The following is a 288,358-nucleotide window of genomic DNA, read 5'->3' on the forward strand; positions in this document are numbered from 1 at the left end:
CTGCCGGCGGGTTTGCGTTGACGCAGGTGGCGACAGCAGGGCCCATATTTACAATCAATAGGTAGGGGAGGCATATACAAGGAGTAGAGGAAGAGAAGCTGCCGCCGGCTTGCGCTGATGCAGGTGGCGACAGCAAGGCCCATATTTACAATCAATAGGTAGGGGAGGCATATACAAGGGGTAGAGGAAGAGAAGCTGCCGCCGGGAGTGCGCTGATGCAGGTGGCGACAGCAGGGCCCATATTTACAATCAATAGGTAGGGGAGGCATATACAAGGGGTAGAGGAAGAGTAGCTGCCGCTGGGAGAGCGCTGATGCCGGTGGCGACAGCAGGGCCCATATTTACAATCAATAGGTAGGGGAGGCATATACAAGGGGTAGGGGAAGAGAAGCTGCCGCCGGGAGTGCGCTGATGCAGGTGGCGACAGCAGGGCCCATATTTACAATCAATAGGTAGGGGAGGCATATACAAGGGGTAGAGGAAGAGAAGCTGCCGCCCGGAGTGCGCCGATGCAGGTGGCGACAGCAGGGCCCATACTCACAATCTACAGGTTGGAATGCATATACAGGGGGTAGAGGAAGAGAAGCTGCCGCCGGGTTTGCGCTGATGCAGGTGGCGACAGCAGGGCCCATATTTACAATCAATAGGTAGGGGAGGCATATACAAGGAGTGGAGAAAGAGAAGCTGCCGCCGGGCTTGCGCTGATGCAGGTGGCGACAGCAGGGCCCATATTTACAATCAATAGGTAGGGGAGGCATATACAAGGGGTAGAGGAAGAGAAGCTGCCGCCGGGAGTGCGCTGATGCAGGTGGCGACAGCAGGGCCCATATTTACAATCAATAGGTAGGGGAGGCATATACAAGGGGTAGAGGAAGAGTAGCTGCCGCCGGGAGAGCGCTGATGCCGGTGGCGACAGCAGGGCCCATATTTACAATCAATAGGTAGGGGAGGCATATACAAGGGGTAGAGGAAGAGAAGCTGCCGCCGGGAGTGCGCTGATGCAGGTGGCGACAGCAGGGCCCATACTCACAATCTACAGGTTGGAATGCATATACAGGGGGTAGAGGAAGAGAAGCTGCCGGCGGGTTTGCGCTGACGCAGGTGGCGACAGCAGGGCCCATATTTACAATCAATAGGTAGGGGAGGCATATACAAGGAGTAGAGGAAGAGAAGCTGCCGCCGGGCTTGCGCTGATGCAGGTGGCGACAGCAAGGCCCATATTTACAATCAATAGGTAGGGGAGGCATATACAAGGGGTAGAGGAAGAGAAGCTGCCGCCGGGAGTGCGCTGATGCAGGTGGCGACAGCAGGGCCCATATTTACAATCAATAGGTAGGGGAAGCATATACAAGGGGTAGAGGAAGAGTAGCTGCCGCCGGGAGAGCGCTGATGCCGGTGGCGACAGCAGGGCCCATATTTACAATCAATAGGTAGGGGAGGCATATACAAGGGGTAGAGGAAGAGAAGCTGCCGCCGGGAGTGCGCTGATGCAGGTGGCGACAGCAGGGCCCATATTTACAATCAATAGGTAGGGGAGGCATATACAAGGGGTAGAGGAAGAGAAGCTGCCGCCGGGAGTGCGCTGAGGCAGGTGGCGACAGCAGGGCACATACTCACAATCTACAGGTTGGAATGCATATACAGGGGGTAGAGGAAGAGAAGCTGCCGCCGGGTTTGCGCTGATGCAGGTGGCGACAGCAGGGCCCATATTTACAATCAATAGGTAGGGGAGGCATATACAAGGAGTGGAGAAAGTGAAGCTGCCGCCGGGAGTGCGCTGATGCAGGTGGCGACAGCAGGGCCCATACTCACAATCTACAGGTAGGAATGCATATACAGGGAGTAGAGGAAGAGAAGCTGCCGCCGGGCTTGCGCTGATGCAGGTGGCGACAGCAGGGCCCATATCCATAATCAATAGGCAGGGGAGGCATATACAAGGGGTAGAGGAAGAGAAGCTGCCGCCGGGAGTGCGCTGATGCAGGTGGCGACAGCAGGGCCCATATTTACAATCAATAGGTAGGGGAGGCATATACAAGGAGTAGAGGAAGAGAAGCTGCCGCCGGGAGTGCGCTGATGCAGGTGGCGACAGCAGGGCCCATACTCACAATCTACAGGTAGGAATGCATATACAGGGAGTAGAGGAAGAGAAGCTGCCGCCGGGCTTGAGCTGATGCAGGTGGCGACAGCAGGGCCCATATCCATAATCAATAGGCAGGGGAGGAATACACAAGGGGTAGAGGAAGAGAAGCTGCCGCCGGGCTTGCGCTGATGCAGGTGGTGACAGCAGGGCCCATATTCACAATCAATAGGCAGGGGAGGCATATACAAGGGGTAGAGGAAGAGAAGCTGCCGCCGGGAGTGCGCTGATGCAGGTGGCGACAGCAGGGCCCATATTTACAATCAATAGGTAGGGGAGGCATATACAAGGGGTAGAGGAAGAGAAGCTGCCGCCGGGAGTGCGCTGATGCAGGTGGCGACAGCAGGGCCCATACTCACAATCTACAGGTTGGAATGCATATACAGGGGGTAGAGGAAGAGAAGCTGCCGCCGGGTTTGCGCTGATGCAGGTGGCGACAGCAGGGCCCATATTTACAATCAATAGGTAGGGGAGGCATATACAAGGGGTAGAGGAAGAGAAGCTGCCGCCGGGAGTGCGCTGATGCAGGTGGCGACAGCAGGGCCCATACTCACAATCTACAGGTAGGAATGCATATACAGGGAGTAGAGGAAGAGAAGCTGCCACCGGGCTTGCGCTGATGCAGGTGGCGACAGCAGGGCCCATATCCATAATCAATAGGCAGGGGAGGAATACACAAGGGGTAGAGGAAGAGAAGCTGCCGCCGGGCTTGCGCTGATGCAGGTGGCGACAGCAGGGCCCATATTTACAATCAATAGGTAGGGGAGGCATATACAAGGGGTAGAGGAAGAGAAGCTGCCGCCGGGAGTGCGCTGATGCAGGTGGCGACAGCAGGGCCCATATTTACAATCAATAGGTAGGGGAGGCATTTACAAGGAGTAGAGGAAGAGAAGCTGCCGCCGGGAGTGCGCTGATGCAGGTGGCGACAGCAGGGCCCATATTTACAATCAATAGGTAGGGGAGGCATATACAAGGAGTAGAGGAAGAGAAGCTGCCGCAGGGAGTGCGCTGATGCAGGTGGCGACAGCAGGGCCCACACTCACAATCTACAGGTTGGAATGCATATACAGGGGGTAGAGGAAGAGAAGCTGCCGCCGGGTTTGCGTTGATGCAGGTGGCGACAGCAGGGCCCATATTCACAATCAATAGGCAGGGGAGGCATATACAAGGGGTAGAGGAAGAGAAGCTGCCGCCGGGCTTGCGCTGATGCAGGTGGTGACAGAAGGGCCCATATTCACAATCAATAGGCAGGGGAAGCATATACAAGGGGTAGAGGAAGAGAAGCTGCCGCCGGGAGTGCGCTGATGCAGGTGGCGACAGCAGGGCCCATATTTACAATCAATAGGTAGGGGAGGCATATACAAGGGGTAAAGGAAGAGAAGCTGGCGCCGGGAGCGCGCTGATGCAGGTGGCGACAGCAGAGCCCATACTCACAATCTACAGGTTGGAATGCATATACAAGGGGTAGAGGAAGAGAAGCTGCCGCCGGGTTTGCGCTGATGCAGGTGGCGACAGCAGGGCCCATATTTAGAATCAATAGGTAGGGGAGGCATATACAAGGGGTAGAGGAAGAGAAGCTGCCGCCGGGAGTGCGCTGATGCAGGTGGCGACAGCAGGGCCCATATTTACAATCAATAGGTAGGGGAGGCATATACAAGGAGTAAAGGAAGAGAAGCTGGCGCCGGGAGTGCGCTGATGCAGGTGGCGACAGCAGAGCCCATACTCACAATCTACAGGTTGGAATGCATATACAGGGGGTAGAGGAAGAGAAGCTGCCGCCGGGTTTGCGCTGATGCAGGTGGCGACAGCAGGGCCCATATTTACAATCAATAGGTAGGGGAGGCATATACAAGGGGTAGAGGAAGAGAAGCTGCCGCCGGGAGTGCACTGATGCAGGTGGCGACAGCAGGGTCCATATTTACAATCAATAGGTAGGGGAGGCATATACAAGGGGTAGAGGAAGAGAAGCTGCCGCCGGGTTTGCGCTGATGCAGGTGGCGACAGCAGGGCCCATATTTACAATCAATAGGTAGGGGAGGCATATACAAGGAGTGGAGAAAGAGAAGCTGCCGCCGGGCTTGCGCTGATGCAGGTGGCGACAGCAGGGCCCATATTTACAATCAATAGGTAGGGGAGGCATATACAAGGGGTAGAGGAAGAGAAGCTGCCGCCGGGAGTGCGCTGATGCAGGTGGCGACAGCAGGGCCCATATTTACAATCAATAGGTAGGGGAGGCATATACAAGGGGTAGAGGAAGAGTAGCTGCCGCCGGGAGAGCGCTGATGCCGGTGGCGACAGCAGGGCCCATATTTACAATCAATAGGTAGGGGAGGCATATACAAGGGGTAGAGGAAGAGAAGCTGCCGCCGGGAGTGCGCTGATGCAGGTGGCGACAGCAGGGCCCATACTCACAATCTACAGGTTGGAATGCATATACAGGGGGTAGAGGAAGAGAAGCTGCCGGCGGGTTTGCGCTGACGCAGGTGGCGACAGCAGGGCCCATATTTACAATCAATAGGTAGGGGAGGCATATACAAGGAGTAGAGGAAGAGAAGCTGCCGCCGGGCTTGCGCTGATGCAGGTGGCGACAGCAAGGCCCATATTTACAATCAATAGGTAGGGGAGGCATATACAAGGGGTAGAGGAAGAGAAGCTGCCGCCGGGAGTGCGCTGATGCAGGTGGCGACAGCAGGGCCCATATTTACAATCAATAGGTAGGGGAAGCATATACAAGGGGTAGAGGAAGAGTAGCTGCCGCCGGGAGAGCGCTGATGCCGGTGGCGACAGCAGGGCCCATATTTACAATCAATAGGTAGGGGAGGCATATACAAGGGGTAGAGGAAGAGAAGCTGCCGCCGGGAGTGCGCTGATGCAGGTGGCGACAGCAGGGCACATACTCACAATCTACAGGTTGGAATGCATATACAGGGGGTAGAGGAAGAGAAGCTGCCGCCGGGTTTGCGCTGATGCAGGTGGCGACAGCAGGGCCCATATTTACAATCAATAGGTAGGGGAGGCATATACAAGGAGTGGAGAAAGAGAAGCTGCCGCCGGGAGTGCGCTGATGCAGGTGGCGACAGCAGGGCCCATACTCACAATCTACAGGTAGGAATGCATATACAGGGAGTAGAGGAAGAGAAGCTGCCGCCGGGCTTGCGCTGATGCAGGTGGCGACAGCAGGGCCCATATCCATAATCAATAGGCAGGGGAGGCATATACAAGGGGTAGAGGAAGAGAAGCTGCCGCCGGGAGTGCGCTGATGCAGGTGGCGACAGCAGGGCCCATATTTACAATCAATAGGTAGGGGAGGCATATACAAGGAGTAGAGGAAGAGAAGCTGCCGCCGGGAGTGCGCTGATGCAGGTGGCGACAGCAGGGCCCATACTCACAATCTACAGGTAGGAATGCATATACAGGGAGTAGAGGAAGAGAAGCTGCCGCCGGGCTTGAGCTGATGCAGGTGGCGACAGCAGGGCCCATATCCATAATCAATAGGCAGGGGAGGAATACACAAGGGGTAGAGGAAGAGAAGCTGCCGCCGGGCTTGCGCTGATGCAGGTGGTGACAGCAGGGCCCATATTCACAATCAATAGGCAGGGGAGGCATATACAAGGGGTAGAGGAAGAGAAGCTGCCGCCGGGAGTGCGCTGATGCAGGTGGCGACAGCAGGGCCCATATTTACAATCAATAGGTAGGGGAGGCATATACAAGGGGTAGAGGAAGAGAAGCTGCCGCCGGGAGTGCGCTGATGCAGGTGGCGACAGCAGGGCCCATACTCACAATCTACAGGTTGGAATGCATATACAGGGGGTAGAGGAAGAGAAGCTGCCGCCGGGTTTGCGCTGATGCAGGTGGCGACAGCAGGGCCCATATTTACAATCAATAGGTAGGGGAGGCATATACAAGGGGTAGAGGAAGAGAAGCTGCCGCCGGGAGTGCGCTGATGCAGGTGGCGACAGCAGGGCCCATACTCACAATCTACAGGTAGGAATGCATATACAGGGAGTAGAGGAAGAGAAGCTGCCACCGGGCTTGCGCTGATGCAGGTGGCGACAGCAGGGCCCATATCCATAATCAATAGGCAGGGGAGGAATACACAAGGGGTAGAGGAAGAGAAGCTGCCGCCGGGCTTGCGCTGATGCAGCTGGCGACAGCAGGGCCCATATTTACAATCAATAGGTAGGGGAGGCATATACAAGGGGTAGAGGAAGAGAAGCTGCCGCCGGGAGTGCGCTGATGCAGGTGGCGACAGCAGGGCCCATATTTACAATCAATAGGTAGGGGAGGCATTTACAAGGAGTAGAGGAAGAGAAGCTGCCGCCGGGAGTGCGCTGATGCAGGTGGCGACAGCAGGGCCCATATTTACAATCAATAGGTAGGGGAGGCATATACAAGGAGTAGAGGAAGAGAAGCTGCCGCCGGGAGTGCGCTGATGCAGGTGGCGACAGCAGGGCCCACACTCACAATCTACAGGTTGGAATGCATATACAGGGGGTAGAGGAAGAGAAGCTGCCGCCGGGTTTGCGCTGATGCAGGTGGCGACAGCAGGGCCCATATTCACAATCAATAGGCAGGGGAGGCATATACAAGGGGTAGAGGAAGAGAAGCTGCCGCCGGGCTTGCGCTGATGCAGGTGGTGACAGAAGGGCCCATATTCACAATCAATAGGCAGGGGAAGCATATACAAGGGGTAGAGGAAGAGAAGCTGCCGCCGGGAGTGCGCTGATGCAGGTGGCGACAGCAGGGCCCATATTTACAATCAATAGGTAGGGGAGGCATATACAAGGGGTAAAGGAAGAGAAGCTGGCGCCGGGAGCGCGCTGATGCAGGTGGCGACAGCAGAGCCCATACTCACAATCTACAGGTTGGAATGCATATACAAGGGGTAGAGGAAGAGAAGCTGCCGCCGGGTTTGCGCTGATGCAGGTGGCGACAGCAGGGCCCATATTTACAATCAATAGGTAGGGGAGGCATATACAAGGGGTAGAGGAAGAGAAGCTGCCGCCGGGAGTGCGCTGATGCAGGTGGCGACAGCAGGGTCCATATTTACAATCAATAGGTAGGGGAGGCATATACAAGGGGTAGAGGAAGAGTAGCTGCCGCCGGGTTTGCGCTGATGCCGGTGGTGACAGCAGGGCCCATATTTACTATCAATAGGTAGGGGAGGCACATACAAGAGGTAGAGGAAGAGAAGCTGCCGCCGGGAGTGCGCTGATGCCGGTGGCGGCAGCAGGGCCTATATTTACAATCAATAGGTAGGGGAGGCATATACAAGGGGTAGAGGAAGAGAAGCTGCCGCCGGGAGTGCGCTGATGCAGGTGGCGACAGCAGGGCCCATATTTACAATCAATAGGTAGGGGAGGCATATACAAGGGGTAGAGGAAGAGTAGCTGCCGCCGGGAGAGCGCTGATGCCGGTGGCGACAGCAGGGCCCATATTTACAATCAATAGGTAGGGGAGGCATATACAAGGGGTAGAGGAAGAGTAGCTGCCGCCGGGAGAGCGCTGATGCCGGTGGCGACAGCAGGGCCCATATTTACAATCAATAGGTAGGGGAGGCATATACAAGGGGTAGAGGAAGAGAAGCTGCCGCCGGGAGTGCGCTGATGCAGGTGGCGACAGCAGGGCCCATACTCACAATCTACAGGTTGGAATGCATATACAGGGGGTAGAGGAAGAGAAGCTGCCGGCGGGTTTGCGTTGACGCAGGTGGCGACAGCAGGGCCCATATTTACAATCAATAGGTAGGGGAGGCATATACAAGGAGTAGAGGAAGAGAAGCTGCCGCCGGGCTTGCGCTGATGCAGGTGGCGACAGCAAGGCCCATATTTACAATCAATAGGTAGGGGAGGCATATACAAGGGGTAGAGGAAGAGAAGCTGCCGCCGGGAGTGCGCTGATGCAGGTGGCGACAGCAGGGCCCATATTTACAATCAATAGGTAGGGGAGGCATATACAAGGGGTAGAGGAAGAGTAGCTGCCGCCGGGAGAGCGCTGATGCCGGTGGCGACAGCAGGGCCCATATTTACAATCAATAGGTAGGGGAGGCATATACAAGGGGTAGGGGAAGAGAAGCTGCCGCCGGGAGTGCGCTGATGCAGGTGGCGACAGCAGGGCCCATATTTACAATCAATAGGTAGGGGAGGCATATACAAGGGGTAGAGGAAGAGAAGCTGCCGCCGGGAGTGCGCCGATGCAGGTGGCGACAGCAGGGCCCATACTCACAATCTACAGGTTGGAATGCATATAAAGGGGGTAGAGGAAGAGAAGCTGCCGCCGGGTTTGCGCTGATGCAGGTGGCGACAGCAGGGCCCATATTTACAATCAATAGGTAGGGGAGGCATATACAAGGAGTGGAGAAAGAGAAGCTGCCGCCGGGCTTGCGCTGATGCAGGTGGCGACAGCAGGGCCCATATTTACAATCAATAGGTAGGGGAGGCATATACAAGGGGTAGAGGAAGAGAAGCTGCCGCCGGGAGTGCGCTGATGCAGGTGGCGACAGCAGGGCCCATATTTACAATCAATAGGTAGGGGAGGCATATACAAGGGGTAGAGGAAGAGAAGCTGCCGCCGGGAGTGCGCTGATGCAGGTGGCGACAGCAGGGCCCATACTCACAATCTACAGGTTGGAATGCATATACAGGGGGTAGAGGAAGAGAAGCTGCCGGCGGGTTTGCGCTGACGCAGGTGGCGACAGCAGGGCCCATATTTACAATCAATAGGTAGGGGAGGCATATACAAGGAGTAGAGGAAGAGAAGCTGCCGCCGGGCTTGCGCTGATGCAGGTGGCGACAGCAAGGCCCATATTTACAATCAATAGGTAGGGGAGGCATATACAAGGGGTAGAGGAAGAGAAGCTGCCGCCGGGAGTGCGCTGATGCAGGTGGCGACAGCAGGGCCCATATTTACAATCAATAGGTAGGGGAAGCATATACAAGGGGTAGAGGAAGAGTAGCTGCCGCCGGGAGAGCGCTGATGCCGGTGGCGACAGCAGGGCCCATATTTACAATCAATAGGTAGGGGAGGCATATACAAGGGGTAGAGGAAGAGAAGCTGCCGCCGGGAGTGCGCTGATGCAGGTGGCGACAGCAGGGCCCATATTTACAATCAATAGGTAGGGGAGGCATATACAAGGGGTAGAGGAAGAGAAGCTGCCGCCGGGAGTGCGCTGATGCAGGTGGCGACAGCAGGGCACATACTCACAATCTACAGGTTGGAATGCATATACAGGGGGTAGAGGAAGAGAAGCTGCCGCCGGGTTTGCGCTGATGCAGGTGGCGACAGCAGGGCCCATATTTACAATCAATAGGTAGGGGAGGCATATACAAGGAGTGGAGAAAGAGAAGCTGCCGCCGGGAGTGCGCTGATGCAGGTGACGACAGCAGGGCCCATACTCACAATCTACAGGTAGGAATGCATATACAGGGAGTAGAGGAAGAGAAGCTGCCGCCGGGCTTGCGCTGATGCAGGTGGCGACAGCAGGGCCCATATCCATAATCAATAGGCAGGGGAGGCATATACAAGGGGTAGAGGAAGAGAAGCTGCCGCCGGGAGTGCGCTGATGCAGGTGGCGACAGCAGGGCCCATATTTACAATCAATAGGTAGGGGAGGCATATACAAGGAGTAGAGGAAGAGAAGCTGCCGCCGGGAGTGCGCTGATGCAGGTGGCGACAGCAGGGCCCATACTCACAATCTACAGGTAGGAATGCATATACAGGTTGTAGAGGAAGAGAAGCTGCCGCCGGGCTTGAGCTGATGCAGGTGGCGACAGCAGGGCCCATATCCATAATCAATAGGCAGGGGAGGAATACACAAGGGGTAGAGGAAGAGAAGCTGCCGCCGGGCTTGCGCTGATGCAGGTGGTGACAGCAGGGCCCATATTCACAATCAATAGGCAGGGGAGGCATATACAAGGGGTAGAGGAAGAGAAGCTGCCGCCGGGAGTGCGCTGATGCAGGTGGCGACAGCAGGGCCCATATTTACAATCAATAGGTAGGGGAGGCATATACAAAGGGTAGAGGAAGAGAAGCTGCCGCCGGGAGTGCGCTGATGCAGGTGGCGACAGCAGGGCCCATACTCACAATCTACAGGTTGGAATGCATATACAGGGGGTAGAGGAAGAGAAGCTGCCGCCGGGTTTGCGCTGATGCAGGTGGCGACAGCAGGGCCCATATTTACAATCAATAGGTAGGGGAGGCATATACAAGGGGTAGAGGAAGAGAAGCTGCCGCCGGGAGTGCGCTGATGCAGGTGGCGACAGCAGGGCCCATACTCACAATCTACAGGTAGGAATGCATATACAGGGAGTAGAGGAAGAGAAGCTGCCACCGGGCTTGCGCTGATGCAGGTGGCGACAGCAGGGCCCATATCCATAATCAATAGGCAGGGGAGGAATACACAAGGGGTAGAGGAAGAGAAGCTGCCGCCGGGCTTGCGCTGATGCAGGTGGCGACAGCAGGGCCCATATTTACAATCAATAGGTAGGGGAGGCATATACAAGGGGTAGAGGAAGAGAAGCTGCCGCCGGGAGTGCGCTGATGCAGGTGGCGACAGCAGGGCCCATATTTACAATCAATAGGTAGGGGAGGCATTTACAAGGAGTAGAGGAAGAGAAGCTGCCGCCGGGAGTGCGCTGATGCAGGTGGCGACAGCAGGGCCCATATTTACAATCAATAGGTAGGGGAGGCATATACAAGGAGTAGAGGAAGAGAAGCTGCCGCCGGGAGTGCGCTGATGCAGGTGGCGACAGCAGGGCCCACACTCACAATCTACAGGTTGGAATGCATATACAGGGGGTAGAGGAAGAGAAGCTGCCGCCGGGTTTGCGCTGATGCAGGTGGCGACAGCAGGGCCCATATTCACAATCAATAGGCAGGGGAGGCATATACAAGGGGTAGAGGAAGAGAAGCTGCCGCCGGGCTTGCGCTGATGCAGGTGGTGACAGAAGGGCCCATATTCACAATCAATAGGCAGGGGAAGCATATACAAGGGGTAGAGGAAGAGAAGCTGCCGCCGGGAGTGCGCTGATGCAGGTGGCGACAGCAGGGCCCATATTTACAATCAATAGGTAAGGGAGGCATATACAAGGGGTAAAGGAAGAGAAGCTGGCGCCGGGAGCGCGCTGATGCAGGTGGCGACAGCAGAGCCCATACTCACAATCTACAGGTTGGAATGCATATACAAGGGGTAGAGGAAGAGAAGCTGCCGCCGGGTTTGCGCTGATGCAGGTGGCGACAGCAGGGCCCATATTTACAATCAATAGGTAGGGGAGGCATATACAAGGAGTAAAGGAAGAGAAGCTGGCGCCGGGAGTGCGCTGATGCAGGTGGCGACAGCAGAGCCCATACTCACAATCTACAGGTTGGAATGCATATACAGGGGGTAGAGGAAGAGAAGCTGCCGCCGGGTTTGCGCTGATGCAGGTGGCGACAGCAGGGCCCATATTTACAATCAATAGGTAGGAGAGGCATATACAAGGGGTAGAGGAAGAGAAGCTGCCGCCGGGAGTGCGCTGATGCAGGTGGCGACAGCAGGGTCCATATTTACAATCAATAGGTAGGGGAGGCATATACAAGGGGTAGAGGAAGAGTAGCTGCCGCCGGGTTTGCGCTGATGCCGGTGGTGACAGCAGGGCCCATATTTACTATCAATAGGTAGGGGAGGCACATACAAGAGGTAGAGGAAGAGAAGCTGCCGCCGGGAGTGCGCTGATGCCGGTGGCGGCAGCAGGGCCTATATTTACAATCAATAGGTAGGGGAGGCATATACAAGGGGTAGAGGAAGAGAAGCTGCCGCCGGGAGTGCGCTGATGCAGGTGGCGACAGCAGGGCCCATATTTACAATCAATAGGTAGGGGAGGCATATACAAGGGGTAGAGGAAGAGTAGCTGCCGCCGGGAGAGCGCTGATGCCGGTGGCGACAGCAGGGCCCATATTTACAATCAATAGGTAGGGGAGGCATATACAAGGGGTAGAGGAAGAGTAGCTGCCGCCGGGAGAGCGCTGATGCCGGTGGCGACAGCAGGGCCCATATTTACAATCAATAGGTAGGGGAGGCATATACAAGGGGTAGAGGAAGAGAAGCTGCCGCCGGGAGTGCGCTGATGCAGGTGGCGACAGCAGGGCCCATACTCACAATCTACAGGTTGGAATGCATATACAGGGGGTAGAGGAAGAGAAGCTGCCGGCGGGTTTGCGTTGACGCAGGTGGCGACAGCAGGGCCCATATTTACAATCAATAGGTAGGGGAGGCATATACAAGGAGTAGAGGAAGAGAAGCTACCGCCGGGCTTGCGCTGATGCAGGTGGCGACAGCAAGGCCCATATTTACAATCAATAGGTAGGGGAGGCATATAAAAGGGGTAGAGGAAGAGAAGCTGCCGCCGGGAGTGCGCTGATGCAGGTGGCGACAGCAGGGCCCATATTTACAATCAATAGGTAGGGGAGGCATATACAAGGGGTAGAGGAAGAGTAGCTGCCGCCGGGAGAGCGCTGATGCGGGTGGCGACAGCAGGGCCCATATTTACAATCAATAGGTAGGGGAGGCATATACAAGGGGTAGGGGAAGAGAAGCTGCCGCCGGGAGTGCGCTGATGCAGGTGGCGACAGCAGGGCCCATATTTACAATCAATAGGTAGGGGAGGCATATACAAGGGGTAGAGGAAGAGAAGCTGCCGCCGGGAGTGCGCCGATGCAGGTGGCGACAGCAGGGCCCATACTCACAATCTACAGGTTGGAATGCATATACAGGGGGTAGAGGAAGAGAAGCTGCCGCCGGGTTTGCGCTGATGCAGGTGGCGACAGCAGGGCCCATATTTACAATCAATAGGTAGGGGAGGCATATACAAGGAGTGGAGAAAGAGAAGCTGCCGCCGGGCTTGCGCTGATGTAGGTGGCGACAGCAGGGCCCATATTTACAATCAATAGGTAGGGGAGGCATATACAAGGGGTAGAGGAAGAGAAGCTGCCGCCGGGAGTGCGCTGATGCAGGTGGCGACAGCAGGGCCCATATTTACAATCAATAGGTAGGGGAGGCATATACAAGGGGTAGAGGAAGAGTAGCTGCCGCCGGGAGAGCGCTGATGCCGGTGGCGACAGCAGGGCCCATATTTACAATCAATAGGTAGGGGAGGCATATACAAGGGGTAGAGGAAGAGAAGCTGCCGCCGGGAGTGCGCTGATGCAGGTGGCGACAGCAGGGCCCATACTCACAATCTACAGGTTGGAATGCATATACGGGGGTAGAGGAAGAGAAGCTGCCGGCGGGTTTGCGCTGACGCAGGTGGCGACAGCAGGGCCCATATTTACAATCAATAGGTAGTGGAGGCATATACAAGGAGTAGAGGAAGAGAAGCTGCCGCCGGGCTTGCGCTGATGCAGGTGGCGACAGCAAGGCCCATATTTACAATCAATAGGTAGGGGAGGCATATACAAGGGGTAGAGGAAGAGAAGCTGCCGCCGGGAGTGCGCTGATGCAGGTGGCGACAGCAGGGCCCATATTTACAATCAATAGGTAGGGGAAGCATATACAAGGGGTAGAGGAAGAGTAGCTGCCGCCGGGAGAGCGCTGATGCCGGTGGCGACAGCAGGGCCCATATTTACAATCAATAGGTAGGGGAGGCATATACAAGGGGTAGAGGAAGAGAAGCTGCCGCCGGGAGTGCGCTGATGCAGGTGGCGACAGCAGGGCCCATATTTACAATCAATAGGTAGGGGAGGCATATACAAGGGGTAGAGGAAGAGAAGCTGCCGCCGGGAGTGCGCTGATGCAGGTGGCGACAGCAGGGCACATACTCACAATCTACAGGTTGGAATGCATATACAGGGGGTAGAGGAAGAGAAGCTGCCGCCGGGTTTGCGCTGATGCAGGTGGCGACAGCAGGGCCCATATTTACAATCAATAGGTAGGGGAGGCATATACAAGGAGTGGAGAAAGAGAAGCTGCCGCCGGGAGTGCGCTGATGCAGGTGGCGACAGCAGGGCCCATACTCACAATCTACAGGTAGGAATGCATATACAGGGAGTAGAGGAAGAGAAGCTGCCGCCGGGCTTGCGCTGATGCAGGTGGCGACAGCAGGGCCCATATCCATAATCAATAGGCAGGGGAGGCATATACAAGGGGTAGAGGAAGAGAAGCTGCCGCCGGGAGTGCGCTGATGCAGGTGGCGACAGCAGGGCCCATATTTACAATCAATAGGTAGGGGAAGCATATACAAGGGGTAGAGGAAGAGTAGCTGCCGCCGGGAGAGCGCTGATGCCGGTGGCGACAGCAGGGCCCATATTTACAATCAATAGGTAGGGGAGGCATATACAAGGGGTAGAGGAAGAGAAGCTGCCGCCGGGAGTGCGCTGATGCAGGTGGCGACAGCAGGGCCCATATTTACAATCAATAGGTAGGGGAGGCATATACAAGGGGTAGAGGAAGAGAAGCTGCCGCCGGGAGTGCGCTGATGCAGGTGGCGACAGCAGGGCCCATATTTACAATCAATAGGTAGGGGAAGCATATACAAGGGGTAGAGGAAGAGTAGCTGCCGCCGGGAGAGCGCTGATGCCGGTGGCGACAGCAGGGCCCATATTTACAATCAATAGGTAGGGGAGGCATATACAAGGGGTAGAGGAAGAGAAGCTGCCGCCGGGAGTGCGCTGATGCAGGTGGCGACAGCAGGGCACATACTCACAATCTACAGGTTGGAATGCATATACAGGGGGTAGAGGAAGAGAAGCTGCCGCCGGGTTTGCGCTGATGCAGGTGGCGACAGCAGGGCCCATATTTACAATCAATAGGTAGGGGAGGCATATACAAGGAGTGGAGAAAGAGAAGCTGCCGCCGGGAGTGCGCTGATGCAGGTGGCGACAGCAGGGCCCATACTCACAATCTACAGGTAGGAATGCATATACAGGGAGTAGAGGAAGAGAAGCTGCCGCCGGGCTTGCGCTGATGCAGGTGGCGACAGCAGGGCCCATATCCATAATCAATAGGCAGGGGAGGCATATACAAGGGGTAGAGGAAGAGAAGCTGCCGCCGGGAGTGCGCTGATGCAGGTGGCGACAGCAGGGCCCATATTTACAATCAATAGGTAGGGGAGGCATATACAAGGAGTAGAGGAAGAGAAGCTGCCGCCGGGAGTGCGCTGATGCAGGTGGCGACAGCAGGGCCCATACTCACAATCTACAGGTAGGAATGCATATACAGGGAGTAGAGGAAGAGAAGCTGCCGCCGGGCTTGAGCTGATGCAGGTGGCGACAGCAGGGCCCATATCCATAATCAATAGGCAGGGGAGGAATACACAAGGGGTAGAGGAAGAGAAGCTGCCGCCGGGCTTGCGCTGATGCAGGTGGTGACAGCAGGGCCCATATTCACAATCAATAGGCAGGGGAGGCATATACAAGGGGTAGAGGAAGAGAAGCTGCCGCCGGGAGTGCGCTGATGCAGGTGGCGACAGCAGGGCCCATATTTACAATCAATAGGTAGGGGAGGCATATACAAGGGGTAGAGGAAGAGAAGCTGCCGCCGGGAGTGCGCTGATGCAGGTGGCGACAGCAGGGCCCATACTCACAATCTACAGGTTGGAATGCATATACAGGGGGTAGAGGAAGAGAAGCTGCCGCCGGGTTTGCGCTGATGCAGGTGGCGACAGCAGGGCCCATATTTACAATCAATAGGTAGGGGAGGCATATACAAGGGGTAGAGGAAGAGAAGCTGCCGCCGGGAGTGCGCTGATGCAGGTGGCGACAGCAGGGCCCATACTCACAATCTACAGGTAGGAATGCATATACAGGGAGTAGAGGAAGAGAAGCTGCCACCGGGCTTGCGCTGATGCAGGTGGCGACAGCAGGGCCCATATCCATAATCAATAGGCAGGGGAGGAATACACAAGGGGTAGAGGAAGAGAAGCTGCCGCCGGGCTTGCGCTGATGCAGCTGGCGACAGCAGGGCCCATATTTACAATCAATAGGTAGGGGAGGCATATACAAGGGGTAGAGGAAGAGAAGCTGCCGCCGGGAGTGCGCTGATGCAGGTGGCGACAGCAGGGCCCATATTTACAATCAATAGGTAGGGGAGGCATTTACAAGGAGTAGAGGAAGAGAAGCTGCCGCCGGGAGTGCGCTGATGCAGGTGGCGACAGCAGGGCCCATATTTACAATCAATAGGTAGGGGAGGCATATACAAGGAGTAGAGGAAGAGAAGCTGCCGCCGGGAGTGCGCTGATGCAGGTGGCGACAGCAGGGCCCACACTCACAATCTACAGGTTGGAATGCATATACAGGGGGTAGAGGAAGAGAAGCTGCCGCCGGGTTTGCGCTGATGCAGGTGGCGACAGCAGGGCCCATATTCACAATCAATAGGCAGGGGAGGCATATACAAGGGGTAGAGGAAGAGAAGCTGCCGCCGGGCTTGCGCTGATGCAGGTGGTGACAGAAGGGCCCATATTCACAATCAATAGGCAGGGGAAGCATATACAAGGGGTAGAGGAAGAGAAGCTGCCGCCGGGAGTGCGCTGATGCAGGTGGCGACAGCAGGGCCCATATTTACAATCAATAGGTAGGGGAGGCATATACAAGGGGTAAAGGAAGAGAAGCTGGCGCCGGGAGCGCGCTGATGCAGGTGGCGACAGCAGAGCCCATACTCACAATCTACAGGTTGGAATGCATATACAAGGGGTAGAGGAAGAGAAGCTGCCGCCGGGTTTGCGCTGATGCAGGTGGCGACAGCAGGGCCCATATTTACAATCAATAGGTAGGGGAGGCATATACAAGGGGTAGAGGAAGAGAAGCTGCCGCCGGGAGTGCGCTGATGCAGGTGGCGACAGCAGGGTCCATATTTACAATCAATAGGTAGGGGAGGCATATACAAGGGGTAGAGGAAGAGTAGCTGCCGCCGGGTTTGCGCTGATGCCGGTGGTGACAGCAGGGCCCATATTTACTATCAATAGGTAGGGGAGGCACATACAAGAGGTAGAGGAAGAGAAGCTGCCGCCGGGAGTGCGCTGATGCCGGTGGCGGCAGCAGGGCCTATATTTACAATCAATAGGTAGGGGAGGCATATACAAGGGGTAGAGGAAGAGAAGCTGCCGCCGGGAGTGCGCTGATGCAGGTGGCGACAGCAGGGCCCATATTTACAATCAATAGGTAGGGGAGGCATATACAAGGGGTAGAGGAAGAGTAGCTGCCGCCGGGAGAGCGCTGATGCCGGTGGCGACAGCAGGGCCCATATTTACAATCAATAGGTAGGGGAGGCATATACAAGGGGTAGAGGAAGAGTAGCTGCCGCCGGGAGAGCGCTGATGCCGGTGGCGACAGCAGGGCCCATATTTACAATCAATAGGTAGGGGAGGCATATACAAGGGGTAGAGGAAGAGAAGCTGCCGCCGGGAGTGCGCTGATGCAGGTGGCGACAGCAGGGCCCATACTCACAATCTACAGGTTGGAATGCATATACAGGGGGTAGAGGAAGAGAAGCTGCCGGCGGGTTTGCGTTGACGCAGGTGGCGACAGCAGGGCCCATATTTACAATCAATAGGTAGGGGAGGCATATACAAGGAGTAGAGGAAGAGAAGCTGCCGCCGGGCTTGCGCTGATGCAGGTGGCGACAGCAAGGCCCATATTTACAATCAATAGGTAGGGGAGGCATATACAAGGGGTAGAGGAAGAGAAGCTGCCGCCGGGAGTGCGCTGATGCAGGTGGCGACAGCAGGGCCCATATTTACAATCAATAGGTAGGGGAGGCATATACAAGGGGTAGAGGAAGAGTAGCTGCCGCCGGGAGAGCGCTGATGCCGGTGGCGACAGCAGGGCCCATATTTACAATCAATAGGTAGGGGAGGCATATACAAGGGGTAGGGGAAGAGAAGCTGCCGCCGGGAGTGCGCTGATGCAGGTGGCGACAGCAGGGCCCATATTTACAATCAATAGGTAGGGGAGGCATATACAAGGGGTAGAGGAAGAGAAGCTGCCGCCGGGAGTGCGCCGATGCAGGTGGCGACAGCAGGGCCCATACTCACAATCTACAGGTTGGAATGCATATAAAGGGGGTAGAGGAAGAGAAGCTGCCGCCGGGTTTGCGCTGATGCAGGTGGCGACAGCAGGGCCCATATTTACAATCAATAGGTAGGGGAGGCATATACAAGGAGTGGAGAAAGAGAAGCTGCCGCCGGGCTTGCGCTGATGCAGGTGGCGACAGCAGGGCCCATATTTACAATCAATAGGTAGGGGAGGCATATACAAGGGGTAGAGGAAGAGAAGCTGCCGCCGGGAGTGCGCTGATGCAGGTGGCGACAGCAGGGCCCATATTTACAATCAATAGGTAGGGGAGGCATATACAAGGGGTAGAGGAAGAGAAGCTGCCGCCGGGAGTGCGCTGATGCAGGTGGCGACAGCAGGGCCCATACTCACAATCTACAGGTTGGAATGCATATACAGGGGGTAGAGGAAGAGAAGCTGCCGGCGGGTTTGCGCTGACGCAGGTGGCGACAGCAGGGCCCATATTTACAATCAATAGGTAGGGGAGGCATATACAAGGAGTAGAGGAAGAGAAGCTGCCGCCGGGCTTGCGCTGATGCAGGTGGCGACAGCAAGGCCCATATTTACAATCAATAGGTAGGGGAGGCATATACAAGGGGTAGAGGAAGAGAAGCTGCCGCCGGGAGTGCGCTGATGCAGGTGGCGACAGCAGGGCCCATATTTACAATCAATAGGTAGGGGAAGCATATACAAGGGGTAGAGGAAGAGTAGCTGCCGCCGGGAGAGCGCTGATGCCGGTGGCGACAGCAGGGCCCATATTTACAATCAATAGGTAGGGGAGGCATATACAAGGGGTAGAGGAAGAGAAGCTGCCGCCGGGAGTGCGCTGATGCAGGTGGCGACAGCAGGGCCCATATTTACAATCAATAGGTAGGGGAGGCATATACAAGGGGTAGAGGAAGAGAAGCTGCCGCCGGGAGTGCGCTGATGCAGGTGGCGACAGCAGGGCACATACTCACAATCTACAGGTTGGAATGCATATACAGGGGGTAGAGGAAGAGAAGCTGCCGCCGGGTTTGCGCTGATGCAGGTGGCGACAGCAGGGCCCATATTTACAATCAATAGGTAGGGGAGGCATATACAAGGAGTGGAGAAAGAGAAGCTGCCGCCGGGAGTGCGCTGATGCAGGTGACGACAGCAGGGCCCATACTCACAATCTACAGGTAGGAATGCATATACAGGGAGTAGAGGAAGAGAAGCTGCCGCCGGGCTTGCGCTGATGCAGGTGGCGACAGCAGGGCCCATATCCATAATCAATAGGCAGGGGAGGCATATACAAGGGGTAGAGGAAGAGAAGCTGCCGCCGGGAGTGCGCTGATGCAGGTGGCGACAGCAGGGCCCATATTTACAATCAATAGGTAGGGGAGGCATATACAAGGAGTAGAGGAAGAGAAGCTGCCGCCGGGAGTGCGCTGATGCAGGTGGCGACAGCAGGGCCCATACTCACAATCTACAGGTAGGAATGCATATACAGGGAGTAGAGGAAGAGAAGCTGCCGCCGGGCTTGAGCTGATGCAGGTGGCGACAGCAGGGCCCATATCCATAATCAATAGGCAGGGGAGGAATACACAAGGGGTAGAGGAAGAGAAGCTGCCGCCGGGCTTGCGCTGATGCAGGTGGTGACAGCAGGGCCCATATTCACAATCAATAGGCAGGGGAGGCATATACAAGGGGTAGAGGAAGAGAAGCTGCCGCCGGGAGTGCGCTGATGCAGGTGGCGACAGCAGGGCCCATATTTACAATCAATAGGTAGGGGAGGCATATACAAAGGGTAGAGGAAGAGAAGCTGCCGCCGGGAGTGCGCTGATGCAGGTGGCGACAGCAGGGCCCATACTCACAATCTACAGGTTGGAATGCATATACAGGGGGTAGAGGAAGAGAAGCTGCCGCCGGGTTTGCGCTGATGCAGGTGGCGACAGCAGGGCCCATATTTACAATCAATAGGTAGGGGAGGCATATACAAGGAGTGGAGAAAGAGAAGCTGCCGCCGGGAGTGCGCTGATGCAGGTGACGACAGCAGGGCCCATACTCACAATCTACAGGTAGGAATGCATATACAGGGAGTAGAGGAAGAGAAGCTGCCGCCGGGCTTGCGCTGATGCAGGTGGCGACAGCAGGGCCCATATCCATAATCAATAGGCAGGGGAGGCATATACAAGGGGTAGAGGAAGAGAAGCTGCCGCCGGGAGTGCGCTGATGCAGGTGGCGACAGCAGGGCCCATATTTACAATCAATAGGTAGGGGAGGCATATACAAGGAGTAGAGGAAGAGAAGCTGCCGCCGGGAGTGCGCTGATGCAGGTGGCGACAGCAGGGCCCATACTCACAATCTACAGGTAGGAATGCATATACAGGGAGTAGAGGAAGAGAAGCTGCCGCCGGGCTTGAGCTGATGCAGGTGGCGACAGCAGGGCCCATATCCATAATCAATAGGCAGGGGAGGAATACACAAGGGGTAGAGGAAGAGAAGCTGCCGCCGGGCTTGCGCTGATGCAGGTGGTGACAGCAGGGCCCATATTCACAATCAATAGGCAGGGGAGGCATATACAAGGGGTAGAGGAAGAGAAGCTGCCGCCGGGAGTGCGCTGATGCAGGTGGCGACAGCAGGGCCCATATTTACAATCAATAGGTAGGGGAGGCATATACAAAGGGTAGAGGAAGAGAAGCTGCCGCCGGGAGTGCGCTGATGCAGGTGGCGACAGCAGGGCCCATACTCACAATCTACAGGTTGGAATGCATATACAGGGGGTAGAGGAAGAGAAGCTGCCGCCGGGTTTGCGCTGATGCAGGTGGCGACAGCAGGGCCCATATTTACAATCAATAGGTAGGGGAGGCATATACAAGGGGTAGAGGAAGAGAAGCTGCCGCCGGGAGTGCGCTGATGCAGGTGGCGACAGCAGGGCCCATACTCACAATCTACAGGTAGGAATGCATATACAGGGAGTAGAGGAAGAGAAGCTGCCACCGGGCTTGCGCTGATGCAGGTGGCGACAGCAGGGCCCATATCCATAATCAATAGGCAGGGGAGGAATACACAAGGGGTAGAGGAAGAGAAGCTGCCGCCGGGCTTGCGCTGATGCAGGTGGCGACAGCAGGGCCCATATTTACAATCAATAGGTAGGGGAGGCATATACAAGGGGTAGAGGAAGAGAAGCTGCCGCCGGGAGTGCGCTGATGCAGGTGGCGACAGCAGGGCCCATATTTACAATCAATAGGTAGGGGAGGCATTTACAAGGAGTAGAGGAAGAGAAGCTGCCGCCGGGAGTGCGCTGATGCAGGTGGCGACAGCAGGGCCCATATTTACAATCAATAGGTAGGGGAGGCATATACAAGGAGTAGAGGAAGAGAAGCTGCCGCCGGGAGTGCGCTGATGCAGGTGGCGACAGCAGGGCCCACACTCACAATCTACAGGTTGGAATGCATATACAGGGGGTAGAGGAAGAGAAGCTGCCGCCGGGTTTGCGCTGATGCAGGTGGCGACAGCAGGGCCCATATTCACAATCAATAGGCAGGGGAGGCATATACAAGGGGTAGAGGAAGAGAAGCTGCCGCCGGGCTTGCGCTGATGCAGGTGGTGACAGAAGGGCCCATATTCACAATCAATAGGCAGGGGAAGCATATACAAGGGGTAGAGGAAGAGAAGCTGCCGCCGGGAGTGCGCTGATGCAGGTGGCGACAGCAGGGCCCATATTTACAATCAATAGGTAAGGGAGGCATATACAAGGGGTAAAGGAAGAGAAGCTGGCGCCGGGAGCGCGCTGATGCAGGTGGCGACAGCAGAGCCCATACTCACAATCTACAGGTTGGAATGCATATACAAGGGGTAGAGGAAGAGAAGCTGCCGCCGGGTTTGCGCTGATGCAGGTGGCGACAGCAGGGCCCATATTTACAATCAATAGGTAGGGGAGGCATATACAAGGAGTAAAGGAAGAGAAGCTGGCGCCGGGAGTGCGCTGATGCAGGTGGCGACAGCAGAGCCCATACTCACAATCTACAGGTTGGAATGCATATACAGGGGGTAGAGGAAGAGAAGCTGCCGCCGGGTTTGCGCTGATGCAGGTGGCGACAGCAGGGCCCATATTTACAATCAATAGGTAGGAGAGGCATATACAAGGGGTAGAGGAAGAGAAGCTGCCGCCGGGAGTGCGCTGATGCAGGTGGCGACAGCAGGGTCCATATTTACAATCAATAGGTAGGGGAGGCATATACAAGGGGTAGAGGAAGAGTAGCTGCCGCCGGGTTTGCGCTGATGCCGGTGGTGACAGCAGGGCCCATATTTACTATCAATAGGTAGGGGAGGCACATACAAGAGGTAGAGGAAGAGAAGCTGCCGCCGGGAGTGCGCTGATGCCGGTGGCGGCAGCAGGGCCTATATTTACAATCAATAGGTAGGGGAGGCATATACAAGGGGTAGAGGAAGAGAAGCTGCCGCCGGGAGAGCGCTGATGCCGGTGGCGACAGCAGGGCCCATATTTACAATCAATAGGTAGGGGAGGCATATACAAGGGGTAGAGGAAGAGTAGCTGCCGCCGGGAGAGCGCTGATGCCGGTGGCGACAGCAGGGCCCATATTTACAATCAATAGGTAGGGGAGGCATATACAAGGGGTAGAGGAAGAGAAGCTGCCGCCGGGAGTGCGCTGATGCAGGTGGCGACAGCAGGGCCCATATTTACAATCAATAGGTAGGGGAGGCATATACAAGGGGTAGAGGAAGAGAAGCTGCCGCCGGGAGTGCGCTGATGCAGGTGGCGACAGCAGGGCACATACTCACAATCTACAGGTTGGAATGCATATACAGGGGGTAGAGGAAGAGAAGCTGCCGCCGGGTTTGCGCTGATGCAGGTGGCGACAGCAGGGCCCATATTTACAATCAATAGGTAGGGGAGGCATATACAAGGAGTGGAGAAAGAGAAGCTGCCGCCGGGAGTGCGCTGATGCAGGTGGCGACAGCAGGGCCCATACTCACAATCTACAGGTAGGAATGCATATACAGGGAGTAGAGGAAGAGAAGCTGCCGCCGGGCTTGCGCTGATGCAGGTGGCGACAGCAGGGCCCATATCCATAATCAATAGGCAGGGGAGGCATATACAAGGGGTAGAGGAAGAGAAGCTGCCGCCGGGAGTGCGCTGATGCAGGTGGCGACAGCAGGGTCCATATTTACAATCAATAGGTAGGGGAGGCATATACAAGGGGTAGAGGAAGAGTAGCTGCCGCCGGGTTTGCGCTGATGCCGGTGGTGACAGCAGGGCCCATATTTACTATCAATAGGTAGGGGAGGCACATACAAGAGGTAGAGGAAGAGAAGCTGCCGCCGGGAGTGCGCTGATGCCGGTGGCGGCAGCAGGGCCTATATTTACAATCAATAGGTAGGGGAGGCATATACAAGGGGTAGAGGAAGAGAAGCTGCCGCCGGGAGTGCGCTGATGCAGGTGGCGACAGCAGGGCCCATATTTACAATCAATAGGTAGGGGAGGCATATACAAGGGGTAGAGGAAGAGTAGCTGCCGCCGGGAGAGCGCTGATGCCGGTGGCGACAGCAGGGCCCATATTTACAATCAATAGGTAGGGGAGGCATATACAAGGGGTAGAGGAAGAGTAGCTGCCGCCGGGAGAGCGCTGATGCCGGTGGCGACAGCAGGGCCCATATTTACAATCAATAGGTAGGGGAGGCATATACAAGGGGTAGAGGAAGAGAAGCTGCCGCCGGGAGTGCGCTGATGCAGGTGGCGACAGCAGGGCCCATACTCACAATCTACAGGTTGGAATGCATATACAGGGGGTAGAGGAAGAGAAGCTGCCGGCGGGTTTGCGTTGACGCAGGTGGCGACAGCAGGGCCCATATTTACAATCAATAGGTAGGGGAGGCATATACAAGGAGTAGAGGAAGAGAAGCTGCCGCCGGGCTTGCGCTGATGCAGGTGGCGACAGCAAGGCCCATATTTACAATCAATAGGTAGGGGAGGCATATAAAAGGGGTAGAGGAAGAGAAGCTGCCGCCGGGAGTGCGCTGATGCAGGTGGCGACAGCAGGGCCCATATTTACAATCAATAGGTAGGGGAGGCATATACAAGGGGTAGAGGAAGAGTAGCTGCCGCCGGGAGAGCGCTGATGCGGGTGGCGACAGCAGGGCCCATATTTACAATCAATAGGTAGGGGAGGCATATACAAGGGGTAGGGGAAGAGAAGCTGCCGCCGGGAGTGCGCTGATGCAGGTGGCGACAGCAGGGCCCATATTTACAATCAATAGGTAGGGGAGGCATATACAAGGGGTAGAGGAAGAGAAGCTGCCGCCGGGAGTGCGCCGATGCAGGTGGCGACAGCAGGGCCCATACTCACAATCTACAGGTTGGAATGCATATACAGGGGGTAGAGGAAGAGAAGCTGCCGCCGGGTTTGCGCTGATGCAGGTGGCGACAGCAGGGCCCATATTTACAATCAATAGGTAGGGGAGGCATATACAAGGAGTGGAGAAAGAGAAGCTGCCGCCGGGCTTGCGCTGATGTAGGTGGCGACAGCAGGGCCCATATTTACAATCAATAGGTAGGGGAGGCATATACAAGGGGTAGAGGAAGAGAAGCTGCCGCCGGGAGTGCGCTGATGCAGGTGGCGACAGCAGGGCCCATATTTACAATCAATAGGTAGGGGAGGCATATACAAGGGGTAGAGGAAGAGTAGCTGCCGCCGGGAGAGCGCTGATGCCGGTGGCGACAGCAGGGCCCATATTTACAATCAATAGGTAGGGGAGGCATATACAAGGGGTAGAGGAAGAGAAGCTGCCGCCGGGAGTGCGCTGATGCAGGTGGCGACAGCAGGGCCCATACTCACAATCTACAGGTTGGAATGCATATACGGGGGTAGAGGAAGAGAAGCTGCCGGCGGGTTTGCGCTGACGCAGGTGGCGACAGCAGGGCCCATATTTACAATCAATAGGTAGTGGAGGCATATACAAGGAGTAGAGGAAGAGAAGCTGCCGCCGGGCTTGCGCTGATGCAGGTGGCGACAGCAAGGCCCATATTTACAATCAATAGGTAGGGGAGGCATATACAAGGGGTAGAGGAAGAGAAGCTGCCGCCGGGAGTGCGCTGATGCAGGTGGCGACAGCAGGGCCCATATTTACAATCAATAGGTAGGGGAAGCATATACAAGGGGTAGAGGAAGAGTAGCTGCCGCCGGGAGAGCGCTGATGCCGGTGGCGACAGCAGGGCCCATATTTACAATCAATAGGTAGGGGAGGCATATACAAGGGGTAGAGGAAGAGAAGCTGCCGCCGGGAGTGCGCTGATGCAGGTGGCGACAGCAGGGCCCATATTTACAATCAATAGGTAGGGGAGGCATATACAAGGGGTAGAGGAAGAGAAGCTGCCGCCGGGAGTGCGCTGATGCAGGTGGCGACAGCAGGGCACATACTCACAATCTACAGGTTGGAATGCATATACAGGGGGTAGAGGAAGAGAAGCTGCCGCCGGGTTTGCGCTGATGCAGGTGGCGACAGCAGGGCCCATATTTACAATCAATAGGTAGGGGAGGCATATACAAGGAGTGGAGAAAGAGAAGCTGCCGCCGGGAGTGCGCTGATGCAGGTGGCGACAGCAGGGCCCATACTCACAATCTACAGGTAGGAATGCATATACAGGGAGTAGAGGAAGAGAAGCTGCCGCCGGGCTTGCGCTGATGCAGGTGGCGACAGCAGGGCCCATATCCATAATCAATAGGCAGGGGAGGCATATACAAGGGGTAGAGGAAGAGAAGCTGCCGCCGGGAGTGCGCTGATGCAGGTGGCGACAGCAGGGCCCATATTTACAATCAATAGGTAGGGGAGGCATATACAAGGAGTAGAGGAAGAGAAGCTGCCGCCGGGAGTGCGCTGATGCAGGTGGCGACAGCAGGGCCCATACTCACAATCTACAGGTAGGAATGCATATACAGGGAGTAGAGGAAGAGAAGCTGCCGCCGGTCTTGAGCTGATGCAGGTGGCGACAGCAGGGCCCATATCCATAATCAATAGGCAGGGGAGGAATACACAAGGGGTAGAGGAAGAGAAGCTGCCGCCGGGCTTGCGCTGATGCAGGTGGTGACAGCAGGGCCCATATTCACAATCAATAGGCAGGGGAGGCATATACAAGGGGTAGAGGAAGAGAAGCTGCCGCCGGGAGTGCGCTGATGCAGGTGGCGACAGCAGGGCCCATATTTACAATCAATAGGTAGGGGAGGCATATACAAGGGGTAGAGGAAGAGAAGCTGCCGCCGGGAGTGCGCTGATGCAGGTGGCGACAGCAGGGCCCATACTCACAATCTACAGGTAGGAATGCATATACAGGGAGTAGAGGAAGAGAAGCTGCCACCGGGCTTGCGCTGATGCAGGTGGCGACAGCAGGGCCCATATCCATAATCAATAGGCAGGGGAGGAATACACAAGGGGTAGAGGAAGAGAAGCTGCCGCCGGGCTTGCGCTGATGCAGGTGGCGACAGCAGGGCCCATATTTACAATCAATAGGTAGGGGAGGCATATACAAGGGGTAGAGGAAGAGAAGCTGCCGCCGGGAGTGCGCTGATGCAGGTGGCGACAGCAGGGCCCATATTTACAATCAATAGGTAGGGGAGGCATTTACAAGGAGTAGAGGAAGAGAAGCTGCCGCCGGGAGTGCGCTGATGCAGGTGGCGACAGCAGGGCCCATATTTACAATCAATAGGTAGGGGAGGCATATACAAGGAGTAGAGGAAGAGAAGCTGCCGCCGGGAGTGCGCTGATGCAGGTGGCGACAGCAGGGCCCACACTCACAATCTACAGGTTGGAATGCATATACAGGGGGTAGAGGAAGAGAAGCTGCCGCCGCGTTTGCGCTGATGCAGGTGGCGACAGCAGGGCCCATATTCACAATCAATAGGCAGGGGAGGCATATACAAGGGGTAGAGGAAGAGAAGCTGCCGCCGGGAGTGCGCTGATGCAGGTGGCGACAGCAGGGCCCATACTCACAATCTACAGGTAGGAATGCATATACAGGGAGTAGAGGAAGAGAAGCTGCCACCGGGCTTGCGCTGATGCAGGTGGCGACAGCAGGGCCCATATCCATAATCAATAGGCAGGGGAGGAATACACAAGGGGTAGAGGAAGAGAAGCTGCCGCCGGGCTTGCGCTGATGCAGCTGGCGACAGCAGGGCCCATATTTACAATCAATAGGTAGGGGAGGCATATACAAGGGGTAGAGGAAGAGAAGCTGCCGCCGGGAGTGCGCTGATGCAGGTGGCGACAGCAGGGCCCATATTTACAATCAATAGGTAGGGGAGGCATTTACAAGGAGTAGAGGAAGAGAAGCTGCCGCCGGGAGTGCGCTGATGCAGGTGGCGACAGCAGGGCCCATATTTACAATCAATAGGTAGGGGAGGCATATACAAGGAGTAGAGGAAGAGAAGCTGCCGCCGGGAGTGCGCTGATGCAGGTGGCGACAGCAGGGCCCACACTCACAATCTACAGGTTGGAATGCATATACAGGGGGTAGAGGAAGAGAAGCTGCCGCCGGGTTTGCGCTGATGCAGGTGGCGACAGCAGGGCCCATATTCACAATCAATAGGCAGGGGAGGCATATACAAGGGGTAGAGGAAGAGAAGCTGCCGCCGGGCTTGCGCTGATGCAGGTGGTGACAGAAGGGCCCATATTCACAATCAATAGGCAGGGGAAGCATATACAAGGGGTAGAGGAAGAGAAGCTGCCGCCGGGAGTGCGCTGATGCAGGTGGCGACAGCAGGGCCCATATTTACAATCAATAGGTAGGGGAGGCATATACAAGGGGTAAAGGAAGAGAAGCTGGCGCCGGGAGCGCGCTGATGCAGGTGGCGACAGCAGAGCCCATACTCACAATCTACAGGTTGGAATGCATATACAAGGGGTAGAGGAAGAGAAGCTGCCGCCGGGTTTGCGCTGATGCAGGTGGCGACAGCAGGGCCCATATTTACAATCAATAGGTAGGGGAGGCATATACAAGGGGTAGAGGAAGAGAAGCTGCCGCCGGGAGTGCGCTGATGCAGGTGGCGACAGCAGGGTCCATATTTACAATCAATAGGTAGGGGAGGCATATACAAGGGGTAGAGGAAGAGTAGCTGCCGCCGGGTTTGCGCTGATGCCGGTGGTGACAGCAGGGCCCATATTTACTATCAATAGGTAGGGGAGGCACATACAAGAGGTAGAGGAAGAGAAGCTGCCGCCGGGAGTGCGCTGATGCCGGTGGCGGCAGCAGGGCCTATATTTACAATCAATAGGTAGGGGAGGCATATACAAGGGGTAGAGGAAGAGAAGCTGCCGCCGGGAGTGCGCTGATGCAGGTGGCGACAGCAGGGCCCATATTTACAATCAATAGGTAGGGGAGGCATATACAAGGGGTAGAGGAAGAGTAGCTGCCGCCGGGAGAGCGCTGATGCCGGTGGCGACAGCAGGGCCCATATTTACAATCAATAGGTAGGGGAGGCATATACAAGGGGTAGAGGAAGAGTAGCTGCCGCCGGGAGAGCGCTGATGCCGGTGGCGACAGCAGGGCCCATATTTACAATCAATAGGTAGGGGAGGCATATACAAGGGGTAGAGGAAGAGAAGCTGCCGCCGGGAGTGCGCTGATGCAGGTGGCGACAGCAGGGCCCATACTCACAATCTACAGGTTGGAATGCATATACAGGGGGTAGAGGAAGAGAAGCTGCCGGCGGGTTTGCGTTGACGCAGGTGGCGACAGCAGGGCCCATATTTACAATCAATAGGTAGGGGAGGCATATACAAGGAGTAGAGGAAGAGAAGCTGCCGCCGGGCTTGCGCTGATGCAGGTGGCGACAGCAAGGCCCATATTTACAATCAATAGGTAGGGGAGGCATATACAAGGGGTAGAGGAAGAGAAGCTGCCGCCGGGAGTGCGCTGATGCAGGTGGCGACAGCAGGGCCCATATTTACAATCAATAGGTAGGGGAGGCATATACAAGGGGTAGAGGAAGAGTAGCTGCCGCCGGGAGAGCGCTGATGCCGGTGGCGACAGCAGGGCCCATATTTACAATCAATAGGTAGGGGAGGCATATACAAGGGGTAGGGGAAGAGAAGCTGCCGCCGGGAGTGCGCTGATGCAGGTGGCGACAGCAGGGCCCATATTTACAATCAATAGGTAGGGGAGGCATATACAAGGGGTAGAGGAAGAGAAGCTGCCGCCGGGAGTGCGCCGATGCAGGTGGCGACAGCAGGGCCCATACTCACAATCTACAGGTTGGAATGCATATAAAGGGGGTAGAGGAAGAGAAGCTGCCGCCGGGTTTGCGCTGATGCAGGTGGCGACAGCAGGGCCCATATTTACAATCAATAGGTAGGGGAGGCATATACAAGGAGTGGAGAAAGAGAAGCTGCCGCCGGGCTTGCGCTGATGCAGGTGGCGACAGCAGGGCCCATATTTACAATCAATAGGTAGGGGAGGCATATACAAGGGGTAGAGGAAGAGAAGCTGCCGCCGGGAGTGCGCTGATGCAGGTGGCGACAGCAGGGCCCATATTTACAATCAATAGGTAGGGGAGGCATATACAAGGGGTAGAGGAAGAGAAGCTGCCGCCGGGAGTGCGCTGATGCAGGTGGCGACAGCAGGGCCCATACTCACAATCTACAGGTTGGAATGCATATACAGGGGGTAGAGGAAGAGAAGCTGCCGGCGGGTTTGCGCTGACGCAGGTGGCGACAGCAGGGCCCATATTTACAATCAATAGGTAGGGGAGGCATATACAAGGAGTAGAGGAAGAGAAGCTGCCGCCGGGCTTGCGCTGATGCAGGTGGCGACAGCAAGGCCCATATTTACAATCAATAGGTAGGGGAGGCATATACAAGGGGTAGAGGAAGAGAAGCTGCCGCCGGGAGTGCGCTGATGCAGGTGGCGACAGCAGGGCCCATATTTACAATCAATAGGTAGGGGAAGCATATACAAGGGGTAGAGGAAGAGTAGCTGCCGCCGGGAGAGCGCTGATGCCGGTGGCGACAGCAGGGCCCATATTTACAATCAATAGGTAGGGGAGGCATATACAAGGGGTAGAGGAAGAGAAGCTGCCGCCGGGAGTGCGCTGATGCAGGTGGCGACAGCAGGGCCCATATTTACAATCAATAGGTAGGGGAGGCATATACAAGGGGTAGAGGAAGAGAAGCTGCCGCCGGGAGTGCGCTGATGCAGGTGGCGACAGCAGGGCACATACTCACAATCTACAGGTTGGAATGCATATACAGGGGGTAGAGGAAGAGAAGCTGCCGCCGGGTTTGCGCTGATGCAGGTGGCGACAGCAGGGCCCATATTTACAATCAATAGGTAGGGGAGGCATATACAAGGAGTGGAGAAAGAGAAGCTGCCGCCGGGAGTGCGCTGATGCAGGTGACGACAGCAGGGCCCATACTCACAATCTACAGGTAGGAATGCATATACAGGGAGTAGAGGAAGAGAAGCTGCCGCCGGGCTTGCGCTGATGCAGGTGGCGACAGCAGGGCCCATATCCATAATCAATAGGCAGGGGAGGCATATACAAGGGGTAGAGGAAGAGAAGCTGCCGCCGGGAGTGCGCTGATGCAGGTGGCGACAGCAGGGCCCATATTTACAATCAATAGGTAGGGGAGGCATATACAAGGAGTAGAGGAAGAGAAGCTGCCGCCGGGAGTGCGCTGATGCAGGTGGCGACAGCAGGGCCCATACTCACAATCTACAGGTAGGAATGCATATACAGGGAGTAGAGGAAGAGAAGCTGCCGCCGGGCTTGAGCTGATGCAGGTGGCGACAGCAGGGCCCATATCCATAATCAATAGGCAGGGGAGGAATACACAAGGGGTAGAGGAAGAGAAGCTGCCGCCGGGCTTGCGCTGATGCAGGTGGTGACAGCAGGGCCCATATTCACAATCAATAGGCAGGGGAGGCATATACAAGGGGTAGAGGAAGAGAAGCTGCCGCCGGGAGTGCGCTGATGCAGGTGGCGACAGCAGGGCCCATATTTACAATCAATAGGTAGGGGAGGCATATACAAAGGGTAGAGGAAGAGAAGCTGCCGCCGGGAGTGCGCTGATGCAGGTGGCGACAGCAGGGCCCATACTCACAATCTACAGGTTGGAATGCATATACAGGGGGTAGAGGAAGAGAAGCTGCCGCCGGGTTTGCGCTGATGCAGGTGGCGACAGCAGGGCCCATATTTACAATCAATAGGTAGGGGAGGCATATACAAGGGGTAGAGGAAGAGAAGCTGCCGCCGGGAGTGCGCTGATGCAGGTGGCGACAGCAGGGCCCATACTCACAATCTACAGGTAGGAATGCATATACAGGGAGTAGAGGAAGAGAAGCTGCCACCGGGCTTGCGCTGATGCAGGTGGCGACAGCAGGGCCCATATCCATAATCAATAGGCAGGGGAGGAATACACAAGGGGTAGAGGAAGAGAAGCTGCCGCCGGGCTTGCGCTGATGCAGGTGGCGACAGCAGGGCCCATATTTACAATCAATAGGTAGGGGAGGCATATACAAGGGGTAGAGGAAGAGAAGCTGCCGCCGGGAGTGCGCTGATGCAGGTGGCGACAGCAGGGCCCATATTTACAATCAATAGGTAGGGGAGGCATTTACAAGGAGTAGAGGAAGAGAAGCTGCCGCCGGGAGTGCGCTGATGCAGGTGGCGACAGCAGGGCCCATATTTACAATCAATAGGTAGGGGAGGCATATACAAGGAGTAGAGGAAGAGAAGCTGCCGCCGGGAGTGCGCTGATGCAGGTGGCGACAGCAGGGCCCACACTCACAATCTACAGGTTGGAATGCATATACAGGGGGTAGAGGAAGAGAAGCTGCCGCCGGGTTTGCGCTGATGCAGGTGGCGACAGCAGGGCCCATATTCACAATCAATAGGCAGGGGAGGCATATACAAGGGGTAGAGGAAGAGAAGCTGCCGCCGGGCTTGCGCTGATGCAGGTGGTGACAGAAGGGCCCATATTCACAATCAATAGGCAGGGGAAGCATATACAAGGGGTAGAGGAAGAGAAGCTGCCGCCGGGAGTGCGCTGATGCAGGTGGCGACAGCAGGGCCCATATTTACAATCAATAGGTAAGGGAGGCATATACAAGGGGTAAAGGAAGAGAAGCTGGCGCCGGGAGCGCGCTGATGCAGGTGGCGACAGCAGAGCCCATACTCACAATCTACAGGTTGGAATGCATATACAAGGGGTAGAGGAAGAGAAGCTGCCGCCGGGTTTGCGCTGATGCAGGTGGCGACAGCAGGGCCCATATTTACAATCAATAGGTAGGGGAGGCATATACAAGGAGTAAAGGAAGAGAAGCTGGCGCCGGGAGTGCGCTGATGCAGGTGGCGACAGCAGAGCCCATACTCACAATCTACAGGTTGGAATGCATATACAGGGGGTAGAGGAAGAGAAGCTGCCGCCGGGTTTGCGCTGATGCAGGTGGCGACAGCAGGGCCCATATTTACAATCAATAGGTAGGAGAGGCATATACAAGGGGTAGAGGAAGAGAAGCTGCCGCCGGGAGTGCGCTGATGCAGGTGGCGACAGCAGGGTCCATATTTACAATCAATAGGTAGGGGAGGCATATACAAGGGGTAGAGGAAGAGTAGCTGCCGCCGGGTTTGCGCTGATGCCGGTGGTGACAGCAGGGCCCATATTTACTATCAATAGGTAGGGGAGGCACATACAAGAGGTAGAGGAAGAGAAGCTGCCGCCGGGAGTGCGCTGATGCCGGTGGCGGCAGCAGGGCCTATATTTACAATCAATAGGTAGGGGAGGCATATACAAGGGGTAGAGGAAGAGAAGCTGCCGCCGGGAGTGCGCTGATGCAGGTGGCGACAGCAGGGCCCATATTTACAATCAATAGGTAGGGGAGGCATATACAAGGGGTAGAGGAAGAGTAGCTGCCGCCGGGAGAGCGCTGATGCCGGTGGCGACAGCAGGGCCCATATTTACAATCAATAGGTAGGGGAGGCATATACAAGGGGTAGAGGAAGAGTAGCTGCCGCCGGGAGAGCGCTGATGCCGGTGGCGACAGCAGGGCCCATATTTACAATCAATAGGTAGGGGAGGCATATACAAGGGGTAGAGGAAGAGAAGCTGCCGCCGGGAGTGCGCTGATGCAGGTGGCGACAGCAGGGCCCATACTCACAATCTACAGGTTGGAATGCATATACAGGGGGTAGAGGAAGAGAAGCTGCCGGCGGGTTTGCGTTGACGCAGGTGGCGACAGCAGGGCCCATATTTACAATCAATAGGTAGGGGAGGCATATACAAGGAGTAGAGGAAGAGAAGCTGCCGCCGGGCTTGCGCTGATGCAGGTGGCGACAGCAAGGCCCATATTTACAATCAATAGGTAGGGGAGGCATATAAAAGGGGTAGAGGAAGAGAAGCTGCCGCCGGGAGTGCGCTGATGCAGGTGGCGACAGCAGGGCCCATATTTACAATCAATAGGTAGGGGAGGCATATACAAGGGGTAGAGGAAGAGTAGCTGCCGCCGGGAGAGCGCTGATGCGGGTGGCGACAGCAGGGCCCATATTTACAATCAATAGGTAGGGGAGGCATATACAAGGGGTAGGGGAAGAGAAGCTGCCGCCGGGAGTGCGCTGATGCAGGTGGCGACAGCAGGGCCCATATTTACAATCAATAGGTAGGGGAGGCATATACAAGGGGTAGAGGAAGAGAAGCTGCCGCCGGGAGTGCGCCGATGCAGGTGGCGACAGCAGGGCCCATACTCACAATCTACAGGTTGGAATGCATATACAGGGGGTAGAGGAAGAGAAGCTGCCGCCGGGTTTGCGCTGATGCAGGTGGCGACAGCAGGGCCCATATTTACAATCAATAGGTAGGGGAGGCATATACAAGGAGTGGAGAAAGAGAAGCTGCCGCCGGGCTTGCGCTGATGTAGGTGGCGACAGCAGGGCCCATATTTACAATCAATAGGTAGGGGAGGCATATACAAGGGGTAGAGGAAGAGAAGCTGCCGCCGGGAGTGCGCTGATGCAGGTGGCGACAGCAGGGCCCATATTTACAATCAATAGGTAGGGGAGGCATATACAAGGGGTAGAGGAAGAGTAGCTGCCGCCGGGAGAGCGCTGATGCCGGTGGCGACAGCAGGGCCCATATTTACAATCAATAGGTAGGGGAGGCATATACAAGGGGTAGAGGAAGAGAAGCTGCCGCCGGGAGTGCGCTGATGCAGGTGGCGACAGCAGGGCCCATACTCACAATCTACAGGTTGGAATGCATATACGGGGGTAGAGGAAGAGAAGCTGCCGGCGGGTTTGCGCTGACGCAGGTGGCGACAGCAGGGCCCATATTTACAATCAATAGGTAGTGGAGGCATATACAAGGAGTAGAGGAAGAGAAGCTGCCGCCGGGCTTGCGCTGATGCAGGTGGCGACAGCAAGGCCCATATTTACAATCAATAGGTAGGGGAGGCATATACAAGGGGTAGAGGAAGAGAAGCTGCCGCCGGGAGTGCGCTGATGCAGGTGGCGACAGCAGGGCCCATATTTACAATCAATAGGTAGGGGAAGCATATACAAGGGGTAGAGGAAGAGTAGCTGCCGCCGGGAGAGCGCTGATGCCGGTGGCGACAGCAGGGCCCATATTTACAATCAATAGGTAGGGGAGGCATATACAAGGGGTAGAGGAAGAGAAGCTGCCGCCGGGAGTGCGCTGATGCAGGTGGCGACAGCAGGGCCCATATTTACAATCAATAGGTAGGGGAGGCATATACAAGGGGTAGAGGAAGAGAAGCTGCCGCCGGGAGTGCGCTGATGCAGGTGGCGACAGCAGGGCACATACTCACAATCTACAGGTTGGAATGCATATACAGGGGGTAGAGGAAGAGAAGCTGCCGCCGGGTTTGCGCTGATGCAGGTGGCGACAGCAGGGCCCATATTTACAATCAATAGGTAGGGGAGGCATATACAAGGAGTGGAGAAAGAGAAGCTGCCGCCGGGAGTGCGCTGATGCAGGTGGCGACAGCAGGGCCCATACTCACAATCTACAGGTAGGAATGCATATACAGGGAGTAGAGGAAGAGAAGCTGCCGCCGGGCTTGCGCTGATGCAGGTGGCGACAGCAGGGCCCATATCCATAATCAATAGGCAGGGGAGGCATATACAAGGGGTAGAGGAAGAGAAGCTGCCGCCGGGAGTGCGCTGATGCAGGTGGCGACAGCAGGGTCCATATTTACAATCAATAGGTAGGGGAGGCATATACAAGGGGTAGAGGAAGAGTAGCTGCCGCCGGGTTTGCGCTGATGCCGGTGGTGACAGCAGGGCCCATATTTACTATCAATAGGTAGGGGAGGCACATACAAGAGGTAGAGGAAGAGAAGCTGCCGCCGGGAGTGCGCTGATGCCGGTGGCGGCAGCAGGGCCTATATTTACAATCAATAGGTAGGGGAGGCATATACAAGGGGTAGAGGAAGAGAAGCTGCCGCCGGGAGTGCGCTGATGCAGGTGGCGACAGCAGGGCCCATATTTACAATCAATAGGTAGGGGAGGCATATACAAGGGGTAGAGGAAGAGTAGCTGCCGCCGGGAGAGCGCTGATGCCGGTGGCGACAGCAGGGCCCATATTTACAATCAATAGGTAGGGGAGGCATATACAAGGGGTAGAGGAAGAGTAGCTGCCGCCGGGAGAGCGCTGATGCCGGTGGCGACAGCAGGGCCCATATTTACAATCAATAGGTAGGGGAGGCATATACAAGGGGTAGAGGAAGAGAAGCTGCCGCCGGGAGTGCGCTGATGCAGGTGGCGACAGCAGGGCCCATACTCACAATCTACAGGTTGGAATGCATATACAGGGGGTAGAGGAAGAGAAGCTGCCGGCGGGTTTGCGTTGACGCAGGTGGCGACAGCAGGGCCCATATTTACAATCAATAGGTAGGGGAGGCATATACAAGGAGTAGAGGAAGAGAAGCTGCCGCCGGGCTTGCGCTGATGCAGGTGGCGACAGCAAGGCCCATATTTACAATCAATAGGTAGGGGAGGCATATAAAAGGGGTAGAGGAAGAGAAGCTGCCGCCGGGAGTGCGCTGATGCAGGTGGCGACAGCAGGGCCCATATTTACAATCAATAGGTAGGGGAGGCATATACAAGGGGTAGAGGAAGAGTAGCTGCCGCCGGGAGAGCGCTGATGCGGGTGGCGACAGCAGGGCCCATATTTACAATCAATAGGTAGGGGAGGCATATACAAGGGGTAGGGGAAGAGAAGCTGCCGCCGGGAGTGCGCTGATGCAGGTGGCGACAGCAGGGCCCATATTTACAATCAATAGGTAGGGGAGGCATATACAAGGGGTAGAGGAAGAGAAGCTGCCGCCGGGAGTGCGCCGATGCAGGTGGCGACAGCAGGGCCCATACTCACAATCTACAGGTTGGAATGCATATACAGGGGGTAGAGGAAGAGAAGCTGCCGCCGGGTTTGCGCTGATGCAGGTGGCGACAGCAGGGCCCATATTTACAATCAATAGGTAGGGGAGGCATATACAAGGAGTGGAGAAAGAGAAGCTGCCGCCGGGCTTGCGCTGATGTAGGTGGCGACAGCAGGGCCCATATTTACAATCAATAGGTAGGGGAGGCATATACAAGGGGTAGAGGAAGAGAAGCTGCCGCCGGGAGTGCGCTGATGCAGGTGGCGACAGCAGGGCCCATATTTACAATCAATAGGTAGGGGAGGCATATACAAGGGGTAGAGGAAGAGTAGCTGCCGCCGGGAGAGCGCTGATGCCGGTGGCGACAGCAGGGCCCATATTTACAATCAATAGGTAGGGGAGGCATATACAAGGGGTAGAGGAAGAGAAGCTGCCGCCGGGAGTGCGCTGATGCAGGTGGCGACAGCAGGGCCCATACTCACAATCTACAGGTTGGAATGCATATACGGGGGTAGAGGAAGAGAAGCTGCCGGCGGGTTTGCGCTGACGCAGGTGGCGACAGCAGGGCCCATATTTACAATCAATAGGTAGTGGAGGCATATACAAGGAGTAGAGGAAGAGAAGCTGCCGCCGGGCTTGCGCTGATGCAGGTGGCGACAGCAAGGCCCATATTTACAATCAATAGGTAGGGGAGGCATATACAAGGGGTAGAGGAAGAGAAGCTGCCGCCGGGAGTGCGCTGATGCAGGTGGCGACAGCAGGGCCCATATTTACAATCAATAGGTAGGGGAAGCATATACAAGGGGTAGAGGAAGAGTAGCTGCCGCCGGGAGAGCGCTGATGCCGGTGGCGACAGCAGGGCCCATATTTACAATCAATAGGTAGGGGAGGCATATACAAGGGGTAGAGGAAGAGAAGCTGCCGCCGGGAGTGCGCTGATGCAGGTGGCGACAGCAGGGCCCATATTTACAATCAATAGGTAGGGGAGGCATATACAAGGGGTAGAGGAAGAGAAGCTGCCGCCGGGAGTGCGCTGATGCAGGTGGCGACAGCAGGGCACATACTCACAATCTACAGGTTGGAATGCATATACAGGGGGTAGAGGAAGAGAAGCTGCCGCCGGGTTTGCGCTGATGCAGGTGGCGACAGCAGGGCCCATATTTACAATCAATAGGTAGGGGAGGCATATACAAGGAGTGGAGAAAGAGAAGCTGCCGCCGGGAGTGCGCTGATGCAGGTGGCGACAGCAGGGCCCATACTCACAATCTACAGGTAGGAATGCATATACAGGGAGTAGAGGAAGAGAAGCTGCCGCCGGGCTTGCGCTGATGCAGGTGGCGACAGCAGGGCCCATATCCATAATCAATAGGCAGGGGAGGCATATACAAGGGGTAGAGGAAGAGAAGCTGCCGCCGGGAGTGCGCTGATGCAGGTGGCGACAGCAGGGCCCATATTTACAATCAATAGGTAGGGGAGGCATATACAAGGAGTAGAGGAAGAGAAGCTGCCGCCGGGAGTGCGCTGATGCAGGTGGCGACAGCAGGGCCCATACTCACAATCTACAGGTAGGAATGCATATACAGGGAGTAGAGGAAGAGAAGCTGCCGCCGGTCTTGAGCTGATGCAGGTGGCGACAGCAGGGCCCATATCCATAATCAATAGGCAGGGGAGGAATACACAAGGGGTAGAGGAAGAGAAGCTGCCGCCGGGCTTGCGCTGATGCAGGTGGTGACAGCAGGGCCCATATTCACAATCAATAGGCAGGGGAGGCATATACAAGGGGTAGAGGAAGAGAAGCTGCCGCCGGGAGTGCGCTGATGCAGGTGGCGACAGCAGGGCCCATATTTACAATCAATAGGTAGGGGAGGCATATACAAGGGGTAGAGGAAGAGAAGCTGCCGCCGGGAGTGCGCTGATGCAGGTGGCGACAGCAGGGCCCATACTCACAATCTACAGGTAGGAATGCATATACAGGGAGTAGAGGAAGAGAAGCTGCCACCGGGCTTGCGCTGATGCAGGTGGCGACAGCAGGGCCCATATCCATAATCAATAGGCAGGGGAGGAATACACAAGGGGTAGAGGAAGAGAAGCTGCCGCCGGGCTTGCGCTGATGCAGGTGGCGACAGCAGGGCCCATATTTACAATCAATAGGTAGGGGAGGCATATACAAGGGGTAGAGGAAGAGAAGCTGCCGCCGGGAGTGCGCTGATGCAGGTGGCGACAGCAGGGCCCATATTTACAATCAATAGGTAGGGGAGGCATTTACAAGGAGTAGAGGAAGAGAAGCTGCCGCCGGGAGTGCGCTGATGCAGGTGGCGACAGCAGGGCCCATATTTACAATCAATAGGTAGGGGAGGCATATACAAGGAGTAGAGGAAGAGAAGCTGCCGCCGGGAGTGCGCTGATGCAGGTGGCGACAGCAGGGCCCACACTCACAATCTACAGGTTGGAATGCATATACAGGGGGTAGAGGAAGAGAAGCTGCCGCCGCGTTTGCGCTGATGCAGGTGGCGACAGCAGGGCCCATATTCACAATCAATAGGCAGGGGAGGCATATACAAGGGGTAGAGGAAGAGAAGCTGCCGCCGGGCTTGCGCTGATGCAGGTGGTGACAGAAGGGCCCATATTCACAATCAATAGGCAGGGGAAGTATATACAAGGGGTAGAGGAAGAGAAGCTGCCGCCGGGAGTGCGCTGATGCAGGTGGCGACAGCAGGGCCCATATTTACAATCAATAGGTAGGGGAGGCATATACAAGGGGTAAAGGAAGAGAAGCTGGCGCCGGGAGCGCGCTGATGCAGGTGGCGACAGCAGAGCCCATACTCACAATCTACAGGTTGGAATGCATATACAAGGGGTAGAGGAAGAGAAGCTGCCGCCGGGTTTGCGCTGATGCAGGTGGCGACAGCAGGGCCCATATTTAGAATCAATAGGTAGGGGAGGCATATACAAGGGGTAGAGGAAGAGAAGCTGCCGCCGGGAGTGCGCTGATGCAGGTGGCGACAGCAGGGCCCATATTTACAATCAATAGGTAGGGGAGGCATATACAAGGAGTAAAGGAAGAGAAGCTGGCGCCGGGAGTGCGCTGATGCAGGTGGCGACAGCAGAGCCCATACTCACAATCTACAGGTTGGAATGCATATACAGGGGGTAGAGGAAGAGAAGCTGCCGCCGGGTTTGCGCTGATGCAGGTGGCGACAGCAGGGCCCATATTTACAATCAATAGGTAGGGGAGGCATATACAAGGGGTAGAGGAAGAGAAGCTGCCGCCGGGAGTGCGCTGATGCAGGTGGCGACAGCAGGGTCCATATTTACAATCAATAGGTAGGGGAGGCATATACAAGGGGTAGAGGAAGAGTAGCTGCCGCCGGGTTTGCGCTGATGCCGGTGGTGACAGCAGGGCCCATATTTACTATCAATAGGTAGGGGAGGCACATACAAGAGGTAGAGGAAGAGAAGCTGCCGCCGGGAGTGCGCTGATGCCGGTGGCGGCAGCAGGGCCTATATTTACAATCAATAGGTAGGGGAGGCATATACAAGGGGTAGAGGAAGAGAAGCTGCCGCCGGGAGTGCGCTGATGCAGGTGGCGACAGCAGGGCCCATATTTACAATCAATAGGTAGGGGAGGCATATACAAGGGGTAGAGGAAGAGAAGCTGCCGCCGGGAGTGCGCTGATGCAGGTGGCGACAGCAGGGCCCATATTTACAATCAATAGGTAGGGGAGGCATATACAAGGGGTAGAGGAAGAGTAGCTGCCGCCGGGAGAGCGCTGATGCCGGTGGCGACAGCAGGGCCCATATTTACAATCAATAGGTAGGGGAGGCATATACAAGGGGTAGAGGAAGAGAAGCTGCCGCCGGGAGTGCGCTGATGCAGGTGGCGACAGCAGGGCCCATACTCACAATCTACAGGTTGGAATGCATATACAGGGGGTAGAGGAAGAGAAGCTGCCGGCGGGTTTGCGCTGACGCAGGTGGCGACAGCAGGGCCCATATTTACAATCAATAGGTAGGGGAGGCATATACAAGGAGTAGAGGAAGAGAAGCTGCCGCCGGGCTTGCGCTGATGCAGGTGGCGACAGCAAGGCCCATATTTACAATCAATAGGTAGGGGAGGCATATACAAGGGGTAGAGGAAGAGAAGCTGCCGCCGGGAGTGCGCTGATGCAGGTGGCGACAGCAGGGCCCATATTTACAATCAATAGGTAGGGGAAGCATATACAAGGGGTAGAGGAAGAGTAGCTGCCGCCGGGAGAGCGCTGATGCCGGTGGCGACAGCAGGGCCCATATTTACAATCAATAGGTAGGGGAGGCATATGCAAGGGGTAGAGGAAGAGAAGCTGCCGCCGGGAGTGCGCTGATGCAGGTGGCGACAGCAGGGCCCATATTTACAATCAATAGGTAGGGGAGGCATATACAAGGGGTAGAGGAAGAGAAGCTGCCGCCGGGAGTGCGCTGATGCAGGTGGCGACAGCAGGGCCCATACTCACAATCTACAGGTTGGAATGCATATACAGGGGGTAGAGGAAGAGAAGCTGCCGCCGGGTTTGCGCTGATGCAGGTGGCGACAGCAGGGCCCATATTTACAATCAATAGGTAGGGGAGGCATATACAAGGAGTGGAGAAAGAGAAGCTGCCGCCGGGCTTGCGCTGATGCAGGTGGCGACAGCAAGGCCCATATTTACAATCAATAGGTAGGGGAGGCATATACAAGGGGTAGAGGAAGAGAAGCTGCCGCCGGGAGTGCGCTGATGCAGGTGGCGACAGCAGGGCCCATATTTACAATCAATAGGTAGGGGAGGCATATACAAGGGGTAGAGGAAGAGTAGCTGCCGCCGGGAGAGCGCTGATGCCGGTGGCGACAGCAGGGCCCATATTTACAATCAATAGGTAGGGGAGGCATATACAAGGGGTAGAGGAAGAGAAGCTGCCGCCGGGAGTGCGCTGATGCAGGTGGCGACAGCAGGGCCCATATTTACAATCAATAGGTAGGGGAGGCATATACAAGGAGTGGAGAAAGAGAAGCTGCCGCCGGGCTTGCGCTGATGCAGGTGGCGACAGCAGGGCCCATATTTACAATCAATAGGTAGGGGAGGCATATACAAGGGGTAGAGGAAGAGAAGCTGCCGCCGGGAGTGCGCTGATGCAGGTGGCGACAGCAGGGCCCATATTTACAATCAATAGGTAGGGGAGGCATATACAAGGGGTAGAGGAAGAGTAGCTGCCGCCGGGAGAGCGCTGATGCCGGTGGCGACAGCAGGGCCCATATTTACAATCAATAGGTAGGGGAGGCATATACAAGGGGTAGAGGAAGAGAAGCTGCCGCCGGGAGTGCGCTGATGCAGGTGGCGACAGCAGGGCCCATATTTACAATCAATAGGTAGGGGAGGCATATACAAGGGGTAGAGGAAGAGTAGCTGCCGCCGGGAGAGCGCTGATGCCGGTGGCGACAGCAGGGCCCATATTTAAAATCAATAGGTAGGGGAGGCATATACAAGGGGTAGAGGAAGAGAAGCTGCCGCCGGGAGTGCGCTGATGCAGGTGGCGACAGCAGAGCCCATACTCACTATATACAGGTAGAAATGCATATACAGGGAGTAGAGGAAGAGAAGCTGCCGCCGGGCTTGCGCTGATGCAGGTGGCGACAGCAGGGCCCATATCCATAATCAATAGGCAGGGGAGGCATATACAAGGGGTAGAGGAAGAGAAGCTGCCGCCGGGCTTGCGCTGATGCAGGTGGTGACAGCAGGGCCCATATTCACAATCAATAGGCAGGGGAAGCATATACAAGGGGTAGAGGAAGAGAAGCTGCCGCCGGGAGTGCGCTGATGCAGGTGGCGACAGCAGGGCCCATATTTACAATCAATAGGTAGGGGAGGCATATACAAGGGGTAGAGGAAGAGAAGCTGCTGCCGGGAGAGCGCTGATGCAGGTGGCGACAGCAGGGCCCATATTTACAATCAATAGGTAGGGGAGGCATATACAAGGGGTAGAGGAAGAGAAGCTGCGGCCGGGAGTGCTCTGATGCAGGTGGCGACAGCAGGGCCCATACTCACAATCTACAGGTTGCAATGCATATACAGGGGTCAGAGGAATAGAAGCTGCCGCCGGGTTTGCGCTGATGCAGGTGGCGACAGCAGGGCCCATATTTACAATCAATAGGTAGGGGAGGCATATACAAGGGGTAGAGGAAGAGAAGCTGCCGCCGGGAGTGCGCTGATGCAGGTGGCGACAGCAGGGCCCATACTCACAATCTACAGGTTGGAATGCATATACAGGGGGTAGAGGAAGAGAAGCTGCCGCCGGGTTTGCGCTGATGCAGGTGGCGACAGCAGGGCCCATATTTACAATCAATAGGTAGGGGAGGCATATACAAGGAGTGGAGAAAGAGAAGCTGCCGCCGGGCTTGCGCTGATGCAGGTGGCGACAGCAAGGCCCATATTTACAATCAATAGGTAGGGGAGGCATATACAAGGGGTAGAGGAAGAGAAGCTGCCGCCGGGAGTGCGCTGATGCAGGTGGCGACAGCAGGGCCCATATTTACAATCAATAGGTAGGGGAGGCATATACAAGGGGTAGAGGAAGAGTAGCTGCCGCCGGGAGAGCGCTGATGCCGGTGGCGACAGCAGGGCCCATATTTACAATCAATAGGTAGGGGAGGCATATACAAGGGGTAGAGGAAGAGAAGCTGCCGCCGGGAGTGCGCTGATGCAGGTGGCGACAGCAGGGCCCATATTTACAATCAATAGGTAGGGGAGGCATATACAAGGGGTAGAGGAAGAGTAGCTGCCGCCGGGAGAGCGCTGATGCCGGTGGCGACAGCAGGGCCCATATTTAAAATCAATAGGTAGGGGAGGCATATACAAGGGGTAGAGGAAGAGAAGCTGCCGCCGGGAGTGCGCTGATGCAGGTGGCGACAGCAGAGCCCATACTCACTATATACAGGTAGAAATGCATATACAGGGAGTAGAGGAAGAGAAGCTGCCGCCGGGCTTGCGCTGATGCAGGTGGCGACAGCAGGGCCCATATCCATAATCAATAGGCAGGGGAGGCATATACAAGGGGTAGAGGAAGAGAAGCTGCCGCCGGGCTTGCGCTGATGCAGGTGGTGACAGCAGGGCCCATATTCACAATCAATAGGCAGGGGAAGCATATACAAGGGGTAGAGGAAGAGAAGCTGCCGCCGGGAGTGCGCTGATGCAGGTGGCGACAGCAGGGCCCATATTTACAATCAATAGGTAGGGGAGGCATATACAAGGGGTAGAGGAAGAGAAGCTGCTGCCGGGAGAGCGCTGATGCAGGTGGCGACAGCAGGGCCCATATTTACAATCAATAGGTAGGGGAGGCATATACAAGGGGTAGAGGAAGAGAAGCTGCGGCCGGGAGTGCTCTGATGCAGGTGGCGACAGCAGGGCCCATACTCACAATCTACAGGTTGCAATGCATATACAGGGGTCAGAGGAATAGAAGCTGCCGCCGGGTTTGCGCTGATGCAGGTGGCGACAGCAGGGCCCATATTTACAATCAATAGGTAGGGGAGGCATATACAAGGGGTAGAGGAAGAGAAGCTGCCGCCGGGAGTGCGCTGATGCAGGTGGCGACAGCAGGGCCCATACTCACAATCCACAGGTGGAAATGCATATACAGGGGGTAGAGGAAGAGAAGCTGCCGCCGGGTTTGCGCTGATGCAGGTGGCAACAGCAGGGCCCATATCCATAATCAATAGGCAGGGGAGGCATATACAAGCGGTAGAGGAAGAGAAGCTGCCGCCGGGCTTGCGCTGATGCAGGTGGTGACAGCAGGGCCCATATTCACAATCAATAGGTAGGGGAGGCATATACAAGGGGTAGAGGAAGAGTAGCTGCCGCCGGGAGAGCGCTGATGCCGGTGGCGACAGCAGGGCCCATATTTACAATCAATAGGTAGGGGAGGCATATACAAGGGGTAGAGGAAGAGAAGCTGCCGCCGGGAGTGCGCTGATGCAGGTGGCGACAGCAGGGCCCATACTCACAATCTACAGGTTGGAATGCATATACAGGGGGTAGAGGAAGAGAAGCTGCCGGCGGGTTTGCGCTGACGCAGGTGGCGACAGCAGGGCCCATATTTACAATCAATAGGTAGGGGAGGCATATACAAGGAGTAGAGGAAGAGAAGCTGCCACCGGGCTTGCGCTGATGCAGGTGGCGACAGCAAGGCCCATATTTACAATCAATAGGTAGGGGAGGCATATACAAGGGGTAGAGGAAGAGAAGCTGCCGCCGGGAGTGCGCTGATGCAGGTGGCGACAGCAGGGCCCATATTTACAATCAATAGGTAGGGGAAGCATATACAAGGGGTAGAGGAAGAGTAGCTGCCGCCGGGAGAGCGCTGATGCCGGTGGCGACAGCAGGGCCCATATTTACAATCAATAGGTAGGGGAGGCATATACAAGGGGTAGAGGAAGAGAAGCTGCCGCCGGGAGTGCGCTGATGCAGGTGGCGACAGCAGGGCCCATATTTACAATCAATAGGTAGGGGAGGCATATACAAGGGGTAGAGGAAGAGAAGCTGCCGCCGGGAGTGCGCTGATGCAGGTGGTGACAGCAGGGCCCATACTCACAATCTACAGGTTGGAATGCATATACAGGGGGTAGAGGAAGAGAAGCTGCCGCCGGGTTTGCGCTGACGCAGGTGGCGACAGCAGGGCCCATATTTACAATCAATAGGTAGGGGAGGCATATACAAGGAGTAGAGGAAGAGAAGCTGCCACCGGGCTTGCGCTGATGCAGGTGGCGACAGCAAGGCCCATATTTACAATCAATAGGTAGGGGAGGCATATACAAGGGGTAGAGGAAGAGAAGCTGCCGCCGGGAGTGCGCTGATGCAGGTGGCGACAGCAGGGCCCATATTTACAATCAATAGGTAGGGGAGGCATATACAAGGGGTAGAGGAAGAGTAGCTGCCGCCGGGAGAGCGCTGATGCCGGTGGCGACAGCAGGGCCCATATTTACAATCAATAGGTAGGGGAGGCATATACAAGGGGTAGAGGAAGAGAAGCTGCCGCCGGGAGTGCGCTGATGCAGGTGGCGACAGCAGGGCCCATATTTACAATCAATAGGTAGGGGAGGCATATACAAGGGGTAGAGGAAGAGAAGCTGCCGCCGGGAGTGCGCTGATGCAGGTGGTGACAGCAGGGCCCATACTCACAATCTACAGGTTGGAATGCATATACAGGGGGTAGAGGAAGAGAAGCTGCCGCCGGGTTTGCGCTGATGCAGGTGGCGACAGCAGGGCCCATATTTACAATCAATAGGTAGGGGAGGCATATACAAGGAGTGGAGAAAGAGAAGCTGCCGCCGGGCTTGCGCTGATGCAGGTGGCGACAGCAAGGCCCATATTTACAATCAATAGGTAGGGGAGGCATATACAAGGGGTAGAGGAAGAGAAGCTGCCGCCGGGAGTGCGCTGATGCAGGTGGCGACAGCAGGGCCCATATTTACAATCAATAGGTAGGGGAGGCATATACAAGGGGTAGAGGAAGAGTAGCTGCCGCCGGGAGAGCGCTGATGCCGGTGGCGAAAGCAGGGCCCATATTTACAATCAATAGGTAGGGGAGGCATATACAAGGGGTAGAGGAAGAGAAGCTGCCGCCGGGAGTGCGCTGACGCAGGTGGCGACAGCAGGGCCCATATTTACAATCAATAGGTAGGGGAGGCATATACAAGGGGTAGAGGAAGAGTAGCTGCCGCCGGGAGAGCGCTGATGCCGGTGGCGACAGCAGGGCCCATATTTACAATCAATAGGTAGGGGAGGCATATACAAGGGGTAGAGGAAGAGAAGCTGCCGCCGGGAGTGCGCTGATGCAGGTGGCGACAGCAGGGCCCATATTTACAATCAATAGGTAGGGGAGGCATATACAAGGGGTAGAGGAAGAGAAGCTGCCGCCGGGAGTGCGCTGATGCAGGTGGCGACAGCAGGGCCCATACTCACAATCTACAGGTTGGAATGCATATACGGGGGTAGAGGAAGAGAAGCTGCCGCCGGGTTTGCGCTGATGCAGGTGGCGACAGCAGGGCCCATATTTACAATCAATAGGTAGGGGAGGCATATACAAGGAGTGGAGAAAGAGAAGCTGCCGCCGGGCTTGCGCTGATGCAGGTGGCGACAGCAGGGCCCATATTTACAATCAATAGGTAGGGGAGGCATATACAAGGGGTAGAGGAAGAGAAGCTGCCGCCGGGAGTGCGCTGATGCAGGTGGCGACAGCAGGGCCCATATTTACAATCAATAGGTAGGGGAGGCATATACAAGGGGTAGAGGAAGAGTAGCTGCCGCCGGGAGAGCGCTGATGCCGGTGGCGACAGCAGGGCCCATATTTACAATCAATAGGTAGGGGAGGCATATACAAGGGGTAGAGGAAGAGAAGCTGCCGCCGGGAGTGCGCTGATGCAGGTGGCGACAGCAGGGCCCATATTTACAATCAATAGGTAGGGGAGGCATATACAAGGGGTAGAGGTAGAGTAGCTGCCGCCGGGAGAGCGCTGATGCCGGTGGCGACAGCAGGGCCCATATTTACAATCAATAGGTAGGGGAGGCATATACAAGGGGTAGAGGAAGAGAAGCTGCGGCCGGGAGTGCTCTGATGCAGGTGGCGACAGCAGGGCCCATACTCACAATCTACAGGTTGCAATGCATATACAGGGGTCAGAGGAATAGAAGCTGCCGCCGGGTTTGCGCTGATGAGGGTGGCGACAGCAGGGCCCATATTTACAATCAATAGGTAGGGGAGGCATATACAAGGGGTAGAGGAAGAGAAGCTGCCGCCGGGAGTGCGCTGATGCAGGTGGCGACAGCAGGGCCCATACTCACAATCCACAGGTGGAAATGCATATACAGGGGGTAGAGGAAGAGAAGCTGCCGCCGGGTTTGCGCTGATCCAGGTGGCAACAGCAGGGCCCATATACATAATCAATAGGCAGGGGAGGCATATACAAGCGGTAGAGGAAGAGAAGCTGCCGCCGGGCTTGCGCTGATGCAGGTGGTGACAGCAGGGCCCATATTCACGTCAATAGGTAGGGGAGGCATATACAAGGGGTAGAGGAAGAGAAGCTGCCGCCGGGAGTGCGCTGATGCAGGTGGCGACAGCAGGGCCCATACTCACAATCTACAGGTTGGAATGCATATACAGGGGGTAGAGGAAGAGAAGCTGCCGCCGGGTTTGCGCTGATGCAGGTGGCGACAGCAGGGCCCATATTTACAATCAATAGGTAGGGGAGGCATATACAAGGGGTAGAGGAAGAGTAGCTGCCGCCGGGAGAGCGCTGATGCCGGTGGCGACAGCAGGGCCCATATTTACAATCAATAGGTAGGGGAGGCATATACAAGGGGTAGAGGAAGAGAAGCTGCCGCCGGGAGTGCGCTGATGCAGGTGGCGACAGCAGGGCCCATACTCACAATCTACAGGTTGGAATGCATATACAGGGGGTAGAGGAAGAGAAGCTGCCGGCGGGTTTGCGCTGATGCAGGTGGCGACAGCAGGGCCCATATTTACAATCAATAGGTAGGGGAAGCATATACAAGGGGTAGAGGAAGAGTAGCTGCCGCCGGGAGAGCGCTGATGCCGGTGGCGACAGCAGGGCCCATATTTACAATCAATAGGTAGGGGAGGCATATACAAGGGGTAGAGGAAGAGAAGCTGCCGCCGGGAGTGCGCTGATACAGGTGGCGACAGCAGGGCCCATATTTACAATCAATAGGTAGGGGAGGCATATACAAGGGGTAGAGGAAGAGAAGCTGCCGCCGGGAGTGCGCTGATGCAGGTGGCGACAGCAGGGCCCATACTCACAATCTACAGGTTGGAATGCATATACGGGGGTAGAGGAAGAGAAGCTGCCGCCGGGTTTGCGCTGATGCAGGTGGCGACAGCAGGGCCCATATTTACAATCAATAGGTAGGGGAGGCATATACAAGGAGTGGAGAAAGAGAAGCTGCCGCCGGGCTTGCGCTGATGCAGGTGGCGACAGCAGGGCCCATATTTACAATCAATAGGTAGGGGAGGCATATACAAGGGGTAGAGGAAGAGAAGCTGCCGCCGGGAGTGCGCTGATGCAGGTGGCGACAGCAGGGCCCATATTTACAATCAATAGGTAGGGGAGGCATATACAAGGGGTAGAGGAAGAGTAGCTGCCGCCGGGAGAGCGCTGATGCCGGTGGCGACAGCAGGGCCCATATTTACAATCAATAGGTAGGGGAGGCATATACAAGGGGTAGAGGAAGAGAAGCTGCCGCCGGGAGTGCGCTGATGCAGGTGGCGACAGCAGAGCCCATACTCACAATCTACAGGTAGGAATGCATATACAGGGAGTAGAGGAAGAGAAGCTGCCGCCGGGCTTGCGCTGATGCAGGTGGCGACAGCAGGGCCCATATCCATAATCAATAGGCAGGGGAGGCATATACAAGGGGTAGAGGAAGAGAAGCTGCCGCCGGGCTTGCGCTGATGCAGGTGGTGACAGCAGGGCCCATATTCACAATCAATAGGCAGGGGAAGCATATACAAGGGGTAGAGGAAGAGAAGCTGCCGCCGGGAGTGTGCTGATGCAGGTGGCGACAGCAGGGCCCATATTTACAATCAATAGGTAGGGGAGGCATATACAAGGGGTAGAGGAAGAGAAGCTGCCGCCGGGAGAGCGCTGATGCAGGTGGCGACAGCAGGGCCCATATTTACAATCAATAGGTAGGGGAGGCATATACAAGGGGTAGAGGAAGAGAAGCTGCGGCCGGGAGTGCTCTGATGCAGGTGGCGACAGCAGGGCCCATACTCACAATCTACAGGTTGCAATGCATATACAGGGGTCAGAGGAATAGAAGCTGCCGCCGGGTTTGCGCTGATGCAGGTGGCGACAGCAGGGCCCATATTTACAATCAATAGGTAGGGGAGGCATATACAAGGGGTAGAGGAAGAGAAGCTGCCGCCGGGAGTGCGCTGATGCAGGTGGCGACAGCAGGGCCCATACTCACAATCCACAGGTGGAAATGCATATACAGGGGGTAGAGGAAGAGAAGCTGCCGCCGGGTTTGCGCTGATGCAGGTGGCAACAGCAGGGCCCATATCCATAATCAATAGGCAGGGGAGGCATATACAAGCGGTAGAGGAAGAGAAGCTGCCGCCGGGCTTGCGCTGATGCAGGTGGTGACAGCAGGGCCCATATTCACAATCAATAGGTAGGGGAGGCATATACAAGGGGTAGAGGAAGAGAAGCTGCCGCCGGGAGTGCGCTGATGCAGGTGGCGACAGCAGGGCCCATATTTACAATCAATAGGTAGGGGAGGCATATACAAGGGGTAGAGGAAGAGAAGCTGCCACCGGGAGTGCGCTGATGCAGGTGGCGACAGCAGGGCCCATACTCACAATCTACAGGTTGGAATGCATATACAGGGGGTAGAGGAAGAGAAGCTGCCGGCGGGTTTGCGCTGACGCAGGTGGCGACAGCAGGGCCCATATTTACAATCAATAGGTAGGGGAGGCATATACAAGGAGTAGAGGAAGAGAAGCTGCCGCCGGGCTTGCGCTGATGCAGGTGGCGACAGCAGGGCCCATATTTACAATCAATAGGTAGGGGAGGCATATACAAGGAGTAGAGGAAGAGAAGCTGCCGCCGGGAGTGCGCTGATGCAGGTGGCGACAGCAGGGCCCATACTCACAATCTACAGGTAGGAATGCATATACAGGGAGTAGAGGAAGAGAAGCTGCCGCCGGGCTTGAGCTGATGCAGGTGGCGACAGCAGGGCCCATATCCATAATCAATAGGCAGGGGAGGAATACACAAGGGGTAGAGGAAGAGAAGCTGCCGCCGGGCTTGCGCTGATGCAGGTGGTGACAGCAGGGCCCACATTTACAATCAATAGGCAGGGGAGGCATATACAAGGGGTAGAGGAAGAGAAGCTGCCGCCGGGAGTGCGCTGATGCAGGTGGCGACAGCAGGGCCCATATTTACAATCAATAGGTAGGGGAGGCATATACAAGGGGTAGAGGAAGAGAAGCTGCCGCCGGGAGTGCGCTGATGCAGGTGGCGACAGCAGGGCCCATACTCACAATCTACAGGTTGGAATGCATATACAGGGGGTAGAGGAAGAGAAGCTGCCGCCGGGTTTGCGCTGATGCAGGTGGCGACAGCAGGGCCCATATTTACAATCAATAGGTAGGGGAGGCATATACAAGGGGTAGAGGAAGAGAAGCTGCCGCCGGGAGTGCGCTGATGCAGGTGGCGACAGCAGGGCCTATACTCACAATCTACAGGTAGGAATGCATATACAGGGAGTAGAGGAAGAGAAGCTGCCACCGGGCTTGCGCTGATGCAGGTGGCGACAGCAGGGCCCATATCCATAATCAATAGGCAGGGGAGGAATACACAAGGGGTAGAGGAAGAGAAGCTGCCGCCGGGCTTGCGCTGATGCAGGTGGCGACAGCAGGGCCCATATTTACAATCAATAGGTAGGGGAGGCATATACAAGGGGTAGAGGAAGAGAAGCTGCCGCCGGGAGTGCGCTGATGCAGGTGGCGACAGCAGGGCCCATATTTACAATCAATAGGTAGGGGAGGCATTTACAAGGAGTAGAGGAAGAGAAGCTGCCGCCGGGAGTGCGCTGATGCAGGTGGCGACAGCAGGGCCCATATTTACAATCAATAGGTAGGGGAGGCATATACAAGGAGTAGAGGAAGAGAAGCTGCCGCCGGGAGTGCGCTGATGCAGGTGGCGACAGCAGGGCCCACACTCACAATCTACAGGTTGGAATGCATATACAGGGGGTAGAGGAAGAGAAGCTGCCGCCGGGTTTGCGCTGATGCAGGTGGCGACAGCAGGGCCCATATTCACAATCAATAGGCAGGGGAGGCATATACAAGGGGTAGAGGAAGAGAAGCTGCCGCCGGGCTTGCGCTGATGCAGGTGGTGACAGAAGGGCCCATATTCACAATCAATAGGCAGGGGAAGCATATACAAGGGGTAGAGGAAGAGAAGCTGCCGCCGGGAGTGCGCTGATGCAGGTGGCGACAGCAGGGCCCATATTTACAATCAATAGGTAAGGGAGGCATATACAAGGGGTAAAGGAAGAGAAGCTGGCGCCGGGAGCGCGCTGATGCAGGTGGCGACAGCAGAGCCCATACTCACAATCTACAGGTTGGAATGCATATACAAGGGGTAGAGGAAGAGAAGCTGCCGCCGGGTTTGCGCTGATGCAGGTGGCGACAGCAGGGCCCATATTTACAATCAATAGGTAGGGGAGGCATATACAAGGAGTAAAGGAAGAGAAGCTGGCGCCGGGAGTGCGCTGATGCAGGTGGCGACAGCAGAGCCCATACTCACAATCTACAGGTTGGAATGCATATACAGGGGGTAGAGGAAGAGAAGCTGCCGCCGGGTTTGCGCTGATGCAGGTGGCGACAGCAGGGCCCATATTTACAATCAATAGGTAGGAGAGGCATATACAAGGGGTAGAGGAAGAGAAGCTGCCGCCGGGAGTGCGCTGATGCAGGTGGCGACAGCAGGGTCCATATTTACAATCAATAGGTAGGGGAGGCATATACAAGGGGTAGAGGAAGAGTAGCTGCCGCCGGGTTTGCGCTGATGCCGGTGGTGACAGCAGGGCCCATATTTACTATCAATAGGTAGGGGAGGCACATACAAGAGGTAGAGGAAGAGAAGCTGCCGCTGGGAGTGCGCTGATGCCGGTGGCGGCAGCAGGGCCTATATTTACAATCAATAGGTAGGGGAGGCATATACAAGGGGTAGAGGAAGAGAAGCTGCCGCCGGGAGTGCGCTGATGCAGGTGGCGACAGCAGGGCCCATATTTACAATCAATAGGTAGGGGAGGCATATACAAGGGGTAGAGGAAGAGTAGCTGCCGCCGGGAGAGCGCTGATGCCGGTGGCGACAGCAGGGCCCATATTTACAATCAATAGGTAGGGGAGGCATATACAAGGGGTAGAGGAAGAGTAGCTGCCGCCGGGAGAGCGCTGATGCCGGTGGCGACAGCAGGGCCCATATTTACAATCAATAGGTAGGGGAGGCATATACAAGGGGTAGAGGAAGAGAAGCTGCCGCCGGGAGTGCGCTGATGCAGGTGGCGACAGCAGGGCCCATACTCACAATCTACAGGTTGGAATGCATATACGGGGGTAGAGGAAGAGAAGCTGCCGGCGGGTTTGCGCTGACGCAGGTGGCGACAGCAGGGCCCATATTTACAATCAATAGGTAGGGGAGGCATATACAAGGAGTAGAGGAAGAGAAGCTGCCGCCGGGCTTGCGCTGATGCAGGTGGCGACAGCAAGGCCCATATTTACAATCAATAGGTAGGGGAGGCATATACAAGGGGTAGAGGAAGAGAAGCTGCCGCCGGGAGTGCGCTGATGCAGGTGGCGACAGCAGGGCCCATATTTACAATCAATAGGTAGGGGAAGCATATACAAGGGGTAGAGGAAGAGTAGCTGCCGCCGGGAGAGCGCTGATGCCGGTGGCGACAGCAGGGCCCATATTTACAATCAATAGGTAGGGGAGGCATATACAAGGGGTAGAGGAAGAGAAGCTGCCGCCGGGAGTGCGCTGATGCAGGTGGCGACAGCAGGGCCCATATTTACAATCAATAGGTAGGGGAGGCATATACAAGGGGTAGAGGAAGAGAAGCTGCCGCCGGGAGTGCGCTGATGCAGGTGGCGACAGCAGGGCACATACTCACAATCTACAGGTTGGAATGCATATACAGGGGGTAGAGGAAGAGAAGCTGCCGCCGGGTTTGCGCTGATGCAGGTGGCAACAGCAGGGCCCATATTTACAATCAATAGGTAGGGGAGGCATATACAAGGAGTGGAGAAAGAGAAGCTGCCGCCGGGAGTGCGCTGATGCAGGTGGCGACAGCAGGGCCCATACTCACAATCTACAGGTAGGAATGCATATACAGGGAGTAGAGGAAGAGAAGCTGCCGCCGGGCTTGCGCTGATGCAGGTGGCGACAGCAGGGCCCATATCCATAATCAATAGGCAGGGGAGGCATATACAAGGGGTAGAGGAAGAGAAGCTGCCGCCGGGAGTGCGCTGATGCAGGTGGCGACAGCAGGGCCCATATTTACAATCAATAGGTAGGGGAGGCATATACAAGGAGTAGAGGAAGAGAAGCTGCCGCCGGGAGTGCGCTGATGCAGGTGGCGACAGCAGGGCCCATACTCACAATCTACAGGTAGGAATGCATATACAGGGAGTAGAGGAAGAGAAGCTGCCGCCGGGCTTGAGCTGATGCAGGTGGCGACAGCAGGGCCCATATCCATAATCAATAGGCAGGGGAGGAATACACAAGGGGTAGAGGAAGAGAAGCTGCCGCCGGGCTTGCGCTGATGCAGGTGGTGACAGCAGGGCCCATATTCACAATCAATAGGCAGGGGAGGCATATACAAGGGGTAGAGGAAGAGAAGCTGCCGCCGGGAGTGCGCTGATGCAGGTGGCGACAGCAGGGCCCATATTTACAATCAATAGGTAGGGGAGGCATATACAAGGGGTAGAGGAAGAGAAGCTGCCGCCGGGAGTGCGCTGATGCAGGTGGCGACAGCAGGGCCCATACTCACAATCTACAGGTTGGAATGCATATACAGGGGGTAGAGGAAGAGAAGCTGCCGCCGGGTTTGCGCTGATGCAGGTGGCGACAGCAGGGCCCATATTTACAATCAATAGGTAGGGGAGGCATATACAAGGGGTAGAGGAAGAGAAGCTGCCGCCGGGAGTGCGCTGATGCAGGTGGCGACAGCAGGGCCCATACTCACAATCTACAGGTAGGAATGCATATACAGGGAGTAGAGGAAGAGAAGCTGCCACCGGGCTTGCGCTGATGCAGGTGGCGACAGCAGGGCCCATATCCATAATCAATAGGCAGGGGAGGAATACACAAGGGGTAGAGGAAGAGAAGCTGCCGCCGGGCTTGCGCTGATGCAGGTGGCGACAGCAGGGCCCATATTTACAATCAATAGGTAGGGGAGGCATATACAAGGGGTAGAGGAAGAGAAGCTGCCGCCGGGAGTGCGCTGATGCAGGTGGCGACAGCAGGGCCCATATTTACAATCAATAGGTAGGGGAGGCATTTACAAGGAGTAGAGGAAGAGAAGCTGCCGCCGGGAGTGCGCTGATGCAGGTGGCGACAGCAGGGCCCATATTTACAATCAATAGGTAGGGGAGGCATATACAAGGAGTAGAGGAAGAGAAGCTGCCGCCGGGAGTGCGCTGATGCAGGTGGCGACAGCAGGGCCCACACTCACAATCTACAGGTTGGAATGCATATACAGGGGGTAGAGGAAGAGAAGCTGCCGCCGCGTTTGCGCTGATGCAGGTGGCGACAGCAGGGCCCATATTCACAATCAATAGGCAGGGGAGGCATATACAAGGGGTAGAGGAAGAGAAGCTGCCGCCGGGCTTGCGCTGATGCAGGTGGTGACAGAAGGGCCCATATTCACAATCAATAGGCAGGGGAAGCATATACAAGGGGTAGAGGAAGAGAAGCTGCCGCCGGGAGTGCGCTGATGCAGGTGGCGACAGCAGGGCCCATATTTACAATCAATAGGTAGGGGAGGCATATACAAGGGGTAAAGGAAGAGAAGCTGGCGCCGGGAGCGCGCTGATGCAGGTGGCGACAGCAGAGCCCATACTCACAATCTACAGGTTGGAATGCATATACAAGGGGTAGAGGAAGAGAAGCTGCCGCCGGGTTTGCGCTGATGCAGGTGGCGACAGCAGGGCCCATATTTAGAATCAATAGGTAGGGGAGGCATATACAAGGGGTAGAGGAAGAGAAGCTGCCGCCGGGAGTGCGCTGATGCAGGTGGCGACAGCAGGGCCCATATTTACAATCAATAGGTAGGGGAGGCATATACAAGGAGTAAAGGAAGAGAAGCTGGCGCCGGGAGTGCGCTGATGCAGGTGGCGACAGCAGAGCCCATACTCACAATCTACAGGTTGGAATGCATATACAGGGGGTAGAGGAAGAGAAGCTGCCGCCGGGTTTGCGCTGATGCAGGTGGCGACAGCAGGGCCCATATTTACAATCAATAGGTAGGGGAGGCATATACAAGGGGTAGAGGAAGAGAAGCTGCCGCCGGGAGTGCGCTGATGCAGGTGGCGACAGCAGGGTCCATATTTACAATCAATAGGTAGGGGAGGCATATACAAGGGGTAGAGGAAGAGTAGCTGCCGCCGGGTTTGCGCTGATGCCGGTGGTGACAGCAGGGCCCATATTTACTATCAATAGGTAGGGGAGGCACATACAAGAGGTAGAGGAAGAGAAGCTGCCGCCGGGAGTGCGCTGATGCCGGTGGCGGCAGCAGGGCCTATATTTACAATCAATAGGTAGGGGAGGCATATACAAGGGGTAGAGGAAGAGAAGCTGCCGCCGGGAGTGCGCTGATGCAGGTGGCGACAGCAGGGCCCATATTTACAATCAATAGGTAGGGGAGGCATATACAAGGGGTAGAGGAAGAGAAGCTGCCGCCGGGAGTGCGCTGATGCAGGTGGCGACAGCAGGGCCCATATTTACAATCAATAGGTAGGGGAGGCATATACAAGGGGTAGAGGAAGAGTAGCTGCCGCCGGGAGAGCGCTGATGCCGGTGGCGACAGCAGGGCCCATATTTACAATCAATAGGTAGGGGAGGCATATACAAGGGGTAGAGGAAGAGAAGCTGCCGCCGGGAGTGCGCTGATGCAGGTGGCGACAGCAGGGCCCATACTCACAATCTACAGGTTGGAATGCATATACAGGGGGTAGAGGAAGAGAAGCTGCCGGCGGGTTTGCGCTGACGCAGGTGGCGACAGCAGGGCCCATATTTACAATCAATAGGTAGGGGAGGCATATACAAGGAGTAGAGGAAGAGAAGCTGCCGCCGGGCTTGCGCTGATGCAGGTGGCGACAGCAAGGCCCATATTTACAATCAATAGGTAGGGGAGGCATATACAAGGGGTAGAGGAAGAGAAGCTGCCGCCGGGAGTGCGCTGATGCAGGTGGCGACAGCAGGGCCCATATTTACAATCAATAGGTAGGGGAAGCATATACAAGGGGTAGAGCAAGAGTAGCTGCCGCCGGGAGAGCGCTGATGCCGGTGGCGACAGCAGGGCCCATATTTACAATCAATAGGTAGGGGAGGCATATACAAGGGGTAGAGGAAGAGAAGCTGCCGCCGGGAGTGCGCTGATGCAGGTGGCGACAGCAGGGCACATACTCACAATCTACAGGTTGGAATGCATATACAGGGGGTAGAGGAAGAGAAGCTGCCGCCGGGTTTGCGCTGATGCAGGTGGCGACAGCAGGGCCCATATTTACAATCAATAGGTAGGAGAGGCATATACAAGGGGTAGAGGAAGAGAAGCTGCCGCCGGGAGTGCGCTGATGCAGGTGGCGACAGCAGGGTCCATATTTACAATCAATAGGTAGGGGAGGCATATACAAGGGGTAGAGGAAGAGTAGCTGCCGCCGGGTTTGCGCTGATGCCGGTGGTGACAGCAGGGCCCATATTTACTATCAATAGGTAGGGGAGGCACATACAAGAGGTAGAGGAAGAGAAGCTGCCGCCGGGAGTGCGCTGATGCCGGTGGCGGCAGCAGGGCCTATATTTACAATCAATAGGTAGGGGAGGCATATACAAGGGGTAGAGGAAGAGAAGCTGCCGCCGGGAGTGCGCTGATGCAGGTGGCGACAGCAGGGCCCATATTTACAATCAATAGGTAGGGGAGGCATATACAAGGGGTAGAGGAAGAGTAGCTGCCGCCGGGAGAGCGCTGATGCCGGTGGCGACAGCAGGGCCCATATTTACAATCAATAGGTAGGGGAGGCATATACAAGGGGTAGAGGAAGAGTAGCTGCCGCCGGGAGAGCGCTGATGCCGGTGGCGACAGCAGGGCCCATATTTACAATCAATAGGTAGGGGAGGCATATACAAGGGGTAGAGGAAGAGAAGCTGCCGCCGGGAGTGCGCTGATGCAGGTGGCGACAGCAGGGCCCATACTCACAATCTACAGGTTGGAATGCATATACAGGGGGTAGAGGAAGAGAAGCTGCCGGCGGGTTTGCGTTGACGCAGGTGGCGACAGCAGGGCCCATATTTACAATCAATAGGTAGGGGAGGCATATACAAGGAGTAGAGGAAGAGAAGCTGCCGCCGGGCTTGCGCTGATGCAGGTGGCGACAGCAAGGCCCATATTTACAATCAATAGGTAGGGGAGGCATATAAAAGGGGTAGAGGAAGAGAAGCTGCCGCCGGGAGTGCGCTGATGCAGGTGGCGACAGCAGGGCCCATATTTACAATCAATAGGTAGGGGAGGCATATACAAGGGGTAGAGGAAGAGTAGCTGCCGCCGGGAGAGCGCTGATGCGGGTGGCGACAGCAGGGCCCATATTTACAATCAATAGGTAGGGGAGGCATATACAAGGGGTAGGGGAAGAGAAGCTGCCGCCGGGAGTGCGCTGATGCAGGTGGCGACAGCAGGGCCCATATTTACAATCAATAGGTAGGGGAGGCATATACAAGGGGTAGAGGAAGAGAAGCTGCCGCCGGGAGTGCGCCGATGCAGGTGGCGACAGCAGGGCCCATACTCACAATCTACAGGTTGGAATGCATATACAGGGGGTAGAGGAAGAGAAGCTGCCGCCGGGTTTGCGCTGATGCAGGTGGCGACAGCAGGGCCCATATTTACAATCAATAGGTAGGGGAGGCATATACAAGGAGTGGAGAAAGAGAAGCTGCCGCCGGGCTTGCGCTGATGTAGGTGGCGACAGCAGGGCCCATATTTACAATCAATAGGTAGGGGAGGCATATACAAGGGGTAGAGGAAGAGAAGCTGCCGCCGGGAGTGCGCTGATGCAGGTGGCGACAGCAGGGCCCATATTTACAATCAATAGGTAGGGGAGGCATATACAAGGGGTAGAGGAAGAGTAGCTGCCGCCGGGAGAGCGCTGATGCCGGTGGCGACAGCAGGGCCCATATTTACAATCAATAGGTAGGGGAGGCATATACAAGGGGTAGAGGAAGAGAAGCTGCCGCCGGGAGTGCGCTGATGCAGGTGGCGACAGCAGGGCCCATACTCACAATCTACAGGTTGGAATGCATATACGGGGGTAGAGGAAGAGAAGCTGCCGGCGGGTTTGCGCTGACGCAGGTGGCGACAGCAGGGCCCATATTTACAATCAATAGGTAGGGGAGGCATATACAAGGAGTAGAGGAAGAGAAGCTGCCGCCGGGCTTGCGCTGATGCAGGTGGCGACAGCAAGGCCCATATTTACAATCAATAGGTAGGGGAGGCATATACAAGGGGTAGAGGAAGAGAAGCTGCCGCCGGGAGTGCGCTGATGCAGGTGGCGACAGCAGGGCCCATATTTACAATCAACAGGTAGGGGAAGCATATACAAGGGGTAGAGGAAGAGTAGCTGCCGCCGGGAGAGCGCTGATGCCGGTGGCGACAGCAGGGCCCATATTTACAATCAATAGGTAGGGGAGGCATATACAAGGGGTAGAGGAAGAGAAGCTGCCGCCGGGAGTGCGCTGATGCAGGTGGCGACAGCAGGGCCCATATTTACAATCAATAGGTAGGGGAGGCATATACAAGGGGTAGAGGAAGAGAAGCTGCCGCCGGGAGTGCGCTGATGCAGGTGGCGACAGCAGGGCACATACTCACAATCTACAGGTTGGAATGCATATACAGGGGGTAGAGGAAGAGAAGCTGCCGCCGGGTTTGCGCTGATGCAGGTGGCGACAGCAGGGCCCATATTTACAATCAATAGGTAGGGGAGGCATATACAAGGAGTGGAGAAAAAGAAGCTGCCGCCGGGAGTGCGCTGATGCAGGTGGCGACAGCAGGGCCCATACTCACAATCTACAGGTAGGAATGCATATACAGGGAGTAGAGGAAGAGAAGCTGCCGCCGGGCTTGCGCTGATGCAGGTGGCGACAGCAGGGCCCATATCCATAATCAATAGGCAGGGGAGGCATATACAAGGGGTAGAGGAAGAGAAGCTGCCGCCGGGAGTGCGCTGATGCAGGTGGCGACAGCAGGGCCCATATTTACAATCAATAGGTAGGGGAGGCATATACAAGGAGTAGAGGAAGAGAAGCTGCCGCCGGGAGTGCGCTGATGCAGGTGGCGACAGCAGGGCCCATACTCACAATCTACAGGTAGGAATGCATATACAGGGAGTAGAGGAAGAGAAGCTGCCGCCGGGCTTGAGCTGATGCAGGTGGCGACAGCAGGGCCCATATCCATAATCAATAGGCAGGGGAGGAATACACAAGGGGTAGAGGAAGAGAAGCTGCCGCCGGGCTTGCGCTGATGCAGGTGGTGACAGCAGGGCCCATATTCACAATCAATAGGCAGGGGAGGCATATACAAGGGGTAGAGGAAGAGAAGCTGCCGCCGGGAGTGCGCTGATGCAGGTGGCGACAGCAGGGCCCATATTTACAATCAATAGGTAGGGGAGGCATATACAAGGGGTAGAGGAAGAGAAGCTGCCGCCGGGAGTGCGCTGATGCAGGTGGCGACAGCAGGGCCCATACTCACAATCTACAGGTAGGAATGCATATACAGGGAGTAGAGGAAGAGAAGCTGCCACCGGGCTTGCGCTGATGCAGGTGGCGACAGCAGGGCCCATATCCATAATCAATAGGCAGGGGAGGAATACACAAGGGGTAGAGGAAGAGAAGCTGCCGCCGGGCTTGCGCTGATGCAGGTGGCGACAGCAGGGCCCATATTTACAATCAATAGGTAGGGGAGGCATATACAAGGGGTAGAGGAAGAGAAGCTGCCGCCGGGAGTGCGCTGATGCAGGTGGCGACAGCAGGGCCCATATTTACAATCAATAGGTAGGGGAGGCATTTACAAGGAGTAGAGGAAGAGAAGCTGCCGCCGGGAGTGCGCTGATGCAGGTGGCGACAGCAGGGCCCATATTTACAATCAATAGGTAGGGGAGGCATATACAAGGAGTAGAGGAAGAGAAGCTGCCGCCGGGAGTGCGCTGATGCAGGTGGCGACAGCAGGGCCCACACTCACAATCTACAGGTTGGAATGCATATACAGGGGGTAGAGGAAGAGAAGCTGCCGCCGCGTTTGCGCTGATGCAGGTGGCGACAGCAGGGCCCATATTCACAATCAATAGGCAGGGGAGGCATATACAAGGGGTAGAGGAAGAGAAGCTGCCGCCGGGCTTGCGCTGATGCAGGTGGTGACAGAAGGGCCCATATTCACAATCAATAGGCAGGGGAAGCATATACAAGGGGTAGAGGAAGAGAAGCTGCCGCCGGGAGTGCGCTGATGCAGGTGGCGACAGCAGGGCCCATATTTACAATCAATAGGTAGGGGAGGCATATACAAGGGGTAAAGGAAGAGAAGCTGGCGCCGGGAGCGCGCTGATGCAGGTGGCGACAGCAGAGCCCATACTCACAATCTACAGGTTGGAATGCATATACAAGGGGTAGAGGAAGAGAAGCTGCCGCCGGGTTTGCGCTGATGCAGGTGGCGACAGCAGGGCCCATATTTAGAATCAATAGGTAGGGGAGGCATATACAAGGGGTAGAGGAAGAGAAGCTGCCGCCGGGAGTGCGCTGATGCAGGTGGCGACAGCAGGGCCCATATTTACAATCAATAGGTAGGGGAGGCATATACAAGGAGTAAAGGAAGAGAAGCTGGCGCCGGGAGTGCGCTGATGCAGGTGGCGACAGCAGAGCCCATACTCACAATCTACAGGTTGGAATGCATATACAGGGGGTAGAGGAAGAGAAGCTGCCGCCGGGTTTGCGCTGATGCAGGTGGCGACAGCAGGGCCCATATTTACAATCAATAGGTAGGGGAGGCATATACAAGGGGTAGAGGAAGAGAAGCTGCCGCCGGGAGTGCGCTGATGCAGGTGGCGACAGCAGGGTCCATATTTACAATCAATAGGTAGGGGAGGCATATACAAGGGGTAGAGGAAGAGTAGCTGCCGCCGGGTTTGCGCTGATGCCAGTGGTGACAGCAGGGCCCATATTTACTATCAATAGGTAGGGGAGGCACATACAAGAGGTAGAGGAAGAGAAGCTGCCGCCGGGAGTGCGCTGATGCCGGTGGCGGCAGCAGGGCCTATATTTACAATCAATAGGTAGGGGAGGCATATACAAGGGGTAGAGGAAGAGAAGCTGCCGCCGGGAGTGCGCTGATGCAGGTGGCGACAGCAGGGCCCATATTTACAATCAATAGGTAGGGGAGGCATATACAAGGGGTAGAGGAAGAGAAGCTGCCGCCGGGAGTGCGCTGATGCAGGTGGCGACAGCAGGGCCCATATTTACAATCAATAGGTAGGGGAGGCATATACAAGGGGTAGAGGAAGAGTAGCTGCCGCCGGGAGAGCGCTGATGCCGGTGGCGACAGCAGGGCCCATATTTACAATCAATAGGTAGGGGAGGCATATACAAGGGGTAGAGGAAGAGAAGCTGCCGCCGGGAGTGCGCTGATGCAGGTGGCGACAGCAGGGCCCATACTCACAATCTACAGGTTGGAATGCATATACAGGGGGTAGAGGAAGAGAAGCTGCCGGCGGGTTTGCGCTGACGCAGGTGGCGACAGCAGGGCCCATATTTACAATCAATAGGTAGGGGAGGCATATACAAGGAGTAGAGGAAGAGAAGCTGCCGCCGGGCTTGCGCTGATGCAGGTGGCGACAGCAAGGCCCATATTTACAATCAATAGGTAGGGGAGGCATATACAAGGGGTAGAGGAAGAGAAGCTGCCGCCGGGAGTGCGCTGATGCAGGTGGCGACAGCAGGGCCCATATTTACAATCAATAGGTAGGGGAAGCATATACAAGGGGTAGAGGAAGAGTAGCTGCCGCCGGGAGAGCGCTGATGCCGGTGGCGACAGCAGGGCCCATATTTACAATCAATAGGTAGGGGAGGCATATACAAGGGGTAGAGGAAGAGAAGCTGCCGCCGGGAGTGCGCTGATGCAGGTGGCGACAGCAGGGCCCATATTTACAATCAATAGGTAGGGGAGGCATATACAAGGGGTAGAGGAAGAGAAGCTGCCGCCGGGAGTGCGCTGATGCAGGTGGCGACAGCAGGGCCCATACTCACAATCTACAGGTTGGAATGCATATACAGGGGGTAGAGGAAGAGAAGCTGCCGCCGGGTTTGCGCTGATGCAGGTGGCGACAGCAGGGCCCATATTTACAATCAATAGGTAGGGGAGGCATATACAAGGAGTGGAGAAAGAGAAGCTGCCGCCGGGCTTGCGCTGATGCAGGTGGCGACAGCAAGGCCCATATTTACAATCAATAGGTAGGGGAGGCATATACAAGGGGTAGAGGAAGAGAAGCTGCCGCCGGGAGTGCGCTGATGCAGGTGGCGACAGCAGGGCCCATATTTACAATCAATAGGTAGGGGAGGCATATACAAGGGGTAGAGGAAGAGTAGCTGCCGCCGGGAGAGCGCTGATGCCGGTGGCGACAGCAGGGCCCATATTTACAATCAATAGGTAGGGGAGGCATATACAAGGGGTAGAGGAAGAGAAGCTGCCGCCGGGAGTGCGCTGATGCAGGTGGCGACAGCAGGGCCCATATTTACAATCAATAGGTAGGGGAGGCATATACAAGGAGTGGAGAAAGAGAAGCTGCCGCCGGGCTTGCGCTGATGCAGGTGGCGACAGCAGGGCCCATATTTACAATCAATAGGTAGGGGAGGCATATACAAGGGGTAGAGGAAGAGAAGCTGCCGCCGGGAGTGCGCTGATGCAGGTGGCGACAGCAGGGCCCATATTTACAATCAATAGGTAGGGGAGGCATATACAAGGGGTAGAGGAAGAGTAGCTGCCGCCGGGAGAGCGCTGATGCCGGTGGCGACAGCAGGGCCCATATTTACAATCAATAGGTAGGGGAGGCATATACAAGGGGTAGAGGAAGAGAAGCTGCCGCCGGGAGTGCGCTGATGCAGGTGGCGACAGCAGGGCCCATATTTACAATCAATAGGTAGGGGAGGCATATACAAGGGGTAGAGGAAGAGTAGCTGCCGCCGGGAGAGCGCTGATGCCGGTGGCGACAGCAGGGCCCATATTTAAAATCAATAGGTAGGGGAGGCATATACAAGGGGTAGTGGAAGAGAAGCTGCCGCCGGGAGTGCGCTGATGCAGGTGGCGACAGCAGAGCCCATACTCACTATATACAGGTAGAAATGCATATACAGGGAGTAGAGGAAGAGAAGCTGCCGCCGGGCTTGCGCTGATGCAGGTGGCGACAGCAGGGCCCATATCCATAATCAATAGGCAGGGGAGGCATATACAAGGGGTAGAGGAAGAGAAGCTGCCGCCGGGCTTGCGCTGATGCAGGTGGTGACAGCAGGGCCCATATTCACAATCAATAGGCAGGGGAAGCATATACAAGGGGTAGAGGAAGAGAAGCTGCCGCCGGGAGTGCGCTGATGCAGGTGGCGACAGCAGGGCCCATATTTACAATCAATAGGTAGGGGAGGCATATACAAGGGGTAGAGGAAGAGAAGCTGCTGCCGGGAGAGCGCTGATGCAGGTGGCGACAGCAGGGCCCATATTTACAATCAATAGGTAGGGGAGGCATATACAAGGGGTAGAGGAAGAGAAGCTGCGGCCGGGAGTGCTCTGATGCAGGTGGCGACAGCAGGGCCCATACTCACAATCTACAGGTTGCAATGCATATACAGGGGTCAGAGGAATAGAAGCTGCCGCCGGGTTTGCGCTGATGCAGGTGGCGACAGCAGGGCCCATATTTACAATCAATAGGTAGGGGAGGCATATACAAGGGGTAGAGGAAGAGAAGCTGCCGCCGGGAGTGCGCTGATGCAGGTGGCGACAGCAGGGCCCATACTCACAATCTACAGGTTGGAATGCATATACAGGGGGTAGAGGAAGAGAAGCTGCCGCCGGGTTTGCGCTGATGCAGGTGGCGACAGCAGGGCCCATATTTACAATCAATAGGTAGGGGAGGCATATACAAGGAGTGGAGAAAGAGAAGCTGCCGCCGGGCTTGCGCTGATGCAGGTGGCGACAGCAAGGCCCATATTTACAATCAATAGGTAGGGGAGGCATATACAAGGGGTAGAGGAAGAGAAGCTGCCGCCGGGAGTGCGCTGATGCAGGTGGCGACAGCAGGGCCCATATTTACAATCAATAGGTAGGGGAGGCATATACAAGGGGTAGAGGAAGAGTAGCTGCCGCCGGGAGAGCGCTGATGCCGGTGGCGACAGCAGGGCCCATATTTACAATCAATAGGTAGGGGAGGCATATACAAGGGGTAGAGGAAGAGAAGCTGCCGCCGGGAGTGCGCTGATGCAGGTGGCGACAGCAGGGCCCATATTTACAATCAATAGGTAGGGGAGGCATATACAAGGGGTAGAGGAAGAGTAGCTGCCGCCGGGAGAGGGCTGATGCCGGTGGCGACAGCAGGGCCCATATTTAAAATCAATAGGTAGGGGAGGCATATACAAGGGGTAGAGGAAGAGAAGCTGCCGCCGGGAGTGCGCTGATGCAGGTGGCGACAGCAGAGCCCATACTCACTATATACAGGTAGAAATGCATATACAGGGAGTAGAGGAAGAGAAGCTGCCGCCGGGCTTGCGCTGATGCAGGTGGCGACAGCAGGGCCCATATCCATAATCAATAGGCAGGGGAGGCATATACAAGGGGTAGAGGAAGAGAAGCTGCCGCCGGGCTTGCGCTGATGCAGGTGGTGACAGCAGGGCCCATATTCACAATCAATAGGCAGGGGAAGCATATACAAGGGGTAGAGGAAGAGAAGCTGCCGCCGGGAGTGCGCTGATGCAGGTGGCGACAGCAGGGCCCATATTTACAATCAATAGGTAGGGGAGGCATATACAAGGGGTAGAGGAAGAGAAGCTGCTGCCGGGAGAGCGCTGATGCAGGTGGCGACAGCAGGGCCCATATTTACAATCAATAGGTAGGGGAGGCATATACAAGGGGTAGAGGAAGAGAAGCTGCGGCCGGGAGTGCTCTGATGCAGGTGGCGACAGCAGGGCCCATACTCACAATCTACAGGTTGCAATGCATATACAGGGGTCAGAGGAATAGAAGCTGCCGCCGGGTTTGCGCTGATGCAGGTGGCGACAGCAGGGCCCATATTTACAATCAATAGGTAGGGGAGGCATATACAAGGGGTAGAGGAAGAGAAGCTGCCGCCGGGAGTGCGCTGATGCAGGTGGCGACAGCAGGGCCCATACTCACAATCCACAGGTGGAAATGCATATACAGGGGGTAGAGGAAGAGAAGCTGCCGCCGGGTTTGCGCTGATGCAGGTGGCAACAGCAGGGCCCATATCCATAATCAATAGGCAGGGGAGGCATATACAAGCGGTAGAGGAAGAGAAGCTGCCGCCGGGCTTGCGCTGATGCAGGTGGTGACAGCAGGGCCCATATTCACAATCAATAGGTAGGGGAGGCATATACAAGGGGTAGAGGAAGAGTAGCTGCCGCCGGGAGAGCGCTGATGCCGGTGGCGACAGCAGGGCCCATATTTACAATCAATAGGTAGGGGAGGCATATACAAGGGGTAGAGGAAGAGAAGCTGCCGCCGGGAGTGCGCTGATGCAGGTGGCGACAGCAGGGCCCATACTCACAATCTACAGGTTGGAATGCATATACAGGGGGTAGAGGAAGAGAAGCTGCCGGCGGGTTTGCGCTGACGCAGGTGGCGACAGCAGGGCCCATATTTACAATCAATAGGTAGGGGAGGCATATACAAGGAGTAGAGGAAGAGAAGCTGCCACCGGGCTTGCGCTGATGCAGGTGGCGACAGCAAGGCCCATATTTACAATCAATAGGTAGGGGAGGCATATACAAGGGGTAGAGGAAGAGAAGCTGCCGCCGGGAGTGCGCTGATGCAGGTGGCGACAGCAGGGCCCATATTTACAATCAATAGGTAGGGGAAGCATATACAAGGGGTAGAGGAAGAGTAGCTGCCGCCGGGAGAGCGCTGATGCCGGTGGCGACAGCAGGGCCCATATTTACAATCAATAGGTAGGGGAGGCATATACAAGGGGTAGAGGAAGAGAAGCTGCCGCCGGGAGTGCGCTGATGCAGGTGGCGACAGCAGGGCCCATATTTACAATCAATAGGTAGGGGAGGCATATACATGGGGTAGAGGAAGAGAAGCTGCCGCCGGGAGTGCGCTGATGCAGGTGGCGACAGCAGGGCCCATACTCACAATCTACAGGTTGGAATGCATATACAGGGGGTAGAGGAAGAGAAGCTGCCGCCGGGTTTGCGCTGATGCAGGTGGCGACAGCAGGGCCCATATTTACAATCAATAGGTAGGGGAGGCATATACAAGGAGTGGAGAAAGAGAAGCTGCCGCCGGGCTAGCGCTGATGCAGGAGGCGACAGCAAGGCCCATATTTACAATCAATAGGTAGGGGAGGCATATACAAGGGGTAGAGGAAGAGAAGCTGCCGCCGGGAGTGCGCTGATGCAGGTGGCGACAGCAGGGCCCATATTTACAATCAATAGGTAGGGGAGGCATATACAAGGGGTAGAGGAAGAGTAGCTGCCGCCGGGAGAGCGCTGATGCCGGTGGCGACAGCAGGGCCCATATTTACAATCAATAGGTAGGGGAGGCATATACAAGGGGTAGAGGAAGAGAAGCTGCCGCCGGGAGTGCGCTGACGCAGGTGGCGACAGCAGGGCCCATATTTACAATCAATAGGTAGGGGAGGCATATACAAGGGGTAGAGGAAGAGTAGCTGCCGCCGGGAGAGCGCTGATGCCGGTGGCGACAGCAGGGCCCATATTTACAATCAATAGGTAGGGGAGGCATATACAAGGGGTAGAGGAAGAGAAGCTGCCGCCGGGAGTGCGCTGATGCAGGTGGCGACAGCAGGGCCCATATTTACAATCAATAGGTAGGGGAGGCATATACAATGGGTAGAGGAAGAGAAGCTGCCGCCGGGAGTGCGCTGATGCAGGTGGCGACAGCAGGGCCCATACTCACAATCTACAGGTTGGAATGCATATACGGGGGTAGAGGAAGAGAAGCTGCCGCCGGGTTTGCGCTGATGCAGGTGGCGACAGCAGGGCCCATATTTACAATCAATAGGTAGGGGAGGCATATACAAGGAGTGGAGAAAGAGAAGCTGCCGCCGGGCTTGCGCTGATGCAGGTGGCGACAGCAGGGCCCATATTTACAATCAATAGGTAGGGGAGGCATATACAAGGGGTAGAGGAAGAGAAGCTGCCGCCGGGAGTGCGCTGATGCAGGTGGCGACAGCAGGGCCCATATTTACAATCAATAGGTAGGGGAGGCATATACAAGGGGTAGAGGAAGAGTAGCTGCCGCCGGGAGAGCGCTGATGCCGGTGGCGACAGCAGGGCCCATATTTACAATCAATAGGTAGGGGAGGCATATACAAGGGGTAGAGGAAGAGAAGCTGCCGCCGGGAGTGCGCTGATGCAGGTGGCGACAGCAGGGCCCATATTTACAATCAATAGGTAGGGGAGGCATATACAAGGGGTAGAGGAAGAGTAGCTGCCGCCGGGAGAGCGCTGATGCCGGTGGCGACAGCAGGGCCCATATTTACAATCAATAGGTAGGGGAGGCATATACAAGGGGTAGAGGAAGAGAAGCTGCGGCCGGGAGTGCTCTGATGCAGGTGGCGACAGCAGGGCCCATACTCACAATCTACAGGTTGCAATGCATATACAGGGGTCAGAGGAATAGAAGCTGCCGCCGGGTTTGCGCTGATGAGGGTGGCGACAGCAGGGCCCATATTTACAATCAATAGGTAGGGGAGGCATATACAAGGGGTAGAGGAAGAGAAGCTGCCGCCGGGAGTGCGCTGATGCAGGTGGCGACAGCAGGGCCCATACTCACAATCCACAGGTGGAAATGCATATACAGGGGGTAGAGGAAGAGAAGCTGCCGCCGGGTTTGCGCTGATGCAGGTGGCAACAGCAGGGCCCATATACATAATCAATAGGCAGGGGAGGCATATACAAGCGGTAGAGGAAGAGAAGCTGCCGCCGGGCTTGCGCTGATGCAGGTGGTGACAGCAGGGCCCATATTCACGTCAATAGGTAGGGGAGGCATATACAAGGGGTAGAGGAAGAGAAGCTGCCGCCGGGAGTGCGCTGATGCAGGTGGCGACAGCAGGGCCCATACTCACAATCTACAGGTTGGAATGCATATACAGGGGGTAGAGGAAGAGAAGCTGCCGCCGGGTTTGCGCTGATGCAGGTGGCGACAGCAGGGCCCATATTTACAATCAATAGGTAGGGGAGGCATATACAAGGGGTAGAGGAAGAGTAGCTGCCGCCGGGAGAGCGCTGATGCCGGTGGCGACAGCAGGGCCCATATTTACAATCAATAGGTAGGGGAGGCATATACAAGGGGTAGAGGAAGAGAAGCTGCCGCCGGGAGTGCGCTGATGCAGGTGGCGACAGCAGGGCCCATACTCACAATCTACAGGTTGGAATGCATATACAGGGGGTAGAGGAAGAGAAGCTGCCGGCGGGTTTGCGCTGATGCAGGTGGCGACAGCAGGGCCCATATTTACAATCAATAGGTAGGGGAAGCATATACAAGGGGTAGAGGAAGAGTAGCTGCCGCCGGGAGAGCGCTGATGCCGGTGGCGACAGCAGGGCCCATATTTACAATCAATAGGTAGGGGAGGCATATACAAGGGGTAGAGGAAGAGAAGCTGCCGCCGGGAGTGCGCTGATACAGGTGGCGACAGCAGGGCCCATATTTACAATCAATAGGTAGGGGAGGCATATACAAGGGGTAGAGGAAGAGAAGCTGCCGCCGGGAGTGCGCTGATGCAGGTGGCGAAAGCAGGGCCCATACTCACAATCTACAGGTTGGAATGCATATACGGGGGTAGAGGAAGAGAAGCTGCCGCCGGGTTTGCGCTGATGCAGGTGGCGACAGCAGGGCCCATATTTACAATCAATAGGTAGGGGAGGCATATACAAGGAGTGGAGAAAGAGAAGCTGCCGCCGGGCTTGCGCTGATGCAGGTGGCGACAGCAGGGCCCATATTTACAATCAATAGGTAGGGGAGGCATATACAAGGGGTAGAGGAAGAGAAGCTGCCGCCGGGAGTGCGCTGATGCAGGTGGCGACAGCAGGGCCCATATTTACAATCAATAGGTAGGGGAGGCATATACAAGGGGTAGAGGAAGAGTAGCTGCCGCCGGGAGAGCGCTGATGCCGGTGGCGACAGCAGGGCCCATATTTACAATCAATAGGTAGGGGAGGCATATACAAGGGGTAGAGGAAGAGAAGCTGCCGCCGGGAGTGCGCTGATGCAGGTGGCGACAGCAGAGCCCATACTCACAATCTACAGGTAGGAATGCATATACAGGGAGTAGAGGAAGAGAAGCTGCCGCCGGGCTTGCGCTGATGCAGGTGGCGACAGCAGGGCCCATATCCATAATCAATAGGCAGGGGAGGCATATACAAGGGGTAGAGGAAGAGAAGCTGCCGCCGGGCTTGCGCTGATGCAGGTGGTGACAGCAGGGCCCATATTCACAATCAATAGGCAGGGGAAGCATATACAAGGGGTAGAGGAAGAGAAGCTGCCGCCGGGAGTGTGCTGATGCAGGTGGCGACAGCAGGGCCCATATTTACAATCAATAGGTAGGGGAGGCATATACAAGGGGTAGAGGAAGAGAAGCTGCCGCCGGGAGAGCGCTGATGCAGGTGGCGACAGCAGGGCCCATATTTACAATCAATAGGTAGGGGAGGCATATACAAGGGGTAGAGGAAGAGAAGCTGCGGCCGGGAGTGCTCTGATGCAGGTGGCGACAGCAGGGCCCATACTCACAATCTACAGGTTGCAATGCATATACAGGGGTCAGAGGAATAGAAGCTGCCGCCGGGTTTGCGCTGATGCAGGTGGCGACAGCAGGGCCCATATTTACAATCAATAGGTAGGGGAGGCATATACAAGGGGTAGAGGAAGAGAAGCTGCCGCCGGGAGTGCGCTGATGCAGGTGGCGACAGCAGGGCCCATACTCACAATCCACAGGTGGAAATGCATATACAGGGGGTAGAGGAAGAGAAGCTGCCGCCGGGTTTGCGCTGATGCAGGTGGCAACAGCAGGGCCCATATCCATAATCAATAGGCAGGGGAGGCATATACAAGCGGTAGAGGAAGAGAAGCTGCCGCCGGGCTTGCGCTGATGCAGGTGGTGACAGCAGGGCCCATATTCACAATCAATAGGTAGGGGAGGCATATACAAGGGGTAGAGGAAGAGAAGCTGCCGCCGGGAGTGCGCTGATGCAGGTGGCGACAGCAGGGCCCATATTTACAATCAATAGGTAGGGGAGGCATATACAAGGGGTAGAGGAAGAGAAGCTGCCACCGGGAGTGCGCTGATGCAGGTGGCGACAGCAGGGCCCATACTCACAATCTACAGGTTGGAATGCATATACAGGGGGTAGAGGAAGAGAAGCTGCCGGCGGGTTTGCGCTGACGCAGGTGGCGACAGCAGGGCCCATATTTACAATCAATAGGTAGGGGAGGCATATACAAGGAGTAGAGGAAGAGAAGCTGCCGCCGGGCTTGCGCTGATGCAGGTGGCGACAGCAGGGCCCATATTTACAATCAATAGGTAGGGGAGGCATATACAAGGAGTAGAGGAAGAGAAGCTGCCGCCGGGAGTGCGCTGATGCAGGTGGCGACAGCAGGGCCCATACTCACAATCTACAGGTAGGAATGCATATACAGGGAGTAGAGGAAGAGAAGCTGCCGCCGGGCTTGAGCTGATGCAGGTGGCGACAGCAGGGCCCATATCCATAATCAATAGGCAGGGGAGGAATACACAAGGGGTAGAGGAAGAGAAGCTGCCGCCGGGCTTGCGCTGATGCAGGTGGTGACAGCAGGGCCCACATTCACAATCAATAGGCAGGGGAGGCATATACAAGGGGTAGAGGAAGAGAAGCTGCCGCCGGGAGTGCGCTGATGCAGGTGGCGACAGCAGGGCCCATATTTACAATCAATAGGTAGGGGAGGCATATACAAGGGGTAGAGGAAGAGAAGCTGCCGCCGGGAGTGCGCTGATGCAGGTGGCGACAGCAGGGCCCATACTCACAATCTACAGGTTGGAATGCATATACAGGGGGTAGAGGAAGAGAAGCTGCCGCCGGGTTTGCGCTGATGCAGGTGGCGACAGCAGGGCCCATATTTACAATCAATAGGTAGGGGAGGCATATACAAGGGGTAGAGGAAGAGAAGCTGCCGCCGGGAGTGCGCTGATGCAGGTGGCGACAGCAGGGCCCATACTCACAATCTACAGGTAGGAATGCATATACAGGGAGTAGAGGAAGAGAAGCTGCCACCGGGCTTGCGCTGATGCAGGTGGCGACAGCAGGGCCCATATCCATAATCAATAGGCAGGGGAGGAATACACAAGGGGTAGAGGAAGAGAAGCTGCCGCCGGGCTTGCGCTGATGCAGGTGGCGACAGCAGGGCCCATATTTACAATCAATAGGTAGGGGAGGCATATACAAGGGGTAGAGGAAGAGAAGCTGCCGCCGGGAGTGCGCTGATGCAGGTGGCGACAGCAGGGCCCATATTTACAATCAATAGGTAGGGGAGGCATTTACAAGGAGTAGAGGAAGAGAAGCTGCCGCCGGGAGTGCGCTGATGCAGGTGGCGACAGCAGGGCCCATATTTACAATCAATAGGTAGGGGAGGCATATACAAGGAGTAGAGGAAGAGAAGCTGCCGCCGGGAGTGCGCTGATGCAGGTGGCGACAGCAGGGCCCACACTCACAATCTACAGGTTGGAATGCATATACAGGGGGTAGAGGAAGAGAAGCTGCCGCCGGGTTTGCGCTGATGCAGGTGGCGACAGCAGGGCCCATATTCACAATCAATAGGCAGGGGAGGCATATACAAGGGGTAGAGGAAGAGAAGCTGCCGCCGGGCTTGCGCTGATGCAGGTGGTGACAGAAGGGCCCATATTCACAATCAATAGGCAGGGGAAGCATATACAAGGGGTAGAGGAAGAGAAGCTGCCGCCGGGAGTGCGCTGATGCAGGTGGCGACAGCAGGGCCCATATTTACAATCAATAGGTAAGGGAGGCATATACAAGGGGTAAAGGAAGAGAAGCTGGCGCCGGGAGCGCGCTGATGCAGGTGGCGACAGCAGAGCCCATACTCACAATCTACAGGTTGGAATGCATATACAAGGGGTAGAGGAAGAGAAGCTGCCGCCGGGTTTGCGCTGATGCAGGTGGCGACAGCAGGGCCCATATTTACAATCAATAGGTAGGGGAGGCATATACAAGGAGTAAAGGAAGAGAAGCTGGCGCCGGGAGTGCGCTGATGCAGGTGGCGACAGCAGAGCCCATACTCACAATCTACAGGTTGGAATGCATATACAGGGGGTAGAGGAAGAGAAGCTGCCGCCGGGTTTGCGCTGATGCAGGTGGCGACAGCAGGGCCCATATTTACAATCAATGGGTAGGAGAGGCATATACAAGGGGTAGAGGAAGAGAAGCTGCCGCCGGGAGTGCGCTGATGCAGGTGGCGACAGCAGGGTCCATATTTACAATCAATAGGTAGGGGAGGCATATACAAGGGGTAGAGGAAGAGTAGCTGCCGCCGGGTTTGCGCTGATGCCGGTGGTGACAGCAGGGCCCATATTTACTATCAATAGGTAGGGGAGGCACATACAAGAGGTAGAGGAAGAGAAGCTGCCGCCGGGAGTGCGCTGATGCCGGTGGCGGCAGCAGGGCCTATATTTACAATCAATAGGTAGGGGAGGCATATACAAGGGGTAGAGGAAGAGAAGCTGCCGCCGGGAGTGCGCTGATGCAGGTGGCGACAGCAGGGCCCATATTTACAATCAATAGGTAGGGGAGGCATATACAAGGGGTAGAGGAAGAGAAGCTGCCGCCGGGAGTGCGCTGATGCAGGTGGCGACAGCAGGGCCCATACTCACAATCTACAGGTTGGAATGCATATACAGGGGGTAGAGGAAGAGAAGCTGCCGGCGGGTTTGCGTTGACGCAGGTGGCGACAGCAGGGCCCATATTTACAATCAATAGGTAGGGGAGGCATATACAAGGAGTAGAGGAAGAGAAGCTGCCGCCGGGCTTGCGCTGATGCAGGTGGCGACAGCAAGGCCCATATTTACAATCAATAGGTAGGGGAGGCATATAAAAGGGGTAGAGGAAGAGAAGCTGCCGCCGGGAGTGCGCTGATGCAGGTGGCGACAGCAGGGCCCATATTTACAATCAATAGGTAGGGGAGGCATATACAAGGGGTAGAGGAAGAGTAGCTGCCGCCGGGAGAGCGCTGATGCGGGTGGCGACAGCAGGGCCCATATTTACAATCAATAGGTAGGGGAGGCATATACAAGGGGTAGGGGAAGAGAAGCTGCCGCCGGGAGTGCGCTGATGCAGGTGGCGACAGCAGGGCCCATATTTACAATCAATAGGTAGGGGAGGCATATACAAGGGGTAGAGGAAGAGAAGCTGCCGCCGGGAGTGCGCCGATGCAGGTGGCGACAGCAGGGCCCATACTCACAATCTACAGGTTGGAATGCATATACAGGGGGTAGAGGAAGAGAAGCTGCCGCCGGGTTTGCGCTGATGCAGGTGGCGACAGCAGGGCCCATATTTACAATCAATAGGTAGGGGAGGCATATACAAGGAGTGGAGAAAGAGAAGCTGCCGCCGGGCTTGCGCTGATGTAGGTGGCGACAGCAGGGCCCATATTTACAATCAATAGGTAGGGGAGGCATATACAAGGGGTAGAGGAAGAGAAGCTGCCGCCGGGAGTGCGCTGATGCAGGTGGCGACAGCAGGGCCCATATTTACAATCAATAGGTAGGGGAGGCATATACAAGGGGTAGAGGAAGAGTAGCTGCCGCCGGGAGAGCGCTGATGCCGGTGGCGACAGCAGGGCCCATATTTACAATCAATAGGTAGGGGAGGCATATACAAGGGGTAGAGGAAGAGAAGCTGCCGCCGGGAGTGCGCTGATGCAGGTGGCGACAGCAGGGCCCATACTCACAATCTACAGGTTGGAATGCATATACGGGGGTAGAGGAAGAGAAGCTGCCGGCGGGTTTGCGCTGACGCAGGTGGCGACAGCAGGGCCCATATTTACAATCAATAGGTAGGGGAGGCATATACAAGGAGTAGAGGAAGAGAAGCTGCCGCCGGGCTTGCGCTGATGCAGGTGGCGACAGCAAGGCCCATATTTACAATCAATAGGTAGGGGAGGCATATACAAGGGGTAGAGGAAGAGAAGCTGCCGCCGGGAGTGCGCTGATGCAGGTGGCGACAGCAGGGCCCATATTTACAATCAATAGGTAGGGGAAGCATATACAAGGGGTAGAGGAAGAGTAGCTGCCGCCGGGAGAGCGCTGATGCCGGTGGCGACAGCAGGGCCCATATTTACAATCAATAGGTAGGGGAGGCATATACAAGGGGTAGAGGAAGAGAAGCTGCCGCCGGGAGTGCGCTGATGCAGGTGGCGACAGCAGGGCCCATATTTACAATCAATAGGTAGGGGAGGCATATACAAGGGGTAGAGGAAGAGAAGCTGCCGCCGGGAGTGCGCTGATGCAGGTGGCGACAGCAGGGCACATACTCACAATCTACAGGTTGGAATGCATATACAGGGGGTAGAGGAAGAGAAGCTGCCGCCGGGTTTGCGCTGATGCAGGTGGCGACAGCAGGGCCCATATTTACAATCAATAGGTAGGGGAGGCATATACAAGGAGTGGAGAAAGAGAAGCTGCCGCCGGGAGTGCGCTGATGCAGGTGGCGACAGCAGGGCCCATACTCACAATCTACAGGTAGGAATGCATATACAGGGAGTAGAGGAAGAGAAGCTGCCGCCGGGCTTGCGCTGATGCAGGTGGCGACAGCAGGGCCCATATCCATAATCAATAGGCAGGGGAGGCATATACAAGGGGTAGAGGAAGAGAAGCTGCCGCCGGGAGTGCGCTGATGCAGGTGGCGACAGCAGGGCCCATATTTACAATCAATAGGTAGGGGAGGCATATACAAGGAGTAGAGGAAGAGAAGCTGCCGCCGGGAGTGCGCTGATGCAGGTGGCGACAGCAGGGCCCATACTCACAATCTACAGGTAGGAATGCATATACAGGGAGTAGAGGAAGAGAAGCTGCCGCCGGGCTTGAGCTGATGCAGGTGGCGACAGCAGGGCCCATATCCATAATCAATAGGCAGGGGAGGAATACACAAGGGGTAGAGGAAGAGAAGCTGCCGCCGGGCTTGCGCTGATGCAGGTGGTGACAGCAGGGCCCATATTCACAATCAATAGGCAGGGGAGGCATATACAAGGGGTAGAGGAAGAGAAGCTGCCGCCGGGAGTGCGCTGATGCAGGTGGCGACAGCAGGGCCCATATTTACAATCAATAGGTAGGGGAGGCATATACAAGGGGTAGAGGAAGAGAAGCTGCCGCCGGGAGTGCGCTGATGCAGGTGGCGACAGCAGGGCCCATACTCACAATCTACAGGTTGGAATGCATATACAGGGGGTAGAGGAAGAGAAGCTGCCGCCGGGTTTGCGCTGATGCAGGTGGCGACAGCAGGGCCCATATTTACAATCAATAGGTAGGGGAGGCATATACAAGGGGTAGAGGAAGAGAAGCTGCCGCCGGGAGTGCGCTGATGCAGGTGGCGACAGCAGGGCCCATACTCACAATCTACAGGTAGGAATGCATATACAGGGAGTAGAGGAAGAGAAGCTGCCACCGGGCTTGCGCTGATGCAGGTGGCGACAGCAGGGCCCATATCCATAATCAATAGGCAGGGGAGGAATACACAAGGGGTAGAGGAAGAGAAGCTGCCGCCGGGCTTGCGCTGATGCAGGTGGCGACAGCAGGGCCCATATTTACAATCAATAGGTAGGGGAGGCATATACAAGGGGTAGAGGAAGAGAAGCTGCCGCCGGGAGTGCGCTGATGCAGGTGGCGACAGCAGGGCCCATATTTACAATCAATAGGTAGGGGAGGCATTTACAAGGAGTAGAGGAAGAGAAGCTGCCGCCGGGAGTGCGCTGATGCAGGTGGCGACAGCAGGGCCCATATTTACAATCAATAGGTAGGGGAGGCATATACAAGGAGTAGAGGAAGAGAAGCTGCCGCCGGGAGTGCGCTGATGCAGGTGGCGACAGCAGGGCCCACACTCACAATCTACAGGTTGGAATGCATATACAGGGGGTAGAGGAAGAGAAGCTGCCGCCGCGTTTGCGCTGATGCAGGTGGCGACAGCAGGGCCCATATTCACAATCAATAGGCAGGGGAGGCATATACAAGGGGTAGAGGAAGAGAAGCTGCCGCCGGGCTTGCGCTGATGCAGGTGGTGACAGAAGGGCCCATATTCACAATCAATAGGCAGGGGAAGCATATACAAGGGGTAGAGGAAGAGAAGCTGCCGCCGGGAGTGCGCTGATGCAGGTGGCGACAGCAGGGCCCATATTTACAATCAATAGGTAGGGGAGGCATATACAAGGGGTAAAGGAAGAGAAGCTGGCGCCGGGAGCGCGCTGATGCAGGTGGCGACAGCAGAGCCCATACTCACAATCTACAGGTTGGAATGCATATACAAGGGGTAGAGGAAGAGAAGCTGCCGCCGGGTTTGCGCTGATGCAGGTGGCGACAGCAGGGCCCATATTTAGAATCAATAGGTAGGGGAGGCATATACAAGGGGTAGAGGAAGAGAAGCTGCCGCCGGGAGTGCGCTGATGCAGGTGGCGACAGCAGGGCCCATATTTACAATCAATAGGTAGGGGAGGCATATACAAGGAGTAAAGGAAGAGAAGCTGGCGCCGGGAGTGCGCTGATGCAGGTGGCGACAGCAGAGCCCATACTCACAATCTACAGGTTGGAATGCATATACAGGGGGTAGAGGAAGAGAAGCTGCCGCCGGGTTTGCGCTGATGCAGGTGGCGACAGCAGGGCCCATATTTACAATCAATAGGTAGGGGAGGCATATACAAGGGGTAGAGGAAGAGAAGCTGCCGCCGGGAGTGCGCTGATGCAGGTGGCGACAGCAGGGTCCATATTTACAATCAATAGGTAGGGGAGGCATATACAAGGGGTAGAGGAAGAGTAGCTGCCGCCGGGTTTGCGCTGATGCCGGTGGTGACAGCAGGGCCCATATTTACTATCAATAGGTAGGGGAGGCACATACAAGAGGTAGAGGAAGAGAAGCTGCCGCCGGGAGTGCGCTGATGCCGGTGGCGGCAGCAGGGCCTATATTTACAATCAATAGGTAGGGGAGGCATATACAAGGGGTAGAGGAAGAGAAGCTGCCGCCGGGAGTGCGCTGATGCAGGTGGCGACAGCAGGGCCCATATTTACAATCAATAGGTAGGGGAGGCATATACAAGGGGTAGAGGAAGAGAAGCTGCCGCCGGGAGTGCGCTGATGCAGGTGGCGACAGCAGGGCCCATATTTACAATCAATAGGTAGGGGAGGCATATACAAGGGGTAGAGGAAGAGAAGCTGCCGCCGGGAGTGCGCTGATGCAGGTGGCGACAGCAGGGCCCATATTTACAATCAATAGGTAGGGGAGGCATATACAAGGGGTAGAGGAAGAGTAGCTGCCGCCGGGAGAGCGCTGATGCCGGTGGCGACAGCAGGGCCCATATTTACAATCAATAGGTAGGGGAGGCATATACAAGGGGTAGAGGAAGAGTAGCTGCCGCCGGGAGAGCGCTGATGCGGGTGGCGACAGCAGGGCCCATATTTACAATCAATAGGTAGGGGAGGCATATACAAGGGGTAGGGGAAGAGAAGCTGCCGCCGGGAGTGCGCTGATGCAGGTGGCGACAGCAGGGCCCATATTTACAATCAATAGGTAGGGGAGGCATATACAAGGGGTAGAGGAAGAGAAGCTGCCGCCGGGAGTGCGCCGATGCAGGTGGCGACAGCAGGGCCCATACTCACAATCTACAGGTTGGAATGCATATACAGGGGGTAGAGGAAGAGAAGCTGCCGCCGGGTTTGCGCTGATGCAGGTGGCGACAGCAGGGCCCATATTTACAATCAATAGGTAGGGGAGGCATATACAAGGAGTGGAGAAAGAGAAGCTGCCGCCGGGCTTGCGCTGATGTAGGTGGCGACAGCAGGGCCCATATTTACAATCAATAGGTAGGGGAGGCATATACAAGGGGTAGAGGAAGAGAAGCTGCCGCCGGGAGTGCGCTGATGCAGGTGGCGACAGCAGGGCCCATATTTACAATCAATAGGTAGGGGAGGCATATACAAGGGGTAGAGGAAGAGTAGCTGCCGCCGGGAGAGCGCTGATGCCGGTGGCGACAGCAGGGCCCATATTTACAATCAATAGGTAGGGGAGGCATATACAAGGGGTAGAGGAAGAGAAGCTGCCGCCGGGAGTGCGCTGATGCAGGTGGCGACAGCAGGGCCCATACTCACAATCTACAGGTTGGAATGCATATACGGGGGTAGAGGAAGAGAAGCTGCCGGCGGGTTTGCGCTGACGCAGGTGGCGACAGCAGGGCCCATATTTACAATCAATAGGTAGGGGAGGCATATACAAGGAGTAGAGGAAGAGAAGCTGCCGCCGGGCTTGCGCTGATGCAGGTGGCGACAGCAAGGCCCATATTTACAATCAATAGGTAGGGGAGGCATATACAAGGGGTAGAGGAAGAGAAGCTGCCGCCGGGAGTGCGCTGATGCAGGTGGCGACAGCAGGGCCCATATTTACAATCAATAGGTAGGGGAAGCATATACAAGGGGTAGAGGAAGAGTAGCTGCCGCCGGGAGAGCGCTGATGCCGGTGGCGACAGCAGGGCCCATATTTACAATCAATAGGTAGGGGAGGCATATACAAGGGGTAGAGGAAGAGAAGCTGCCGCCGGGAGTGCGCTGATGCAGGTGGCGACAGCAGGGCCCATATTTACAATCAATAGGTAGGGGAGGCATATACAAGGGGTAGAGGAAGAGAAGCTGCCGCCGGGAGTGCGCTGATGCAGGTGGCGACAGCAGGGCACATACTCACAATCTACAGGTTGGAATGCATATACAGGGGGTAGAGGAAGAGAAGCTGCCGCCGGGTTTGCGCTGATGCAGGTGGCGACAGCAGGGCCCATATTTACAATCAATAGGTAGGGGAGGCATATACAAGGAGTGGAGAAAGAGAAGCTGCCGCCGGGAGTGCGCTGATGCAGGTGGCGACAGCAGGGCCCATACTCACAATCTACAGGTAGGAATGCATATACAGGGAGTAGAGGAAGAGAAGCTGCCGCCGGGCTTGCGCTGATGCAGGTGGCGACAGCAGGGCCCATATCCATAATCAATAGGCAGGGGAGGCATATACAAGGGGTAGAGGAAGAGAAGCTGCCGCCGGGAGTGCGCTGATGCAGGTGGCGACAGCAGGGCCCATATTTACAATCAATAGGTAGGGGAGGCATATACAAGGAGTAGAGGAAGAGAAGCTGCCGCCGGGAGTGCGCTGATGCAGGTGGCGACAGCAGGGCCCATACTCACAATCTACAGGTAGGAATGCATATACAGGGAGTAGAGGAAGAGAAGCTGCCGCCGGGCTTGAGCTGATGCAGGTGGCGACAGCAGGGCCCATATCCATAATCAATAGGCAGGGGAGGAATACACAAGGGGTAGAGGAAGAGAAGCTGCCGCCGGGCTTGCGCTGATGCAGGTGGTGACAGCAGGGCCCATATTCACAATCAATAGGCAGGGGAGGCATATACAAGGGGTAGAGGAAGAGAAGCTGCCGCCGGGAGTGCGCTGATGCAGGTGGCGACAGCAGGGCCCATATTTACAATCAATAGGTAGGGGAGGCATATACAAGGGGTAGAGGAAGAGAAGCTGCCGCCGGGAGTGCGCTGATGCAGGTGGCGACAGCAGGGCCCATACTCACAATCTACAGGTTGGAATGCATATACAGGGGGTAGAGGAAGAGAAGCTGCCGCCGGGTTTGCGCTGATGCAGGTGGCGACAGCAGGGCCCATATTTACAATCAATAGGTAGGGGAGGCATATACAAGGGGTAGAGGAAGAGAAGCTGCCGCCGGGAGTGCGCTGATGCAGGTGGCGACAGCAGGGCCCATACTCACAATCTACAGGTAGGAATGCATATACAGGGAGTAGAGGAAGAGAAGCTGCCACCGGGCTTGCGCTGATGCAGGTGGCGACAGCAGGGCCCATATCCATAATCAATAGGCAGGGGAGGAATACACAAGGGGTAGAGGAAGAGAAGCTGCCGCCGGGCTTGCGCTGATGCAGGTGGCGACAGCAGGGCCCATATTTACAATCAATAGGTAGGGGAGGCATATACAAGGGGTAGAGGAAGAGAAGCTGCCGCCGGGAGTGCGCTGATGCAGGTGGCGACAGCAGGGCCCATATTTACAATCAATAGGTAGGGGAGGCATTTACAAGGAGTAGAGGAAGAGAAGCTGCCGCCGGGAGTGCGCTGATGCAGGTGGCGACAGCAGGGCCCATATTTACAATCAATAGGTAGGGGAGGCATATACAAGGAGTAGAGGAAGAGAAGCTGCCGCCGGGAGTGCGCTGATGCAGGTGGCGACAGCAGGGCCCACACTCACAATCTACAGGTTGGAATGCATATACAGGGGGTAGAGGAAGAGAAGCTGCCGCCGCGTTTGCGCTGATGCAGGTGGCGACAGCAGGGCCCATATTCACAATCAATAGGCAGGGGAGGCATATACAAGGGGTAGAGGAAGAGAAGCTGCCGCCGGGCTTGCGCTGATGCAGGTGGTGACAGAAGGGCCCATATTCACAATCAATAGGCAGGGGAAGCATATACAAGGGGTAGAGGAAGAGAAGCTGCCGCCGGGAGTGCGCTGATGCAGGTGGCGACAGCAGGGCCCATATTTACAATCAATAGGTAGGGGAGGCATATACAAGGGGTAAAGGAAGAGAAGCTGGCGCCGGGAGCGCGCTGATGCAGGTGGCGACAGCAGAGCCCATACTCACAATCTACAGGTTGGAATGCATATACAAGGGGTAGAGGAAGAGAAGCTGCCGCCGGGTTTGCGCTGATGCAGGTGGCGACAGCAGGGCCCATATTTAGAATCAATAGGTAGGGGAGGCATATACAAGGGGTAGAGGAAGAGAAGCTGCCGCCGGGAGTGCGCTGATGCAGGTGGCGACAGCAGGGCCCATATTTACAATCAATAGGTAGGGGAGGCATATACAAGGAGTAAAGGAAGAGAAGCTGGCGCCGGGAGTGCGCTGATGCAGGTGGCGACAGCAGAGCCCATACTCACAATCTACAGGTTGGAATGCATATACAGGGGGTAGAGGAAGAGAAGCTGCCGCCGGGTTTGCGCTGATGCAGGTGGCGACAGCAGGGCCCATATTTACAATCAATAGGTAGGGGAGGCATATACAAGGGGTAGAGGAAGAGAAGCTGCCGCCGGGAGTGCGCTGATGCAGGTGGCGACAGCAGGGCCCATATTTACAATCAATAGGTAGGGGAGGCATATACAAGGGGTAGAGGAAGAGAAGCTGCCGCCGGGAGTGCGCTGATGCAGGTGGCGACAGCAGGGCCCATATTTACAATCAATAGGTAGGGGAGGCATATACAAGGGGTAGAGGAAGAGTAGCTGCCGCCGGGAGAGCGCTGATGCCGGTGGCGACAGCAGGGCCCATATTTACAATCAATAGGTAGGGGAGGCATATACAAGGGGTAGAGGAAGAGAAGCTGCCGCCGGGAGTGCGCTGATGCAGGTGGCGACAGCAGGGCCCATACTCACAATCTACAGGTTGGAATGCATATACGGGGGTAGAGGAAGAGAAGCTGCCGGCGGGTTTGCGCTGACGCAGGTGGCGACAGCAGGGCCCATATTTACAATCAATAGGTAGGGGAGGCATATACAAGGAGTAGAGGAAGAGAAGCTGCCGCCGGGCTTGCGCTGATGCAGGTGGCGACAGCAAGGCCCATATTTACAATCAATAGGTAGGGGAGGCATATACAAGGGGTAGAGGAAGAGAAGCTGCCGCCGGGAGTGCGCTGATGCAGGTGGCGACAGCAGGGCCCATATTTACAATCAATAGGTAGGGGAAGCATATACAAGGGGTAGAGGAAGAGTAGCTGCCGCCGGGAGAGCGCTGATGCCGGTGGCGACAGCAGGGCCCATATTTACAATCAATAGGTAGGGGAGGCATATACAAGGGGTAGAGGAAGAGAAGCTGCCGCCGGGAGTGCGCTGATGCAGGTGGCGACAGCAGGGCCCATATTTACAATCAATAGGTAGGGGAGGCATATACAAGGGGTAGAGGAAGAGAAGCTGCCGCCGGGAGTGCGCTGATGCAGGTGGCGACAGCAGGGCACATACTCACAATCTACAGGTTGGAATGCATATACAGGGGGTAGAGGAAGAGAAGCTGCCGCCGGGTTTGCGCTGATGCAGGTGGCGACAGCAGGGCCCATATTTACAATCAATAGGTAGGGGAGGCATATACAAGGAGTGGAGAAAGAGAAGCTGCCGCCGGGAGTGCGCTGATGCAGGTGGCGACAGCAGGGCCCATACTCACAATCTACAGGTAGGAATGCATATACAGGGAGTAGAGGAAGAGAAGCTGCCGCCGGGCTTGCGCTGATGCAGGTGGCGACAGCAGGGCCCATATCCATAATCAATAGGCAGGGGAGGCATATACAAGGGGTAGAGGAAGAGAAGCTGCCGCCGGGAGTGCGCTGATGCAGGTGGCGACAGCAGGGCCCATATTTACAATCAATAGGTAGGGGAGGCATATACAAGGAGTAGAGGAAGAGAAGCTGCCGCCGGGAGTGCGCTGATGCAGGTGGCGACAGCAGGGCCCATACTCACAATCTACAGGTAGGAATGCATATACAGGGAGTAGAGGAAGAGAAGCTGCCGCCGGGCTTGAGCTGATGCAGGTGGCGACAGCAGGGCCCATATCCATAATCAATAGGCAGGGGAGGAATACACAAGGGGTAGAGGAAGAGAAGCTGCCGCCGGGCTTGCGCTGATGCAGGTGGTGACAGCAGGGCCCATATTCACAATCAATAGGCAGGGGAGGCATATACAAGGGGTAGAGGAAGAGAAGCTGCCGCCGGGAGTGCGCTGATGCAGGTGGCGACAGCAGGGCCCATATTTACAATCAATAGGTAGGGGAGGCATATACAAGGGGTAGAGGAAGAGAAGCTGCCGCCGGGAGTGCGCTGATGCAGGTGGCGACAGCAGGGCCCATACTCACAATCTACAGGTTGGAATGCATATACAGGGGGTAGAGGAAGAGAAGCTGCCGCCGGGTTTGCGCTGATGCAGGTGGCGACAGCAGGGCCCATATTTACAATCAATAGGTAGGGGAGGCATATACAAGGGGTAGAGGAAGAGAAGCTGCCGCCGGGAGTGCGCTGATGCAGGTGGCGACAGCAGGGCCCATACTCACAATCTACAGGTAGGAATGCATATACAGGGAGTAGAGGAAGAGAAGCTGCCACCGGGCTTGCGCTGATGCAGGTGGCGACAGCAGGGCCCATATCCATAATCAATAGGCAGGGGAGGAATACACAAGGGGTAGAGGAAGAGAAGCTGCCGCCGGGCTTGCGCTGATGCAGGTGGCGACAGCAGGGCCCATATTTACAATCAATAGGTAGGGGAGGCATATACAAGGGGTAGAGGAAGAGAAGCTGCCGCCGGGAGTGCGCTGATGCAGGTGGCGACAGCAGGGCCCATATTTACAATCAATAGGTAGGGGAGGCATTTACAAGGAGTAGAGGAAGAGAAGCTGCCGCCGGGAGTGCGCTGATGCAGGTGGCGACAGCAGGGCCCATATTTACAATCAATAGGTAGGGGAGGCATATACAAGGAGTAGAGGAAGAGAAGCTGCCGCCGGGAGTGCGCTGATGCAGGTGGCGACAGCAGGGCCCACACTCACAATCTACAGGTTGGAATGCATATACAGGGGGTAGAGGAAGAGAAGCTGCCGCCGCGTTTGCGCTGATGCAGGTGGCGACAGCAGGGCCCATATTCACAATCAATAGGCAGGGGAGGCATATACAAGGGGTAGAGGAAGAGAAGCTGCCGCCGGGCTTGCGCTGATGCAGGTGGTGACAGAAGGGCCCATATTCACAATCAATAGGCAGGGGAAGCATATACAAGGGGTAGAGGAAGAGAAGCTGCCGCCGGGAGTGCGCTGATGCAGGTGGCGACAGCAGGGCCCATATTTACAATCAATAGGTAGGGGAGGCATATACAAGGGGTAAAGGAAGAGAAGCTGGCGCCGGGAGCGCGCTGATGCAGGTGGCGACAGCAGAGCCCATACTCACAATCTACAGGTTGGAATGCATATACAAGGGGTAGAGGAAGAGAAGCTGCCGCCGGGTTTGCGCTGATGCAGGTGGCGACAGCAGGGCCCATATTTAGAATCAATAGGTAGGGGAGGCATATACAAGGGGTAGAGGAAGAGAAGCTGCCGCCGGGAGTGCGCTGATGCAGGTGGCGACAGCAGGGCCCATATTTACAATCAATAGGTAGGGGAGGCATATACAAGGAGTAAAGGAAGAGAAGCTGGCGCCGGGAGTGCGCTGATGCAGGTGGCGACAGCAGAGCCCATACTCACAATCTACAGGTTGGAATGCATATACAGGGGGTAGAGGAAGAGAAGCTGCCGCCGGGTTTGCGCTGATGCAGGTGGCGACAGCAGGGCCCATATTTACAATCAATAGGTAGGGGAGGCATATACAAGGGGTAGAGGAAGAGAAGCTGCCGCCGGGAGTGCGCTGATGCAGGTGGCGACAGCAGGGTCCATATTTACAATCAATAGGTAGGGGAGGCATATACAAGGGGTAGAGGAAGAGTAGCTGCCGCCGGGTTTGCGCTGATGCCGGTGGTGACAGCAGGGCCCATATTTACTATCAATAGGTAGGGGAGGCACATACAAGAGGTAGAGGAAGAGAAGCTGCCGCCGGGAGTGCGCTGATGCCGGTGGCGGCAGCAGGGCCTATATTTACAATCAATAGGTAGGGGAGGCATATACAAGGGGTAGAGGAAGAGAAGCTGCCGCCGGGAGTGCGCTGATGCAGGTGGCGACAGCAGGGCCCATATTTACAATCAATAGGTAGGGGAGGCATATACAAGGGGTAGAGGAAGAGAAGCTGCCGCCGGGAGTGCGCTGATGCAGGTGGCGACAGCAGGGCCCATATTTACAATCAATAGGTAGGGGAGGCATATACAAGGGGTAGAGGAAGAGTAGCTGCCGCCGGGAGAGCGCTGATGCCGGTGGCGACAGCAGGGCCCATATTTACAATCAATAGGTAGGGGAGGCATATACAAGGGGTAGAGGAAGAGAAGCTGCCGCCGGGAGTGCGCTGATGCAGGTGGCGACAGCAGGGCCCATACTCACAATCTACAGGTTGGAATGCATATACAGGGGGTAGAGGAAGAGAAGCTGCCGGCGGGTTTGCGCTGACGCAGGTGGCGACAGCAGGGCCCATATTTACAATCAATAGGTAGGGGAGGCATATACAAGGAGTAGAGGAAGAGAAGCTGCCGCCGGGCTTGCGCTGATGCAGGTGGCGACAGCAAGGCCCATATTTACAATCAATAGGTAGGGGAGGCATATACAAGGGGTAGAGGAAGAGAAGCTGCCGCCGGGAGTGCGCTGATGCAGGTGGCGACAGCAGGGCCCATATTTACAATCAATAGGTAGGGGAAGCATATACAAGGGGTAGAGGAAGAGTAGCTGCCGCCGGGAGAGCGCTGATGCCGGTGGCGACAGCAGGGCCCATATTTACAATCAATAGGTAGGGGAGGCATATACAAGGGGTAGAGGAAGAGAAGCTGCCGCCGGGAGTGCGCTGATGCAGGTGGCGACAGCAGGGCCCATATTTACAATCAATAGGTAGGGGAGGCATATACAAGGGGTAGAGGAAGAGAAGCTGCCGCCGGGAGTGCGCTGATGCAGGTGGCGACAGCAGGGCCCATACTCACAATCTACAGGTTGGAATGCATATACAGGGGGTAGAGGAAGAGAAGCTGCCGCCGGGTTTGCGCTGATGCAGGTGGCGACAGCAGGGCCCATATTTACAATCAATAGGTAGGGGAGGCATATACAAGGAGTGGAGAAAGAGAAGCTGCCGCCGGGCTTGCGCTGATGCAGGTGGCGACAGCAAGGCCCATATTTACAATCAATAGGTAGGGGAGGCATATACAAGGGGTAGAGGAAGAGAAGCTGCCGCCGGGAGTGCGCTGATGCAGGTGGCGACAGCAGGGCCCATATTTACAATCAATAGGTAGGGGAGGCATATACAAGGGGTAGAGGAAGAGTAGCTGCCGCCGGGAGAGCGCTGATGCCGGTGGCGACAGCAGGGCCCATATTTACAATCAATAGGTAGGGGAGGCATATACAAGGGGTAGAGGAAGAGAAGCTGCCGCCGGGAGTGCGCTGATGCAGGTGGCGACAGCAGGGCCCATATTTACAATCAATAGGTAGGGGAGGCATATACAAGGAGTGGAGAAAGAGAAGCTGCCGCCGGGCTTGCGCTGATGCAGGTGGCGACAGCAGGGCCCATATTTACAATCAATAGGTAGGGGAGGCATATACAAGGGGTAGAGGAAGAGAAGCTGCCGCCGGGAGTGCGCTGATGCAGGTGGCGACAGCAGGGCCCATATTTACAATCAATAGGTAGGGGAGGCATATACAAGGGGTAGAGGAAGAGAAGCTGCCGCCGGGAGTGCGCTGATGCAGGTGGCGACAGCAGGGCCCATACTCACAATCTACAGGTAGGAATGCATATACAGGGAGTAGAGGAAGAGAAGCTGCCACCGGGCTTGCGCTGATGCAGGTGGCGACAGCAGGGCCCATATCCATAATCAATAGGCAGGGGAGGAATACACAAGGGGTAGAGGAAGAGAAGCTGCCGCCGGGCTTGCGCTGATGCAGGTGGCGACAGCAGGGCCCATATTTACAATCAATAGGTAGGGGAGGCATATACAAGGGGTAGAGGAAGAGAAGCTGCCGCCGGGAGTGCGCTGATGCAGGTGGCGACAGCAGGGCCCATATTTACAATCAATAGGTAGGGGAGGCATTTACAAGGAGTAGAGGAAGAGAAGCTGCCGCCGGGAGTGCGCTGATGCAGGTGGCGACAGCAGGGCCCATATTTACAATCAATAGGTAGGGGAGGCATATACAAGGAGTAGAGGAAGAGAAGCTGCCGCCGGGAGTGCGCTGATGCAGGTGGCGACAGCAGGGCCCACACTCACAATCTACAGGTTGGAATGCATATACAGGGGGTAGAGGAAGAGAAGCTGCCGCCGCGTTTGCGCTGATGCAGGTGGCGACAGCAGGGCCCATATTCACAATCAATAGGCAGGGGAGGCATATACAAGGGGTAGAGGAAGAGAAGCTGCCGCCGGGCTTGCGCTGATGCAGGTGGTGACAGAAGGGCCCATATTCACAATCAATAGGCAGGGGAAGCATATACAAGGGGTAGAGGAAGAGAAGCTGCCGCCGGGAGTGCGCTGATGCAGGTGGCGACAGCAGGGCCCATATTTACAATCAATAGGTAGGGGAGGCATATACAAGGGGTAAAGGAAGAGAAGCTGGCGCCGGGAGCGCGCTGATGCAGGTGGCGACAGCAGAGCCCATACTCACAATCTACAGGTTGGAATGCATATACAAGGGGTAGAGGAAGAGAAGCTGCCGCCGGGTTTGCGCTGATGCAGGTGGCGACAGCAGGGCCCATATTTAGAATCAATAGGTAGGGGAGGCATATACAAGGGGTAGAGGAAGAGAAGCTGCCGCCGGGAGTGCGCTGATGCAGGTGGCGACAGCAGGGCCCATATTTACAATCAATAGGTAGGGGAGGCATATACAAGGAGTAAAGGAAGAGAAGCTGGCGCCGGGAGTGCGCTGATGCAGGTGGCGACAGCAGAGCCCATACTCACAATCTACAGGTAGGAATGCATATACAGGGAGTAGAGGAAGAGAAGCTGCCACCGGGCTTGCGCTGATGCAGGTGGCGACAGCAGGGCCCATATCCATAATCAATAGGCAGGGGAGGAATACACAAGGGGTAGAGGAAGAGAAGCTGCCGCCGGGCTTGCGCTGATGCAGGTGGCGACAGCAGGGCCCATATTTACAATCAATAGGTAGGGGAGGCATATACAAGGGGTAGAGGAAGAGTAGCTGCCGCCGGGAGAGCGCTGATGCCGGTGGCGACAGCAGGGCCCATATTTACAATCAATAGGTAGGGGAGGCATATACAAGGGGTAGAGGAAGAGAAGCTGCCGCCGGGAGTGCGCTGATGCAGGTGGCGACAGCAGGGCCCATATTTACAATCAATAGGTAGGGGAGGCATATACAAGGAGTGGAGAAAGAGAAGCTGCCGCCGGGCTTGCGCTGATGCAGGTGGCGACAGCAGGGCCCATATTTACAATCAATAGGTAGGGGAGGCATATACAAGGGGTAGAGGAAGAGAAGCTGCCGCCGGGAGTGCGCTGATGCAGGTGGCGACAGCAGGGCCCATATTTACAATCAATAGGTAGGGGAGGCATATACAAGGGGTAGAGGAAGAGAAGCTGCCGCCGGGAGTGCGCTGATGCAGGTGGCGACAGCAGGGCCCATACTCACAATCTACAGGTAGGAATGCATATACAGGGAGTAGAGGAAGAGAAGCTGCCACCGGGCTTGCGCTGATGCAGGTGGCGACAGCAGGGCCCATATCCATAATCAATAGGCAGGGGAGGAATACACAAGGGGTAGAGGAAGAGAAGCTGCCGCCGGGCTTGCGCTGATGCAGGTGGCGACAGCAGGGCCCATATTTACAATCAATAGGTAGGGGAGGCATATACAAGGGGTAGAGGAAGAGAAGCTGCCGCCGGGAGTGCGCTGATGCAGGTGGCGACAGCAGGGCCCATATTTACAATCAATAGGTAGGGGAGGCATATACAAGGAGTGGAGAAAGAGAAGCTGCCGCCGGGCTTGCGCTGATGCAGGTGGCGACAGCAGGGCCCATATTTACAATCAATAGGTAGGGGAGGCATATACAAGGGGTAGAGGAAGAGAAGCTGCCGCCGGGAGTGCGCTGATGCAGGTGGCGACAGCAGGGCCCATATTTACAATCAATAGGTAGGGGAGGCATTTACAAGGAGTAGAGGAAGAGAAGCTGCCGCCGGGAGTGCGCTGATGCAGGTGGCGACAGCAGGGCCCATATTTACAATCAATAGGTAGGGGAGGCATATACAAGGAGTAGAGGAAGAGAAGCTGCCGCCGGGAGTGCGCTGATGCAGGTGGCGACAGCAGGGCCCACACTCACAATCTACAGGTTGGAATGCATATACAGGGGGTAGAGGAAGAGAAGCTGCCGCCGCGTTTGCGCTGATGCAGGTGGCGACAGCAGGGCCCATATTCACAATCAATAGGCAGGGGAGGCATATACAAGGGGTAGAGGAAGAGAAGCTGCCGCCGGGCTTGCGCTGATGCAGGTGGTGACAGAAGGGCCCATATTCACAATCAATAGGCAGGGGAAGCATATACAAGGGGTAGAGGAAGAGAAGCTGCCGCCGGGAGTGCGCTGATGCAGGTGGCGACAGCAGGGCCCATATTTACAATCAATAGGTAGGGGAGGCATATACAAGGGGTAAAGGAAGAGAAGCTGGCGCCGGGAGCGCGCTGATGCAGGTGGCGACAGCAGAGCCCATACTCACAATCTACAGGTTGGAATGCATATACAAGGGGTAGAGGAAGAGAAGCTGCCGCCGGGTTTGCGCTGATGCAGGTGGCGACAGCAGGGCCCATATTTAGAATCAATAGGTAGGGGAGGCATATACAAGGGGTAGAGGAAGAGAAGCTGCCGCCGGGAGTGCGCTGATGCAGGTGGCGACAGCAGGGCCCATATTTACAATCAATAGGTAGGGGAGGCATATACAAGGAGTAAAGGAAGAGAAGCTGGCGCCGGGAGTGCGCTGATGCAGGTGGCGACAGCAGAGCCCATACTCACAATCTACAGGTTGGAATGCATATACAGGGGGTAGAGGAAGAGAAGCTGCCGCCGGGTTTGCGCTGATGCAGGTGGCGACAGCAGGGCCCATATTTACAATCAATAGGTAGGGGAGGCATATACAAGGGGTAGAGGAAGAGAAGCTGCCGCCGGGAGTGCGCTGATGCAGGTGGCGACAGCAGGGTCCATATTTACAATCAATAGGTAGGGGAGGCATATACAAGGGGTAGAGGAAGAGTAGCTGCCGCCGGGTTTGCGCTGATGCCGGTGGTGACAGCAGGGCCCATATTTACTATCAATAGGTAGGGGAGGCACATACAAGAGGTAGAGGAAGAGAAGCTGCCGCCGGGAGTGCGCTGATGCCGGTGGCGGCAGCAGGGCCTATATTTACAATCAATAGGTAGGGGAGGCATATACAAGGGGTAGAGGAAGAGAAGCTGCCGCCGGGAGTGCGCTGATGCAGGTGGCGACAGCAGGGCCCATATTTACAATCAATAGGTAGGGGAGGCATATACAAGGGGTAGAGGAAGAGAAGCTGCCGCCGGGAGTGCGCTGATGCAGGTGGCGACAGCAGGGCCCATATTTACAATCAATAGGTAGGGGAGGCATATACAAGGGGTAGAGGAAGAGTAGCTGCCGCCGGGAGAGCGCTGATGCCGGTGGCGACAGCAGGGCCCATATTTACAATCAATAGGTAGGGGAGGCATATACAAGGGGTAGAGGAAGAGAAGCTGCCGCCGGGAGTGCGCTGATGCAGGTGGCGACAGCAGGGCCCATACTCACAATCTACAGGTTGGAATGCATATACAGGGGGTAGAGGAAGAGAAGCTGCCGGCGGGTTTGCGCTGACGCAGGTGGCGACAGCAGGGCCCATATTTACAATCAATAGGTAGGGGAGGCATATACAAGGAGTAGAGGAAGAGAAGCTGCCGCCGGGCTTGCGCTGATGCAGGTGGCGACAGCAAGGCCCATATTTACAATCAATAGGTAGGGGAGGCATATACAAGGGGTAGAGGAAGAGAAGCTGCCGCCGGGAGTGCGCTGATGCAGGTGGCGACAGCAGGGCCCATATTTACAATCAATAGGTAGGGGAAGCATATACAAGGGGTAGAGGAAGAGTAGCTGCCGCCGGGAGAGCGCTGATGCCGGTGGCGACAGCAGGGCCCATATTTACAATCAATAGGTAGGGGAGGCATATACAAGGGGTAGAGGAAGAGAAGCTGCCGCCGGGAGTGCGCTGATGCAGGTGGCGACAGCAGGGCCCATATTTACAATCAATAGGTAGGGGAGGCATATACAAGGGGTAGAGGAAGAGAAGCTGCCGCCGGGAGTGCGCTGATGCAGGTGGCGACAGCAGGGCCCATACTCACAATCTACAGGTTGGAATGCATATACAGGGGGTAGAGGAAGAGAAGCTGCCGCCGGGTTTGCGCTGATGCAGGTGGCGACAGCAGGGCCCATATTTACAATCAATAGGTAGGGGAGGCATATACAAGGAGTGGAGAAAGAGAAGCTGCCGCCGGGCTTGCGCTGATGCAGGTGGCGACAGCAAGGCCCATATTTACAATCAATAGGTAGGGGAGGCATATACAAGGGGTAGAGGAAGAGAAGCTGCCGCCGGGAGTGCGCTGATGCAGGTGGCGACAGCAGGGCCCATATTTACAATCAATAGGTAGGGGAGGCATATACAAGGGGTAGAGGAAGAGTAGCTGCCGCCGGGAGAGCGCTGATGCCGGTGGCGACAGCAGGGCCCATATTTACAATCAATAGGTAGGGGAGGCATATACAAGGGGTAGAGGAAGAGAAGCTGCCGCCGGGAGTGCGCTGATGCAGGTGGCGACAGCAGGGCCCATATTTACAATCAATAGGTAGGGGAGGCATATACAAGGAGTGGAGAAAGAGAAGCTGCCGCCGGGCTTGCGCTGATGCAGGTGGCGACAGCAGGGCCCATATTTACAATCAATAGGTAGGGGAGGCATATACAAGGGGTAGAGGAAGAGAAGCTGCCGCCGGGAGTGCGCTGATGCAGGTGGCGACAGCAGGGCCCATATTTACAATCAATAGGTAGGGGAGGCATATACAAGGGGTAGAGGAAGAGAAGCTGCCGCCGGGAGTGCGCTGATGCAGGTGGCGACAGCAGGGCCCATACTCACAATCTACAGGTAGGAATGCATATACAGGGAGTAGAGGAAGAGAAGCTGCCACCGGGCTTGCGCTGATGCAGGTGGCGACAGCAGGGCCCATATCCATAATCAATAGGCAGGGGAGGAATACACAAGGGGTAGAGGAAGAGAAGCTGCCGCCGGGCTTGCGCTGATGCAGGTGGCGACAGCAGGGCCCATATTTACAATCAATAGGTAGGGGAGGCATATACAAGGGGTAGAGGAAGAGAAGCTGCCGCCGGGAGTGCGCTGATGCAGGTGGCGACAGCAGGGCCCATATTTACAATCAATAGGTAGGGGAGGCATTTACAAGGGGTAAAGGAAGAGAAGCTGGCGCCGGGAGCGCGCTGATGCAGGTGGCGACAGCAGAGCCCATACTCACAATCTACAGGTTGGAATGCATATACAAGGGGTAGAGGAAGAGAAGCTGCCGCCGGGTTTGCGCTGATGCAGGTGGCGACAGCAGGGCCCATATTTAGAATCAATAGGTAGGGGAGGCATATACAAGGGGTAGAGGAAGAGAAGCTGCCGCCGGGAGTGCGCTGATGCAGGTGGCGACAGCAGGGCCCATATTTACAATCAATAGGTAGGGGAGGCATATACAAGGAGTAAAGGAAGAGAAGCTGGCGCCGGGAGTGCGCTGATGCAGGTGGCGACAGCAGAGCCCATACTCACAATCTACAGGTTGGAATGCATATACAGGGGGTAGAGGAAGAGAAGCTGCCGCCGGGTTTGCGCTGATGCAGGTGGCGACAGCAGGGCCCATATTTACAATCAATAGGTAGGGGAGGCATATACAAGGGGTAGAGGAAGAGAAGCTGCCGCCGGGAGTGCGCTGATGCAGGTGGCGACAGCAGGGTCCATATTTACAATCAATAGGTAGGGGAGGCATATACAAGGGGTAGAGGAAGAGTAGCTGCCGCCGGGTTTGCGCTGATGCCGGTGGTGACAGCAGGGCCCATATTTACTATCAATAGGTAGGGGAGGCACATACAAGAGGTAGAGGAAGAGAAGCTGCCGCCGGGAGTGCGCTAATGCCGGTGGCGGCAGCAGGGCCTATATTTACAATCAATAGGTAGGGGAGGCATATACAAGGGGTAGAGGAAGAGAAGCTGCCGCCGGGAGTGCGCTGATGCAGGTGGCGACAGCAGGGCCCATATTTACAATCAATAGGTAGGGGAGGCATATACAAGGGGTAGAGGAAGAGAAGCTGCCGCCGGGAGTGCGCTGATGCAGGTGGCGACAGCAGGGCCCATATTTACAATCAATAGGTAGGGGAGGCATATACAAGGGGTAGAGGAAGAGTAGCTGCCGCCGGGAGAGCGCTGATGCCGGTGGCGACAGCAGGGCCCATATTTACAATCAATAGGTAGGGGAGGCATATACAAGGGGTAGAGGAAGAGAAGCTGCCGCCGGGAGTGCGCTGATGCAGGTGGCGACAGCAGGGCCCATACTCACAATCTACAGGTTGGAATGCATATACAGGGGGTAGAGGAAGAGAAGCTGCCGGCGGGTTTGCGCTGACGCAGGTGGCGACAGCAGGGCCCATATTTACAATCAATAGGTAGGGGAGGCATATACAAGGAGTAGAGGAAGAGAAGCTGCCGCCGGGCTTGCGCTGATGCAGGTGGCGACAGCAAGGCCCATATTTACAATCAATAGGTAGGGGAGGCATATACAAGGGGTAGAGGAAGAGAAGCTGCCGCCGGGAGTGCGCTGATGCAGGTGGCGACAGCAGGGCCCATATTTACAATCAATAGGTAGGGGAAGCATATACAAGGGGTAGAGGAAGAGTAGCTGCCGCCGGGAGAGCGCTGATGCCGGTGGCGACAGCAGGGCCCATATTTACAATCAATAGGTAGGGGAGGCATATACAAGGGGTAGAGGAAGAGAAGCTGCCGCCGGGAGTGCGCTGATGCAGGTGGCGACAGCAGGGCCCATATTTACAATCAATAGGTAGGGGAGGCATATACAAGGGGTAGAGGAAGAGAAGCTGCCGCCGGGAGTGCGCTGATGCAGGTGGCGACAGCAGGGCCCATACTCACAATCTACAGGTTGGAATGCATATACAGGGGGTAGAGGAAGAGAAGCTGCCGCCGGGTTTGCGCTGATGCAGGTGGCGACAGCAGGGCCCATATTTACAATCAATAGGTAGGGGAGGCATATACAAGGAGTGGAGAAAGAGAAGCTGCCGCCGGGCTTGCGCTGATGCAGGTGGCGACAGCAAGGCCCATATTTACAATCAATAGGTAGGGGAGGCATATACAAGGGGTAGAGGAAGAGAAGCTGCCGCCGGGAGTGCGCTGATGCAGGTGGCGACAGCAGGGCCCATATTTACAATCAATAGGTAGGGGAGGCATATACAAGGGGTAGAGGAAGAGTAGCTGCCGCCGGGAGAGCGCTGATGCCGGTGGCGACAGCAGGGCCCATATTTACAATCAATAGGTAGGGGAGGCATATACAAGGGGTAGAGGAAGAGAAGCTGCCGCCGGGAGTGCGCTGATGCAGGTGGCGACAGCAGGGCCCATATTTACAATCAATAGGTAGGGGAGGCATATACAAGGAGTGGAGAAAGAGAAGCTGCCGCCGGGCTTGCGCTGATGCAGGTGGCGACAGCAGGGCCCATATTTACAATCAATAGGTAGGGGAGGCATATACAAGGGGTAGAGGAAGAGAAGCTGCCGCCGGGAGTGCGCTGATGCAGGTGGCGACAGCAGGGCCCATATTTACAATCAATAGGTAGGGGAGGCATATACAAGGGGTAGAGGAAGAGAAGCTGCCGCCGGGAGTGCGCTGATGCAGGTGGCGACAGCAGGGCCCATACTCACAATCTACAGGTAGGAATGCATATACAGGGAGTAGAGGAAGAGAAGCTGCCACCGGGCTTGCGCTGATGCAGGTGGCGACAGCAGGGCCCATATCCATAATCAATAGGCAGGGGAGGAATACACAAGGGGTAGAGGAAGAGAAGCTGCCGCCGGGCTTGCGCTGATGCAGGTGGCGACAGCAGGGCCCATATTTACAATCAATAGGTAGGGGAGGCATATACAAGGGGTAGAGGAAGAGAAGCTGCCGCCGGGAGTGCGCTGATGCAGGTGGCGACAGCAGGGCCCATATTTACAATCAATAGGTAGGGGAGGCATTTACAAGGAGTAGAGGAAGAGAAGCTGCCGCCGGGAGTGCGCTGATGCAGGTGGCGACAGCAGGGCCCATATTTACAATCAATAGGTAGGGGAGGCATATACAAGGAGTAGAGGAAGAGAAGCTGCCGCCGGGAGTGCGCTGATGCAGGTGGCGACAGCAGGGCCCACACTCACAATCTACAGGTTGGAATGCATATACAGGGGGTAGAGGAAGAGAAGCTGCCGCCGCGTTTGCGCTGATGCAGGTGGCGACAGCAGGGCCCATATTCACAATCAATAGGCAGGGGAGGCATATACAAGGGGTAGAGGAAGAGAAGCTGCCGCCGGGCTTGCGCTGATGCAGGTGGTGACAGAAGGGCCCATATTCACAATCAATAGGCAGGGGAAGCATATACAAGGGGTAGAGGAAGAGAAGCTGCCGCCGGGAGTGCGCTGATGCAGGTGGCGACAGCAGGGCCCATATTTACAATCAATAGGTAGGGGAGGCATATACAAGGGGTAAAGGAAGAGAAGCTGGCGCCGGGAGCGCGCTGATGCAGGTGGCGACAGCAGAGCCCATACTCACAATCTACAGGTTGGAATGCATATACAAGGGGTAGAGGAAGAGAAGCTGCCGCCGGGTTTGCGCTGATGCAGGTGGCGACAGCAGGGCCCATATTTAGAATCAATAGGTAGGGGAGGCATATACAAGGGGTAGAGGAAGAGAAGCTGCCGCCGGGAGTGCGCTGATGCAGGTGGCGACAGCAGGGCCCATATTTACAATCAATAGGTAGGGGAGGCATATACAAGGAGTAAAGGAAGAGAAGCTGGCGCCGGGAGTGCGCTGATGCAGGTGGCGACAGCAGAGCCCATACTCACAATCTACAGGTAGGAATGCATATACAGGGAGTAGAGGAAGAGAAGCTGCCACCGGGCTTGCGCTGATGCAGGTGGCGACAGCAGGGCCCATATCCATAATCAATAGGCAGGGGAGGAATACACAAGGGGTAGAGGAAGAGAAGCTGCCGCCGGGCTTGCGCTGATGCAGGTGGCGACAGCAGGGCCCATATTTACAATCAATAGGTAGGGGAGGCATATACAAGGGGTAGAGGAAGAGTAGCTGCCGCCGGGAGAGCGCTGATGCCGGTGGCGACAGCAGGGCCCATATTTACAATCAATAGGTAGGGGAGGCATATACAAGGGGTAGAGGAAGAGAAGCTGCCGCCGGGAGTGCGCTGATGCAGGTGGCGACAGCAGGGCCCATATTTACAATCAATAGGTAGGGGAGGCATATACAAGGAGTGGAGAAAGAGAAGCTGCCGCCGGGCTTGCGCTGATGCAGGTGGCGACAGCAGGGCCCATATTTACAATCAATAGGTAGGGGAGGCATATACAAGGGGTAGAGGAAGAGAAGCTGCCGCCGGGAGTGCGCTGATGCAGGTGGCGACAGCAGGGCCCATATTTACAATCAATAGGTAGGGGAGGCATATACAAGGGGTAGAGGAAGAGAAGCTGCCGCCGGGAGTGCGCTGATGCAGGTGGCGACAGCAGGGCCCATACTCACAATCTACAGGTAGGAATGCATATACAGGGAGTAGAGGAAGAGAAGCTGCCACCGGGCTTGCGCTGATGCAGGTGGCGACAGCAGGGCCCATATCCATAATCAATAGGCAGGGGAGGAATACACAAGGGGTAGAGGAAGAGAAGCTGCCGCCGGGCTTGCGCTGATGCAGGTGGCGACAGCAGGGCCCATATTTACAATCAATAGGTAGGGGAGGCATATACAAGGGGTAGAGGAAGAGAAGCTGCCGCCGGGAGTGCGCTGATGCAGGTGGCGACAGCAGGGCCCATATTTACAATCAATAGGTAGGGGAGGCATTTACAAGGAGTAGAGGAAGAGAAGCTGCCGCCGGGAGTGCGCTGATGCAGGTGGCGACAGCAGGGCCCATATTTACAATCAATAGGTAGGGGAGGCATATACAAGGAGTAGAGGAAGAGAAGCTGCCGCCGGGAGTGCGCTGATGCAGGTGGCGACAGCAGGGCCCACACTCACAATCTACAGGTTGGAATGCATATACAGGGGGTAGAGGAAGAGAAGCTGCCGCCGCGTTTGCGCTGATGCAGGTGGCGACAGCAGGGCCCATATTCACAATCAATAGGCAGGGGAGGCATATACAAGGGGTAGAGGAAGAGAAGCTGCCGCCGGGCTTGCGCTGATGCAGGTGGTGACAGAAGGGCCCATATTCACAATCAATAGGCAGGGGAGGCATATACAAGGGGTAGAGGAAGAGAAGCTGCCGCCGGGAGTGCGCTGATGCAGGTGGCGACAGCAGGGCCCATATTTACAATCAATAGGTAGGGGAGGCATATACAAGGGGTAAAGGAAGAGAAGCTGGCGCCGGGAGCGCGCTGATGCAGGTGGCGACAGCAGAGCCCATACTCACAATCTACAGGTTGGAATGCATATACAAGGGGTAGAGGAAGAGAAGCTGCCGCCGGGTTTGCGCTGATGCAGGTGGCGACAGCAGGGCCCATATTTAGAATCAATAGGTAGGGGAGGCATATACAAGGGGTAGAGGAAGAGAAGCTGCCGCCGGGAGTGCGCTGATGCAGGTGGCGACAGCAGGGCCCATATTTACAATCAATAGGTAGGGGAGGCATATACAAGGAGTAAAGGAAGAGAAGCTGGCGCCGGGAGTGCGCTGATGCAGGTGGCGACAGCAGAGCCCATACTCACAATCTACAGGTTGGAATGCATATACAGGGGGTAGAGGAAGAGAAGCTGCCGCCGGGTTTGCGCTGATGCAGGTGGCGACAGCAGGGCCCATATTTACAATCAATAGGTAGGGGAGGCATATACAAGGGGTAGAGGAAGAGAAGCTGCCGCCGGGAGTGCGCTGATGCAGGTGGCGACAGCAGGGTCCATATTTACAATCAATAGGTAGGGGAGGCATATACAAGGGGTAGAGGAAGAGTAGCTGCCGCCGGGTTTGCGCTGATGCCGGTGGTGACAGCAGGGCCCATATTTACTATCAATAGGTAGGGGAGGCACATACAAGAGGTAGAGGAAGAGAAGCTGCCGCCGGGAGTGCGCTGATGCCGGTGGCGGCAGCAGGGCCTATATTTACAATCAATAGGTAGGGGAGGCATATACAAGGGGTAGAGGAAGAGAAGCTGCCGCCGGGAGTGCGCTGATGCAGGTGGCGACAGCAGGGCCCATATTTACAATCAATAGGTAGGGGAGGCATATACAAGGGGTAGAGGAAGAGAAGCTGCCGCCGGGAGTGCGCTGATGCAGGTGGCGACAGCAGGGCCCATATTTACAATCAATAGGTAGGGGAGGCATATACAAGGGGTAGAGGAAGAGTAGCTGCCGCCGGGAGAGCGCTGATGCCGGTGGCGACAGCAGGGCCCATATTTACAATCAATAGGTAGGGGAGGCATATACAAGGGGTAGAGGAAGAGAAGCTGCCGCCGGGAGTGCGCTGATGCAGGTGGCGACAGCAGGGCCCATACTCACAATCTACAGGTTGGAATGCATATACAGGGGGTAGAGGAAGAGAAGCTGCCGGCGGGTTTGCGCTGACGCAGGTGGCGACAGCAGGGCCCATATTTACAATCAATAGGTAGGGGAGGCATATACAAGGAGTAGAGGAAGAGAAGCTGCCGCCGGGCTTGCGCTGATGCAGGTGGCGACAGCAAGGCCCATATTTACAATCAATAGGTAGGGGAGGCATATACAAGGGGTAGAGGAAGAGAAGCTGCCGCCGGGAGTGCGCTGATGCAGGTGGCGACAGCAGGGCCCATATTTACAATCAATAGGTAGGGGAAGCATATACAAGGGGTAGAGGAAGAGTAGCTGCCGCCGGGAGAGCGCTGATGCCGGTGGCGACAGCAGGGCCCATATTTACAATCAATAGGTAGGGGAGGCATATACAAGGGGTAGAGGAAGAGAAGCTGCCGCCGGGAGTGCGCTGATGCAGGTGGCGACAGCAGGGCCCATATTTACAATCAATAGGTAGGGGAGGCATATACAAGGGGTAGAGGAAGAGAAGCTGCCGCCGGGAGTGCGCTGATGCAGGTGGCGACAGCAGGGCCCATACTCACAATCTACAGGTTGGAATGCATATACAGGGGGTAGAGGAAGAGAAGCTGCCGCCGGGTTTGCGCTGATGCAGGTGGCGACAGCAGGGCCCATATTTACAATCAATAGGTAGGGGAGGCATATACAAGGAGTGGAGAAAGAGAAGCTGCCGCCGGGCTTGCGCTGATGCAGGTGGCGACAGCAAGGCCCATATTTACAATCAATAGGTAGGGGAGGCATATACAAGGGGTAGAGGAAGAGAAGCTGCCGCCGGGAGTGCGCTGATGCAGGTGGCGACAGCAGGGCCCATATTTACAATCAATAGGTAGGGGAGGCATATACAAGGGGTAGAGGAAGAGTAGCTGCCGCCGGGAGAGCGCTGATGCCGGTGGCGACAGCAGGGCCCATATTTACAATCAATAGGTAGGGGAGGCATATACAAGGGGTAGAGGAAGAGAAGCTGCCGCCGGGAGTGCGCTGATGCAGGTGGCGACAGCAGGGCCCATATTTACAATCAATAGGTAGGGGAGGCATATACAAGGAGTGGAGAAAGAGAAGCTGCCGCCGGGCTTGCGCTGATGCAGGTGGCGACAGCAGGGCCCATATTTACAATCAATAGGTAGGGGAGGCATATACAAGGGGTAGAGGAAGAGAAGCTGCCGCCGGGAGTGCGCTGATGCAGGTGGCGACAGCAGGGCCCATATTTACAATCAATAGGTAGGGGAGGCATATACAAGGGGTAGAGGAAGAGTAGCTGCCGCCGGGAGAGCGCTGATGCCGGTGGCGACAGCAGGGCCCATATTTACAATCAATAGGTAGGGGAGGCATATACAAGGGGTAGAGGAAGAGAAGCTGCCGCCGGGAGTGCGCTGATGCAGGTGGCGACAGCAGGGCCCATATTTACAATCAATAGGTAGGGGAGGCATATACAAGGGGTAGAGGAAGAGTAGCTGCCGCCGGGAGAGCGCTGATGCCGGTGGCGACAGCAGGGCCCATATTTAAAATCAATAGGTAGGGGAGGCATATACAAGGGGTAGAGGAAGAGAAGCTGCCGCCGGGAGTGCGCTGATGCAGGTGGCGACAGCAGAGCCCATACTCACTATATACAGGTAGAAATGCATATACAGGGAGTAGAGGAAGAGAAGCTGCCGCCGGGCTTGCGCTGATGCAGGTGGCGACAGCAGGGCCCATATCCATAATCAATAGGCAGGGGAGGCATATACAAGGGGTAGAGGAAGAGAAGCTGCCGCCGGGCTTGCGCTGATGCAGGTGGTGACAGCAGGGCCCATATTCACAATCAATAGGCAGGGGAAGCATATACAAGGGGTAGAGGAAGAGAAGCTGCCGCCGGGAGTGCGCTGATGCAGGTGGCGACAGCAGGGCCCATATTTACAATCAATAGGTAGGGGAGGCATATACAAGGGGTAGAGGAAGAGAAGCTGCTGCCGGGAGAGCGCTGATGCAGGTGGCGACAGCAGGGCCCATATTTACAATCAATAGGTAGGGGAGGCATATACAAGGGGTAGAGGAAGAGAAGCTGCGGCCGGGAGTGCTCTGATGCAGGTGGCGACAGCAGGGCCCATACTCACAATCTACAGGTTGCAATGCATATACAGGGGTCAGAGGAATAGAAGCTGCCGCCGGGTTTGCGCTGATGCAGGTGGCGACAGCAGGGCCCATATTTACAATCAATAGGTAGGGGAGGCATATACAAGGGGTAGAGGAAGAGAAGCTGCCGCCGGGAGTGCGCTGATGCAGGTGGCGACAGCAGGGCCCATACTCACAATCCACAGGTGGAAATGCATATACAGGGGGTAGAGGAAGAGAAGCTGCCGCCGGGTTTGCGCTGATGCAGGTGGCAACAGCAGGGCCCATATCCATAATCAATAGGCAGGGGAGGCATATACAAGCGGTAGAGGAAGAGAAGCTGCCGCCGGGCTTGCGCTGATGCAGGTGGTGACAGCAGGGCCCATATTCACAATCAATAGGTAGGGGAGGCATATACAAGGGGTAGAGGAAGAGTAGCTGCCGCCGGGAGAGCGCTGATGCCGGTGGCGACAGCAGGGCCCATATTTACAATCAATAGGTAGGGGAGGCATATACAAGGGGTAGAGGAAGAGAAGCTGCCGCCGGGAGTGCGCTGATGCAGGTGGCGACAGCAGGGCCCATACTCACAATCTACAGGTTGGAATGCATATACAGGGGGTAGAGGAAGAGAAGCTGCCGGCGGGTTTGCGCTGACGCAGGTGGCGACAGCAGGGCCCATATTTACAATCAATAGGTAGGGGAGGCATATACAAGGAGTAGAGGAAGAGAAGCTGCCACCGGGCTTGCGCTGATGCAGGTGGCGACAGCAAGGCCCATATTTACAATCAATAGGTAGGGGAGGCATATACAAGGGGTAGAGGAAGAGAAGCTGCCGCCGGGAGTGCGCTGATGCAGGTGGCGACAGCAGGGCCCATATTTACAATCAATAGGTAGGGGAAGCATATACAAGGGGTAGAGGAAGAGTAGCTGCCGCCGGGAGAGCGCTGATGCCGGTGGCGACAGCAGGGCCCATATTTACAATCAATAGGTAGGGGAGGCATATACAAGGGGTAGAGGAAGAGAAGCTGCCGCCGGGAGTGCGCTGATGCAGGTGGCGACAGCAGGGCCCATATTTACAATCAATAGGTAGGGGAGGCATATACAAGGGGTAGAGGAAGAGAAGCTGCCGCCGGGAGTGCGCTGATGCAGGTGGCGACAGCAGGGCCCATACTCACAATCTACAGGTTGGAATGCATATACAGGGGGTAGAGGAAGAGAAGCTGCCGCCGGGTTTGCGCTGATGCAGGTGGCGACAGCAGGGCCCATATTTACAATCAATAGGTAGGGGAGGCATATACAAGGAGTGGAGAAAGAGAAGCTGCCGCCGGGCTTGCGCTGATGCAGGTGGCGACAGCAAGGCCCATATTTACAATCAATAGGTAGGGGAGGCATATACAAGGGGTAGAGGAAGAGAAGCTGCCGCCGGGAGTGCGCTGATGCAGGTGGCGACAGCAGGGCCCATATTTACAATCAATAGGTAGGGGAGGCATATACAAGGGGTAGAGGAAGAGTAGCTGCCGCCGGGAGAGCGCTGATGCCGGTGGCGACAGCAGGGCCCATATTTACAATCAATAGGTAGGGGAGGCATATACAAGGGGTAGAGGAAGAGAAGCTGCCGCCGGGAGTGCGCTGACGCAGGTGGCGACAGCAGGGCCCATATTTACAATCAATAGGTAGGGGAGGCATATACAAGGGGTAGAGGAAGAGTAGCTGCCGCCGGGAGAGCGCTGATGCCGGTGGCGACAGCAGGGCCCATATTTACAATCAATAGGTAGGGGAGGCATATACAAGGGGTAGAGGAAGAGAAGCTGCCGCCGGGAGTGCGCTGATGCAGGTGGCGACAGCAGGGCCCATATTTACAATCAATAGGTAGGGGAGGCATATACAAGGGGTAGAGGAAGAGAAGCTGCCGCCGGGAGTGCGCTGATGCAGGTGGCGACAGCAGGGCCCATACTCACAATCTACAGGTTGGAATGCATATACGGGGGTAGAGGAAGAGAAGCTGCCGCCGGGTTTGCGCTGATGCAGGTGGCGACAGCAGGGCCCATATTTACAATCAATAGGTAGGGGAGGCATATACAAGGAGTGGAGAAAGAGAAGCTGCCGCCGGGCTTGCGCTGATGCAGGTGGCGACAGCAGGGCCCATATTTACAATCAATAGGTAGGGGAGGCATATACAAGGGGTAGAGGAAGAGTAGCTGCCGCCGGGAGAGCGCTGATGCCGGTGGCGACAGCAGGGCCCATATTTACAATCAATAGGTAGGGGAGGCATATACAAGGGGTAGAGGAAGAGAAGCTGCCGCCGGGAGTGCGCTGATGCAGGTGGCGACAGCAGGGCCCATATTTACAATCAATAGGTAGGGGAGGCATATACAAGGGGTAGAGGAAGAGTAGCTGCCGCCGGGAGAGCGCTGATGCCGGTGGCGACAGCAGGGCCCATATTTACAATCAATAGGTAGGGGAGGCATATACAAGGGGTAGAGGAAGAGAAGCTGCGGCCGGGAGTGCTCTGATGCAGGTGGCGACAGCAGGGCCCATACTCACAATCTACAGGTTGCAATGCATATACAGGGGTCAGAGGAATAGAAGCTGCCGCCGGGTTTGCGCTGATGAGGGTGGCGACAGCAGGGCCCATATTTACAATCAATAGGTAGGGGAGGCATATACAAGGGGTAGAGGAAGAGAAGCTGCCGCCGGGAGTGCGCTGATGCAGGTGGCGACAGCAGGGCCCATACTCACAATCCACAGGTGGAAATGCATATACAGGGGGTAGAGGAAGAGAAGCTGCCGCCGGGTTTGCGCTGATGCAGGTGGCAACAGCAGGGCCCATATACATAATCAATAGGCAGGGGAGGCATATACAAGCGGTAGAGGAAGAGAAGCTGCCGCCGGGCTTGCGCTGATGCAGGTGGTGACAGCAGGGCCCATATTCACGTCAATAGGTAGGGGAGGCATATACAAGGGGTAGAGGAAGAGAAGCTGCCGCCGGGAGTGCGCTGATGCAGGTGGCGACAGCAGGGCCCATACTCACAATCTACAGGTTGGAATGCATATACAGGGGGTAGAGGAAGAGAAGCTGCCGCCGGGTTTGCGCTGATGCAGGTGGCGACAGCAGGGCCCATATTTACAATCAATAGGTAGGGGAGGCATATACAAGGGGTAGAGGAAGAGTAGCTGCCGCCGGGAGAGCGCTGATGCCGGTGGCGACAGCAGGGCCCATATTTACAATCAATAGGTAGGGGAGGCATATACAAGGGGTAGAGGAAGAGAAGCTGCCGCCGGGAGTGCGCTGATGCAGGTGGCGACAGCAGGGCCCATACTCACAATCTACAGGTTGGAATGCATATACAGGGGGTAGAGGAAGAGAAGCTGCCGGCGGGTTTGCGCTGATGCAGGTGGCGACAGCAGGGCCCATATTTACAATCAATAGGTAGGGGAAGCATATACAAGGGGTAGAGGAAGAGTAGCTGCCGCCGGGAGAGCGCTGATGCCGGTGGCGACAGCAGGGCCCATATTTACAATCAATAGGTAGGGGAGGCATATACAAGGGGTAGAGGAAGAGAAGCTGCCGCCGGGAGTGCGCTGATACAGGTGGCGACAGCAGGGCCCATATTTACAATCAATAGGTAGGGGAGGCATATACAAGGGGTAGAGGAAGAGAAGCTGCCGCCGGGAGTGCGCTGATGCAGGTGGCGACAGCAGGGCCCATACTCACAATCTACAGGTTGGAATGCATATACGGGGGTAGAGGAAGAGAAGCTGCCGCCGGGTTTGCGCTGATGCAGGTGGCGACAGCAGGGCCCATATTTACAATCAATAGGTAGGGGAGGCATATACAAGGAGTGGAGAAAGAGAAGCTGCCGCCGGGCTTGCGCTGATGCAGGTGGCGACAGCAGGGCCCATATTTACAATCAATAGGTAGGGGAGGCATATACAAGGGGTAGAGGAAGAGAAGCTGCCGCCGGGAGTGCGCTGATGCAGGTGGCGACAGCAGGGCCCATATTTACAATCAATAGGTAGGGGAGGCATATACAAGGGGTAGAGGAAGAGTAGCTGCCGCCGGGAGAGCGCTGATGCCGGTGGCGACAGCAGGGCCCATATTTACAATCAATAGGTAGGGGAGGCATATACAAGGGGTAGAGGAAGAGAAGCTGCCGCCGGGAGTGCGCTGATGCAGGTGGCGACAGCAGAGCCCATACTCACAATCTACAGGTAGGAATGCATATACAGGGAGTAGAGGAAGAGAAGCTGCCGCCGGGCTTGCGCTGATGCAGGTGGCGACAGCAGGGCCCATATCCATAATCAATAGGCAGGGGAGGCATATACAAGGGGTAGAGGAAGAGAAGCTGCCGCCGGGCTTGCGCTGATGCAGGTGGTGACAGCAGGGCCCATATTCACAATCAATAGGCAGGGGAAGCATATACAAGGGGTAGAGGAAGAGAAGCTGCCGCCGGGAGTGTGCTGATGCAGGTGGCGACAGCAGGGCCCATATTTACAATCAATAGGTAGGGGAGGCATATACAAGGGGTAGAGGAAGAGAAGCTGCCGCCGGGAGAGCGCTGATGCAGGTGGCGACAGCAGGGCCCATATTTACAATCAATAGGTAGGGGAGGCATATACAAGGGGTAGAGGAAGAGAAGCTGCGGCCGGGAGTGCTCTGATGCAGGTGGCGACAGCAGGGCCCATACTCACAATCTACAGGTTGCAATGCATATACAGGGGTCAGAGGAATAGAAGCTGCCGCCGGGTTTGCGCTGATGCAGGTGGCGACAGCAGGGCCCATATTTACAATCAATAGGTAGGGGAGGCATATACAAGGGGTAGAGGAAGAGAAGCTGCCGCCGGGAGTGCGCTGATGCAGGTGGCGACAGCAGGGCCCATACTCACAATCCACAGGTGGAAATGCATATACAGGGGGTAGAGGAAGAGAAGCTGCCGCCGGGTTTGCGCTGATGCAGGTGGCAACAGCAGGGCCCATATGCATAATCAATAGGCAGGGGAGGCATATACAAGCGGTAGAGGAAGAGAAGCTGCCGCCGGGCTTGCGCTGATGCAGGTGGTGACAGCAGGGCCCATATTCACAATCAATAGGTAGGGGAGGCATATACAAGGGGTAGAGGAAGAGAAGCTGCCGCCGGGAGTGCGCTGATGCAGGTGGCGACAGCAGGGCCCATATTTACAATCAATAGGTAGGGGAGGCATATACAAGGGGTAGAGGAAGAGAAGCTGCCGCCGGGAGTGCGCTGATGCAGGTGGCGACAGCAGGGCCCATATTTACAATCAATAGGTAGGGGAGGCATATACAAGGGGTAGAGGAAGAGTAGCTGCCGCCGGGAGAGCGCTGATGCCGGTGGCGACAGCAGGGCCCATATTTACAATCAATAGGTAGGGGAGGCATATACAAGGGGTAGAGGAAGAGAAGCTGCCGCCGGGAGTGCGCTGATGCAGGTGGCGACAGCAGGGCCCATACTCACAATCTACAGGTTGGAATGCATATACAGGGGGTAGAGGAAGAGAAGCTGCCGGCGGGTTTGCGCTGACGCAGGTGGCGACAGCAGGGCCCATATTTACAATCAATAGGTAGGGGAGGCATATACAAGGAGTAGAGGAAGAGAAGCTGCCGCCGGGCTTGCGCTGATGCAGGTGGCGACAGCAAGGCCCATATTTACAATCAATAGGTAGGGGAGGCATATACAAGGGGTAGAGGAAGAGAAGCTGCCGCCGGGAGTGCGCTGATGCAGGTGGCGACAGCAGGGCCCATATTTACAATCAATAGGTAGGGGAGGCATATACAAGGGGTAGAGGAAGAGTAGCTGCCGCCGGGAGTGCGCTGATGCAGGTGGCGACAGCAGGGCCCATATTTACAATCAATAGGTAGGGGAGGCATATACAAGGGGTAGAGGAAGAGAAGCTGCCGCCGGGAGTGCGCCGATGCAGGTGGCGACAGCAGGGCCCATACTCACAATCTACAGGTTGGAATGCATATACAGGGGGTAGAGGAAGAGAAGCTGCCGCCGGGTTTGCGCTGATGCAGGTGGCGACAGCAGGGCCCATATTTACAATCAATAGGTAGGGGAGGCATATACAAGGAGTGGAGAAAGAGAAGCTGCCGCCGGGCTTGCGCTGATGCAGGTGGCGACAGCAGGGCCCATATTTACAATCAATAGGTAGGGGAGGCATATACAAGGGGTAGAGGAAGAGAAGCTGCCGCCGGGAGTGCGCTGATGCAGGTGGCGACAGCAGGGCCCATATTTACAATCAATAGGTAGGGGAGGCATATACAAGGGGTAGAGGAAGAGTAGCTGCCGCCGGGAGAGCGCTGATGCCGGTGGCGACAGCAGGGCCCATATTTACAATCAATAGGTAGGGGAGGCATATACAAGGGGTAGAGGAAGAGAAGCTGCCGCCGGGAGTGCGCTGATGCAGGTGGCGACAGCAGGGCCCATACTCACAATCTACAGGTTGGAATGCATATACAGGGGGTAGAGGAAGAGAAGCTGCCGGCGGGTTTGCGCTGACGCAGGTGGCGACAGCAGGGCCCATATTTACAATCAATAGGTAGGGGAGGCATATACAAGGAGTAGAGGAAGAGAAGCTGCCGCCGGGCTTGCGCTGATGCAGGTGGCGACAGCAGGGCCTATATTTACAATCAATAGGTAGGGGAGGCATATACAAGGGGTAGAGGAAGAGAAGCTGCCGCCGGGAGTGCGCTGATGCAGGTGGCGACAGCAGGGCCCATATTTACAATCAATAGGTAGGGGAGGCATATACAAGGGGTAGAGGAAGAGAAGCTGCCGCCGGGAGTGCGCTGATGCAGGTGGCGACAGCAGGGCCCATATTTACAATCAATAGGTAGGGGAGGCATATACAAGGGGTAGAGGAAGAGTAGCTGCCGCAGGGAGAGCGCTGATGCCGGTGGCGACAGCAGGGCCCATATTTACAATCAATAGGTAGGGGAGGCATATACAAGGGGTAGAGGAAGAGAAGCTGCCGCCGGGAGTGCGCTGATGCAGGTGGCGACAGCAGGGCCCATACTCACAATCTACAGGTTGGAATGCATATACAGGGGGTAGAGGAAGAGAAGCTGCCGGCGGGTTTGCGCTGACGCAGGTGGCGACAGCAGGGCCCATATTTACAATCAATAGGTAGGGGAGGCATATACAAGGAGTAGAGGAAGAGAAGCTGCCGCCGGGCTTGCGCTGATGCAGGTGGCGACAGCAAGGCCCATATTTACAATCAATAGGTAGGGGAGGCATATACAAGGGGTAGAGGAAGAGAAGCTGCCGCCGGGAGTGCGCTGATGCAGGTGGCGACAGCAGGGCCCATATTTACAATCAATAGGTAGGGGAGGCATATACAAGGGGTAGAGGAAGAGAAGCTGCCGCCGGGAGTGCGCTGATGCAGGTGGCGACAGCAGGGCCCATATTTACAATCAATAGGTAGGGGAGGCATATACAAGGGGTAGAGGAAGAGAAGCTGCCGCCGGGAGTGCGCTGATGCAGGTGGCGACAGCAGGGCCCATATTTACAATCAATAGGTAGGGGAGGCATATACAAGGGGTAGAGGAAGAGTAGCTGCCGCCGGGAGAGCGCTGATGCCGGTGGCGACAGCAGGGCCCATATTTACAATCAATAGGTAGGGGAGGCATATACAAGGGGTAGAGGAAGAGAAGCTGCCGCCGGGAGTGCGCTGATGCAGGTGGCGACAGCAGGGCCCATACTCACAATCTACAGGTTGGAATGCATATACAGGGGGTAGAGGAAGAGAAGCTGCCGGCGGGTTTGCGCTGACGCAGGTGGCGACAGCAGGGCCCATATTTACAATCAATAGGTAGGGGAGGCATATACAAGGAGTAGAGGAAGAGAAGCTGCCGCCGGGCTTGCGCTGATGCAGGTGGCGACAGCAAGGCCCATATTTACAATCAATAGGTAGGGGAGGCATATACAAGGGGTAGAGGAAGAGAAGCTGCCGCCGGGAGTGCGCTGATGCAGGTGGCGACAGCAGGGCCCATATTTACAATCAATAGGTAGGGGAGGCATATACAAGGGGTAGAGGAAGAGAAGCTGCCGCCGGGAGTGCGCTGATGCAGGTGGCGACAGCAGGGCCCATATTTACAATCAATAGGTAGGGGAGGCATATACAAGGGGTAGAGGAAGAGAAGCTGCCGCCGGGAGTGCGCTGATGCAGGTGGCGACAGCAGGGCCCATATTTACAATCAATAGGTAGGGGAGGCATATACAAGGGGTAGAGGAAGAGTAGCTGCCGCCGGGAGAGCGCTGATGCCGGTGGCGACAGCAGGGCCCATATTTACAATCAATAGGTAGGGGAGGCATATACAAGGGGTAGAGGAAGAGAAGCTGCCGCCGGGAGTGCGCTGATGCAGGTGGCGACAGCAGGGCCCATACTCACAATCTACAGGTTGGAATGCATATACAGGGGGTAGAGGAAGAGAAGTTGCCGGCGGGTTTGCGCTGACGCAGGTGGCGACAGCAGGGCCCATATTTACAATCAATAGGTAGGGGAGGCATATACAAGGAGTAGAGGAAGAGAAGCTGCCGCCGGGCTTGCGCTGATGCAGGTGGCGACAGCAAGGCCCATATTTACAATCAATAGGTAGGGGAGGCATATACAAGGGGTAGAGGAAGAGAAGCTGCCGCCGGGAGTGCGCTGATGCAGGTGGCGACAGCAGGGCCCATATTTACAATCAATAGGTAGGGGAAGCATATACAAGGGGTAGAGGAAGAGTAGCTGCCGCCGGGAGAGCGCTGATGCCGGTGGCGACAGCAGGGCCCATATTTACAATCAATAGGTAGGGGAGGCATATACAAAGTGTAGAGGAAGAGAAGCTGCCGCTGGGAGTGCGCTGATGCAGGTGGCGACAGCAGGGCCCATATTTACAATCAATAGGTAGGGGAGGCATATACAAGGGGTAGAGGAAGAGAAGCTGCCGCCGGGAGTGCGCTGATGCAGGTGGCGACAGCAGGGCCCATACTCACAATCTACAGGTTGGAATGCATATACAGGGGGTAGAGGAAGAGAAGCTGCCGCCGGGTTTGCGCTGATGCAGGTGGCGACAGCAGGGCCCATATTTACAATCAATAGGTAGGGGAGGCATATACAAGGAGTGGAGAAAGAGAAGCTGCCGCCGGGCTTGCGCTGATGCAGGTGGCGACAGCAAGGCCCATATTTACAATCAATAGGTAGGGGAGGCATATACAAGGGGTAGAGGAAGAGAAGCTGCCGCCGGGAGTGCGCTGATGCAGGTGGCGACAGCAGGGCCCATACTCACAATCTACAGGTTGGAATGCATATACAGGGGGTAGAGGAAGAGAAGCTGCCGGCGGGTTTGCGCTGACGCAGGTGGCGACAGCAGGGCCCATATTTACAATCAATAGGTAGGGGAGGCATATACAAGGAGTAGAGGAAGAGAAGCTGCCGCCGGGCTTGCGCTGATGCAGGTGGCGACAGCAAGGCCCATATTTACAATCAATAGGTAGGGGAGGCATATACAAGGGGTAGAGGAAGAGAAGCTGCCGCCGGGAGTGCGCTGATGCAGGTGGCGACAGCAGGGCCCATATTTACAATCAATAGGTAGGGGAGGCATATACAAGGGGTAGAGGAAGAGTAGCTGCCGCCGGGAGAGCGCTGATGCCGGTGGCGACAGCAGGGCCCATATTTACAATCAATAGGTAGGGGAGGCATATACAAGGGGTAGAGGAAGAGAAGCTGCCGCCGGGAGTGCGCTGATGCAGGTGGCGACAGCAGGGCCCATATTTACAATCAATAGGTAGGGGAGGCATATACAAGGGGTAGAGGAAGAGAAGCTGCCGCCGGGAGTGCGCCGATGCAGGTGGCGACAGCAGGGCCCATACTCACAATCTACAGGTTGGAATGCATATACAGGGGGTAGAGGAAGAGAAGCTGCCGCCGGGTTTGCGCTGATGCAGGTGGCGACAGCAGGGCCCATATTTACAATCAATAGGTAGGGGAGGCATATACAAGGGGTAGAGGAAGAGAAGCTGCCGCCGGGCTTGCGCTGATGCAGGTGGCGACAGCAGGGCCCATATTTACAATCAATAGGTAGGGGAGGCATATACAAAGGGTAGAGGAAGAGAAGCTGCCGCCGGGAGTGCGCTGATGCAGGTGGCGACAGCAGGGCCCATATTTACAATCAATAGGTAGGGGAGGCATATACAAGGGGTAGAGGAAGAGTAGCTGCCGCCGGGAGAGCGCTGATGCCGGTGGCGACAGCAGGGCCCATATTTACAATCAATAGGTAGGGGAGGCATATACAAGGGGTAGAGGAAGAGAAGCTGCTGCCGGGAGTGCGCTGATGCAGGTGGCGACAGCAGGGCCCATACTCACAATCTACAGGTTGGAATGCATATACAGGGGGTAGAGGAAGAGAAGCTGCCGGCGGGTTTGCGCTGACGCAGGTGGCGACAGCAGGGCCCATATTTACAATCAATAGGTAGGGGAGGCATATACAAGGAGTAGAGGAAGAGAAGCTGCCGCCGGGCTTGCGCTGATGCAGGTGGCGACAGCAAGGCCCATATTTACAATCAATAGGTAGGGGAGGCATATACAAGGGGTAGAGGAAGAGAAGCTGCCGCCGGGAGTGCGCTGATGCAGGTGGCGACAGCAGGGCCCATATTTACAATCAATAGGTAGGGGAGGCATATACAAGGGGTAGAGGAAGAGTAGCTGCCGCCGGGAGAGCGCTGATGCCGGTGGCGACAGCAGGGCCCATATTTACAATCAATAGGTAGGGGAGGCATATACAAGGGGTAGAGGAAGAGAAGCTGCCGCCGGGAGTGCGCTGATGCAGGTGGCGACAGCAGGGCCCATATTTACAATCAATAGGTAGGGGAGGCATATACAAGGGGTAGAGGAAGAGAAGCTGCCGCCGGGAGTGCGCTGATGCAGGTGGCGACAGCAGGGCCCATATTTACAATCAATAGGTAGGGGAGGCATATACAAAGGGTAGAGGAAGAGAAGCTGCCGCCGGGAGTGAGCTGATGCAGGTGGCGACAGCAGGGCCCATATTTACAATCAATAGGTAGGGGAGGCATATACAAGGGGTAGAGGAAGAGTAGCTGCCGCCGGGAGAGCGCTGATGCCGGTGGCGACAGCAGGGCCCATATTTACAATCAATAGGTAGGGGAGGCATATACAAGGGGTAGAGGAAGAGAAGCTGCCGCCGGGAGTGCGCTGATGCAGGTGGCGACAGCAGGGCCCATACTCACAATCTACAGGTTGGAATGCATATACAGGGGGTAGAGGAAGAGAAGCTGCCGGCGGGTTTGCGCTGACGCAGGTGGCGACAGCAGGGCCCATATTTACAATCAATAGGTAGGGGAGGCATATACAAGGAGTAGAGGAAGAGAAGCTGCCGCCGGGCTTGCGCTGATGCAGGTGGCGACAGCAAGGCCCATATTTACAATCAATAGGTAGGGGAGGCATATACAAGGGGTAGAGGAAGAGAAGCTGCCGCCGGGAGTGCGCTGATGCAGGTGGCGACAGCAGGGCCCATATTTACAATCAATAGGTAGGGGAAGCATATACAAGGGGTAGAGGAAGAGTAGCTGCCGCCGGGAGAGCGCTGATGCCGGTGGCGACAGCAGGGCCCATATTTACAATCAATAGGTAGGGGAGGCATATACAAGGGGTAGAGGAAGAGAAGCTGCCGCCGGGAGTGCGCTGATGCAGGTGGCGACAGCAGGGCCCATATTTACAATCAATAGGTAGGGGAGGCATATACAAGGGGTAGAGGAAGAGAAGCTGCCGCCGGGAGTGCGCTGATGCAGGTGGCGACAGCAGGGCCCATACTCACAATCTACAGGTTGGAATGCATATACAGGGGGTAGAGGAAGAGAAGCTGCCGCCGGGTTTGCGCTGATGCAGGTGGCGACAGCAGGGCCCATATTTACAATCAATAGGTAGGGGAGGCATATACAAGGAGTGGAGAAAGAGAAGCTGCCGCCGGGCTTGCGCTGATGCAGGTGGCGACAGCAAGGCCCATATTTACAATCAATAGGTAGGGGAGGCATATACAAGGGGTAGAGGAAGAGAAGCTGCCGCCGGGAGTGCGCTGACGCAGGTGGCGACAGCAGGGCCCATATTTACAATCAATAGGTAGGGGAGGCATATACAAGGGGTAGAGGAAGAGAAGCTGCCGCCGGGAGTGCGCTGATGCAGGTGGCGACAGCAGGGTCCATATTTACAATCAATAGGTAGGGGAGGCATATACAAGGGGTAGAGGAAGAGTAGCTGCCGCCGGGTTTGCGCTGATGCCGGTGGTGACAGCAGGGCCCATATTTACTATCAATAGGTAGGGGAGGCACATACAAGAGGTAGAGGAAGAGAAGCTGCCGCCGGGAGTGCGCTGATGCCGGTGGCGACAGCAGGGCCTATATTTACAATCAATAGGTAGGGGAGGCATATACAAGGGGTAGAGGAAGAGAAGCTGCCGCCGGGAGTGCGCTGATGCAGGTGGCGACAGCAGGGCCCATATTTACAATCAATAGGTAGGGGAGGCATATACAAGGGGTAGAGGAAGAGAAGCTGCCGCCGGGAGTGCGCTGATGCAGGTGGCGACAGCAGGGCCCATATTTACAATCAATAGGTAGGGGAGGCATATACAAGGGGTAGAGGAAGAGTAGCTGCCGCCGGGAGAGCGCTGATGCCGGTGGCGACAGCAGGGCCCATATTTACAATCAATAGGTAGGGGAGGCATATACAAGGGGTAGAGGAAGAGAAGCTGCCGCCGGGAGTGCGCTGATGCAGGTGGCGACAGCAGGGCCCATACTCACAATCTACAGGTTGGAATGCATATACAGGGGGTAGAGGAAGAGAAGCTGCCGGCGGGTTTGCGTTGACGCAGGTGGCGACAGCAGGGCCCATATTTACAATCAATAGGTAGGGGAGGCATATACAAGGAGTAGAGGAAGAGAAGCTGCCGCCGGGCTTGCGCTGATGCAGGTGGCGACAGCAAGGCCCATATTTACAATCAATAGGTAGGGGAGGCATATACAAGGGGTAGAGGAAGAGAAGCTGCCGCCGGGAGTGCGCTGATGCAGGTGGCGACAGCAGGGCCCATATTTACAATCAATAGGTAGGGGAGGCATATACAAGGGGTAGAGGAAGAGTAGCTGCCGCCGGGAGAGCGCTGATGCCGGTGGCGACAGCAGGGCCCATATTTACAATCAATAGGTAGGGGAGGCATATACAAGGGGTAGGGGAAGAGAAGCTGCCGCCGGGAGTGCGCTGATGCAGGTGGCGACAGCAGGGCCCATATTTACAATCAATAGGTAGGGGAGGCATATACAAGGGGTAGAGGAAGAGAAGCTGCCGCCCGGAGTGCGCCGATGCAGGTGGCGACAGCAGGGCCCATACTCACAATCTACAGGTTGGAATGCATATACAGGGGGTAGAGGAAGAGAAGCTGCCGCCGGGTTTGCGCTGATGCAGGTGGCGACAGCAGGGCCCATATTTACAATCAATAGGTAGGGGAGGCATATACAAGGAGTGGAGAAAGAGAAGCTGCCGCCGGGCTTGCGCTGATGCAGGTGGCGACAGCAGGGCCCATATTTACAATCAATAGGTAGGGGAGGCATATACAAGGGGTAGAGGAAGAGAAGCTGCCGCCGGGAGTGCGCTGATGCAGGTGGCGACAGCAGGGCCCATATTTACAATCAATAGGTAGGGGAGGCATATACAAGGGGTAGAGGAAGAGTAGCTGCCGCCGGGAGAGCGCTGATGCCGGTGGCGACAGCAGGGCCCATATTTACAATCAATAGGTAGGGGAGGCATATACAAGGGGTAGAGGAAGAGAAGCTGCCGCCGGGAGTGCGCTGATGCAGGTGGCGACAGCAGGGCCCATACTCACAATCTACAGGTTGGAATGCATATACAGGGGGTAGAGGAAGAGAAGCTGCCGGCGGGTTTGCGCTGACGCAGGTGGCGACAGCAGGGCCCATATTTACAATCAATAGGTAGGGGAGGCATATACAAGGAGTAGAGGAAGAGAAGCTGCCGCCGGGCTTGCGCTGATGCAGGTGGCGACAGCAAGGCCCATATTTACAATCAATAGGTAGGGGAGGCATATACAAGGGGTAGAGGAAGAGAAGCTGCCGCCGGGAGTGCGCTGATGCAGGTGGCGACAGCAGGGCCCATATTTACAATCAATAGGTAGGGGAAGCATATACAAGGGGTAGAGGAAGAGTAGCTGCCGCCGGGAGAGCGCTGATGCCGGTGGCGACAGCAGGGCCCATATTTACAATCAATAGGTAGGGGAGGCATATACAAGGGGTAGAGGAAGAGAAGCTGCCGCCGGGAGTGCGCTGATGCAGGTGGCGACAGCAGGGCCCATATTTACAATCAATAGGTAGGGGAGGCATATACAAGGGGTAGAGGAAGAGAAGCTGCCGCCGGGAGTGCGCTGATGCAGGTGGCGACAGCAGGGCACATACTCACAATCTACAGGTTGGAATGCATATACAGGGGGTAGAGGAAGAGAAGCTGCCGCCGGGTTTGCGCTGATGCAGGTGGCGACAGCAGGGCCCATATTTACAATCAATAGGTAGGGGAGGCATATACAAGGAGTGGAGAAAGAGAAGCTGCCGCCGGGAGTGCGCTGATGCAGGTGGCGACAGCAGGGCCCATACTCACAATCTACAGGTAGGAATGCATATACAGGGAGTAGAGGAAGAGAAGCTGCCGCCGGGCTTGCGCTGATGCAGGTGGCGACAGCAGGGCCCATATCCATAATCAATAGGCAGGGGAGGCATATACAAGGGGTAGAGGAAGAGAAGCTGCCGCCGGGAGTGCGCTGATGCAGGTGGCGACAGCAGGGCCCATATTTACAATCAATAGGTAGGGGAGGCATATACAAGGAGTAGAGGAAGAGAAGCTGCCGCCGGGAGTGCGCTGATGCAGGTGGCGACAGCAGGGCCCATACTCACAATCTACAGGTAGGAATGCATATACAGGGAGTAGAAGAAGAGAAGCTGCCGCCGGGCTTGAGCTGATGCAGGTGGCGACAGCAGGGCCCATATCCATAATCAATAGGCAGGGGAGGAATACACAAGGGGTAGAGGAAGAGAAGCTGCCGCCGGGCTTGCGCTGATGCAGGTGGTGACAGCAGGGCCCATATTCACAATCAATAGGCAGGGGAGGCATATACAAGGGGTAGAGGAAGAGAAGCTGCCGCCGGGAGTGCGCTGATGCAGGTGGCGACAGCAGGGCCCATATTTACAATCAATAGGTAGGGGAGGCATATACAAGGGGTAGAGGAAGAGAAGCTGCCGCCGGGAGTGCGCTGATGCAGGTGGCGACAGCAGGGCCCATATTTACAATCAATAGGTAGGGGAGGCATATACAAGGGGTAGAGGAAGAGAAGCTGCCGCCGGGAGTGCGCTGATGCAGGTGGCGACAGCAGGGCACATACTCACAATCTACAGGTTGGAATGCATATACAGGGGGTAGAGGAAGAGAAGCTGCCGCCGGGTTTGCGCTGATGCAGGTGGCGACAGCAGGGCCCATATTTACAATCAATAGGTAGGGGAGGCATATACAAGGAGTGGAGAAAGAGAAGCTGCCGCCGGGAGTGCGCTGATGCAGGTGGCGACAGCAGGGCCCATACTCACAATCTACAGGTAGGAATGCATATACAGGGAGTAGAGGAAGAGAAGCTGCCGCCGGGCTTGCGCTGATGCAGGTGGCGACAGCAGGGCCCATATCCATAATCAATAGGCAGGGGAGGCATATACAAGGGGTAGAGGAAGAGAAGCTGCCGCCGGGAGTGCGCTGATGCAGGTGGCGACAGCAGGGCCCATATTTACAATCAATAGGTAGGGGAGGCATATACAAGGAGTAGAGGAAGAGAAGCTGCCGCCGGGAGTGCGCTGATGCAGGTGGCGACAGCAGGGCCCATACTCACAATCTACAGGTAGGAATGCATATACAGGGAGTAGAAGAAGAGAAGCTGCCGCCGGGCTTGAGCTGATGCAGGTGGCGACAGCAGGGCCCATATCCATAATCAATAGGCAGGGGAGGAATACACAAGGGGTAGAGGAAGAGAAGCTGCCGCCGGGCTTGCGCTGATGCAGGTGGTGACAGCAGGGCCCATATTCACAATCAATAGGCAGGGGAGGCATATACAAGGGGTAGAGGAAGAGAAGCTGCCGCCGGGAGTGCGCTGATGCAGGTGGCGACAGCAGGGCCCATATTTACAATCAATAGGTAGGGGAGGCATATACAAGGGGTAGAGGAAGAGAAGCTGCCGCCGGGAGTGCGCTGATGCAGGTGGCGACAGCAGGGCCCATACTCACAATCTACAGGTTGGAATGCATATACAGGGGGTAGAGGAAGAGAAGCTGCCGCCGGGTTTGCGCTGATGCAGGTGGCGACAGCAGGGCCCATATTTACAATCAATAGGTAGGGGAGGCATATACAAGGGGTAGAGGAAGAGAAGCTGCCGCCGGGAGTGCGCTGATGCAGGTGGCGACAGCAGGGCCCATACTCACAATCTACAGGTAGGAATGCATATACAGGGAGTAGAGGAAGAGAAGCTGCCACCGGGCTTGCGCTGATGCAGGTGGCGACAGCAGGGCCCATATCCATAATCAATAGGCAGGGGAGGAATACACAAGGGGTAGAGGAAGAGAAGCTGCCGCCGGGCTTGCGCTGATGCAGCTGGCGACAGCAGGGCCCATATTTACAATCAATAGGTACGGGAGGCATATACAAGGGGTAGAGGAAGAGAAGCTGCCGCCGGGAGTGCGCTGATGCAGGTGGCGACAGCAGGGCCCATATTTACAATCAATAGGTAGGGGAGGCATTTACAAGGAGTAGAGGAAGAGAAGCTGCCGCCGGGAGTGCGCTGATGCAGGTGGCGACAGCAGGGCCCATATTTACAATCAATAGGTAGGGGAGGCATATACAAGGAGTAGAGGAAGAGAAGCTGCCGCCGGGAGTGCGCTGATGCAGGTGGCGACAGCAGGGCCCACACTCACAATCTACAGGTTGGAATGCATATACAGGGGGTAGAGGAAGAGAAGCTGCCGCCGGGTTTGCGCTGATGCAGGTGGCGACAGCAGGGCCCATATTCACAATCAATAGGCAGGGGAGGCATATACAAGGGGTAGAGGAAGAGAAGCTGCCGCCGGGCTTGCGCTGATGCAGGTGGTGACAGAAGGGCCCATATTCACAATCAATAGGCAGGGGAAGCATATACAAGGGGTAGAGGAAGAGAAGCTGCCGCCGGGAGTGCGCTGATGCAGGTGGCGACAGCAGGGCCCATATTTACAATCAATAGGTAGGGGAGGCATATACAAGGGGTAAAGGAAGAGAAGCTGGCGCCGGGAGCGCGCTGATGCAGGTGGCGACAGCAGAGCCCATACTCACAATCTACAGGTTGGAATGCATATACAAGGGGTAGAGGAAGAGAAGCTGCCGCCGGGTTTGCGCTGATGCAGGTGGCGACAGCAGGGCCCATATTTAGAATCAATAGGTAGGGGAGGCATATACAAGGGGTAGAGGAAGAGAAGCTGCCGCCGGGAGTGCGCTGATGCAGGTGGCGACAGCAGGGCCCATATTTACAATCAATAGGTAGGGGAGGCATATACAAGGAGTAAAGGAAGAGAAGCTGGCGCCGGGAGTGCGCTGATGCAGGTGGCGACAGCAGAGCCCATACTCACAATCTACAGGTTGGAATGCATATACAGGGGGTAGAGGAAGAGAAGCTGCCGCCGGGTTTGCGCTGATGCAGGTGGCGACAGCAGGGCCCATATTTACAATCAATAGGTAGGGGAGGCATATACAAGGGGTAGAGGAAGAGAAGCTGCCGCCGGGAGTGCGCTGATGCAGGTGGCGACAGCAGGGTCCATATTTACAATCAATAGGTAGGGGAGGCATATACAAGGGGTAGAGGAAGAGAAGCTGCCGCCGGGTTTGCGCTGATGCAGGTGGCGACAGCAGGGCCCATATTTACAATCAATAGGTAGGGGAGGCATATACAAGGAGTGGAGAAAGAGAAGCTGCCGCCGGGCTTGCGCTGATGCAGGTGGCGACAGCAGGGCCCATATTTACAATCAATAGGTAGGGGAGGCATATACAAGGGGTAGAGGAAGAGAAGCTGCCGCCGGGAGTGCGCTGATGCAGGTGGCGACAGCAGGGCCCATATTTACAATCAATAGGTAGGGGAGGCATATACAAGGGGTAGAGGAAGAGTAGCTGCCGCCGGGAGAGCGCTGATGCCGGTGGCGACAGCAGGGCCCATATTTACAATCAATAGGTAGGGGAGGCATATACAAGGGGTAGAGGAAGAGAAGCTGCCGCCGGGAGTGCGCTGATGCAGGTGGCGACAGCAGGGCCCATACTCACAATCTACAGGTTGGAATGCATATACAGGGGGTAGAGGAAGAGAAGCTGCCGGCGGGTTTGCGCTGACGCAGGTGGCGACAGCAGGGCCCATATTTACAATCAATAGGTAGGGGAGGCATATACAAGGAGTAGAGGAAGAGAAGCTGCCGCCGGGCTTGCGCTGATGCAGGTGGCGACAGCAAGGCCCATATTTACAATCAATAGGTAGGGGAGGCATATACAAGGGGTAGAGGAAGAGAAGCTGCCGCCGGGAGTGCGCTGATGCAGGTGGCGACAGCAGGGCCCATATTTACAATCAATAGGTAGGGGAAGCATATACAAGGGGTAGAGGAAGAGTAGCTGCCGCCGGGAGAGCGCTGATGCCGGTGGCGACAGCAGGGCCCATATTTACAATCAATAGGTAGGGGAGGCATATACAAGGGGTAGAGGAAGAGAAGCTGCCGCCGGGAGTGCGCTGATGCAGGTGGCGACAGCAGGGCCCATATTTACAATCAATAGGTAGGGGAGGCATATACAAGGGGTAGAGGAAGAGAAGTTGCCGCCGGGAGTGCGCTGATGCAGGTGGCGACAGCAGGGCACATACTCACAATCTACAGGTTGGAATGCATATACAGGGGGTAGAGGAAGAGAAGCTGCCGCCGGGTTTGCGCTGATGCAGGTGGCGACAGCAGGGCCCATATTTACAATCAATAGGTAGGGGAGGCATATACAAGGAGTGGAGAAAGAGAAGCTGCCGCCGGGAGTGCGCTGATGCAGGTGGCGACAGCAGGGCCCATACTCACAATCTACAGGTAGGAATGCATATACAGGGAGTAGAGGAAGAGAAGCTGCCGCCGGGCTTGCGCTGATGCAGGTGGCGACAGCAGGGCCCATATCCATAATCAATAGGCAGGGGAGGCATATACAAGGGGTAGAGGAAGAGAAGCTGCCGCCGGGAGTGCGCTGATGCAGGTGGCGACAGCAGGGCCCATATTTACAATCAATAGGTAGGGGAGGCATATACAAGGAGTAGAGGAAGAGAAGCTGCCGCCGGGAGTGCGCTGATGCAGGTGGCGACAGCAGGGCCCATACTCACAATCTACAGGTAGGAATGCATATACAGGGAGTAGAGGAAGAGAAGCTGCCGCCGGGCTTGCGCTGATGCAGGTGGCGACAGCAGGGCCCATATCCATAATCAATAGGCAGGGGAGGAATACACAAGGGGTAGAGGAAGAGAAGCTGCCGCCGGGCTTGCGCTGATGCAGGTGGTGACAGCAGGGCCCATATTCACAATCAATAGGCAGGGGAGGCATATACAAGGGGTAGAGGAAGAGAAGCTGCCGCCGGGAGTGCGCTGATGCAGGTGGCGACAGCAGGGCCCATATTTACAATCAATAGGTAGGGGAGGCATATACAAGGGGTAGAGGAAGAGAAGCTGCCGCCGGGAGTGCGCTGATGCAGGTGGCGACAGCAGGGCCCATATTTACAATCAATAGGTAGGGGAGGCATATACAAGGGGTAGAGGAAGAGAAGCTGCCGCCGGGAGTGCGCTGATGCAGGTGGCGACAGCAGGGCACATACTCACAATCTACAGGTTGGAATGCATATACAGGGGGTAGAGGAAGAGAAGCTGCCGCCGGGTTTGCGCTGATGCAGGTGGCGACAGCAGGGCCCATATTTACAATCAATAGGTAGGGGAGGCATATACAAGGAGTGGAGAAAGAGAAGCTGCCGCCGGGAGTGCGCTGATGCAGGTGGCGACAGCAGGGCCCATACTCACAATCTACAGGTAGGAATGCATATACAGGGAGTAGAGGAAGAGAAGCTGCCGCCGGGCTTGCGCTGATGCAGGTGGCGACAGCAGGGCCCATATCCATAATCAATAGGCAGGGGAGGCATATACAAGGGGTAGAGGAAGAGAAGCTGCCGCCGGGAGTGCGCTGATGCAGGTGGCGACAGCAGGGCCCATATTTACAATCAATAGGTAGGGGAGGCATATACAAGGAGTAGAGGAAGAGAAGCTGCCGCCGGGAGTGCGCTGATGCAGGTGGCGACAGCAGGGCCCATACTCACAATCTACAGGTAGGAATGCATATACAGGGAGTAGAAGAAGAGAAGCTGCCGCCGGGCTTGAGCTGATGCAGGTGGCGACAGCAGGGCCCATATCCATAATCAATAGGCAGGGGAGGAATACACAAGGGGTAGAGGAAGAGAAGCTGCCGCCGGGCTTGCGCTGATGCAGGTGGTGACAGCAGGGCCCATATTCACAATCAATAGGCAGGGGAGGCATATACAAGGGGTAGAGGAAGAGAAGCTGCCGCCGGGAGTGCGCTGATGCAGGTGGCGACAGCAGGGCCCATATTTACAATCAATAGGTAGGGGAGGCATATACAAGGGGTAGAGGAAGAGAAGCTGCCGCCGGGAGTGCGCTGATGCAGGTGGCGACAGCAGGGCCCATACTCACAATCTACAGGTTGGAATGCATATACAGGGGGTAGAGGAAGAGAAGCTGCCGCCGGGTTTGCGCTGATGCAGGTGGCGACAGCAGGGCCCATATTTACAATCAATAGGTAGGGGAGGCATATACAAGGGGTAGAGGAAGAGAAGCTGCCGCCGGGAGTGCGCTGATGCAGGTGGCGACAGCAGGGCCCATACTCACAATCTACAGGTAGGAATGCATATACAGGGAGTAGAGGAAGAGAAGCTGCCACCGGGCTTGCGCTGATGCAGGTGGCGACAGCAGGGCCCATATCCATAATCAATAGGCAGGGGAGGAATACACAAGGGGTAGAGGAAGAGAAGCTGCCGCCGGGCTTGCGCTGATGCAGCTGGCGACAGCAGGGCCCATATTTACAATCAATAGGTACGGGAGGCATATACAAGGGGTAGAGGAAGAGAAGCTGCCGCCGGGAGTGCGCTGATGCAGGTGGCGACAGCAGGGCCCATATTTACAATCAATAGGTAGGGGAGGCATTTACAAGGAGTAGAGGAAGAGAAGCTGCCGCCGGGAGTGCGCTGATGCAGGTGGCGACAGCAGGGCCCATATTTACAATCAATAGGTAGGGGAGGCATATACAAGGAGTAGAGGAAGAGAAGCTGCCGCCGGGAGTGCGCTGATGCAGGTGGCGACAGCAGGGCCCACACTCACAATCTACAGGTTGGAATGCATATACAGGGGGTAGAGGAAGAGAAGCTGCCGCCGGGTTTGCGCTGATGCAGGTGGCGACAGCAGGGCCCATATTCACAATCAATAGGCAGGGGAGGCATATACAAGGGGTAGAGGAAGAGAAGCTGCCGCCGGGCTTGCGCTGATGCAGGTGGTGACAGAAGGGCCCATATTCACAATCAATAGGCAGGGGAAGCATATACAAGGGGTAGAGGAAGAGAAGCTGCCGCCGGGAGTGCGCTGATGCAGGTGGCGACAGCAGGGCCCATATTTACAATCAATAGGTAGGGGAGGCATATACAAGGGGTAAAGGAAGAGAAGCTGGCGCCGGGAGCGCGCTGATGCAGGTGGCGACAGCAGAGCCCATACTCACAATCTACAGGTTGGAATGCATATACAAGGGGTAGAGGAAGAGAAGCTGCCGCCGGGTTTGCGCTGATGCAGGTGGCGACAGCAGGGCCCATATTTAGAATCAATAGGTAGGGGAGGCATATACAAGGGGTAGAGGAAGAGAAGCTGCCGCCGGGAGTGCGCTGATGCAGGTGGCGACAGCAGGGCCCATATTTACAATCAATAGGTAGGGGAGGCATATACAAGGAGTAAAGGAAGAGAAGCTGGCGCCGGGAGTGCGCTGATGCAGGTGGCGACAGCAGAGCCCATACTCACAATCTACAGGTTGGAATGCATATACAGGGGGTAGAGGAAGAGAAGCTGCCGCCGGGTTTGCGCTGATGCAGGTGGCGACAGCAGGGCCCATATTTACAATCAATAGGTAGGGGAGGCATATACAAGGGGTAGAGGAAGAGAAGCTGCCGCCGGGAGTGCGCTGATGCAGGTGGCGACAGCAGGGTCCATATTTACAATCAATAGGTAGGGGAGGCATATACAAGGGGTAGAGGAAGAGAAGCTGCCGCCGGGTTTGCGCTGATGCAGGTGGCGACAGCAGGGCCCATATTTACAATCAATAGGTAGGGGAGGCATATACAAGGAGTGGAGAAAGAGAAGCTGCCGCCGGGCTTGCGCTGATGCAGGTGGCGACAGCAGGGCCCATATTTACAATCAATAGGTAGGGGAGGCATATACAAGGGGTAGAGGAAGAGAAGCTGCCGCCGGGAGTGCGCTGATGCAGGTGGCGACAGCAGGGCCCATATTTACAATCAATAGGTAGGGGAGGCATATACAAGGGGTAGAGGAAGAGTAGCTGCCGCCGGGAGAGCGCTGATGCCGGTGGCGACAGCAGGGCCCATATTTACAATCAATAGGTAGGGGAGGCATATACAAGGGGTAGAGGAAGAGAAGCTGCCGCCGGGAGTGCGCTGATGCAGGTGGCGACAGCAGGGCCCATACTCACAATCTACAGGTTGGAATGCATATACAGGGGGTAGAGGAAGAGAAGCTGCCGGCGGGTTTGCGCTGACGCAGGTGGCGACAGCAGGGCCCATATTTACAATCAATAGGTAGGGGAGGCATATACAAGGAGTAGAGGAAGAGAAGCTGCCGCCGGGCTTGCGCTGATGCAGGTGGCGACAGCAAGGCCCATATTTACAATCAATAGGTAGGGGAGGCATATACAAGGGGTAGAGGAAGAGAAGCTGCCGCCGGGAGTGCGCTGATGCAGGTGGCGACAGCAGGGCCCATATTTACAATCAATAGGTAGGGGAAGCATATACAAGGGGTAGAGGAAGAGTAGCTGCCGCCGGGAGAGCGCTGATGCCGGTGGCGACAGCAGGGCCCATATTTACAATCAATAGGTAGGGGAGGCATATACAAGGGGTAGAGGAAGAGAAGCTGCCGCCGGGAGTGCGCTGATGCAGGTGGCGACAGCAGGGCCCATATTTACAATCAATAGGTAGGGGAGGCATATACAAGGGGTAGAGGAAGAGAAGTTGCCGCCGGGAGTGCGCTGATGCAGGTGGCGACAGCAGGGCACATACTCACAATCTACAGGTTGGAATGCATATACAGGGGGTAGAGGAAGAGAAGCTGCCGCCGGGTTTGCGCTGATGCAGGTGGCGACAGCAGGGCCCATATTTACAATCAATAGGTAGGGGAGGCATATACAAGGAGTGGAGAAAGAGAAGCTGCCGCCGGGAGTGCGCTGATGCAGGTGGCGACAGCAGGGCCCATACTCACAATCTACAGGTAGGAATGCATATACAGGGAGTAGAGGAAGAGAAGCTGCCGCCGGGCTTGCGCTGATGCAGGTGGCGACAGCAGGGCCCATATCCATAATCAATAGGCAGGGGAGGCATATACAAGGGGTAGAGGAAGAGAAGCTGCCGCCGGGAGTGCGCTGATGCAGGTGGCGACAGCAGGGCCCATATTTACAATCAATAGGTAGGGGAGGCATATACAAGGAGTAGAGGAAGAGAAGCTGCCGCCGGGAGTGCGCTGATGCAGGTGGCGACAGCAGGGCCCATACTCACAATCTACAGGTAGGAATGCATATACAGGGAGTAGAGGAAGAGAAGCTGCCGCCGGGCTTGAGCTGATGCAGGTGGCGACAGCAGGGCCCATATCCATAATCAATAGGCAGGGGAGGAATACACAAGGGGTAGAGGAAGAGAAGCTGCCGCCGGGCTTGCGCTGATGCAGGTGGTGACAGCAGGGCCCATATTCACAATCAATAGGCAGGGGAGGCATATACAAGGGGTAGAGGAAGAGAAGCTGCCGCCGGGAGTGCGCTGATGCAGGTGGCGACAGCAGGGCCCATATTTACAATCAATAGGTAGGGGAGGCATATACAAGGGGTAGAGGAAGAGAAGCTGCCGCCGGGAGTGCGCTGATGCAGGTGGCGACAGCAGGGCCCATACTCACAATCTACAGGTTGGAATGCATATACAGGGGGTAGAGGAAGAGAAGCTGCCGCCGGGTTTGCGCTGATGCAGGTGGCGACAGCAGGGCCCATATTTACAATCAATAGGTAGGGGAGGCATATACAAGGGGTAGAGGAAGAGAAGCTGCCGCCGGGAGTGCGCTGATGCAGGTGGCGACAGCAGGGCCCATACTCACAATCTACAGGTAGGAATGCATATACAGGGAGTAGAGGAAGAGAAGCTGCCACCGGGCTTGCGCTGATGCAGGTGGCGACAGCAGGGCCCATATCCATAATCAATAGGCAGGGGAGGAATACACAAGGGGTAGAGGAAGAGAAGCTGCCGCCGGGCTAGCGCTGATGCAGGTGTCGACAGCAGGGCCCATATTTACAATCAATAGGTAGGGGAGGCATATACAAGGGGTAGAGGAAGAGAAGCTGCCGCCGGGAGTGCGCTGATGCAGGTGGCGACAGCAGGGCCCATATTTACAATCAATAGGTAGGGGAGGCATTTACAAGGAGTAGAGGAAGAGAAGCTGCCGCCGGGAGTGCGCTGATGCAGGTGGCGACAGCAGGGCCCATATTTACAATCAATAGGTAGGGGAGGCATATACAAGGAGTAGAGGAAGAGAAGCTGCCGCCGGGAGTGCGCTGATGCAGGTGGCGACAGCAGGGCCCACACTCACAATCTACAGGTTGGAATGCATATACAGGGGGTAGAGGAAGAGAAGCTGCCGCCGGGTTTGCGCTGATGCAGGTGGCGACAGCAGGGCCCATATTCACAATCAATAGGCAGGGGAGGCATATACAAGGGGTGGAGGAAGAGAAGCTGCCGCCGGGCTTGCGCTGATGCAGGTGGTGACAGAAGGGCCCATATTCACAATCAATAGGCAGGGGAAGCATATACAAGGGGTAGAGGAAGAGAAGCTGCCGCCGGGAGTGCGCTGATGCAGGTGGCGACAGCAGGGCCCATATTTACAATCAATAGGTAGGGGAGGCATATACAAGGGGTAAAGGAAGAGAAGCTGGCGCCGGGAGCGCGCTGATGCAGGTGGCGACAGCAGAGCCCATACTCACAATCTACAGGTTGGAATGCATATACAAGGGGTAGAGGAAGAGAAGCTGCCGCCGGGTTTGCGCTGATGCAGGTGGCGACAGCAGGGCCCATATTTACAATCAATAGGTAGGGGAGGCATATACAAGGAGTAAAGGAAGAGAAGCTGGCGCCGGGAGTGCGCTGATGCAGGTGGCGACAGCAGAGCCCATACTCACAATCTACAGGTTGGAATGCATATACAGGGGGTAGAGGAAGAGAAGCTGCCGCCGGGTTTGCGCTGATGCAGGTGGCGACAGCAGGGCCCATATTTACAATCAATAGGTAGGAGAGGCATATACAAGGGGTAGAGGAAGAGAAGCTGCCGCCGGGAGTGCGCTGATGCAGGTGGCGACAGCAGGGTCCATATTTACAATCAATAGGTAGGGGAGGCATATACAAGGGGTAGAGGAAGAGTAGCTGCCGCCGGGTTTGCGCTGATGCCGGTGGTGACAGCAGGGCCCATATTTACTATCAATAGGTAGGGGAGGCACATACAAGAGGTAGAGGAAGAGAAGCTGCCGCCGGGAGTGCGCTGATGCCGGTGGCGGCAGCAGGGCCTATATTTACAATCAATAGGTAGGGGAGGCATATACAAGGGGTAGAGGAAGAGAAGCTGCCGCCGGGAGTGCGCTGATGCAGGTGGCGACAGCAGGGCCCATATTTACAATCAATAGGTAGGGGAGGCATATACAAGGGGTAGAGGAAGAGTAGCTGCCGCCGGGAGAGCGCTGATGCCGGTGGCGACAGCAGGGCCCATATTTACAATCAATAGGTAGGGGAGGCATATACAAGGGGTAGAGGAAGAGTAGCTGCCGCCGGGAGAGCGCTGATGCCGGTGGCGACAGCAGGGCCCATATTTACAATCAATAGGTAGGGGAGGCATATACAAGGGGTAGAGGAAGAGAAGCTGCCGCCGGGAGTGCGCTGATGCAGGTGGCGACAGCAGGGCCCATACTCACAATCTACAGGTTGGAATGCATATACAGGGGGTAGAGGAAGAGAAGCTGCCGGCGGGTTTGCGTTGACGCAGGTGGCGACAGCAGGGCCCATATTTACAATCAATAGGTAGGGGAGGCATATACAAGGAGTAGAGGAAGAGAAGCTGCCGCCGGGCTTGCGCTGATGCAGGTGGCGTCAGCAAGGCCCATATTTACAATCAATAGGTAGGGGAGGCATATAAAAGGGGTAGAGGAAGAGAAGCTGCCGCCGGGAGTGCGCTGATGCAGGTGGCGACAGCAGGGCCCATATTTACAATCAATAGGTAGGGGAGGCATATACAAGGGGTAGAGGAAGAGTAGCTGCCGCCGGGGGAGCGCTGATGCGGGTGGCGACAGCAGGGCCCATATTTACAATCAATAGGTAGGGGAGGCATATACAAGGGGTAGGGGAAGAGAAGCTGCCGCCGGGAGTGCGCTGATGCAGGTGGCGACAGCAGGGCCCATATTTACAATCAATAGGTAGGGGAGGCATATACAAGGGGTAGAGGAAGAGAAGCTGCCGCCGGGAGTGCGCCGATGCAGGTGGCGACAGCAGGGCCCATACTCACAATCTACAGGTTGGAATGCATATACAGGGGGTAGAGGAAGAGAAGCTGCCGCCGGGTTTGCGCTGATGCAGGTGGCGACAGCAGGGCCCATATTTACAATCAATAGGTAGGGGAGGCATATACAAGGAGTGGAGAAAGAGAAGCTGCCGCCGGGCTTGCGCTGATGCAGGTGGCGACAGCAGGGCCCATATTTACAATCAATAGGTAGGGGAGGCATATACAAGGGGTAGAGGAAGAGAAGCTGCCGCCGGGAGTGCGCTGATGCAGGTGGCGACAGCAGGGCCCATATTTACAATCAATAGGTAGGGGAGGCATATACAAGGGGTAGAGGAAGAGAAGCTGCCGCCGGGAGTGCGCTGATGCAGGTGGCGACAGCAGGGCCCATACTCACAATCTACAGGTTGGAATGCATATACGGGGGTAGAGGAAGAGAAGCTGCCGGCGGGTTTGCGCTGACGCAGGTGGCGACAGCAGGGCCCATATTTACAATCAATAGGTAGGGGAGGCATATACAAGGAGTAGAGGAAGAGAAGCTGCCGCCGGGCTTGCGCTGATGCAGGTGGCGACAGCAAGGCCCATATTTACAATCAATAGGTAGGGGAGGCATATACAAGGGGTAGAGGAAGAGAAGCTGCCGCCGGGAGTGCGCTGATGCAGGTGGCGACAGCAGGGCCCATATTTACAATCAATAGGTAGGGGAAGCATATACAAGGGGTAGAGGAAGAGTAGCTGCCGCCGGGAGAGCGCTGATGCCGGTGGCGACAGCAGGGCCCATATTTACAATCAATAGGTAGGGGAGGCATATACAAGGGGTAGAGGAAGAGAAGCTGCCGCCGGGAGTGCGCTGATGCAGGTGGCGACAGCAGGGCCCATATTTACAATCAATAGGTAGGGGAGGCATATACAAGGGGTAGAGGAAGAGAAGCTGCCGCCGGGAGTGCGCTGATGCAGGTGGCGACAGCAGGGCACATACTCACAATCTACAGGTTGGAATGCATATACAGGGGGTAGAGGAAGAGAAGCTGCCGCCGGGTTTGCGCTGATGCAGGTGGCGACAGCAGGGCCCATATTTACAATCAATAGGTAGGGGAGGCATATACAAGGAGTGGAGAAAGAGAAGCTGCCGCCGGGAGTGCGTTGATGCAGGTGGCGACAGCAGGGCCCATACTCACAATCTACAGGTAGGAATGCATATACAGGGAGTAGAGGAAGAGAAGCTGCCGCCGGGCTTGCGCTGATGCAGGTGGCGACAGCAGGGCCCATATCCATAATCAATAGGCAGGGGAGGCATATACAAGGGGTAGAGGAAGAGAAGCTGCCGCCGGGAGTGCGCTGATGCAGGTGGCGACAGCAGGGCCCATATTTACAATCAATAGGTAGGGGAGGCATATACAAGGAGTAGAGGAAGAGAAGCTGCCGCCGGGAGTGCGCTGATGCAGGTGGCGACAGCAGGGCCCATACTCACAATCTACAGGTAGGAATGCATATACAGGGAGTAGAGGAAGAGAAGCTGCCGCCGGGCTTGAGCTGATGCAGGTGGCGACAGCAGGGCCCATATCCATAATCAATAGGCAGGGGAGGAATACACAAGGGGTAGAGGAAGAGAAGCTGCCGCCGGGCTTGCGCTGATGCAGGTGGTGACAGCAGGGCCCATATTCACAATCAATAGGCAGGGGAGGCATATACAAGGGGTAGAGGAAGAGAAGCTGCCGCCGGGAGTGCGCTGATGCAGGTGGCGACAGCAGGGCCCATATTTACAATCAATAGGTAGGGGAGGCATATACAAGGGGTAGAGGAAGAGAAGCTGCCGCCGGGAGTGCGCTGATGCAGGTGGCGACAGCAGGGCCCATACTCACAATCTACAGGTTGGAATGCATATACAGGGGGTAGAGGAAGAGAAGCTGCCGCCGGGTTTGCGCTGATGCAGGTGGCGACAGCAGGGCCCATATTTACAATCAATAGGTAGGGGAGGCATATACAAGGGGTAGAGGAAGAGAAGCTGCCGCCGGGAGTGCGCTGATGCAGGTGGCGACAGCAGGGCCCATACTCACAATCTACAGGTAGGAATGCATATACAGGGAGTAGAGGAAGAGAAGCTGCCACCGGGCTTGCGCTGATGCAGGTGGCGACAGCAGGGCCCATATCCATAATCAATAGGCAGGGGAGGAATACACAAGGGGTAGAGGAAGAGAAGCTGCCGCCGGGCTTGCGCTGATGCAGGTGGCGACAGCAGGGCCCATATTTACAATCAATAGGTAGGGGAGGCATATACAAGGGGTAGAGGAAGAGAAGCTGCCGCCGGGAGTGCGCTGATGCAGGTGGCGACAGCAGGGCCCATATTTACAATCAATAGGTAGGGGAGGCATATACAAGGAGTAGAGGAAGAGAAGCTGCCGCCGGGAGTGCGCTGATGCAGGTGGCGACAGCAGGGCCCACACTCACAATCTACAGGTTGGAATGCATATACAGGGGGTAGAGGAAGAGAAGCTGCCGCCGGGTTTGCGCTGATGCAGGTGGCGACAGCAGGGCCCATATTCACAATCAATAGGCAGGGGAGGCATATACAAGGGGTAGAGGAAGAGAAGCTGCCGCCGGGCTTGCGCTGATGCAGGTGGTGACAGAAGGGCCCATATTCACAATCAATAGGCAGGGGAAGCATATACAAGGGGTAGAGGAAGAGAAGCTGCCGCCGGGAGTGTGCTGATGCAGGTGGCGACAGCAGGGCCCATATTTACAATCAATAGGTAGGGGAGGCATATACAAGGGGTAAAGGAAGAGAAGCTGGCGCCGGGAGCGCGCTGATGCAGGTGGCGACAGCAGAGCCCATACTCACAATCTACAGGTTGGAATGCATATACAAGGGGTAGAGGAAGAGAAGCTGCCGCCGGGTTTGCGCTGATGCAGGTGGCGACAGCAGGGCCCATATTTAGAATCAATAGGTAGGGGAGGCATATACAAGGGGTAGAGGAAGAGAAGCTGCCGCCGGGAGTGCGCTGATGCAGGTGGCGACAGCAGGGCCCATATTTACAATCAATAGGTAGGGGAGGCATATACAAGGAGTAAAGGAAGAGAAGCTGGCGCCGGGAGTGCGCTGATGCAGGTGGCGACAGCAGAGCCCATACTCACAATCTACAGGTTGGAATGCATATACAGGGGGTAGAGGAAGAGAAGCTGCCGCCGGGTTTGCGCTGATGCAGGTGGCGACAGCAGGGCCCATATTTACAATCAATAGGTAGGGGAGGCATATACAAGGGGTAGAGGAAGAGAAGCTGCCGCCGGGAGTGCGCTGATGCAGGTGGCGACAGCAGGGTCCATATTTACAATCAATAGGTAGGGGAGGCATATACAAGGGGTAGAGGAAGAGTAGCTGCCGCCGGGTTTGCGCTGATGCCGGTGGTGACAGCAGGGCCCATATTTACTATCAATAGGTAGGGGAGGCACATACAAGAGGTAGAGGAAGAGAAGCTGCCGCCGGGAGTGCGCTGATGCCGGTGGCGGCAGCAGGGCCTATATTTACAATCAATAGGTAGGGGAGGCATATACAAGGGGTAGAGGAAGAGAAGCTGCCGCCGGGAGTGCGCTGATGCAGGTGGCGACAGCAGGGCCCATATTTACAATCAATAGGTAGGGGAGGCATATACAAGGAGTGGAGAAAGAGAAGCTGCCGCCGGGAGTGCGCTGATGCAGGTGGCGACAGCAGGGCCCATACTCACAATCTACAGGTAGGAATGCATATACAGGGAGTGGAGAAAGAGAAGCTGCCGCCGGGCTTGCGCTGATGCAGGTGGCGACAGCAAGGCCCATATTTACAATCAATAGGTAGGGGAGGCATATACAAGGGGTAGAGGAAGAGAAGCTGCCGCCGGGAGTGCGCTGATGCAGGTGGCGACAGCAGGGCCCATATTTACAATCAATAGGTAGGGGAGGCATATACAAGGGGTAGAGGAAGAGTAGCTGCCGCCGGGAGAGCGCTGATGCCGGTGGCGACAGCAGGGCCCATATTTACAATCAATAGGTAGGGGAGGCATATACAAGGGGTAGAGGAAGAGAAGCTGCCGCCGGGAGTGCGCTGATGCAGGTGGCGACAGCAGGGCCCATATTTACAATCATCAGGTAGGGGAGGCATATACAAGGAGTGGAGAAAGAGAAGCTGCCGCCGGGCTTGCGCTGATGCAGGTGGCGACAGCAGGGCCCATATTTACAATCAATAGGTAGGGGAGGCATATACAAGGGGTAGAGGAAGAGAAGCTGCCGCCGGGAGTGCGCTGATGCAGGTGGCGACAGCAGGGCCCATATTTACAATCAATAGGTAGGGGAGGCATATACAAGGGGTAGAGGAAGAGTAGCTGCCGCCGGGAGAGCGCTGATGCCGGTGGCGACAGCAGGGCCCATATTTACAATCAATAGTTAGGGGAGGCATATACAAGGGGTAGAGGAAGAGAAGCTGCCGCCGGGAGTGCGCTGATGCAGGTGGCGACAGCAGGGCCCATATTTACAATCAATAGGTAGGGGAGGCATATACAAGGGGTAGAGGAAGAGAAGCTGCCGCCGGGAGTGCGCTGATGCAGGTGGCGACAGCAGAGCCCATACTCACTATATACAGGTAGAAATGCATATACAGGGAGTAGAGGAAGAGAAGCTGCCGCCGGGCTTGCGCTGATGCAGGTGGCGACAGCAGGGCCCATATCCATAATCAATAGGCAGGGGAGGCATATACAAGGGGTAGAGGAAGAGAAGCTGCCGCCGGGCTTGCGCTGATGCAGGTGGTGACAGCAGGGCCCATATTCACAATCAATAGGCAGGGGAAGCATATACAAGGGGTAGAGGAAGAGAAGCTGCCGCCGGGAGTGCGCTGATGCAGGTGGCGACAGCAGGGCCCATATTTACAATCAATAGGTAGGGGAGGCATATACAAGGGGTAGAGGAAGAGAAGCTGCTGCCGGGAGAGCGCTGATGCAGGTGGCGACAGCAGGGCCCATATTTACAATCAATAGGTAGGGGAGGCATATACAAGGGGTAGAGGAAGAGAAGCTGCGGCCGGGAGTGCTCTGATGCAGGTGGCGACAGCAGGGCCCATACTCACAATCTACAGGTTGCAATGCATATACAGGGGTCAGAGGAATAGAAGCTGCCGCCGGGTTTGCGCTGATGCAGGTGGCGACAGCAGGGCCCATATTTACAATCAATAGGTAGGGGAGGCATATACAAGGGGTAGAGGAAGAGAAGCTGCCGCCGGGAGTGCGCTGATGCAGGTGGCGACAGCAGGGCCCATACTCACAATCCACAGGTGGAAATGCATATACAGGGGGTAGAGGAAGAGAAGCTGCCGCCGGGTTTGCGCTGATGCAGGTGGCAACAGCAGGGCCCATATCCATAATCAATAGGCAGGGGAGGCATATACAAGCGGTAGAGGAAGAGAAGCTGCCGCCGGGCTTGCGCTGATGCAGGTGGTGACAGCAGGGCCCATATTCACAATCAATAGGTAGGGGAGGCATATACAAGGGGTAGAGGAAGAGTAGCTGCCGCCGGGAGAGCGCTGATGCCGGTGGCGACAGCAGGGCCCATATTTACAATCAATAGGTAGGGGAGGCATATACAAGGGGTAGAGGAAGAGAAGCTGCCGCCGGGAGTGCGCTGATGCAGGTGGCGACAGCAGGGCCCATACTCACAATCTACAGGTTGGAATGCATATACAGGGGGTAGAGGAAGAGAAGCTGCCGGCGGGTTTGCGCTGACGCAGGTGGCGACAGCAGGGCCCATATTTACAATCAATAGGTAGGGGAGGCATATACAAGGAGTAGAGGAAGAGAAGCTGCCACCGGGCTTGCGCTGATGCAGGTGGCGACAGCAAGGCCCATATTTACAATCAATAGGTAGGGGAGGCATATACAAGGGGTAGAGGAAGAGAAGCTGCCGCCGGGAGTGCGCTGATGCAGGTGGCGACAGCAGGGCCCATATTTACAATCAATAGGTAGGGGAAGCATATACAAGGGGTAGAGGAAGAGTAGCTGCCGCCGGGAGAGCGCTGATGCCGGTGGCGACAGCAGGGCCCATATTTACAATCAATAGGTAGGGGAGGCATATACAAGGGGTAGAGGAAGAGAAGCTGCCGCCGGGAGTGCGCTGATGCAGGTGGCGACAGCAGGGCCCATATTTACAATCAATAGGTAGGGGAGGCATATACAAGGGGTAGAGGAAGAGTAGCTGCCGCCGGGAGAGCGCTGATGCCGGTGGCGACAGCAGGGCCCATATTTACAATCAATAGGTAGGGGAGGCATATACAAGGGGTAGAGGAAGAGAAGCTGCCGCCGGGAGTGCGCTGACGCAGGTGGCGACAGCAGGGCCCATATTTACAATCAATAGGTAGGGGAGGCATATACAAGGGGTAGAGGAAGAGTAGCTGCCGCCGGGAGAGCGCTGATGCCGGTGGCGACAGCAGGGCCCATATTTACAATCAATAGGTAGGGGAGGCATATACAAGGGGTAGAGGAAGAGAAGCTGCCGCCGGGAGTGCGCTGATGCAGGTGGCGACAGCAGGGCCCATATTTACAATCAATAGGTAGGGGAGGCATATACAAGGGGTAGAGGAAGAGAAGCTGCCGCCGGGAGTGCGCTGATGCAGGTGGCGACAGCAGGGCCCATACTCACAATCTACAGGTTGGAATGCATATACAGGGGGTAGAGGAAGAGAAGCTGCCGGCGGGTTTGCGCTGACGCAGGTGGCGACAGCAGGGCCCATATTTACAATCAATAGGTAGGGGAGGCATATACAAGGAGTAGAGGAAGAGAAGCTGCCACCGGGCTTGCGCTGATGCAGGTGGCGACAGCAAGGCCCATATTTACAATCAATAGGTAGGGGAGGCATATACAAGGAGTAGAGGAAGAGAAGCTGCCACCGGGCTTGCGCTGATGCAGGTGGCGACAGCAGGGCCCATACTCACAATCCACAGGTGGAAATGCATATACAGGGGGTAGAGGAAGAGAAGCTGCCGCCGGGTTTGCGCTGATGCAGGTGGCAACAGCAGGGCCCATATCCATAATCAATAGGCAGGGGAGGCATATACAAGCGGTAGAGGAAGAGAAGCTGCCGCCGGGCTTGCGCTGATGCAGGTGGTGACAGCAGGGCCCATATTCACAATCAATAGGTAGGGGAGGCATATACAAGGGGTAGAGGAAGAGTAGCTGCCGCCGGGAGAGCGCTGATGCCGGTGGCGACAGCAGGGCCCATATTTACAATCAATAGGTAGGGGAGGCATATACAAGGGGTAGAGGAAGAGAAGCTGCCGCCGGGAGTGCGCTGATGCAGGTGGCGACAGCAGGGCCCATACTCACAATCTACAGGTTGGAATGCATATACAGGGGGTAGAGGAAGAGAAGCTGCCGGCGGGTTTGCGCTGACGCAGGTGGCGACAGCAGGGCCCATATTTACAATCAATAGGTAGGGGAGGCATATACAAGGAGTAGAGGAAGAGAAGCTGCCACCGGGCTTGCGCTGATGCAGGTGGCGACAGCAAGGCCCATATTTACAATCAATAGGTAGGGGAGGCATATACAAGGAGTAGAGGAAGAGAAGCTGCCACCGGGCTTGCGCTGATGCAGGTGGCGACAGCAGGGCCCATACTCACAATCCACAGGTGGAAATGCATATACAGGGGGTAGAGGAAGAGAAGCTGCCGCCGGGTTTGCGCTGATGCAGGTGGCAACAGCAGGGCCCATATCCATAATCAATAGGCAGGGGAGGCATATACAAGCGGTAGAGGAAGAGAAGCTGCCGCCGGGCTTGCGCTGATGCAGGTGGTGACAGCAGGGCCCATATTCACAATCAATAGGTAGGGGAGGCATATACAAGGGGTAGAGGAAGAGTAGCTGCCGCCGGGAGAGCGCTGATGCCGGTGGCGACAGCAGGGCCCATATTTACAATCAATAGGTAGGGGAGGCATATACAAGGGGTAGAGGAAGAGAAGCTGCCGCCGGGAGTGCGCTGATGCAGGTGGCGACAGCAGGGCCCATACTCACAATCTACAGGTTGGAATGCATATACAGGGGGTAGAGGAAGAGAAGCTGCCGGCGGGTTTGCGCTGACGCAGGTGGCGACAGCAGGGCCCATATTTACAATCAATAGGTAGGGGAGGCATATACAAGGAGTAGAGGAAGAGAAGCTGCCACCGGGCTTGCGCTGATGCAGGTGGCGACAGCAAGGCCCATATTTACAATCAATAGGTAGGGGAGGCATATACAAGGGGTAGAGGAAGAGAAGCTGCCGCCGGGAGTGCGCTGATGCAGGTGGCGACAGCAGGGCCCATATTTACAATCAATAGGTAGGGGAAGCATATACAAGGGGTAGAGGAAGAGTAGCTGCCGCCGGGAGAGCGCTGATGCCGGTGGCGACAGCAGGGCCCATATTTACAATCAATAGGTAGGGGAGGCATATACAAGGGGTAGAGGAAGAGAAGCTGCCGCCGGGAGTGCGCTGATGCAGGTGGCGACAGCAGGGCCCATATTTACAATCAATAGGTAGGGGAGGCATATACAAGGGGTAGAGGAAGAGTAGCTGCCGCCGGGAGAGCGCTGATGCCGGTGGCGACAGCAGGGCCCATATTTACAATCAATAGGTAGGGGAGGCATATACAAGGGGTAGAGGAAGAGAAGCTGCCGCCGGGAGTGCGCTGACGCAGGTGGCGACAGCAGGGCCCATATTTACAATCAATAGGTAGGGGAGGCATATACAAGGGGTAGAGGAAGAGTAGCTGCCGCCGGGAGAGCGCTGATGCCGGTGGCGACAGCAGGGCCCATATTTACAATCAATAGGTAGGGGAGGCATATACAAGGGGTAGAGGAAGAGAAGCTGCCGCCGGGAGTGCGCTGATGCAGGTGGCGACAGCAGGGCCCATATTTACAATCAATAGGTAGGGGAGGCATATACAAGGGGTAGAGGAAGAGAAGCTGCCGCCGGGAGTGCGCTGATGCAGGTGGCGACAGCAGGGCCCATACTCACAATCTACAGGTTGGAATGCATATACGGGGGTAGAGGAAGAGAAGCTGCCGCCGGGTTTGCGCTGATGCAGGTGGCGACAGCAGGGCCCATATTTACAATCAATAGGTAGGGGAGGCATATACAAGGAGTGGAGAAAGAGAAGCTGCCGCCGGGCTTGCGCTGATGCAGGTGGCGACAGCAGGGCCCATATTTACAATCAATAGGTAGGGGAGGCATATACAAGGGGTAGAGGAAGAGAAGCTGCCGCCGGGAGTGCGCTGATGCAGGTGGCGACAGCAGGGCCCATATTTACAATCAATAGGTAGGGGAGGCATATACAAGGGGTAGAGGAAGAGTAGCTGCCGCCGGGAGAGCGCTGATGCCGGTGGCGACAGCAGGGCCCATATTTACAATCAATAGGTAGGGGAGGCATATACAAGGGGTAGAGGAAGAGAAGCTGCCGCCGGGAGTGCGCTGATGCAGGTGGCGACAGCAGGGCCCATATTTACAATCAATAGGTAGGGGAGGCATATACAAGGGGTAGAGGAAGAGTAGCTGCCGCCGGGAGAGCGCTGATGCCGGTGGCGACAGCAGGGCCCATATTTACAATCAATAGGTAGGGGAGGCATATACAAGGGGTAGAGGAAGAGAAGCTGCGGCCGGGAGTGCTCTGATGCAGGTGGCGACAGCAGGGCCCATACTCACAATCTACAGGTTGCAATGCATATACAGGGGTCAGAGGAATAGAAGCTGCCGCCGGGTTTGCGCTGATGCAGGTGGCGACAGCAGGGCCCATATTTACAATCAATAGGTAGGGGAGGCATATACAAGGGGTAGAGGAAGAGAAGCTGCCGCCGGGAGTGCGCTGATGCAGGTGGCGACAGCAGGGCCCATACTCACAATCCACAGGTGGAAATGCATATACAGGGGGTAGAGGAAGAGAAGCTGCCGCCGGGTTTGCGCTGATGCAGGTGGCAACAGCAGGGCCCATATACATAATCAATAGGCAGGGGAGGCATATACAAGCGGTAGAGGAAGAGAAGCTGCCGCCGGGCTTGCGCTGATGCAGGTGGTGACAGCAGGGCCCATATTCACGTCAATAGGTAGGGGAGGCATATACAAGGGGTAGAGGAAGAGAAGCTGCCGCCGGGAGTGCGCTGATGCAGGTGGCGACAGCAGGGCCCATACTCACAATCTACAGGTTGGAATGCATATACAGGGGGTAGAGGAAGAGAAGCTGCCGCCGGGTTTGCGCTGATGCAGGTGGCGACAGCAGGGCCCATATTTACAATCAATAGGTAGGGGAGGCATATACAAGGGGTAGAGGAAGAGTAGCTGCCGCCGGGAGAGCGCTGATGCCGGTGGCGACAGCAGGGCCCATATTTACAATCAATAGGTAGGGGAGGCATATACAAGGGGTAGAGGAAGAGAAGCTGCCGCCGGGAGTGCGCTGATGCAGGTGGCGACAGCAGGGCCCATACTCACAATCTACAGGTTGGAATGCATATACAGGGGGTAGAGGAAGAGAAGCTGCCGGCGGGTTTGCGCTGATGCAGGTGGCGACAGCAGGGCCCATATTTACAATCAATAGGTAGGGGAAGCATATACAAGGGGTAGAGGAAGAGTAGCTGCCGCCGGGAGAGCGCTGATGCCGGTGGCGACAGCAGGGCCCATATTTACAATCAATAGGTAGGGGAGGCATATACAAGGGGTAGAGGAAGAGAAGCTGCCGCCGGGAGTGCGCTGATACAGGTGGCGACAGCAGGGCCCATATTTACAATCAATAGGTAGGGGAGGCATATACAAGGGGTAGAGGAAGAGAAGCTGCCGCCGGGAGTGCGCTGATGCAGGTGGCGACAGCAGGGCCCATACTCACAATCTACAGGTTGGAATGCATATACGGGGGTAGAGGAAGAGAAGCTGCCGCCGGGTTTGCGCTGATGCAGGTGGCGACAGCAGGGCCCATATTTACAATCAATAGGTAGGGGAGGCATATACAAGGAGTGGAGAAAGAGAAGCTGCCGCCGGGCTTGCGCTGATGCAGGTGGCGACAGCAGGGCCCATATTTACAATCAATAGGTAGGGGAGGCATATACAAGGGGTAGAGGAAGAGAAGCTGCCGCCGGGAGTGCGCTGATGCAGGTGGCGACAGCAGGGCCCATATTTACAATCAATAGGTAGGGGAGGCATATACAAGGGGTAGAGGAAGAGTAGCTGCCGCCGGGAGAGCGCTGATGCCGGTGGCGACAGCAGGGCCCATATTTACAATCAATAGGTAGGGGAGGCATATACAAGGGGTAGAGGAAGAGAAGCTGCCGCCGGGAGTGCGCTGATGCAGGTGGCGACAGCAGAGCCCATACTCACAATCTACAGGTAGGAATGCATATACAGGGAGTAGAGGAAGAGAAGCTGCCGCCGGGCTTGCGCTGATGCAGGTGGCGACAGCAGGGCCCATATCCATAATCAATAGGCAGGGGAGGCATATACAAGGGGTAGAGGAAGAGAAGCTGCCGCCGGGCTTGCGCTGATGCAGGTGGTGACAGCAGGGCCCATATTCACAATCAATAGGCAGGGGAAGCATATACAAGGGGTAGAGGAAGAGAAGCTGCCGCCGGGAGTGTGCTGATGCAGGTGGCGACAGCAGGGCCCATATTTACAATCAATAGGTAGGGGAGGCATATACAAGGGGTAGAGGAAGAGAAGCTGCCGCCGGGAGAGCGCTGATGCAGGTGGCGACAGCAGGGCCCATATTTACAATCAATAGGTAGGGGAGGCATATACAAGGGGTAGAGGAAGAGAAGCTGCGGCCGGGAGTGCTCTGATGCAGGTGGCGACAGCAGGGCCCATACTCACAATCTACAGGTTGCAATGCATATACAGGGGTCAGAGGAATAGAAGCTGCCGCCGGGTTTGCGCTGATGCAGGTGGCGACAGCAGGGCCCATATTTACAATCAATAGGTAGGGGAGGCATATACAAGGGGTAGAGGAAGAGAAGCTGCCGCCGGGAGTGCGCTGATGCAGGTGGCGACAGCAGGGCCCATACTCACAATCCACAGGTGGAAATGCATATACAGGGGGTAGAGGAAGAGAAGCTGCCGCCGGGTTTGCGCTGATGCAGGTGGCAACAGCAGGGCCCATATCCATAATCAATAGGCAGGGGAGGCATATACAAGCGGTAGAGGAAGAGAAGCTGCCGCCGGGCTTGCGCTGATGCAGGTGGTGACAGCAGGGTCCATATTCACAATCAATAGGTAGGGGAGGCATATACAAGGGGTAGAGGAAGAGAAGCTGCCGCCGGGAGTGCGCTGATGCAGGTGGCGACAGCAGGGCCCATACTCACAATCTACAGGTTGGAATGCATATACAGGGGGTAGAGGAAGAGAAGCTGCCGCCGGGTTTGCGCTGATGCAGGTGGCGACAGCAGGGCCCATATTTACAATCAATAGGTAGGGGAGGCATATACAAGGGGTAGAGGAAGAGTAGCTGCCGCCGGGAGAGCGCTGATGCCGGTGGCGACAGCAGGGCCCATATTTACAATCAATAGGTAGGGGAGGCATATACAAGGGGTAGAGGAAGAGAAGCTGCCGCCGGGAGTGCGCTGATGCAGGTGGCGACAGCAGGGCCCATACTCACAATCTACAGGTTGGAATGCATATACAGGGGGTAGAGGAAGAGAAGCTGCCGGCGGGTTTGCGCTGACGCAGGTGGCGACAGCAGGGCCCATATTTACAATCAATAGGTAGGGGAGGCATATACAAGGAGTAGAGGAAGAGAAGTTGCCGCCGGGCTTGCGCTGATGCAGGTGGCGACAGCAAGGCCCATATTTACAATCAATAGGTAGGGGAGGCATATACAAGGGGTAGAGGAAGAGAAGCTGCCGCCGGGAGTGCGCTGATGCAGGTGGCGACAGCAGGGCCCATATTTACAATCAATAGGTAGGGGAAGCATATACAAGGGGTAGAGGAAGAGTAGCTGCTGCCGGGAGAGCGCTGATGCCGGTGGCGACAGCAGGGCCCATATTTACAATCAATAGGTAGGGGAGGCATATACAAGGGGTAGAGGAAGAGAAGCTGCCGCCGGGAGTGCGCTGATACAGGTGGCGACAGCAGGGCCCATATTTACAATCAATAGGTAGGGGAGGCATATACAAGGGGTAGAGGAAGAGAAGCTGCCGCCGGGAGTGCGCTGATGCAGGTGGCGACAGCAGGGCCCATACTCACAATCTACAGGTTGGAATGCATATACAGGGGGTAGAGGAAGAGAAGCTGCCGCCGGGTTTGCGCTGATGCAGGTGGCGACAGCAGGGCCCATATTTAGCAAGGCCCATATTTACAATCAATAGGTAGGGGAGGCATATACAAGGGGTAGAGGAAGAGAAGCTGCCGCCGGGAGTGCGCTGATGCAGGTGGCGACAGCAGGGCCCATATTTACAATCAATAGGTAGGGGAGGCATATACAAGGGGTAGAGGAAGAGAAGCTGCCGCCGGGAGTGCGCTGATGCAGGTGGCGACAGCAGGGTCCATATTTACAATCAATAGGTAGGGGAGGCATATACAAGGGGTAGAGGAAGAGTAGCTGCCGCCGGGTTTGCGCTGATGCCGGTGGTGACAGCAGGGCCCATATTTACTATCAATAGGTAGGGGAGGCACATACAAGAGGTAGAGGAAGAGAAGCTGCCGCCGGGAGTGCTCTGATGCCGGTGGCGACAGCAGGGCCTATATTTACAATCAATAGGTAGGGGAGGCATATACAAGGGGTAGAGGAAGAGAAGCTGCCGCCGGGAGTGCGCTGATGCAGGTGGCGACAGCAGGGCCCATATTTACAATCAATAGGTAGGGGAGGCATATACAAGGGGTAGAGGAAGAGAAGCTGCCGCCGGGAGTGCGCTGATGCAGGTGGCGACAGCAGGGCCCATACTCACAATCTACAGGTTGGAATGCATATACGGGGGTAGAGGAAGAGAAGCTGCCGCCGGGTTTGCGCTGATGCAGGTGGCGACAGCAGGGCCCATATTTACAATCAATAGGTAGGGGAGGCATATACAAGGAGTGGAGAAAGAGAAGCTGCCGCCGGGCTTGCGCTGATGCAGGTGGCGACAGCAGGGCCCATATTTACAATCAATAGGTAGGGGAGGCATATACAAGGGGTAGAGGAAGAGAAGCTGCCGCCGGGAGTGCGCTGATGCAGGTGGCGACAGCAGGGCCCATATTTACAATCAATAGGTAGGGGAGGCATATACAAGGGGTAGAGGAAGAGTAGCTGCCGCCGGGAGAGCGCTGATGCCGGTGGCGACAGCAGGGCCCATATTTACAATCAATAGGTAGGGGAGGCATATACAAGGGGTAGAGGAAGAGAAGCTGCCGCCGGGAGTGCGCTGATGCAGGTGGCGACAGCAGGGCCCATATTTACAATCAATAGGTAGGGGAGGCATATACAAGGGGTAGAGGAAGAGTAGCTGCCGCCGGGAGAGCGCTGATGCCGGTGGCGACAGCAGGGCCCATATTTACAATCAATAGGTAGGGGAGGCATATACAAGGGGTAGAGGAAGAGAAGCTGCGGCCGGGAGTGCTCTGATGCAGGTGGCGACAGCAGGGCCCATACTCACAATCTACAGGTTGCAATGCATATACAGGGGTCAGAGGAATAGAAGCTGCCGCCGGGTTTGCGCTGATGCAGGTGGCGACAGCAGGGCCCATATTTACAATCAATAGGTAGGGGAGGCATATACAAGGGGTAGAGGAAGAGAAGCTGCCGCCGGGAGTGCGCTGATGCAGGTGGCGACAGCAGGGCCCATACTCACAATCCACAGGTGGAAATGCATATACAGGGGGTAGAGGAAGAGAAGCTGCCGCCGGGTTTGCGCTGATGCAGGTGGCAACAGCAGGGCCCATATACATAATCAATAGGCAGGGGAGGCATATACAAGCGGTAGAGGAAGAGAAGCTGCCGCCGGGCTTGCGCTGATGCAGGTGGTGACAGCAGGGCCCATATTCACGTCAATAGGTAGGGGAGGCATATACAAGGGGTAGAGGAAGAGAAGCTGCCGCCGGGAGTGCGCTGATGCAGGTGGCGACAGCAGGGCCCATACTCACAATCTACAGGTTGGAATGCATATACAGGGGGTAGAGGAAGAGAAGCTGCCGCCGGGTTTGCGCTGATGCAGGTGGCGACAGCAGGGCCCATATTTACAATCAATAGGTAGGGGAGGCATATACAAGGGGTAGAGGAAGAGTAGCTGCCGCCGGGAGAGCGCTGATGCCGGTGGCGACAGCAGGGCCCATATTTACAATCAATAGGTAGGGGAGGCATATACAAGGGGTAGAGGAAGAGAAGCTGCCGCCGGGAGTGCGCTGATGCAGGTGGCGACAGCAGGGCCCATACTCACAATCTACAGGTTGGAATGCATATACAGGGGGTAGAGGAAGAGAAGCTGCCGGCGGGTTTGCGCTGATGCAGGTGGCGACAGCAGGGCCCATATTTACAATCAATAGGTAGGGGAAGCATATACAAGGGGTAGAGGAAGAGTAGCTGCCGCCGGGAGAGCGCTGATGCCGGTGGCGACAGCAGGGCCCATATTTACAATCAATAGGTAGGGGAGGCATATACAAGGGGTAGAGGAAGAGAAGCTGCCGCCGGGAGTGCGCTGATACAGGTGGCGACAGCAGGGCCCATATTTACAATCAATAGGTAGGGGAGGCATATACAAGGGGTAGAGGAAGAGAAGCTGCCGCCGGGAGTGCGCTGATGCAGGTGGCGACAGCAGGGCCCATACTCACAATCTACAGGTTGGAATGCATATACGGGGGTAGAGGAAGAGAAGCTGCCGCCGGGTTTGCGCTGATGCAGGTGGCGACAGCAGGGCCCATATTTACAATCAATAGGTAGGGGAGGCATATACAAGGAGTGGAGAAAGAGAAGCTGCCGCCGGGCTTGCGCTGATGCAGGTGGCGACAGCAGGGCCCATATTTACAATCAATAGGTAGGGGAGGCATATACAAGGGGTAGAGGAAGAGAAGCTGCCGCCGGGAGTGCGCTGATGCAGGTGGCGACAGCAGGGCCCATATTTACAATCAATAGGTAGGGGAGGCATATACAAGGGGTAGAGGAAGAGTAGCTGCCGCCGGGAGAGCGCTGATGCCGGTGGCGACAGCAGGGCCCATATTTACAATCAATAGGTAGGGGAGGCATATACAAGGGGTAGAGGAAGAGAAGCTGCCGCCGGGAGTGCGCTGATGCAGGTGGCGACAGCAGAGCCCATACTCACAATCTACAGGTAGGAATGCATATACAGGGAGTAGAGGAAGAGAAGCTGCCGCCGGGCTTGCGCTGATGCAGGTGGCGACAGCAGGGCCCATATCCATAATCAATAGGCAGGGGAGGCATATACAAGGGGTAGAGGAAGAGAAGCTGCCGCCGGGCTTGCGCTGATGCAGGTGGTGACAGCAGGGCCCATATTCACAATCAATAGGCAGGGGAAGCATATACAAGGGGTAGAGGAAGAGAAGCTGCCGCCGGGAGTGTGCTGATGCAGGTGGCGACAGCAGGGCCCATATTTACAATCAATAGGTAGGGGAGGCATATACAAGGGGTAGAGGAAGAGAAGCTGCCGCCGGGAGAGCGCTGATGCAGGTGGCGACAGCAGGGCCCATATTTACAATCAATAGGTAGGGGAGGCATATACAAGGGGTAGAGGAAGAGAAGCTGCGGCCGGGAGTGCTCTGATGCAGGTGGCGACAGCAGGGCCCATACTCACAATCTACAGGTTGCAATGCATATACAGGGGTCAGAGGAATAGAAGCTGCCGCCGGGTTTGCGCTGATGCAGGTGGCGACAGCAGGGCCCATATTTACAATCAATAGGTAGGGGAGGCATATACAAGGGGTAGAGGAAGAGAAGCTGCCGCCGGGAGTGCGCTGATGCAGGTGGCGACAGCAGGGCCCATACTCACAATCCACAGGTGGAAATGCATATACAGGGGGTAGAGGAAGAGAAGCTGCCGCCGGGTTTGCGCTGATGCAGGTGGCAACAGCAGGGCCCATATCCATAATCAATAGGCAGGGGAGGCATATACAAGCGGTAGAGGAAGAGAAGCTGCCGCCGGGCTTGCGCTGATGCAGGTGGTGACAGCAGGGCCCATATTCACAATCAATAGGTAGGGGAGGCATATACAAGGGGTAGAGGAAGAGAAGCTGCCGCCGGGAGTGCGCTGATGCAGGTGGCGACAGCAGGGCCCATACTCACAATCTACAGGTTGGAATGCATATACAGGGGGTAGAGGAAGAGAAGCTGCCGCCGGGTTTGCGCTGATGCAGGTGGCGACAGCAGGGCCCATATTTACAATCAATAGGTAGGGGAGGCATATACAAGGGGTAGAGGAAGAGTAGCTGCCGCCGGGAGAGCGCTGATGCCGGTGGCGACAGCAGGGCCCATATTTACAATCAATAGGTAGGGGAGGCATATACAAGGGGTAGAGGAAGAGAAGCTGCCGCCGGGAGTGCGCTGATGCAGGTGGCGACAGCAGGGCCCATACTCACAATCTACAGGTTGGAATGCATATACAGGGGGTAGAGGAAGAGAAGCTGCCGGCGGGTTTGCGCTGACGCAGGTGGCGACAGCAGGGCCCATATTTACAATCAATAGGTAGGGGAGGCATATACAAGGAGTAGAGGAAGAGAAGTTGCCGCCGGGCTTGCGCTGATGCAGGTGGCGACAGCAAGGCCCATATTTACAATCAATAGGTAGGGGAGGCATATACAAGGGGTAGAGGAAGAGAAGCTGCCGCCGGGAGTGCGCTGATGCAGGTGGCGACAGCAGGGCCCATATTTACAATCAATAGGTAGGGGAAGCATATACAAGGGGTAGAGGAAGAGTAGCTGCCGCCGGGAGAGCGCTGATGCCGGTGGCGACAGCAGGGCCCATATTTACAATCAATAGGTAGGGGAGGCATATACAAGGGGTAGAGGAAGAGAAGCTGCCGCCGGGAGTGCGCTGATACAGGTGGCGACAGCAGGGCCCATATTTACAATCAATAGGTAGGGGAGGCATATACAAGGGGTAGAGGAAGAGAAGCTGCCGCCGGGAGTGCGCTGATGCAGGTGGCGACAGCAGGGCCCATACTCACAATCTACAGGTTGGAATGCATATACAGGGGGTAGAGGAAGAGAAGCTGCCGCCGGGTTTGCGCTGATGCAGGTGGCGACAGCAGGGCCCATATTTAGCAAGGCCCATATTTACAATCAATAGGTAGGGGAGGCATATACAAGGGGTAGAGGAAGAGAAGCTGCCGCCGGGAGTGCGCTGATGCAGGTGGCGACAGCAGGGCCCATATTTACAATCAATAGGTAGGGGAGGCATATACAAGGGGTAGAGGAAGAGAAGCTGCCGCCGGGAGTGCGCTGATGCAGGTGGCGACAGCAGGGTCCATATTTACAATCAATAGGTAGGGGAGGCATATACAAGGGGTAGAGGAAGAGTAGCTGCCGCCGGGTTTGCGCTGATGCCGGTGGTGACAGCAGGGCCCATATTTACTATCAATAGGTAGGGGAGGCACATACAAGAGGTAGAGGAAGAGAAGCTGCCGCCGGGAGTGCTCTGATGCCGGTGGCGACAGCAGGGCCTATATTTACAATCAATAGGTAGGGGAGGCATATACAAGGGGTAGAGGAAGAGAAGCTGCCGCCGGGAGTGCGCTGATGCAGGTGGCGACAGCAGGGCCCATATTTACAATCAATAGGTAGGGGAGGCATATACAAGGGGTAGAGGAAGAGAAGCTGCCGCCGGGAGTGCGCTGATGCAGGTGGCGACAGCAGGGCCCATATTTACAATCAATAGGTAGGGGAGGCATATACAAGGGGTAGAGGAAGAGTAGCTGCCGCCGGGAGAGCGCTGATGCCGGTGGCGACAGCAGGGCCCATATTTACAATCAATAGGTAGGGGAGGCATATACAAGGGGTAGAGGAAGAGAAGCTGCCGCCGGGAGTGCGCCGATGCAGGTGGCGACAGCAGGGCCCATACTCACAATCTACAGGTTGGAGTGCATATACAGGGGGTAGAGGAAGAGAAGCTGCCGGCGGGTTTGCGTTGACGCAGGTGGCGACAGCAGGGCCCATATTTACAATCAATAGGTAGGGGAGGCATATACAAGGAGTAGAGGAAGAGAAGCTGCCGCCGGGCTTGCGCTGATGCAGGTGGCGACAGCAAGGCCCATATTTACAATCAATAGGTAGGGGAGGCATATACAAGGGGTAGAGGAAGAGAAGCTGCCGCCGGGAGTGCGCTGATGCAGGTGGCGACAGCAGGGCCCATATTTACAATCAATAGGTAGGGGAGGCATATACAAGGGGTAGAGGAAGAGTAGCTGCCGCCGGGAGAGCGCTGATGCCGGTGGCGACAGCAGGGCCCATATTTACAATCAATAGGTAGGGGAGGCATATACAAGGGGTAGGGGAAGAGAAGCTGCCGCCGGGAGTGCGCTGATGCAGGTGGCGACAGCAGGGCCCATATTTACAATCAATAGGTAGGGGAGGCATATACAAGGGGTAGAGGAAGAGAAGCTGCCGCCGGGAGTGCGCCGATGCAGGTGGCGACAGCAGGGCCCATACTCACAATCTACAGGTTGGAATGCATATACAGGGGGTACAGGAAGAGAAGCTGCCGCCGGGTTTGCGCTGATGCAGGTGGCGACAGCAGGGCCCATATTTACAATCAATAGGTAGGGGAGGCATATACAAGGAGTGGAGAAAGAGAAGCTGCCGCCGGGCTTGCGCTGATGCAGGTGGCGACAGCAGGGCCCATATTTACAATCAATAGGTAGGGGAGGCATATACAAGGGGTAGAGGAAGAGTAGCTGCCGCCGGGAGAGCGCTGATGCCGGTGGCGACAGCAGGGCCCATATTTACAATCAATAGGTAGGGGAGGCATATACAAGGGGTAGAGGAAGAGAAGCTGCCGCCGGGAGTGCGCTGATGCAGGTGGCGACAGCAGGGCCCATATTTACAATCAATAGGTAGGGGAGGCATATACAAGGGGTAGAGGAAGAGTAGCTGCCGCCGGGAGAGCGCTGATGCCGGTGGCGACAGCAGGGCCCATATTTACAATCAATAGGTAGGGGAGGCATATACAAGGGGTAGAGGAAGAGAAGCTGCCGCCGGGAGTGCGCTGATGCAGGTGGCGACAGCAGAGCCCATACTCACTATATACAGGTAGAAATGCATATACAGGGAGTAGAGGAAGAGAAGCTGCCGCCGGGCTTGCGGTGATGCAGGTGGCGACAGCAGGGCCCATATCCATAATCAATAGGCAGGGGAGGCATATACAAGGGGTAGAGGAAGAGAAGCTGCCGCCGGGCTTGCGCTGATGCAGGTGGTGACAGCAGGGCCCATATTCACAATCAATAGGCAGGGGAAGCATATACAAGGGGTAGAGGAAGAGAAGCTGCCGCCGGGAGTGCGCTGATGCAGGTGGCGACAGCAGGGCCCATATTTACAATCAATAGGTAGGGGAGGCATATACAAGGGGTAGAGGAAGAGAAGCTGCCGCCGGGAGAGCGCTGATGCAGGTGGCGACAGCAGGGCCCATATTTACAATCAATAGGTAGGGGAGGCATATACAAGGGGTAGAGGAAGAGAAGCTGCGGCCGGGAGTGCTCTGATGCAGGTGGCGACAGCAGGGCCCATACTCACAATCTACAGGTTGCAATGCATATACAGGGGTCAGAGGAATAGAAGCTGCCGCCGGGTTTGCGCTGATGCAGGTGGCGACAGCAGGGCCCATATTTACAATCAATAGGTAGGGGAGGCATATACAAGGGGTAGAGGAAGAGAAGCTGCCGCCGGGAGTGCGCTGATGCAGGTGGCGACAGCAGGGCCCATACTCACAATCCACAGGTGGAAATGCATATACAGGGGGTAGAGGAAGAGAAGCTGCCGCCGGGTTTGCGCTGATGCAGGTGGCAACAGCAGGGCCCATATCCATAATCAATAGGCAGGGGAGGCATATACAAGCGGTAGAGGAAGAGAAGCTGCCGCCGGGCTTGCGCTGATGCAGGTGGTGACAGCAGGGCCCATATTCACAATCAATAGGTAGGGGAGGCATATACAAGGGGTAGAGGAAGAGAAGCTGCCGCCGGGAGTGCGCTGATGCAGGTGGCGACAGCAGGTCCCATACTCACAATCTACAGGTTGGAATGCATATACAGGGGGTAGAGGAAGAGAAGCTGCCGCCGGGTTTGCGCTGATGCAGGTGGCGACAGCAGGGCCCATATTTACAATCAATAGGTAGAGGAGGCATATACAAGGGGTAGAGGAAGAGTAGCTGCCGCCGGGAGAGCGCTGATGCCGGTGGCGACAGCAGGGCCCATATTTACAATCAATAGGTAGGGGAGGCATATACAAGGGGTAGAGGAAGAGAAGCTGCCGCCGGGAGTGCGCTGATGCAGGTGGCGACAGCAGGGCCCATACTCACAATCTACAGGTTGGAATGCATATACAGGGGGTAGAGGAAGAGAAGCTGCCGGCGGGTTTGCGTTGACGCAGGTGGCGACAGCAGGGCCCATATTTACAATCAATAGGTAGGGGAGGCATATACAAGGAGTAGAGGAAGAGAAGCTGCCGCCGGGCTTGCGCTGATGCAGGTGGCGACAGCAAGGCCCATATTTACAATCAATAGGTAGGGGAGGCATATACAAGGGGTAGAGGAAGAGAAGCTGCCGCCGGGAGTGCGCTGATGCAGGTGGCGACAGCAGGGCCCATATTTACAATCAATAGGTAGGGGAAGCATATACAAGGGGTAGAGGAAGAGTAGCTGCCGCCGGGAGAGCGCTGATGCTGGTGGCGACAGCAGGGCCCATACTCACAATCTACAGGTTGGAATGCATATACAGGGGGTAGAGGAAGAGAAGCTGCCGGCTGGTTTGCGTTGACGCAGGTGGCGACAGCAGGGCCCATATTTACAATCAATAGGTAGGGGAGGCATATACAAGGAGTAGAGGAAGAGAAGCTGCCGCCGGGCTTGCGCTGATGCAGGTGGCGACAGCAAGGCCCATATTTACAATCAATAGGTAGGGGAGGCATATACAAGGGGTAGAGGAAGAGAAGCTGCCGCCGGGAGTGCGCTGATGCAGGTGGCGACAGCAGGGCCCATATTTACAATCAATAGGTAGGGGAAGCATATACAAGGGGTAGAGGAAGAGTAGCTGCCGCCGGGAGAGCGCTGATGCTGGTGGCGACAGCAGGGCCCATATTTACAATCAATAGGTAGGGGAGGCATATACAAGGGGTAGAGGAAGAGAAGCTGCCGCCGGGAGTGCGCTGATGCAGGTGGCGACAGCAGGGCCCATATTTACAATCAATAGGTAGGGGAGGCATATACAAGGGGTAGAGGAAGAGAAGCTGCCGCCGGGAGTGCGCTGATGCAGGTGGCGACAGCAGGGCCCATACTCACAATCTACAGGTTGGAATGCATATACAGGGGGTAGAGGAAGAGAAGCTGCCGCCGGGTTTGCGCTGATGCAGGTGGCGACAGCAGGGCCCATATTTACAATCAATAGGTAGGGGAGGCATATACAAGGAGTGGAGAGAGAGAAGCTGCCGCCGGGCTTGCGCTGATGCAGGTGGCGACAGCAAGGCCCATATTTACAATCAATAGGTAGGGGAGGCATATACAAGGGGTAGAGGAAGAGAAGCTGCCGCCGGGAGTGCGCTGATGCAGGTGGCGACAGCAGGGCCCATATTTACAATCAATAGGTAGGGGAGGCATATACAAGGGGTAGAGGAAGAGAAGCTGCCGCCGGGAGTGCGCTGATGCAGGTGGCGACAGCAGGGTCCATATTTACAATCAATAGGTAGGGGAGGCATATACAAGGGGTGGAGGAAGAGAAGCTGCCGCCGGGAGGGCGCTGATGCAGGTGGCGACAGCAGGGCCCATACTCACAATCTACAGGTTGGAATGCATATACAGGGGGTAGAGGAAGAGAAGCTGCCGGCGGGTTTGCGCTGACGCAGGTGGCGACAGCAGGGCCCATATTTACAATCAATAGGTAGGGGAGGCATATACAAGGAGTAGAGGAAGAGAAGCTGCCGCCGGGCTTGCGCTGATGCAGGTGGCGACAGCAAGGCCCATATTTACAATCAATAGGTAGGGGAGGCATATACAAGGGGTAGAGGAAGAGAAGCTGCCGCCGGGAGTGCGCTGACGCAGGTGGCGACAGCAGGGCCCATACTTACAATCAATAGGTAGGGGAGGCATATACAAGGGGTAGAGGAAGAGTAGCTGCCGCCGGGAGAGCGCTGATGCCGGTGGCGACAGCAGGGCCCATATTTACAATCAATAGGTAGGGGAGGCATATACAAGGGGTAGAGGAAGAGAAGCTGCCGCCGGGAGTGCGCTGATGCAGGTGGCGACAGCAGGGCCCATATTTACAATCAATAGGTAGGGGAGGCATATACAAGGGGTAGAGGAAGAGAAGCTGCCGCCGGGAGTGCGCTGATGCAGGTGGCGACAGCAGGGCCCATACTCACAATCTACAGGTTGGAATGCATATACGGGGGTAGAGGAAGAGAAGCTGCCGCCGGGTTTGCGCTGATGCAGGTGGCGACAGCAGGGCCCATATTTACAATCAATAGGTAGGGGAGGCATATACAAGGAGTGGAGAAAGAGAAGCTGCCGCCGGGCTTGCGCTGATGCAGGTGGCGACAGCAGGGCCCATATTTACAATCAATAGGTAGGGGAGGCATATACAAGGAGTGGAGAAAGAGAAGCTGCCGCCGGGTTTGCGCTGATGCAGGTGGCGACAGCAGGGCCCATATTTACAATCAATAGGTAGGGGAGGCATATACAAGGAGTGGAGAAAGAGAAGCTGCCGCCGGGTTTGCGCTGATGCAGGTGGCGACAGAAGGGCCCATATTTAGCAAGGCCCATATTTACAATCAATAGGTAGGGGAGGCATATACAAGGGGTAGAGGAAGAGAAGCTGCCGCCGGGAGTGCGCTGATGCAGGTGGCGACAGCAGGGCCTATATTTACAATCAATAGGTAGGGGAGGCATATACAAGGGGTAGAGGAAGAGAAGCTGCCGCCGGGAGTGCGCTGATGCAGGTGGCGACAGCAGGGTCCATATTTACAATCAATAGGTAGGGGAGGCATATACAAGGGGTAGAGGAAGAGTAGCTGCCGCCGGGTTTGCGCTGATGCCGGTGGTGACAGCAGGGCCCATATTTACTATCAATAGGTAGGGGAGGCACATACAAGAGGTAGAGGAAGAGAAGCTGCCGCCGGGAGTGCGCTGATGCCGGTGGCGACAGCAGGGCCTATATTTACAATCAATAGGTAGGGGAGGCATATACAAGGGGTAGAGGAAGAGAAGCTGCCGCCGGGAGTGCGCTGATGCAGGTGGCGACAGCAGGGCCCATATTTACAATCAATAGGTAGGGGAGGCATATACAAGGGGTAGAGGAAGAGAAGCTGCCGCCGGGAGTGCGCTGATGCAGGTGGCGACAGCAGGGCCCATATTTACAATCAATAGTTAGGGGAGGCATATACAAGGGGTAGAGGAAGAGTAGCTGCCGCCGGGAGAGCGCTGATGCCGGTGGCGACAGCAGGGCCCATATTTACAATCAATAGGTAGGGGAGGCATATACAAGGGGTAGAGGAAGAGAAGCTGCCGCCGGGAGTGCGCTGATGCAGGTGGCGACAGCAGGGCCCATACTCACAATCTACAGGTTGGAATGCATATACAGGGGGTAGAGGAAGAGAAGCTGCCGCCGGGTTTGCGCTGATGCAGGTGGCGACAGCAGGGCCCATATTTACAATCAATAGGTAGGGGAGGCATATACAAGGAGTGGAGAAAGAGAAGCTGCCGCCGGGCTTGCGCTGATGCAGGTGGCGACAGCAGGGCCCATATTTACAATCAATAGGTAGGGGAGGCATATACAAGGGGTAGAGGAAGAGAAGCTGCCGCCGGGAGTGCGCTGATGCAGGTGGCGACAGCAGGGCCCATATTTACAATCAATAGGTAGGGGAGGCATATACAAGGGGTAAAGGAAGAGTAGCTGCCGCCGGGAGAGCGCTGATGCCGGTGGCGACAGCAGGGCCCATATTTACAATCAATAGGTAGGGGAGGCATATACAAGGGGTAGAGGAAGAGAAGCTGCCGCCGGGAGTGCGCTGATGCAGGTGGCGACAGCAGGGCCCATATTTACAATCAATAGGTAGGGGAGGCATATACAAGGGGTAGAGGAAGAGTAGCTGCCGCCGGGAGAGCGCTGATGCCGGTGGCGACAGCAGGGCCCATATTTACAATCAATAGGTAGGGGAGGCATATACAAGGGGTAGAGGAAGAGAAGCTGCCGCCGGGAGTGCGCTGATGCAGGTGGCGACAGCAGAGCCCATACTCACTATATACAGGTAGAAATGCATATACAGGGAGTGGAGGAAGAGAAGCTGCCGCCGGGCTTGCGCTGATGCAGGTGGCGACAGCAGGGCCCATATCCATAATCAATAGGCAGGGGAGGCATATACAAGGGGTAGAGGAAGAGAAGCTGCCGCCGGGCTTGCGCTGATGCAGGTGGTGACAGCAGGGCCCATATTCACAATCAATAGGCAGGGGAAGCATATACAAGGGGTAGAGGAAGAGAAGCTGCCGCCGGGAGTGCGCTGATGCAGGTGGCGACAGCAGGGCCCATATTTACAATCAATAGGTAGGGGAGGCATATACAAGGGGTAGAGGAAGAGAAGCTGCCGCCGGGAGAGCGCTGATGCAGGTGGCGACAGCAGGGCCCATATTTACAATCAATAGGTAGGGGAGGCATATACAAGGGGTAGAGGAAGAGAAGCTGCGGCCGGGAGTGCTCTGATGCAGGTGGCGACAGCAGGGCCCATACTCACAATCTACAGGTTGCAATGCATATACAGGGGTCAGAGGAATAGAAGCTGCCGCCGGGTTTGCGCTGATGCAGGTGGCGACAGCAGGGCCCATATTTACAATCAATAGGTAGGGGAGGCATATACAAGGGGTAGAGGAAGAGAAGCTGCCGCCGGGAGTGCGCTGATGCAGGTGGCGACAGCAGGGCCCATACTCACAATCCACAGGTGGAAATGCATATACAGGGGGTAGAGGAAGAGAAGCTGCCGCCGGGTTTGCGCTGATGCAGGTGGCAACAGCAGGGCCCATATCCATAATCAATAGGCAGGGGAGGCATATACAAGCGGTAGAGGAAGAGAAGCTGCCGCCGGGCTTGCGCTGATGCAGGTGGTGACAGCAGGGCCCATATTCACAATCAATAGGTAGGGGAGGCATATACAAGGGGTAGAGGAAGAGAAGCTGCCGCCGGGAGTGCGCTGATGCAGGTGGCGACAGCAGGGCCCATACTCACAATCTACAGGTTGGAATGCATATACAGGGGGTAGAGGAAGAGAAGCTGCCGCCGGGTTTGCGCTGATGCAGGTGGCGACAGCAGGGCCCATATTTACAATCAATAGGTAGGGGAGGCATATACAAGGGGTAGAGGAAGAGTAGCTGCCGCCGGGAGAGCGCTGATGCCGGTGGCGACAGCAGGGCCCATATTTACAATCAATAGGTAGGGGAGGCATATACAAGGGGTAGAGGAAGAGAAGCTGCCGCCGGGAGTGCGCTGATGCAGGTGGCGACAGCAGGGCCCATACTCACAATCTACAGGTTGGAATGCATATCCAGGGGGTAGAGGAAGAGAAGCTGCCGGCGGGTTTGCGCTGACGCAGGTGGCGACAGCAGGGCCCATATTTACAATCAATAGGTAGGGGAGGCATATACAAGGAGTAGAGGAAGAGAAGCTGCCGCCGGGCTTGCGCTGATGCAGGTGGCGACATCAAGGCCCATATTTACAATCAATAGGTAGGGGAGGCATATACAAGGGGTGGAGGAAGAGAAGCTGCCGCCGGGAGTGCGCTGATGCAGGTGGCGACAGCAGGGCCCATATTTACAATCAATAGGTAGGGGAAGCATATACAAGGGGTAGAGGAAGAGTAGCTGCCGCCGGGAGAGCGCTGATGCCGGTGGCGACAGCAGGGCCCATATTTACAATCAATAGGTAGGGGAGGCATATACAAGGGGTAGAGGAAGAGTAGCTGCCGCCGGGAGAGCGCTGATGCCGGTGGCGACAGCAGGGCCCATATTTACAATCAATAGGTAGGGGAGGCATATACAAGGGGTAGAGGAAGAGTAGCTGCCGCCGGGAGAGCGCTGATGCCGGTGGCGACAGCAGGGCCCATATTTACAATCAATAGGTAGGGGAGGCATATACAAGGGGTAGAGGAAAAGAAGCTGCCGCCGGGAGTGCGCTGATGCAGGTGGCGACAGCAGAGCCCATACTCACTATATACAGGTAGAAATGCATATACAGGGAGTAGAGGAAGAGAAGCTGCCGCCGGGCTTGCGCTGATGCAGGTGGTGACAGCAGGGCCCATATTCACAATCAATAGGCAGGGGAAGCATATACAAGGGGTAGAGGAAGAGAAGCTGCCGCCGGGAGTGCGCTGATGCAGGTGGCGACAGCAGGGCCCATATTTACAATCAATAGGTAGGGGAGGCATATACAAGGGGTAGAGGAAGAGAAGCTGCCGCCAGGAGAGCGCTGATGCAGGTGGCGACAGCAGGGCCCATATTTACAATCAAGAGGTAGGGGAGGCATATACAAGGAGTAGAGGAAGAGAAGCTGCCGCCGGGAGTGCGCTGATGCAGGTGGCGACAGCAGAGCCCATACTCACTATCTACAGGTAGGAATGCATATACAGGGAGTAGAGGAAGAGAAGCTGCCGCCGGGCTTGCGCTGATGCAGGTGGCGACAGCAGGGCCCATATCCATAATCAATTGGCAGGGGAGGCATATACAAGGGGTAGAGGAAGAGAAGCTGCCGCCGGGCTTGCGTTGATGCAGGTGGTGACAGCAGGGCCCATATTCACAATCAATAGGCAGGGGAAGCATATACAAGGGGTAGAGGAAGAGAAGCTGCCGCCGGGAGCGCGCTGATGCAGGTGGCGACAGCAGGGCCCATATTTACAATCAATAGGTAGTGGAGGCATATACAAGGGGTAGAGGAAGAGAAGCTGCCGCCGGGAGGGCTCTGATGCAGGTGGCGACAGCAGGGCCCATACTCACAATCTACAGGTTGGAATGCATATACAGGGGATAGAGGAATAGAAGCTGCCGCCGGGTTTGCACTGATGCAGGTGGCGACAGCAGGGCCCATATTTACAATCAATAGGTAGGGGAGGCATATACAAGGGGTAGAGGAAGAGAAGCTGCCGCCGGGAGTGCGCTGATGCAGGTGGCGACAGCAGGGCCCATATTTACAATCAATAGGTAGGGGAGGCATATACAAGGGGTAGAGGAAGAGAAGCTGCCGCCGGGAGTGCGCTGATGCAGGTGGCGACAGCAGGGCCCATACTCACAATCCACAGGTTGGAATGTATATACAGGGGGTAGAGGAAGAGAAGCTGCCGCCGGGTTTGCGCTGATGCAGGTGGCGACAGCAGGGCCCATATCCATAATCAATAGGCAGGGGAGGCATATACAGGGAGTAGAGGAAGAGAAGCTGCCGCCGGGCTTGCGCTGATGCAGGTGGCGACAGCAGGGCCCATATCCATAATCAATAGGCAGGGGAAGCATATACAAGGGGTAGAGGAAGAGAAGCTGCCGCCGGGCTTGCGCTGATGCAGGTGGTGACAGCAGGGCCCATATTCACAATCAATAGGCAGGGGAAGCATATACAAGGGGTAGAGGAAGAGAAGCTGCCGCCGGGAGTGCGCTGATGCAGGTGGCGACAGCAAGGCCCATATTTACAATCAATAGATAGGGGAGGCATATACAAGGGGTAGAGGAAGAGAAGCTGCCGCCGGGAGTGCTCTGATGCAGGTGGCGACAGCAGGGCCCATACTCACAATCTACAGGTTGGAATGCATATACAGGGGGTAGAGGAATAGAAGCTGCCGCCGGGTTTGCGCTGATGCAGGTGGCGACAGCAGGGCCCATATTTACAATTAATAGGTAGGGAAGGCATATACAAGGGGTAGAGGAAGAGAAGCTGCCGCCGGGAGTGCGCTGATGCAGGTGGCGACAGCAGGGCCCATATTTACAATCAATAGGTAGGGGAGGCATATACAAGGGGTAGAGGAAGAGAAGCTGCCGCCGGGAGTGCGCTGATGCAGGTGGCGACAGCAGGGCCCATACTCACAATCCACAGGTGGAAATGCATATACAGGGGGTAGAGGAAGAGAAGCTGCCGCCGGGTTTGCGCTGATGCAGGTGGCAACAGCAGGGCCCATATACATAATCAATAGGCAGGGGAGGCATATACAAGCGGTAGAGGAAGAGAAGCTGCCGCCGGGCTTGCGCTGATGCAGGTGGTGACAGCAGGGCCCATATTCACGTCAATAGGTAGGGGAGGCATATACAAGGGGTAGAGGAAGAGAAGCTGCCGCCGGGAGTGCGCTGATGCAGGTGGCGACAGCAGGGCCCATACTCACAATCTACAGGTTGGAATGCATATACAGGGGGTAGAGGAAGAGAAGCTGCCGCCGGGTTTGCGCTGATGCAGGTGGCGACAGCAGGGCCCATATTTACAATCAATAGGTAGGGGAGGCATATACAAGGGGTAGAGGAAGAGTAGCTGCCGCCGGGAGAGCGCTGATGCCGGTGGCGACAGCAGGGCCCATATTTACAATCAATAGGTAGGGGAGGCATATACAAGGGGTAGAGGAAGAGAAGCTGCCGCCGGGAGTGCGCTGATGCAGGTGGCGACAGCAGGGCCCATACTCACAATCTACAGGTTGGAATGCATATACAGGGGGTAGAGGAAGAGAAGCTGCCGGCGGGTTTGCGCTGATGCAGGTGGCGACAGCAGGGCCCATATTTACAATCAATAGGTAGGGGAAGCATATACAAGGGGTAGAGGAAGAGTAGCTGCCGCCGGGAGAGCGCTGATGCCGGTGGCGACAGCAGGGCCCATATTTACAATCAATAGGTAGGGGAGGCATATACAAGGGGTAGAGGAAGAGAAGCTGCCGCCGGGAGTGCGCTGATACAGGTGGCGACAGCAGGGCCCATATTTACAATCAATAGGTAGGGGAGGCATATACAAGGGGTAGAGGAAGAGAAGCTGCCGCCGGGAGTGCGCTGATGCAGGTGGCGACAGCAGGGCCCATACTCACAATCTACAGGTTGGAATGCATATACGGGGGTAGAGGAAGAGAAGCTGCCGCCGGGTTTGCGCTGATGCAGGTGGCGACAGCAGGGCCCATATTTACAATCAATAGGTAGGGGAGGCATATACAAGGAGTGGAGAAAGAGAAGCTGCCGCCGGGCTTGCGCTGATGCAGGTGGCGACAGCAGGGCCCATATTTACAATCAATAGGTAGGGGAGGCATATACAAGGGGTAGAGGAAGAGAAGCTGCCGCCGGGAGTGCGCTGATGCAGGTGGCGACAGCAGGGCCCATATTTACAATCAATAGGTAGGGGAGGCATATACAAGGGGTAGAGGAAGAGTAGCTGCCGCCGGGAGAGCGCTGATGCCGGTGGCGACAGCAGGGCCCATATTTACAATCAATAGGTAGGGGAGGCATATACAAGGGGTAGAGGAAGAGAAGCTGCCGCCGGGAGTGCGCTGATGCAGGTGGCGACAGCAGAGCCCATACTCACAATCTACAGGTAGGAATGCATATACAGGGAGTAGAGGAAGAGAAGCTGCCGCCGGGCTTGCGCTGATGCAGGTGGCGACAGCAGGGCCCATATCCATAATCAATAGGCAGGGGAGGCATATACAAGGGGTAGAGGAAGAGAAGCTGCCGCCGGGCTTGCGCTGATGCAGGTGGTGACAGCAGGGCCCATATTCACAATCAATAGGCAGGGGAAGCATATACAAGGGGTAGAGGAAGAGAAGCTGCCGCCGGGAGTGTGCTGATGCAGGTGGCGACAGCAGGGCCCATATTTACAATCAATAGGTAGGGGAGGCATATACAAGGGGTAGAGGAAGAGAAGCTGCCGCCGGGAGAGCGCTGATGCAGGTGGCGACAGCAGGGCCCATATTTACAATCAATAGGTAGGGGAGGCATATACAAGGGGTAGAGGAAGAGAAGCTGCGGCCGGGAGTGCTCTGATGCAGGTGGCGACAGCAGGGCCCATACTCACAATCTACAGGTTGCAATGCATATACAGGGGTCAGAGGAATAGAAGCTGCCGCCGGGTTTGCGCTGATGCAGGTGGCGACAGCAGGGCCCATATTTACAATCAATAGGTAGGGGAGGCATATACAAGGGGTAGAGGAAGAGAAGCTGCCGCCGGGAGTGCGCTGATGCAGGTGGCGACAGCAGGGCCCATACTCACAATCCACAGGTGGAAATGCATATACAGGGGGTAGAGGAAGAGAAGCTGCCGCCGGGTTTGCGCTGATGCAGGTGGCAACAGCAGGGCCCATATCCATAATCAATAGGCAGGGGAGGCATATACAAGCGGTAGAGGAAGAGAAGCTGCCGCCGGGCTTGCGCTGATGCAGGTGGTGACAGCAGGGCCCATATTCACAATCAATAGGTAGGGGAGGCATATACAAGGGGTAGAGGAAGAGAAGCTGCCGCCGGGAGTGCGCTGATGCAGGTGGCGACAGCAGGGCCCATACTCACAATCTACAGGTTGGAATGCATATACAGGGGGTAGAGGAAGAGAAGCTGCCGCCGGGTTTGCGCTGATGCAGGTGGCGACAGCAGGGCCCATATTTACAATCAATAGGTAGGGGAGGCATATACAAGGGGTAGAGGAAGAGTAGCTGCCGCCGGGAGAGCGCTGATGCCGGTGGCGACAGCAGGGCCCATATTTACAATCAATAGGTAGGGGAGGCATATACAAGGGGTAGAGGAAGAGAAGCTGCCGCCGGGAGTGCGCTGATGCAGGTGGCGACAGCAGGGCCCATACTCACAATCTACAGGTTGGAATGCATATACAGGGGGTAGAGGAAGAGAAGCTGCCGGCGGGTTTGCGCTGACGCAGGTGGCGACAGCAGGGCCCATATTTACAATCAATAGGTAGGGGAGGCATATACAAGGAGTAGAGGAAGAGAAGTTGCCGCCGGGCTTGCGCTGATGCAGGTGGCGACAGCAAGGCCCATATTTACAATCAATAGGTAGGGGAGGCATATACAAGGGGTAGAGGAAGAGAAGCTGCCGCCGGGAGTGCGCTGATGCAGGTGGCGACAGCAGGGCCCATATTTACAATCAATAGGTAGGGGAAGCATATACAAGGGGTAGAGGAAGAGTAGCTGCCGCCGGGAGAGCGCTGATGCCGGTGGCGACAGCAGGGCCCATATTTACAATCAATAGGTAGGGGAGGCATATACAAGGGGTAGAGGAAGAGAAGCTGCCGCCGGGAGTGCGCTGATACAGGTGGCGACAGCAGGGCCCATATTTACAATCAATAGGTAGGGGAGGCATATACAAGGGGTAGAGGAAGAGAAGCTGCCGCCGGGAGTGCGCTGATGCAGGTGGCGACAGCAGGGCCCATACTCACAATCTACAGGTTGGAATGCATATACAGGGGGTAGAGGAAGAGAAGCTGCCGCCGGGTTTGCGCTGATGCAGGTGGCGACAGCAGGGCCCATATTTAGCAAGGCCCATATTTACAATCAATAGGTAGGGGAGGCATATACAAGGGGTAGAGGAAGAGAAGCTGCCGCCGGGAGTGCGCTGATGCAGGTGGCGACAGCAGGGCCCATATTTACAATCAATAGGTAGGGGAGGCATATACAAGGGGTAGAGGAAGAGAAGCTGCCGCCGGGAGTGCGCTGATGCAGGTGGCGACAGCAGGGTCCATATTTACAATCAATAGGTAGGGGAGGCATATACAAGGGGTAGAGGAAGAGTAGCTGCCGCCGGGTTTGCGCTGATGCCGGTGGTGACAGCAGGGCCCATATTTACTATCAATAGGTAGGGGAGGCACATACAAGAGGTAGAGGAAGAGAAGCTGCCGCCGGGAGTGCTCTGATGCCGGTGGCGACAGCAGGGCCTATATTTACAATCAATAGGTAGGGGAGGCATATACAAGGGGTAGAGGAAGAGAAGCTGCCGCCGGGAGTGCGCTGATGCAGGTGGCGACAGCAGGGCCCATATTTACAATCAATAGGTAGGGGAGGCATATACAAGGGGTAGAGGAAGAGAAGCTGCCGCCGGGAGTGCGCTGATGCAGGTGGCGACAGCAGGGCCCATATTTACAATCAATAGGTAGGGGAGGCATATACAAGGGGTAGAGGAAGAGTAGCTGCCGCCGGGAGAGCGCTGATGCCGGTGGCGACAGCAGGGCCCATATTTACAATCAATAGGTAGGGGAGGCATATACAAGGGGTAGAGGAAGAGAAGCTGCCGCCGGGAGTGCGCCGATGCAGGTGGCGACAGCAGGGCCCATACTCACAATCTACAGGTTGGAGTGCATATACAGGGGGTAGAGGAAGAGAAGCTGCCGGCGGGTTTGCGTTGACGCAGGTGGCGACAGCAGGGCCCATATTTACAATCAATAGGTAGGGGAGGCATATACAAGGAGTAGAGGAAGAGAAGCTGCCGCCGGGCTTGCGCTGATGCAGGTGGCGACAGCAAGGCCCATATTTACAATCAATAGGTAGGGGAGGCATATACAAGGGGTAGAGGAAGAGAAGCTGCCGCCGGGAGTGCGCTGATGCAGGTGGCGACAGCAGGGCCCATATTTACAATCAATAGGTAGGGGAGGCATATACAAGGGGTAGAGGAAGAGTAGCTGCCGCCGGGAGAGCGCTGATGCCGGTGGCGACAGCAGGGCCCATATTTACAATCAATAGGTAGGGGAGGCATATACAAGGGGTAGGGGAAGAGAAGCTGCCGCCGGGAGTGCGCTGATGCAGGTGGCGACAGCAGGGCCCATATTTACAATCAATAGGTAGGGGAGGCATATACAAGGGGTAGAGGAAGAGAAGCTGCCGCCGGGAGTGCGCCGATGCAGGTGGCGACAGCAGGGCCCATACTCACAATCTACAGGTTGGAATGCATATACAGGGGGTACAGGAAGAGAAGCTGCCGCCGGGTTTGCGCTGATGCAGGTGGCGACAGCAGGGCCCATATTTACAATCAATAGGTAGGGGAGGCATATACAAGGAGTGGAGAAAGAGAAGCTGCCGCCGGGCTTGCGCTGATGCAGGTGGCGACAGCAGGGCCCATATTTACAATCAATAGGTAGGGGAGGCATATACAAGGGGTAGAGGAAGAGTAGCTGCCGCCGGGAGAGCGCTGATGCCGGTGGCGACAGCAGGGCCCATATTTACAATCAATAGGTAGGGGAGGCATATACAAGGGGTAGAGGAAGAGAAGCTGCCGCCGGGAGTGCGCTGATGCAGGTGGCGACAGCAGGGCCCATATTTACAATCAATAGGTAGGGGAGGCATATACAAGGGGTAGAGGAAGAGTAGCTGCCGCCGGGAGAGCGCTGATGCCGGTGGCGACAGCAGGGCCCATATTTACAATCAATAGGTAGGGGAGGCATATACAAGGGGTAGAGGAAGAGAAGCTGCCGCCGGGAGTGCGCTGATGCAGGTGGCGACAGCAGAGCCCATACTCACTATATACAGGTAGAAATGCATATACAGGGAGTAGAGGAAGAGAAGCTGCCGCCGGGCTTGCGGTGATGCAGGTGGCGACAGCAGGGCCCATATCCATAATCAATAGGCAGGGGAGGCATATACAAGGGGTAGAGGAAGAGAAGCTGCCGCCGGGCTTGCGCTGATGCAGGTGGTGACAGCAGGGCCCATATTCACAATCAATAGGCAGGGGAAGCATATACAAGGGGTAGAGGAAGAGAAGCTGCCGCCGGGAGTGCGCTGATGCAGGTGGCGACAGCAGGGCCCATATTTACAATCAATAGGTAGGGGAGGCATATACAAGGGGTAGAGGAAGAGAAGCTGCCGCCGGGAGAGCGCTGATGCAGGTGGCGACAGCAGGGCCCATATTTACAATCAATAGGTAGGGGAGGCATATACAAGGGGTAGAGGAAGAGAAGCTGCGGCCGGGAGTGCTCTGATGCAGGTGGCGACAGCAGGGCCCATACTCACAATCTACAGGTTGCAATGCATATACAGGGGTCAGAGGAATAGAAGCTGCCGCCGGGTTTGCGCTGATGCAGGTGGCGACAGCAGGGCCCATATTTACAATCAATAGGTAGGGGAGGCATATACAAGGGGTAGAGGAAGAGAAGCTGCCGCCGGGAGTGCGCTGATGCAGGTGGCGACAGCAGGGCCCATACTCACAATCCACAGGTGGAAATGCATATACAGGGGGTAGAGGAAGAGAAGCTGCCGCCGGGTTTGCGCTGATGCAGGTGGCAACAGCAGGGCCCATATCCATAATCAATAGGCAGGGGAGGCATATACAAGCGGTAGAGGAAGAGAAGCTGCCGCCGGGCTTGCGCTGATGCAGGTGGTGACAGCAGGGCCCATATTCACAATCAATAGGTAGGGGAGGCATATACAAGGGGTAGAGGAAGAGAAGCTGCCGCCGGGAGTGCGCTGATGCAGGTGGCGACAGCAGGGCCCATACTCACAATCTACAGGTTGGAATGCATATACAGGGGGTAGAGGAAGAGAAGCTGCCGCCGGGTTTGCGCTGATGCAGGTGGCGACAGCAGGGCCCATATTTACAATCAATAGGTAGAGGAGGCATATACAAGGGGTAGAGGAAGAGTAGCTGCCGCCGGGAGAGCGCTGATGCCGGTGGCGACAGCAGGGCCCATATTTACAATCAATAGGTAGGGGAGGCATATACAAGGGGTAGAGGAAGAGAAGCTGCCGCCGGGAGTGCGCTGATGCAGGTGGCGACAGCAGGGCCCATACTCACAATCTACAGGTTGGAATGCATATACAGGGGGTAGAGGAAGAGAAGCTGCCGGCGGGTTTGCGTTGACGCAGGTGGCGACAGCAGGGCCCATATTTACAATCAATAGGTAGGGGAGGCATATACAAGGAGTAGAGGAAGAGAAGCTGCCGCCGGGCTTGCGCTGATGCAGGTGGCGACAGCAAGGCCCATATTTACAATCAATAGGTAGGGGAGGCATATACAAGGGGTAGAGGAAGAGAAGCTGCCGCCGGGAGTGCGCTGATGCAGGTGGCGACAGCAGGGCCCATATTTACAATCAATAGGTAGGGGAAGCATATACAAGGGGTAGAGGAAGAGTAGCTGCCGCCGGGAGAGCGCTGATGCTGGTGGCGACAGCAGGGCCCATACTCACAATCTACAGGTTGGAATGCATATACAGGGGGTAGAGGAAGAGAAGCTGCCGGCTGGTTTGCGTTGACGCAGGTGGCGACAGCAGGGCCCATATTTACAATCAATAGGTAGGGGAGGCATATACAAGGAGTAGAGGAAGAGAAGCTGCCGCCGGGCTTGCGCTGATGCAGGTGGCGACAGCAAGGCCCATATTTACAATCAATAGGTAGGGGAGGCATATACAAGGGGTAGAGGAAGAGAAGCTGCCGCCGGGAGTGCGCTGATGCAGGTGGCGACAGCAGGGCCCATATTTACAATCAATAGGTAGGGGAAGCATATACAAGGGGTAGAGGAAGAGTAGCTGCCGCCGGGAGAGCGCTGATGCTGGTGGCGACAGCAGGGCCCATATTTACAATCAATAGGTAGGGGAGGCATATACAAGGGGTAGAGGAAGAGAAGCTGCCGCCGGGAGTGCGCTGATGCAGGTGGCGACAGCAGGGCCCATATTTACAATCAATAGGTAGGGGAGGCATATACAAGGGGTAGAGGAAGAGAAGCTGCCGCCGGGAGTGCGCTGATGCAGGTGGCGACAGCAGGGCCCATACTCACAATCTACAGGTTGGAATGCATATACAGGGGGTAGAGGAAGAGAAGCTGCCGCCGGGTTTGCGCTGATGCAGGTGGCGACAGCAGGGCCCATATTTACAATCAATAGGTAGGGGAGGCATATACAAGGAGTGGAGAAAGAGAAGCTGCCGCCGGGCTTGCGCTGATGCAGGTGGCGACAGCAAGGCCCATATTTACAATCAATAGGTAGGGGAGGCATATACAAGGGGTAGAGGAAGAGAAGCTGCCGCCGGGAGTGCGCTGATGCAGGTGGCGACAGCAGGGCCCATATTTACAATCAATAGGTAGGGGAGGCATATACAAGGGGTAGAGGAAGAGAAGCTGCCGCCGGGAGTGCGCTGATGCAGGTGGCGACAGCAGGGTCCATATTTACAATCAATAGGTAGGGGAGGCATATACAAGGGGTAGAGGAAGAGAAGCTGCCGCCGGGAGGGCGCTGATGCAGGTGGCGACAGCAGGGCCCATACTCACAATCTACAGGTTGGAATGCATATACAGGGGGTAGAGGAAGAGAAGCTGCCGGCGGGTTTGCGCTGACGCAGGTGGCGACAGCAGGGCCCATATTTACAATCAATAGGTAGGGGAGGCATATACAAGGAGTAGAGGAAGAGAAGCTGCCGCCGGGCTTGCGCTGATGCAGGTGGCGACAGCAAGGCCCATATTTACAATCAATAGGTAGGGGAGGCATATACAAGGGGTAGAGGAAGAGAAGCTGCCGCCGGGAGTGCGCTGACGCAGGTGGCGACAGCAGGGCCCATACTTACAATCAAAAGGTAGGGGAGGCATATACAAGGGGTAGAGGAAGAGTAGCTGCCGCCGGGAGAGCGCTGATGCCGGTGGCGACAGCAGGGCCCATATTTACAATCAATAGGTAGGGGAGGCATATACAAGGGGTAGAGGAAGAGAAGCTGCCGCCGGGAGTGCGCTGATGCAGGTGGCGACAGCAGGGCCCATATTTACAATCAATAGGTAGGGGAGGCATATACAAGGGGTAGAGGAAGAGAAGCTGCCGCCGGGAGTGCGCTGATGCAGGTGGCGACAGCAGGGCCCATACTCACAATCTACAGGTTGGAATGCATATACGGGGGTAGAGGAAGAGAAGCTGCCGCCGGGTTTGCGCTGATGCAGGTGGCGACAGCAGGGCCCATATTTACAATCAATAGGTAGGGGAGGCATATACAAGGAGTGGAGAAAGAGAAGCTGCCGCCGGGCTTGCGCTGATGCAGGTGGCGACAGCAGGGCCCATATTTACAATCAATAGGTAGGGGAGGCATATACAAGGAGTGGAGAAAGAGAAGCTGCCGCCGGGTTTGCGCTGATGCAGGTGGCGACAGCAGGGCCCATATTTACAATCAATAGGTAGGGGAGGCATATACAAGGAGTGGAGAAAGAGAAGCTGCCGCCGGGTTTGCGCTGATGCAGGTGGCGACAGAAGGGCCCATATTTAGCAAGGCCCATATTTACAATCAATAGGTAGGGGAGGCATATACAAGGGGTAGAGGAAGAGAAGCTGCCGCCGGGAGTGCGCTGATGCAGGTGGCGACAGCAGGGCCTATATTTACAATCAATAGGTAGGGGAGGCATATACAAGGGGTAGAGGAAGAGAAGCTGCCGCCGGGAGTGCGCTGATGCAGGTGGCGACAGCAGGGTCCATATTTACAATCAATAGGTAGGGGAGGCATATACAAGGGGTAGAGGAAGAGTAGCTGCCGCCGGGTTTGCGCTGATGCCGGTGGTGACAGCAGGGCCCATATTTACTATCAATAGGTAGGGGAGGCACATACAAGAGGTAGAGGAAGAGAAGCTGCCGCCGGGAGTGCGCTGATGCCGGTGGCGACAGCAGGGCCTATATTTACAATCAATAGGTAGGGGAGGCATATACAAGGGGTAGAGGAAGAGAAGCTGCCGCCGGGAGTGCGCTGATGCAGGTGGCGACAGCAGGGCCCATATTTACAATCAATAGGTAGGGGAGGCATATACAAGGGGTAGAGGAAGAGAAGCTGCCGCCGGGAGTGCGCTGATGCAGGTGGCGACAGCAGGGCCCATATTTACAATCAATAGTTAGGGGAGGCATATACAAGGGGTAGAGGAAGAGTAGCTGCCGCCGGGAGAGCGCTGATGCCGGTGGCGACAGCAGGGCCCATATTTACAATCAATAGGTAGGGGAGGCATATACAAGGGGTAGAGGAAGAGAAGCTGCCGCCGGGAGTGCGCTGATGCAGGTGGCGACAGCAGGGCCCATACTCACAATCTACAGGTTGGAATGCATATACAGGGGGTAGAGGAAGAGAAGCTGCCGCCGGGTTTGCGCTGATGCAGGTGGCGACAGCAGGGCCCATATTTACAATCAATAGGTAGGGGAGGCATATACAAGGAGTGGAGAAAGAGAAGCTGCCGCCGGGCTTGCGCTGATGCAGGTGGCGACAGCAGGGCCCATATTTACAATCAATAGGTAGGGGAGGCATATACAAGGGGTAGAGGAAGAGAAGCTGCCGCCGGGAGTGCGCTGATGCAGGTGGCGACAGCAGGGCCCATATTTACAATCAATAGGTAGGGGAGGCATATACAAGGGGTAAAGGAAGAGTAGCTGCCGCCGGGAGAGCGCTGATGCCGGTGGCGACAGCAGGGCCCATATTTACAATCAATAGGTAGGGGAGGCATATACAAGGGGTAGAGGAAGAGAAGCTGCCGCCGGGAGTGCGCTGATGCAGGTGGCGACAGCAGGGCCCATATTTACAATCAATAGGTAGGGGAGGCATATACAAGGGGTAGAGGAAGAGTAGCTGCCGCCGGGAGAGCGCTGATGCCGGTGGCGACAGCAGGGCCCATATTTACAATCAATAGGTAGGGGAGGCATATACAAGGGGTAGAGGAAGAGAAGCTGCCGCCGGGAGTGCGCTGATGCAGGTGGCGACAGCAGAGCCCATACTCACTATATACAGGTAGAAATGCATATACAGGGAGTGGAGGAAGAGAAGCTGCCGCCGGGCTTGCGCTGATGCAGGTGGCGACAGCAGGGCCCATATCCATAATCAATAGGCAGGGGAGGCATATACAAGGGGTAGAGGAAGAGAAGCTGCCGCCGGGCTTGCGCTGATGCAGGTGGTGACAGCAGGGCCCATATTCACAATCAATAGGCAGGGGAAGCATATACAAGGGGTAGAGGAAGAGAAGCTGCCGCCGGGAGTGCGCTGATGCAGGTGGCGACAGCAGGGCCCATATTTACAATCAATAGGTAGGGGAGGCATATACAAGGGGTAGAGGAAGAGAAGCTGCCGCCGGGAGAGCGCTGATGCAGGTGGCGACAGCAGGGCCCATATTTACAATCAATAGGTAGGGGAGGCATATACAAGGGGTAGAGGAAGAGAAGCTGCGGCCGGGAGTGCTCTGATGCAGGTGGCGACAGCAGGGCCCATACTCACAATCTACAGGTTGCAATGCATATACAGGGGTCAGAGGAATAGAAGCTGCCGCCGGGTTTGCGCTGATGCAGGTGGCGACAGCAGGGCCCATATTTACAATCAATAGGTAGGGGAGGCATATACAAGGGGTAGAGGAAGAGAAGCTGCCGCCGGGAGTGCGCTGATGCAGGTGGCGACAGCAGGGCCCATACTCACAATCCACAGGTGGAAATGCATATACAGGGGGTAGAGGAAGAGAAGCTGCCGCCGGGTTTGCGCTGATGCAGGTGGCAACAGCAGGGCCCATATCCATAATCAATAGGCAGGGGAGGCATATACAAGCGGTAGAGGAAGAGAAGCTGCCGCCGGGCTTGCGCTGATGCAGGTGGTGACAGCAGGGCCCATATTCACAATCAATAGGTAGGGGAGGCATATACAAGGGGTAGAGGAAGAGAAGCTGCCGCCGGGAGTGCGCTGATGCAGGTGGCGACAGCAGGGCCCATACTCACAATCTACAGGTTGGAATGCATATACAGGGGGTAGAGGAAGAGAAGCTGCCGCCGGGTTTGCGCTGATGCAGGTGGCGACAGCAGGGCCCATATTTACAATCAATAGGTAGGGGAGGCATATACAAGGGGTAGAGGAAGAGTAGCTGCCGCCGGGAGAGCGCTGATGCCGGTGGCGACAGCAGGGCCCATATTTACAATCAATAGGTAGGGGAGGCATATACAAGGGGTAGAGGAAGAGAAGCTGCCGCCGGGAGTGCGCTGATGCAGGTGGCGACAGCAGGGCCCATACTCACAATCTACAGGTTGGAATGCATATCCAGGGGGTAGAGGAAGAGAAGCTGCCGGCGGGTTTGCGCTGACGCAGGTGGCGACAGCAGGGCCCATATTTACAATCAATAGGTAGGGGAGGCATATACAAGGAGTAGAGGAAGAGAAGCTGCCGCCGGGCTTGCGCTGATGCAGGTGGCGACATCAAGGCCCATATTTACAATCAATAGGTAGGGGAGGCATATACAAGGGGTGGAGGAAGAGAAGCTGCCGCCGGGAGTGCGCTGATGCAGGTGGCGACAGCAGGGCCCATATTTACAATCAATAGGTAGGGGAAGCATATACAAGGGGTAGAGGAAGAGTAGCTGCCGCCGGGAGAGCGCTGATGCCGGTGGCGACAGCAGGGCCCATATTTACAATCAATAGGTAGGGGAGGCATATACAAGGGGTAGAGGAAGAGTAGCTGCCGCCGGGAGAGCGCTGATGCCGGTGGCGACAGCAGGGCCCATATTTACAATCAATAGGTAGGGGAGGCATATACAAGGGGTAGAGGAAGAGTAGCTGCCGCCGGGAGAGCGCTGATGCCGGTGGCGACAGCAGGGCCCATATTTACAATCAATAGGTAGGGGAGGCATATACAAGGGGTAGAGGAAAAGAAGCTGCCGCCGGGAGTGCGCTGATGCAGGTGGCGACAGCAGAGCCCATACTCACTATATACAGGTAGAAATGCATATACAGGGAGTAGAGGAAGAGAAGCTGCCGCCGGGCTTGCGCTGATGCAGGTGGTGACAGCAGGGCCCATATTCACAATCAATAGGCAGGGGAAGCATATACAAGGGGTAGAGGAAGAGAAGCTGCCGCCGGGAGTGCGCTGATGCAGGTGGCGACAGCAGGGCCCATATTTACAATCAATAGGTAGGGGAGGCATATACAAGGGGTAGAGGAAGAGAAGCTGCCGCCAGGAGAGCGCTGATGCAGGTGGCGACAGCAGGGCCCATATTTACAATCAAGAGGTAGGGGAGGCATATACAAGGAGTAGAGGAAGAGAAGCTGCCGCCGGGAGTGCGCTGATGCAGGTGGCGACAGCAGAGCCCATACTCACTATCTACAGGTAGGAATGCATATACAGGGAGTAGAGGAAGAGAAGCTGCCGCCGGGCTTGCGCTGATGCAGGTGGCGACAGCAGGGCCCATATCCATAATCAATTGGCAGGGGAGGCATATACAAGGGGTAGAGGAAGAGAAGCTGCCGCCGGGCTTGCGTTGATGCAGGTGGTGACAGCAGGGCCCATATTCACAATCAATAGGCAGGGGAAGCATATACAAGGGGTAGAGGAAGAGAAGCTGCCGCCGGGAGCGCGCTGATGCAGGTGGCGACAGCAGGGCCCATATTTACAATCAATAGGTAGTGGAGGCATATACAAGGGGTAGAGGAAGAGAAGCTGCCGCCGGGAGGGCTCTGATGCAGGTGGCGACAGCAGGGCCCATACTCACAATCTACAGGTTGGAATGCATATACAGGGGATAGAGGAATAGAAGCTGCCGCCGGGTTTGCACTGATGCAGGTGGCGACAGCAGGGCCCATATTTACAATCAATAGGTAGGGGAGGCATATACAAGGGGTAGAGGAAGAGAAGCTGCCGCCGGGAGTGCGCTGATGCAGGTGGCGACAGCAGGGCCCATATTTACAATCAATAGGTAGGGGAGGCATATACAAGGGGTAGAGGAAGAGAAGCTGCCGCCGGGAGTGCGCTGATGCAGGTGGCGACAGCAGGGCCCATACTCACAATCCACAGGTTGGAATGTATATACAGGGGGTAGAGGAAGAGAAGCTGCCGCCGGGTTTGCGCTGATGCAGGTGGCGACAGCAGGGCCCATATCCATAATCAATAGGCAGGGGAGGCATATACAGGGAGTAGAGGAAGAAAAGCTGCCGCCGGGCTTGCGCTGATGCAGGTGGCGACAGCAGGGCCCATATCCATAATCAATAGGCAGGGGAGGCATATACAAGGGGTAGAGGAAGAGAAGCTGCCGCCGGGCTTGCGCTGATGCAGGTGGTGACAGCAGGGCCCATATTCACAATCAATAGGCAGGGGAAGCATATACAAGGGGTAGAGGAAGAGAAGCTGCCGCCGGGAGTGCGCTGATGCAGGTGGCGACAGCAAGGCCCATATTTACAATCAATAGATAGGGGAGGCATATACAAGGGGTAGAGGAAGAGAAGCTGCCGCCGGGAGTGCTCTGATGCAGGTGGCGACAGCAGGGCCCATACTCACAATCTACAGGTTGGAATGCATATACAGGGGGTAGAGGAATAGAAGCTGCCGCCGGGTTTGCGCTGATGCAGGTGGCGACAGCAGGGCCCATATTTACAATTAATAGGTAGGGAAGGCATATACAAGGGGTAGAGGAAGAGAAGCTGCCGCCGGGAGTGCGCTGATGCAGGTGGCGACAGCAGGGCCCATATTTACAATCAATAGGTAGGGGAGGCATATACAAGGGGTAGAGGAAGAGAAGCTGCCGCCGGGAGTGCGCTGATGCAGGTGGCGACAGCAGGGCCCATACTCACAATCCACAGGTTGGAATGTATATACAGGGGGTAGAGGAAGAGAAGCTGCCGCCGGGTTTGCGCTGATGCAGGTGGCGACAGCAGGGCCCATATCCATAATCAATAGGAAGGGGAGGCATATACAAGGGGTAGAGGAAGAGAAGCTGCCGCCGGGCTTGTGCTGATGCAGGTGGTGACAGCAGGGCCCATATTCACAATCAATAGGCAGGGGAAGCATATACAAGGGGTAGAGGAAGAGAAGCTGCCGCCGGGAGTGCGCTGATGCAGGTGGCGACAGCAGGGCCCATATTTACAATCAATAGGTAGGGGAGGCATATACAAGGGGTAGAGGAAGAGAAGCTGCCGCCGGGAGTGCGCTGATGCAGGTGGCGACAGCAGGGCCCATACTCACAATCTACAGGTTGGAATGCATATACAGGGGGTAGAGGAAGAGAAGCTGCCGCCGGGTGTGCGCTGATGCAGGTGGCGACAGCAGGGCCCATACTCACAATCTACAGGTTGGAATGCATATACAGGGGGTAGAGGAAGAGAAGCTGCCGCCGGGTTTGCGCTGATGCAGGTGGCGACAGCAGGGCCCATATTTAGCAAGGCCCATATTTACAATCAATAGGTAGGGGAGGCATATACAAGGGGTAGAGGAAGAGAAGCTGCCGCCGGGAGTGCGCTGATGCAGGTGGCGACAGCAGGGCCCATATTTACAATCAATAGGTAGGGGAGGCATATACAAGGGGTAGAGGAAGAGAAGCTGCCGCCGGGAGTGCGCTGATGCAGGTGGCGACAGCAGGGTCCATATTTACAATCAATAGGTAGGGGAGGCATATACAAGGGGTAGAGGAAGAGTAGCTGCCGCCGGGTTTGCGCTGATGCCGGTGGTGACAGCAGGGCCCATATTTACTATCAATAGGTAGGGGAGGCACATACAAGAGGTAGAGGAAGAGAAGCTGCCGCCGGGAGTGCGCTGATGCCGGTGGCGACAGCAGGGCCTATATTTACAATCAATAGGTAGGGGAGGCATATACAAGGGGTAGAGGAAGAGAAGCTGCCGCCGGGAGTGCGCTGATGCAGGTGGCGACAGCAGGGCCCATATTTACAATCAATAGGTAGGGGAGGCATATACAAGGGGTAGAGGAAGAGAAGCTGCCGCCGGGAGTGCGCTGATGCAGGTGGCGACAGCAGGGCCCATATTTACAATCAATAGGTAGGGGAGGCATATACAAGGGGTAGAGGAAGAGTAGCTGCCGCCGGGAGAGCGCTGATGCCGGTGGCGACAGCAGGGCCCATATTTACAATCAATAGGTAGGGGAGGCATATACAAGGGGTAGAGGAAGAGAAGCTGCCGCCGGGAGTGCGCTGATGCAGGTGGCGACAGCAGGGCCCATACTCACAATCTACAGGTTGGAGTGCATATACAGGGGGTAGAGGAAGAGAAGCTGCCGGCGGGTTTGCGTTGACGCAGGTGGCGACAGCAGGGCCTATATTTACAATCAATAGGTAGGGGAGGCATATACAAGGAGTAGAGGAAGAGAAGCTGCCGCCGGGCTTGCGCTGATGCAGGTGGCGACAGCAAGGCCCATATTTACAATCAATAGGTAGGGGAGGCATATACAAGGGGTAGAGGAAGAGAAGCTGCCGCCGGGAGTGCGCTGATGCAGGTGGCGACAGCAGGGCCCATATTTACAATCAATAGGTAGGGGAGGCATATACAAGGGGTAGAGGAAGAGTAGCTGCCGCCGGGAGAGCGCTGATGCCGGTAGCGACAGCAGGGCCCATATTTACAATCAATAGGTAGGGGAGGCATATACAAGGGGTAGGGGAAGAGAAGCTGCCGCCGGGAGTGCGCTGATGCAGGTGGCGACAGCAGGGCCCATATTTACAATCAATAGGTAGGGGAGGCATATACAAGGGGTAGAGGAAGAGTAGCTGCCGCCGGGAGAGCGCTGATGCCGGTGGCGACAGCAGGGCCCATATTTACAATCAATAGGTAGGGGAGGCATATACAAGGGGTAGAGGAAGAGAAGCTGCCGCCGGGAGTGCGCTGATGCAGGTGGCGACAGCAGGGCCCATACTCACAATCTACAGGTTGGAATGCATATACAGGGGGTAGAGGAAGAGAAGCTGCCGGCGGGTTTGCGCTGACGCAGGTGGCGACAGCAGGGCCCATATTTACAATCAATAGGTAGGGGAGGCATATACAAGGAGTAGAGGAAGAGAAGCTGCCGCCGGGCTTGCGCTGATGCAGGTGGCGACATCAAGGCCCATATTTACAATCAATAGGTAGGGGAGGCATATACAAGGGGTGGAGGAAGAGAAGCTGTCGCCGGGAGTGCACTGATGCAGGTGGCGACAGCAGGGCCCATATTTACAATCAATAGGTAGGGGAAGCATATACAAGGGGTAGAGGAAGAGTAGCTGCCGCCGGGAGAGCGCTGATGCCGGTGGCGACAGCAGGGCCCATATTTACAATCAATAGGTAGGGGAGGCATATACAAGGGGTAGAGGAAGAGTAGCTGCCGCCGGGAGAGCGCTGATGCCGGTGGCGACAGCAGGGCCCATATTTACAATCAATAGGTAGGGGAGGCATATACAAGGGGTAGAGGAAGAGTAGCTGCCGCCGGGAGAGCGCTGATGCCGGTGGCGACAGCAGGGCCCATATTTACAATCAATAGGTAGGGGAGGCATATACAAGGGGTAGAGGAAGAGAAGCTGCCGCCGGGAGTGCGCTGATGCAGGTGGCGACAGCAGGGCCCATACTCACAATCTACAGGTTGGAATGCATATACAGGGGGTAGAGGAAGAGAAGCTGCCGGCGGGTTTGCGCTGACGCAGGTGGCGACAGCAGGGCCCATATTTATAATCAATAGGTAGGGGAGGCATATACAAGGAGTAGAGGAAGAGAAGCTGCCGCCGGGCTTGCGCTGATGCAGGTGGCGACATCAAGGCCCATATTTACAATCAATAGGTAGGGGAGGCATATACAAGGGGTGGAGGAAGAGAAGCTGCCGCCGGGAGTGCGCTGATGCAGGTGGCGACAGCAGGGCCCATATTTACAATCAATAGGTAGGGGAAGCATATACAAGGGGTAGAGGAAGAGTAGCTGCCGCCGGGAGAGCGCTGATGCCGGTGGCGACAGCAGGGCCCATATTTACAATCAATAGGTAGGGGAGGCATATACAAGGGGTAGAGGAAGAGTAGCTGCCGCCGGGAGAGCGCTGATGCCGGTGGCGACAGCAGGGCCCATATTTACAATCAATAGGTAGGGGAGGCATATACAAGGGGTAGAGGAAGAGTAGCTGCCGCCGGGAGAGCGCTGATGCCGGTGGCGACAGCAGGGCCCATATTTACAATCAATAGGTAGGGGAGGCATATACAAGGGGTAGAGGAAAAGAAGCTGCCGCCGGGAGTGCGCTGATGCAGGTGGCGACAGCAGAGCCCATACTCACTATATACAGGTAGAAATGCATATACAGGGAGTAGAGGAAGAGAAGCTGCCGCCGGGCTTGCGCTGATGCAGGTGGTGACAGCAGGGCCCATATTCACAATCAATAGGCAGGGGAAGCATATACAAGGGGTAGAGGAAGAGAAGCTGCCGCCGGGAGTGCGCTGATGCAGGTGGCGACAGCAGGGCCCATATTTACAATCAATAGGTAGGGGAGGCATATACAAGGGGTAGAGGAAGAGAAGCTGTCGCCAGGAGAGCGCTGATGCAGGTGGCGACAGCAGGGCCCATATTTACAATCAATAGGTAGGGGAGGCATATACAAGGGGTAGAGGAAGAGAAGCTGCGGCCGGGAGTGCTCTGATGCAGGTGGCGACAGCAGGGCCCATACTCACAATCCACAGGTGGAAATGCATATACAGGGGGTAGAGGAAGAGAAGCTGCCGCCGGGTTTGCGCTGATGCAGGTGGCAACAGCAGGGCCCATATCCATAATCAATAGGCAGGGGAGGCATATACAAGCGGTAGAGGAAGAGAAGCTGCCGCCGGGCTTGCGCTGATGCAGGTGGTGACAGCAGGGCCCATATTCACAATCAATAGGTAGGGGAGGCATATACAAGGGGTAGAGGAAGAGAAGCTGCCGCCGGGAGTGCGCTGATGCAGGTGGCGACAGCAGGGCCCATACTCACAATCTACAGGTTGGAATGCATATACAGGGGGTAGAGGAAGAGAAGCTGCCGCCGGGTGTGCGCTGATGCAGGTGGCGACAGCAGGGCCCATATTCACAATCAAGAGGTAGGGGAGGCATATACAAGGAGTAGAGGAAGAGAAGCTGCCGCCGGGAGTGCGCTGATGCAGGTGGCGACAGCAGAGCCCATACTCACTATCTACAGGTAGGAATGCATATACAGGGAGTAGAGGAAGAGAAGCTGCCGCCGGGCTTGCGCTGATGCAGGTGGCGACAGCAGGGCCCATATCCATAATCAATTGGCAGGGGAGGCATATACAAGGGGTAGAGGAAGAGAAGCTGCCGCCGGGCTTGCGTTGATGCAGGTGGTGACAGCAGGGCCCATATTCACAATCAATAGGCAGGGGAAGCATATACAAGGGGTAGAGGAAGAGAAGCTGCCGCCGGGAGCGCGCTGATGCAGGTGGCGACAGCAGGGCCCATATTTACAATCAATAGGTAGTGGAGGCATATACAAGGGGTAGAGGAAGAGAAGCTGCCGCCGGGAGGGCTCTGATGCAGGTGGCGACAGCAGGGCCCATACTCACAATCTACAGGTTGGAATGCATATACAGGGGATAGAGGAATAGAAGCTGCCGCCGGGTTTGCACTGATGCAGGTGGCGACAGCAGGGCCCATATTTACAATCAATAGGTAGGGGAGGCATATACAAGGGGTAGAGGAAGAGAAGCTGCCGCCGGGAGAGCGCTGATGCAGGTGGCGACAGCAGGGCCCATATTTACAATCAATAGGTAGGGGAGGCATATACAAGGGGTAGAGGAAGAGAAGCTGCGGCCGGGAGTGCTCTGATGCAGGTGGCGACAGCAGGGCCCATACTCACAATCTACAGGTTGCAATGCATATACAGGGGTCAGAGGAATAGAAGCTGCCGCCGGGTTTGCGCTGATGCAGGTGGCGACAGCAGGGCCCATATTTACAATCAATAGGTAGGGGAGGCATATACAAGGGGTAGAGGAAGAGAAGCTGCCGCCGGGAGTGCGCTGATGCAGGTGGCGACAGCAGGGCCCATACTCACAATCCACAGGTGGAAATGCATATACAGGGGGTAGAGGAAGAGAAGCTGCCGCCGGGTTTGCGCTGATGCAGGTGGCAACAGCAGGGCCCATATCCATAATCAATAGGCAGGGGAGGCATATACAAGCGGTAGAGGAAGAGAAGCTGCCGCCGGGCTTGCGCTGATGCAGGTGGTGACAGCAGGGCCCATATTCACAATCAATAGGTAGGGGAGGCATATACAAGGGGTAGAGGAAGAGAAGCTGCCGCCGGGAGTGCGCTGATGCAGGTGGCGACAGCAGGGCCCATACTCACAATCTACAGGTTGGAATGCATATACAGGGGGTAGAGGAAGAGAAGCTGCCGCCGGGTTTGCGCTGATGCAGGTGGCGACAGCAGGGCCCATATTTACAATCAATAGGTAGGGGAGGCATATACAAGGGGTAGAGGAAGAGTAGCTGCCGCCGGGAGAGCGCTGATGCCGGTGGCGACAGCAGGGCCCATATTTACAATCAATAGGTAGGGGAGGCATATACAAGGGGTAGAGGAAGAGAAGCTGCCGCCGGGAGTGCGCTGATGCAGGTGGCGACAGCAGGGCCCATACTCACAATCTACAGGTTGGAATGCATATCCAGGGGGTAGAGGAAGAGAAGCTGCCGGCGGGTTTGCGCTGACGCAGGTGGCGACAGCAGGGCCCATATTTACAATCAATAGGTAGGGGAGGCATATACAAGGAGTAGAGGAAGAGAAGCTGCCGCCGGGCTTGCGCTGATGCAGGTGGCGACATCAAGGCCCATATTTACAATCAATAGGTAGGGGAGGCATATACAAGGGGTGGAGGAAGAGAAGCTGCCGCCGGGAGTGCGCTGATGCAGGTGGCGACAGCAGGGCCCATATTTACAATCAATAGGTAGGGGAAGCATATACAAGGGGTAGAGGAAGAGTAGCTGCCGCCGGGAGAGCGCTGATGCCGGTGGCGACAGCAGGGCCCATATTTACAATCAATAGGTAGGGGAGGCATATACAAGGGGTAGAGGAAGAGTAGCTGCCGCCGGGAGAGCGCTGATGCCGGTGGCGACAGCAGGGCCCATATTTACAATCAATAGGTAGGGGAGGCATATACAAGGGGTAGAGGAAGAGTAGCTGCCGCCGGGAGAGCGCTGATGCCGGTGGCGACAGCAGGGCCCATATTTACAATCAATAGGTAGGGGAGGCATATACAAGGGGTAGAGGAAAAGAAGCTGCCGCCGGGAGTGCGCTGATGCAGGTGGCGACAGCAGAGCCCATACTCACTATATACAGGTAGAAATGCATATACAGGGAGTAGAGGAAGAGAAGCTGCCGCCGGGCTTGCGCTGATGCAGGTGGTGACAGCAGGGCCCATATTCACAATCAATAGGCAGGGGAAGCATATACAAGGGGTAGAGGAAGAGAAGCTGCCGCCGGGAGTGCGCTGATGCAGGTGGCGACAGCAGGGCCCATATTTACAATCAATAGGTAGGGGAGGCATATACAAGGGGTAGAGGAAGAGAAGCTGCCGCCAGGAGAGCGCTGATGCAGGTGGCGACAGCAGGGCCCATATTTACAATCAAGAGGTAGGGGAGGCATATACAAGGAGTAGAGGAAGAGAAGCTGCCGCCGGGAGTGCGCTGATGCAGGTGGCGACAGCAGAGCCCATACTCACTATCTACAGGTAGGAATGCATATACAGGGAGTAGAGGAAGAGAAGCTGCCGCCGGGCTTGCGCTGATGCAGGTGGCGACAGCAGGGCCCATATCCATAATCAATTGGCAGGGGAGGCATATACAAGGGGTAGAGGAAGAGAAGCTGCCGCCGGGCTTGCGTTGATGCAGGTGGTGACAGCAGGGCCCATATTCACAATCAATAGGCAGGGGAAGCATATACAAGGGGTAGAGGAAGAGAAGCTGCCGCCGGGAGCGCGCTGATGCAGGTGGCGACAGCAGGGCCCATATTTACAATCAATAGGTAGTGGAGGCATATACAAGGGGTAGAGGAAGAGAAGCTGCCGCCGGGAGGGCTCTGATGCAGGTGGCGACAGCAGGGCCCATACTCACAATCTACAGGTTGGAATGCATATACAGGGGATAGAGGAATAGAAGCTGCCGCCGGGTTTGCACTGATGCAGGTGGCGACAGCAGGGCCCATATTTACAATCAATAGGTAGGGGAGGCATATACAAGGGGTAGAGGAAGAGAAGCTGCCGCCGGGAGTGCGCTGATGCAGATGGCGACAGCAGGGCCCATATTTACAATCAATAGGTAGGGGAGGCATATACAAGGGGTAGAGGAAGAGAAGCTGCCGCCGGGAGTGCGCTGATGCAGGTGGCGACAGCAGGGCCCATACTCACAATCCACAGGTTGGAATGTATATACAGGGGGTAGAGGAAGAGAAGCTGCCGCCGGGTTTGCGCTGATGCAGGTGGCGACAGCAGGGCCCATATCCATAATCAATAGGCAGGGGAGGCATATACAGGGAGTAGAGGAAGAAAAGCTGCCGCCGGGCTTGCGCTGATGCAGGTGGCGACAGCAGGGCCCATATCCATAATCAATAGGCAGGGGAGGCATATACAAGGGGTAGAGGAAGAGAAGCTGCCGCCGGGCTTGCGCTGATGCAGGTGGTGACAGCAGGGCCCATATTCACAATCAATAGGCAGGGGAAGCATATACAAGGGGTAGAGGAAGAGAAGCTGCCGCCGGGAGTGCGCTGATGCAGGTGGCGACAGCAAGGCCCATATTTACAATCAATAGATAGGGGAGGCATATACAAGGGGTAGAGGAAGAGAAGCTGCCGCCGGGAGTGCTCTGATGCAGGTGGCGACAGCAGGGCCCATACTCACAATCTACAGGTTGGAATGCATATACAGGGGGTAGAGGAATAGAAGCTGCCGCCGGGTTTGCGCTGATGCAGGTGGCGACAGCAGGGCCCATATTTACAATTAATAGGTAGGGAAGGCATATACAAGGGGTAGAGGAAGAGAAGCTGCCGCCGGGAGTGCGCTGATGCAGGTGGCGACAGCAGGGCCCATATTTACAATCAATAGGTAGGGGAGGCATATACAAGGGGTAGAGGAAGAGAAGCTGCCGCCGGGAGTGCGCTGATGCAGGTGGCGACAGCAGGGCCCATACTCACAATCCACAGGTTGGAATGTATATACAGGGGGTAGAGGAAGAGAAGCTGCCGCCGGGTTTGCGCTGATGCAGGTGGCGACAGCAGGGCCCATATCCATAATCAATAGGAAGGGGAGGCATATACAAGGGGTAGAGGAAGAGAAGCTGCCGCCGGGCTTGTGCTGATGCAGGTGGTGACAGCAGGGCCCATATTCACAATCAATAGGCAGGGGAAGCATATACAAGGGGTAGAGGAAGAGAAGCTGCCGCCGGGAGTGCGCTGATGCAGGTGGCGACAGCAGGGCCCATATTTACAATCAATAGGTAGGGGAGGCATATACAAGGGGTAGAGGAAGAGAAGCTGCCGCCGGGAGTGCGCTGATGCAGGTGGCGACAGCAGGGCCCATACTCACAATCTACAGGTTGGAATGCATATACAGGGGGTAGAGGAAGAGAAGCTGCCGCCGGGTGTGCGCTGATGCAGGTGGCGACAGCAGGGCCCATACTCACAATCTACAGGTTGGAATGCATATACAGGGGGTAGAGGAAGAGAAGCTGCCGCCGGGTTTGCGCTGATGCAGGTGGCGACAGCAGGGCCCATATTTAGCAAGGCCCATATTTACAATCAATAGGTAGGGGAGGCATATACAAGGGGTAGAGGAAGAGAAGCTGCCGCCGGGAGTGCGCTGATGCAGGTGGCGACAGCAGGGCCCATATTTACAATCAATAGGTAGGGGAGGCATATACAAGGGGTAGAGGAAGAGAAGCTGCCGCCGGGAGTGCGCTGATGCAGGTGGCGACAGCAGGGTCCATATTTACAATCAATAGGTAGGGGAGGCATATACAAGGGGTAGAGGAAGAGTAGCTGCCGCCGGGTTTGCGCTGATGCCGGTGGTGACAGCAGGGCCCATATTTACTATCAATAGGTAGGGGAGGCACATACAAGAGGTAGAGGAAGAGAAGCTGCCGCCGGGAGTGCGCTGATGCCGGTGGCGACAGCAGGGCCTATATTTACAATCAATAGGTAGGGGAGGCATATACAAGGGGTAGAGGAAGAGAAGCTGCCGCCGGGAGTGCGCTGATGCAGGTGGCGACAGCAGGGCCCATATTTACAATCAATAGGTAGGGGAGGCATATACAAGGGGTAGAGGAAGAGAAGCTGCCGCCGGGAGTGCGCTGATGCAGGTGGCGACAGCAGGGCCCATATTTACAATCAATAGGTAGGGGAGGCATATACAAGGGGTAGAGGAAGAGTAGCTGCCGCCGGGAGAGCGCTGATGCCGGTGGCGACAGCAGGGCCCATATTTACAATCAATAGGTAGGGGAGGCATATACAAGGGGTAGAGGAAGAGAAGCTGCCGCCGGGAGTGCGCTGATGCAGGTGGCGACAGCAGGGCCCATACTCACAATCTACAGGTTGGAGTGCATATACAGGGGGTAGAGGAAGAGAAGCTGCCGGCGGGTTTGCGTTGACGCAGGTGGCGACAGCAGGGCCTATATTTACAATCAATAGGTAGGGGAGGCATATACAAGGAGTAGAGGAAGAGAAGCTGCCGCCGGGCTTGCGCTGATGCAGGTGGCGACAGCAAGGCCCATATTTACAATCAATAGGTAGGGGAGGCATATACAAGGGGTAGAGGAAGAGAAGCTGCCGCCGGGAGTGCGCTGATGCAGGTGGCGACAGCAGGGCCCATATTTACAATCAATAGGTAGGGGAGGCATATACAAGGGGTAGAGGAAGAGTAGCTGCCGCCGGGAGAGCGCTGATGCCGGTAGCGACAGCAGGGCCCATATTTACAATCAATAGGTAGGGGAGGCATATACAAGGGGTAGGGGAAGAGAAGCTGCCGCCGGGAGTGCGCTGATGCAGGTGGCGACAGCAGGGCCCATATTTACAATCAATAGGTAGGGGAGGCATATACAAGGGGTAGAGGAAGAGTAGCTGCCGCCGGGAGAGCGCTGATGCCGGTGGCGACAGCAGGGCCCATATTTACAATCAATAGGTAGGGGAGGCATATACAAGGGGTAGAGGAAGAGAAGCTGCCGCCGGGAGTGCGCTGATGCAGGTGGCGACAGCAGGGCCCATACTCACAATCTACAGGTTGGAATGCATATACAGGGGGTAGAGGAAGAGAAGCTGCCGGCGGGTTTGCGCTGACGCAGGTGGCGACAGCAGGGCCCATATTTACAATCAATAGGTAGGGGAGGCATATACAAGGAGTAGAGGAAGAGAAGCTGCCGCCGGGCTTGCGCTGATGCAGGTGGCGACATCAAGGCCCATATTTACAATCAATAGGTAGGGGAGGCATATACAAGGGGTGGAGGAAGAGAAGCTGTCGCCGGGAGTGCACTGATGCAGGTGGCGACAGCAGGGCCCATATTTACAATCAATAGGTAGGGGAAGCATATACAAGGGGTAGAGGAAGAGTAGCTGCCGCCGGGAGAGCGCTGATGCCGGTGGCGACAGCAGGGCCCATATTTACAATCAATAGGTAGGGGAGGCATATACAAGGGGTAGAGGAAGAGTAGCTGCCGCCGGGAGAGCGCTGATGCCGGTGGCGACAGCAGGGCCCATATTTACAATCAATAGGTAGGGGAGGCATATACAAGGGGTAGAGGAAGAGTAGCTGCCGCCGGGAGAGCGCTGATGCCGGTGGCGACAGCAGGGCCCATATTTACAATCAATAGGTAGGGGAGGCATATACAAGGGGTAGAGGAAGAGAAGCTGCCGCCGGGAGTGCGCTGATGCAGGTGGCGACAGCAGGGCCCATACTCACAATCTACAGGTTGGAATGCATATACAGGGGGTAGAGGAAGAGAAGCTGCCGGCGGGTTTGCGCTGACGCAGGTGGCGACAGCAGGGCCCATATTTATAATCAATAGGTAGGGGAGGCATATACAAGGAGTAGAGGAAGAGAAGCTGCCGCCGGGCTTGCGCTGATGCAGGTGGCGACATCAAGGCCCATATTTACAATCAATAGGTAGGGGAGGCATATACAAGGGGTGGAGGAAGAGAAGCTGCCGCCGGGAGTGCGCTGATGCAGGTGGCGACAGCAGGGCCCATATTTACAATCAATAGGTAGGGGAAGCATATACAAGGGGTAGAGGAAGAGTAGCTGCCGCCGGGAGAGCGCTGATGCCGGTGGCGACAGCAGGGCCCATATTTACAATCAATAGGTAGGGGAGGCATATACAAGGGGTAGAGGAAGAGTAGCTGCCGCCGGGAGAGCGCTGATGCCGGTGGCGACAGCAGGGCCCATATTTACAATCAATAGGTAGGGGAGGCATATACAAGGGGTAGAGGAAGAGTAGCTGCCGCCGGGAGAGCGCTGATGCCGGTGGCGACAGCAGGGCCCATATTTACAATCAATAGGTAGGGGAGGCATATACAAGGGGTAGAGGAAAAGAAGCTGCCGCCGGGAGTGCGCTGATGCAGGTGGCGACAGCAGAGCCCATACTCACTATATACAGGTAGAAATGCATATACAGGGAGTAGAGGAAGAGAAGCTGCCGCCGGGCTTGCGCTGATGCAGGTGGTGACAGCAGGGCCCATATTCACAATCAATAGGCAGGGGAAGCATATACAAGGGGTAGAGGAAGAGAAGCTGCCGCCGGGAGTGCGCTGATGCAGGTGGCGACAGCAGGGCCCATATTTACAATCAATAGGTAGGGGAGGCATATACAAGGGGTAGAGGAAGAGAAGCTGTCGCCAGGAGAGCGCTGATGCAGGTGGCGACAGCAGGGCCCATATTTACAATCAATAGGTAGGGGAGGCATATACAAGGGGTAGAGGAAGAGAAGCTGCGGCCGGGAGTGCTCTGATGCAGGTGGCGACAGCAGGGCCCATACTCACAATCCACAGGTGGAAATGCATATACAGGGGGTAGAGGAAGAGAAGCTGCCGCCGGGTTTGCGCTGATGCAGGTGGCAACAGCAGGGCCCATATCCATAATCAATAGGCAGGGGAGGCATATACAAGCGGTAGAGGAAGAGAAGCTGCCGCCGGGCTTGCGCTGATGCAGGTGGTGACAGCAGGGCCCATATTCACAATCAATAGGTAGGGGAGGCATATACAAGGGGTAGAGGAAGAGAAGCTGCCGCCGGGAGTGCGCTGATGCAGGTGGCGACAGCAGGGCCCATACTCACAATCTACAGGTTGGAATGCATATACAGGGGGTAGAGGAAGAGAAGCTGCCGCCGGGTGTGCGCTGATGCAGGTGGCGACAGCAGGGCCCATATTCACAATCAAGAGGTAGGGGAGGCATATACAAGGAGTAGAGGAAGAGAAGCTGCCGCCGGGAGTGCGCTGATGCAGGTGGCGACAGCAGAGCCCATACTCACTATCTACAGGTAGGAATGCATATACAGGGAGTAGAGGAAGAGAAGCTGCCGCCGGGCTTGCGCTGATGCAGGTGGCGACAGCAGGGCCCATATCCATAATCAATTGGCAGGGGAGGCATATACAAGGGGTAGAGGAAGAGAAGCTGCCGCCGGGCTTGCGTTGATGCAGGTGGTGACAGCAGGGCCCATATTCACAATCAATAGGCAGGGGAAGCATATACAAGGGGTAGAGGAAGAGAAGCTGCCGCCGGGAGCGCGCTGATGCAGGTGGCGACAGCAGGGCCCATATTTACAATCAATAGGTAGTGGAGGCATATACAAGGGGTAGAGGAAGAGAAGCTGCCGCCGGGAGGGCTCTGATGCAGGTGGCGACAGCAGGGCCCATACTCACAATCTACAGGTTGGAATGCATATACAGGGGATAGAGGAATAGAAGCTGCCGCCGGGTTTGCACTGATGCAGGTGGCGACAGCAGGGCCCATATTTACAATCAATAGGTAGGGGAGGCATATACAAGGGGTAGAGGAAGAGAAGCTGCCGCCGGGAGTGCGCTGATGCAGGTGGCGACAGCAGGGCCCATATTTACAATCAATAGGTAGGGGAGGCATATACAAGGGGTAGAGGAAGAGAAGCTGCCGCCGGGAGTGCGCTGATGCAGGTGGCGACAGCAGGGCCCATACTCACAATCCACAGGTTGGAATGTATATACAGGGGGTAGAGGAAGAGAAGCTGCCGCCGGGTTTGCGCTGATGCAGGTGGCGACAGCAGGGCCCATATCCATAATCAATAGGCAGGGGAGGCATATACAGGGAGTAGAGGAAGAGAAGCTGCCGCCGGGCTTGCGCTGATGCAGGTGGCGACAGCAGGGCCCATATCCATAATCAATAGGCAGGGGAGGCATATACAAGGGGTAGAGGAAGAGAAGCTGCCGCCGGGCTTGCGCTGATGCAGGTGGTGACAGCAGGGCCCATATTCACAATCAATAGGCAGGGGAAGCATATACAAGGGGTAGAGGAAGAGAAGCTGCCGCCGGGAGTGCGCTGATGCAGGTGGCGACAGCAAGGCCCATATTTACAATCAATAGATAGGGGAGGCATATACAAGGGGTAGAGGAAGAGAAGCTGCCGCCGGGAGTGCTCTGATGCAGGTGGCGACAGCAGGGCCCATACTCACAATCTACAGGTTGGAATGCATATACAGGGGGTAGAGGAATAGAAGCTGCCGCCGGGTTTGCGCTGATGCAGGTGGCGACAGCAGGGCCCATATTTACAATCAATAGGTAGGGAAGGCATATACAAGGGGTAGAGGAAGAGAAGCTGCCGCCGGGAGTGCGCTGATGCAGGTGGCGACAGCAGGGCCCATATTTACAATCAATAGGTAGGGGAGGCATATACAAGGGGTAGAGGAAGAGAAGCTGCCGCCGGGAGTGCGCTGATGCAGGTGGCGACAGCAGGGCCCATACTCACAATCCACAGGTTGGAATGTATATACAGGGGGTAGAGGAAGAGAAGCTGCCGCCGGGTTTGCGCTGATGCAGGTGGCGACAGCAGGGCCCATATCCATAATCAATAGGAAGGGGAGGCATATACAAGGGGTAGAGGAAGAGAAGCTGCCGCCGGGCTTGTGCTGATGCAGGTGGTGACAGCAGGGCCCATATTCACAATCAATAGGCAGGGGAAGCATATACAAGGGGTAGAGGAAGAGAAGCTGCCGCCGGGAGTGCGCTGATGCAGGTGGCGACAGCAGGGCCCATATTTACAATCAATAGGTAGGGGAGGCATATACAAGGGGTAGAGGAAGAGAAGCTGCCGCCGGGAGTGCGCTGATGCAGGTGGCGACAGCAGGGCCCATACTCACAATCTACAGGTTGGAATGCATATACAGGGGGTAGAGGAAGAGAAGCTGCCGCCGGGTTTGCGCTGATGCAGGTGGCGACAGCAGGGCCCATATTTAGCAAGGCCCATATTTACAATCAATAGGTAGGGGAGGCATATACAAGGGGTAGAGGAAGAGAAGCTGCCGCCGGGAGTGCGCTGATGCAGGTGGCGACAGCAGGGCCCATATTTACAATCAATAGGTAGGGGAGGCATATACAAGGGGTAGAGGAAGAGAAGCTGCCGCCGGGTGTGCGCTGATGCAGGTGGCGACAGCAGGGCCCATACTCACAATCTACAGGTTGGAATGCATATACAGGGGGTAGAGGAAGAGAAGCTGCCGCCGGGTTTGCGCTGATGCAGGTGGCGACAGCAGGGCCCATATTTAGCAAGGCCCATATTTACAATCAATAGGTAGGGGAGGCATATACAAGGGGTAGAGGAAAAGAAGCTGCCGCCGGGAGTGCGCTGATGCAGGTGGCGACAGCAGGGCCCATATTTACAATCAATAGGTAGGGGAGGCATATACAAGGGGTAGAGGAAGAGAAGCTGCCGCCGGGAGTGCGCTGATGCAGGTGGCGACAGCAGGGTCCATATTTACAATCAATAGGTAGGGGAGGCATATACAAGGGGTAGAGGAAGAGTAGCTGCCGCCGGGTTTGCGCTGATGCCGGTGGTGACAGCAGGGCCCATATTTACTATCAATAGGTAGGGGAGGCACATACAAGAGGTAGAGGAAGAGAAGCTGCCGCCGGGAGTGCGCTGATGCCGGTGGCGACAGCAGGGCCTATATTTACAATCAATAGGTAGGGGAGGCATATACAAGGGGTAGAGGAAGAGAAGCTGCCGCCGGGAGTGCGCTGATGCAGGTGGCGACAGCAGGGCCCATATTTACAATCAATAGGTAGGGGAGGCATATACAAGGGGTAGAGAAAGAGAAGCTGCCGCCGGGAGTGCGCTGATGCAGGTGGCGACAGCAGGGTCCATATTTACAATCAATAGGTAGGGGAGGCATATACAAGGGGTAGAGGAAGAGTAGCTGCCGCCGGGAGAGCGCTGATGCCGGTGGCGACAGCAGGGCCCATATTTACAATCAATAGGTAGGGGAGGCATATACAAGGGGTAGAGGAAGAGAAGCTGCCGCCGGGAGTGCGCTGATGCAGGTGGCGACAGCAGGGCCCATACTCACAATCTACAGGTTGGAGTGCATATACAGGGGGTAGAGGAAGAGAAGCTGCCGGCGGGTTTGCGTTGACGCAGGTGGCGACAGCAGGGCCCATATTTACAATCAATAGGTAGGGGAGGCATATACAAGGAGTAGAGGAAGAGAAGCTGCCGCCGGGCTTGCGCTGATGCAGGTGGCGACAGCAAGGCCCATATTTACAATCAATAGGTAGGGGAGGCATATACAAGGGGTAGAGGAAGAGAAGCTGCCGCCGGGAGTGCGCTGATGCAGGTGGCGACAGCAGGGCCCATATTTACAATCAATAGGTAGGGGAGGCATATACAAGGGGTAGAGGAAGAGTAGCTGCCGCCGGGAGAGCGCTGATGCCGGTAGCGACAGCAGGGCCCATATTTACAATCAATAGGTAGGGGAGGCATATACAAGGGGTAGGGGAAGAGAAGCTGCCGCCGGGAGTGCGCTGATGCAGGTGGCGACAGCAGGGCCCATATTTACAATCAATAGGTAGGGGAGGCATATACAAGGGGTAGAGGAAGAGAAGCTGCCGCCGGGAGTGCGCCGATGCAGGTGGCGACAGCAGGGCCCATACTCACAATCTACAGGTTGGAATGCATATACAGGGGGTAGAGGAAGAGAAGCTGCCGCCGGGTTTGCGCTGATGCAGGTGGCGACAGCAGGGCCCATATTTACAATCAATAGGTAGGGGAGGCATATACAAGGAGTGGAGAAAGAGAAGCTGCCGCCGGGCTTGCGCTGATGCAGGTGGCGACAGCAGGGCCCATATTTACAATCAATAGGTAGGGGAGGCATATACAAGGGGTAGAGGAAGAGTAGCTGCCGCCGGGAGAGCGCTGATGCCGGTGGCGACAGCAGGGCCCATATTTACAATCAATAGGTAGGGGAGGCATATACAAGGGGTAGAGGAAGAGAAGCTGCCGCCGGGAGTGCGCTGATGCAGGTGGCGACAGCAGGGCCCATATTTACAATCAATAGGTAGGGGAGGCATATACAAGGGGTAGAGGAAGAGTAGCTGCCGCCGGGAGAGCGCTGATGCCGGTGGCGACAGCAGGGCCCATATTTACAATCAATAGGTAGGGGAGGCATATACAAGGGGTAGAGGAAGAGAAGCTGCCGCCGGGAGTGCGCTGATGCAGGTGGCGACAGCAGAGCCCATACTCACTATATACAGGTAGAAATGCATATACAGGGAGTAGAGGAAGAGAAGCTGCCGCCGGGCTTGCGCTGATGCAGGTGGCGACAGCAGGGCCCATATCCATAATCAATAGGCAGGGGAGGCATATACAAGGGGTAGAGGAAGAGAAGCTGCCGCCGGGCTTGCGCTGATGCAGGTGGTGACAGCAGGGCCCATATTCACAATCAATAGGCAGGGGAAGCATATACAAGGGGTAGAGGAAGAGAAGCTGCCGCCGGGAGTGCGCTGATGCAGGTGGCGACAGCAGGGCCCATATTTACAATCAATAGGTAGGGGAGGCATATACAAGGGGTAGAGGAAGAGAAGCTGCGGCCGGGAGTGCTCTGATGCAGGTGGCGACAGCAGGGCCCATACTCACAATCTACAGGTTGCAATGCATATACAGGGGTCAGAGGAATAGAAGCTGCCGCCGGGTTTGCGCTGATGCAGGTGGCGACAGCAGGGCCCATATTTACAATCAATAGGTAGGGGAGGCATATACAAGGGGTAGAGGAAGAGAAGCTGCCGCCGGGAGTGCGCTGATGCAGGTGGCGACAGCAGGGCCCATACTCACAATCCACAGGTGGAAATGCATATACAGGGGGTAGAGGAAGAGAAGCTGCCGCCGGGTTTGCGCTGATGCAGGTGGCAACAGCAGGGCCCATATCCATAATCAATAGGCAGGGGAGGCATATACAAGCGGTAGAGGAAGAGAAGCTGCCGCCGGGCTTGCGCTGATGCAGGTGGCGACAGCAGGGCCCATACTCACAATCTACAGGTTGGAATGCATATACAGGGGGTAGAGGAAGAGAAGCTGCCGCCGGGTTTGCGCTGATGCAGGTGGCGACAGCAGGGCCCATATTTACAATCAATAGGTAGAGGAGGCATATACAAGGGGTAGAGGAAGAGTAGCTGCCGCCGGGAGAGCGCTGATGCCGGTGGCGACAGCAGGGCCCATATTTACAATCAATAGGTAGGGGAGGCATATACAAGGGGTAGAGGAAGAGAAGCTGCCGCCGGGAGTGCGCTGATGCAGGTGGCGACAGCAGGGCCCATACTCACAATCTACAGGTTGGAATGCATATACAGGGGGTAGAGGAAGAGAAGCTGCCGGCGGGTTTGCGTTGACGCAGGTGGCGACAGCAGGGCCCATATTTACAATCAATAGGTAGGGGAGGCATATACAAGGAGTAGAGGAAGAGAAGCTGCCGCCGGGCTTGCGCTGATGCAGGTGGCGACAGCAAGGCCCATATTTACAATCAATAGGTAGGGGAGGCATATACAAGGGGTAGAGGAAGAGAAGCTGCCGCCGGGAGTGCGCTGATGCAGGTGGCGACAGCAGGGCCCATATTTACAATCAATAGGTAGGGGAAGCATATACAAGGGGTAGAGGAAGAGTAGCTGCCGCCGGGAGAGCGCTGATGCTGGTGGCGACAGCAGGGCCCATATTTACAATCAATAGGTAGGGGAGGCATATACAAGGGGTAGAGGAAGAGAAGCTGCCGCCGGGAGTGCGCTGATGCAGGTGGCGACAGCAGGGCCCATATTTACAATCAATAGGTAGGGGAGGCATATACAAGGGGTAGAGGAAGAGAAGCTGCCGCCGGGAGTGCGCTGATGCAGGTGGCGACAGCAGGGCCCATACTCACAATCTACAGGTTGGAATGCATATACAGGGGGTAGAGGAAGAGAAGCTGCCGCCGGGTTTGCGCTGATGCAGGTGGCGACAGCAAGGCCCATATTTACAATCAATAGGTAGGGGAGGCATATACAAGGAGTGGAGAAAGAGAAGCTGCCGCCGGGCTTGCGCTGATGCAGGTGGCGACAGCAAGGCCCATATTTACAATCAATAGGTAGGGGAGGCATATACAAGGGGTAGAGGAAGAGAAGCTGCCGCCGGGAGTGCGCTGATGCAGGTGGCGACAGCAGGGCCCATATTTACAATCAATAGGTAGGGGAGGCATATACAAGGGGTAGAGGAAGAGAAGCTGCCGCCGGGAGTGCGCTGATGCAGGTGGCGACAGCAGGGTCCATATTTACAATCAATAGGTAGGGGAGGCATATACAAGGGGTAGAGGAAGAGAAGCTGCCGCCGGGAGTGCGCTGATGCAGGTGGCGACAGCAGGGCCCATACTCACAATCTACAGGTTGGAATGCATATACAGGGGGTAGAGGAAGAGAAGCTGCCGGCGGGTTTGCGCTGACGCAGGTGGCGACAGCAGGGCCCATATTTACAATCAATAGGTAGGGGAGGCATATACAAGGAGTAGAGGAAGAGAAGCTGCCGCCGGGCTTGCGCTGATGCAGGTGGCGACAGCAAGGCCCATATTTACAATCAATAGGTAGGGGAGGCATATACAAGGGGTAGAGGAAGAGAAGCTGCCGCCGGGAGTGCGCTGACGCAGGTGGCGACAGCAGGGCCCATATTTACAATCAATAGGTAGGGGAGGCATATACAAGGGGTAGAGGAAGAGTAGCTGCCGCCGGGAGAGCGCTGATGCCGGTGGCGACAGCAGGGCCCATATTTACAATCAATAGGTAGGGGAGGCATATACAAGGGGTAGAGGAAGAGAAGCTGCCGCCGGGAGTGCGCTGATGCAGGTGGCGACAGCAGGGCCCATATTTACAATCAATAGGTAGGGGAGGCATATACAAGGGGTAGAGGAAGAGAAGCTGCCGCCGGGAGTGCGCTGATGCAGGTGGCGACAGCAGGGCCCATACTCACAATCTACAGGTTGGAATGCATATACGGGGGTAGAGGAAGAGAAGCTGCCGCCGGGTTTGCGCTGATGCAGGTGGCGACAGCAGGGCCCATATTTACAATCAATAGGTAGGGGAGGCATATACAAGGAGTGGAGAAAGAGAAGCTGCCGCCGGGCTTGCGCTGATGCAGGTGGCGACAGCAGGGCCCATATTTACAATCAATAGGTAGGGGAGGCATATACAAGGGGTGGAGGAAGAGAAGCTTCCGCCGGGAGTGCGCTGATGCAGGTGGCGACAGCAGGGCCCATATTTACAATCAATAGGTAGGGGAAGCATATACAAGGGGTAGAGGAAGAGTAGCTGCCGCCGGGAGAGCGCTGATGCCGGTGGCGACAGCAGGGCCCATATTTACAATCAATAGGTAGGGGAGGCATATACAAGGGGTAGAGGAAGAGTAGCTGCCGCCGGGAGAGCGCTGATGCCGGTGGCGACAGCAGGGCCCATATTTACAATCAATAGGTAGGGGAGGCATATACAAGGGGTAGAGGAAGAGTAGCTGCCGCCGGGAGAGCGCTGATGCCGGTGGCGACAGCAGGGCCCATATTTACAATCAATAGGTAGGGGAGGCATATACAAGGGGTAGAGGAAGAGAAGCTGCCGCCGGGAGTGCGCTGATGCAGGTGGCGACAGCAGAGCCCATACTCACTATATACAGGTAGAAATGCATATACAGGGAGTAGAGGAAGAGAAGCTGCCGCCGGGCTTGCGCTGATGCAGGTGGTGACAGCAGGGCCCATATTCACAATCAATAGGCAGGGGAAGCATATACAAGGGGTAGAGGAAGAGAAGCTGCCGCCGGGAGTGCGCTGATGCAGGTGGCGACAGCAGGGCCCATATTTACAATCAATAGGTAGGGGAGGCATATACAAGGGGTAGAGGAAGAGAAGCTGCCGCCAGGAGAGCGCTGATGCAGGTGGCGACAGCAGGGCCCATATTTACAATCAATAGGTAGGGGAGGCATATACAAGGGGTAGAGGAAGAGAAGCTGCGGCCGGGAGTGCTCTGATGCAGGTGGCGACAGCAGGGCCCATACTCACAATCCACAGGTGGAAATGCATATACAGGGGGTAGAGGAAGAGAAGCTGCCGCCGGGTTTGCGCTGATGCAGGTGGCAACAGCAGGGCCCATATCCATAATCAATAGGCAGGGGAGGCATATACAAGCGGTAGAGGAAGAGAAGCTGCCGCCGGGCTTGCGCTGATGCAGGTGGTGACAGCAGGGCCCATATTCACAATCAATAGGTAGGGGAGGCATATACAAGGGGTAGAGGAAGAGAAGCTGCCGCCGGGAGTGCGCTGATGCAGGTGGCGACAGCAGGGCCCATACTCACAATCTACAGGTTGGAATGCATATACAGGGGGTAGAGGAAGAGAAGCTGCCGCCGGGTGTGCGCTGATGCAGGTGGCGACAGCAGGGCCCATATTCACAATCAAGAGGTAGGGGAGGCATATACAAGGAGTAGAGGAAGAGAAGCTGCCGCCGGGAGTGCGCTGATGCAGGTGGCGACAGCAGAGCCCATACTCACTATCTACAGGTAGGAATGCATATACAGGGAGTAGAGGAAGAGAAGCTGCCGCCGGGCTTGCGTTGATGCAGGTGGTGACAGCAGGGCCCATATTCACAATCAATAGGCAGGGGAAGCATATACAAGGGGTAGAGGAAGAGAAGCTGCCGCCGGGAGCGCGCTGATGCAGGTGGCGACAGCAGGGCCCATATTTACAATCAATAGGTAGTGGAGGCATATACAAGGGGTAGAGGAAGAGAAGCTGCCGCCGGGAGGGCTCTGATGCAGGTGGCGACAGCAGGGCCCATACTCACAATCTACAGGTTGGAATGCATATACAGGGGATAGAGGAATAGAAGCTGCCGCCGGGTTTGCACTGATGCAGGTGGCGACAGCAGGGCCCATATTTACAATCAATAGGTAGGGGAGGCATATACAAGGGGTAGAGGAAGAGAAGCTGCCGCCGGGAGTGCGCTGATGCAGGTGGCGACAGCAGGGCCCATATTTACAATCAATAGGTAGGGGAGGCATATACAAGGGGTAGAGGAAGAGAAGCTGCCGCCGGGAGTGCGCTGATGCAGGTGGCGACAGCAGGGCCCATACTCACAATCCACAGGTTGGAATTTATATACAGGGGGTAGAGGAAGAGAAGCTGCCGCCGGGTTTGCGCTGATGCAGGTGGCGACAGCAGGGCCCATATCCATAATCAATAGGCAGGGGAGGCATATACAGGGAGTAGAGGAAGAGAAGCTGCCGCCGGGCTTGCGCTGATGCAGGTGGCGACAGCAGGGCCCATATCCATAATCAATAGGCAGGGGAGGCATATACAAGGGGTAGAGGAAGAGAAGCTGCCGCCGGGCTTGCGCTGATGCAGGTGGTGACAGCAGGGCCCATATTCACAATCAATAGGCAGGGGAAGCATATACAAGGGGTAGAGGAAGAGAAGCTGCCGCCGGGAGTGCGCTGATGCAGGTGGCGACAGCAAGGCCCATATTTACAATCAATAGATAGGGGAGGCATATACAAGGGGTAGAGGAAGAGAAGCTGCCGCCGGGAGTGCTCTGATGCAGGTGGCGACAGCAGGGCCCATACTCACAATCTACAGGTTGGAATGCATATACAGGGGGTAGAGGAATAGAAGCTGCCGCCGGGTTTGCGCTGATGCAGGTGGCGACAGCAGGGCCCATATTTACAATCAATAGGTAGGGAAGGCATATACAAGGGGTAGAGGAAGAGAAGCTGCCGCCGGGAGTGCGCTGATGCAGGTGGCGACAGCAGGGCCCATATTTACAATCAATAGGTAGGGGAGGCATATACAAGGGGTAGAGGAAGAGAAGCTGCCGCCGGGAGTGCGCTGATGCAGGTGGCGACAGCAGGGCCCATACTCACAATCCACAGGTTGGAATGTATATACAGGGGGTAGAGGAAGAGAAGCTGCCGCCGGGTTTGCGCTGATGCAGGTGGCGACAGCAGGGCCCATATCCATAATCAATAGGAAGGGGAGGCATATACAAGGGGTAGAGGAAGAGAAGCTGCCGCCGGGCTTGTGCTGATGCAGGTGGTGACAGCAGGGCCCATATTCACAATCAATAGGCAGGGGAAGCATATACAAGGGGTAGAGGAAGAGAAGCTGCCGCCGGGCTTGCGCTGATGCAGGTGGCGACAGCAGGGCCCATATTCACAATCAATAGGTAGGGGAGGCATATACAAGGGGTAGAGGAAGAGAAGCTGCCGCCGGGAGTGCGCTGATGCAGGTGGCGACAGCAGGGCCCATACTCACAATCTACAGGTTGGAATGCATATACAGGGGGTAGAGGAAGAGAAGCTGCCGCCGGGTGTGCGCTGATGCAGGTGGCGACAGCAGGGCCCATATTCACAATCAAGAGGTAGGGGAGGCATATACAAGGAGTAGAGGAAGAGAAGCTGCCGCCGGGAGTGCGCTGATGCAGGTGGCGACAGCAGAGCCCATACTCACTATCTACAGGTAGGAATGCATATACAGGGAGTAGAGGAAGAGAAGCTGCCGCCGGGCTTGCGCTGATGCAGGTGGCGACAGCAGGTCCCATATCCATAATCAATTGGCAGGGGAGGCATATACAAGGGGTAGAGGAAGAGAAGCTGCCGCCGGGCTTGCGTTGATGCAGGTGGTGACAGCAGGGCCCATATTCACAATCAATAGGCAGGGGAAGCATATACAAGGGGTAGAGGAAGAGAAGCTGCCGCCGGGAGCGCGCTGATGCAGGTGGCGACAGCAGGGCCCATATTTACAATCAATAGGTAGTGGAGGCATATACAAGGGGTAGAGGAAGAGAAGCTGCCGCCGGGAGGGCTCTGATGCAGGTGGCGACAGCAGGGCCCATACTCACAATCTACAGGCTGGAATGCATATACAGGGGATAGAGGAATAGAAGCTGCCGCCGGGTTTGCACTGATGCAGGTGGCGACAGCAGGGCCCATATTTACAATCAATAGGTAGGGGAGGCATATACAAGGGGTAGAGGAAGAGAAGCTGCCGCCGGGAGTGCGCTGATGCAGGTGGCGACAGCAGGGCCCATATTTACAATCAATAGGTAGGGGAGGCATATACAAGGGGTAGAGGAAGAGAAGCTGCCGCCGGGAGTGCGCTGATGCAGGTGGCGACAGCAGGGCCCATACTCACAATCCACAGGTTGGAATTTATATACAGGGGGTAGAGGAAGAGAAGCTGCCGCCGGGTTTGCGCTGATGCAGGTGGCGACAGCAGGGCCCATATCCATAATCAATAGGCAGGGGAGGCATATACAGGGAGTAGAGGAAGAGAAGCTGCCGCCGGGCTTGCGCTGATGCAGGTGGCGACAGCAGGGCCCATATCCATAATCAATAGGCAGGGGAGGCATATACAAGGGGTAGAGGAAGAGAAGCTGCCGCCGGGCTTGCGCTGATGCAGGTGGTGACAGCAGGGCCCATATTCACAATCAATAGGCAGGGGAAGCATATACAAGGGGTAGAGGAAGAGAAGCTGCCGCCGGGAGTGCGCTGATGCAGGTGGCGACAGCAAGGCCCATATTTACAATCAATAGATAGGGGAGGCATATACAAGGGGTAGAGGAAGAGAAGCTGCCGCCGGGAGTGCTCTGATGCAGGTGGCGACAGCAGGGCCCATACTCACAATCTACAGGTTGGAATGCATATACAGGGGGTAGAGGAATAGAAGCTGCCGCCGGGTTTGCGCTGATGCAGGTGGCGACAGCAGGGCCCATATTTACAATCAATAGGTAGGGGAGGCATATACAAGGGGTAGAGGAAGAGAAGCTGCCGCCGGGAGTGCGCTGATGCAGGTGGCGACAGCAGGGCCCATACTCACAATCCACAGGTTGGAATGTATATACAGGGGGTAGAGGAAGAGAAGCTGCCGCCGGGTTTGCGCTGATGCAGGTGGCGACAGCAGGGCCCATATCCATAATCAATAGGAAGGGGAGGCATATACAAGGGGTAGAGGAAGAGAAGCTGCCGCCGGGCTTGTGCTGATGCAGGTGGTGACAGCAGGGCCCATATTCACAATCAATAGGCAGGGGAAGCATATACAAGGGGTAGAGGAAGAGAAGCTGCCGCCGGGAGTGCGCTGATGCAGGTGGCGACAGCAGGGCCCATATTTACAATCAATAGGTAGGGGAGGCATATACAAGGGGTAGAGGAAGAGAAGCTGCCGCCGGGAGTGCGCTGATGCAGGTGGCGACAGCAGGGCCCATACTCACAATCTACAGGTTGGAATGCATATACAGGGGGTAGAGGAAGAGAAGCTGCCGCCGGGTGTGCGCTGATGCAGGTGGCGACAGCAGGGCCCATATTTACAATCAATCGGTTGGGGAGGCATATACAAGGGGTAGAGGAAGAGAAGCTGCCGCCGGGAGTGCGCTGATGCAGGTGGCGACAGCAGGGCCCATATTTACAATCAATAGGTAGGGGAGGCATATACAAGGAGTAGAGGAAGAGAAGCTGCCGCCGGTAGTGCGCTGATGCAGGTGGCGACAGCAGGGCCCATACTCACAATCTACAGGTTGGAATGCATATACAGGGGGTAGAGGAAGAGAAGCTGCCGTCGGGTTTGCGCTGATGCAGGTGGCGACAGCAGGGCCCATATTTACAATCAATAGGTAGGGGAGGCATATACAAGGAGTAGAGGAAGAGAAGCTGCCGCCGGGAGTGCGCTGATGCAGGTGGCGACAGCAGGGCCCATACTCACAATCTACAGGTTGGAATGCATATACAGGGGGTAGAGGAAGAGAAGCTGCCGCCGGGTGTGCGCTGATGCAGGTGGCGACAGCAGGGCCCATATTTACAATCAATAGGTAGGGGAGGCATATACAAGGGGTAGAGGAAGAGAAGCTGCCGCCGGGAGTGCGCTGATGCAGGTGGCGACAGCAGGGCCCATATTTACAATCAATAGGTAGGGGAGGCATATACAAGGAGTAGAGGAAGAGAAGCTGCCGCCGGTAGTGCGCTGATGCAGGTGGCGACAGCAGGGCCCATACTCACAATCTACAGGTTGGAATGCATATACAGGGGGTAGAGGAAGAGAAGCTGCCGTCGGGTTTGCGCTGATGCAGGTGGCGACAGCAGGGCCCATATTTACAATCAATAGGTAGGGGAGGCATATACAAGGGGTAGAGTAAGAGAAGCTGCCGCCGGGAGTGCGCTGATGCAGGTGGCGACAGCAGAGCCCATACTCACTATATACAGGTAGAAATGCATATACAGGGAGTGGAGGAAGAGAAGCTGCCGCCGGGCTTGCGCTGATGCAGGTGGCGACAGCAGGGCCCATATCCATAATCAATAGGCAGGGGAGGCATATACAAGGGGTAGAGGAAGAGAAGCTGCCGCCGGGCTTGCGCTGATGCAGGTGGTGACAGCAGGGCCCATATTCACAATCAATAGGCAGGGGAAGCATATACAAGGGGTAGAGGAAGAGAAGCTGCCGCCGGGAGTGCGCTGATGCAGGTGGCGACAGCAGGGCCCATATTTACAATCAATAGGTAGGGGAGGCATATACAAGGGGTAGAGGAAGAGAAGCTGCCGCCGGGAGAGCGCTGATGCAGGTGGCGACAGCAGGGCCCATATTTACAATCAATAGGTAGGGGAGGCATATACAAGGGGTAGAGGAAGAGAAGCTGCGGCCGGGAGTGCTCTGATGCAGGTGGCGACAGCAGGGCCCATACTCACAATCTACAGGTTGCAATGCATATACAGGGGTCAGAGGAATAGAAGCTGCCGCCGGGTTTGCGCTGATGCAGGTGGCGACAGCAGGGCCCATATTTACAATCAATAGGTAGGGGAGGCATATACAAGGGGTAGAGGAAGAGAAGCTGCCGCCGGGAGTGCGCTGATGCAGGTGGCGACAGCAGGGCCCATACTCACAATCCACAGGTGGAAATGCATATACAGGGGGTAGAGGAAGAGAAGCTGCCGCCGGGTTTGCGCTGATGCAGGTGGCAACAGCAGGGCCCATATCCATAATCAATAGGCAGGGGAGGCATATACAAGCGGTAGAGGAAGAGAAGCTGCCGCCGGGCTTGCGCTGATGCAGGTGGTGACAGCAGGGCCCATATTCACAATCAATAGGTAGGGGAGGCATATACAAGGGGTAGAGGAAGAGAAGCTGCCGCCGGGAGTGCGCTGATGCAGGTGGCGACAGCAGGGCCCATACTCACAATCTACAGGTTGGAATGCATATACAGGGGGTAGAGGAAGAGAAGCTGCCGCCGGGTTTGCGCTGATGCAGGTGGCGACAGCAGGGCCCATATTTACAATCAATAGGTAGGGGAGGCATATACAAGGGGTAGAGGAAGAGTAGCTGCCGCCGGGAGAGCGCTGATGCTGGTGGCGACAGCAGGGCCCATATTTACAATCAATAGGTAGGGGAGGCATATACAAGGGGTAGAGGAAGAGAAGCTGCCGCCGGGAGTGCGCTGATGCAGGTGGCGACAGCAGGGCCCATACTCACAATCTACAGGTTGGAATGCATATACAGGGGGTAGAGGAAGAGAAGCTGCCGGCGGGTTTGCGCTGACGCAGGTGGCGACAGCAGGGCCCATATTTACAATCAATAGGTAGGGGAGGCATATACAAGGAGTAGAGGAAGAGAAGCTGCCGCCGGGCTTGCGCTGATGCAGGTGGCGACATCAAGGCCCATATTTACAATCAATAGGTAGGGGAGGCATATACAAGGGGTGGAGGAAGAGAAGCTGCCGCCGGGAGTGCGCTGATGCAGGTGGCGACAGCAGGGCCCATACTCACAATCCACAGGTGGAAATGCATATACAGGGGGTAGAGGAAGAGAAGCTGCCGCCGGGTTTGCGCTGATGCAGGTGGCAACAGCAGGGCCCATATCCATAATCAATAGGCAGGGGAGGCATATACAAGCGGTAGAGGAAGAGAAGCTGCCGCCGGGCTTGCGCTGATGCAGGTGGTGACAGCAGGGCCCATATTCACAATCAATAGGTAGGGGAGGCATATACAAGGGGTAGAGGAAGAGAAGCTGCCGCCGGGAGTGCGCTGATGCAGGTGGCGACAGCAGGGCCCATACTCACAATCTACAGGTTGGAATGCATATACAGGGGGTAGAGGAAGAGAAGCTGCCGCCGGGTTTGCGCTGATGCAGGTGGCGACAGCAGGGCCCATATTTACAATCAATAGGTAGGGGAGGCATATACAAGGGGTAGAGGAAGAGAAGCTGCCGCCGGGAGTGCGCTGATGCAGGTGGCGACAGCAGGGCCCATATTTACAATCAATAGGTAGGGGAGGCATATACAAGGGGTAGAGGAAGAGAAGCTGCCGCCGGGAGTGCGCTGATGCAGGTGGCGACAGCAGGGCCCATACTCACAATCTACAGGTTGGAATGCATATACGGGGGTAGAGGAAGAGAAGCTGCCGCCGGGTTTGCGCTGACGCAGGTGGCGACAGCAGGGCCCATATTTACAATCAATAGGTAGGGGAGGCATATACAAGGAGTGGAGAAAGAGAAGCTGCCGCCGGGCTTGCGCTGATGCAGGTGGCGACAGCAGGGCCCATATTTACAATCAATAGGTAGGGGAGGCATATACAAGGGGTGGAGGAAGAGAAGCTTCCGCCGGGAGTGCGCTGATGCAGGTGGCGACAGCAGGGCCCATATTTACAATCAATAGGTAGGGGAAGCATATACAAGGGGTAGAGGAAGAGTAGCTGCCGCCGGGAGAGCGCTGATGCCGGTGGCGACAGCAGGGCCCATATTTACAATCAATAGGTAGGGGAGGCATATACAAGGGGTAGAGGAAGAGTAGCTGCCGCCGGGAGAGCGCTGATGCCGGTGGCGACAGCAGGGCCCATATTTACAATCAATAGGTAGGGGAGGCATATACAAGGGGTAGAGGAAGAGTAGCTGCCGCCGGGAGAGCGCTGATGCCGGTGGCGACAGCAGGGCCCATATTTACAATCAATAGGTAGGGGAGGCATATACAAGGGGTAGAGGAAGAGAAGCTGCCGCCGGGAGTGCGCTGATGCAGGTGGCGACAGCAGAGCCCATACTCACTATATACAGGTAGAAATGCATATACAGGGAGTAGAGGAAGAGAAGCTGCCGCCGGGCTTGCGCTGATGCAGGTGGTGACAGCAGGGCCCATATTCACAATCAATAGGCAGGGGAAGCATATACAAGGGGTAGAGGAAGAGAAGCTGCCGCCGGGAGTGCGCTGATGCAGGTGGCGACAGCAGGGCCCATATTTACAATCAATAGGTAGGGGAGGCATATACAAGGGGTAGAGGAAGAGAAGCTGCCGCCAGGAGAGCGCTGATGCAGGTGGCGACAGCAGGCCCCATATTTACAATCAATAGGTAGGGGAGGCATATACAAGGGGTAGAGGAAGAGAAGCTGCGGCCGGGAGTGCTCTGATGCAGGTGGCGACAGCAGGGCCCATACTCACAATCCACAGGTGGAAATGCATATACAGGGGGTAGAGGAAGAGAAGCTGCCGCCGGGTTTGCGCTGATGCAGGTGGCAACAGCAGGGCCCATATCCATAATCAATAGGCAGGGGAGGCATATACAAGCGGTAGAGGAAGAGAAGCTGCCGCCGGGCTTGCGCTGATGCAGGTGGTGACAGCAGGGCCCATATTCACAATCAATAGGTAGGGGAGGCATATACAAGGGGTAGAGGAAGAGAAGCTGCCGCCGGGAGTGCGCTGATGCAGGTGGCGACAGCAGGGCCCATACTCACAATCTACAGGTTGGAATGCATATACAGGGGGTAGAGGAAGAGAAGCTGCCGCCGGGTGTGCGCTGATGCAGGTGGCGACAGCAGGGCCCATATTCACAATCAAGAGGTAGGGGAGGCATATACAAGGAGTAGAGGAAGAGAAGCTGCCGCCGGGAGTGCGCTGATGCAGGTGGCGACAGCAGAGCCCATACTCACTATCTACAGGTAGGAATGCATATACAGGGAGTAGAGGAAGAGAAGCTGCCGCCGGGCTTGCGCTGATGCAGGTGGCGACAGCAGGGCCCATATCCATAATCAATTGGCAGGGGAGGCATATACAAGGGGTAGAGGAAGAGAAGCTGCCGCCGGGCTTGCGTTGATGCAGGTGGTGACAGCAGGGCCCATATTCACAATCAATAGGCAGGGGAAGCATATACAAGGGGTAGAGGAAGAGAAGCTGCCGCCGGGAGCGCGCTGATGCAGGTGGCGACAGCAGGGCCTATATTTACAATCAATAGGTAGTGGAGGCATATACAAGGGGTAGAGGAAGAGAAGCTGCCGCCGGGAGGGCTCTGATGCAGGTGGCGACAGCAGGGCCCATACTCACAATCTACAGGTTGGAATGCATATACAGGGGATAGAGGAATAGAAGCTGCCGCCGGGTTTGCACTGATGCAGGTGGCGACAGCAGGGCCCATATTTACAATCAATAGGTAGGGGAGGCATATACAAGGGGTAGAGGAAGAGAAGCTGCCGCCGGGAGTGCGCTGATGCAGGTGGCGACAGCAGGGCCCATATTTACAATCAATAGGTAGGGGAGGCATATACAAGGGGTAGAGGAAGAGAAGCTGCCGCCGGGAGTGCGCTGATGCAGGTGGCGACAGCAGGGCCCATACTCACAATCCACAGGTTGGAATTTATATACAGGGGGTAGAGGAAGAGAAGCTGCCGCCGGGTTTGCGCTGATGCAGGTGGCGACAGCAGGGCCCATATCCATAATCAATAGGCAGGGGAGGCATATACAGGGAGTAGAGGAAGAGAAGCTGCCGCCGGGCTTGCGCTGATGCAGGTGGCGACAGCAGGGCCCATATCCATAATCAATAGGCAGGGGAGGCATATACAAGGGGTAGAGGAAGAGAAGCTGCCGCCGGGCTTGCGCTGATGCAGGTGGTGACAGCAGGGCCCATATTCACAATCAATAGGCAGGGAAAGCATATACAAGGGGTAGAGGAAGAGAAGCTGCCGCCGGGAGTGCGCTGATGCAGGTGGCGACAGCAAGGCCCATATTTACAATCAATAGATAGGGGAGGCATATACAAGGGGTAGAGGAAGAGAAGCTGCCGCCGGGAGTGCTCTGATGCAGGTGGCGACAGCAGGGCCCATACTCACAATCTACAGGTTGGAATGCATATACAGGGGGTAGAGGAATAGAAGCTGCCGCCGGGTTTGCGCTGATGCAGGTGGCGACAGCAGGGCCCATATTTACAATCAATAGGTAGGGAAGGCATATACAAGGGGTAGAGGAAGAGAAGCTGCCGCCGGGAGTGCGCTGATGCAGGTGGCGACAGCAGGGCCCATATTTACAATCAATAGGTAGGGGAGGCATATACAAGGGGTAGAGGAAGAGAAGCTGCCGCCGGGAGTGCGCTGATGCAGGTGGCGACAGCAGGGCCCATACTCACAATCCACAGGTTGGAATGTATATACAGGGGGTAGAGGAAGAGAAGCTGCCGCCGGGTTTGCGCTGATGCAGGTGGCGACAGCAGGGCCCATATCCATAATCAATAGGAAGGGGAGGCATATACAAGGGGTAGAGGAAGAGAAGCTGCCGCCGGGCTTGTGCTGATGCAGGTGGTGACAGCAGGGCCCATATTCACAATCAATAGGCAGGGGAAGCATATACAAGGGGTAGAGGAAGAGAAGCTGCCGCCGGGAGTGCGCTGATGCAGGTGGCGACAGCAGGGCCCATATTTACAATCAATAGGTAGGGGAGGCATATACAAGGGGTAGAGGAAGAGAAGCTGCCGCCGGGAGTGCGCTGATGCAGGTGGCGACAGCAGGGCCCATACTCACAATCTACAGGTTGGAATGCATATACAGGGGGTAGAGGAAGAGAAGCTGCCGCCGGGTGTGCGCTGATGCAGGTGGCGACAGCAGGGCCCATATTTACCATCAATAGGTAGGGGAGGCATATACAAGGGGTAGAGGAAGAGAAGCTGCCGCCGGGAGTGCGCTGATGCAGGTGGCGACAGCAGGGCCCATATTTACAATCAATAGGTAGGGGAGGCATATACAAGGAGTAGAGGAAGAGAAGCTGCCGCCGGTAGTGCGCTGATGCAGGTGGCGACAGCAGGGCCCATACTCACAATCTACAGGTTGGAATGCATATACAGGGGGTAGAGGAAGAGAAGCTGCCGTCGGGTTTGCGCTGATGCAGGTGGCGACAGCAGGGCCCATATTTACAATCAATAGGTAGGGGAGGCATATACAAGGAGTAGAGGAAGAGAAGCTGCCGCCGGGCTTGCGCTGATGCAGGTGGCGAAAGCAGGGCACATATTTACAATCAATAGGTAGGGGAGGCATATACAAGGGGTAGAGTAAGAGAAGCTGCCGCCGGGAGTGCGCTGGTGCAGGTGGCGACAGCAGGGCCCATACTCACAATCTACAGGTAGGAATGCATATACAGGGAGTAGAGGAAGAGAAGCTGCCGCCGGGCTTGCGCTGATGCAGGTGGCGACAGCAGGGCCCATATCCATAATCAATAGGCAGGGGAGGCATATACAAGGGGAAGAGGAAGAGAAGCTGCCGCCGGGCGTGCGCTGATGCAGGTGGTGACAGCAGGGCCCATATTCACAATCAATAGGCAGGGGAAGCATATACAAGGAGTAGAGGAAGAGAAGCTGCCGCCGGGAGTGCGCTGATGCAGGTGGCGACAGCAGGGCCCATATTTACAATCAATAGGTAGGGGAGGCATATACAAGGGGTAGAGGAAGAGAAGCTGCCGCCGGGAGTGCGCTGATGCAGGTGGCGACAGCAGGACCCATACTCACAATCCACAGGTTGGAATGTATATACAGGGGGTAGAGGAAGAGAAGCTGCCGCCGGGTTTGCGCTGATGCAGGTGGGGACAGCAGGGCCCATATTTACAATCAATAGGTAGGGGAGGCATATACAAGGAGTAGAGGAAGAGAAGCTACCGCCGGGCTTGCGCTGATGCAGGTGGTGACAGCAGGGCCCATATTTACAATCAATAGGTAGGGGAGGCATATACAAGGGGTAGAGGAAGAGTAGCTGCCGCCGGGAGAGCGCTGATGCCGGTGGCGACAGCAGGGCCCATATTTACAATCAATAGGTAGGGGAGGCATATACAAGGGGTAGAGGAAGAGAAGCTGCCGCCGGGAGTGCTCTGATGCAGGTGGCGACAGCAGGGCCCATACTCACAATCTACAGGTTGGAATGCATATACAGGGGGTAGAGGAATAGAAGCTGCCGCCGGGTTTGCGCTGATGCAGGTGGCGACAGCAGGGCCCATATTTACAATCAATAGGTAGGGGAGGCATATACAAGGGGTAGAGGAAGAGAAGCTGCCGCCGGGAGTGCGCTGATGCAGGTGGCGACAGCAGGGCCCATATTTACAATTAATAGGTAGGGGAGGCATATACAAGGGGTAGAGGAAGAGAAGCTGCCGCCGGGAGTGCGCTGATGCAGGTGGCGACAGCAGGGCCCATATTTACAATCAATAGGTAGGGGAGGCATATACAAGGAGTAGAGGAAGAGAAGCTGCCGCCGGGCTTGCGCTGATGCAGGTGGCGAAAGCAGGGCACATATTTACAATCAATAGGTAGGGGAGGCATATACAAGGGGTAGAGTAAGAGAAGCTGCCGCCGGGAGTGCGCTGATGCAGGTGGCGACAGCAGGGCCCATATTTACAATCAATAGGTAGGGGAGGCATATACAAGGAGTAGAGGAAGAGAAGCTGCCGCCGGGCTTGCGCTGATGCAGGTGGCGAAAGCAGGGCACATATTTACAATCAATAGGTAGGGGAGGCATATACAAGGGGTAGAGTAAGAGAAGCTGCCGCCGGGAGTGCGCTGGTGCAGGTGGCGACAGCAGGGCCCATACTCACAATCTACAGGTAGGAATGCATATACAGGGAGTAGAGGAAGAGAAGCTGCCGCCGGGCTTGCGCTGATGCAGGTGGCGACAGCAGTGCCCATATCCATAATCAATAGGCAGGGGAGGCATATACAAGAGGTAGAGGAAGAGAAGCTGCCGCCGGGAGTGTGCTGATGCAGGTGGCGACAGCAGGGCCCATACTCACAATCTACAGGTAGGAATGCATATACAGGGAGTAGAGGAAGAGAAGCTGCCGCCGGGCTTGCGCTGATGCAGGTGGCGACAGCAGGGCCCATATCCATAATCAATAGGCAGGGGAAGCATATACAAGGAGTAGAGGAAGAGAAGCTGCCGCCGGGAGTGCGCTGATGCAGGTGGCGACAGCAGGGCCCATATTTACAATCAATAGGTAGGGGAGGCATATACAAGGGGTAGAGGAAGAGAAGCTGCCGCCGGGAGTGCGCTGATGCAGGTGGCGACAGCAGGGCCCATACTCACAATCTACAGGTTGGAATGCATATACAGGGGGTAGAGGAAGAGAAGCTGCCGCCGGGTTTGCGCTGAAGCAGGTGGCGACAGCAGGGCCCATATTTACAATCAATAGGTAGGGGAGGCAGATACAAGGGGTAGAGGAAGAGAAGCTGCCGCCGGGAGTGCGCTGATGCAGGTGGCGACAGCAGGACCCATACTCACAATCCACAGGTTGGAATGTATATACAGGGGGTAGAGGAAGAGAAGCTGCCGCCGGGTTTGCGCTGATGCAGGTGGGGACAGCAGGGCCCATATTTACAATCAATAGGTAGGGGAGGCATATACAAGGAGTAGAGGAAGAGAAGCTACCGCCGGGCTTGCGCTGATGCAGGTGGCGACAGCAGGGCCCATATTTACAATCAATAGGTAGGGGAGGCATATACAAGGGGTAGAGGAAGAGTAGCTGCCGCCGGGAGAGCGCTGATGCCGGTGGCGACAGCAGGGCCCATATTTACAATCAATAGGTAGGGGAGGCATATACAAGGGGTAGAGGAAGAGAAGCTGCCGCCGGGAGTGCTCTGATGCAGGTGGCGACAGCAGGGCCCATACTCACAATCTACAGGTTGGAATGCATATACAGGGGGTAGAGGAATAGAAGCTGCCGCCGGGTTTGCGCTGATGCAGGTGGCGACAGCAGGGCCCATATTTACAATCAATAGGTAGGGGAGGCATATACAAGGGGTAGAGGAAGAGAAGCTGCCGCCGGGAGTGCGCTGATGCAGGTGGCGACAGCAGGGCCCATATTTACAATTAATAGGTAGGGGAGGCATATACAAGGGGTAGAGGAAGAGAAGCTGCCGCCGGGAGTGAGCTGATGCAGGTGGCGACAGCAGGGCCCATATTTACAATCAATAGGTAGGGGAGGCATATACAAGGAGTAGAGGAAGAGAAGCTGCCGCCGGGCTTGCGCTGATGCAGGTGGCGAAAGCAGGGCACATATTTACAATCAATAGGTAGGGGAGGCATATACAAGGGGTAGAGTAAGAGAAGCTGCCGCCGGGAGTGCGCTGGTGCAGGTGGCGACAGCAGGGCCCATACTCACAATCTACAGGTAGGAATGCATATACAGGGAGTAGAGGAAGAGAAGCTGCCGCCGGGCTTGCGCTGATGCAGGTGGCGACAGCAGTGCCCATATCCATAATCAATAGGCAGGGGAGGCATATACAAGGGGAAGAGGAAGAGAAGCTGCCGCCGGGCGTGCGCTGATGCAGGTGGTGACAGCAGGGCCCATATTCACAATCAATAGGCAGGGGAAGCATATACAAGGAGTAGAGGAAGAGAAGCTGCAGCCGGGTTTGCGCTTATGCAGGTGGCGACAGCAGGGCCCATTTTTACAATCAATAGGTAGGGGAGGCATATACAAGGGGTAGAGGAAGAGAAGCTGCCGCCTGGAGTGCGCTGATGCAGGTGGCGACAGCAGGGCCCATACTCACAATCTACAGGTTGGAATGCATATACAGGGGGTAGAGGAAGAGAAGCTGCCGCCGGGTTTGCGCTGATGCAGGTGGCGACAGCAGGGCCCATATTTACAATCAATAGGTAGGGGAGGCATATACAAGGGGTAGAGGAAGAGAAGCTGCCGCCGGGAGTGCGCTGATGCAGGTGGCGACAGCAGGGCCCATATTTACAATCAATAGGTAGTGGAGGCATATACAAGGGGTAGAGGAAGAGAAGCTGCCGCCGGGCGTGCGCTGATGCAGGTGGCGACAGCAGGACCCATATTTACAATCAATAGGTAGGGGAGGCATATACAAGGGGTAGAGGAAGAGAAGCTGCCGCCGGGAGTGCGCTGATGCAGGTGGCGACAGCAGGGCCCATACTCACAATCTACAGGTTGGAATGCATATACAGGGGGTAGAGGAAGAGAAGCTGCCGCCGGGTGTGCGCTGATGCAGGTGGCGACAGCAGGGCCCATATTTACAATCAATAGGTAGGGGAGGCATATACAAGGGGTAGAGGAAGAGAAGCTGCCGCCGGGAGTGCGCTGATGCAGGTGGCGACAGCAGGGCCCATATTTACTATCAATAGGTAGGGGAGGCATATACAAGGAGTAGAGGAAGAGAAGCTGCCGCCGGTAGTGCGCTGATGCAGGTGGCGACAGCAGGGCCCATACTCACAATCTACAGGTTGGAATGCATATACAGGGGGTAGAGGAAGAGAAGCTGCCGCCGGGTTTGCGCTGATGCAGGTGGCGACAGCAGGGCCCATATTTACAATCAATAGGTAGGGGAGGCATATACAAGGAGTAGAGGAAGAGAAGCTGCCGCCGGGCTTGCGCTGATGCAGGTGGCGAAAGCAGGGCCCATATTTACAATCTACAGGTTGGAATGCCTATACAGGGGGTAGAGGAAGAGAAGCTGCCGCCGGGTTTGCGCTGATGCAGGTGGCGACAGCAGGGCCCATATTTACAATCAATAGGTAGGGGAGGCATATACAAGGGGTAGAGGAAGAGAAGCTGCCGCCGGGAGTGCGCTGATGCAGGTGGCGAAAGCAGGGCCCATATTTACAATCTACAGGTTGGAATGCATATACAGGGGGTAGAGGAAGAGAAGCTGCCGCCGGGTTTGCGCTGATGCAGGTGGCGACAGCAGGGCCCATATTTACAATCAATAGGTAGGGGAGGCATATACAAGGAGTAGAGGAAGAGAAGCTGCCGCCGGGCTTGTGCTGATGCAGGTGGCGACAGCAGGACCCATATTTACAATCAATAGGTAGGGGAGGCATATACAAGGGGTAGAGGAAGAGAAGCTGCCGCCGGGAGTGCGCTGATGCAGGTGGCGACAGCAGGGCCCATACTCACAGTCTACAGGTTGGAATGCATATACAGGGGGTAGAGGAAGAGAAGCTGCCGCCGGGTGTACGCTGATGCAGGTGGCGACAGCAGGGCCCATATTTACAATCAATAGGTAGGGGAGGCATATACAAGGGGTAGAGGAAGAGAAGCTGCCGCCGGGAGTGCGCTGATGCAGGTGGCGACAGCAGGGCCCATATTTACAATCAATAGGTAGGGGAGGCATATACAAGGAGTAGAGGAAGAGAAGCTGCCGCCGGTAGTGCGCTGATGCAGGTGGCGACAGCAGGGCCCATACTCACAATCTACAGGTTGGAATGCATATACAGGGGGTAGAGGAAGAGAAGCTGCCGCCGGGTTTGCGCTGATGCAGGTGGCGACAGCAGGGCCCATATTTACAATCAATAGGTAGGGGAGGCATATACAAGGAGTAGAGGAAGAGAAGCTGCCGCCGGGCTTGCGCTGATGCAGGTGGCGAAAGCAGGGCCCATACTCACAATCTACAGGTTGGAATGCATATACAGGGGGTAGAGGAAGAGAAGCTGCCGCCGGGTTTGCGCTGATGCAGGTGGCGACAGCAGGGCCCATATTTACAATCAATAGGTAGGGGACGCATATACAAGGAGTAGAGGAAGAGAAGCTGCCGCCGGGTTTGCGCTGATGCAGGTGGCGACAGCAGGGCCCATATTTACAATCAATAGGTAGGGGAGGCATATACAAGGGGTAGAGTAAGAGAAGCTGCCGACGGGAGTGCGCTGGTGCAGGTGGCGACAGCAGGGCCCATACTCACAATCTACAGGTAGGAATGCATATACAGGGAGTAGAGGAAGAGAAGCTGCCGCCGGGCTTGCGCTGATGCAGGTGGCGACAGCAGGGCCCATATCCATAATCAATAGGCAGGGGAGGCATATACAAGGGGAAGAGGAAGAGAAGCTGCCGCCGGGCGTGCGCTGATGCAGGTGGTGACAGCAGGGCCCATATTCACAATCAATAGGCAGGGGAAGCATATACAAGGAGTAGAGGAAGAGAAGCTGCCGCCGGGAGTGCGCTGATGCAGGTGGCGACAGCAGGGCCCATACTCACAATCTACAGGTTGGAATGCATATACAGGGGGTAGAGGAAGAGAAGCTGCCGCCGGGTTTGCGCTGATGCAGGTGGCGACAGCAGGGCCCATATTTAAAATCAATAGGTAGGGGAGGCATATACAAGGGGTAGAGGAAGAGAAGCTGCCGCCGGGAGTGCGCTGATGCAGGTGGCGACAGCAGGACCCATACTCACAATCCACAGGTTGGAATGTATATACAGGGGGTAGAGGAAGAGAAGCTACCGCCGGGCTTGCGCTGATGCAGGTGGCGACAGCAGGGCCCATATTTACAATCAATAGGTAGGGGAGGCATATACAAGGGGTAGAGGAAGAGAAGCTGCCGCCGGGAGTGCGCTGATGCAGGTGGCGACAGCAGGGCCCATATTTACAATCAATAGGTAGGGGAGGCATATACAAGGGGTAGAGGAAGAGAAGCTGCCGCCGGGAGTGCGCTGATGCAGGTGGCGACAGCAGGGCCCATACTCACAATCTACAGGTTGGAATGCATATACAGGGGGTAGAGGAGTAGAAGCTGCCGCCGGGTTTGCGCTGATGCAGGTGGCGACAGCAGGGCCCATATTTACAATCAATAGGTAGGGGAGGCATATACAAGGGGTAGAGGAAGAGAAGCTGCCGCCGGGAGTGCGCTGATGCAGGTGGCGACAGCAGGGCCCATATTTACAATCAATAGGTAGGGGAGGCATATACAAGGGGTAGAGGATGAGAAGCTGCCGCCGGGAGTGCGCTGATGCAGGTGGCGACAGCAGGGCCCATACTCACAATCCACAGGTTGGAATGTATATACAGGGGGTAGAGGAAGAGAAGCTGCCGCCGGGTTTGCGCTGATGCAGGTGGCGACAGCAGGGCCCATATCCATAATCAATAGGCAGGGGAGGCATATACAAGTGGTAGAGGAAGAGAAGCTGCCGCCGGGTTTGCGCTGATGCAGGTGGCGACAGCAGGGCCCATATTTACAATCAATAGGTAGGGGAGGCATATACAAGGAGTAGAGGAAGAGAAGCTGCCGCCGGGAGTGCGCTGATGCAGGTGGCGACAGCAGGGCCCATATTTACAATCAATAGGTAGGGGAGGCATATACAAGGGGTAGAGGAAGAGAAGCTGCCGCCGGGAGTGCTCTGATGCAGGTGGCGACAGCAGGGCCCATACTCACAATCTACAGGTTGGAATGCATATACAGGGGGTAGAGGAATAGAAGCTGCCGCCGGGTTTGCGCTGATGCAGGTGGCGAAAGCAGGGCCCATATTTACAATCAATAGGTAGGGGAGGCATATACAAGGAGTAGAGGAAGAGAAGCTGCCGCCGGGCTTGCGCTGATGCAGGTGGCGAAAGCAGGGCACATATTTACAATCAATAGGTAGGGGAGGCATATACAAGGGGTAGAGTAAGAGAAGCTGCCGCCGGGAGTGCGCTGGTGCAGGTGGCGACAGCAGGGCCCATACTCACAATCTACAGGTAGGAATGCATATACAGGGAGTAGAGGAAGAGAAGCTGCCGCCGGGCTTGCGCTGATGCAGGTGGCGACAGCAGTGCCCATATCCATAATCAATAGGCAGGGGAGGCATATACAAGTGGTAGAGGAAGAGAAGCTGCCGCCGGGTTTGCGCTGATGCAGGTGGCGACAGCAGGGCCCATATTTACAATCAATAGGTAGGGGAGGCATATACAAGGAGTAGAGGAAGAGAAGCTGCCGCCGGGAGTGCGCTGATGCAGGTGGCGACAGCAGGGCCTATATTTACAATCAATAGGTAGAGGAGGCATATACAAGGGGTAGAGGAAGAGAAGCTGCCGCCGGGAGAGCGCTGATGCAGGTGGCGACAGCAGGGCCCATACTTACAATCAATAGGTAGGGGAGGCATATACAAGGAGTAGAGGAAGAGAAGCTGCCGCCGGTAGTGCGCTGATGCAGGTGGCGACAGCAGGGCCCATACTCACAATCTACAGGTTGGAATGCATATACAGGGGGTAGAGGAAGAGAAGCTGCAGCCGGGTTTGCGCTGATGCAGGTGGCGACAGCAGGGCCCATATTTACAATCAATAGGTAGGGGAGGCATATACAAGGAGTAGAGGAAGAGAAGCTGCCGCCGGGCTTGCGCTGATGCAGGTGGCGAAAGCAGGGCACATATTTACAATCAATAGGTAGGGGAGGCATATACAAGGGGTAGAGTAAGAGAAGCTGCCGCCGGGAGTGCGCTGGTGCAGGTGGCGACAGCAGGGCCCATACTCACAATCTACAGGTAGGAATGCATATACAGGGAGTAGAGGAAGAGAAGCTGCCGCCGGGCTTGCGCTGATGCAGGTGGCGACAGCAGTGCCCATATCCATAATCAATAGGCAGGGGAGGCATATACAAGTGGTAGAGGAAGAGAAGCTGCCGCCGGGTTTGCGCTGATGCAGGTGGCGACAGCAGGGCCCATATTTACAATCAATAGGTAGGGGAGGCATATACAAGGAGTAGAGGAAGAGAAGCTGCCGCCGGGAGTGCGCTGATGCAGGAGGCGACAGCAGGGCCCATACTCACAATCTACAGGTTGGAATGCATATACAGGGGGTAGAGGAAGAGAAGCTGACGCCGGATTTGCGCTGATGCAGGTGGCGACAGCAGGGCCCATATTTACAATCAATAGGTAGGGGAGGCATATACAAGGGGTAGAGGAAGAGAAGCTGCCGCCGGGAGTGCGCTGATGCAGGTGGCGACAGCAGAGCCCATACTCACAATCTACAGGTAGGAATGCATATACAGGGAGTAGAGGAAGAGAAGCTGCCGCCGGGCTTGCACTGATGCAGGTGGCGACAGCAGGACCCATATCCATAATCAATAGGCAGGGGAGGCATATACAAGGGGTAGAGGAAGAGAAGCTGCCGCCGGGAGTGCGCTGATGCAGGTGGCGACAGCAGGGCCCATATTTACAATCAATAGGTAGGGGAGGCATATACAAGGGGTAGAGGAAGAGAAGCTGCCGCCGGGAGTGCGCTGATGCAGGTGGCGACAGCAGGGCCCATACTCACAATCTACAGGTTGGAATGCATATACAGGGGGTAGAGGAAGAGAAGCTGCCGCCGGGTTTGCGCTGATGCAGGTGGCGACGGCAGGGCCCATATTTACAATCAATAGGTAGGGGAGGCATATACAAGGGGTAGAGGAAGAGAAGCTGCCGCCGGGAGTGCGCTGATGCAGGTGGCGACAGCAGGGCCCATATTTACAATCAATAGGTAGGGGAGGCATATACAAGGAGAGGAGGAAGAAAAGCTGCCGCCGGGAGTGCTCTGATGCAGGTGGCGACAGCAGGGCCCATACTCATAATCTACAGGTAGGAATGCATATACAGGGAGTAGAGGAAGAGAAGCTGCCGCCGGGCTTGCGCTGATGCAGGTGGCGACAGCAGGGCCCATATTCATAATCAATAGGCAGGGGAAGCATATACAAGGGGTAGAGGAAGAGAAGCTGCCGCCGGGCTTGCGCTGATGCAGGTGGTGACAGCAGGGCCCATATTCACAATCAATAGGCAGGGGAAGCATATACAAGGAGTAGAGGAAGAGAAGCTGCCGCCGGGAGTGCGCTGATGCAGGTGGCGACAGCAGGGCCCATATTTACAATCAATAGGTAGGGGAGGCATATACAAGGGGTTTGAGGAAGAGAAGCTGCCGCCGGGAGTGCGCTGATGCAGGTGGCGACAGCAGGGCCCATACTCACAATCTACAGGTTGGAATGCATATACAGGGGGTAGAGGAAGAGAAGCTGCCGCCGGGTTTGCGCTGATGCAGGTGGCGACAGCAGGGCCCATATTTACAATCAATAGGTAGGGGAGGCATATACAAGGGGTAGAGGAAGAGAAGCTGCCGCCGAGAGTGCGCTGATGCAGGTGGCGACAGCAGGGCCCATATTTACAATCAATAGGTAGGGGAGGTATATACAAGGGGTAGAGGAAGAGAAGCTGCCGCCGGGAGTGCGCTGATGCAGGTGGCGACAGCAGGGCCCATACTCACAATCTACAGGTTGGAATGCATATACAGGGGGTAGAGGAATAGAAGCTGCCGCCGGGTTTGCGCTGATGCAGGTGGCGACAGCAGGGCCCATATTTACAATCAATAGGTAGGGGAGGCATATACAAGGGGTAGAGGAAGAGAAGCTGCCGCCGGGAGTGCGCTGATGCAGGTGGCGACAGCAGAGCCCATACTCACAATCTACAGGTAGGAATGCATATACAGGGAGTAGAGGAAGAGAAGCTGCCGCCGGGCTTGCGCTGATGCAGGTGGTGACAGCAGGACCCATATCCATAATCAATAGGCAGGGGAGGCATATACAAGGGGTAGAGGAAGAGAAGCTGCCGCCGGGAGTGCGCTGATGCAGGTGGCGACAGCAGGGCCCATATTTACAATCAATAGGTAGGGGAGGCATATACAAGGGGTAGAGGAAGAGAAGCTGCCGCCGGGAGTGCGCTGATGCAGGTGGCGACAGCAGGGCCCATACTCACAATCTACAGGTTGGAATGCATATACAGGGGGTAGAGGAAGAGAAGCTGCCGCCGGGAGTGCGCTGATGCAGGTGGCGACAGCAGGGCCCATACTCACAATCTACAGGTAGGAATGCATATACAGGGAGTAGAGGAAGAGAAGCTGCCGCCGGGCTTGCGCTGAAGCAGGTGGCGACAGCAGGGCCCATATTCATAATCAATAGGCAGGGGAAGCATATACAAGGGGTAGAGGAAGAGAAGCTGCCGCCGGGCTTGCGCTGATGCAGGTGGTGACAGCAGGGCCCATATTCACAATCAATAGGCAGGGGAAGCATATACAAGGGGTAGAGGAAGAGAAGCTGCCGCCGGGAGTGCGCTGATGCAGGTGGCGACAGCAGGGCCCATATTTACAATCAATAGGTAGGGGAGGCATATACAAGGGGTAGAGGAAGAGAAGCTGCCGCCGGGAGTGCGCTGATGCAGGTGGCGACAGCAGGGCCCATACTCACAATCTACAGGTTGGAATGCATATACAGGGGGTAGAGGAAGAGAAGCTGCCGCCGGGTTTGCGCTGATGCAGGTGGCGACAGCAGGGCCCATATTTACAATCAATAGGTAGGGGAGGCATATACAAGGGGTAGAGGAAGAGAAGCTGCCGCCGGGAGTGCGCTGATGCAGGTGGCGACAGCAGGGCCCATACTCACAATCTACAGGTTGGAATGCATATACAGGGGGTAGAGGAATAGAAGCTGCCGCCAGGTTTGCGCTGATGCAGGTGGCGACAGCAGGGCCCATATTTACAATCAATAGGTAGGGGAGGCATATACAAGGGGTAGAGGAAGAGAAGCTGCCGCCGGGAGTGCGCTGATGCAGGTGGCGACAGCAGGGCCCATATTTACAATCAATAGGTAGGGGAGGCATATACAAGGGGTAGAGGAAGAGAAGCTGCCGCCGGGAGTGCGCAGATGCAGGTGGCGACAGCAGGGCCCATACTCACAATCCACAGGTTGAAATGTATATACAGGGGGTAGAGGAAGAGAAGCTGCCGCCGGGTTTGCGCTGATGCAGGTGGCGACAGCAGGGCCCATATCCATAATCAATAGGCAGGGGAGGCATATACAGGGAGTAGAGGAAGAGAAGCTGCCGCCGGGCTTGCGCTGATGCAGGTGGCGACAGCAGGGCCCATATCCGTAATCAATAGGCAGGGGAGGCATATACAAGGGGTAGAGGAAGAGAAGCTGCCGCCGGGCTTGCGCTGATGCAGGTGGTGACAGCAGGGCCCATATTCACAATCAATAGGCAGTGGAAGCATATACAAGGGGTAGAGGAAGAGAAGCTGCCGCCGAGAGTGCGCTGATGCAGGTGGCGACAGCAGGGCCCATATTTACAATCAATAGATAGGGGAGGCATATACAAGGGGTAGAGGAAGAGAAGCTGCCGCCGGGAGTGCTCTGATGCAGGTGGCGACAGCAGGGCCCATACTCACAATCTACAGGTTGGAATGCATATACAGGGGGTAGAGGAATAGAAGCTGCCGCCGGGTTTGCGCTGATGCAGGTGGCGACAGCAGGGCCCATATTTACAATCAATAGGTAGGGGAGGCATATACAAGGGGTAGAGGAAGAGAAGCTGCCGCCGGGAGTGCGCTGATGCAGGTGGCGACAGCAGGGCCCATATTTACAATCAATAGGTAGGGGAGGCATATACAAGGAGTAGAGGAAGAGAAGCTGCCGCCGGTAGTGCGCTGATGCTGGTGGCGACAGCAGGGCCCATACTCACAATCTACAGGTTGGAATGCATATACAGGGGGTAGAGGAAGAGAAGCTGCCGCCGGGTTTGCGCTGATGCAGGTGGCGAAAGCAGGGCACATATTTACAATCAATAGGTAGGGGAGGCATATACAAGGGGTAGAGTAAGAGAAGCTGCCGCCGGGAGTGCGCTGGTGCAGGTGGCGACAGCAGGGCCCATACTCACAATCTACAGGTAGGAATGCATATACAGGGAGTAGAGGAAGAAAAGCTGCCGCCGGGCTTGCGCTGATGCAGGTGGCGACAGCAGTGCCCATATCCATAATCAATAGGCAGGGGAGGCATATACAAGGGGTGGAGGAAGAGAAGCTGCCGCCGGGTTTGCGCTGATGCAGGTGGCGACAGCAGGGCCCATATTTACAATCAATAGGTAGGGGAGGCATATACAAGGAGTAGAGGAAGAGAAGCTGCCGCCGGGAGTGCGCTGATGCAGGAGGCGACAGCAGGGCCCATACTCACAATCTACAGGTTGGAATGCATATACAGGGGGTAGAGGAAGAGAAGCTGCCGCCGGGCTTGCGCTAATGCAGGTGGCGACAGCAGGGCCCATATTTACAATCAATAGGTAGGGGAGGCATATACAAGGGGTAGAGTAAGAGAAGCTGCCGCCGGGAGTGCGCTGATGCAGGTGGCGACAGCAGGGCCCACATTCACAATCAAGAGGTAGGGGAGGCATATACAAGGGGTAGAGGAAGAGAAGCTGCCGCCGGGAGTGCGCTGATGCAGGTGGCGACAGCAGGGCCCATACTCACAATCTACAGGTCGGAATGCATATACAGGGAGTAGAGGAAGAGAAGCTGCCGCCGGGCTTGCGCTGATGCAGGTGGCGACAGCAGGGCCCATATCCATAATCAATTGGCAGGGGAGGCATATACAAGGGGTAGAGGAAGAGAAGCTGCCGCCGGGTTTGCGTTGATGCAGGTGGTGACAGCAGGGCCCATATTCACAATCAATAGGCAGGGGAAGCATATACAAGGGGTAGAGGAAGAGAAGCTGCCGCCGGGAGCGCGCTGATGCAGGTGGCGACAGCAGGGCCCATATTTACAATCAATAGGTAGTGGAGGCATATACAAGGGGTAGAGGAAGAGAAGCTGCCGCCGGGAGGGCTCTGATGCAGGTGGCGACAGCAGGGCCCATACTCACAATCTACAGGTTGGAATGCATATACAGGGGATAGAGGAATAGAAGCTGCCGCCGGGTTTGCACTGATGCAGGTGGCGACAGCAGGGCCCATATTTACAATCAATAGGTAGGGGAGGCATATACAAGGGGTAGAGGAAGAGAAGCTGCCGCCGGGAGTGCGCTGATGCAGGTGGCGACAGCAGGGCCCATATTTACAATCAATAGGTAGGGGAGGCATATACAAGGGGTAGAGGAAGAGAAGCTGCCGCCGGGAGTGCGCTGATGCAGGTGGCGACAGCAGGGCCCATACTCACAATCTACAGGTTGGAATGCATATACAGGGGGTAGAGGAAGAGAAGCTGCCGCCGGGTTTGCGCTGATGCAGGTGGCGACAGCAGGGCCCATATCCATAATCAATAGGCAGGGGAGGCATATACAAGGGGTAGAGGAAGAGAAGCTGCCGCCGGGAGTGCGCTGATGCAGGTGGCGACAGCAGGGCCCATATTTACAATCAATAGGTAGGGGAGGCATATACAAGGGGTAGAGGAAGAGAAGCTGCCGCCGGGAGTGCGCTGATGCAGGTGGCGACAGCAGGGCCCATACTCACAATCTACAGGTTGGAATGCATATACAGGGGGTAGAGGAATAGAAGCTGCCGCCGGGTTTGCGCTGATGCAGGTGGCGACGGCAGGGCCCATATTTACAATCAATAGGTAGGGGAGGCATATACAAGGGGTAGAGGAAGAGAAGCTGCCACCGGGTTTGCGCTGATGCAGGTGGCGACAGCAGGGCCCATATCCATAATCAATAGGCAGGGGAGGCATATACAGGGAGTAGAGGAAGAGAAGCTGCCGCCGGGCTTGCGCTGATGCAGGTGGCGACAGCAGGGCCCATATCCGTAATCAATAGGCAGGGGAAGCATATACAAGGGGTAGAGGAAGAGAAGCTGCCGCCGGGAGTGCGCTGATGCAGGTGGCGACAGCAGGGCCCATATTTACAATCAATAGGTAGGGGAGGCATATACAAGGGGTAGAGGAAGAGAAGCTGCCGCCGGGAGTGCTTTGATGCAGGTGGCGACAGCAGAGCCCATACTCACAATCTACAGGTTGGAATGCATATACAGGGGGTAGAGGAATAGAAGCTGCCGCCGGGTTTGCGCTGATGCAGGTGGCGACAGCAGGGCCCATATTTACAATCAATAGGTAGGGGAGGCATATACAAGGGGTAGAGGAAGAGAAGCTGCCGCCGGGAGTGCGCTGATGCAGGTGGCGACAGCAGGGCCCATATTTACAATCAATAGGTAGGGGAGGCATATACAAGGAGTAGAGGAAGAGAAGCTGCCGCCGGTAGTGCGCTGATACTGGTGGCGACAGCAGGGCCCATACTCACAATCTACAGGTTGGAATGCATATACAGGGGGTAGAGAAAGAGAAGCTGCCGCCGGGTGTGCGCTGATGCAGGTGGCGACAGCAGGGCCCATATTTACAATCAATAGGTAGAGTAGGCATATACAAGGGGTAGAGGAAGAGAAGCTGCCGCCGGGAGTGCGCTGATGCAGGTGGCGACAGCAGGGCCCATATTTACAATCAATAGGTAGGGGAGGCATATACAAGGAGTAGAGGAAGAGAAGCTGCCGCCGGTAGTGCGCTGATGCAGGTGGCGACAGCAGGGCCCATACTCACAATCTACAGGTTGGAATGCATATACAGGGGGTAGAGGAAGAGAAGCTGCCGCCGGGTTTGCGTTGATGCAGGTGGCGACAGCAGGGCCCATATTTACAATCAATAGGTAGGGGGGGCATATACAAGGGGTAGAGTAAGAGAAGCTGCCGCCGGGAGTGCGCTGGTGCAGGTGGCGACAGCAGGGCCCATACTCACAATCTACAGGTAGGAATGCATATACAGGGAGTAGAGGAAGAGAAGCTGCCGCCGGGCTTGCGCTGATGCAGGTGGCGACAGCAGTGCCCATATCCATAATCAATAGGCAGGGGAGGCATATACAAGGGGTAGAGGAAGAGAAGCTGCCGCCGGGTTTGCGCTGATGCAGGTGGCGACAGCAGGGCCCATATTTACAATCAATAGGTAGGGGAGGCATATACAAGGAGTAGAGGAAGAGAAGCTGCCGCCGGGAGTGCGCTGATGCAGGAGGCGACAGCAGGGCCCATACTCACAATCTACAGGTTGGAATGCATATACAGGGGGTAGAGGAAGAGAAGCGGACGCCGGGTTTGCGCTGATGCAAGTGGCGACAGCAGGGCCCATATTTACAATCAATAGGTAGGGGAGGCATATACAAGGAGTAGAGGAAGAGAAGCTGCCGCCGGGCTTGCGCTAATGCAGGTGGCGACAGCAGGGCCCATATTTACAATCAATAGGTAGGGGAGGCATATACAAGGGGTAGAGGAAGAGAAGCTGCCGCCGGGAGTGCGCTGATGCAGGTGGCGACAGCAGGGCCCACATTCACAATCAAGAGGTAGGGGAGGCATATACAAGGGGTAGAGGAAGAGAAGCTGCCGCCGGGAGTGCGCAGATGCAGGTGGCGACAGCAGGGCCCATACTCACAATCTACAGGTAGGAATGCATATACAGGGAGTAGAGGAAGAGAAGCTGCCGCCGGGCTTGCGCTGATGCAGGTGGCGACAGCAGGACCCATATCCATAATCAATAGGCAGGGGAGGCATATACAAGGGGTAGAGGAAGAGAAGCTGCCGCCGGGAGTGCGCTGATGCAGGTGGCGACAGCAGGGCCCATACTCACAATCTACAGGTTGGAATGCATATACAGGGGGTAGAGGAAGAGAAGCTGCCGCCGGGAGTGCGCTGATGCAGGTGGCGACAGCAGGGCCCATACTCACAATCTACAGGTTGGAATGCATATACAGGGGGTAGAGTAAGAGAAGCTGCCGCCGGGAGTGCGCTGATGCAGGTGGCGACAGCAGGGCCCATATTCATGATCAATAGGCAGGGGAAGCATATACAAGGGGTAGAGGAAGAGAAGCTGCCGCCGGGCTTGCGCTGATGCAGGTGGTGACAGCAGGGCCCATATTCACAATCAATAGGCAGGGGAAGCATATACAAGGAGTAGAGGAAGAGAAGCTGCCGCCGGGAGTGCGCTGATGCAGGTGGCGACAGCAGGGCCCATATTTACAATAAATAGGTAGGGGAGGCATATACAAGGGGTAGAGGAAGAGAAGCTGCCGCCGGGAGTGCGCTGATGCAGGTGGCGACAGCAGGGCCCATACTCACAATCTACAGGTTGGAATGCATATACAGGGGGTAGAGGAAGAGAAGCTGCCGCCGGGAGTGCGCTGATGCAGGTGGCGACAGCAGGGCCCATATTTACAATCAATAGGTAGGGGAGGCATATACAAGGGGTAGAGGAAGAGTAGCTGCCGCCGGGAGAGCGCTGATGCCGGTGGCGACAGCAGGGCCCATATTTACTATCAATAGGTAGGGGAGGCACATACAAGGGGTAGAGGAAGAGAAGCTGCCGCCGGGAGTGCGCTGATGCAGGTGGCGACAGCAGGGCCCATATTTACAATCAATAGGTAGGGGAAGCATATACAAGGAGTAGAGGAAGAGAAGCTGCCGCCGGTAGTGCGCTGATGCAGGTGGCGACAGCAGGGCCCATACTCACAATCTACAGGTTGGAATGCATATACAGGGGGTAGAGGAAGAGAAGCTGCCGCCGGGTTTGCGCTGATGCAGGTGGCGACAGCAGGGCCCATATTTACAATCAATAGGTAGGGGGGGCATATACAAGGAGTAGAGGAAGAGAAGCTGCCGCCGGGCTTGCGCTGATGCAGGTGGCGAAAGCAGGGCACATATTTACAATCAATAGGTAGGGGAGGCATATACAAGGGGTAGAGGAAGAGAAGCTGCCGCCGGGAGTGCGCTGATGCAGGTGGCGACAGCAGGGCCCATATTTACAATCAATAGGTAGGGGAGGCATATACAAGGGGTAGAGGAAGAGAAGCTGCCGCCGGGAGTGCGCTGATGCAGGTGGCGACAGCAGGGCCCATACTCACAATCTACAGGTTGGAATGCATATACAGGGGGTAGAGGAAGAGAAGCTGCCGCCGGGTTTGCGCTGATGCAGGTGGCGACGGCAGGGCCCATATTTACAATCAATAGGTAGGGGAGGCATATACAAGGGGTAGAGGAAGAGAAGCTGCCGCCGGGAGTGCGCTGATGCAGGTGGCGACAGCAGGGCCCATATTTACAATCAATAGGTAGGGGAGGCATATACAAGGAGAGGAGGAAGAAAAGCTGCCGCCGGGAGTGCTCTGATGCAGGTGGCGACAGCAGGGCCCATACTCATAATCTACAGGTAGGAATGCATATACAGGGAGTAGAGGAAGAGAAGCTGCCGCCGGGCTTGCGCTGATGCAGGTGGCGACAGCAGGGCCCATATTCATAATCAATAGGCAGGGGAAGCATATACAAGGGGTAGAGGAAGAGAAGCTGCCGCCGGGCTTGCGCTGATGCAGGTGGTGACAGCAGGGCCCATATTCACAATCAATAGGCAGGGGAAGCATATACAAGGAGTAGAGGAAGAGAAGCTGCCGCCGGGAGTGCGCTGATGCAGGTGGCGACAGCAGGGCCCATATTTACAATCAATAGGTAGGGGAGGCATATACAAGGGGTTTGAGGAAGAGAAGCTGCCGCCGGGAGTGCGCTGATGCAGGTGGCGACAGCAGGGCCCATACTCACAATCTACAGGTTGGAATGCATATACAGGGGGTAGAGGAAGAGAAGCTGCCGCCGGGTTTGCGCTGATGCAGGTGGCGACAGCAGGGCCCATATTTACAATCAATAGGTAGGGGAGGCATATACAAGGGGTAGAGGAAGAGAAGCTGCCGCCGAGAGTGCGCTGATGCAGGTGGCGACAGCAGGGCCCATATTTACAATCAATAGGTAGGGGAGGTATATACAAGGGGTAGAGGAAGAGAAGCTGCCGCCGGGAGTGCGCTGATGCAGGTGGCGACAGCAGGGCCCATACTCACAATCTACAGGTTGGAATGCATATACAGGGGGTAGAGGAATAGAAGCTGCCGCCGGGTTTGCGCTGATGCAGGTGGCGACAGCAGGGCCCATATTTACAATCAATAGGTAGGGGAGGCATATACAAGGGGTAGAGGAAGAGAAGCTGCCGCCGGGAGTGCGCTGATGCAGGTGGCGACAGCAGAGCCCATACTCACAATCTACAGGTAGGAATGCATATACAGGGAGTAGAGGAAGAGAAGCTGCCGCCGGGCTTGCGCTGATGCAGGTGGTGACAGCAGGACCCATATCCATAATCAATAGGCAGGGGAGGCATATACAAGGGGTAGAGGAAGAGAAGCTGCCGCCGGGAGTGCGCTGATGCAGGTGGCGACAGCAGGGCCCATATTTACAATCAATAGGTAGGGGAGGCATATACAAGGGGTAGAGGAAGAGAAGCTGCCGCCGGGAGTGCGCTGATGCAGGTGGCGACAGCAGGGCCCATACTCACAATCTACAGGTTGGAATGCATATACAGGGGGTAGAGGAAGAGAAGCTGCCGCCGGGTTTGCGCTGATGCAGGTGGCGACAGCAGGGCCCATATTTACAATCAATAGGTAGGGGAGGCATATACAAGGGGTAGAGGAAGAGAAGCTGCCGCCGGGAGGGCGCTGATGCAGGTGGCGACAGCAGGGCCCATACTCACAATCTACAGGTAGGAATGCATATACAGGGAGTAGAGGAAGAGAAGCTGCCGCCGGGCTTGCGCTGAAGCAGGTGGCGACAGCAGGGCCCATATTCATAATCAATAGGCAGGGGAAGCATATACAAGGGGTAGAGGAAGAGAAGCTGCCGCCGGGCTTGCGCTGATGCAGGTGGTGACAGCAGGGCCCATATTCACAATCAATAGGCAGTGGAAGCATATACAAGGGGTAGAGGAAGAGAAGCTGCCGCCGGGAGTGCGCTGATGCAGGTGGCGACAGCAGGGCCCATATTTACAATCAATAGGTAGGGGAGGCATATACAAGGGGTAGAGGAAGAGAAGCTGCCGCCGGGAGTGCGCTGATGCAGGTGGCGACAGCAGGGCCCATACTCACAATCTACAGGTTGGAATGCATATACAGGGGGTAGAGGAAGAGAAGCTGCCGCCGGGTTTGCGCTGATGCAGGTGGCGACAGCAGGGCCCATATTTACAATCAATAGGTAGGGGAGGCATATACAAGGGGTAGAGGAAGAGAAGCTGCCGCCGAGAGTGCGCTGATGCAGGTGGCGACAGCAGGGCCCATATTTACAATCAATAGGTAGGGGAGGCATATACAAGGGGTAGAGGAAGAGAAGCTGCCGCCGGGAGTGCGCTGATGCAGGTGGCGACAGCAGGGCCCATACTCACAATCTACAGGTTGGAATGCATATACAGGGGGTAGAGGAATAGAAGCTGCCGCCAGGTTTGCGCTGATGCAGGTGGCGACAGCAGGGCCCATATTTACAATCAATAGGTAGGGGAGGCATATACAAGGGGTAGAGGAAGAGAAGCTGCCGCCGGGAGTGCGCTGATGCAGGTGGCGACAGCAGGGCCCATATTTACAATCAATAGGTAGGGGAGGCATATACAAGGGGTAGAGGAAGAGAAGCTGCCGCCGGGAGTGCGCAGATGCAGGTGGCGACAGCAGGGCCCATACTCACAATCCACAGGTTGAAATGTATATACAGGGGGTAGAGGAAGAGAAGCTGCCGCCGGGTTTGCGCTGATGCAGGTGGCGACAGCAGGGCCCATATCCATAATCAATAGGCAGGGGAGGCATATACAGGGAGTAGAGGAAGAGAAGCTGCCGCCGGGCTTGCGCTGATGCAGGTGGCGACAGCAGGGCCCATATCCGTAATCAATAGGCAGGGGAGGCATATACAAGGGGTAGAGGAAGAGAAGCTGCCGCCGGGCTTGCGCTGATGCAGGTGGTGACAGCAGGGCCCATATTCACAATCAATAGGCAGTGGAAGCATATACAAGGGGTAGAGGAAGAGAAGCTGCCGCCGAGAGTGCGCTGATGCAGGTGGCGACAGCAGGGCCCATATTTACAATCAATAGATAGGGGAGGCATATACAAGGGGTAGAGGAAGAGAAGCTGCCGCCGGGAGTGCTCTGATGCAGGTGGCGACAGCAGGGCCCATACTCACAATCTACAGGTTGGAATGCATATACAGGGGGTAGAGGAATAGAAGCTGCCGCCGGGTTTGCGCTGATGCAGGTGGCGACAGCAGGGCCCATATTTACAATCAATAGGTAGGGGAGGCATATACAAGGGGTAGAGGAAGAGAAGCTGCCGCCGGGAGTGCGCTGATGCAGGTGGCGACAGCAGGGCCCATATTTACAATCAATAGGTAGGGGAGGCATATACAAGGAGTAGAGGAAGAGAAGCTGCCGCCGGTAGTGCGCTGATGCTGGTGGCGACAGCAGGGCCCATACTCACAATCTACAGGTTGGAATGCATATACAGGGGGTAGAGGAAGAGAAGCTGCCGCCGGGTTTGCGCTGATGCAGGTGGCGAAAGCAGGGCACATATTTACAATCAATAGGTAGGGGAGGCATATACAAGGGGTAGAGTAAGAGAAGCTGCCGCCGGGAGTGCGCTGGTGCAGGTGGCGACAGCAGGGCCCATACTCACAATCTACAGGTAGGAATGCATATACAGGGAGTAGAGGAAGAAAAGCTGCCGCCGGGCTTGCGCTGATGCAGGTGGCGACAGCAGTGCCCATATCCATAATCAATAGGCAGGGGAGGCATATACAAGGGGTGGAGGAAGAGAAGCTGCCGCCGGGTTTGCGCTGATGCAGGTGGCGACAGCAGGGCCCATATTTACAATCAATAGGTAGGGGAGGCATATACAAGGAGTAGAGGAAGAGAAGCTGCCGCCGGGAGTGCGCTGATGCAGGAGGCGACAGCAGGGCCCATACTCACAATCTACAGGTTGGAATGCATATACAGGGGGTAGAGGAAGAGAAGCTGCCGCCGGGCTTGCGCTAATGCAGGTGGCGACAGCAGGGCCCATATTTACAATCAATAGGTAGGGGAGGCATATACAAGGGGTAGAGTAAGAGAAGCTGCCGCCGGGAGTGCGCTGATGCAGGTGGCGACAGCAGGGCCCACATTCACAATCAAGAGGTAGGGGAGGCATATACAAGGGGTAGAGGAAGAGAAGCTGCCGCCGGGAGTGCGCTGATGCAGGTGGCGACAGCAGGGCCCATACTCACAATCTACAGGTCGGAATGCATATACAGGGAGTAGAGGAAGAGAAGCTGCCGCCGGGCTTGCGCTGATGCAGGTGGCGACAGCAGGGCCCATATCCATAATCAATTGGCAGGGGAGGCATATACAAGGGGTAGAGGAAGAGAAGCTGCCGCCGGGTTTGCGTTGATGCAGGTGGTGACAGCAGGGCCCATATTCACAATCAATAGGCAGGGGAAGCATATACAAGGGGTAGAGGAAGAGAAGCTGCCGCCGGGAGCGCGCTGATGCAGGTGGCGACAGCAGGGCCCATATTTACAATCAATAGGTAGTGGAGGCATATACAAGGGGTAGAGGAAGAGAAGCTGCCGCCGGGAGGGCTCTGATGCAGGTGGCGACAGCAGGGCCCATACTCACAATCTACAGGTTGGAATGCATATACAGGGGATAGAGGAATAGAAGCTGCCGCCGGGTTTGCACTGATGCAGGTGGCGACAGCAGGGCCCATATTTACAATTAATAGGTAGGGGAGGCATATACAAGGGGTAGAGGAAGAGAAGCTGCCGCCGGGAGTGCGCTGATGCAGGTGGCGACAGCAGGGCCCATATTTACAATCAATAGGTAGGGGAGGCATATACAAGGGGTAGAGGAAGAGAAGCTGCCGCCGGGAGTGCGCTGATGCAGGTGGCGACAGCAGGGCCCATACTCACAATCTACAGGTTGGAATGCATATACAGGGGGTAGAGGAAGAGAAGCTGCCGCCGGGTTTGCGCTGATGCAGGTGGCGACAGCAGGGCCCATATCCATAATCAATAGGCAGGGGAGGCATATACAAGGGGTAGAGGAAGAGAAGCTGCCGCCGGGAGTGCGCTGATGCAGGTGGCGACAGCAGGGCCCATATTTACAATCAATAGGTAGGGGAGGCATATACAAGGGGTAGAGGAAGAGAAGCTGCCGCCGGGAGTGCGCTGATGCAGGTGGCGACAGCAGGGCCCATACTCACAATCTACAGGTTGGAATGCATATACAGGGGGTAGAGGAAGAGAAGCTGCCGCCGGGTTTGCGCTGATGCAGGTGGCGACGGCAGGGCCCATATTTACAATCAATAGGTAGGGGAGGCATATACAAGGGGTAGAGGAAGAGAAGCTGCCACCGGGTTTGCGCTGATGCAGGTGGCGACAGCAGGGCCCATATCCATAATCAATAGGCAGGGGAGGCATATACAGGGAGTAGAGGAAGAGAAGCTGCCGCCGGGCTTGCGCTGATGCAGGTGGCGACAGCAGGGCCCATATCCGTAATCAATAGGCAGGGGAAGCATATACAAGGGGTAGAGGAAGAGAAGCTGCCGCCGGGAGTGCGCTGATGCAGGTGGCGACAGCAGGGCCCATATTTACAATCAATAGGTAGGGGAGGCATATACAAGGGGTAGAGGAAGAGAAGCTGCCGCCGGGAGTGCTTTGATGCAGGTGGCGACAGCAGAGCCCATACTCACAATCTACAGGTTGGAATGCATATACAGGGGGTAGAGGAATAGAAGCTGCCGCCGGGTTTGCGCTGATGCAGGTGGCGACAGCAGGGCCCATATTTACAATCAATAGGTAGGGGAGGCATATACAAGGGGTAGAGGAAGAGAAGCTGCCGCCGGGAGTGCGCTGATGCAGGTGGCGACAGCAGGGCCCATATTTACAATCAATAGGTAGGGGAGGCATATACAAGGAGTAGAGGAAGAGAAGCTGCCGCCGGTAGTGCGCTGATACTGGTGGCGACAGCAGGGCCCATACTCACAATCTACAGGTTGGAATGCATATACAGGGGGTAGAGAAAGAGAAGCTGCCGCCGGGTGTGCGCTGATGCAGGTGGCGACAGCAGGGCCCATATTTACAATCAATAGGTAGAGTAGGCATATACAAGGGGTAGAGGAAGAGAAGCTGCCGCCGGGAGTGCGCTGATGCAGGTGGCGACAGCAGGGCCCATATTTACAATCAATAGGTAGGGGAGGCATATACAAGGAGTAGAGGAAGAGAAGCTGCCGCCGGTAGTGCGCTGATGCAGGTGGCGACAGCAGGGCCCATACTCACAATCTACAGGTTGGAATGCATATACAGGGGGTAGAGGAAGAGAAGCTGCCGCCGGGTTTGCGTTGATGCAGGTGGCGACAGCAGGGCCCATATTTACAATCAATAGGTAGGGGGGGCATATACAAGGGGTAGAGTAAGAGAAGCTGCCGCCGGGAGTGCGCTGGTGCAGGTGGCGACAGCAGGGCCCATACTCACAATCTACAGGTAGGAATGCATATACAGGGAGTAGAGGAAGAGAAGCTGCCGCCGGGCTTGCGCTGATGCAGGTGGCGACAGCAGTGCCCATATCCATAATCAATAGGCAGGGGAGGCATATACAAGGGGTAGAGGAAGAGAAGCTGCCGCCGGGTTTGCGCTGATGCAGGTGGCGACAGCAGGGCCCATATTTACAATCAATAGGTAGGGGAGGCATATACAAGGAGTAGAGGAAGAGAAGCTGCCGCCGGGAGTGCGCTGATGCAGGAGGCGACAGCAGGGCCCATACTCACAATCTACAGGTTGGAATGCATATACAGGGGGTAGAGGAAGAGAAGCGGACGCCGGGTTTGCGCTGATGCAAGTGGCGACAGCAGGGCCCATATTTACAATCAATAGGTAGGGGAGGCATATACAAGGAGTAGAGGAAGAGAAGCTGCCGCCGGGCTTGCGCTAATGCAGGTGGCGACAGCAGGGCCCATATTTACAATCAATAGGTAGGGGAGGCATATACAAGGGGTAGAGGAAGAGAAGCTGCCGCCGGGAGTGCGCTGATGCAGGTGGCGACAGCAGGGCCCACATTCACAATCAAGAGGTAGGGGAGGCATATACAAGGGGTAGAGGAAGAGAAGCTGCCGCCGGGAGTGCGCAGATGCAGGTGGCGACAGCAGGGCCCATACTCACAATCTACAGGTAGGAATGCATATACAGGGAGTAGAGGAAGAGAAGCTGCCGCCGGGCTTGCGCTGATGCAGGTGGCGACAGCAGGACCCATATCCATAATCAATAGGCAGGGGAGGCATATACAAGGGGTAGAGGAAGAGAAGCTGCCGCCGGGAGTGCGCTGATGCAGGTGGCGACAGCAGGGCCCATACTCACAATCTACAGGTTGGAATGCATATACAGGGGGTAGAGGAAGAGAAGCTGCCGCCGGGAGTGCGCTGATGCAGGTGGCGACAGCAGGGCCCATACTCACAATCTACAGGTTGGAATGCATATACAGGGGGTAGAGTAAGAGAAGCTGCCGCCGGGAGTGCGCTGATGCAGGTGGCGACAGCAGGGCCCATATTCATAATCAATAGGCAGGGGAAGCATATACAAGGGGTAGAGGAAGAGAAGCTGCCGCCGGGCTTGCGCTGATGCAGGTGGTGACAGCAGGGCCCATATTCACAATCAATAGGCAGGGGAAGCATATACAAGGGGTAGAGGAAGAGAAGCTGCCGCCGGGAGTGCGCTGATGCAGGTGGCGACAGCAGGGCCCATATTTACAATAAATAGGTAGGGGAGGCATATACAAGGGGTAGAGGAAGAGAAGCTGCCGCCGGGAGTGCGCTGATGCAGGTGGCGACAGCAGGGCCCATACTCACAATCTACAGGTTGGAATGCATATACAGGGGGTAGAGGAAGAGAAGCTGCCGCCGGGAGTGCGCTGATGCAGGTGGCGACAGCAGGGCCCATATTTACAATCAATAGGTAGGGGAGGCATATACAAGGGGTAGAGGAAGAGTAGCTGCCGCCGGGAGAGCGCTGATGCCGGTGGCGACAGCAGGGCCCATATTTACTATCAATAGGTAGGGGAGGCACATACAAGGGGTAGAGGAAGAGAAGCTGCCGCCGGGAGTGCGCTGATGCAGGTGGCGACAGCAGGGCCCATATTTACAATCAATAGGTAGGGGAAGCATATACAAGGAGTAGAGGAAGAGAAGCTGCCGCCGGTAGTGCGCTGATGCAGGTGGCGACAGCAGGGCCCATACTCACAATCTACAGGTTGGAATGCATATACAGGGGGTAGAGGAAGAGAAGCTGCCGCCGGGTTTGCGCTGATGCAGGTGGCGACAGCAGGGCCCATATTTACAATCAATAGGTAGGGGGGGCATATACAAGGAGTAGAGGAAGAGAAGCTGCCGCCGGGCTTGCGCTGATGCAGGTGGCGAAAGCAGGGCACATATTTACAATCAATAGGTAGGGGAGGCATATACAAGGGGTAGAGTAAGAGAAGCTGCCGCCGGGAGTGCGCTGGTGCAGGTGGCGACAGCAGGGCCCATACTCACAATCTACAGGTAGGAATGCATATACAGGGAGTAGAGGAAGATAAGCTGCCGCCGGGCTTGCGCTGATGCAGGTGGCGACAGCAGTGCCCATATCCATAATCAATAGGCAGGGGAGGCATATACAAGGGGTAGAGGAAGAGAAGCTGCCGCCGGGTTTGCGCTGATGCAGGTGGCGACAGCAGGGCCCATATTTACAATCAATAGGTAGAGGAGGCATATACAAGGAGTAGAGGAAGAGAAGCTGCCGCCGGGAGTGCGCTGATGCAGGAATCGACAGCAGGGCCCATACTCACAATCTACAGGTTGGAATGCATATACAGGGGGTAGAGGAAGAGAAGCTGACGCCGGGTTTGCGCTGATGCAAGTGGCGACAGCAGGGCCCATATTTACAATCAATAGGTAGGGGAGGCATATACAAGGAGTAGAGGAAGAGAAGCTGCCGCCGGGCTTGCGCTAATGCAGGTGGCGACAGCAGTGCCCATATTTACAATCAATAGGTAGGGGAGGCATATACAAGGGGTAGAGGAAGAGAAGCTGCCGCCGGGAGTGCGCTGATGCAGGTGGCGACAGCAGAGCCCACATTCACAATCAAGAGGTAGGGGAGGCATATACAAGGGGTAGAGGAAGAGAAGCTGCCGCCGGGAGTGCGCAGATGCAGGTGGCGACAGCAGGGCCCATACTCACAATCTACAGGTAGGAATGCATATACAGGGAGTAGAGGAAGAGAAGCTGCCGCCGGGCTTGCGCTGATGCAGGTGGCGACAGCAGGACCCATATCCATAATCAATAGGCAGGGGAGGAATATACAAGGGGTAGAGGAAGAGAAGCTGCCGCCGGGAGTGTGCTGATGCAGGTGGCGACAGCAGGGCCCATATTTACAATCAATAGGTAGGGGAGGCATATACAAGGGGTAGAGGAAGAGAAGCTGCCGCCGGGAGTGCGCTGATGCAGGTGGCGACAGCAGGGCCCATACTCACAATCTACAGGTTGGAATGCATATACAGGGGGTAGAGTAAGAGAAGCTGCCGCCGGGAGTGCGCTGATGCAGGTGGCGACAGCAGGGCCCATATTTACAATCAATAGGTAGGGGAGGCATATACAAGGGGTAGAGGAAGAGAAGCTGCCGCCGGGTTTGCGCTGATGCAGGTGGCGACGGCAGGGCCCATATTTACAATCAATAGGTAGGGGAGGCATATACAAGGGGTAGAGGAAGAGAAGCTGCCGCCGGGAGTGCGCTGATGCAGGTGGCGACAGCAGGGCCCATATTTACAATCAATAGGTAGGGGAGGCATATACAAGGAGTAGAGGAAGAAAAGCTGCCGCCGGGAGTGGGCTGATGCAGGTGGCGACAGCAGGGCCCATACTCACAATCTACAGGTAGGAATGCATATACAGGGAGTAGAGGAAGAGAAGCTGCCGCCGGGCTTGCGCTGATGCAGGTGGCGACAGCAGGGCCCATATTCATAATCAATAGGCAGGGGAAGCATATACAAGGGGTAGAGGAAGAGAAGCTGCCGCCGGACTTGCGCTGATGCAGGTGGTGACAGCAGGGCCCATATTCACAATCAATAGGCAGGGGAAGCATATACAAGGGGTAGAGGAAGAGTAGCTGCTGCCGGGAGAGCGCTGATGCCGGTGGCGACAGCAGGGCCCATATTTACTATCAATAGGTAGGGGAGGCACATACAAGGGGTAGAGGAAGAGAAGCTGCCGCCGGGAGTGCGCTGATGCAGGTGGCGACAGCAGGGCCCATATTTACAATCAATAGGTAGGGGAAGCATATACAAGGGATATAAGAAGAGAAGCTGCCGCCGGGAGTGCGCTGATGCAGGTGGCGACAGCAGGGCCCATATTCATAATCCCGAGGTAGGGAAGCAAATACTGTGGTAGAGGAAGAGAAGCTGCCGCCGGGCTCGCGCCGATGCAGGTGGCGACAGCAGGGCCCACATTCACAATCAAGAGGTAGGGGAGGCATATACAAGGGGTAGAGGAAGAGAAGCTGCCGCCGGGAGTGCGCTGATGCAGGTGGCGACAGCAGGGCCCATACTCACAATCTACAGGTAGGAATGCATATACAGGGGGTAGAGGAAGAGAAGCTGCCGCCGGGTTTGCGCTGATGCAGGTGGCGACAGCAGGGCCCATATTTACAATCAATAGGTAGGGGAGGCATATACAAGGGGTAGAGGAAGAGAAGCTGCCGCCGGGAGTGCGCTGATGCAGGTGGCGACAGCAGGGCCCATACTCACAATTTACAGGTAGGAATGCATATACAGGGAGTAGAGGAAGAGAAGCTGCCGCCGGGGAGTGCGCTGATGCAGGTGGCGACAGCAGGGCCCATATTCACAATCTACAGGTTGGAATACATATACAGGGGGTAGAGGAAGAGAAGCTGCCGCCCGGAGTGCGCTGATGCAGGTGGCGACAGCAGGGTCCATATTCATAATCGAATATGCACTGATGCAGATGCAGCTTGGTTAACCAGAAGAAAGACTGTCCTTTGACCATATGGAAGGCGGCCTGTTTGATAAACTGGAAGAAAGACTGCCTATTTGGTCGACCACACAGTAGGCGTAGTCCCAAGCGCTCTCACTGCTTGGGACCACCGCCCACAACCACACTCCATGTGTGTGGGGGGGGAACTGAACAGGCAGCACCCCAAGTGCTCTCACCACTTTGGAAAACCACCCACACCCATAAAGTGTGGCAGTAGTAACTAACACCTTTTCCTAAATCTGTCTGCATGTACATTCAAATCTAGATTAGGCTTTAGAAGGGAGAAAGGTACCAGGAGTGCCCCCAAGCACTCTCACTGCTTGGGATCACCACCCACAACCACACTCCATGTGTGTGGGGGGGAACTGAACAGGCAGAACCCCAAGTGCTCTCACCACTTTGGAAAACCACCCACACCCATAAAGTGTGGCAGTAGTAGCTAATACCTTTTCCTAAATCTGTGTAAAAAACAAGAAATTATTAGTTAACACTTACAAAGTTAAATTATTTTGGGTTGAAAAGAAACATACATTCATCAAGTTAAACCATAAAGTAAAGTACAACATTTGCCTGCACTCTCACATTAACCTGTTGATCCAGAGGAAGGCGAAAAAACCCTTACAAGGCATGTTCCAATTAGGCCCAAAAGGGAAAAAAATTCCTTCCAGACTCCAGATGGCAATCAAATAAAATTCCTGGATCAACACGACCGGGAATTACCTAGTAATCATAGCCACGGAAGTCTCAACACACTGAAAGTGGCCTATTTTGTACACCATGCGGAAGGCGGCCTATTTACACCAAGAAGGAGGCGGCCTGCTTTGTAGACCACCGGAAAGGCGGCCTGCTTTGTAGACCACCGGAAAGGCGGCCTGCTTTGTAGACCACCGGAAAGGCTGTTTTTTTTTTACACTACCCAGAAGGCTGCTTATTTTGTACACAATGCAGAAGGCGGCCTATTTGGTAGACCACACAGAAGGCAGCCTATTTGTAAGACCACGTAGATGGCAGCCAGTTGGTATACCACGCAAAATGTGGCCTGTTTGGCGAAACACACTGAAGGCGGCCTATTTTTAAGACCATGTAGAAAGGCTGCCTATTTTGTACACCATGTAGAAAGGCTGCCTATTTTTACACCAAGCAGGAGGCAAACTATTTTGTATACCATGGGGAAGGCAGCCCGTTTTTTACACCACCAAGAAGGCTGCCTATTTTTTACACAATGCAGAAGGCGGCCTATTTTTTACACCAAGCAGGAGGCGGCCTATTTTGTAGACCACCTGAAAAGCAGCCTTTTTTTTACACTACCCAGAAGGCTGCCTATTTTGTACACAATGCAGAAGGCGGCCTATTTGGTAGACCACACAGAAGGCAGCCTATTTGTAAGACCACGTAGAAGGCAGCTAGTTGGTAGACCACGCAAAATGTGGCCTGTTTGGCAGAACACACTGAAGGCAGCCTATTTTGTACACCATGTAGGAAGGCTGCCTATTTTGTACACCAAGCAGTAGGCAACCTATTTTGTATACCACGGGGAAGGCAGCCCGTTTTTTACACCACCAAGGCTGCCTATTTTTTGTACAGTGCAGAAGGCGACCTATTTTTTACACCAAGCAGGAGGCGGCCTGCTTTGTAGACCACCGGAAAGGCGGCCTGATTTGTAGACCACCAGAAAGGCTTTTTTTTTTTTTTTTACACTACCCAGAAGACTGTCTATTTTGTACACAATGCAGAAGGCGGCCTATTTGGTAGACCACACAGAAGGCAGCCTATTTGTAAGACCACGTAGAAGGCAGCCAGTTGGTAGACCACGCAAAATGTGGCCTGTTTGGCAGAACACACTGAAGGCGGCCTATTTTTTAGACCATGTAGAAAGGCTGCCTATTTTGTACACCCTGTAGAAAGGCTGCCTATTTTTACACCAAGCAGGAGGCCACCTATTTTGTATACCACGGGGAAGGCAGCCCGTTTTTTACACCACCAAGGCTACCTATTTTTTGTACAATGCAGAAGGCGGCCTATTTTTTTACACCAAGCAGTAGGCAGCCTATTTTGTACACCACGGGGAAGGCGGACGTTTTTTTTTTTACACCATCCAGAATGCTGCCTATTTTGTACACAACGCGGAAAATGGCCTATTTGTAAGACCACACAGAAGTCAGCCTATTTGTAAGACCACGTAGAAGGCAGCCTGTTGGTAGACCATGCAAAATGTGGCCTATTTGGTACACCATACTGAGTGTGGCCTATTTTGTACACCATGCGGAAGGCAGCCTATTTTTTACACCAAGCAGAAGGCGGCCTATTTTGTAGACCACGGGAAAGGCGGCTTTTGTTTTTTTTAACACTACCCAGAAGGCTGCCTATTTTGTACACAATGCAGAAGGAAGCCTGTTTGTAAGACCACATAGAAGGCAGCCTGTTAAACCTCGCAAAATGTGGCCTGTATGGTAGACCGCACTGAAGGTGGCCTATTTTGTACACCATGCGGAAGGCAGCCTATTTTTTTAACGACGCAAAAGGCGGCCTTGTTTGGTAGACCGCACAAAAAATGTCCTGTTTGGTAGAGAACTTGGAAGACAGCCTGTTTGGTAGACCACGCAAAATGTGGCTTGTTTGATAGACCACGCAGAAGGCGGCCTATTTTGAACACCAATCGGAAGGTAACACTTTTGGGGGACCTCACAGAAAATGGCCCTTTTGAGAGCCCACATAAAATGCAGATATTTAATTGTAGATAGCTGCACCGGTCTGACTTAACACAGACAACACTAACAGGTTGCATAATGTACTCACCCTTTGGTCACGTAGCACACTTCCTGTAGTAACACATCATAGCTCATTTTACTGGTTCATAAGAACTACTGCATCTCATTCCAGGTCATGTGCTCCTAAAAAAAAAGACACTTAGTACATTAAACATTTTTTTAAAGGTAAAACCACTGAAAATACACAACTTTACTCACCAACTTTTAACCCCTTTAACTACTTTTAACAACTTTTTGGTAGATAACGCTGAAGGCGACCTGTTTGGTAGACCACGCTGAAAGCGGCCTGTTTGGTAGACCACGTGGAAGGCAGCCTGTGTTTGATAAACCAGAAGGAAGACTGTCTATTTGATAGACCACACAGAATGCGGCTCTGTTTGGTAGACCGTGCAAAATGGAGCCTTTTTTACAGACCACGTGAAAGGCTGCTTGTTTGGTTAACCAGAAGAAAGACTGCCCTTTGACCATACGGAAGGCGGCCTGTTCGATAAACCGGAAGAAAGACTGCCTATTTGGTTGACCACACAGTAGGCGTAGTCCCAAGCACTCTCACTGCTTGGGATCACCACCCACAACCACACCATGTGTGTGGAGGGGAACTGAACAGGCAGCACCCCAAGTGCTCTCACCACTTTGGAAAACCACCCACACCCATAAAGTGTGGCAATAGTAACTAACACCTGTTCCTAAATCTGTCTGCATGTACATTCAAATCTAGATTAGGCTTTAGAAGGGAGAAAGGTACCAGGAGTGCCCCCAAGCGCTCTCACTGCTTGGGATCACCACCCACAACCACACTCCATGTGTGTGGGGGGGAACTGAACAGGCAGCACCCCAAGTGCTCTCACCACTTTGGAAAACCACCCACACCCATAAAGTGTGGCAGTAGTAGCTAATACCTTTTCCTAAATCTGTGTAAAAAAACAAGAAATTATTAGTTAACACTTACAAAGTTACATTATTTTGGGTTGAAAAGAAACATACATTCATCAAGTTCAACCATAAAGTAAAGTACAACATTTGCCTGCACTCTCACATTAACCTGTTGATCCAGAGGAAGGCGAAAAAACCTTTACAAGGCATGTTTCAATTAGGCCCAAAAGGGAAAAAAATTCCTTCCAGACTCCAGATGGCAATCAAATAAAATTCCTGGATCAACACGACCGGGAATTACCTAGTAATCATACCCACGGATGTCTCAACACACTGAAAGTGGCCTATTTTGTACACCATGCGGAAGGCGGCCTATTTTTTACACCAAGCAGGAGGCGGCCTGCTTTGTAGACCACCGGAAAGGCGGCCTGCTTTGTAGACCACCGGAAAGGCGGGTTTTTTTACACTACCCAGAAGGCTGCCTATTTTGTACACAATGCAGAAGGCGGCCTATTTGGTAGACCACACAGAAGGTAGCCTATTTGTAAGACCACGTAGAAGGCAGCCAGTTGGTAGACCACGCAAAATGTGGCCTGTTTGGCAGAAAACACTGAAGGCGGCCTATTTTTTTAGACCATGTAGAAAGGCTGCCTATTTTGTACACCATGTAGAAAGGCTGCCTCTTTTTACACCAAGCAGGAGGCAACCTATTTTGTATACCACGGGGAAGGCAGCCCGTTTTTTACACCACCAAGAAGGCTGCCTATTTTTTACACAATGCAGAAGGCGGCCTATTTTTTACACCAAGCAGGAGGCGGCCTATTTTGTAGACCACCTGAAAAGCAGCCTTTTTTTTTTACACTACCCAGAAGGCTGCCTATTTTGTACACAATGCAGAAGGCAGCCTATTTGGTAGACCACACAGAAGGCAGCCTATTTGTAAGACCACGTAGAAGGCAGCTAGTTGATAGACCACACAAAATGTGGCCTGTTTGGCAGAACACACTGAAGGCAGCCTATTTTTAGACCATGCAGAAGGCAGCCTATTTTGTACACCATGTAGGAAGGCTGCCTATTTTGTACACCAAGCAGTAGGCAACCTATTTTGTATACCACGGGGAAGGCAGCCCGTTTTTTACACCACCAAGAAGGCTGCCTATTTTTTACACAATGCAGAAGGCGGCCTATTTTTTACACCAAGCAGGAGGCGGCCTATTTTGTAGACCACCTGAAAAGCAGCCTTTTTTTTACACTACCCAGAAGGCTGCCTATTTTGTACACAATGCAGAAGGCGGCCTATTTGGTAGACCACACAGAAGGCAGCCTATTTGTAAGACCACGTAGAAGGCAGCTAGTTGATAGACCACGCAAAATGTGGCCTTTTTGGCAGAACACACTGAAGGCAGCTTATTTTGTACACCATGTAGGAAGGCTGCCTATTTTGTACACCAAGCAGTAGGCAACCTATTTTGTATACCACGGGGAAGGCAGCCCGTTTTTTACACCACCAAGGCTGCCTATTTTTTGTACAGTGCAGAAGGCGGCCTATATTTTACACCAAGCAGGAGGCGGCCTGCTTTGTAGACCACCGGAAAGGCAGCCTGATTTGTAGACCACCGGAAAGGCGTTTTTTTTTTTTTACACTACCCAGAAGGCTGCCTATTTTGTACACAATGCAGAAGGCTGCCTATTTGGTAGACCACACAGAAGGCAGCCTATTTGTAAGACCACGTAGAAGGCAGCCAGTTGGTAGACCACGCAAAATGTGGCCTGTTTGGCAGAACACACTGAAGGCGGCCTATTTTTTAGACCATGTAGAAAGGCTGCCTATTATGTACACCATGTAGAAAGGCTGCCTATTTTTACACCAAGCAGGAGGCAACCTATTTTGTATACCACGGGGATGGCAGCCCGTTTTTTACACCACCAAGAAGGCTGCCTATTTTTTACACAATGCAGAAGGCGGCCTATTTTTTACATCAAGCAGGAGGCGGCCTATTTTGTAGACCACCTGAAAAGCAGCCTATTTTTACACTACCCAGAAGGCTGCCTATTTTGTACACAATGCAGAAGGCGGCCTATTTGGTAGACCACACAGAAGGCAGCCTATTTGTAAGACCACGTAGAAGGCAGCCAGTTGGTAGACCACGCAAAATGTGGCCTGTTTGGCAGAACACACTGAAGGCGGCCTATTTTTTAGACCATGTAGAAAGGCTGCCTATTTTGTACACCCTGTAGAAAGGCTGCCTATTTTTACACCAAGCAGGAGGCAACCTATTGTGTATACCACGGGGAAGGCAGCCCGTTTTTTACACCACCAAGGCTACCTATTTTTTGTACAATGCAGAAGGCGGCCTATTTTTTACACCAAGCAGTAGGCAGCCTATTTTGTACACCACGGGGAAGGCGGCCGTTTTTTTTTTTACACCATCCAGAATGCTGCCTATTTTGTACACAACGCGGAAAGTGGCCTATTTGTAAGACCACACAGAAGTCAGCCTATTTGTAAGACCACGTAGAAGGCAGCCTGTTGGTAGACCATGCAAAATGTGGCCTATTTGGTACACCATACTGAGTGTGGCCTATTTTGTACACCATGCGGAAGGCAGCCTATTTTTTACACCAAGCAGAAGGCGGCCTATTTTGTAGACCACGGGAAAGGCGGCTTTTGTTTTTTTTAACACTACCCAGAAGGCTGCCTATTTTGTACACAATGCAGAAGGAAGCCTGTTTGTAAGACCACATAGAAGGCAGCCTGTTAAACCTCGCAAAATGTGGCCTGTTTGGTAGACCGCACTGAAGGTGGCCTATTTTGTACACCATGCAGAAGGCGGCCTATTTGTTAGACCATACGGAATGCAGCCTGTTTTGTTAACGACGCAAAAGGCGGCCTTGTTTGGTAGACCGCACAAAAAATGTCCTGTTTGGTAGAGAACTTGGAAGACAGCCTGTTTGGTAGACCACGCAAAATGTGGCTTGTTTGACAGACCACGCAGAAGGCGGCCTATTTTGAACACCAAGCGGAAGGTAACACTTTTGGGGGACCTCACAGAAAATGGCCCTTTTGAGAGCCCACATAAAATGCAGCTATTTAATTGCAGATCGCTGCACCGGTCTGACTTAACACAGACAACACTAACAGGTTGCATAATGTACTCACCCTTTGGTCACGTAGCACACTTCCTGTAGTAACACATCATAGCTCATTTTACTGGTTCATAAGAACTACTGCATCTCATTCCAGGTCATGTGCTCCTAAAAAAAAAGACACTTAGTACATTAAACATTTTTTTAAAGGTAAAACCACTGAAAATACACAACTTTACTCACCAACTTTTAACCCCTTTAACTACTTTTAACAACTTTTTGGTAGATAACGCTGAAGGCGGCCTGTTTGGTAGACCACGCTGAAAGCGGCCCGTTTGGTAGACCACGTGGAAGGCAGCCTGTGTTTGATAAACCAGAAGGAAGACTGTCTATTTGATAGACCACACAGAATGCGGCTCTGTTTCGGTAGACCGTGCAAAATGGAGCCTTTTTTACAGACCACGTGAAAGGCTGCTTGTTTGGTTAACCAGAAGAAAGACTGCCCTTTGACCATACGGAAGGCGGCCTGTTCGATAAACCGGAAGAAAGACTGCCTATTTGGTTGACCACACAGTAGGCGTAGTCCCAAGCACTCTCACTGCTTGGGATCACCACCCACAACCACACCATGTGTGTGGAGGGGAACTGAACAGGCAGCACCCCAAGTGCTCTCACCACTTTGGAAAACCACCCACACCCATAAAGTGTGGCAGTAGTAACTAACACCTTTTCCTAAATCTGTCTGCATGTACATTCAAATCTAGATTAGGCTTTAGAAGGGAGAAAGGTACCAGGAGTGCCCCCAAGCGCTCTCACTGCTTGGGATCACCACCCACAACCACACTCCATATGTGTGGGGGGGAACTGAACAGGCAGAACCCCAAGTGCTCTCACCACTTTGGAAAACCACCCACACCCATAAAGTGTGGCAGTAGTAACTAACACCTTTTCCTAAATCTGTCTGCATGTACATTCAAATCTAGATTAGGCTTTAGAAGGGAGAAAGGTACCAGGAGTGCCCCCAAGCGCTCTCACTGCTTGGGATCACCACCCACAACCACACTCCATGTGTGTGGGGGGGAACTGAACAGGCAGCACCCCAAGTGCTCTCACCACTTTGGAAAACCACCCACACCCATAAAGTGTGGCAGTAGTAACTAACACCTTTTCCTAAATCTGTCTGCATGTACATTCAAATCTAGATTAGGCTTTAGAAGGGAGAAAGGTACCAGGAGTGCCCCCAAGCACTCTCACTGCTTGGGATCACCACCCACAACCACACTCCATGTGTGTGGGGGGGAACTGAACAGGCAGAACCCCAAGTGCTCTCACCACTTTGGAAAACCACCCACACCCATTAAGTGTGGCAGTAGTAACTAATACCTTTTCCTAAATCTGTCTGCATGTACATTCAAATCTAGATTAGGCTTTAGAAGGGAGAAAGGTACCAGGAGTGCCCCCAAGCGCTCTCACTGCTTGGGATCACCACCCACAACCACACTCCATGTGTGTGGGGGGGAACTGAACAGGCAGCACCCCAAGTGTGGCAGTAGTAGCTAATACCTTTTTACATAAAGTGTGGCAGTAGTAGCTAATACCTTTTCCTAAATCTGTGTAAAAAAACAAGAAATTATTAGTTAACACTTACAAAGTTACATTATTTTGGGTTGAAAAGAAACATACATTCATCAAGTTAAACCATAAAGTAAAGTACAACATTTGCCTGCACTCTCACATTAACCTGTTGATCCAGAGGAAGGCGAAAAAACCCTTACAAGGCATGTTCCAATTAGGCCCAAAAGGGAAAAAAATTCCTTCCAGACTCCAGATGGCAATCAAATAAAATTCCTGGATCAACACGACCGGGAATTACCTAGTAATCATAGCCACGGATGTCTCAACACACTGAAAGTGGCCTATTTTGTACACCATGCGGAAGGCGGCCTATTTTTTACACCAAGCAGGAGGCGGCCTGCTTTGTAGACCACCGGAAAGGCGGCCTGCTTTGTAGACCACCGGAAAGGCGGGTTTTTTTACACTACCCAGAAGGCTGCCTATTTTGTACACAATGCAGAAGGCGGCCTATTTGGTAGACCACACAGAAGGTAGCCTATTTGTAAGACCACGTAGAAGTCAGCCAGTTGGTAGACCACGCAAAATGTGGCCTGTTTGGCAGAACACACTGAAGGCGGCCTATTTTTTAGACCATGTAGAAAGGCTGCCTATTATGTACACCATGTAGAAAGGCTGCCTATTTTTACACCAAGCAGGAGGCAACCTATTTTGTATACCACGGGGAAGGCAGCCCGTGTTTTACACCACCAAGAAGGCTGCCTATTTTTTACACAATGCAGAAGGCGGCCTATTTTTTACATCAAGCAGGAGGCGGCCTATTTTGTAGACCACCTGAAAAGCAGCCTTTTTTTTACACTACCCAGAAGGCTGCCTATTTTGTACACAATGCAGAAGGCGGCCTATTTGGTAGACCACACAGAAGGCAGCCTATTTGTAAGACCACGTAGAAGGCAGCTAGTTGGTAGACCACGCAAAATGTGGCCTGTTTGGCAGAACACACTGAAGGCAGCCTATTTTTAGACCATGCAGAAGGCAGCCTATTTTGTACAACATGTAGGAAGGCTGCCTATTTTGTACACCAAGCAGTAGGCAACCTATTTTGTATACCACGGGGAAGGCAGCCCGTTTTTTACACCACCAAGGCTGCCTATTTTTTGTACAGTGCAGAAGGCGGCCTATTTTTTTACACCAAGCAGGAGGCGGCCTGCTTTGTAGACCACCGGAAAGGCGGCCTGATTTGTAGACCACCAGAAAGGCTTTTTTTTTTTTTTTTTACACTACCCAGAAGGCTGCCTATTTTGTACACAATGCAGAAGGCGGCCTATTTGGTAGACCACACAGAAGGCAGCCTATTTGTAAGACCACGTAGAAGGCAGCCAGTTGGTAGACCACGCAAAATGTGGCCTGTTTGGCAGAACACACTGAAGGCGGCCTATTTTTTAGACCATGTAGAAAGGCTGCCTATTTTGTACACCCTGTAGAAAGGCTGCCTATTTTTACACCAAGCAGGAGGCAACCTATTTTGTATACCACGGGGAAGGCAGCCCGTTTTTTACACCACCAAGGCTACCTATTTTTTGTACAATGCAGAAGGCGGCCTATTTTTTACACCAAGCAGTAGGCAGCCTATTTTGTACACCACGGGGAAGGCGGCCGTTTTTTTTTTTACACCATCCAGAATGCTGCCTATTTTGTACACAACGCGGAAAGTGGCCTATTTGTAAGACCACACAGAAGTCAGCCTATTTGTAAGACCACGTAGAAGGCAGCCTGTTGGTAGACCATGCAAAATGTGGCCTATTTGGTACACCATACTGAGTGTGGCCTATTTTGTACACCATGCGGAAGGCAGCCTATTTTTTGCACCAAGCAGAAGGCGGCCTATTTTGTAGACCACGGGAAAGGCGGCTTTTGTTTTTTTTAACACTACCCAGAAGGCTGCCTATTTTGTACACAATGCAGAAGGAAGCCTGTTTGTAAGACCACATAGAAGGCAGCCTGTTAAACCTCGCAAAATGTGGCCTGTTTGGTAGACCGCACTGAAGGTGGCCTATTTTGTACACCATGCAGAAGGCGGCCTATTTGTTAGACCATACGGAATGCAGCCTGTTTTGTTAACGACGCAAAAGGCGGCCTTGTTTGGTAGACCGCACAAAAAATGTCCTGTTTGGTAGAGAACTTGGAAGACAGCCTGTTTGGTAGACCACGCAAAATGTGGCTTGTTTGACAGACCACGCAGAAGGCGGCCTATTTTGAACACCAAGCGGAAGGTAACACTTTTGGGGGACCTCACAGAAAATGGCCCTTTTGAGAGCCCACATAAAATGCAGCTATTTAATTGCAGATCGCTGCACCGGTCTGACTTAACACAGACAACACTAACAGGTTGCATAATGTACTCACCCTTTGGTCACGTAGCACACTTCCTGTAGTAACACATCATAGCTCATTTTACTGGTTCATAAGAACTACTGCATCTCATTCCAGGTCATGTGCTCCTAAAAAAAAAGACACTTAGTACATTAAACATTTTTTTAAAGGTAAAACCACTGAAAATACACAACTTTACTCACCAACTTTTAACCCCTTTAACTACTTTTAACAACTTTTTGGTAGATAACGCTGAAGGCGGCCTGTTTGGTAGACCACGCTGAAAGCGGCCCGTTTGGTAGACCACGTGGAAGGCAGCCTGTGTTTGATAAACCAGAAGGAAGACTGTCTATTTGATAGACCACACAGAATGCGGCTCTGTTTCGGTAGACCGTGCAAAATGGAGCCTTTTTTACAGACCACGTGAAAGGCTGCTTGTTTGGTTAACCAGAAGAAAGACTGCCCTTTGACCATACGGAAGGCGGCCTGTTCGATAAACCGGAAGAAAGACTGCCTATTTGGTTGACCACACAGTAGGCGTAGTCCCAAGCACTCTCACTGCTTGGGATCACCACCCACAACCACACCATGTGTGTGGAGGGGAACTGAACAGGCAGCACCCTAAGTGCTCTCACCACTTTGGAAAACCACCCACACCCATAAAGTGTGGCAGTAGTAACTAACACCTTTTCCTAAATCTGTCTGCATGTACATTCAAATCTAGATTAGGCTTTAGAAGGGAGAAAGGTACCAGGAGTGCCCCCAAGCGCTCTCACTGCTTGGGATCACCACCCACAACCACACTCCATATGTGTGGGGGGGAACTGAACAGGCAGAACCCCAAGTGCTCTCACCACTTTGGAAAACCACCCACACCCATAAAGTGTGGCAGTAGTAACTAACACCTTTTCCTAAATCTGTCTGCATGTACATTCAAATCTAGATTAGGCTTTAGAAGGGAGAAAGGTACCAGGAGTGCCCCCAAGCGCTCTCACTGCTTGGGATCACCACCCACAACCACACCATGTGTGTGGGGGGGAACTGAACAGGCAGCACCCCAAGTGCTCTCACCACTTTGGAAAACCACCCACACCCATAAAGTGTGGCAGTAGTAACTAACACCTTTTCCTAAATCTGTCTGCATGTACATTCAAATCTAGATTAGGCTTTAGAAGGGAGAAAGGTACCAGGAGTGCCCCCAAGCACTCTCACTGCTTGGGATCACCACCCACAACCACACTCCATGTGTGTGGGGGGGAACTGAACAGGCAGAACCCCAAGTGCTCTCACCACTTTGGAAAACCACCCACACCCATAAAGTGTGGCAGTAGTAACTAATACCTTTTCCTAAATCTGTCTGCATGTACATTCAAATCTAGATTAGGCTTTAGAAGGGAGAAAGGTACCAGGAGTGCCCCCAAGCGCTCTCACTGCTTGGGATCACCACCCACAACCACACTCCATGTGTGTGGGGGGGAACTGAACAGGCAGCACCCCAAGTGTGGCAGTAGTAGCTAATACCTTTTTACATAAAGTGTGGCAGTAGTAGCTAATACCTTTTCCTAAATCTGTGTAAAAAAACAAGAAATTATTAGTTAACACTTACAAAGTTACATTATTTTGGGTTGAAAAGAAACATACATTCATCAAGTTAAACCATAAAGTAAAGTACAACATTTGCCTGCACTCTCACATTAACCTGTTGATCCAGAGGAAGGTGAAAAAACCCTTACAAGGCATGTTCCAATTAGGCCCAAAAGGGAAAAAAATTCCTTCCAGACTCCAGATGGCAATCAAATAAAATTCCTGGATCAACACGACCGGGAATTACCTAGTAATCATAGCCACGGATGTCTCAACACACTGAAAGTGGCCTATTTTGTACACCATGCGGAAGGCGGCCTATTTTTTACACCAAGCAGGAGGCGGCCTGCTTTGTAGACCACCGGAAAGGCGGCCTGCTTTGTAGACCACCGGAAAGGCGGGTTTTTTTACACTACCCAGAAGGCTGCCTATTTTGTACACAATGCAGAAGGCGGCCTATTTGGTAGACCACACAGAAGGTAGCCTATTTGTAAGACCACGTAGAAGTCAGCCAGTTGGTAGACCACGCAAAATGTGGCCTGTTTGGCAGAACACACTGAAGGCGGCCTATTTTTTTAGACCATGTAGAAAGGCTGCCTATTTTGTACACCATGTAGAAAGGCTGCCTCTTTTTACACCAAGCAGGAGGCAACCTATTTTGTATACCACGGGGAAGGCAGCCCGTTTTTTACACCACCAAGAAGGCTGCCTATTTTTTACACAATGCAGAAGGCGGCCTATTTTTTACATCAAGCAGGAGGCGGCCTATTTTGTAGACCACCTGAAAAGCAGCCTTTTTTTTACACTACCCAGAAGGCTGCCTATTTTGTACACAATGCAGAAGGCGGCCTATTTGGTAGACCACACAGAAGGCAGCCTATTTGTAAGACCACGTAGAAGGCAGCTAGTTGGTAGACCACGCAAAATGTGGCCTGTTTGGCAGAACACACTGAAGGCAGCCTATTTTTAGACCATGCAGAAGGCAGCCTATTTTGTACAACATGTAGGAAGGCTGCCTATTTTGTACACCAAGCAGTAGGCAACCTATTTTGTATACCACGGGGAAGGCAGCCCGTTTTTTACACCACCAAGGCTGCCTATTTTTTGTACAGTGCAGAAGGCGGCCTATTTTTTACACCAAGCAGGAGGCGGCCTGCTTTGTAGACCACCGGAAAGGCGGCCTGATTTGTAGACCACCAGAAAGGCTTTTTTTTTTTTTTTTTACACTACCCAGAAGGCTGCCTATTTTGTACACAATGCAGAAGGCGGCCTATTTGGTAGACCACACAGAAGGCAGCCTATTTGTAAGACCACGTAGAAGGCAGCCAGTTGGTAGACCACGCAAAATGTGGCCTGTTTGGCAGAACACACTGAAGGCGGCCTATTTTTTAGACCATGTAGAAAGGCTGCCTATTTTGTACACCCTGTAGAAAGGCTGCCTATTTTTACACCAAGCAGGAGGCAACCTATTGTGTATACCACGGGGAAGGCAGCCCGTTTTTTACACCACCAAGGCTACCTATTTTTTGTACAATGCAGAAGGCGGCCTATTTTTTACACCAAGCAGTAGGCAGCCTATTTTGTACACCACGGGGAAGGCGGCCGGTTTTTTTTTTACACCATCCAGAATGCTGCCTATTTTGTACACAACGCGGAAAGTGGCCTATTTGTAAGACCACACAGAAGTCAGCCTATTTGTAAGACCACGTAGAAGGCAGCCTGTTGGTAGACCATGCAAAATGTGGCCTATTTGGTACACCATACTGAGTGTGGCCTATTTTGTACACCATGCGGAAGGCAGCCTATTTTTTACACCAAGCAGAAGGCGGCCTATTTTGTAGACCACGGGAAAGGCGGCTTTTGTTTTTTTTAACACTACCCAGAAGGCTGCCTATTTTGTACACAATGCAGAAGGAAGCCTGTTTGTAAGACCACATAGAAGGCAGCCTGTTAAACCTCACAAAATGTGGCCTGTTTGGTAGACCGCACTGAAGGTGGCCTATTTTGTACACCATGCAGAAGGCGGCCTATTTGTTAGACCATACGGAATGCAGCCTGTTTTGTTAACGACGCAAAAGGCGGCCTTGTTTGGTAGACCGCACAAAAAATGTCCTGTTTGGTAGAGAACTTGGAAGACAGCCTGTTTGGTAGACCACGCAAAATGTGGCTTGTTTGACAGACCACGCAGAAGGCGGCCTATTTTGAACACCAAGCGGAAGGTAACACTTTTGGGGGACCTCACAGAAAATGGCCCTTTTGAGAGCCCACATAAAATGCAGCTATTTAATTGCAGATCGCTGCACCGGTCTGACTTAACACAGACAACACTAACAGGTTGCATAATGTACTCACCCTTTGGTCACGTAGCACACTTCCTGTAGTAACACATCATAGCTCATTTTACTGGTTCATAAGAACTACTGCATCTCATTCCAGGTCATGTGCTGATAAAAAAAAAGACACTTAGTACATTAAACATTTTTTTAAAGGTAAAACCACTGAAAATACACAACTTTACTCACCAACTTTTAACCCCTTTAACTACTTTTAACAACTTTTTGGTAGATAACGCTGAAGGCGGCCTGTTTGGTAGACCACGCTGAAAGCGGCCCGTTTGGTAGACCACGTGGAAGGCAGCCTGTGTTTGATAAACCAGAAGGAAGACTGTCTATTTGATAGACCACACAGAATGCGGCTCTGTTTCGGTAGACCGTGCAAAATGGAGCCTTTTTTACAGACCACGTGAAAGGCTGCTTGTTTGGTTAACCAGAAGAAAGACTGCCCTTTGACCATACGGAAGGCGGCCTGTTCGATAAACCGGAAGAAAGACTGCCTATTTGGTTGACCACACAGTAGGCGTAGTCCCAAGCACTCTCACTGCTTGGGATCACCACCCACAACCACACCATGTGTGTGGAGGGGAACTGAACAGGCAGCACCCCAAGTGCTCTCACCACTTTGGAAAACCACCCACACCCATAAAGTGTGGCAGTAGTAACTAACACCTTTTCCTAAATCTGTCTGCATGTACATTCAAATCTAGATTAGGCTTTAGAAGGGAGAAAGGTACCAGGAGTGCCCCCAAGCGCTCTCACTGCTTGGGATCACCACCCACAACCACACTCCATATGTGTGGGGGGGAACTGAACAGGCAGAACCCCAAGTGCTCTCACCACTTTGGAAAACCACCCACACCCATAAAGTGTGGCAGTAGTAACTAACACCTTTTCCTAAATCTGTCTGCATGTACATTCAAATCTAGATTAGGCTTTAGAAGGGAGAAAGGTACCAGGAGTGCCCCCAAGCACTCTCACTGCTTGGGATCACCACCCACAACCACACTCCATGTGTGTGGGGGGGAACTGAACAGGCAGAACCCCAAGTGCTCTCACCACTTTGGAAAACCACCCACACCCATAAAGTGTGGCAGTAGTAACTAATACCTTTTCCTAAATCTGTCTGCATGTACATTCAAATCTAGATTAGGCTTTAGCAGGGAGAAAGGTACCAGGAGTGCCCCCAAGCGCTCTCACTGCTTGGGATCACCACCCACAACCACACTCCATGTGTGTGGGGGGGAACTGAACAGGCAGCACCCCAAGTGTGGCAGTAGTAGCTAATACCTTTTTACATAAAGTGTGGCAGTAGTAGCTAATACCTTTTCCTAAATCTGTGTAAAAAAACAAGAAATTATTAGTTAACACTTACAAAGTTACATTATTTTGGGTTGAAAAGAAACATACATTCATCAAGTTAAACCATAAAGTAAAGTACAACATTTGCCTGCACTCTCACATTAACCTGTTGATCCAGAGGAAGGCGAAAAAACCCTTACAAGGCATGTTCCAATTAGGCCCAAAAGGGAAAAAAATTCCTTCCAGACTCCAGATGGCAATCAAATAAAATTCCTGGATCAACACGACCGGGAATTACCTAGTAATCATAGCCACGGATGTCTCAACACACTGAAAGTGGCCTATTTTGTACACCATGCGGAAGGCGGCCTATTTTTTACACCAAGCAGGAGGCGGCCTGCTTTGTAGACCACCGGAAAGGCGGCTTGCTTTGTAGACCACCGGAAAGGCGGGTTTTTTTACACTACCCAGAAGGCTGCCTATTTTGTACACAATGCAGAAGGCGGCCTATTTGGTAGACCACACAGAAGGCAGCCTATTTGTAAGACCACGTAGAAGGCAGCCAGTTGGTAGACCACGCAAAATGTGGCCTGTTTGGCAGAACACACTGAAGGCGGCCTATTTTTTAGACCATGTAGAAAGGCTGCCTATTATGTACACCATGTAGAAAGGCTGCCTATTTTTACACCAAGCAGGAGGCAACCTATTTTGTATACCACGGGGAAGGCAGCCCGTGTTTTACACCACCAAGAAGGCTGCCTATTTTTTACACAATGCAGAAGGCGGCCTATTTTTTACATCAAGCAGGAGGCGGCCTATTTTGTAGACCACCTGAAAAGCAGCCTTTTTTTTACACTACCCAGAAGGCTGCCTATTTTGTACACAATGCAGAAGGCGGCCTATTTGGTAGACCACACAGAAGGCAGCCTATTTGTAAGACCACGTAGAAGGCAGCTAGTTGGTAGACCACGCAAAATGTGGCCTGTTTGGCAGAACACACTGAAGGCAGTCTATTTTTAGACCATGCAGAAGGCAGCCTATTTTGTACAACATGTAGGAAGGCTGCCTATTTTGTACACCAAGCAGTAGGCAACCTATTTTGTATACCACGGGGAAGGCAGCCCGTTTTTTACACCACCAAGGCTGCCTATTTTTTGTACAGTGCAGAAGGCGGCCTATTTTTTACACCAAGCAGGAGGCGGCCTGCTTTGTAGACCACCGGAAAGGCGGCCTGATTTGTAGACCACCAGAAAGGCTTTTTTTTTTTTTTTTTACACTACCCAGAAGGCTGCCTATTTTGTACACAATGCAGAAGGCGGCCTATTTGGTAGACCACACAGAAGGCAGCCTATTTGTAAGACCACGTAGAAGGCAGCCAGTTGGTAGACCACGCAAAATGTGGCCTGTTTGGCAGAACACACTGAAGGCGGCCTATTTTTTAGACCATGTAGAAAGGCTGCCTATTTTGTACACCCTGTAGAAAGGCTGCCTATTTTTACACCAAGCAGGAGGCAACCTATTTTGTATACCACGGGGAAGGCAGCCCGTTTTTTACACCACCAAGGCTACCTATTTTTTGTACAATGCAGAAGGCGGCCTATTTTTTACACCAAGCAGTAGGCAGCCTATTTTGTACACCACGGGGAAGGCGGCCGTTTTTTTTTTTACACCATCCAGAATGCTGCCTATTTTGTACACAACGCGGAAAGTGGCCTATTTGTAAGACCACACAGAAGTCAGCCTATTTGTAAGACCACGTAGAAGGCAGCCTGTTGGTAGACCATGCAAAATGTGGCCTATTTGGTACACCATACTGAGTGTGGCCTATTTTGTACACCATGCGGAAGGCAGCCTATTTTTTGCACCAAGCAGAAGGCGGCCTATTTTGTAGACCACGGGAAAGGCGGCTTTTGTTTTTTTTAACACTACCCAGAAGGCTGCCTATTTTGTACACAATGCAGAAGGAAGCCTGTTTGTAAGACCACATAGAAGGCAGCCTGTTAAACCTCGCAAAATGTGGCCTGTTTGGTAGACCGCACTGAAGGTGGCCTATTTTGTACACCATGCAGAAGGCGGCCTATTTGTTAGACCATACGGAATGCAGCCTGTTTTGTTAACGACGCAAAAGGCGGCCTTGTTTGGTAGACCGCACAAAAAATGTCCTGTTTGGTAGAGAACTTGGAAGACAGCCTGTTTGGTAGACCACGCAAAATGTGGCTTGTTTGACAGACCACGCAGAAGGCGGCCTATTTTGAACACCAAGCGGAAGGTAACACTTTTGGGGGACCTCACAGAAAATGGCCCTTTTGAGAGCCCACATAAAATGCAGCTATTTAATTGCAGATCGCTGCACCGGTCTGACTTAACACAGACAACACTAACAGGTTGCATAATGTACTCACCCTTTGGTCACGTAGCACACTTCCTGTAGTAACACATCATAGCTCATTTTACTGGTTCATAAGAACTACTGCATCTCATTCCAGGTCATGTGCTCCTAAAAAAAAAGACACTTAGTACATTAAACATTTTTTTAAAGGTAAAACCACTGAAAATACACAACTTTACTCACCAACTTTTAACCCCTTTAACTACTTTTAACAACTTTTTGGTAGATAACGCTGAAGGCGGCCTGTTTGGTAGACCACGCTGAAAGCGGCCCGTTTGGAAGACCACGTGGAAGGCAGCCTGTGTTTGATAAACCAGAAGGAAGACTGTCTATTTGATAGACCACACAGAATGCGGCTCTGTTTCGGTAGACCGTGCAAAATGGAGCCTTTTTTACAGACCACGTGAAAGGCTGCTTGTTTGGTTAACCAGAAGAAAGACTGCCCTTTGACCATACGGAAGGTGGCCTGTTCGATAAACCGGAAGAAAGACTGCCTATTTGGTTGACCACACAGTAGGCGTAGTCCCAAGCACTCTCACTGCTTGGGATCACCACCCACAACCACACTCCATGTGTGTGGGGGGGAACTGAACAGGCAGAACCCCAAGTGCTCTCACCACTTTGGAAAACCACCCACACCCATAAAGTGTGGCAGTAGTAACTAATACCTTTTCCTAAATCTGTCTGCATGTACATTCAAATCTAGATTAGGCTTTAGAAGGGAGAAAGGTACCAGGAGTGCCCCCAAGCGCTCTCACTGCTTGGGATCACCACCCACAACCACACTCCATGTGTGTGGGGGGGAACTGAACAGGCAGCACCCCAAGTGTGGCAGTAGTAGCGAATACCTTTTTACATAAAGTGTGGCAGTAGTAGCTAATACCTTTTCCTAAATCTGTGTAAAAAAACAAGAAATTATTAGTTAACACTTACAAAGTTACATTATTTTGGGTTGAAAAGAAACATACATTCATCAAGTTAAACCGTAAAGTACAACATTTGCCTGCACTCTCACATTAACCTGTTGATCCAGAGGAAGGCGAAAAAACCCTTACAAGGCATGTTCCAATTAGGCCCAAAAGGGAAAAAAATTCCTTCCAGACTCCAGATGGCAATCAAATAAAATTCCTGGATCAACACGACCGGGAATTACCTAGTAATCATAGCCACGGATGTCTCAACACACTGAAAGTGGCCTATTTTGTACACCATGCGGAAGGCGGCCTATTTTTTACACCAAGCAGGAGGCGGCCTGCTTTGTAGACCACCGGAAAGGCGGCCTGCTTTGTAGACCACCGGAAAGGCGGGTTTTTTTACACTACCCAGAAGGCTGCCTATTTTGTACACAATGCAGAAGGCGGCCTATTTGGTAGACCACACAGAAGGCAGCCTATTTGTAAGACCACGTAGAAGGCAGCCAGTTGGTAGACCACGCAAAATGTGGCCTGTTTGGCAGAACACACTGAAGGCGGCCTATTTTTTAGACCATGTAGAAAGGCTGCCTATTATGTACACCATGTAGAAAGGCTGCCTATTTTTACACCAAGCAGGAGGCAACCTATTTTGTATACCACGGGGAAGGCAGCCCGTTTTTTACACCACCAAGAAGGCTGCCTATTTTTTACACAATGCAGAAGGCGGCCTATTTTTTACATCAAGCAGGAGGCGGCCTATTTTGTAGACCACCTGAAAAGCAGCCTTTTTTTACACTACCCAGAAGGCTGCCTATTTTGTACACAATGCAGAAGGCGGCCTATTTGGTAGACCACACAGAAGGCAGCCTATTTGTAAGACCACGTAGAAGGCAGCTAGTTGGTAGACCACGCAAAATGTGGCCTGTTTGGCAGAACACACTGAAGGCAGCCTATTTTTAGACCATGCAGAAGGCAGCCTATTTTGTACAACATGTAGGAAGGCTGCCTATTTTGTACACCAAGCAGTAGGCAACCTATTTTGTATACCACGGGGAAGGCAGCCCGTTTTTTACACCACCAAGGCTGCCTATTTTTTGTACAGTGCAGAAGGCGGCCTATTTTTTACACCAAGCAGGAGGCGGCCTGCTTTGTAGACCACCGGAAAGGCGGCCTGATTTGTAGACCACCAGAAAGGCTTTTTTTTTTTTTTTTACACTACCCAGAAGGCTGCCTATTTTGTACACAATGCAGAAGGCGGCCTATTTGGTAGACCACACAGAAGGCAGCCTATTTGTAAGACCACGTAGAAGGCAGCCAGTTGGTAGACCACGCAAAATGTGGCCTGTTTGGCAGAACACACTGAAGGCGGCCTATTTTTTAGACCATGTAGAAAGGCTGCCTATTTTGTACACCCTGTAGAAAGGCTGCCTATTTTTACACCAAGCAGGAGGCAACCTATTTTGTATACCACGGGGAAGGCAGCCCGTTTTTTACACCACCAAGGCTACCTATTTTTTGTACAATGCAGAAGGCGGCCTATTTTTTACACCAAGCAGTAGGCAGCCTATTTTGTACACCACGGGGAAGGCGGCCGGTTTTTTTTTTACACCATCCAGAATGCTGCCTATTTTGTACACAACGCGGAAAGTGGCCTATTTGTAAGACCACACAGAAGTCAGCCTATTTGTAAGACCACGTAGAAGGCAGCCTGTTGGTAGACCATGCAAAATGTGGCCTATTTGGTACACCATACTGAGTGTGGCCTATTTTGTACACCATGCGGAAGGCAGCCTATTTTTTACACCAAGCAGAAGGCGGCCTATTTTGTAGACCACGGGAAAGGCGGCTTTTGTTTTTTTTAACACTACCCAGAAGGCTGCCTATTTTGTACACAATGCAGAAGGAAGCCTGTTTGTAAGACCACATAGAAGGCAGCCTGTTAAACCTCGCAAAATGTGGCCTGTTTGGTAGACCGCACTGAAGGTGGCCTATTTTGTACACCATGCAGAAGGCGGCCTATTTGTTAGACCATACGGAATGCAGCCTGTTTTGTTAACGACGCAAAAGGCGGCCTTGTTTGGTAGACCGCACAAAAAATGTCCTGTTTGGTAGAGAACTTGGAAGACAGCCTGTTTGGTAGACCACGCAAAATGTGGCTTGTTTGATAGACCACGCAGAAGGCGGCCTATTTTGAACACCAAGCGGAAGGTAACACTTTTGGGGGACCTCACAGAAAATGGCCCTTTTGAGAGCCCACATAAAATGCAGCTATTTAATTGCAGATCGCTGCACCGGTCTGACTTAACACAGACAACACTAACAGGTTGCATAATGTACTCACCCTTTGGTCACGTAGCACACTTCCTGTAGTAACACATCATAGCTCATTTTACTGGTTCATAAGAACTACTGCATCTCATTCCAGGTCATGTGCTCCTAAAAAAAAAAAAGACACTTAGTACATTAAACATTTTTTTAAAGGTAAAACCACTGAAAATACACAACTTTACTCACCAACTTTTAACCCCTTTAACTACTTTTAACAACTTTTTGGTAGATAACGCTGAAGGCGGCCTGTTTGGTAGACCACGCTGAAAGCGGCCCGTTTGGTAGACCACGTGGAAGGCAGCCTGTGTTTGATAAACCAGAAGGAAGACTGTCTATTTGATAGACCACACAGAATGCGGCTCTGTTTCGGTAGACCGTGCAAAATGGAGCCTTTTTTACAGACCACGTGAAAGGCTGCTTGTTTGGTTAACCAGAAGAAAGACTGCCCTTTGACCATACGGAAGGCGGCCTGTTCGATAAACCGGAAGAAAGACTGCCTATTTGGTTGACCACACAGTAGGCGTAGTCCCAAGCACTCTCACTGCTTGGGATCACCACCCACAACCACACCATGTGTGTGGAGGGGAACTGAACAGGCAGCACCCCAAGTGCTCTCACCACTTTGGAAAACCACCCACACCCATAAAGTGTGGCAGTAGTAACTAACACCTTTTCCTAAATCTGTCTGCATGTACATTCAAATCTAGATTAGGCTTTAGAAGGGAGAAAGGTACCAGGAGTGCCCCCAAGCGCTCTCACTGCTTGGGATCACCACCCACAACCACACTCCATATGTGTGGGGGGGAACTGAACAGGCAGAACCCCAAGTGCTCTCACCACTTTGGAAAACCACCCACACCCATAAAGTGTGGCAGTAGTAACTAACACCTTTTCCTAAATCTGTCTGCATGTACATTCAAATCTAGATTAGGCTTTAGAAGGGAGAAAGGTACCAGGAGTGCCCCCAAGCGCTCTCACTGCTTGGGATCACCACCCACAACCACACTCCATGTGTGTGGGGGGGAACTGAGCAGGCAGCACCCCAAGTGCTCTCACCACTTTGGAAAACCACCCACACCCATAAAGTGTGGCAGTAGTAACTAACACCTTTTCCTAAATCTGTCTGCATGTACATTCAAATCTAGATTAGGCTTTAGAAGGGAGAAAGGTACCAGGAGTGCCCCCAAGCACTCTCACTGCTTGGGATCACCACCCACAACCACACTCCATGTGTGTGGGGGGGAACTGAACAGGCAGAACCCCAAGTGCTCTCACCACTTTGGAAAACCACCCACACCCATAAAGTGTGGCAGTAGTAACTAATACCTTTTCCTAAATCTGTCTGCATGTACATTCAAATCTAGATTAGGCTTTAGAAGGGAGAAAGGTACCAGGAGTGCCCCCAAGCGCTCTCACTGCTTGGGATCACCACCCACAACCACACTCCATGTGTGTGGGGGGGAACTGAACAGGCAGCACCCCAAGTGTAGCAGTAGTAGCTAATACCTTTTTACATAAAGTGTGGCAGTAGTAGCTAATACCTTTTCCTAAATCTGTGTAAAAAAACAAGAAATTATTAGTTAACACTTACAAAGTTACATTATTTTGGGTTGAAAAGAAACATACATTCATCAAGTTAAACCATAAAGTAAAGTACAACATTTGCCTGCACTCTCACATTAACCTGTTGATCCAGAGGAAGGTGAAAAAACCCTTACAAGGCATGTTCCAATTAGGCCCAAAAGGGAAAAAAATTCCTTCCAGACTCCAGATGGCAATCAAATAAAATTCCTGGATCAACACGACCGGGAATTACCTAGTAATCATAGCCACGGATGTCTCAACACACTGAAAGTGGCCTATTTTGTACACCATGCGGAAGGCGGCCTATTTTTTACACCAAGCAGGAGGCGGCCTGCTTTGTAGACCACCGGAAAGGCGGCCTGCTTTGTAGACCACCGGAAAGGCGGTTTTTTTTACACTACCCAGAAGGCTGCCTATTTTGTACACAATGCAGAAGGCGGCCTATTTGGTAGACCACACAGAAGGTAGCCTATTTGTAAGACCACGTAGAAGTCAGCCAGTTGGTAGACCACGCAAAATGTGGCCTGTTTGGCAGAACACACTGAAGGCGGCCTATTTTTTTAGACCATGTAGAAAGGCTGCCTATTTTGTACACCATGTAGAAAGGCTGCCTCTTTTTACACCAAGCAGGAGGCAACCTATTTTGTATACCACGGGGAAGGCAGCCCGTTTTTTACACAATGCAGAAGGCGGCCTATTTTTTACACCAAGCAGGAGGCGGCCTATTTTGTAGACCACCTGAAAAGCAGCCTTTTTTTTTACACTACCCAGAAGGCTGCCTATTTTGTACACAATGCAGAAGGCGGCCTATTTGGTAAACCACACAGAAGGCAGCCTATTTGTAAGACCACGTAGAAGGCAGCTAGTTGATAGACCACGCAAAATGTGGCCTGTTTGGCAGAACACACTGAAGGCAGCCTATTTTTAGACCATGCAGAAGGCAGCCTATTTTGTACACCATGTAGGAAGGCTGCCTATTTTGTACACCAAGCAGTAGGCAACCTATTTTGTATACCACGGGGAAGGCAGCCCGTTTTTTACACCACCAAGGCTGCCTATTTTTTGTACAGTGCAGAAGGCGGCCTATTTTTTACACCAAGCAGGAGGCGGCCTGCTTTGTAGACCACCGGAAAGGCAGCCTGATTTGTAGACCACCGGAAAGGCTTTTTTTTTTTACACTACCCAGAAGGCTGCCTATTTTGTACACAATGCAGAAGGCTGCCTATTTGGTAGACCACACAGAAGGCAGCCTATTTGTAAGACCACGTAGAAGGCAGCCAGTTGGTAGACCACACAAAATGTGGCCTGTTTGGCAGAACACACTGAAGGCGGCCTATTTTTTAGACCATGTAGAAAGGCTGCCTATTATGTACACCATGTAGAAAGGCTGCCTATTTTTACACCAAGCAGGAGGCAACCTATTTTGTATACCACGGGGAAGGCAGCCCGTTTTTTACACCACCAAGAAGGCTGCCTATTTTTTACACAATGCAGAAGGCGGCCTATTTTTTACATCAAGCAGGAGGCGGCCTATTTTGTAGACCACCTGAAAAGCAGCCTTTTTTTTACACTACCCAGAAGGCTGCCTATTTTGTACACAATGCAGAAGGCGGCCTATTTGGTAGACCACACAGAAGGCAGCCTATTTGTAAGACCACGTAGAAGGCAGCTAGTTGGTAGACCACGCAAAATGTGGCCTGTTTGGCAGAACACACTGAAGGCAGCCTATTTTTAGACCATGCAGAAGGCAGCCTATTTTGTACAACATGTAGGAAGGCTGCCTATTTTGTACACCAAGCAGTAGGCAACCTATTTTGTATACCACGGGGAAGGCAGCCCGTTTTTTACACCACCAAGGCTGCCTATTTTTTGTACAGTGCAGAAGGCGGCCTATTTTTTACACCAAGCAGGAGGCGGCCTGCTTTGTAGACCACCGGAAAGGCGGCCTGATTTGTAGACCACCAGAAAGGCTTTTTTTTTTTTTTTTTACACTACCCAGAAGGCTGCCTATTTTGTACACAATGCAGAAGGCGGCCTATTTGGTAGACCACACAGAAGGCAGCCTATTTGTAAGACCACGTAGAAGGCAGCCAGTTGGTAGACCACGCAAAATGTGGCCTGTTTGGCAGAACACACTGAAGGCGGCCTATTTTTTAGACCATGTAGAAAGGCTGCCTATTTTGTACACCCTGTAGAAAGGCTGCCTATTTTTACACCAAGCAGGAGGCAACCTATTTTGTATACCACGGGGAAGGCAGCCCGTTTTTTACACCACCAAGGCTACCTATTTTTTGTACAATGCAGAAGGCGGCCTATTTTTTACACCAAGCAGTAGGCAGCCTATTTTGTACACCACGGGGAAGGCGGCCGGTTTTTTTTTTACACCATCCAGAATGCTGCCTATTTTGTACACAACGCGGAAAGTGGCCTATTTGTAAGACCACACAGAAGTCAGCCTATTTGTAAGACCACGTAGAAGGCAGCCTGTTGGTAGACCATGCAAAATGTGGCCTATTTGGTACACCATACTGAGTGTGGCCTATTTTGTACACCATGCGGAAGGCAGCCTATTTTTTACACCAAGCAGAAGGCGGCCTATTTTGTAGACCACGGGAAAGGCGGCTTTTGTTTTTTTTAACACTACCCAGAAGGCTGCCTATTTTGTACACAATGCAGAAGGAAGCCTGTTTGTAAGACCACATAGAAGGCAGCCTGTTAAACCTCGCAAAATGTGGCCTGTTTGGTAGACCGCACTGAAGGTGGCCTATTTTGTACACCATGCAGAAGGCGGCCTATTTGTTAGACCATACGGAATGCAGCCTGTTTTGTTAACGACGCAAAAGGCGGCCTTGTTTGGTAGACCGCACAAAAAATGTCCTGTTTGGTAGAGAACTTGGAAGACAGCCTGTTTGGTAGACCACGCAAAATGTGGCTTGTTTGATAGACCACGCAGAAGGCGGCCTATTTTGAACACCAAGCGGAAGGTAACACTTTTGGGGGACCTCACAGAAAATGGCCCTTTTGAGAGCCCACATAAAATGCAGCTATTTAATTGCAGATCGCTGCACCGGTCTGACTTAACACAGACAACACTAACAGGTTGCATAATGTACTCACCCTTTGGTCACGTAGCACACTTCCTGTAGTAACACATCATAGCTCATTTTACTGGTTCATAAGAACTACTGCATCTCATTCCAGGTCATGTGCTCCTAAAAAAAAAAAAGACACTTAGTACATTAAACATTTTTTTAAAGGTAAAACCACTGAAAATACACAACTTTACTCACCAACTTTTAACCCCTTTAACTACTTTTAACAACTTTTTGGTAGATAACGCTGAAGGCGGCCTGTTTGGTAGACCACGCTGAAAGCGGCCCGTTTGGTAGACCACGTGGAAGGCAGCCTGTGTTTGATAAACCAGAAGGAAGACTGTATTTGATAGACCACACAGAATGCGGCTCTGTTTCGGTAGACCGTGCAAAATGGAGCCTTTTTTACAGACCACGTGAAAGGCTGCTTGTTTGGTTAACCAGAAGAAAGACTGCCCTTTGACCATACGGAAGGCGGCCTGTTCGATAAACCGGAAGAAAGACTGCCTATTTGGTTGACCACACAGTAGGCGTAGTCCCAAGCACTCTCACTGCTTGGGATCACCACCCACAACCACACCATGTGTGTGGAGGGGAACTGAACAGGCAGCACCCCAAGTGCTCTCACCACTTTGGAAAACCACCCACACCCATAAAGTGTGGCAGTAGTAACTAACACCTTTTCCTAAATCTGTCTGCATGTACATTCAAATCTAGATTAGGCTTTAGAAGGGAGAAAGGTACCAGGAGTGCCCCCAAGCGCTCTCACTGCTTGGGATCACCACCCACAACCACACTCCATATGTGTGGGGGGGAACTGAACAGGCAGAACCCCAAGTGCTCTCACCACTTTGGAAAACCACCCACACCCATAAAGTGTGGCAGTAGTAACTAACACCTTTTCCTAAATCTGTCTGCATGTACATTCAAATCTAGATTAGGCTTTAGAAGGGAGAAAGGTACCAGGAGTGCCCCCAAGCGCTCTCACTGCTTGGGATCACCACCCACAACCACACTCCATGTGTGTGGGGGGGAACTGAACAGGCAGCACCCCAAGTGTGGCAGTAGTAGCTAATACCTTTTTACATAAAGTGTGGCAGTAGTAGCTAATACCTTTTCCTAAATCTGTGTAAAAAAACAAGAAATTATTAGTTAACACTTACAAAGTTACATTATTTTGGGTTGAAAAGAAACATACATTCATCAAGTTAAACCATAAAGTAAAGTACAACTTTTGCCTGCACTCTCACATTAACCTGTTGATCCAGAGGAAGGTGAAAAAACCCTTACAAGGCATGTTCCAATTAGGCCCAAAAGGGAAAAAAATTCCTTCCAGACTCCAGATGGCAATCAAATAAAATTCCTGGATCAACACGACCGGGAATTACCTAGTAATCATAGCCACGGATGTCTCAACACACTGAAAGTGGCCTATTTTGTACACCATGCGGAAGGCGGCCTATTTTTTACACCAAGCAGGAGGCGGCCTGCTTTGTAGACCACCGGAAAGGCGGCCTGCTTTGTAGACCACCGGAAAGGCGGTTTTTTTTACACTACCCAGAAGGCTGCCTATTTTGTACACAATGCAGAAGGCGGCCTATTTGGTAGACCACACAGAAGGTAGCCTATTTGTAAGACCACGTAGAAGTCAGCCAGTTGGTAGACCACGCAAAATGTGGCCTGTTTGGCAGAACACACTGAAGGCGGCCTATTTTTTTAGACCATGTAGAAAGGCTGCCTATTTTGTACACCATGTAGAAAGGCTGCCTCTTTTTACACCAAGCAGGAGGCAACCTATTTTGTATACCACGGGGAAGGCAGCCCGTTTTTTACACAATGCAGAAGGCGGCCTATTTTTTACACCAAGCAGGAGGCGGCCTATTTTGTAGACCACCTGAAAAGCAGCCTTTTTTTTTACACTACCCAGAAGGCTGCCTATTTTGTACACAATGCAGAAGGCGGCCTATTTGGTAAACCACACAGAAGGCAGCCTATTTGTAAGACCACGTAGAAGGCAGCTAGTTGATAGACCACGCAAAATGTGGCCTGTTTGGCAGAACACACTGAAGGCAGCCTATTTTTAGACCATGCAGAAGGCAGCCTATTTTGTACACCATGTAGGAAGGCTGCCTATTTTGTACACCAAGCAGTAGGCAACCTATTTTGTATACCACGGGGAAGGCAGCCCGTTTTTTACACCACCAAGGCTGCCTATTTTTTGTACAGTGCAGAAGGCGGCCTATTTTTTACACCAAGCAGGAGGCGGCCTGCTTTGTAGACCACCGGAAAGGCAGCCTGATTTGTAGACCACCGGAAAGGCTTTTTTTTTTTACACTACCCAGAAGGCTGCCTATTTTGTACACAATGCAGAAGGCTGCCTATTTGGTAGACCACACAGAAGGCAGCCTATTTGTAAGACCACGTAGAAGGCAGCCAGTTGGTAGACCACACAAAATGTGGCCTGTTTGGCAGAACACACTGAAGGCGGCCTATTTTTTAGACCATGTAGAAAGGCTGCCTATTATGTACACCATGTAGAAAGGCTGCCTATTTTTACACCAAGCAGGAGGCAACCTATTTTGTATACCACGGGGAAGGCAGCCCGTTTTTTACACCACCAAGAAGGCTGCCTATTTTTTACACAATGCAGAAGGCGGCCTATTTTTTACATCAAGCAGGAGGCGGCCTATTTTGTAGACCACCTGAAAAGCAGCCTTTTTTTTACACTACCCAGAAGGCTGCCTATTTTGTACACAATGCAGAAGGCGGCCTATTTGGTAGACCACACAGAAGGCAGCCTATTTGTAAGACCACGTAGAAGGCAGCTAGTTGGTAGACCACGCAAAATGTGGCCTGTTTGGCAGAACACACTGAAGGCAGCCTATTTTTAGACCATGCAGAAGGCAGCCTATTTTGTACAACATGTAGGAAGGCTGCCTATTTTGTACACCAAGCAGTAGGCAACCTATTTTGTATACCACGGGGAAGGCAGCCCGTTTTTTACACCACCAAGGCTGCCTATTTTTTGTACAGTGCAGAAGGCGGCCTATTTTTTACACCAAGCAGGAGGCGGCCTGCTTTGTAGACCACCGGAAAGGCGGCCTGATTTGTAGACCACCAGAAAGGCTTTTTTTTTTTTTTTTTTACACTACCCAGAAGGCTGCCTATTTTGTACACAATGCAGAAGGCGGCCTATTTGGTAGACCACACAGAAGGCAGCCTATTTGTAAGACCACGTAGAAGGCAGCCAGTTGGTAGACCACGCAAAATGTGGCCTGTTTGGCAGAACACACTGAAGGCGGCCTATTTTTTAGACCATGTAGAAAGGCTGCCTATTTTGTACACCCTGTAGAAAGGCTGCCTATTTTTACACCAAGCAGGAGGCAACCTATTTTGTATACCACGGGGAAGGCAGCCCGTTTTTTACACCACCAAGGCTACCTATTTTTTGTACAATGCAGAAGGCGGCCTATTTTTTACACCAAGCAGTAGGCAGCCTATTTTGTACACCACGGGGAAGGCGGCCGGTTTTTTTTTTACACCATCCAGAATGCTGCCTATTTTGTACACAACGCGGAAAGTGGCCTATTTGTAAGACCACACAGAAGTCAGCCTATTTGTAAGACCACGTAGAAGGCAGCCTGTTGGTAGACCATGCAAAATGTGGCCTATTTGGTACACCATACTGAGTGTGGCCTATTTTGTACACCATGCGGAAGGCAGCCTATTTTTTACACCAAGCAGAAGGCGGCCTATTTTGTAGACCACGGGAAAGGCGGCTTTTGTTTTTTTTAACACTACCCAGAAGGCTGCCTATTTTGTACACAATGCAGAAGGAAGCCTGTTTGTAAGACCACATAGAAGGCAGCCTGTTAAACCTCGCAAAATGTGGCCTGTTTGGTAGACCGCACTGAAGGTGGCCTATTTTGTACACCATGCAGAAGGCGGCCTATTTGTTAGACCATACGGAATGCAGCCTGTTTTGTTAACGACGCAAAAGGCGGCCTTGTTTGGTAGACCGCACAAAAAATGTCCTGTTTGGTAGAGAACTTGGAAGACAGCCTGTTTGGTAGACCACGCAAAATGTGGCTTGTTTGATAGACCACGCAGAAGGCGGCCTATTTTGAACACCAAGCGGAAGGTAACACTTTTGGGGGACCTCACAGAAAATGGCCCTTTTGAGAGCCCACATAAAATGCAGCTATTTAATTGCAGATCGCTGCACCGGTCTGACTTAACACAGACAACACTAACAGGTTGCATAATGTACTCACCCTTTGGTCACGTAGCACACTTCCTGTAGTAACACATCATAGCTCATTTTACTGGTTCATAAGAACTACTGCATCTCATTCCAGGTCATGTGCTCCTAAAAAAAAAAAAGACACTTAGTACATTAAACATTTTTTTAAAGGTAAAACCACTGAAAATACACAACTTTACTCACCAACTTTTAACCCCTTTAACTACTTTTAACAACTTTTTGGTAGATAACGCTGAAGGCGGCCTGTTTGGTAGACCACGCTGAAAGCGGCCCGTTTGGTAGACCACGTGGAAGGCAGCCTGTGTTTGATAAACCAGAAGGAAGACTGTCTATTTGATAGACCACACAGAATGCGGCTCTGTTTCGGTAGACCGTGCAAAATGGAGCCTTTTTTACAGACCACGTGAAAGGCTGCTTGTTTGGTTAACCAGAAGAAAGACTGCCCTTTGACCATACGGAAGGCGGCCTGTTCGATAAACCGGAAGAAAGACTGCCTATTTGGTTGACCACACAGTAGGCGTAGTCCCAAGCACTCTCACTGCTTGGGATCACCACCCACAACCACACCATGTGTGTGGAGGGGAACTGAACAGGCAGCACCCCAAGTGCTCTCACCACTTTGGAAAACCACCCACACCCATAAAGTGTGGCAGTAGTAACTAACACCTTTTCCTAAATCTGTCTGCATGTACATTCAAATCTAGATTAGGCTTTAGAAGGGAGAAAGGTACCAGGAGTGCCCCCAAGCGCTCTCACTGCTTGGGATCACCACCCACAACCACACTCCATATGTGTGGGGGGGAACTGAACAGGCAGAACCCCAAGTGCTCTCACCACTTTGGAAAACCACCCACACCCATAAAGTGTGGCAGTAGTAACTAACACCTTTTCCTAAATCTGTCTGCATGTACATTCAAATCTAGATTAGGCTTTAGAAGGGAGAAAGGTACCAGGAGTGCCCCCAAGCGCTCTCACTGCTTGGGATCACCACCCACAACCACACTCCATGTGTGTGGGGGGGAACTGAACAGGCAGCACCCCAAGTGTGGCAGTAGTAGCTAATACCTTTTTACATAAAGTGTGGCAGTAGTAGCTAATACCTTTTCCTAAATCTGTGTAAAAAAACAAGAAATTATTAGTTAACACTTACAAAGTTACATTATTTTGGGTTGAAAAGAAACATACATTCATCAAGTTAAACCATAAAGTAAAGTACAACATTTGCCTGCACTCTCACATTAACCTGTTGATCCAGAGGAAGGTGAAAAAACCCTTACAAGGCATGTTCCAATTAGGCCCAAAAGGGAAAAAAATTCCTTCCAGACTCCAGATGGCAATCAAATAAAATTCCTGGATCAACACGACCGGGAATTACCTAGTAATCATAGCCACGGATGTCTCAACACACTGAAAGTGGCCTATTTTGTACACCATGCGGAAGGCGGCCTATTTTTTACACCAAGCAGGAGGCGGCCTGCTTTGTAGACCACCGGAAAGGCGGCCTGCTTTGTAGACCACCGGAAAGGCGGTTTTTTTTACACTACCCAGAAGGCTGCCTATTTTGTACACAATGCAGAAGGCGGCCTATTTGGTAGACCACACAGAAGGTAGCCTATTTGTAAGACCACGTAGAAGTCAGCCAGTTGGTAGACCACGCAAAATGTGGCCTGTTTGGCAGAACACACTGAAGGCGGCCTATTTTTTTAGACCATGTAGAAAGGCTGCCTATTTTGTACACCATGTAGAAAGGCTGCCTCTTTTTACACCAAGCAGGAGGCAACCTATTTTGTATACCACGGGGAAGGCAGCCCGTTTTTTACACAATGCAGAAGGCGGCCTATTTTTTACACCAAGCAGGAGGCGGCCTATTTTGTAGACCACCTGAAAAGCAGCCTTTTTTTTTACACTACCCAGAAGGCTGCCTATTTTGTACACAATGCAGAAGGCGGCCTATTTGGTAAACCACACAGAAGGCAGCCTATTTGTAAGACCACGTAGAAGGCAGCTAGTTGATAGACCACGCAAAATGTGGCCTGTTTGGCAGAACACACTGAAGGCAGCCTATTTTTAGACCATGCAGAAGGCAGCCTATTTTGTACACCATGTAGGAAGGCTGCCTATTTTGTACACCAAGCAGTAGGCAACCTATTTTGTATACCACGGGGAAGGCAGCCCGTTTTTTACACCACCAAGGCTGCCTATTTTTTGTACAGTGCAGAAGGCGGCCTATTTTTTACACCAAGCAGGAGGCGGCCTGCTTTGTAGACCACCGGAAAGGCAGCCTGATTTGTAGACCACCGGAAAGGCTTTTTTTTTTTACACTACCCAGAAGGCTGCCTATTTTGTACACAATGCAGAAGGCTGCCTATTTGGTAGACCACACAGAAGGCAGCCTATTTGTAAGACCACGTAGAAGGCAGCCAGTTGGTAGACCACACAAAATGTGGCCTGTTTGGCAGAACACACTGAAGGCGGCCTATTTTTTAGACCATGTAGAAAGGCTGCCTATTATGTACACCATGTAGAAAGGCTGCCTATTTTTACACCAAGCAGGAGGCAACCTATTTTGTATACCACGGGGAAGGCAGCCCGTTTTTTACACCACCAAGAAGGCTGCCTATTTTTTACACAATGCAGAAGGCGGCCTATTTTTTACATCAAGCAGGAGGCGGCCTATTTTGTAGACCACCTGAAAAGCAGCCTTTTTTTTACACTACCCAGAAGGCTGCCTATTTTGTACACAATGCAGAAGGCGGCCTATTTGGTAGACCACACAGAAGGCAGCCTATTTGTAAGACCACGTAGAAGGCAGCTAGTTGGTAGACCACGCAAAATGTGGCCTGTTTGGCAGAACACACTGAAGGCAGCCTATTTTTAGACCATGCAGAAGGCAGCCTATTTTGTACAACATGTAGGAAGGCTGCCTATTTTGTACACCAAGCAGTAGGCAACCTATTTTGTATACCACGGGGAAGGCAGCCCGTTTTTTACACCACCAAGGCTGCCTATTTTTTGTACAGTGCAGAAGGCGGCCTATTTTTTACACCAAGCAGGAGGCGGCCTGCTTTGTAGACCACCGGAAAGGCGGCCTGATTTGTAGACCACCAGAAAGGCTTTTTTTTTTTTTTTTACACTACCCAGAAGGCTGCCTATTTTGTACACAATGCAGAAGGCGGCCTATTTGGTAGACCACACAGAAGGCAGCCTATTTGTAAGACCACGTAGAAGGCAGCCAGTTGGTAGACCACGCAAAATGTGGCCTGTTTGGCAGAACACACTGAAGGCGGCCTATTTTTTAGACCATGTAGAAAGGCTGCCTATTTTGTACACCCTGTAGAAAGGCTGCCTATTTTTACACCAAGCAGGAGGCAACCTATTTTGTATACCACGGGGAAGGCAGCCCGTTTTTTACACCACCAAGGCTACCTATTTTTTGTACAATGCAGAAGGCGGCCTATTTTTTACACCAAGCAGTAGGCAGCCTATTTTGTACACCACGGGGAAGGCGGCCGGTTTTTTTTTTACACCATCCAGAATGCTGCCTATTTTGTACACAACGCGGAAAGTGGCCTATTTGTAAGACCACACAGAAGTCAGCCTATTTGTAAGACCACGTAGAAGGCAGCCTGTTGGTAGACCATGCAAAATGTGGCCTATTTGGTACACCATACTGAGTGTGGCCTATTTTGTACACCATGCGGAAGGCAGCCTATTTTTTACACCAAGCAGAAGGCGGCCTATTTTGTAGACCACGGGAAAGGCGGCTTTTGTTTTTTTTAACACTACCCAGAAGGCTGCCTATTTTGTACACAATGCAGAAGGAAGCCTGTTTGTAAGACCACATAGAAGGCAGCCTGTTAAACCTCGCAAAATGTGGCCTGTTTGGTAGACCGCACTGAAGGTGGCCTATTTTGTACACCATGCAGAAGGCGGCCTATTTGTTAGACCATACGGAATGCAGCCTGTTTTGTTAACGACGCAAAAGGCGGCCTTGTTTGGTAGACCGCACAAAAAATGTCCTGTTTGGTAGAGAACTTGGAAGACAGCCTGTTTGGTAGACCACGCAAAATGTGGCTTGTTTGATAGACCACGCAGAAGGCGGCCTATTTTGAACACCAAGCGGAAGGTAACACTTTTGGGGGACCTCACAGAAAATGGCCCTTTTGAGAGCCCACATAAAATGCAGCTATTTAATTGCAGATCGCTGCACCGGTCTGACTTAACACAGACAACACTAACAGGTTGCATAATGTACTCACCCTTTGGTCACGTAGCACACTTCCTGTAGTAACACATCATAGCTCATTTTACTGGTTCATAAGAACTACTGCATCTCATTCCAGGTCATGTGCTCCTAAAAAAAAAAAAGACACTTAGTACATTAAACATTTTTTTAAAGGTAAAACCACTGAAAATACACAACTTTACTCACCAACTTTTAACCCCTTTAACTACTTTTAACAACTTTTTGGTAGATAACGCTGAAGGCGGCCTGTTTGGTAGACCACGCTGAAAGCGGCCCGTTTGGTAGACCACGTGGAAGGCAGCCTGTGTTTGATAAACCAGAAGGAAGACTGTCTATTTGATAGACCACACAGAATGCGGCTCTGTTTCGGTAGACCGTGCAAAATGGAGCCTTTTTTACAGACCACGTGAAAGGCTGCTTGTTTGGTTAACCAGAAGAAAGACTGCCCTTTGACCATACGGAAGGCGGCCTGTTCGATAAACCGGAAGAAAGACTGCCTATTTGGTTGACCACACAGTAGGCGTAGTCCCAAGCACTCTCACTGCTTGGGATCACCACCCACAACCACACCATGTGTGTGGAGGGGAACTGAACAGGCAGCACCCCAAGTGCTCTCACCACTTTGGAAAACCACCCACACCCATAAAGTGTGGCAGTAGTAACTAACACCTTTTCCTAAATCTGTCTGCATGTACATTCAAATCTAGATTAGGCTTTAGAAGGGAGAAAGGTACCAGGAGTGCCCCCAAGCGCTCTCACTGCTTGGGATCACCACCCACAACCACACTCCATATGTGTGGGGGGGAACTGAACAGGCAGAACCCCAAGTGCTCTCACCACTTTGGAAAACCACCCACACCCATAAAGTGTGGCAGTAGTAACTAACACCTTTTCCTAAATCTGTCTGCATGTACATTCAAATCTAGATTAGGCTTTAGAAGGGAGAAAGGTACCAGGAGTGCCCCCAAGCGCTCTCACTGCTTGGGATCACCACCCACAACCACACTCCATGTGTGTGGGGGGGAACTGAACAGGCAGCACCCCAAGTGCTCTCACCACTTTGGAAAACCACCCACACCCATAAAGTGTGGCAGTAGTAACTAACACCTTTTCCTAAATCTGTCTGCATGTACATTCAAATCTAGATTAGGCTTTAGAAGGGAGAAAGGTACCAGGAGTGCCCCCAAGCACTCTCACTGCTTGGGATCACCACCCACAACCACACTCCATGTGTGTGGGGGGGAACTGAACAGGCAGCACCCCAAGTGTGGCAGTAGTAGCTAATACCTTTTTACATAAAGTGTGGCAGTAGTAGCTAATACCTTTTCCTAAATCTGTGTAAAAAAACAAGAAATTATTAGTTAACACTTACAAAGTTACATTATTTTGGGTTGAAAAGAAACATACATTCATCAAGTTAAACCATAAAGTAAAGTACAACATTTGCCTGCACTCTCACATTAACCTGTTGATCCAGAGGAAGGCGAAAAAACCCTTACAAGGCATTATGGTAGAGAACAGAGGCGCCAAAAGGATAAAAACAATATTTAAAAGTTTTAAAATTATTGCTTAGGAGGCAGTGGTGGACTCACCTCCCACAAGCAGACAACAACTGTGTATTCACAAAAGGGACATTTATTGGTATACTCCAAATAAGGTTGCAACGCGTTTCGCAGGTCAAACCCGCTTCATCAGGCAATTACAGGAAGGAGCACACAACAGCAGTATGTCCAGATAGCACCTGGCGCCTCAGTCTTACAAGGCATGTTCCAATTAGGCCCAAAAGGGAAAAAAATTCCTTCCAGACTCCAGATGGCAATCAAATAAAATTCCTGGATCAACACGACCGGGAATTACCTAGTAATCATAGCCACGGATGTCTCAACACACTGAAAGTGGCCTATTTTGTACACCATGCGGAAGGCGGCCTATTTTTTACACCAAGCAGGAGGCGGCCTGCTTTGTAGACCACCGGAAAGGCGGCCTGCTTTGTAGACCACCGGAAAGGCGGGTTTTTTTACACTACCCAGAAGGCTGCCTATTTTGTACACAATGCAGAAGGCGGCCTATTTGGTAGACCACACAGAAGGTAGCCTATTTGTAAGACCACGTAGAAGGCAGCCAGTTGGTAGACCACGCAAAATGTGGCCTGTTTGGCAGAACACACTGAAGGCGGCCTATTTTTTTAGACCATGTAGAAAGGCTGCCTATTTTGTACACCATGTAGAAAGGCTGCCTCTTTTTACACCAAGCAGGAGGCAACCTATTTTGTATACCACGGGGAAGGCAGCCCGTTTTTTACACCACCAAGAAGGCTGCCTATTTTTTACACAATGCAGAAGGCGGCCTATTTTTTACACTAAGCAGGAGGCGGCCTATTTTGTAGACCACCTGAAAAGCAGCCTTTTTTTTACACTACCCAGAAGGCTGCCTATTTTGTACACAATGCAGAAGGCGGCCTATTTGGTAGACCACACAGAAGGCAGCCTATTTGTAAGACCACGTAGAAGGCAGCTAGTTGATAGACCACGCAAAATGTGGCCTGTTTGGCAGAACACACTGAAGGCAGCCTATTTTTAGACCATGCAGAAGGCAGCCTATTTTGTACACCATGTAGGAAGGCTGCCTATTTAGTACACCAAGCAGTAGGCAACCTATTTTGTATACCACGGGGAAGGCAGCCCGTTTTTTACACCACCAAGGCTGCCTATTTTTTGTACAGTGCAGAAGGCGGCCTATTTTTTACACCAAGCAGGAGGCGGCCTGCTTTGTAGACCACCGGAAAGGCAGCCTGATTTGTAGACCACCGGAAAGGCTTTTTTTTTTACACTACCCAGAAGGCTGCCTAGTTTGTACACAATGCAGAAGGCTGCCTATTTGGTAGACCACACAGAAGGCAGCCTATTTGTAAGACCACGTAGAAGGCAGCCAGTTGGTAGACCACACAAAATGTGGCCTGTTTGGCAGAACACACTGAAGGCGGCCTATTTTTTAGACCATGTAGAAAGGCTGCCTATTATGTACACCATGTAGAAAGGCTGCCTATTTTTACACCAAGCAGGAGGCAACCTATTTTGTATACCACGGGGAAGGCAGCCCGTTTTTTACACCACCAAGAAGGCTGCCTATTTTTTACACAATGCAGAAGGCGGCCTATTTTTTACATCAAGCAGGAGGCGGCCTATTTTGTAGACCACCTGAAAAGCAGCCTTTTTTTTACACTACCCAGAAGGCTGCCTATTTTGTACACAATGCAGAAGGCGGCCTATTTGGTAGACCACACAGAAGGCAGCCTATTTGTAAGACCACGTAGAAGGCAGCTAGTTGGTAGACCACGCAAAATGTGGCCTGTTTGGCAGAACACACTGAAGGCAGCCTATTTTTAGACCATGCAGAAGGCAGCCTATTTTGTACACCATGTAGGAAGGCTGCCTATTTTGTACACCAAGCAGTAGGCAACCTATTTTGTATACCACGGGGAAGGCAGCCCGTTTCTTACACCACCAAGGCTGCCTATTTTTTTGTACAGTGCAGAAGGCGGCCTATTTTTTACACCAAGCAGGAGGCGGCCTGCTTTGTAGACCACCGGAAAGGCGGCCTGATTTGTAGACCACCAGAAAGGCTTTTTTTTTTTTTTTTACACTACCCAGAAGGCTGCCTATTTTGTACATAATGCAGAAGGCGGCCTATTTGGTAGACCACAGAGAAGGCAGCCTATTTGTAAGACCACGTAGAAGGCAGCCAGTTGGTAGACCACGCAAAATGTGGCCTGTTTGGCAGAACACACTGAAGGCGGCCTATTTTTTAGACCATGTAGAAAGGCTGCCTATTTTGTACACCCTGTAGAAAGGCTGCCTATTTTTACACCAAGCAGGAGGCAACCTATTTTGTATACCACGGGGAAGGCAGCCCGTTTTTTACACCACCAAGGCTACCTATTTTTTGTACAATGCAGAAGGCGGCCTATTTTTTACACCAAGCAGTAGGCAGCCTATTTTGTACACCACGGGGAAGGCGGCCGGTTTTTTTTTTACACCATCCAGAATGCTGCCTATTTTGTACACAACGCGGAAAGTGGCCTATTTGTAAGACCACACAGAAGTCAGCCTATTTGTAAGACCACGTAGAAGGCAGCCTGTTGGTAGACCATGCAAAATGTGGCCTATTTGGTACACCATACTGAGTGTGGCCTATTTTGTACACCATGCGGAAGGCAGCCTATTTTTTACACCAAGCAGAAGGCGGCCTATTTTGTAGACCACGGGAAAGGCGGCTTTTGTTTTTTTTAACACTACCCAGAAGGCTGCCTATTTTGTACACAATGCAGAAGGAAGCCTGTTTGTAAGACCACATAGAAGGCAGCCTGTTAAACCTCGCAAAATGTGGCCTGTTTGGTAGACCGCACTGAAGGTGGCCTATTTTGTACACCATGCAGAAGGCGGCCTATTTGTTAGACCATACGGAATGCAGCCTGTTTTGTTAACGACGCAAAAGGCGGCCTTGTTTGGTAGACCGCACAAAAAATGTCCTGTTTGGTAGAGAACTTGGAAGACAGCCTGTTTGGTAGACCACGCAAAATGTGGCTTGTTTGATAGACCACGCAGAAGGCGGCCTATTTTGAACACCAAGCGAAAGGTAACACTTTTGGGGGACCTCACAGAAAATGGCCCTTTTGAGAGCCCACATAAAATGCAGCTATTTAATTGCAGATAGCTGCACCGGTCTGACTTAACACAGACAACACTAACAGGTTGCATAATGTACTCACCCTTTGGTCACGTAGCACACTTCCTGTAGTAACACATCATAGCTCATTTTACTGGTTCATAAGAACTACTGCATCTCATTCCAGGTCATGTGCTCCTAAAAAAAAAAAAAGACACTTAGTACATTAAACATTTTTTTAAAGGTAAAACCACTGAAAATACACAACTTTACTCACCAACTTTTAACCCCTTTAACTACTTTTAACAACTTTTTGGTAGATAACGCTGAAGGCGGCCTGTTTGGTAGACCACGCTGAAAGCGGCCCGTTTGGTAGACCACGTGGAAGGCAGCCTGTGTTTGATAAACCAGAAGGAAGACTGTCTATTTGATAGACCACACAGAATGCGGCTCTGTTTCGGTAGACCGTGCAAAATGGAGCCTTTTTTACAGACCACGTGAAAGGCTGCTTGTTTGGTTAACCAGAAGATAGACTGCCCTTTGACCATACGGAAGGCGGCCTGTTCGATAAACCGGAAGAAAGACTGCCTATTTGGTTGACCACACAGTAGGCGTAGTCCCAAGCACTCTCACTGCTTGGGATCACCACCCACAACCACACCATGTGTGTGGAGGGGAACTGAACAGGCAGCACCCCAAGTGCTCTCACCACTTTGGAAAACCACCCACACCCATAAAGTGTGGCAGTAGTAACTAACACCTTTTCCTAAATCTGTCTGCATGTACATTCAAATCTAGATTAGGCTTTAGAAGGGAGAAAGGTACCAGGAGTGCCCCCAAGCGCTCTCACTGCTTGGGATCACCACCCACAACCACACTCCATGTGTGTGGGGGGGAACTGAACAGGCAGCACCCCAAGTGCTCTCACCACTTTGGAAAACCACCCACACCCATAAAGTGTGGCAGTAGTAACTAACACCTTTTCCTAAATCTGTCTGCATGTACATTCAAACCTAGATTAGGCTTTAGAAGGGAGAAAGGTACCAGGAGTGCCCCCAAGCACTCTCACTGCTTGGGATCACCACCCACAACCACACTCCATGTGTGTGGGGGGGGAACTGAACAGGCAGAACCCCAAGTGCTCTCACCACTTTAGAAAACCACCCACACCCATAAAGTGTGGCAGTAGTAACTAATACCTTTTCCTAAATCTGTCTGCATGTACATTCAAATCTAGATTAGGCTTTAGAAGGGAGAAAGGTACCAGGAGTGCCCCCAAGCGCTCTCACTGCTTGGGATCACCACCCACAACCACACTCCATGTGTGTGGGGGGGAACTGAACAGGCAGCACCCCAAGTGCTCTCACCACTTTGGAAAACCACCCACACCCATAAAGTGTGGCAGTAGTAGCTAATACCTTTTCCTAAATCTGTGTAAAAAAACAAGAAATTATTAGTTAACACTTACAAAGTTACATTATTTTGGGTTGAAAAGAAACATACATTCATCAAGTTAAACCATAAAGTAAAGTACAACATTTGCCTGCACTCTCACATTAACCTGTTGATCCAGAGGAAGGCGAAAAAACCCTTACAAGGCATGTTCCAATTAGGCCCAAAAGGGAAAAAAATTCCTTCCAGACTCCAGATGGCAATCAAATAAAATTCCTGGATCAACACAACCGGGAATTACCTAGTAATCATAGCCACGGATGTCTCAACACACTGAAAGTGGCCTATTTTGTACACCATGCGGAAGGCGGCCTATTTTTTACACCAAGCAGGAGGCGGCCTGCTTTGTAGACCACCGGAAAGGCGGCCTGCTTTGTAGACCACCGGAAAGGCGGGTTTTTTTACACTACCCAGAAGGCTGCCTATTTTGTACACAATGCAGAAGGCGGCCTATTTGGTAGACCACACAGAAGGTAGCCTATTTGTAAGACCACGTAGAAGGCAGCCAGTTGGTAGACCACGCAAAATGTGGCCTGTTTGGCAGAACACACTGAAGGCGGCCTATTTTTTTAGACCATGTAGAAAGGCTGCCTATTTTGTACACCATGTAGAAAGGCTGCCTCTTTTTACACCAAGCAGGAGGCAACCTATTTTGTATACCACGGGGAAGGCAGCCCGTTTTTTACACCACCAAGAAGGCTGCCTATTTTTTACACAATGCAGAAGGCGGCCTATTTTTTACACCAAGCAGGAGGCGGCCTATTTTGTAGACCACCTGAAAAGCAGCCTTTTTTTTACACTACCCAGAAGGCTGCCTATTTTGTACACAATGCAGAAGGCGGCCTATTTGGTAGACCACACAGAAGGCAGCCTATTTGTAAGACCACGTAGAAGGCAGCTAGTTGATAGACCACGCAAAATGTGGCCTGTTTGGCAGAACACACTGAAGGCAGCCTATTTTTAGACCATGCAGAAGGCAGCCTATTTTGTACACCATGTAGGAAGGCTGCCTATTTTGTACACCAAGCAGTAGGCAACCTATTTTGTATACCACGGGGAAGGCAGCCCGTTTTTTACACCACCAAGGCTGCCTATTTTTTGTACAGTGCAGAAGGCGGCCTATTTTTTACACCAAGCAGGAGGCGGCCTGCTTTGTAGACCACCGGAAAGGCAGCCTGATTTGTAGACCACCGGAAAGGCTTTTTTTTTTTACACTACCCAGAAGGCTGCCTATTTTGTACACAATGCAGAAGGCTGCCTATTTGGTAGACCACACAGAAGGCAGCCTATTTGTAAGACCACGTAGAAGGCAGCCAGTTGGTAGACCACGCAAAATGTGGCCTGTTTGGCAGAACACACTGAAGGCGGCCTATTTTTTAGACCATGTAGAAAGGCTGCCTATTATGTACACCATGTAGAAAGGCTGCCTATTTTTACACCAAGCAGGAGGCAACCTATTTTGTATACCACGGGGAAGGCAGCCCGTTTTTTACACCACCAAGAAGGCTGCCTATTTTTTACACAATGCAGAAGGCGGCCTATTTTTTACATCAAGCAGGAGGCGGCCTATTTTGTAGACCACCTGAAAAGCAGCCTATTTTTACACTACCCAGAAGGCTGCCTATTTTGTACACAATGCAGAAGGCGGCCTATTTGGTAGACCACACAGAAGGCAGCCTATTTGTAAGACCACGTAGAAGGCAGCTAGTTGGTAGATCACGCAAAATGTGGCCAGTTTGGCAGAACACACTGAAGGCGGCCTATTTTTAGACCATGTAGAAAGGCTGCCTATTTTGTACACCAAGCAGGAGGCAACCTATTTTGTATACCACTGGGAAGGCAGCACGTTTTTTACACCACCAAGAAGGCTGCCTATGTTTTACACCAAGCGGGAGCCGGCCTATTTTGTAGACCACCTGAAAAGCAGCCATTTTTTACACTACCCAGAAGGCGGCCTATTTGGTAGACCACACAGAAGGCAGCCTATTTGTAAGACCACGTAGAAGGCAGCCAGTTGGTAGACCACGCAAAATGTGGCCTGTTTGGCAGAACACACTGAAGGCGGCCTATTTTTTTAGACCATGTAGAAAGGCTGCCTATTTTGTACACCATGTAGAAAGGCTGCCTATTTTTACACCAAGCAGGAGGCAACCTATTTTGTATACCATGGGGAAGGCAGCCCGTTTTTTACACCACCAAGAAGGCTGCCTATTTTTTACACAATGCAGAAGGCGGCCTATTTTTTACACCAAGCAGGAGGCGGCCTATTTTGTAGAACACCTGAAAAGCAGCCTTTTTTTTTACACTACCCAGAAGGCTGCCTATTTTGTACACAATGCAGAAGGCGGCCTATTTGGTAGACCACACAGAAGGCAGCCTATTTGTAAGACCACGTAGAAGGCAGCCAGTTGGTAGACCACGCAAAATGTGGCCTGTTTGGCAGAACACACTGAAGGCGGCCTATTTTTTAGACCATGTAGAAAGGCTGCCTATTTTGTACACCCTGTAGAAAGGCTGCCTATTTTTACACCAAGCAGGAGGCAACCTATTTTGTATACCACGGGGAAGGCAGCCCGTTTTTTACACCACCAAGGCTACCTATTTTTTGTACAATGCAGAAGGCGGCCTATTTTTTACACCAAGCAGTAGGCAGCCTATTTTGTACACCACGGGGAAGGCGGCCGGTTTTTTTTTACACCATCCAGAATGCTGCCTATTTTGTACACAACGCGGAAAGTGGCCTATTTGTAAGACCACACAGAAGTCAGCCTATTTGTAAGACCACGTAGAAGGCAGCCTGTTGGTAGACCATGCAAAATGTGGCCTATTTGGTACACCATACTGAGTGTGGCCTATTTTGTACACCATGCGGAAGGCAGCCTATTTTGTAGACCACGGGAAAGGCGGCTTTTGTTTTTTTTAACACTACCCAGAAGGCTGCCTATTTTGTACACAATGCAGAAGGAAGCCTGTTTGTAAGACCACATAGAAGGCAGCCTGTTAAACCTCGCAAAATGTGGCCTGTTTGGTAGACCGCACTGAAGGTGGCCTATTTTGTACACCATGCAGAAGGCGGCCTATTTGTTAGACCATACGGAATGCAGCCTGTTTTGTTAACGACGCAAAAGGCGGCCTTGTTTGGTAGACCGCACAAAAAATGTCCAGTTTGGTAGAGAACTTGGAAGACAGCCTGTTTGGTAGACCACGCAAAATGTGGCTTGTTTGATAGACCACGCAGAAGGCGGCCTATTTTGAACACCAAGCGGAAGGTAACACTTTTGGGGGACCTCACAGAAAATGGCCCTTTTGAGAGCCCACATAAAATGCAGCTATTTAATTGCAGATAGCTGCACCGGTCTGACTTAACACAGACAACACTAACAGGTTGCATAATGTACTCACCCCTTTGGTCACGTAGCACACTTCCTGTAGTAACACATCATAGCTCATTTTACTGGTTCATAAGAACTACTGCATCTCATTCCAGGTCATGTGCTCCTAAAAAAAAAGACACTTAGTACATTAAACATTTTTTTAAAGGTAAAACCACTGAAAATACACAACTTTACTCACCAACTTTTAACCCCTTTAACTACTTTTAACAACTTTTTGGTAGATAACGCTGAAGGCGGCCTGTTTGGTAGATCACGCTGAAAGCGGCCTGTTTGGTAGACCACGTGGAAGGCAGCCTGTGTTTGATAAACCAGAAGGAAGACTGTCTATTTGATAGACCACACAGAATGCGGCTCTGTTTGGTAGACTGTGCAAAATGGAGCCTTTTTTACAGACCACGTGAAAGGCTGCTTGTTTGGTTAACCAGAAGAAAGACTGCCCTTTGACCATACGGAAGGCGGCATGTTCGATAAACCGGAAGAAAGACTGCCTATTTGGTTGACCACACAGTAGGCGTAGTCCCAAGCACTCTCACTGCTTGGGATCACCACCCACAACCACACCATGTGTGTGGAGGGGAACTGAACAGGCAGCACCCCAAGTGCTCTCACCACTTTGGAAAACCACCCACACCCATAAAGTGTGGCAGTAGTAACTAACACCTTTTCCTAAATCTGTCTGCATGTACATTCAAATCTAGATTAGGCTTTAGAAGGGAGAAAGGTACCAGGAGTGCCCCCAAGCGCTCTCACTGCTTGGGATCACCACCCACAACCACACTCCATGTGTGTGGGGGGGAACTGAACAGGCAGAACCCCAAGTGCTCTCACCACTTTGGAAAACCACCCACACCCATAAAGTGTGGCAGTAGTAACTAATACCTTTTCCTAAATCTGTCTGCATGTACATTCAAATCTAGATTAGGCTTTAGATGGGAGAAAGGTACCAGGAGTGCCCCCAAGCGCTCTCACTGCTTGGGATCACCACCCACAACCACACTCCATATGTTTGGGGGGGAACTGAACAGGCAGCACCTTAAGTGCTCTCACCACTTTGGAAAACCACCCACACCCATAAAGTGTGGCAGTAGTAACTAACACCTTTTCCTAAATCTGTCTGCATGTACATTCAAATCTAGATTAGGTTTTAGAAGGGAGAAAGGTACCAGGAGTGCCCCCAAGCACTCTCACTGCTTGGGATCACCACCCACAACCACACTCCATATGTTTGGGGGGGAACTGAACAGGCAGCACCCCAAGTGCTCTCACCACTTTGGAAAACCACCCACACCCATAAAGTGTGGCAGTAGTAACTAATACCTTTTCCTAAATCTGTCTGCATGTACATTCAAATCTAGATTAGGCTTTAGAAGGGGGAAAGGTACCAGTAGTTTCCCCAAGCGCTCTCACTGCTTGGGATCACCACCCACAACCACACTCCATGTGTGTGGGGGGGAACTGAGCAGGCAGCACCCCAAGTGCTCTCACCACTTTGGAAAACCACCCACACCCAGAAAGTGTGGCAGTAGTAGCTAATACCTTTTCCTAAATCTGAGGAAAAAACAAGAAATTATTAGTTAACACTTACAAACTTACATTATTTTAGGTTGAAAAGAAACATACATGTATCAAGTTAAACCACAAAGTAAAGTACAACAATCGCCTGCACTCTCACATTAACCTGTTGATCCAGAGGAAGGCGAAAAAACCCTTACAAGGCATGTTCCAATTAGGCCCAAAAGGGAAAAAAATTCCTTCCAGACTCCAGATGGCAATCAAATAAAATTCCTGGATCAACACGACTGGGAATTACCCAGTAATCATAGCCACGGATGTCTCAACACACTGAAAGTGGCCTATTTTGTACACCATGCGGAAGGCGGCCTATTTTTTACACCAAGCAGGAGGCGGCCTGCTTTGTAGACCACCGGAAAGGCGGCCTGATTTGTAGACCACCGTAAAGGCGTTTTTTTTTTTTACACTACCCAGAAGGCTGCCTATTTTGTACACAATGCAGAACGCGGCCGATTTGGTAGACCACACAGAAGGCAGCCTATTTGTAAGACCACGTAGAAGGCAGCCAGTTGGTAGACCACGCAAAATGTGGCCTGTTTGGCAGAACACACTGAAGGCGGCCTATTTTTTAGACCATGTAGAAAGGCTGCCTATTTTGTACACCCTGTAGAAAGGCTGCCTATTTTTACACCAAGCAGGAGGCGGCTTATTTTGTAGACCACCTGAAAAGCAGCCTTTTTTTACACTACCCAGAAGGCTGCCTATTTGGTAGACCACACAGAAGGCAGCCTATTTGTAAGACCACGTAGACGGCAGCCAGTTGGTAGACCACGCAAAATGTGGCCTGTTTGGCAGAACACACTGAAGGCGGCCTATTTTTTAGACCATGTAGAAAGGCTGCCTAGTTTGTACACCAAGCAGTAGGCAACCTATTTTGTATACCACGGGGAAGGCAGCCCGTTTTTTACACCACCAAGGCTGCCTATTTTTTGTACAATGCAGAAGGCAGCCTATTTTTTACACCAAGCAGGAGGCGGCCTATTTTGTAGACCACCTGAAAAGCAGCCTTTTTTTACACTACCCAGGAGGCGGCCTATTTTGTACACAATGCAGAAGGCGACCTATTTGGTAGACCACACAGAAGGCAGCCTATTTGTAAGACCACGTAGAAGGCAGCTAGTTGGTAGACCATGCAAAATGTGGCCTGTTTGGCAGAACACACTGAAGGCAGCCTATTTTTAGACCATGCAGAAGGAAGCCTATTTTGTACACCATGTAGGAAGGCTGCCTATTTTGTACACCAAGCAGTAGGCAACCTATTTTGTATACCACGGGGAAGGCAGCCCGTTTTTTACACCACCAAGGCTGCCTATTTTTTGTACAGTGCAGAAGGCGGCCTATTTTTTACACCAAGCAGGAGGCGGCCTGCTTTGTAGACCACCGGAAAGGCGGCCTGATTTGTAGACCACCGGAAAGGCGGTTTTTTTTTTTTTACACTACCCAGAAGGCTGCCTATTTTGTACACAATGCAGAAGGCGGCCTATTTGGTAGACCACACAGAAGGCAGCCTATTTGTAAGACCACGTAGAAGGCAGCCAGTTGGTAGACCACGCAAAATGTGGCCTGTTTGGCACAACACACTGAAGGCGGCCTATTTTTTAGACCATGTAGAAAGGCTGCCTATTTTGTACACCAAGCAGTAGGCAACCTATTTTGTATACCACGGGGAAGGCAGCCCGTTTTTTACACCACCAAGGCTGCCTATTTTTTGTACAATGCAGAAGGCAGCCTATTTTTTACACCAAGCAGGAGGCTGCCTATTTTGTAGACCACCTGAAAAGCAGCCTTTTTTTTACACTACCCAGAAGACTGCCTATTTTGTACACAATGCAGAAGGCAGCATATTTGGTAGACCACACAGAAGGCAGCCTATTTGTAAGACCACGTAGAAGGCAGCTAGTTGGTAGATCACGCAAAATGTGGCCTGTTTGGCAGAACACACTGAAGGCGGCCTATTTTTAGACCATGCAGAAGGCAGCCTATTTTGTACACCATGTAGAAAGGCTGCCTATTTTGTACTCTAAGCAGGAGGCAACCTATTTTGTATACCACTGGGAAGGCAGCACGTTTTTTACACCACCAAGAAGGCTGCCTATGTTTTACACCAAGCAGGAGGCGGCCAATTTTGTAGACCACCTGAAAAACCGCCATTTTTTACACTACCCAGAAGGCTGCCTATTTTGTACACAATGCAGAAGGCGGCCTATTTGGTAGACCACACAGAAGGCAGCCTATTTGTAAGACCACGTAGAAGGCAGCTAGTTGGTAGACCACGCAAAATGTGGCCTGTTTGGCAGAACACACTATAGGCGGCCTATTTTTAGACCATGCAGAAGGCAGCCTATTTCGTACACCATGTAGAAAGGCTGCCTATTTTGTACACCAAGCAGGGGGCAACCTATTTTGTATACCACGGGAAAAGCAGCCCGTTTTTTACACCACCAAGAAGGCTGCCTATTTTTTACACAATGCAGAACGGGGCGTATTTTTTACACCAAGCAGTAGGCAGCCTATTTTGTACACCACGGGGAAGGCGGCCTGTTTTTTTACACCATCCAGAATGCTGCCTATTTTGTACACAACGCGGCAAGTGGCCTATTTGTAAGACCACACAGAAGTCAGCCTATTTGTAAGACCACGTAGAAGGCAGCCTGTTGGTAGACCATGCAAAATGTGGCCTATTTGGTACACCATACTGAGTGTGGCCTATTTTGTACACCATGCGGAAGGCAGAATATTTTTTACACCATGCGGAAGGCGGCCTATTTGTTAGACCATACGGAATGCAGCCTGTTTTGTTAACGACGCAAAAGGCGGCCTTGTTTGGTAGACCGCACAAAAAATGTCCTGTTTGGTAGAGAACTTGGAAGACAGCCTGTTTGGTAGACCACGCAAAATGTGGCTTGTTTGATAGACCACGCAGAAGGCGGCCTATTTTGAACACCAAGCGGAAGGTAACACTTTTGGGGGACCTCACAGAAAATGGCCCTTTTGAGAGCCCACATAAAATGCAGCTATTTAATTGCAGATAGCTGCACCGGTCTGACTTAACACAGAGAACACTAACAGGTTGCATAATGTACTCACCCTTTGGTCACGTAGCACACTTCCTGTAGTAACACATCATAGCTCATTTTACTGGTTCATAAGAACTACTGCATCTCATTCCAGGTCATGTGCTCCTAAAAAAAAGACACTTAGTACATTAAACATTTTTTTAAAGGTAAAACCACTGAAAATACACAACTTTACTCACTAACTTTTAACCCCTTTAACTACTTTTAACAACTTTTTGGTAGATAACGCTGAAGGCGGCCTGTTTGGTAGATCACGCTGAAAGCGGCCTGTTTGGTAGACCACGTGGAAGGCAGCCTGTGTTTGATAAACCAGAAGGAAGACTGTCTATTTGATAGACCACACAGAATGCGGCTCTGTTTGGTAGACTGTGCAAAATGGAGCCTTTTTTACAGACCACGTGAAAGGCTGCTTGTTTGGTTAACCAGAAGAAAGACTGCCCTTTGACCATACGGAAGGCGGCATGTTCGATAAACCGGAAGAAAGACTGCCTATTTGGTTGACCACACAGTAGGCGTAGTCCCAAGCACTCTCACTGCTTGGGATCACCACCCACAACCACACCATGTGTGTGGAGGGGAACTGAACAGGCAGCACCCCAAGTGCTCTCACCACTTTGGAAAACCACCCACACCCATAAAGTGTGGCAGTAGTAACTAACACCTTTTCCTAAATCTGTCTGCATGTACATTCAAATCTAGATTAGGCTTTAGAAGGGAGAAAGGTACCAGGAGTGCCCCCAAGCGCTCTCACTGCTTGGGATCACCACCCACAACCACACTCCATGTGTGTGGGGGGGAACTGAACAGGCAGAACCCCAAGTGCTCTCACCACTTTGGAAAACCACCCACACCCATAAAGTGTGGCAGTAGTAACTAATACCTTTTCCTAAATCTGTCTGCATGTACATTCAAATCTAGATTAGGCTTTAGATGGGAGAAAGGTACCAGGAGTGCCCCCAAGCGCTCTCACTGCTTGGGATCACCACCCACAACCACACTCCATATGTTTGGGGGGGAACTGAACAGGCAGCACCTTAAGTGCTCTCACCACTTTGGAAAACCACCCACACCCATAAAGTGTGGCAGTAGTAACTAACACCTTTTCCTAAATCTGTCTGCATGTACATTCAAATCTAGATTAGGTTTTAGAAGGGAGAAAGGTACCAGGAGTGCCCCCAAGCACTCTCACTGCTTGGGATCACCACCCACAACCACACTCCATATGTTTGGGGGGGAACTGAACAGGCAGCACCCCAAGTGCTCTCACCACTTTGGAAAACCACCCACACCCATAAAGTGTGGCAGTAGTAACTAATACCTTTTCCTAAATCTGTCTGCATGTACATTCAAATCTAGATTAGGCTTTAGAAGGGGGAAAGGTACCAGTAGTTTCCCCAAGCGCTCTCACTGCTTGGGATCACCACCCACAACCACACTCCATGTGTGTGGGGGGGAACTGAGCAGGCAGCACCCCAAGTGCTCTCACCACTTTGGAAAACCACCCACACCCAGAAAGTGTGGCAGTAGTAGCTAATACCTTTTCCTAAATCTGAGGAAAAAACAAGAAATTATTAGTTAACACTTACAAACTTACATTATTTTAGGTTGAAAAGAAACATACATGTATCAAGTTAAACCACAAAGTAAAGTACAACAATCGCCTGCACTCTCACATTAACCTGTTGATCCAGAGGAAGGCGAAAAAACCCTTACAAGGCATGTTCCAATTAGGCCCAAAAGGGAAAAAAATTCCTTCCAGACTCCAGATGGCAATCAAATAAAATTCCTGGATCAACACGACTGGGAATTACCCAGTAATCATAGCCACGGATGTCTCAACACACTGAAAGTGGCCTATTTTGTACACCATGCGGAAGGCGGCCTATTTTTTACACCAAGCAGGAGGCGGCCTGCTTTGTAGACCACCGGAAAGGCGGCCTGATTTGTAGACCACCGTAAAGGCGTTTTTTTTTTTTACACTACCCAGAAGGCTGCCTATTTTGTACACAATGCAGAACGCGGCCGATTTGGTAGACCACACAGAAGGCAGCCTATTTGTAAGACCACGTAGAAGGCAGCCAGTTGGTAGACCACGCAAAATGTGGCCTGTTTGGCAGAACACACTGAAGGCGGCCTATTTTTTAGACCATGTAGAAAGGCTGCCTATTTTGTACACCCTGTAGAAAGGCTGCCTATTTTTACACCAAGCAGGAGGCGGCTTATTTTGTAGACCACCTGAAAAGCAGCCTTTTTTTACACTACCCAGAAGGCTGCCTATTTGGTAGACCACACAGAAGGCAGCCTATTTGTAAGACCACGTAGACGGCAGCCAGTTGGTAGACCACGCAAAATGTGGCCTGTTTGGCAGAACACACTGAAGGCGGCCTATTTTTTAGACCATGTAGAAAGGCTGCCTAGTTTGTACACCAAGCAGTAGGCAACCTATTTTGTATACCACGGGGAAGGCAGCCCGTTTTTTACACCACCAAGGCTGCCTATTTTTTGTACAATGCAGAAGGCAGCCTATTTTTTACACCAAGCAGGAGGCGGCCTATTTTGTAGACCACCTGAAAAGCAGCCTTTTTTTACACTACCCAGGAGGCGGCCTATTTTGTACACAATGCAGAAGGCGACCTATTTGGTAGACCACACAGAAGGCAGCCTATTTGTAAGACCACGTAGAAGGCAGCTAGTTGGTAGACCATGCAAAATGTGGCCTGTTTGGCAGAACACACTGAAGGCAGCCTATTTTTAGACCATGCAGAAGGAAGCCTATTTTGTACACCATGTAGGAAGGCTGCCTATTTTGTACACCAAGCAGTAGGCAACCTATTTTGTATACCACGGGGAAGGCAGCCCGTTTTTTACACCACCAAGGCTGCCTATTTTTTGTACAGTGCAGAAGGCGGCCTATTTTTTACACCAAGCAGGAGGCGGCCTGCTTTGTAGACCACCGGAAAGGCGGCCTGATTTGTAGACCACCGGAAAGGCGGTTTTTTTTTTTTTACACTACCCAGAAGGCTGCCTATTTTGTACACAATGCAGAAGGCGGCCTATTTGGTAGACCACACAGAAGGCAGCCTATTTGTAAGACCACGTAGAAGGCAGCCAGTTGGTAGACCACGCAAAATGTGGCCTGTTTGGCACAACACACTGAAGGCGGCCTATTTTTTAGACCATGTAGAAAGGCTGCCTATTTTGTACACCAAGCAGTAGGCAACCTATTTTGTATACCACGGGGAAGGCAGCCCGTTTTTTACACCACCAAGGCTGCCTATTTTTTGTACAATGCAGAAGGCAGCCTATTTTTTACACCAAGCAGGAGGCTGCCTATTTTGTAGACCACCTGAAAAGCAGCCTTTTTTTTACACTACCCAGAAGACTGCCTATTTTGTACACAATGCAGAAGGCAGCATATTTGGTAGACCACACAGAAGGCAGCCTATTTGTAAGACCACGTAGAAGGCAGCTAGTTGGTAGATCACGCAAAATGTGGCCTGTTTGGCAGAACACACTGAAGGCGGCCTATTTTTAGACCATGCAGAAGGCAGCCTATTTTGTACACCATGTAGAAAGGCTGCCTACTTTGTACTCTAAGCAGGAGGCAACCTATTTTGTATACCACTGGGAAGGCAGCACGTTTTTTACACCACCAAGAAGGCTGCCTATGTTTTACACCAAGCAGGAGGCGGCCAATTTTGTAGACCACCTGAAAAACCGCCATTTTTTACACTACCCAGAAGGCTGCCTATTTTGTACACAATGCAGAAGGCGGCCTATTTGGTAGACCACACAGAAGGCAGCCTATTTGTAAGACCACGTAGAAGGCAGCTAGTTGGTAGACCACGCAAAATGTGGCCTGTTTGGCAGAACACACTATAGGCGGCCTATTTTTAGACCATGCAGAAGGCAGCCTATTTTGTACACCATGTAGAAAGGCTGCCTATTTTGTACACCAAGCAGGGGGCAACCTATTTTGTATACCACGGGAAAAGCAGCCCGTTTTTTACACCACCAAGAAGGCTGCCTATTTTTTACACAATGCAGAACGGGGCGTATTTTTTACACCAAGCAGTAGGCAGCCTATTTTGTACACCACGGGGAAGGCGGCCTGTTTTTTTACACCATCCAGAATGCTGCCTATTTTGTACACAACGCGGCAAGTGGCCTATTTGTAAGACCACACAGAAGTCAGCCTATTTGTAAGACCACGTAGAAGGCAGCCTGTTGGTAGACCATGCAAAATGTGGCCTATTTGGTACACCATACTGAGTGTGGCCTATTTTGTACACCATGCGGAAGGCAGAATATTTTTTACACCATGCGGAAGGCGGCCTATTTGTTAGACCATACGGAATGCAGCCTGTTTTGTTAACGACGCAAAAGGCGGCCTTGTTTGGTAGACCGCACAAAAAATGTCCTGTTTGGTAGAGAACTTGGAAGACAGCCTGTTTGGTAGACCACGCAAAATGTGGCTTGTTTGATAGACCACGCAGAAGGCGGCCTATTTTGAACACCAAGCGGAAGGTAACACTTTTGGGGGACCTCACAGAAAATGGCCCTTTTGAGAGCCCACATAAAATGCAGCTATTTAATTGCAGATAGCTGCACCGGTCTGACTTAACACAGACAACACTAACAGGTTGCATAATGTACTCACCCCTTTGGTCACGTAGCACACTTCCTGTAGTAACACATCATAGCTCATTTTACTGGTTCATAAGAACTACTGCATCTCATTCCAGGTCATGTGCTCCTAAAAAAAAAGACACTTAGTACATTAAACATTTTTTTAAAGGTAAAACCACTGAAAATACACAACTTTACTCACCAACTTTTAACCCCTTTAACTACTTTTAACAACTTTTTGGTAGATAACGCTGAAGGCGGCCTGTTTGGTAGATCACGCTGAAAGCGGCCTGTTTGGTAGACCACGTGGAAGGCAGCCTGTGTTTGATAAACCAGAAGGAAGACTGTCTATTTGATAGACCACACAGAATGCGGCTCTGTTTGGTAGACTGTGCAAAATGGAGCCTTTTTTACAGACCACGTGAAAGGCTGCTTGTTTGGTTAACCAGAAGAAAGACTGCCCTTTGACCATACGGAAGGCGGCATGTTCGATAAACCGGAAGAAAGACTGCCTATTTGGTTGACCACACAGTAGGCGTAGTCCCAAGCACTCTCACTGCTTGGGATCACCACCCACAACCACACCATGTGTGTGGAGGGGAACTGAACAGGCAGCACCCCAAGTGCTCTCACCACTTTGGAAAACCACCCACACCCATAAAGTGTGGCAGTAGTAACTAACACCTTTTCCTAAATCTGTCTGCATGTACATTCAAATCTAGATTAGGCTTTAGAAGGGAGAAAGGTACCAGGAGTGCCCCCAAGCGCTCTCACTGCTTGGGATCACCACCCACAACCACACTCCATGTGTGTGGGGGGGAACTGAACAGGCAGAACCCCAAGTGCTCTCACCACTTTGGAAAACCACCCACACCCATAAAGTGTGGCAGTAGTAACTAATACCTTTTCCTAAATCTGTCTGCATGTACATTCAAATCTAGATTAGGCTTTAGATGGGAGAAAGGTACCAGGAGTGCCCCCAAGCGCTCTCACTGCTTGGGATCACCACCCACAACCACACTCCATATGTTTGGGGGGGAACTGAACAGGCAGCACCTTAAGTGCTCTCACCACTTTGGAAAACCACCCACACCCATAAAGTGTGGCAGTAGTAACTAACACCTTTTCCTAAATCTGTCTGCATGTACATTCAAATCTAGATTAGGTTTTAGAAGGGAGAAAGGTACCAGGAGTGCCCCCAAGCACTCTCACTGCTTGGGATCACCACCCACAACCACACTCCATATGTTTGGGGGGGAACTGAACAGGCAGCACCCCAAGTGCTCTCACCACTTTGGAAAACCACCCACACCCATAAAGTGTGGCAGTAGTAACTAATACCTTTTCCTAAATCTGTCTGCATGTACATTCAAATCTAGATTAGGCTTTAGAAGGGGGAAAGGTACCAGTAGTTTCCCCAAGCGCTCTCACTGCTTGGGATCACCACCCACAACCACACTCCATGTGTGTGGGGGGGAACTGAGCAGGCAGCACCCCAAGTGCTCTCACCACTTTGGAAAACCACCCACACCCAGAAAGTGTGGCAGTAGTAGCTAATACCTTTTCCTAAATCTGAGGAAAAAACAAGAAATTATTAGTTAACACTTACAAACTTACATTATTTTAGGTTGAAAAGAAACATACATGTATCAAGTTAAACCACAAAGTAAAGTACAACAATCGCCTGCACTCTCACATTAACCTGTTGATCCAGAGGAAGGCGAAAAAACCCTTACAAGGCATGTTCCAATTAGGCCCAAAAGGGAAAAAAATTCCTTCCAGACTCCAGATGGCAATCAAATAAAATTCCTGGATCAACACGACTGGGAATTACCCAGTAATCATAGCCACGGATGTCTCAACACACTGAAAGTGGCCTATTTTGTACACCATGCGGAAGGCGGCCTATTTTTTACACCAAGCAGGAGGCGGCCTGCTTTGTAGACCACCGGAAAGGCGGCCTGATTTGTAGACCACCGTAAAGGCGTTTTTTTTTTTTACACTACCCAGAAGGCTGCCTATTTTGTACACAATGCAGAACGCGGCCGATTTGGTAGACCACACAGAAGGCAGCCTATTTGTAAGACCACGTAGAAGGCAGCCAGTTGGTAGACCACGCAAAATGTGGCCTGTTTGGCAGAACACACTGAAGGCGGCCTATTTTTTAGACCATGTAGAAAGGCTGCCTATTTTGTACACCCTGTAGAAAGGCTGCCTATTTTTACACCAAGCAGGAGGCGGCTTATTTTGTAGACCACCTGAAAAGCAGCCTTTTTTTACACTACCCAGAAGGCTGCCTATTTGGTAGACCACACAGAAGGCAGCCTATTTGTAAGACCACGTAGACGGCAGCCAGTTGGTAGACCACGCAAAATGTGGCCTGTTTGGCAGAACACACTGAAGGCGGCCTATTTTTTAGACCATGTAGAAAGGCTGCCTAGTTTGTACACCAAGCAGTAGGCAACCTATTTTGTATACCACGGGGAAGGCAGCCCGTTTTTTACACCACCAAGGCTGCCTATTTTTTGTACAATGCAGAAGGCAGCCTA

This window comes from Hyperolius riggenbachi, chromosome 12 (assembly GCF_040937935.1).
Source record: "Hyperolius riggenbachi isolate aHypRig1 chromosome 12, aHypRig1.pri, whole genome shotgun sequence".
NCBI lineage: Eukaryota > Metazoa > Chordata > Amphibia > Anura > Hyperoliidae > Hyperolius > Hyperolius riggenbachi.